General features: G+C 42.4%; 1 protein-coding gene and 1 long non-coding RNA gene across 33 annotated transcripts; one reads left to right on the top strand and one right to left on the bottom strand.

Annotated features, from left to right (window-relative positions):
• Nucleotides 1-117,773: 117,773 nt before the first annotated feature.
• Nucleotides 117,774-277,715, bottom strand: Arpp21 (cAMP regulated phosphoprotein 21). 32 transcript variants are annotated; one of them, XM_060385151.1, is made up of 21 exons: nt 277,387-277,715; nt 233,870-234,046; nt 231,904-232,067; nt 230,951-230,992; nt 230,178-230,267; nt 225,691-225,835; nt 224,243-224,321; nt 223,529-223,588; nt 222,697-222,837; nt 205,552-205,660; nt 203,425-203,526; nt 198,546-198,583; nt 196,775-196,831; nt 192,600-192,829; nt 187,366-187,599; nt 179,253-179,434; nt 178,442-178,546; nt 176,739-176,999; nt 171,924-172,050; nt 121,219-121,367; nt 117,774-120,082 (listed from the first exon to the last, which is right to left on the bottom strand). In XM_060385151.1, the coding sequence occupies exons 3-21, from the start codon at nt 232,027-232,029 to the stop codon at nt 119,825-119,827; spliced, it is 2,535 nt and encodes an 844-aa protein (XP_060241134.1). In that variant the 5' UTR covers nt 232,030-232,067; nt 233,870-234,046; nt 277,387-277,715; the 3' UTR covers nt 117,774-119,824. The 32 variants fall into 32 exon arrangements, with proteins under 32 accessions (XP_060241134.1, XP_021509585.2, XP_021509584.2 ...); XM_021653910.2 differs by having other exon boundaries at nt 196,775-196,834; nt 277,387-277,628; XM_021653909.2 differs by lacking the exon at nt 277,387-277,715 and adding an exon at nt 276,076-276,921 and having other exon boundaries at nt 196,775-196,834.
• On the top strand, nt 171,195-185,006 carry LOC132654646 (uncharacterized). The gene is made up of 3 exons (XR_009592303.1): nt 171,195-171,569; nt 172,208-172,735; nt 180,797-185,006. It is a non-coding gene; the product is annotated as an uncharacterized LOC132654646 (long non-coding RNA).
• Nucleotides 277,716-288,358: the final 10,643 nt, after the last annotated feature.

Below are 288,358 nucleotides of genomic sequence, written 5' to 3'. Positions count from 1 at the left end.
TTCTTTCTCAGCATGTTTGTCTTTTTTATACAGGAGGGCTATTGATTTTTTAGTTAATTTTATATCCAGCCACTTTGCTAAAGATGTTTATTTGCTGTAGGAGTTTGCTGATAGAATTTTTGGGGTCACTCTTGTATACTATCATGTCATCTGTGAATAGTGATACTTTGACTTCTTCCTTTCCAATTTGTATCCCCTTGATCTTCCTTACTTGTCTTATTCTACTAGCTATGACTTCAAGTATTATGTTGAAGAGATACAGAGTGAGTGGACAGCCTTGTCTTGTCCCTGATTTCAGTGGAATTGATTTAAGTTTCTCTCCATTTAGTTTGATGTTGGCTATAGCTTGCTGTATACTGCCTTTACTCTGTTTAGGTATGTGCCTTGTATCCCTGATCTCTCCAAGACATTAAACATGAAAGGATGTTGGATTTTGTCAAATACTTTTTAAGCATCCAAGGAGATGATCATGTGTTTTTTTTTTCAGTTTGTTTATATGGTGGATTACATTGATGGGTTTCTGTAAATTGAACTATCCCTGTGTGCCTGGGATAAAGCCTACTTGGTCATGGTGAATGATATCTTTGATGTGTTCTTGGATTCAGTTTGCAAGTAACAACAGTTACTTGTGTTCTTGGATTCAGTTTGCAAAGAAACAACAAAGAAAGAGAATTTTAGACTAATTTCCCTTATGAACCTTGATGCAAAAATACTCAATATATATTACAGCTTTTCAAAACCTTATACAAACATTTTGAATAGAGTAAAAAATGGGTAAGCATCAAAGACTAGATGATGGCTGTAGAATGGAGGTTGCAACAGTTCATGGGGAGTATCTATTCAGTCAGAACAGAAAATCTAGGAATTCCACTGTAGAAGCCCCTCCGAGTCTCAGGAGTAAAGACAACCAGTATCACTAAAGTTAGACCTGATTCTTGGGCTGAGAACAGAAGCATGAGTGCGTATTTTTGTGTATGGAATGCTTATACCTTCAAGAATTATCTCTGGAAGAACATAGTTCATGGATTTCTACCTTCCCCATCTCTACTGAAAGCTAGAGACTAAGCAGGTTACTGGAGAGAAGCCACTGAGTGGGGAGCAATCGAGACAGCAGTGACTGGAGAAAGACTGGACTAGTAACTGGTGAAATTATGACCCCACCCACCCTCTTTCCAGGTTGTTGGCAGCTGGACATAAGCTCCAGGGAGTGTGTTATAGGATTGTCTTGTTTAGGGTGACCTGTACTAGGTGTAAGACCAACAGATGAGCTGGATCTGAGTTTATCCTTCAAAACTGACCTGTTCTACATCAGTTCTATCAGTAAACACACCCTTTCCTGGTATCAGAGTCTCATCACCATCATTATCATCACTATCATCATCATCATCTCAATATCGTTATCATCACATCATCATCATCTCCATCATTATCATCATCATCATCGGTTTTTCTGAGACAGGATCTTTTTTTTTTTTTTTTTCATATCCACATTGGCTTGAGACTCACTATGATCTTTGTCTTGGCCTCCTGAACACTGGGATTATGAGTGTTACACTGTGCCCAGTTTGGTTTGAAGCATTTAAGTTTCAAAACTAGCTAACAAATATTTTGTGCTTAAAAAAAAAAAGAAAAGAAAAAGAACAATCAAGGGCAACTGCGATTGCATGGTAGGTAAGCATAGATTTTAACGAGGTTTGCAGAACCTCAGCAAATAAACATCCCCCCAAACAAAATTTAAATAATTCAGAGGAAGTAGAGTCCATGAAAAAAAAAAAGCAGAGGATATAGAACAGTTTTTGGCTACATAGACAAAACCTTCCCACTATCCTCAGGATATGAGAGAAGAGTGACTCTCAAACTGCAATTTGATAAGATTTTTAAAAAGCTAATACAATTTAATTTATTCTCTCTGTGTGTATACATGTGTGTATGTAAATGGTGCACACATATGTTTGTGGGTATTCCTGTGATCTTAGAGGGCAGAGGACAACTTGTTGAAGTTAGATCTCTCCTTCCACTGGGTGGGTCCCAGGCATTGGCCTTGAGTTTCTGGGCTTGACAGCAGGTGCTTTCGCTTGCTGAGCCTCTCACTGGCCACACAGTGTGCTTCTCAAGAGAGTGTAGGGAGACTGATGAGCTGCTGGAGTACTGGATTTCGGACATCAAAACTGATGCATGTCACCAACCCTAAATTGAGGCGTTATGAATGATGGAAGCAAAGATGCAAAATAGGAAATAAACTCAATAGTTAGCCACCCCGATCACATCCCATCTTGCCTGACCTCCTCAAGTACATAATGCACAATCATGAGTAATGCTGCAGATCACAAGAGAAAACACCAGGAACTCATAACAGGGCAAGGATGGGGAAATGAGGAATAAAGAAGAACCTCCTCCACACTTGAAAGTGCTTGTTTAAGCACAAAGACCAACAAAAGAACCCTCCCGAGGCCTACTGGTGCAAAGTTTCAGAACATCAGGAATTAGGTGAAAGCTTTAAAGATTTCACAGACAAAAAAAAAAAAAAATCTTTGACAGATTACAAGAGATCAGAAATGAGAATTTTGTGCCTCGTGGCAGTAATGTGGGAAAGCAAAAGAGAAAATATATCCACATTTCTGAAGGAAACTAATTTCCACCCTAGAATTTTACACCCAGTTAAACCACTGTCAAATTTCAGACTCAAGCAAACACAATGTCCGACAGCAAGGTGAAATTTACCATGTGTTTTCCTTCTCAGGGAATATGTTCTGCTAAGATGTAGCAATAAACTAAACAAGAAAACAGGGTTCAGGAAGCAGGCAGTCAATACCAAATCATGTAGAACAATGTGAGAGAGCATGTGCTTCTGCTGCCTACAAAAGGACCAGCGTGGGTCCGAGAGGAAGCCCTGTGAGAGTCCGTGGAAAATTCTCTAGGAAATAAAACAGTAATAACTGTATCTGACATGCTTAGATAAGGGAAGGGTGGAAACATTCTGAAATAATGTGTAATAAAATTATGGTAAGAGAAATTTTTTTCTAATATGTAAAATATAATCTTATTTCACTGGTGGGAATGTAATCGTATTTCACTCTGGTTGCCTGCCCAAGAACAAGACAGTCAATCAATGTTCTAGATGAAGAGCGAAGAGGCCTCACCCGTAGCTGGAGTGATGGCTGACAGTTTTCTTTAAGGGTGTGGCAACAGGTAGGCAGACCATGTGCCATTGGATGGCTCCATGCCAAGGTATATGTTGGCAGCACTATTTGGAGTAAGTGGGTTATAAAGCAATGTCCTCAAGAGGGATATGAAGTTTGGGGGAGGTGGGAAGGTGGGGGATGGATCTGGGAGAAATTAGGAAGAGTGGGGGCTGAATGTGATCAAAATAGATGGTGTATCTGTATCAAGTTTTCAAATGGTTAATAAAAATATTAAATCCAAAAAATACAACATCCCTTCTTGTGTTTTGGGGAGGCTAGACCATCTTTTTCCAGTCACAGCAACTTGAGTGATGAGTTTCAGTTTTGCAACTGTGATTTTGCCAGAAATCTCTGAGCTTTTATAGCCAATGTACTAAAGCTGCCATTTATTATTTAAACCACAGACAATGACCCTAGTTAGAGGATGGATAACTGTATTTCTGGTGAGCTTAAATGAGCTGATAATTCCTACAGGAGCCATGATACCAGCAGGACAGTACGTGCCTGTCAATATTCTGACATGCTACTTGTAATGTCAGTGGTAAGAGATGATGCTGCGAGTGTACCAATGAGAAAACCAGGGCCAGAAGGAGGAAGTGGTTCTTATCACCAAAGTGTCACCATTATCATGGGACATTCCAAACCTGTGTCTCTCCTAAATATAGTGCAGTCTTCTCAGGGAGGCATGCTAAATTCAGAGATGGAACAGGAACTGTTCCCCTCCTTATTCATCTAAGTTTTAAACATAAAGAGCAATCTCTACGTTTTCCCTCCCAAAAGGTCCGTCTCCCTGACATATCCCTCATGTATTCTCTCATCTGCAGGATAACTAGTCCTTGTTCCTCCACTGAGACTGCCTATTTACACAGACAACAATGCCAATATTTAATTAAAGCACAGTGGCTCTCAGGAAGAGAATGGTGCTAGAAACCTACATAACCATCTTTTGTTGGACAAGTCCATCCACAAGACAGTGACCAATTCCTTCCTTCTCCCATAGGCTCTGTTTCTTTAGACATAGCATTTTAGGCAGAAGGAACTCAAATCCATTGCATAACAAGAAGGGAGGCTTTGTAAGCTGTCAGGTTTCCAGGCTTCACAACTCCACCATCAGCAGAGGGTATGTGATTACAGAATGCATCCAGGATGTGGCCTGACTCAAGAACAGAACATGTCCTTGAACTCCTGCTGTGTTTTTAAAACATGGTCATTTGATGGCATTCTGTATACACCGTTAGTGGTGACACTTGTGGTTTGACTCATTCACAGCATTTGCCACGTATACCACTCAATTCTTTTCTTCTTAAGCTTCTCTAGGACTCCTGACAACTCATGACAAGAATCCTTCTGGTCCCATGCCTGTGCCATGCTCATTCCACAGCCCATGCTCTAGGGCTCTTCTGGGTAATTGAACACCAGAGAGAGACAGAACTTAGGAGTAGATAATAATGAATACTCAGGCCCAGACATGGGTCACTCAACTGGGAACATGGCAAGAAACACAAGGTTGCATATAACTGAAAAAATACCGTGTCTTATCTTTTGTCCTTTGAGAAAGTGTTGTTGATTATTAATATTCATTATAGATTTATCTTTTAGTTACTCAGTGGTTATTCCTAAACCAACTGTATACTCAAATCACCACACAGAGACTAGGATTTATTTAATTAACCTAGAGCACAATGTTGGGCAATAGTTACTCCATCCCAAACCTCCAAGCCATCATAGCTTCCTCCCATTCAGATTTCCCACATTATCCTTGCTTTTAATCATATCTTAGGTCTGGTTCATCTCTCCTCATAGTTTCAAGTCCTCTCCTGTCAATCTCTCCTCTCTGACTCCTCCCACTTGCTTCTTTCTCCTCCCCTTCAGACCAGGATGTCCCATCCTAGTCTCTCCATTGCTCAGCATTGGCTGGCTGTTTTATTGACAATACAGAGAACAAATGGTGGCATGTTTACACAAACTTGAGACAGGTGATGCTTAGAATAAACGTCACAATGAAATGTCCAGATTGAAACCAGATAGTGGGGTGGAGAAATCAGTATTTGAATGAACAAGGAAAAATTGTATACATCCATAAGAATGTTATACCAACAAAATAGCTATATTATCTAATCCTCAGCTTCTCTGGGTTACAATATGGGTTTACTTGTGGGACAAGGAAGAAACAGGAGGAGGCATGTGGTGAACATAGTCAGGGGTGGCCAGAGAAAATCTTGTCCATGAGCTGGGCCTGTCCCTATTCCTCCTGGTTCTCTTTTTCTAGGATACCTGTCCTTTGGAGGGTCTTTTGGGTACCCTATTCCAGAGGAGCATCCTATTTTCACAAACATTTGTCTAAAGATTCTGCCCAATATTCCACAGCAGCAGTGAGGAAATAAAAAAAAAAATCCTTAGACATGGAATAACCAAAGTCTTATGTTTCACTTATGGAGAGGTATGGTTTGAAATAAAAACAACAGCAACACAATCCTTTATTGAAATGACAGGCAACATGATCGCCATTTTAGACTGCTTCCAGCATTGTTGTCTACTATGCATTGATATATGAAGATTCCCTAAGACCATGTAGTGTGGATTCCCATCTCTGGCAAGAGAGAGTTGAGCTACATAAAGAAGCCAGAAGAGTCAGTGACTTGACTTGCCATCAGGAAGAAAAACATCCCCAGGTCGAGAAGGCAATATAATAAGATAAAAATTATGATTCTTGCATGCATAATTGACACTGTTTATCAACATTTCCGTCTCTTTAGTAAGTAATTAAAAAGATACATTTTTTTTTCTGCCAGTGAATAGGAGCAGAAAATAGAGCAGGAAAACTTTGAAGGTAGACACGCATTTTAAAAGATGAAAGGGAGATTCAGTCAGGAGGTCCCTCCGTGTGCTCTGGCCCCACACAGTCACAGAAGGAAAAAGTGCTGACAGTGGAGAGATAGGGACCTGTCTCCAAAAACCAGACACTGGGTCATAATGGGTTATGAAATGCAATCCCCAGATCTCAACAGGTGCCCAGACAGCCATCGCAGACCATTTAAACTTCTGTGCTTAGCATAGACACAGACAGTGTGCACCAGGGTGAGCCATTCAGTAATGAGCCCATGGAGATGAAAGGGAAAGACAGGGAAACACAGAGACGAAAAGGCGGTCAGCCGATGCCACTTCCAGGTGTGCTTGCATTCAGCTGGGAAAAAGTCCTGCAAATGGTTGAAAAGAATTTGCAGAGAAAAGTACCCAGTGCTTAGGAGGGCCAGAGACCACCTTCTCAGCTGATTCTTCACAGCTGGTGGTAGCCTTTTCTATCCATAAGGAGCTCATAGGAACAACATGTCTCTCTCTCCCCACTCTCTCTCTGTGCACATGCATGCACACACATGTTCTTGTACATGTTCAGATGCATAAAGGCTTGAGGTAAGCCCGTAGTACCAACCATCAGGTGCTATTTATTTTGATTTTGAGACATGGTCTCTCACTAGGACCTGGAATTCCCCAAATAAGCTCTTCAGGCTTGCCAGTGAGCCTCAGACATTTCCCACCTCGGCCTCCCCAAGGCTGAGAATCAAGCACATGGTACAACACTTGGATTTACGTATGAGTTCTGGGAATAGAACTCAGGTCCTCATGCTTATGAAGCAGGGATTTTATTGGCTAGGTCATCTCTACAGTCTGAACAAAGAAACCGAAGCTTAGGGGTTGGTTCAGCCTCCTGAGGATGCATGCCCTGATGCCAAGTCTAAGCCTTCTTTTTTTGTGGTGAGGTGGGCACAACTGTTTCCATTTTTTCTCTATCCTAGCCCAAGTTCTTGTGAGTGCAATGTAGATATAAAAATGGGGATAAAATCTTTTCCTCACTGTTAGGCTTTTTCTTGACAAAGATATTCTTGGTGTCTGTTTCCTGATGTAGTTGGTATTTTACTGTTTGCATTTTAATTATTATGCAGATCAGATAATATGGAATACTTAAGTAGATAACCCATTGTTTGTTAGTTCTCACCTAAACTTATTTTCCATCTTTATTTTCAATATTTATTTCTATGCATTGTCCATAAATTTATTATTCTATTCTACCTAGTGTTAATGTGAAAAATAATCTACTTAAGCAACTTTTTTTTTTTTTTAAGAAGATGAGCTTCTTAGGGTTGGAGAGATGGTTCAGCAGTTAAGAAAAACTGCTGCTCTTGCAGAGGACCTGGGTTCTGTTCTCAGCACCCACAAGGCAACTCACAACCACCATTAACCCCAGTCCTGTGTTCTGCCTCTGCAGGTACCACGCACATATGCTGTACAGGCATGCGCACACACATAAAACAAAAATAAATACATCTTTAAAAAATAACATAAGATCTTTTTGTGGTTTACACATGAGGCACTCTCCAAGCCTGTGTGAATGGGTTGGTTATCAGCTCCTGGAACAGTTGGGAGGTGATTGGACCACGCAGTACTAAATTCATCGATAGTTTAGTGCACTGATGCACTCATGCTGAATAGGTTGTTAAGAGGTGAGGTCTGCTCAGAGGAAGTGTGTCACTGTGGACATGTCTTGGATGGGAATCTTGGTTACCTCCTGTTGCTATCTCTGCTTCCATCATGAGGTGAGAAGCTTGGTTCCTTCACCGCTCACGCCATGGTGTTCTGCATCATCACACATCTACAGCAACACAGCCAGCCAAATGCACGCAAATCTCTGAAACAGTGAGCTAAAATAAGTGTTCTTTCCTTACATGGTTTTCTCAGGTATTCGTCATAGTAGCGGAAAGCTACAACACATGATCTGAGTCTAAGCCATCATTAACCATTTCATCGACCTGTGATGCAACAGTTTATACACTTTCAGAGGTAATATTGTTTCTGTAATTTATGTTCCTATAAGAGGAGAAAGAAATGCCAATGGTTTTATGGCTATTAGTGCTTATTGCTATTTGCCTTCAAAAATTATGTTAACTTATATTCTGTGGCATTGCTTACTTTTTCACACGCAATGGATCACATGGCTTTTTTTCTTGTTGGCTTCAGAATGTTGGTAGAATTTTGAGTATGATTCCTGGTTTTAAAAAATATACAAAGAAATTCTATTTTATAGGACACTTTCTACTCTAGCCTCATGGGAATTGTCCTTCTTCTAAGAACCAGTTGAATGTTCAGTATACAGTGAGGATGTTAAGACCAGCCTTGCTGCTTCTGAGAACACCTGGTGCCTGAAGAGTTTGAGCCTAGACATCTACAGACTGCCTTCTCCCTCTTTTTCCTTAAGAGCAAGATCAAAGCCGCTTTTATTTCCCAGAGCTTTTAAGGTAACAACCTTATGCACAAAGCAAAGGAATAGTGAATTATTGTTATAAGCTGAAAACTAAACTGACTGAATTTAAGTATAAGCTCCCTTTAACAGAATTTCAGGTCATATAATTCTAATGGATTTGAAAAAAAAAAAGCTTGATAGGTTGTGATTCTCTCTCTGAATACTTCTTGATCCTGGGAGAGTCCATCAGTTTATCCCTAACTTTCTTGGAAAGGTGAATTTGCAACCAGAAAGAATCTGTAGGGACCCCATAGAGCATCCTCTAACTACTTAGGAGGTTGAAGCAAAGGGATTGCAAATTCAAGGCCAGACTGGGCAACTTGGTGAGAACTTGTCCAAAATAAAAAGTGAAAATAGATCTAGAAATATAGTTTGTGACAGAGTACTTGCCTAGCATGCCTGGAAACCTAGGCTCAATCCCTAGACCAGTAAAACAATGTTCAGAAAGAACCCTGCAGCAATACCTGAACACTACCTGAGAGAGGGCTAGGAGAAAGAGACACAGAGAAGGACACCAAATCTAGGCTCTGATCCAGGTGTCAGTTTAATGGACATTAGGTTAACACTTAAGTAGGCAGAAAAGCACAAGCAGTTTCTCATACAGGCAATTTTACATAGCCAAAACATAAGAGGGCTTACTCAAGGTTACACAGAACCTGCTGTCTGGTTACTATGGTTTCATGGAATTTATGGTCTAGTTCTCAGGGCCAGAGCCCTCTTCTGCCAAGGTCAATCTCTTAGCCACCAAGCTTTAGATAGGAACCAGGACCAAGAGGCCGAATTCCCTTGTTGAGATATGCATGCCAATTTGCCAATAACTCCAAAAAGGCTGCCACAATAGATCTAGAGATATAATTCAGTGACAGAGTACTTGCCTAGCATGCCTGGAACCCTAGGTCCAGTTGCTAGACCAGTAAAACAATGCTCAGAAAGCATCTATTGGGATTCTTGCTGTTGGTATAATTCCCAATAGTTTTTCTTAGCCAGCATGTAGAACTTTTATAATGGTGACAGGCTCAAGAATGAAATAACTGCCTTTGAAAAGAATATTAGCTATGATTATTAAGAAAACAAAAGTTGAAATCATGTTAATGTCCGATTATACTGCATGACATTAAGAAGAATTACAGTAATGCTTGTTAAAGTAAGACGTGTTCAGTTAATTCAGAGAAATGGTCTACAGCCAATATTAAGAGAGTGAAACCAAGAGCTTGGCCAACCTTTCCTTCATTAAACTCTGTCCTTATCGAAAGGGTCCCTTGCCATGTCCATCTTTTGTGGAGACAGGTAAGTGGATAGTGAGATGGCCTCTGATGCTTGGCTGAAGTCAGAATAAGTAAAAGTTAAGAAAATATGCATCATATTCTCCCAAGTTGTATGTGAATGGGTAACAGCTCCTTACTTGGGACCACAAAGTAACTGTCTTAGTTAGATTCTATTGCTGTGATAAGATACCATGACCAAGAGCGAGTTGTGGAAGAAAGGTTTTATTTGGCTCACACTTCCTTATCACAGTGTTCATCAATGAAGGAAGTCAGGGCAAGAACTCAAACATGGCAGGAACCTGGAGGCGGGAGCTGACGCAGAGGTCATAGAGGAATACTGCTTACTGGCTTGCTCCTCATGGCTCCCTCAGCCTGCTTTCTGATAGAACCCAGGCAGGACCACCAGCCCAGGGATGGCACCACAAACAATGGGCTATGCTTGCTCCCAACAATCATTAATTAAGAAATGCCTTACAAGCTGGCCTACAACCTGATCATATGAAGGCCTTCCCTTAATCGAGGTTCCCTCCTCTCTGATGGCATTAGCTTGGGTCAAGTTGACATAAAATTATCCAGCAGAGTAACAAACAGGTCCAAGCCTGGCGTCTCTGCCTTCATTATGTGTCTGTCTCCCTTACATTCTCAGCTTCTGGCCTGACTCGGCACAGCCACCTGCATCATTATAGAGTGTCTGTCCACCTAGTCTTGCTCATCCCCCTTCAATGCTGAAGGCATAAAGATATGATTCTAGGAGGAGAAAAGCCTCAACAAGCAGTTAGCCACAGTGGCAGGACTGTACCCTGGATAAAGAAGGAATTTTCTGTTTCTGTCTCTGTCTCTCTCTCTCTCGTCTGTGTGTGTGTGTGTGTGTGTGTGTGTGTGTGTGTGTGTGCAGGTGCCTGTGAAGGTCAGAAGAGGGCATTATTGGCTCTGCTGGAGCTGACATCACCCAGGGTGAGGGTTTAAATCTGAGTCCCCTGCAAGAGCATCACTTGCTTTTAGCCATTGAATCACCTCACCTCTAGCTCTGTTAAATGAAATTGAGTTTGAAGAGGAAGTCTTCAAGAGGGTGTCTCCTAGAATGGGACATTTTGTTTCCAGTACTCGGCTGTTCTCCATATAGGTCGCTTGTCAGAGCTTTATAGCCAGTCTGACTAGAAATTCTCAGCTGACCACAACCATCCAGGTAGCTGTGGGAGCTCTTCTTCCCTGGATGACTCTCCACTTCTTCCTGTGTTTTTCTTTCACAAATGAGTGTTAGTGAGCACCATGGGGATCAGACAGGAAAACACTCTAACATTAGAGTCCTGCAGAGTGGCAGGACATGGAGGGATCACTGTGTGCACAGGTGAGCACGGGTGAGCACGGGTGAGCACACAGGCAGTATGCCGAGCAAAGCCATCAACTCCCCTAGACAGGAACAGAAGTTTCTCCAGTGGCAGGTTCATGAGAGTTTCCCAGGATGAAGCAAGTATGTTTTCCATTGAATCTATGGGCACAGAAAGGATGTATTCTATACAGATCTCAAGCGTTTACCAGCATCATAAAAAAAAAAAAAAGCTTCATCTATATCTGAGGCAGAAGAGTACTTGGCGCCCACCTAGTACCCTTAACTGAAGCACTAGGATGTCATTTCATCTAAGGAGACAATCTCTACCATCCAGGACCTTACCCAGCCAGCCTCCATAAATTCTGCACATGAGGAGCAGGGGGCAGTCTTGTAAACTGCTAATATGAGATGAAAATGATAAACAGTACAGCTTTCCTCAACGCAACTAGAGAGCAAATTGAGTTTAAAGGCTTTAGCTAAGTTCTTGTTGATAACCCCAGCAGAGGACAGAAGAGCAGATAGATGGACAGGGCTTGCTGTTCTGTTTCTAGGACATGCTACGGGGTCCCATGGGGCCCTGTCTTTATTTTAATGAGCATCGTGTTTGTGAGTCAATACGAATAGGCTTGCGTCTCCACCTCGAGCAGGTGGCAGTGCCCTCACTGCTGGGCTGGTGTGCCTGGAATGGAGGCTGGACCATATAGGCTGTTGTCAGGGAAACACAAGATGCTCAGGCTGGACCGCAGTGACAGCAGGGCCCTCCACGGCAGCTTGCTATGCGATCTGTTCAGTGCTTTCTTCATACCTCATGCAACAAGATGCATTTGGCTACAATAACAAGAGGATTCCAGCAGACCACAACACCAGGCACATAGGTAAAAATAACAAGGGCGGTTCTGAGTAGGTTATGACACCAAGCAGAAGTCAAAAGAGAAGCAGGGACCTGTTGCTGACTCTAAGGAGGATGCCTGTCCCAGATTTACAGGCCTTTACCAATAGGGGGCGACAGGCGCCCATGTTGCCTGTAGTCTTCATGATGCTTGCTAAAACTTTCACCATTTTCTGGCTCCCCCAAGGCAGTTCCCCAGTAAAGTATGGATGTGGGCGCTGTTACCTGCATCTTGCATAGCGCTTCAGCGAGTTAAACAGAGACAAGTCTGGCTGATGAGGAGGCAAGAGACTCCATGGAGATGACTGCTCCCGCAATATCCTGAGAGCAATAGCATCCGGCCCTCTCATAGCAGCCGTGGGCAAGGCTGTAACACGAGGTTTCAGTGCCTCTGAGCTCTGAAATATTTCATGACCCTTTTCTTGCTTCCACCTCTCCCCGAAGATGAACTCTTTATTGCACAGTTTGCATTGTGATAGGAAGGACAGAGATTTACCTGGAAGTTGGTGTAACTCACCTTTTTGTTTGTCCACAGGGCTTTCCTGCTCACTTTCCAGGGGATGCAATCAGTGTCTGAAGCCTCAAATGCTCCAGATAACAAAAAAAGATTGTGATCGCTGGATTCAAGTGCACGTGGCACACGGTTACACTCAGTCATTTTGAAGCCTCTCAGCTGGTCCCTGAGTATTGAATTCTGAACATTCTTAGGAAACACAGAGGAAGTCGAAAGAGCCACATGTTGAAGAAAGTTCTATATTTAATGGCTCAGTGGCTATGTTCTTGGGAAAAGACACCACATATGAAGCCTCACAATCCATCCCTTTTCATGCTCTCCCGTGACCCACTAACACTTCAAAGAACAACAAACTCCAACCCTGGCTTCATAAAACGGGTACACCTTGATTTTCTGTGCTCCTGTTTTAAAAATTTAACTAAACTTCTTGTTGAAAAACAGGAATCCCCCAAAGTGGCTTTGTGGGCCAAGGAAAATAAAGAAACATCAGTAAATCTTAAAAGAAAGTTGTTTTTTTTCCTTCTCCATCTCTTTTTTCCGAACGGAACACTACTATTTTTCCTCACTGTGCTAAATACGCTAGTATTCATCTCTGTATCTTTCTCTACCACTACAGGCAGTGTTAGAGGCTGTATTCTGATTAACAGACACCACAAGGGGTATAATTGTTATGAGCCCTACAAATTACATTCTAGGTCCGGAGCAACCAACAACCATTTCCCCTGGAAGAAATGGGAAGTGTGGTCATAACTGATGGGGAAAGGGAGAGTTTCTCAGGCGGGAGACCTTTTCTGAGGAGTCTCTCTAAAAAAGACACAGTAGTAAAGGCCATGCCCAGAGGAGTGTGCGGCATCCTTTTAGATGTCCCATTTGGGTATTTCCTCATGTTGTCTTTTAAGATTAAAAAATAATAAGAATAACAGTCAAAGAAAGCCTTTTCAGAAACTGCCCTTAATTGACACGGCCTCACCTCCCTCCCTGGTTCTGTTAATGAAACCTCTTGCCTTCAGCTTGGAAACAGCCAAGTTTGTGATGATTTGTAGCAGACAAGGTAAATGTCCTCATTCCGTTCTAGCCAGCCTCTTGAGTGGGGCCTTTGAAAAGGCCCCGTCGCTGTTTTCATCATTGGCAGGATTCTCTTTATTGGAAAATAGACAGCTGGGAGAATTTGTGTTGGGGACGATTCTTCTTTCTTGAGAGGATGATAGCATGGCTGAAATTATGGAAGCATAAAAGCTGCAGGTTCTCTATAATGGGCCCTGCTCAGTATTATTAATAACCGCACACAGGCACTTTTATGTTGGCAACTGGCTTCAATCATTTTTATCACGTAATAGCTGCAGAGGTTGAGTGAGCTTCTCAGTCTCTTTGCAAGATTGGGTCCCAGTTACTCATAGTTTTAGAGCTGGAGGAAAATCCCAAGGCCCATCCAGGAAATACTTATGAATTATTAATTCATGGAATAGTTTATGCAGACCTGCACACACGCCGGGGTAGATCAGCAGGAGAAGCCAGTGGGCACGGTGTTGCCTCATTTAATCCACACAAGAGTCCTCTGAGGAAGATGTTGTGGCTAAGGCTAGAGTCCCATCCAGACTGCCGCTCAGGCCACACCCACCAGCAGAAACCTCTGTCTTCTGTAGAAGAAATAGCAGGCCAGCTATCCAGAGCCTGCAAACAGCAGCTAAGGATGAGGATTCTCTGTAGGGCACATGGGAATGCCCAAGAGAGTGAAGTCCCAAGTGAAGATGTATTGTTGACGTGGGCACAGCCGTGGCGAACACCAAGGTTTGAGAGCCATGGGGCACTGGCAAAGCTGACCCCAAATGCGCCAGGCTCCAAATTGTCAAGACGTCTTCCTTGATAATTGATCAGTGTGCACAAAACGTAGCAACCGGGCTTCCTCCTTCCTCAACTGTTTACAGCCTGAGGCTGCTCGCCTACAGAGACCTTCTATCCAGACCAGCCCCTGGCCCCGGCTGTACATAAACACGCTGAAGTTGCAGAGTGTGGCCGGAGTCGGTGCCGTTCCACCCGTGTGCACACCCCACTCAATTTTCCTGTACAAGTGTCCGTGTGCTCTCCCTTCTCTATTCCCTTGCCGCCTCCAGTCAGGGTTTCAGGACCCAGGTCAGCAGACAGGACAGGGTATTTCTTAGGCTCTTCTGCACCCTCCTCACAGCCACCAGGCCCTCCCAACCGGCAGGCATGTATTCCAGAAAGAAACATCAGGTAGAGGGAAGTAAACCAATCAAGATGGAATCAATAAACTAAGAAACCGAAAGGGGAAAAGTGAGAAATGTTTCAGCTTCTTAAGTTTTAGAAATTATGTTTTGAAAAATACTGCTAAACAAAGTCTTGACAATATAGAAAACCTATAGTAGGAGACAGAATGGAGATATAGCCAGCAATTCTGAAACGGTTATGCAGCTAATAATTATTTTTGAAGCTATGCACAGTTCACTAGTATGTTTTAAAACATTTCACTTCAATAGTACCTGCACTGATCACACTGAATACATTTAAAGGATCAAGAGATGTGGGAAGGCTTAGAGGATGGACATACATGGAAGAAGGAAGCCAAAGCTGAGAGGTCAACATGCATTTGAAGATGCACCAATGTCCCATATTTTACTAAGCGTTTAAGGGACAAAAAATTCTTAATTTTTTTTGTCTTATTTTGAGTGTGTGCATATGTATGTGCCTGTGTGTGTGTGTGTGTTCACATGGCTACTGAAGGCTTATTAATCAACACAAACCTTCATATTTACTCAGGACTAGCACATTACATGATACTTGGTGGTCAGAGGATTGCTTGTGGAAATGGGTGCTCTCCTTTTACCAGGAGGGCTTCCGGGACTGAACTCAAACCCTCAGTCTTGGCAGCAAGCTTGTTATTGTGTGATCAATCTCAGTGGCTTGGGACTATCATAGATAATGCATCCTGATAAGGGAGGTAATAGTCTTATCTCTTACAAACGGGGAATGAGGTAAGGTTTATGACCAAGATGACACAGTAATTAGTGTAATTAGATTTCTAACTTCCATCTGACAGATTTAAGAGTATAGATTCTTGATCAATACCTTATGTTGCTTCCAGAAGACAAATTATAGAACTGGGTTTTATAAAGCAATTTATTATAATAAGATAATCTTCTCAATAATTATGTCTGCAGAAAAACTATTTGGACCATTCCCATTATCCAACATTGAAACAAAACTCTTAAATAAAACATTGATAGATCAGTTACAGCAATATAATAGAACACCACAACCATCATGTAGCCCATCATGGTAGAAAAAGCGAGGCTACAGAAGCATAAGGAACCATCCAAAGTCAAGCTGCAGAGAGAACACACGAAGAGGGTCAGACTTTCAAACCTGAAGGCCCACCTTACTTCCTTCACACAGCTCTGTTTCCTAAGTGTTTCACAAACTTTCTAATCAGCACTACCAGCTGGGGACCAAGGTTCAAACCTGTGAACCTTTGGGAGACATATTGCATCATGTCATAACAATCAGATAGTTTATTTATAAAATTTCACTTCTGGATGTTTCACTGAGGGGTTAGCACTCACCCTCCTTTTCTCAGCACTTTGACTAGTTATGAGTCTTTGCAACCACTGAAGCCAATTGCAAAAATATGCTTCCCTAACAAAGCCGTGGAGCAGTCCAGGTCAGTGGGCATAAATACAAGTATTTAGAAGTCAATTTAACAGCACAGTCATTTAGTGAAATAGTAAGAACAGTTTCTACTCTAGGACCCATGGCCTTTCCGGCCACATGCTTTTGACAAGTATTAAGGTGAAATTCTCCATGTGGAAAAGGCCACAAACCTTATCAGAAGTGGTTAGACGCACCACAACAGTGGTGCCACTAATGTGCCAGTGGGTACTTTTTGCCAGGTAAGTTGGTATTATTATGTGCAGGGGCCTTAGAGGGTGGGCCCACTCCATGCATTTGTGGGCAGCAGAGGGGGAGGAGGAGGAAAAAGAAAGAAAAGAAGAAAAAGAAGAAGAGCAGGAGAAGGGGGGAGGAGGAGGAAGACAGGAAGTTACAAATTGTAGATGTGGAAGATGTGAGAGATCTGAACACATTTCATTGTATGCTGTTATGACATTCTAGAATAATTTTTAAAAAGGAAATTAAAAAGTCATGTCTATACCAAATTTTGAAATAGTCCTTACTGAAATTTTTAATTCTCACGTTAAAATGTTGGAAGAGGGGCTGTAAAGATGGCTGAGCCACTGAGCAGAACACATACTGCTCTTGCAGAGGACCTGAGCTCAGCTTTCAGTGTCTGTATGGGTGGGTCCTGTGACTCCAGCTCCAGGGAAGCTGACGCCTCTGGCCTCCAAGGATACCTGCACACATCTGCACACACTTACGCGCACCTACATGCAGAACACATCATTTAAAATACTTATAGAGAAATAGTCAGTTAACGGGCAAGTTCAGTACTTTTTAAAGTGGTTTAGTGAATGCAATAGAGTTTAAAAAAATGTTATTTAGCTATTTGAAGTGGTGGCATAATTTGTCATAATTATTTGGATATTACTCATGAAAATCAAAGGGAATTAAGGCACCAAAGTCTGAAAATTTAAAAAGAAATTCAACAAGTGAGATGTATAGAAAGACCATCCAAAAAACTATATCTGCTGGAGACTATTGCCGAATTTTGATTGAAATGTTTTAATAGTCAGTTTAATAAAATGTCTGAATATTATTTTTGGTTTTACAGACTTTCCATTTGATAGTAAAAATTTTCTTGGCCATTCCTTAAGAAATGTGTGTATGTGTGTGTGTGTGTGTGTGTGTATAATATTCATGCTGGCTAGTTTTTATTGACTTGTCACAAACTAGAGTCACCTAGGAAGAAGGAATCTCAGCTGAAGAACTGACTCCCTTGGATTGGCCTGAGGACGTGTTTGTGAGATGTTTTGTTAATTGACAATTGACGTTTGTGGGCCCAGCCCACTCTTGCAAGTACCACTCTTGGGCAGAGAGTCCTGAGGTGTATAAGAAAGAAAGGCAGCTGAATCAGTCGTAGGAACAAGCCAGTAAGTAGCATTCCCACATGGCCTCTGCTTCAGTTCCTGCCTTGAGTTTTGCCCTTGCCTTCTGTTGAGGACAGACTGAGGTTGGAAAGGGTAAGCCAAACAAACCATTTCTTCCCGATTGTAGAGGACTAGCCTTTGAGCCAAACTGCCACCATCTTCAGGAGCTCTGCTTGCAAAGATAGTTACAGCTGGGTCTGTTGGCTAATAGGAGTGGGTCATAGGACCCTCCACCGAGTATTCAGACATCTACCAACTAGCGGTATGTAATCTGTCCTAAGTGACAGAGCCGGGTGGATTCAAGGAAGGATACAGGTAGGGAAGGACTACGAAGGCCATTCCACCTAGGTGGCTATGGTAGAACCATTCTCTCTGCTGGGTACTGACTTCCCAATGGGTTCTTTTGCTTGGAGGAAGCACCTATGTTAGGAATCCAATAAAATCATTGGTTTCCCAAATAAACTTTGTTGTAATTGTACCTTTCGTTTGTTTTTGGGACCTTAGGAGGGTGATAGATGTTTTTTACATCTCTTGGGAAGGTTTTTTAGCCACACTATTTAAGTTTTTTTTTAAGTGATTATAGCAATATATTGTAACACAGAAAGCAAATTAGGACAACCTTCCCTTTGGCTATCATATATCATTAAATCTTACCATACTTATAAAATAACTTCTCAAGGACCTGTAAATTATAATATTGTCAGAAATAATGACTGTGTGCCCAACTCTCACTTCCTTCTAAATTTTCCTCAATAGAACTGTTGTTAGCTGAATGACACTGGCTTTTGAAATACAAATGGATTTTCCTCCTCAGTCTAGAAATGCCACATCAGTCTATGCAGTGGATTTTCCAGGGCATGTCCAGCATCGTAGAATACCTCTTACTTGCTGCAGACTCAAATTTGTAGAGTATTCTCAGAAAAGTCAAAGGCTGTTTAGTGCAGTCTACTGGAAGGCAAGCCCTTTTGGACACAGGATTAGTAGAGGCTGTGACAAATTGATCCAAAGGGAACACCCAGCTTCACTCCTGGAATACCTTGTAACCTGTAGCCTTGGAGCAATCAGTTTGACATTTTTTTTTTTCATACTTCAACTGTCAAAGCAGTCATCACCCAGGTATCTGCAGTTCATGGATAAAATAGTCTTTTTCAGTTGTCAGCAATAGCAAGAGTTCACCTCAGCCATTTTTGAAGGTCGAGAATCGATCGAAGGCAGTCTAAAAACTATTACCTAAAGATGGAGAAAAAGGAAAGAACTCCAAGTATGCACTGTAGTGAGAGTCACTGCTAATTACACTAGAATTATGATTCAGGGATATTAAGTCACTCTGAGCCCAAAATATAAGCATTAAATAGCTGATATATTCAAACAATTATATTGGGCACCATGATGTGAAAATATATTAAAGATGTTACAGGTAATCATAGATGTGTTAACCCATACTGATGCAGTTTTCATCTTTTATCTTTTCAAAACTGCAATGAGCAGTTACTAGTAGAAATCTTGATAGATAGTTCAGCACCATGGCTCTTGCCTCTTAGCCCATCCAGCACTTAGGGGGCTGAGGCAGGTTCATCAACGGTCACCCTGGCCAAAGAAGGGAGATATCCTACCCCATGCTACCCCCTTCCTGTGAGAGATTACCAGGTATGAAAGGGGGTAGGATCCCATTAACACTCCTCAGGGCTGAAAAATATAATTGACTGTGGTGCTATTTCCCACTTCAGTGGCTCCCTAAATGTAGCACCACATGGCTGTATTTGAACCTGTATGCTCCGTCCACACAGCCACACAGTTCCAAGTGTACCCTTGAGTAACCTTGCTTTGATTTTGAAGAACACAGTCTTTGCCTCAAATCTGTCACTTTATCTCTTCCAGAATAAGAGATTCTGGAAGTTCTTCCTTTTTACTTCCCTGCTTCTCCTGACTGTTTTGTTTTTCATTCTGGTATTTTGGGTGTTAGTAATCCTTCTAAGGCTGCCCAGCTCCCAGCAAGCCAACTCTTTCACCCAACTATGATCTTTGTTTGTATCTTTGTTTGTTTCTTTTGTTTGTTTGTTTGTAGTCTGTCCTTTTGCTTCAGAGCACAAGTTAAAATGCTTAATCGTAAATTTGTTTCGAATTTCTACAAATGGTATTACACTTTTATTTTGAAAGCAAGAAATGTGTTTGTTTCAGTTTCTAGACCAGGTTCTTCTCCATAATATGGTCTCCTAAACAAGGCCAAGTGGCAACACATGCCAACACACATGGGGAAACTTAACAAGGCCCCATCCCCAGAGAAAGAGCTATAGGTTGCTGAGAGTACCCAAATCAGCTTCCTTTAGGCATGAGAACTCCTAGGTTACTCAGTCCCAGGTGAGCAGGCCTAAGCTCCTAAGCACATACACATGTAAGCAACACTACATGGACAAGTAAGGCATAAGTTCAGATGATAAGGAAGTATGTTCAATACTAAGGAAAGAGTCATGAATCTGAGAAGTAGAGAGAGCATAGGAGTAGTTGGGACAGGGGAGAGGAAGGAATGAAATGACTTAAATACAGTTTCATTTATGTAATTACCAAAATGTTTAATAATACTTTCAAAAGTTCTTATAATCTAGTATGTGTAAACTTACTAAAATATTGAATGAGAGATAAGTGAAAACAGATACATCACGTACTTACGTTGAGAAGTAACATCAACAACAGTGTGGCTAAGTTAGCAGAATTTTGGAAGGATTCAGAAGAGTTAAAAAAAAAACTTTCTTCTAATTGAACAGTGGAAAGGTTTCATGGACTTAGCCATTTGGCAACATTTCAGTTCACACCAGAACAATGGAAAAGTGAAACAGGTAGTCCATACATAGTATATGTTAGATAACTGTGGTCATCGGGTAGGTATGATAGGGATATCATCTGACAGACTGAATCAAGGAGTGTGTGAAGAAAGAAAGGGACAGATGCGGAGCCCCAAGTTGGCTGCAATCAGAGTTTTCCCTCAGGGAAGAGGAGAGAGCATGCCTTGATAAATTTCTATCAACTTTTTCTCTTTTCCTTGGTGTTATTGAGGTTCTCATAAAAGACAAGTGAGAGAGGAGATGATCAGAGCCAAGTGTCGGAGGTATGGCTTTGACAGCCCAGTGGGAAAGGGTCAGAGAAGGAAGCCTACTATGAGTTGCTATGGCAATACCAAGGGACACTGTCCACCACTGATACCAATCTGTGAGAGTTTGGAGGACAAATAGCACCTCATGGGTGGGGACACCGGTGAAATTCAATTTAAAGCATGAGTCTTTTAAATTGAAATGTTCCTGAATATTTGAGGTCTGGAAGGCAACCCTGCTTGTCTCTGGATTGATTTGACAAACCCCAAAAGAATATACTAACAACTTAAGAACGGAGTGTGGTGGCTTTATCTCATGAAAGATGTAAAAACGCTATGAATATTGGCCACTGCAGAGATACTCAGATATTTGCATATATTGCCAGTAAATAGAATAGGTACCATGCTGTCTGTGCTAGCTCTCTGCTGGCAACAAACGCATAATATAACAAACTTATAAAGATAAAAGTTCCATTTCAGCTGTCAGCTTTGGAGGCTACATGCCTCCATCACTGTGGACATGTGCTAACACATTTTTTGTTCTCTGATATACAACAGAGGTTTATTTTTTTCTTTTATACAATATATTCTGATTATGGTTTTCCCTCCGCCTACTCTTCTTAGTCCATCTCCACTTCCCCTCTCATTAAGATACAACTTCTTGTTAGAAAACAAACAGGCATATAAGGTGTGTTAGATAGTCTTATGTAAGCTTGACACAAGTTAAAATCATCTGAGAGGAGGGACCCTCAATTGAGGAAATGCCTCCATAAGATCAGGCTACAGGCAAGCCTGCAGGGCATTAGTGATTGATGAGGAAGGGTTCAGCCTATTGGGTGGTGGCATCTTTTGGCTGATGGTCCTGGGTTCTATAACAAAGCAGGTTGAGTAAGCCATGAGTAAGCCAGTGAGCAGCACTCTTCCATGACCTGCAATATCAGCTCCTGCCTCGGGGTACCTCCCTGAATTCCTGTCCTGACTTCCTTCCATGGTGAACAGTGATATGGAAGTGGAAGCCAAATAAACCCTTTCCTCTCTAACATGCTTTTGGTCATGGTGTTTCATCGCAGCAATAGAAATCTTAATTAAGACAAAAGGATAATAGTAAAATAAAATATGTTAAAACAAAACCAAACAAATCGGGAAAGAACAAAACAAACAGAAGGAAGAGAGCCCAGAAAAGGCACAAGAAACAGATATGGATACAGATACTCACTCATCCACACAGTCAAGAATCCATAAAAAACAAAACCGGAAGCCATAATACATATGAAAAGTACCAAAATAAAATAAAATTGAATAAAAAATTTAAAGAATTAACAGAGAGAGAGAGAGAGAGAGAGAGAGAAAGAGAGAGAGAGAGAGAGCTAGGGTTAACGAGAGAGAAACATCCCTGACATGATATCATGAGACAAGGAACCTTCACAGATGCTGCTGAGTTCATTCTGTGTTGGCCAACTACAGCTAGGCAGGTGGTCTACCCTTAAAAGAAGTTTGTTTCCCAACTGAGACAACTTTGAAGGAAAGTACATTTTCGTTTGCAAGTGATTATCAATTGGAGATAGCTTCTGAGTTAGGGATGGGGTGTGTGTCTGTCTAGGCCTCCTCTCAGCTCTAGGACCCCTTTCTGTACAGACCTGTGCTTGCTGCTTCAGTCTCTTCAAGTTCATATGAGCATCAGCCCTGCTGTGTTTAGAAGGCCTTGTTTCCTTGCTGTCCTCCATCCACTCTGGCTCTTCTTCTCTTTCTGTTTCCTTTTCCACAGAGTTCTCTGAGTAATGAGGGGAGGAATTTGATGGTGACATTTCACTTAGCATTGAATATTTCAAGATCTCTTCATATTGTCTGACTGTGAGTCTCTGCATTTGTCCCCATCTGCTGCAGGAGGAAGCTTCTCTAATGATGGCAAAACAAGGCACAGATCTAGGAGTGTAGCAGAATGCCATCAGGAGTCACTTTAGTAGGAGACAAATCTTACGGCAGACATTTTTGGAGCTCAGTTATCATAACTTGTAACAAAAATCAGTAGAGTGCTTCCTAAAAGCTCTTATAAAATCTCTCTGCATCAGATTACTAAAAATTATCCACTATATTCCGAAGAGCGAGGCTATGGTAGACACATACTCAGATTCTACCATAGCAGCACGTCCAGCACAGATATCTTTGAATAACAGTTGAATGAAAAATGAATAGATCTGTAAGTAAAAATTTGATCATCTATTGCAAATCCTAAGAATCTTTTTTTAATTTAATTTTATTTTATTAATTACACTTTGTTCACTTTGCATCCCCCCATAAACCTCTCCTTCCTCCCCTGCCAGTCCCACCCTCCCTCCCCCCTCTTCACGCATGCCCCTCCCCAAGTCCACTGATAAGGACGGTCCTCCTCTCCTTCCTTCTGATCTTAAATCTTTTAAAAATGTTTCAAATAATAAGGTAGATATCTTTATAATTTTAAAGAATTTAAGTTGTTTTTCAATTGTGTGTGTATATATGTGAATCTATGTGGGGTATGTGCCTAAGAGTACAGGTGTACTCAGAGGCCAGAAGAGGGCAATGGATAACCTGAACCTGGACTGCAGGTGGCCGTGAGCCTCCTGACATGGGCGTTGGCTGCAGAGCTCAGGTCCTTAGCAAGAGCAGTAAGTGATCTTAACTGCTGAGCCATCTTCCCAAATGGACATCTTCATAATTTAAAAAAAAATTAAAAAACGTTAATACTAATTTTAAAATCATAACTTCAAAACAACCATAAAAACAGTGTCACAGAGCAATGGCTAGGAAAATCACAGCATCCCAGGGTAACTGGCAGCATCACAGTCATTAATAAATGGTATCTACAAAGATTTTGTAACAGCATGTGTTAAAACATTGATAGAAAAAATAAACTCTATACAAGATTGTATGTGTAAAGCCAGGCACAATGGTGCATACCTTTAATCCCAGCACTCAGGGAGGCAGGGGCACACGGATCTCTGTGAGTATGAGGCCAGCCTGGTCTACAAAACAAGTCAAGGATAGTCAAGGCTACACAGAGTAACCCTGTCTCAGGGGGAAGAAAAGATTGTATGTGTAGAATTAGATAGATTGTTTGTGTCTGGAGGAATTGCTCAGAGGTTAAGAGCACGGTCTGCTCTTCTAGAGGTCCTGAGTTCAATTCCCAGCAACCACAACCATATGGTGGCTCACAACCATCTATACAGGATCTGATGCCCTCTTCTGGCATGCAGGTGTACATACAGATAGAGCACTCATATACATAAGATAAATAAATAAATCCTTTAAAAAGCATAGATTCTATATGTAGAATTAGATAAATTGTATTGTAGAATTAGTTAAGTAAAAGAATATCAGAAGTTATTAGCTATAAAGTAGAAAAAGTGACCTATTTATGTTTACAATAGTTGTCTTGGGGGAAATGAACCTAACTGTAATTTATTGTTACATTAGCTTTCAGTTTTCTACACTTTCAATAATAAACATGATTTTTTTTTAAATAACTTCTTCACAAGCCCAATGTCATTAACAAAGTCAAAAAAATTCTCAACTATAAAGCGCTTCAGTAAAAGAGGGCATTTTTATTTGTTTCAGCTTAGGTGGTATCTTCACGTCCAAGTTTTTGGGGTGCCGTGTTGGAGGAGTGGTTGGCCACAGCCCTGTAAAACGCTTAGCTAAGTAAAGCTCTGGGGAGTAATTTAATGTTAAGACAATTTCATACTAACTTGTTACTTTTCTCTGACAAGAAGCCTTAGGAGAGGAAAGGATTGCTTGGCTCATTCTGCTGGGAAGAGGCAGAAGAGCTGTGTCAGCAGCACTGTGAGTGCTGGTCACACATTCACAGGAAGGAGGCAGAGAAAGGAATGCTGCTGCTGTTCTGGTGGCTTTCTCCGCCCAGGGGCTGTGCTACCTTCACTCAGCGTGAGTCTCCTCTCCTCAGTTAGATCTGCCCTTGGTGATTCAAATACAGTGAATTCCACATGAAGATTAGCTACCACACAGAGAGTTCCGTATTGTGCAAACCTGTATGACTGTGGCCATTCTGGAAAAGACCTCGAGGATCTTCTCACCTGAGAAAACCCTCTGGATTGTGATAATTGTAATACAAGTGAGAGTAACTACCTGTGGAGTTTGTATTAGATTCTACACCAGTGAAGATGCTAATGATTTTTGTGAGAGGCATCACAATATTTAATAATAATTCTGCCAGCTAGGTGCCATTAGCATCCCATTATACAGGGAAGGAAACTGATACTATGAATCTTCCCCAAACTTCCAAACCAAGAAGCAAAGACAGACCTCAGAGGCAGAACCTATGCTTCTGTATAGGCACTGCTTCCAGTGTGACGTGATGATATCGCTGTCGGCGGCGGCGGTTTGAATAAGATTCCTCCATAGTGTTGGGTATTTGCATGCTTGGTTGCCAGCTGGTGGTGCTGTTTAGGGAGGCTTGTGGGTGTGACCCAAGTTGATAAAGTTTCAGGTCAGCCCTCTCTCAAGCAGAAAACAAAAAAGAAGATGCCTCTCAGGGTTGATCTCTGACCTGCACGCATGTATGCACATGAACTCCGACACACATGTTCCCACACACAGGGACATGTACACACACACAAGCTGCTTTATGTAGGCCTGCCTGTCCTGTTGTAAATCATAAACTAACTATATCCGTATGCCTCACTAAGAGTTAAGCCAGGTCATGTCTTTAATCTTCAAAACAAATGTTTAAACTGAAGACTCTGACATTTAATTTATTGTCTGTGTTTGAGGTATAAGATATTTGAATACCTTTGAAGATAATATGATTTGTGTTTCAGATAGGAAGTGCCTTCTCAATCACTTCAACACTTTTCTTTTGCTTCTAGATGCTTACTGCCAGGACAGAATAAATAAATGAAAATATAATCTGACTGTAATGGTTCTCAGACATCACACTGAAAGACACATTAGTACATGGGGAAGGTAAAAAGAGTTATACTCTTCCAGAACAGCTAAGATACAATGTTTAGCTCTGATGATGTCATTACTACAGGGCTCAGAATTTATAACCTGTTTTGATGTCTCATGGTAGCTCGGTCAATGGAAAAATAACTCATCAGTTAAATACATACAGAAGAAAATATGTGTAGAAAGCTTCCCAAGTCATGCCTTGGCATGTCTGAATGGTCTCAGATCCCCCGGCATGAACCAAGTGGTCTCTGGTATTCCATGGTTTCTTCTGGCTACCTGTCTCACAGCTGGGGTCTGCCATCACTCAGACCTGCCAAGACACAGCTTAGGCAGCTTTCTACACATATTTTCTCCATGAAAACTCAACTTGAGATATGCCATCCAATGCAACCAGCTATTGTTAGGAATGGCCATGCACCCAGAAATGAGAAAGGGGTGTGGAAAATATTGCTGCAGAGTGTTGGGGCCAGAAAGGCTTTGGCCATCTCAGCTCTAGCCTCAGTTGGCATTTGAAACCTCTTGTTTCTCTTCAGCCTCATGTGAGGATTATGTAACACAAATCTAACATGTGTCTGAAATGAGTGATATGGTGTTAGGTGCACAGTAAATTCTGAATTGCAATACCTATGCCTGGACACCCCTTAGCTCTAGCCATGGGATGGTGAATTGTGTGGGTAGCTGGAAATATGACAGCTCTGTCAGCACTCCTTCCGATCTGATTAACTCTGATCACTCTCAAGACATTTCCAGACTTACTCAACCTTTCGGAAGACTAAGGTGGAGGGGCAAGAGTAGTCTTAGCAAGCTTACAAGCAAGAGAAAAGTATGAGTGATGGTGCAGGAAATGCTAAAAAGGGACATTAAAAGAAGAGGTAAAAGATAGAGAGAAGACAGGGATGAAACAAGATGCACAGAACCAAAGGAGAATGAGCTAAAACTACAAGAAAAGGGGAAAGTTTCACCAGAAACAGAGACACAATTTCTGTGACAGAGCAGAATGCAGACAGAGATCCATGGCCTCTTCAGCTGCATCTGTCTTCCAACCTGAGCTAGAGTAGTGGACATTGATTAAAGACGTTTCCACTGAAGTGACAAACCACCAAGAAAAACCACCCCAGGAGGGCTCGTGGTATAAAAACTTTCGGTCAAAGGTTGGATGGTGCCATTGCTTTTAGGTCTATGGCAAGACAGAAATATTACAGCAGAAGGTCATTGCAATAGAGAGGAAGTATTTATCTAAGGACAGCCAACGAGGGGAGCAGAGAAAGACTGGGAGTGAGATACATATATTTACCTCATTGTTTTGAAAGAGCCAAGAATCTCTGGCTAGGTAGGTCATTGGCCCTAGGCGAGAATCTAATACTATTATTCTGCTGAATGGAGATAGAATCAAAATGACTCCTAATGACTTATTGTTATACCTTTTTTCATAGAAGCTTCTCCTTGCAGTAGATGAAGATTAACACAGAGACCCCCAATTCGTCAATGTGCAAGAAGTGAAAGACTGTGGAGTACTCATTCCTGAGTAAGATGTACATATCTCATTTTTCCCCATAAAGCTCAGGGATCTCAGACTGTAAGATCCAGAGATGGTAGACAGCAACAGGGAAACAACATTTCCAGATACAACAAGCAGGTGCACACATGAACTCACAGCAATTGTACAACATGCACAGGTCTGTGCAAGCTCTAGTCAGATAAAATCCTAGCACAGAGAAGAAAATACAGGCACAAGTCCCCACCAGGAGCTATTTAGCTATTAGCATTTAATAGTTTCTAGGAGAAGAAGAGTCAGTTTTCTTCAATAATGTGTCCCATGATAGGTTGATTCCACATCAGGGCAGCCTCCTAATGAGACTTTAGGTAGAAAAGAAAAGAAACAAAAGAAGAACAAGTCTCTAAGTGAGATGGGGAGGGGTAGAGTGGTAGAGAGAATGGTTATGGAAGGAGATGAGAAAGGAAGATAAACATGTTCAAAATACATTGCATGAAACTTTCAAAGAATTAATGAAAGTATTGTTTAAAGAAATGTGTTTCCTAGTATTATCAGAAGCTATATCCATAAAGTCTCACTAACGTGACTGCTCAAATGTGAGCTGATCAAGGACAGCACCAACGGACATGCCAATGTGGGTGGAGAAATGCCCTTGAGACCTCAACCCAGCACAAGGGACAACAAGCAGCAGAGGAGAGCTTGGGGGCAAGCTTCTTCCTCAGGGAAGAAGAAACCTGTTGGATGTCTAAAGGATCATCCCTGAAAAAATACACACAATTAGCATTCTATGAATGGAACAGTTTATATTTAGGAATATATGTATAAACATATGCTTCATGAAATAACAGTTAGTGGAAAAAAAAAAGAGCCCATGAACTTGTAGGATAGAAAGGAAGGGTGTATGGGAGGCTTGGAAGGAGGGTAGGGAAGGGAGAATGTTATAATTCTATTAGAATCTCAAAGATAAAAGTTTTTAAATGATCTGTACTTAAAGGCATGCTCCAGTGGCCTCCTTCCTTCAACTAAACCCCACAAATGAACAGGCCACTCAGCTATATGAAGGTACCAGTGGATCAACTCCTTGATGAAGCTAGTTACAGCTTCGTGGCAGCAACTTCTCAAGCCCACCTCCAATCACTGCTGCATGGGGAACAGAGCTCTAACACAGGAGTCTTCAGGGGACGTGGGAATCCCAACCACAGCATCTGAAGTTAGAGTTCCAGGGAGATTTAATTTTCTTCTCTCCAGGGCCCACAGAAGAAGTTGGTTTTCTAAAGCAAAGTATAACAAGCTCTGCAATTCAATGAGTCCAGAAAAGTATTCCCAACCACCTCCTTAGCCTTGTATACTCAGACTAATATTAAATAATTTTCTAGAGTGCTTTCTTTTTTTTTAAATAAGGAAAAATAATAGGTTTTTTAGCTGTTTCTCAGTAAAGTAAACCATCTTTACAGACTGTAGAAGATATAAGCAACGTTTGAGCTTCTATAGTACCTGAGGTGGAAAGGACCTGGGGACAAAGGGTCCATTCAAGTTCAAGCTCTAGCAGCATGACCTTCATGTAGTCATTTTTGCAGTAGTCAGCAAATCTTATTTAGACATAAAAGGGATGAGCAGAGATTGCATCTAAAATACTTTCTTTTTTATTTGGTTCACTGGAAAACGTCTTTGTCAGCAGAAACTGCAAAGCAATAATCACAGCTTCACACCGTATTTTGTTGGACATGAAGATTGGAGGACATGATTCTTTTCTTTCTGGAGATACATGTGTCTCCTGGGCATCGGCCCCACCCTGCCCTCCTGGATCATGCTCTTCATAGGACAACGTGTAACCCATGTTATCTGCTAAAGGAAGCAGTGCAGCAGAGGCCACAGGGCAGCAATGTGCAGCACATGCATATTTTATCTGAACTCGGAATGTAAATAATAAGTGTGATAAACAAGGGACAGTGAGGTAGGCAGTGCGAATTCAGAACAGGGACTGATGCCCACAAGCTGTGTAACCTTAGGTAAGTTACTCACCCTACCTATGCCTCACCTTTCTGGGGTGACATGAAGTAGGGACGTGAGCTTATAGAGATAAAAGAATGATGTAAAGTATTTGGCCATTAAAAGTACTGGTATCTTCTAAAATTAATCTGATTCTCAACAAATTGTGCATTTAGAAAGGATTGAACATATTTTAAAGACCTAAATTCATTTTATTTTTAAATGTCAGTGTTGGGGTCAGGGAGAAGGCTCAGTGACTAAAAGTGACAGCCTGAACCCAATGCCAGGAATCTACATAAAAAGCTAGATGTGGTGGTCCAAATCTGGCTTCTGCGATCTTAGCAGTCCTACTGGGAGATGGAAGGCGGAGACAGAAGAGTTGGCTGGAAACTTCCAGGGACACCTAATCTGAAGGATGTCTGCAGAACAACAGGAACAAGAGAGACCCTGCCTCAAAATAAGGTGTAAGGCAAGAATTGACTTCTAAAAGTTATTCTCTAACCGTATACATTATACATGCACTGTGGCACACAGGCACCTGCACACACACACATACACACACATTCATGCATGCATGCATGCATGCATGCACACATACACACACAGTTAAAAATTAGTATCACTATTACTGAATACTACAAATTGTACCTCTTTTAGCTACTTAGTAAGTCTTAATAAAACATTTTATTAAATATCAACAATAAATAGCCACACAGGAATGGGAAACACGTAGTTTTTCAAAGTTATTTTCAGTGAAAAAAAATCTCCGCAAGCATTGAAGACCACAGTTGCATAATAATCTCAGTTAAGAGCTGAGAGTTCATCTGGTCTTCATCACAGTGCCTCACAGACCATCACAATAGGAGGTTATTCAAGTCATGGTGTCATTTATCTGTAGATGAAGCTACTTGAGAGTCTGGACAGGAGAACTGCCTCTGACCAGGAGTGTAAGCCAGCCTGAGCAACATAATGAGACCCATCTTAAATGAACACAGGGTGGAGAGATGGCTCAGCAGTTAGTAGCAGGCATGGGTGTTCCAGAAGACATAAGTTTAGGTCCCGGCCCCTGTGCCTTGCAGCCCACAGCCACCTGTAAGTAGAGTTCCTAAAGATCCACCCCCTCCTGGCCTCCACAGGTACTCCACTCATGTGCACATCCCTCCCGCCCATACACGTGATTAAAAATAAAATACATCTTCACAAGCAAGCAAACTCTTCTCTTTATTAACAATTCGTATAAATGGCTCTTCGCATTTAGAAATGTAATTTTCCCATGAAGAGCTGATTTCTATGAAATCACAGTGAACTAGCAATGATGTTCAGTTAAGTGCCACCCGTGTTCAAAGGCAATGGCAGAGTTTCACGTTTTAGAACATCCCCCCACAGTTTGAGAGTTCAACAGATTTAAAGGGACCATGTAGCTTCAGATTCTAGAACGAGCAGAGTGAATAGGAGCAGAGAGATCAACACCCAGAGAGGCTGAATCATGAAACCTTTTCATTCTCCCCAGGAATGAGCTGGCACTCTACCTGTCAGTTTCCTTCTCAGAGATGTATATGAATGACTGTCTAAAACAGGATGAATCATGGGTAGTGAAACAACGGTCCTTTCAGTAGAGATACTAAAACCAAGACCGAGACCTGTTTCACACAGCGAGCTTTGTGGGGATGGTGTGATTCATTGACGTCGCTTCCATCAGGCAGATTTTATTTCTTTACAATGACAAGGTGAGCACTTCCCAGGCAGAACAATGGCAGATCTGGGGTCACGGGGAGGGCACAAGTCAGCACTTCCTGGCTCTGCTACCTGTGGAAGAGCAACATTTGCCTTCTCCACTGAAGGGGAAGAAGGGGATGTGCTTACAGCCTTTACTAATGGTCACTTGGGGTGGAGAAAAACTATACAGCCTCACAGATAAGTCCTTCCCACAGATGAGGTCCATATGCTGGCTTCTTGGCCTTTTCAAATAACTCACACACTGGATGAATGAGTAAAAAAGCACCCTTTGCTGAAAATTGTGAGCTGGCTGTCCAACATTTCTTTGTTGTTCTTTTTCTTTTTTATTTACAGTGCACGTCTACGTGTTTGTATGTTATACATACATGTGGGTGCTCATGGAAGGCAGAGGAGGACATTGGATTCCCTGGAACGTGGGTTACAGGGGCCTGTGAGCTGCCTGATGTGGGTGCTGGGAACTGAACTTGGGTCCCAGGCAAGAGCTGCATGTGTTTTTAATGCTGAAGCATCTCTCCAGAACCTCAGTTTTTAACATTTGTTGTTATGTATGTATCTATGTGTTTATGTGTGTGTGTGGAGGGGTGTGTGTGCACACACAGGGTCTCTCACTGAACATAGAGCTGGATGGTAGCCAATAGGCTTCAGCAATCCTCCTGTCTCTGTTCTGGGGCTAGAAGAGAAGCCTACTTGTCACACCTGCTTCTGGATTTCCTTACATGGGTTCTGGGATCTGAATTCTGGTCCTCATGCTTGACCCTACATGCAATGCTATCACTCACTTCAGCATTTGGTGAGTCTTTAGGAAGGTTCTTGTTATTTTCCTATCAGCTCAGTTAAGTGTAACAAGCAGATTTTCAGTAAATTCATTTTTCTGGTGTAATTTTTTTTAAATAGTAATAATACTTAGCTATAGGGACATTTAACTTCATTATTACTTTTAATAAGTTTGCTACTTGAAGCAATCAACTAGTTATTCAGGCTGATGAGGACTGGCCATAATCTCTGATGGATATTTTAAAACATTGACAGGACAGGGAATGCAGCTCAGTTGGTAAAGTGCTTAACCAGTAGGTACGTTTGTAGTACTGGGTTTCTTTCCCAGTACCCACTGAAACTTGGCATAATAATAGTAGATGCCCTGAACTCAGGAGGTGGAGGCAGGGGAATTAGACATTTAAGGTTATTATCTGCTATATATTGTTTTAGCTTGGCCTGGGCTTTGTGGTGGTTTGAATGAGAATGGTCTCCATGGGGTCTCATGTTCCAATGCTTGTTCCCCAGTTAGTGGAACTGTTTGGGAAGGATTAGGAAACGTGGCCTTATTGGAGTAGGTGTGTCAGTGGGGGATGGCTTTGAGGTTCCAAAAGCTCAAACTAGGCCCTGTTTATATCTCTTCCTACTTGAAGATCAGGATGTAAGCTCTCAGCTATTGTTCCAACACCATGCCGGTCTGCTTCCTGTCGTGGACTAATTCTCTAAAATTGTAAGCAAGCCCCGAATGAGTGCTTTCTCTTAGAAAGTTGCCTTGACCATAGTGTCTCTTCACAGCCATAGGGCAGTAATTAAGACAGGCTCCATGATATTCTTTCATAAATAAAATAAAATCATAAAATAAAAAGCAGCAACATATTCTAGAATGCTTAATTGTATGCCTAGGATGAAAAAGAGAGGAAAGCAACATGCTCATTTCCTGGGCTATCTTCTTGCAGTCTCTGGAATGCAAGGATGTCAGTTTCAGGATAAAGTCTCTAACCAAAATGTAAGTGGAAATCGGGAGATGATTGAGTTCGCAGGGCTTAGGCTATGCCATCGTCTCTCTCCCTCCATCCCTCTCTCTCCCTCCCTCCCTCCTTCTCTCTCTTTCTCTCTCTCTCTGTGTGCATGTGTCCTTCATCTCTGATCTAGTTATCTTAAAGCTCCCTGATAATACAGTGTTGAAACTTGAAAGACAGCCATGAATCAGGACCAAAGAAGGCCCTGAGAGTTATATAACCCCATCTTGCTAACCACACCAGCAAGCATCTGCAACTATAACTGAAAAAGAAACCTGAGGTCCCAGCACTGAGGGTCACATTCTGTATAAAGGCAAAAACTCTGCAGTGGGCAGAACTAGTTAGGGCCCTGACAAGGGCAAAGGTGACAAGTCGCAAGAATGAAGACTGAACCAGTCTTTATGTAACTGCACACTGCTTTCACAATCAACAGTTTTAAAAACTATTTTCTAAATCCTGATGGTGCATTAGTCAGAATCCTTTTAGTGGAAAGGAGGAAGCAGAGGAGGAGAAGGAGCAAAGAATACAAGCCTGTCATTATAAAAGGAATCTTCAAAGATCATCAGGATCATCAGAGCTGGCATGCTAAAATTCACATTTCACGTGGACAGTGGCTCATCTCCACCATCAGTGAGTACTGTTACAAGTTAAAAACCCTCCTTAAACATTCAAGGAGATGGATATGATAACTTCTTGATTGGGTTGTTGTTCTTTGGGGCACAGATTATCACTCTGTGCCCCAAGTACCTGTAATTAAACAATAATAAACCCAGAAGGGAAGAGAGGAACAACGGAACAACGACTCCCCTCTATACCTCAGCTATTCTCCTCTCCTGTCTATAATGTGAATACCACAGAGCCGGCAGATTGGTCACCTATCCATGTGCTTGCATCCATGGTTATTCTAAAATGTTTTCTGTACCTGATATTCATACAAGCTAGTGTAGAAATCACCCAATGGTGACTAACTTTTTTTTCCCCTCTATTCCAACAGAAGCCAGCTTCCATGTCTTAAGTCCTGTATCATCCACATCTATTTTATGTTGAAAGTAACGGTAGAGAACAAAAGTCAGCAATCTTCTCATCTCTGTCCTGCAGAAAACGCTTGTCGGACTTCTGAAGGGTGAAGGTCCTCCTCAAGCATTGGAGCTTTGCAAGGGAATGCCCAGCAGCCATGGGATCCAAAGAAAGCAAACAGAATAACAGGTCACAGCCCACCCAACTAAGTTCTAGAAGTTGATTGAGCTACCTGGCTTTCCCTCTCTCTCTTCCTTTCCTTTTCTTTGCTTCTTTTCCCTCTCTCCCTCTCCCCCCCCCTCTCTCTCTCTCTGTGTGTGTGTGTGTGTGTGTGTGTGTGTGTGTGTGTGTGTATGTATGTGTTTGTGGTTTCAGCAGGATGTCCTCCTTTATTGAGCTCCACATTTGTTTTTATTTCTTCATTTTTGAGTTAAGGTCTCTTGTTAAACCTGGAAACAACTTTTTTTCTTTATCTTTCTTTTTTTTTTTTTTTTGGCTGGGAGCAGTGGGCTATGCTTGAGGCAGAGAAAATAAGGACTAGTTTTGTTCAGAATCAGTTTGGTTTGGGTTTTATGCACAACCCCATTCTGATGGGCTTGACCACCTAGTTTCCTCAGCTGCACATATTACGCACACACTCCCCTGTCCAAACAACACACTTCAGGAGCTCAGCGCCACCTTCATCTCCCACCTGCATCTGGTTACACATACACCAATCCCTAGGCTATTAGTGCATTTTTCTCCATCTTTAGTAACAATCAAATTTAGACGACAGCAAATCAAGTTTCCACCTGAATGGGTTCCTAATCACTGTGATATGAAGATTACATATCACTGTAATCTGAACTGGTTTGCCATCCTCTCTGATAATGCAGACTATGTCCTCCAAATCATTCTCTGGGTTAGAGATTCTAGTTACTACCTAATGCCTATGCAAATCATGAAATTATTATGCATATGATTTAAAAATCAGAGGCACCAAAGGAAAGGGCATGCACATTGGAAAAAAATGAATATATGATCTAATCTTTCAATGAAAATAAAGTGCCACCAAAACAACCCACCTTGGTAACTATCCCTTCTTCCTCCAGACTCCATGAAAGGAGGACCCAGGACCCAGGCAAACCTTGCCTTCCACAGGTTGCCTTGTCATGGTTTTTCATCAAAGCAACAGGAAAGGAACTAACGCAGCATTTCAGAACATAGCCACACTGAAAATACTAGATTTCTAATGCTATCACTCACAGGAAGTCTTAGGAAGAGGACAGAAACTAACAAGTTACCTTGAAGTTTATTTACAGAAATACAAAAGGTCACTTCCAGGGAGGTTAATAACTTCCTTCTGGCCCCATTAAGGATATGGTGCCATATCCTTAAGAGAAAATAAAGCATCATTCTTGATTTGAAGACACAGCCCCTTGGAGTTCTTTGCTCCAAGAGATTTACAGTGAGACCCCCCCAAAAAAAAATAAAAAAGGGAAAGCAAGCAGGAAAGTGACATCATTTCACCCATTTTCAAAAAAAGCCTCATGTTGTTCATAGTGAACTTGGCAACACAGATCACCTGATTCCATCTTCACCATGGCATTCTCCTCCCTACTTTCCAGAAAGGATTAAACAACTTGTTTAGGTCACATTCACAATAGATTAAGCCTGGAATTGAAACCCAGACCAGGCTTTCAAATCCATATCGTATTAATAGAGCCCAGTTAGGATCTATATTAAGATAATGTAAGCCTGGAGAGACAGCTTCGTGGGTAAGAACGCTTGCCATGCAAGCAGAGAGATCCAAGTTCAAACCCCCAGGGCCCACATAAAAATCTAGCATGTCTCTGCTTGCCTGTATCCCCAGGCATTAGGGATGAAACAGGAAGATCATTGGGGCTTGCTGGCTACCATCTAATTCCAGGGTAAGTGAGAGACCGTATCTCAGAGGAGTGACACAGAGAATGATAGAGGAGGTCATCCCATCTCCTCTCCTAGCCTACACACACACACGTATTCATGTACACCACACACATGTGCGTGTATACCACACTCACATATACATGCATACTTATTGACAAAAAAATTAAAAATTAAACAATGCTCCCCCCAAAAATCCTATAAATTCCTTGATTGTAAACTTAGGCAGAAATGTAAGAGCATTTTCAGTTAATTAGGGGTGGGGCACTTCTTTCTTCCTCCCTTATGATTACTGTAGGGCTCTGTGTCAATTAGGAACATGGCTTATTAAGACAGATGATTAACCTTTGTGGAGCCTCATTACTATAAGAAGAAGGAAGTATAGATGCAGAAGAATGGAAGATTATCTCAGAATTTTGTATCTTCCGAAGTATTCTTTCCAGTTCTTCAGTTCAAACACTTAACATTTCTTTTAAGGCCTCCTGATTAAGCCTGGCTTGCTTGTTCAGATGTTTGTAACACGAAGATCATCATGTTCTATCAGTCTGTGTCACAAATTGCACAGAATGACTGTTTTATCTGAAGTGAATTACCAAGCAGCTTTTACGGGAATATCACTAATAAACTAAAAGCGCCCTTCACGGCATCAGACGCCCCCACGCCAGACTGCAAATGCAGTCCCACACGCTCCACGCCCACCAGATCCTGCTGCCAGGTTCTAAGCGACATCCTCCTGAACACTGACATCAGGAAGTCCAGGACCAGACATTCACCAAGAGGAGGTGGCCACCAGGTGGAAAGCACACCTGCAGAAAAGTGAGGAGCGGGAGCCTGGACCCTCAGCACACAGCAGAGATGCAATTAGAATGGACTAGCCTGGCTTCTTGATGGGTGGTCTAGACAACTATGTGGGGACATAGTCCCATATGTGGAAATATATATCAATGTCCACATGATAATACATGTATATGAGAATGTACATACATCCATTTGGAACATTTGGTGGATGGCAAAATGTGTTATATATATATGGAATATATGGTATATGTATGTATATATGTGAGATATATATGAAATACATATACATTCATGTATATATGGGAATATACACTATGAGAATATATTGTATATACCTATATACACACACATATATACCATTATATATTCCCATATATGTAAATATATATATACACACATATATATTTTGCCATCCACATTTTGCCATCCACCAAATGTTCCAAATGGATCCACATGTTTAAAAAGAAGATAGTCAGGTAATAGAAGAGCAATGGTTGCTTCTCTTATACAGCAAGAATGAAGTTTTGTATATGGCTCAAACATTCAGAAGCATTAAAAAAAAAACAGCTGTGATTTCAAATCACATTGCATAGCATTTATAGACTGAAAACATTGCCAAAAAATAAAATAGAAGAGATTTGAGAAACTTTTTGTAGAACTACATAAAAGAGAATATTTAAACAATTAAACACTACAGTTAATAACTACTAGGAGAGAAGTAGACAAGACATATGAAAAGTAATTTAAATGATCCTTAAATACATGAAATGATGAGATAAACTTAATTTTGATGCTCATTGCTTATAGAAAGTAGCGAGTAGGGAGGTTTCATTATATATATAAATATATATGTATATTCATTATATATATCCATAAGATATATTTATCCATAGGTTATATATCCATTATATATATATATATCCACTATATATACATACATATATTTCTTTTTCATCCATAAAGAATGGAATTGAGGATATGGATCAGCTGGTAGAATTCTTTTCAGAACATAAGACATTTAAACTCGGGGTTCTAATTTTTTCTGTGTCAGTGATAAGACACTGAGCTCCATCTTGAGCAGGAAGGGTTAATTGTATCTTGCAGATTATGGTCTGTTATTGGGGAAGGCAAGGCAGAAATTTGAGGAAGAAGTCAATCAGGGAACCCAGCTTTCTGGTTTGCTGTGCCACTGTTAGAGTACAGGCCCACCAGCCTACAAATGGTGTCATCCAATTATCCATCACGAGTTGACTCCTTATGAACTGCTTACTGGCTGACTACCCTGGAAGTAACCAGCTATAGAAAGACTAATATCATGGCATTTCTCATTTGTGGATCCTACATTTTATATAACACACACACACACACACACACACACACACACATACACACGAACATAGAAATGACATGTCTGGGGAAGGAAGAGGACTAGCAAAGGAGGAGCAGATTAGACTATAATATAGTATATGCTTCAAGGAAGACATCTGTATGAAACCTGTCACTATGTACAATCAATATATTCATCAAAATTTTGAAAAAATTCACAAATCTCTAGCCAGACTAAGGGCAACTTTGTAGGAAATAAATTCCTAACATAAAGGATAAAAGGAAAAAGATAGCTACTGATTCCAAAGACACTTTGAGATGTACCAAGAAAAGCTGAGAAGCACTCTGTGCTTATGAACACTCAGATCATACATGCCAATTCCTTGAAAAATATAAGTTACAAGGAGTTCCTATTCAAGATGAAAGAAAGCGAGTAGTCCTGTAGCTGTTAAAAATTAAGCTGTGGAAGGTTGCCAAGCCACAAGAACTGCATCCTTAAAGAAAACTCTCTCTCTCTCTCTCTCTCTCTCTCTCTCTCTCCCCCTTTCAGAAGTTATCAACTCCCAATGGTACTTTAGCTAAGATGGGGGGACTTCATTGGCACTTAACCCCTTGGCTCCATGCTGGGATTTTGTCTGGCTTGAGCATACATCCAACCAGAACAAACTGGACTTGTTGATAGAGTTGGGTAGTTTGGAAAGGGGGGTGGATCTGAGAGCAGTTGGGAGAGAGGGTGAATATGATCAGCATGTATTGTAAGAAATGTGCAAAGAATTAATATGAAATGAGAATAAAAAAGTTGTTGGGGCTGGAGAGCTGGCTCAGCAGCTAAGAGAACTAACTGTTCTTATAGACGACCCAGGTTTGGTCCCAGCACTCACACAGGTGGCCTTGCCTCAGCTGAAGAATGAAACCATCTTTTCAGGCACTGGGTCAAAAATGTCCAGAGACTGACTTGGCCATTTACTCATTTACTATGCTCATTTTCTTACACAAATGAGCATAGTAAAACTTTGGGAAGGGGTTTCCACGCTACAGTTATCGCAACAAAGTTTTAGGCATAGCTACATAGAAACCCCCCAGCAAGGGAGCAAAGCACCTGTGACCTTTACACTAAGAATGAGCTCTGCTGGCTGATAGACAGTGCTCAGGGCTAGGCCTAGCAGAAGAATCTGTGATAAGTATAAGGATAGAATCTACTGGTAGAAGATGCAAAGCACATAGAGGCCTCTTTTATAGGGATGAATTCAATTCACAGATAGACAGAACCCAGAATTTGGGCTTAAACAATTCTCAGGATATTGGGGCAGATATTGAGGTATGATGGGGTTCCAGGAGGAGGCTGTATCCTAATACAATATTAAACAATCACCAAGTTGTTTGACCTCACCGCTCCAGCATTCCCGTGATCAGACATTATTCATGTCCTTCCACTGAAGGAAATAGGCCAATGTGATTGATAATCCTGTTTTCTCCAATGTATACTTTGAGCTGGGATTCCTACACTATTTTCAAGGAATTCACATCTTCTTCTGGCCTTCTTGGGCATTGCACACATGTGGTACACATACATAAGCCCAGTCACACACATAACCGTAGAAAGTAATAAATAAATAATCTTTTTACAAAGTTATGTTTAAAATAGGATTTTGAAATGCTAGTAATTGTAAACACATTTAAGAATAAATAATAACATTTCTACAAACATTCTCCCATAAATCAGAAAGGAAACAATAAGCACTCAGCCACTCTGAAGCCACTGCGGTTTAAAGAATATAAGTAAGGACATGATAAGAAAATTACAGTTCAATATCCTTCACAGAGGCATCATGCCAGAAGACTTGAGTTCAGTCCCCAGGGCCTGCATGAGGAAGCAGAGAGTTGGCTCTAAGTTTTCTGTTGGTTGCTGCATGTGTGCTATGGCATGCAGACACCCATATATACCCCCATTCCTCACACATGCATACACACACAAAATAATATTTAAAAAATCAAAGTAATAGAACATATCCTTGTTCTCAACTGTATATCTGTGGGAAGGCATCAGATTCCCTAGACCTGGAGTTATAGACAGTTGTGAGCTTCCATGTGGGTGCTGGGATTTGAACCTGGGTCCTCTGGAAGAGAAGCCAGTGTTCTTAACCACTGGGCTAGCTCTCAAGCCCTCTACTTCTTTCATATTTTAATTATCTTGAAAATACTCCAAAAATACTATTAATGGGGAAAATAAACTCAACCATAAATTCTCCACATTGATAACACTAAACAAACTATTCACCAGATTGTGATGTTCAGAAATAAAACATTAAATTGAAAATGCAAGAAAAATTCTACCAATTGGATATTTATAATCAAAATTATGATAGAATTATCATGTATGGTTTACTTGAAAACGGACGTTTCCAATGCTTACTATAAATAAATAAAAAATGCGCCTGAATCACTATAGAGCATGTTTAGAAGGCTGCCAACAATAGATCAGCCAATTAAATACTAGGTTCAAACAATTTCTTCTGTCCTACAGGTCTTCCATATACCTAAATTTATTTAAACTCTTCTAATCAGAGAGAGAGAGAGAGAAGGTGTGAACATGTATATTACTACATGACATTATTGACAAAAGTAAAAAAAATAGTATGGTCAATTTTAAATATTGAGGAAACCCCACAAGTTATGAGGTAATCCATTATTGCTCTAGTTGTCTATTGCTGTGAAATACATGATTACCAAAAGTAAGCTGGGGAGAAAAGAGTTTACTTCACCTTGCAGGTTGTAGGCTATCATTGAGGGAACTCAGGGCAGGAGCTGGAAGCAGGAGCCTGTGGGGAGGGATGCTGCCTCCTCACTTGATCCCTGCTTCCACTCAGTCAACTTTCCCATAGAAACCAGGACTCCATTCCCAGGACCAGCACCACCCACTGGCCCATGCCCTTCTCGGCCAATTAACCATCAAGAAGTGGTCCCCCTGACACACTCACAGGGCCGTCTGATGGAGGCAGTCCCTCAGCTGAGGTTCCTCTTCCCAGGTGTGTCAGGTTCACAATCAAGTTTACCAATGCCATTATCTATATCAATATATAACAACACACATGTGGCTGCGGCAAGAGGCTCTCCATGTGCATGGATCCTACATACAGTATCTATATAACTGTACCTTACTATACATATATATGTTTATATGTGTGTACATATAAATATATGTTTATGTGTAAATATATACCATTCAGAGGAAAGAAATTTACCACTGATCTTAACACCCTGAGTTCCATCCCTGACCCCCACACAGTAGAAGCAGAGAACTGATTCTGGCAGGTTATCTTTTGAAGTCTGTCTGCAAGCTATACCTCACATGCACACACACGCGCGCTCGCACGCGCGCACACACACACACACACACATAAATAAATAACAAATAAAAGGTGGCATGCCTATAATGTTCAAATGAGAGACCTACCTCCATGCAAAAGGTAGAGGGCAAATAAGGAGAACAGCCAAGGTCAACCCTGCCTTCCTCATACACACGCACTCACACGCATGCACACGTACATATTCAAAGACAACGTTAATAGAAAATAGTTTCTGTCAACCTCTAACACAAATTTCAAGAGAATGTGACGAAAATACCCCATTCCTAAGTGTGCCCATGATACACTACCTCATGAAAAAAAAAAAAAAGGCTCATTGCGTTGAATTCTTTTTAACATATATTCTTTTGTTGTAATAAAATCACAAAATTATCACGCAGATAGACTGGATGCTTTGATAGCTTATTTCTTGCATGGAAATAAATTATAAGCACTGGGTTCAAATTTTTTAGATAGTGAAAATAAAAATATAATTAAATATGACAAGATTGGGGGGAAAATGACCATTTCAGAGTTTGCGAGGCCTCGGGAAGAGTGTGGAAGCAGCCAGAGGTCAGCATGGAGAGATGGCTCACGCCTATAACCCCAGCATGCGGCAGGCTGAGGCGGGACTATGTTTCCAGGCCAACCTGGGCAACCTGACAGTGTGACACTCTAGTCTCCCCGGAACATACAAGGAGCAAATCTATTGTGAAACCATATTGAAGATCATTTTTTTGATTCCCATGAACCCCCTAGGCACATATTCTTTTCACATGGTTAATAGCCTAATTTGAATTTAGACAATTCTTCTTTGTAAATGACAACATTTAAAGAGAACTTTTACTCTGAAATGTCTTTTTTTCTTTTTTTCATTCCATTCACTGAGCCCCACTCACGTGTGACTTGGCCGAGGCTTTTGCAAACCAGAGACCAGCCATGTTGAACTGTCTCCCTGAATTACTGAGTGTGGTAACAGTCACAGCAACCCTGAAAGTTTCCTGTAGGTAATAATTTCCTGAGCAGAGTTAAAAACCGCTTTATAATACTGACTCCCACAAAATCTCAGTCACGAGGGCTTGGTAGCATTTTATTTTAGCACCTGACTGACAGGCGTATTATGCAGCTGTTACTTTTTTTTGTGTGCACAGAACATTCTTGGCATTTCACTTCCCTCATACTTTCTATTACAAAAACAATGAAAAGAGTTCATACAAAAATTTGTCTTTTTGACTGAATGAGAATGGAAAGAAAGCACATTTTTAAAAATGCCTTGTGTACCATTGACCCAGAGCTAAACAACCCAGGGTTCATTCAGATAACATTTCATTCATTTGAGCACTTGCAAGCTTATTCACTTATTATGCTGCCATTTCTCAATTTTTAAAAATAATCACCTTGTGTGGTCTGGTGACAAGCATCAGAGATATGAAAACAAAGGCACTTTGTGGCTGCAAAGGGGACACCTTTGATGTGAAGCCACGATAGAAGCAAAGTGAATTTTGCAAAGCAGATATGAAAGACAGGATTAGGGCCAAGAGCTGAGTGAACCAGGAGAAGCCCATTCTAGGCAGCAGTTTCATCCTTCTCTGGGTCACTGTGGAAAGAAATATTTGAGGTTGAGGAAGTTGCCCGTGGAAAACTGGAAAAGGAAGGAAGAACTTGGGGAGCCTGGGTATAAGGCAACTCACTAGGGCTGAGGAGGCTAAGGGGGTCAAAGATTGCGCATGAATGCTAAGTCATTTTGGGGCCAGCAAAGACTTGACTTTTGTCCAGATCCACAAAGAACCTGATGCCCAAATGAGAATCAAGTCTCTATGCTGGAGAAATAAGTAGAAACCAAGAAAAGTGAATGTAAAGGGGAGCAGGCTGGGAGAGTGGGAATTTAAGGGGCTACTTCCCTGATCCCTCTGGGAGCTGGGGAAGGGTCCCATTTCTGTTTCCTGCTCATCTTCAGAGAAGCTGAGAGGCTCCCTTTCCTCCCCCAAGTCCTTTAGTCCTCTGGTTTATTTTTCTCCCTGTCTTCCATGGCTTGCTTCCTGGCTTTATTTAAATCTCTGCTCCAAGGCACATCCTTGGAGGCTTTTGCTCAGACCATCTTGTGTAAAATATAAGCAGCTATTGCCTGTTTTCCCTAGATGATTCTTTTACATTTCTTCAGCGATGCTCAGCATATACTTCACGTCATACTAGGTAGCTTACATTTTCGTTTCTTTTATTCATTCCTCACTGAAATATAAGCCCTGCCAGGACAGAGACTCTGCGTTTGCATTACCATAGCACCAGGAACTAAGACAGCATCGTCTGCCACAGAGGAAAGCCAATTAATGATTGCTGGAATATGAACTCAACAAAGGGACATCTCTTGCCTGACTGTGAAGACCTACGGGGTTGCCGCAGCCTCTGCTGGAAACACAGCGCCCTGTACAATAGCAAAGTATAGAAAGTTGCTGACTGTGTCCTTGACCTCATCCTCTGTCTCTCTCCACAAGGGCAGAGGTTGGGGAAGGGCCGTTTATCAGCACAAAGCAATCAGGTCAGCAGAAGGGACAGCTGGTGCCCACAGTCCTTCTGTGATGGGGAAGTGGCCTCGCTTCCCCTACCATCTTCCCACGAAGGGTGACGGCTTTAAAATAGGGAAAGCCTTGATAAGCAAGCACTTTGCCAACTAATTTCTTTCCCAAGGGTGTTTAGTTGAATTTGGTCTGAGGCTAACAAAGGAGCCTCTATCACGAAGATCTCGCCCTGGTTATCTTACGGGAGCATGCACAGCCATGACACCATCAATCTTCTCTCTGATGGCCACAGCCACCTCTTCTCCTCCAATAACATGTCAGGCTTACTTCTGAGTGCAGACGGTTCACCTTAATCAAATTGTCCATCGCAGAGGAGGAAATGGCTGCTCGGAGCCCAGGGAAGACACCGCTGGCAACATTTCAGTCAGCTGCTTGCAAATCTGTCACCTTTATTGTAGCCCAGCTTTCCCTGGAACACCTGGACTGAGTGTAGCCACAGTCGAAGGCTACTGACTACCTCCAACAGGTGGCAATAAAGCAGGAAGAGGGGTTGAGATTATATTTGTGTGGTTGCTCACACTCAAACATTGGGTACTTATTTCTAATCATGAAGTCAGGTAAAGCCTGCCTGAGCTTTTGGCTAACTACAGATTTAAGAGTCCAGTGGCGTTGCGGGAGGAGCTGATTGCCCTGGCACTGATTGGACTGGCACTTTCTGTGACTCGGTGTGAGGCAGACTGACTTGCAAAGCTGACTCTGAGCCTTTGGTGCACCCCTCTTCTCATGGTTCACTTTGTCATGGGCTTATGCTCATCTGGTTAAGGTTAGCCTTGGATGTCGTCACGAATATGTTTCTGAAAAGGGCTAATTGCCAGTCTGAGTTTCTTTTTCTCCCTGTGTCTGCCCTTCCGGAGAGGGGACATCAAAGAGTTACTGGGGTTATTCTACCCATTCAAACTTCCTTTCCTCTGCTTCAGTTCTGTTTCCAGCATACACACCAGGCTGCTCACAACTGCCTGCAGCTTCAGCTGCAGGGCATCCGATGCCTTCTGGCCTCTGCAGTACAGAGGTGTCCCTGGTCCCTCTCTATGAGTGGGTTTGCGCTCAGTTCTCTGGGATGGGTTTCCTCTGATCTCCCAGTGATCAGTCCGTCCAACAACCTGTTGCTTCTCTCCAACCTGCTTCTTACTGTGCTGTGTAGGATACGGTTCCCTTTAACAGAGGAACTGGTGAATATGGTGCTGCTGGTGTCCCGAGTTTTGCCGAGGGACCAGACAATTGGACAAGTGTAAAGGGCAAGTATTTAAAGTGGCCCCTTTATTGTTTTGTTGTAGATATACTCTGAAATGATTTGACAATAAGTTAATTAACACCCTGCCTCACCTTGCCTCATCAGGCACTGACCCGTCCTGTCCCACCCCTGTGCATGAGCCTTGAAAACACTAAAGGTATATCATCTCAGCAAATTTCCAGGATACAGCACGTCATTACTAATATTCTTTTTTAACTTCATGTATGTTTGTGTGCGCACATATGAGTGAGTTTATGTGCCACACGTGTGCAGGAGCCTGTGGAGGTCTAAGGAGGGCATTGGAGCCCCATGATCTGGAGTTACAGATGGTGGAGAACCAGTATGTAGGTGCTGGGAACTGAGCCTGGGTCACTGACAGGAGCAGCCCAGAGTCACCTCTCCAGCTTCCCCAGTACAGACAGTATTAAACATGCTGTATAACTGATCCAGTACTTAGGTTGTGACAGATAACTTGAACTTTGACCAAAATTACTTCACTTCTCCCAACACCCAGCCCTTCCTTCTACTATCTGTTTCTATGAGTTAGACTTCTGTTTTTAAGTTGGGCCACTTTAAACCTCCCTGTTAAGCTTGTAGAAAGTTTATTGAGCTCCTTTTCATGTTTTTTATTAGCTGTTGTAGAGTGAAACAATAACAACAACAACAAACACAGCTTCTTGCACCCGAATGCACATAGAAGGGGCTGCCAGACTTTCTACTTGCCTCTGAATCTGAACATTAGTTTGTATATCTTTCCTGATGCAGGAGTTTTAACAGGCAGTGTAGACACAGCTCAGCAGTGAAGAGTCCACACTGTTCTTTCATCCACATCCACATGTTCCCAGCATCCACACGGGGCAGCTCACAGCCTTCTGCAACTCTAGCTCAGGTGATCTGACACGTTTTTGGCCTCTAGAGGCATCTGCGCTCACATGAACACACGCACACACACAATTAAAAATAAAATCAATCATTTTAGAAAAGGATTAACAAAGCTAGTGACAAAAGGTGTCATCACTTCTCTCTGAAGTTTGGATTCCAGGACACTCCATAGTAACAATGATAGAATCCCTGTTACAGTGACTCTGAAGACAAAGGTTGATAGTGAAAATTAATCGTAGCACAATGCAAGTGATACGTGTTGTTTTCTACATCCTTTGGACTTGTTACCATAAAATACTAAGTAAAACTTTCATTAGATGGCTGGCGAGATAGCTGAGACTGTTGCCTGCTGTCTAAAACCAAGACCAGGGTCTGATCACCATCTACTTAACAAGCTGGGCATGGTAGACCACACTTATCATCCTAGTGTTGGGAGACAGGAGATCCCTGAAGCTCCCTGGCCTGCCAACCTAGCCGAGTTGGCAATTCCAGCCCCAACAAGAGACCCTGCCTCAAGAAATAAGGTGAACAGCTCTTGAGGAACAGCTCCTAAAGTTCACTTCTGGCTTATAAATAAACACGCACCGTATCTGCATACATATATGGCCATGCACACACATGGCACACATGAGCACAAAAGTCCCATTAGAAGTGAGATCTAAAGTCTCACTTAGAAAGCAGTACAGAAGGGAAGAGGAAGAAGAGAGTCAGAAGCTTGACATCACGGCTGATGAATGCTCTAGTAGGTCATGTCTGTGGGGTGCAAGGCTCAGGGTCTGCCCACCCCGTCTTCCATCTTCTGTGGTACCCATAGAGAATGACTCACCGATCCCATGGGGAGGTAGTGCCACCCATTCTGTTAATGTAATCAGGAAACGAACGAGTGATGAGTGAGAGGGCGCAGGTGACATCAATGTTTAATGAGCTCTGTCGCCTTGGTTGTGCACCCCCATCTTCCACAGCCTGCTAAAGAAGTCTGCACTCTTCCGTGCAAGATAACTCCCAGAGATGAGCTTTAATAAAGTTAAAAGTGTGTGAAGAAGCTCTACGGGAAACTAATGAAAGCAAAAATGAAAAATAGAAAAATAACAAATGTTTATTAGGTGTCCCTACCAGGGAGCCCCCAAGTGTGAGGATAATTTGCTCTCACTAGGAAGAAACATTACCCAACATCGATGTGTTCTTTTTCCTGAATGTTGGAGATGGGCACTTAAGCCACAGAGCAGTTTAAAGAGTTTCCCAATTATATATTTTCTTTTTACACTTCAGGTGTAGACGTGTCTGTCAAGATCTCCATCTCCTTCCTGCTTTACCCCTCCTCCCTTTCTTCCCTCTTCCTCTTCCTACCCACCCTCCCTCCCCCTGCTCCCTCTAGTGCTTTAGGTATCTGGAATGTTGTAACTTATAAGAAAAGCAGGCCAGTAAAAAGGGAAGCTGATTCAAAGTGACCTTTTGGGTGAGTTTTGTTGTAACCATAGGAAAACATGAAGAGACCCTGAAGAGAGATATCACAGACAGTGTGATGCGTGTCCTAAAGGGGGAGGATATTCAGTTCCCTTTAGTTCTCAGGACATTAGCAGGGTTATAGCATCAGATCACGGACAGGATAATGGGGTCTGGAAAGGAAAAGGACTCTTCAATTCTCAAATACCAGGAGAGCTGTAGTGTTGTGATGTATAGACAATATGATGGGGCCTTAAGGCAGGATGGTCCTCAGCTGCTGTTCAGTTCCCAACAACAAAAGGGGGTTCTTTCTAGTATAGATTTTGTTGTGTGCTAGTGGAGGGGTTCCACACCCAAACTCTATACATCTCACAATTAAAATAGATGGTGAAATTGTAGAGATTAACATTAGAATTTTGGTAATCTTAATACCACTAAATCTAATGTTCAAAATCTCCCAGTCGTTAACCTCTATCTCTAGAGTCAACCTATGTGCCGCAAGTTAAGACAGAGATAGGCATTGGATAAAAGTTATACTTTAAGGTTTTCTTGTATCTGGGCAAAAGGCAGCTGCAAAGGGAGTGAAAAGACTTGCAAGGTCTCAGCACATGCTGGTTATCATTTCCCTGGAGAGAGCTGCAGGACTGATTTCTTGGAGAAAGAGGCAACCGAAAGGTCTGTGATCTAACAGGGAGTGTTTCTCTTCAGCCTTGCAGTTATGCTGCTATGGAGTTGCCTTCAGATTACCTTCCCATTTTCCCATGACTTAGAGGGGCATCTTTGGTTTGATGTGCACAAGCAAGCACTGACTATCCTGGGCCAACCCAGGAAGGATCCCTACAGAGCCAAGCCTTATGCAGGGATGGATTTGTTTCTGGCTGGCAAAAGAGACCTTAGTGTGGTACAGAAGAAAAGCCCACAGAATTGTTATTGTGGGAATATAAATGCATGCAACTTTAGTGTAGCTTTGGAAACTATTGATACACTGATCTCTTGTGGTTGTGACAAGGAAAAAAAGAACAAAGTGACTGAAAAGAATCAAACATCAAAGCAGAACAGATTTTGGGAGGCTGGAGCCAGGTCATTTACCTGTTGTCAGGAGAAATGGAAGGAGGGCCACCATGTAAATGGCAGCCCAGGTTGACTCTAGAGATAAAGACTGGGAGATTTGAACATCACATTATTGGCATTAAGATGACCAAAACTCCACTGTGAATCATCTACAGTTTCACAGTTGCTATTCTAACCATGAGATGTATAAACATTGGTTCTGGTTAATTTCACTGCATGATGCTTTTGATCTTTGTGATCTTTCTAATAAAATAAGTTTAATAAAATGGCACCAGCCAGCAGTGACACCTGAATACCACCTGAGAGAGGGCTGGGAGAGAGAGAGACAGGGCGACACAGAGAAGGTCACCAAGTCTACATGCTGATCCAGGTGTCGATTTAATGGATGTCAGGTTAACACTTAAGTAGGCAAAAAGTACAAGCAGTTTCTCACGTAGGAGCTTTACTTGGTCAAAACATAGGAGAGCTCACTCAAGGTTATACAGAGCCTGCTGTCTGGTTACTATGGTTGCACAGAGTTTCTCAGGGTTAGAGCAGTCTGCTGTAGGATCACCAAGGTCAGTTTATGAGAAACTGGACTTTGGAAAATAGCCAAAACCAAGAGGCTGAATTCCACTGCTCAGATGCCATTAACTCCAAATTTGCCATTAACTCCAAAAAGGCTGCCACAATAAAATAAATAAAATATAACATAAGGAATAACAGGGAAGCCTCTGACTAATTTATGTATATGGCACTGAAGAGAGATAAACTGTAAATAATTATAATTAAATAAACATGTGTAATAGGAAAAGGGAGTGGGTAAATTGGGAGGAGTGTGAAGGAAGGTATGTTCAAGACCGGCTTTTAGGGTAGAAGAAATGATTGCACATTCAGGGGCTAATATGGATAACCCATTTGAAGCAGAAACTGGTCATATCAGACAGGGGAGAAAACTGATGGGAAGCTATCCATGTGGGCTGAAGAAAGGATGGGAGATGGTCTGGGGAGTGTTGTGGACAGACAGTTCCCATGAGCAGAGGCAGTGTGTTCTGTGTAGATGGATGTTAGATGCTGGCAGATATTCAGGCGATTTATAAGAGTCATCAGGTGTCTTTTAATTAGGTAGCAAAATCATGAAGTAAGGATTAAAACAGAATGAGATGTTGGGAGAGGACATTATTACGACCTGGCTCCCTTCTAATGTTATGAGTTAGCCCCACCAGAGAACACACATGAGCACTCTTAAAGCTGAAAATAAAGTTTTTATCTCTGGTTGGCGGCTATATGAGCTTGCCCAAATCATGCATCCCTGATCCTCACAGCTTTTTGTCTTTTGTGCAAAAAGTCCACATCTGTGTTGACACATCCAGTTAGCAAGAACAGTTAGAAAGAAACAAAAGTGCCAAACACTTTTTGCCAAGCTAAAGTGTCAAAAAGCAAGGTTAATACATTTAGGGATTTTATCAGACCTGGAGACTGGACAAGGTCTATTTTTGGTATAATGTTCTTGTGGAATGTATGCAATTTACCCTTGTTCATTCCAAAGCTGATTTCTCTACTTCACTATCTGGTTTCAATCCCTACATTGCATATAAGCATCACCTGTCTCAAGTTTATGTAAACATGCTTCCATTTGTTCTCTGTATCATCAATAAAACAACCAGCCAATGCTGAGCAATAAAGAGAATAGGGTGGGACATCCTGGTGTGGAGGGGAGGAGAAGGAAGTGAGTGGGAGGAGAGTTTTGAGAAGAGAGAGCTGAGAGGAGAGAACCTGGAAACACCAGGAGAGATGAACTGGGCTTAAGATATGATTTAAAAGCAAGTATAATGTGGGAGATCAGAATGGGAGGAAGCTATGTGTGCTCAGAGATTTAGGATGGAGTAATTATTGCCCAGCATTGTGCTCTAGGTTTAATTAAATGAATCCTTATCTCTGTGTGATTTGGGTATACAGGTGGTTTAGGAATAACTGCTGTTTAACTAAAAGATAAATCAATAAAAATACTAATAATCATCAACAATCTATGAATGATTAGGTCTTTGTACCCATTTTGCCAGATGTTGGGGCCTATGTGCTGGGTTTTAAGGTAGCTTCAACATGGTATCAGTTGTGCTAAAGTCTGTGGGCCAGTTACAGACAGTACAACACCAAAAATCTAGAGAAATGGTATGATAGTTCATTCTGATTGTCAAATTAATAGAATCTGAAATCACTTAGGAGGTACACTTCTCAGTAGACCTGTGAGGATGTTTTTCAGAGACGATTCACTGAGAGGGAAGACCTCAGTCAAAGTGGGAGATACCTCTCAATAAGCAGCCCATCAATGGAGGTCCAAGGAAAAGCACATCACCTCACTCCTTTGCTTCCTCCTCAGTGGCTGCATTTGTTGCTGCTGCTGCAGTTCTCCACTGACATTAGACTTCAGCTTTCCAGTGTGGACAGACTCCCAGTGACTCCCCAGGAATCTGCTAGGCTAGATCAGAACTGTCGAGGCATGCAGCCTCATAAACTGAGCAGCTACGGGGCTTTCAAGCTCTCAGTGCGCATTCATCTGTGCTTGGACTAGCCATCCCTATCAGATAAATCTCTTGTTATGATATTTTACATTCTATCACTTCTCTTCCTCTAGAGAATCCTGTCTAATAGGCAGTTTTAATTGCTGTGTGTGATGAGGGCCTACTTCAGACAAATGGTGATTAATGCAAAAGACCAATCCACAGGGAGCACAGAGTGGCACTGGACATGAGTTTCTGTTGAGTTTGGCCTTTTTCAATTATTGCATATTCCATCTTAATTAGTTATATATTGCTATTAGAAACTCAAAAGTACACAAAATGTGTATATTACAATACTTCACTGTCACTCCCTTCTAATCCTATCTACCATGTTCTTCCTCTCAGCTTAGTCTTTAGGCATAAACATTAAGCTGTGTGTGTCAAAGACCCATGATTTTTCTGGCTTGCCCACATCCAACTTCTCCTCCTTATCATCATTTATTATGTGTGTGTGTGTGTGTGTGTGTGTGTGTGTGTGTGCATGCATGCCAGCCTCAAGTGGTAGAACTTTGGGATAGCCAATATGGCTAGACAGGTTGGCCAGCCAGAGGGCTCCAGGGATTATCACTTCCCTAGTTCTGGGATTACAAGCATGAACTATCACGCTGGGCTCTTTATGTGAGTGCAGGGTGGTTCCTCCTTATCCTGAGGAACTCAGGGTGCTTCTGATCTTTGGATTGACATTTCCACAAATCGAAAGTGAGGTCAGTTTAGCCAGGAGCCAAGAAAGGGTGGTGAAATGCCTTCCTGAGAGGTTAGGTGAAGGCCATACCACTATCCTAAATCAAATGTCAGAAAACGCCTTTAGATACGATAGTTGCCAACTAAATGATAGAGGTTTCTTTCATTGCTTTAAATGTACTACATATGGAACGACAGATGTCACTCACCCCGTTAAGTTACTAATAATTCACAGGCATTAACCAAGGTGATTTGTTTTTATATGGATCAAAAAGATAATTTCATCAAGAATACAACAGTAGTCACCCTTCTGCATTTTGAATGTGACATAATCCTGTGGCCTCCCTTGATCTAGGTGAGATGTCCTGTTTCTATTGGGGAAGCTGGGTTACCAAACGCTTTCACGACTTTTCATACCACAAAATACCTATTCTCCTGATAAAATAGGTTATGAGAAACTAGCCAGGTGCCAATCAGTGTGAAATAATTTTAAGGTCTTTGGACTTACTAGACTAGCTGAGAAATTGACTTAATCAGAGACTATATTGTCTGATGTCCATGAACTTCTACTTTACCCAAGACCCAAGGAAGCTTTTGAACCTTTCTCCACTTCAGACCCTGAAGTGCTCCTTCGTATATCTACCTCTGGGCTTCCTACCTAGATTTCTTTTTCAGGTCTTACTGAGGGAAGGTGCAGGCAGCTTGTGACATTCCTGCGGAGGCGTCATCCAAGGGGCGATTCTCCCTTAGCCAGGGGTGTCTGAGTGAACTCAGTCATGTTTGTGAACCCAACAGCAACAGAACTGCATCGGGTTCCTATATGTTGACACTTGACAAGGTTGTACACACCAGGCTAAGGGTTTCATTGTCTGGTTATGTAGACGAAATAATAAATTAAATATTTCACTTCTAGAGAAACAGTAGTAAGTCACTGACGCAGACACACAGGTGAGTCAGAAGACTCAAACTGCTGCTGTGCCACCACGGTTATGTACAGAAGAGGCACAGTTCTGCCTCTTTTTATGTCCTCAGGGTTTCAAACTCAAGTCCGCATGCTTGTTGAGCAAGGACTTCACAGAGTGAGCATTCTCCTCAGGTTCCCACAATCTTTCACACCGTCAAGACGTCCTGAGCAACTCTGCAGTTATATCACATTGTCGCATGAAATCTGTTATACCAGTATCTTTTTTACTAATGTCATAGAATACAACTCTGAATTTCATGTTCCCTTTTCTCTCAGTCCCACAGAAAGAGTCAATGAAGAGATTCTCTAGAATTTTGGTATTTTCCTCCCCAATGCACACCTGAGCACTTTGGATGTCAAATTAACTCCTTATTATTTTACTCCTTATTATGATAATTATTTTACAAGTGAAACATTTTTGTGTTAAACTAATCGTGGTGACCTGGGGTGGTAGATGGGATTAGCACCCAGGCAATCTCCTTTCCAAGACATATCAGAGGGACCATTTCTCCTAGAAATGAAAGGGAAGTGAATCCAAAACTATTTTTTTCTGTGCTTTGAAATAAACTAAGGAGAGAGTATGAACTCTCAAACTATATATAAAGTAAACAGATATGAGACCAAATATAAAGTGGTGTTTAAGGAGCTGAAAGGAGAAGTGAGCAACGCAGCAAAGGGCTGCAAGGAAAGATAAAGCCTTTTCAAAGAAGAAGCACCAATGGCAGAGGGGAAACAGACACTAAAGTGCTAAAAATGTGTGTCCATGGAGAATAAGTCACCTTGCTCTGCAGCGGGCAGATTTGGAGTTAGACAGGTTAAGTGAAGACAAACAGTTGCTTTTAAGACTATTAGGACTGTTGAGAATGGAGTGAGAAGCGAGGTAAGAGCTCATGGGTACAGCATTTGCCCAGCACGTATATGGCTCTGGATTTGATCCCCAGCACTGACAAACTAAGTTAATTAATTAACTAATTAAAAATTGAAATAAAACAATAACACTGAGGAACAGGAAAAAAATAGCTAATGATTATAGAGAATAAAAGAGCATTAGGTGGTCCAGAGGTCTAAGATGCACATTTCAAAAGAAGAAAGAATAAGTAGAGGCAACAACTGAACCTGATCTAGCCAGTCCTTCACTGAAATTTTCCTTTCCAGATGATCTAGGTTGTTATCAAGTTGACATGAAAAATAAGCTTTGCACCTCCCCTGCTCTTCTTCTGAGTGTGTGCCTCTAGTTGTGAAGACTGATTTAGCACATGCAGCCCACCAATTATCCCATCATCTGCCACCTCGTCATATGTTTTACATCACCCCTTTCCTCTCTTCGTAAGCATCCCTAAACTCTGTCTACAGGGAAACAGCCCAAGGTTTGCATTCCCATCCCTATGCTTGGCTTTCTTGTTGGTAAAACTTGCTGTTTGCAAACTTCCTAACTCGGAGACTTGCTACAAAGGACTGGTTCAGCTGTAGGCATTCAATAAGAATTCTTTGAAGTTCCCGAGAGTCATGTTAATAGACAGACGAATGGACAGGTGGGTAGGTGGGGGATGAATGGATGGATAGATGGATGGACAAAAGACAAAGAGAAAGAAGGATAGATAGGTAGATATTGAGATGCAAACATGTAAGGCACTTCTCACTTAGGACTCTCTTATCTCACTTGTTTTGTTTATTTATTTGAGACAGCCTCCTATAACACAATGGAGTTAAACTCCCCTTGCAGATAAAGATGATTCAGAAGTTTTGATTCTGCAACCTCCACCTCCCAAGTTCTAGAGTTATAGGTATGGGGACCACTTCCAGACATTTCAAGCATTTTGCCTTGGAAAAATAGTGTAGATACTTTTTTTTTAATTGATTTCTAAATGGACATTTACAGTTGAGGAATCTGATAGAAATAGGATTGTCTGTTTCTTTTGTAGGTATGTCTCTCTTTTGGTCAGATAAGCTTTTGCATAGGATCACCCTTACAATTCACAGATATTACCCAGTACATCCTGATTTCTGATCAGATTGGCCCATGGGCATGTCTGTGATGGATATTTTTGACTGCCTTTGATGTGAAAAGACCCAGCATTTCAGTGGGAGGCACCATTCCCTGGTTTGGGGGTGAGGCTGTGTGAGAGTAGAAAAAGCTAGCTGATAGCATGTGCACATTCATCCTTCTGTTCTTGACTGTGGATGAGACATGAGCAGCTCTCTCAACTCGTGCTGCCGTGGATTACCCACTGGGAGGGATTGTAACTTGGAAACTCTGAGCAAAAATAAACACTTTCTTCCCTAAGTTGCTAGCAGGCATGATCCAAATGATCTGAGGGCAGTTTTTGATGCAAAGGAATTCATCCAGCAGACACTTGCCTGGGTTCTAAAGAAGAGTCAGTGGTTCCAGCCAGCTTAGCACTGACAAAGGTTGCCTCCAAATCCCTGAAAAGCATCAAAGGCATGGAGGGGTTGCCACCAAGATCCACAAACAAGAGGTCTTATCTATAGCAAAGCTATGGGAGGCTGCAAATACAAGGCTTGCTCCATGACCTCCAAAGTTGGTGCTTTTAGGTCTAAATCCAATGCAATGAATGAGGTCCAGAGGGCTTGTTAATGCTTTCATAACCCTGAGATATCATTCTTCATTTCAGACAACAACAACAAAAAACGGAATATGCTTTTAACCTACAAATATGAGAGAGACCACATGAGGCAGAAAGGATGCCTATGAGAGAGATACATACAGGCAAGGCTGAGCTCTTGTTTGTTCCTGGTTGTGGAGATACTGAACACAGTTACTGCTAGTTTTTCTGACCTATCCTCCAACCTCCCGACCTAGCCACCTGGATCTTTTTCAGATACCCCTGGGATCATCTCCCAGTCCAGCAGCTGCTGATGTAAGGTCACAACCATTTAGTGCCACATCTATAACCTTGCCATAAAGCTGTCCATCTGTCCATCAGATAATTCTCTTGTTTTGTGTATCATTGCACTCTTATTCCATCCCATTTTATCTTCACTGATGCTCGCTCTCTCCTTAGTTAGAATCAATATGGGTTCATTTATTTTTGTAGTGTTTTCTTAAGCAAACAGTGCTTTTTGGAACCAGAATTAGTATGTGCAGTTGCCAACAGAGACTCCTTATTGATATGCCCATAACTCAATTAGCCAGAGCTGGACTCTGCTGTGCCATCCATCTTCCTGCTTCTAGACACAAAGATGGATAAACAGAGACACAGATAGATCAAAATGGAATCACATTGCCACTGTTAGTATTCAGTCTACCTTTTGGTCATACTAATAGTATAGACCATGGCTCAGCAAATACCCACAGATGGTACAATTTTAGCTGTACAACAGTTTCTTCCACTGCCACTCTACTCTCAAGTGCTGGAGTCCCCACCAGTGTTTTGTTATTGCAGACAGAGGTGCAGATGTGTGTTCCTGCATGTAGAGACAGACCACAACTTCTGTCATTCCTCCTCAGGCACCATCCACCTTTTTCTTTTTCTTTTTGTCTCTCTCCACCGGGACATGAGCTCACTGATTAGGTAGGGCTGGCCGGCCCTGCCCCAGGGAACCGGCTCCTCATCTCTATGATTGATTACAGCTCCGGGCCTTTTCATGTGGGTTCTATAGAAGCACTTAAATCATGGTGCTTGTGCAGCAAGCGCTTTAGAGACTCTGCTCAATGTCCCCTTATTTTATAAACCTCGCAGAACAGTCAAGGGTGCTCCATTTCCGCCCTCCTTTACAGAGACATGCTTTCCCTTCCTCTCTCTCCATCCCCTCCTCTTCTGGTTGAAAGCAGTGGCATCGATCTCAGTCATCCCTAGACTTTTGTCCGGAGAGCTAGATCATGGAAGGATCAGGTGACACATACATAGTTTCCCTTTTCCCTCCTTATCAGTAGAAATAAACGCTGTCAGGGATTACTGGAGTGAATTCACAGCAGCAGCTGCCAAGACAGGCAGGGAAGCAAGCGCTGGCTTTATCCAACACCACAAGGGTGAGGAAGGTCACCAGGGGCGCTGTGTCTGTCTGGTCTGTGTAGCTTACTGAATTCATTGCGGCCAGCTTTTCCCTGTGTGTCCACGGAGAAAGTCTGAATGATCCACAAAGCCTTTGTAGATGACACTGTCTTTCTAATTTAGTGTCATGAAAACTAAGCATTTTTTCTATTCTGGCTGCCCAGACTGACCAGGGACACTTGTGCAATTGCTACATTTGGACAGATTTTCAGCATCCTGGACAGAGACCAAGAAAGCCCCCGTGGCTCCCTGTAGAGTCTTACTAAGGAAGTCAATTAGCTAAACAGACAGACAGACAAATACGTAATCTATAACTTACAGTACAAATTACTGATTTAGCCTTTTACAGAGCATAAAAAAAAGAGACAGCCAAAGAGATCCATTTGTGTAAGTCCATGTACTGTGGACAAATTGATGGAATCACGTACTTAGCTCATTAATAAAGCCGATGACCTCTGAAGGGCAAAGACAACATCTGGATGTGCCCAATTAAGCAAGGAGGTGCAGCCATCACCTGCTGGACTGCAGCTGGATCCCAGAGACTTCACTAATTGTATAGAAAAATCTTGCAAAGCTTGGGTCCCCAGCACCAGCATCAGAACAGGAAGCAGAAACTGGGCAGGTAGAGAAGATGGTGGCAGTTCTGAAAATGTCCCTGCTTGAGGTTAGGAGGGGCAGGAGAGAGTCCTGGTCTTGGGCCACTGCCATCCTGTATCCCTGCTTCAAAGATGCAAAGATTTGGTAAAAACTGAGAGGAGGCACCAGGACACCTCATGTTCAGAACTCTTTTGACCAGTTCATTCCCCTCCCCATGTCTCACCCAGTTTCTCTCATCATTCGTTTAAAAGGCCCCCAGACAAACACTGTGATGGTGCCACATTTCTGGGGACTCAGCCCTGCTGCATGGGAATTCTTCCCTGCCCTTTCCATCTCTTCCTTAAGCTCCCACTTGTGAATCCACTACAATGGTTAAAACTCATCCTCCATGGCTCTTGAGTTTCATTCTCTGAATTCCTGATTCAAGGAACCCAGACACCACCGCTGGCTTTAGGAATCTTTTGTGGCCATAGACTTTTCTGGGACTCAGAATCCCAAAGCTAAGCTTGCTAAGGGCAAGAAAGGCTCAGTTTCTTTCAAAGAGTGCTAAATCTTCCCAGATAATCATCATCATCAGCTGCTGCTGCCGTGCCTGTTGAGATGTGGGTCTTGGGACCACAGAAGAATAAGCAGAGTCATACAAAAAGTAATTTTGAAGAAGCCCTGGCTTGAGAGGACCCCAGACTCTCCCAGTGCTCTCAAGTCTCACCACTCAGTCTCAGGAACACAAAAATATGCTGTCTGTTGCTTCAGCTGGGGTCTAAAGTCAGACCAGAAGGGTATAGACCAACCTTGAAGAATAATGTGTCCTTGGATAAATTGTCAATGTCTGTGGCTTCAGCTTCTTTAACTAAAACATTAGGGATCATGATCATCATTATTTTCTTTTGGAGATTGTGAAACATGCCAAACTCATTGCTGCCCACAATGAGCCCTCAATACACTCTCACTGCCCACATCCCAGCAACTTTAAGGTACAGATACTGAAGGAGCTAGTAAGGAAAGCATAGACCTCACTTACCCCTTGAATATAATAACTGGGTCCATTACTGCCTGCTTCCTCCTTGCTCAGCTCTATAAGAATATATGGACTCTGTCCACTTCAATCCTCTTAATGCTTCTGGGAAGTTGGTTCATTTTCCACCAAAATTTTATTTATTTTACTAGGTTTGCTGCTTTAAAAGTAGAGCAAAATGAAAAATGCTCTGCTCTTTATACAAATAATCTGGAGTTCTGCAACAGAAAAATATTCAATTGGACCGTCTCATTTTGGCATCTCAAAGAACCAAATACAGAGTGGAGGAAGCCTTGAAACAAATTTAAAGATATTATTAACATCAAAATCTGGCTAAGTTAAAAGCCTGTGTTTCTAAAGACCATAAAAGAATGAGAGGGAGTCAGAGGAGATGGGGGTGTTTCAGTAGCAATGACTTGACTCAGCTGCAGATAGTAGGGGATGGTGATGGGCCTAAATTCCCTCTCCAAACGGTATTCCTTTCCACCCAAAGATGTTATCTTTGTTTCTCTTCAGTTCCTTGATATATCCTCTTTCCCTTTCAGGGAGTAAACAGATAAATAAAATGCCTAGGAATGTGAGAAGACACTGGGCACAAAAATGAGAATTCCACAGAACTGGGTACACATCAAAGAATACTAGGTAGTTATAAGAACAGCCTTGTCTTTACTCTTTACTTAATGTGTCTCTTCATATCTCCCCACCCTCCTCTGTAAAGCAGATGAAATAACATCTGCTTCCTAGGTCAGAGGTCATGTTTCTATACTCAACACAAGAAGCAATTACAAGAGAGTCTGCTGCATCTAGATGAGAAAGACAGGGAGCTTGTGACATCCCACTGTCTGCCCCTACAGACCTGGGAAGGGATGTAGCAACCTTGAACTATCAGAAGGTGCTGGACTCTGCTGTGGCATGTACACAGACTTCACCCAGGCTGGTGGTGACCTAGTGCATGTCAGATGTTCATTTTACTATTTTTCTCCCTTGACTGAGTCTAGAAGTTCCCAGCCTTTGTGGAGAGATGGCTCAGTAGTTAAGAGCACCGGCTCTTCTTCCAAAGGGTCTGGGTTCAATTCCTAGCACCCACATAGTGGCTCATGACCATCTGAAACTCCAGTTCCAGAGCATCAATCAGATGCTCTCTTCTGGCCTCTGCAGGCACCAGGCACACATGCAGTACACAGACATACATGCAGGGAAAACATCCATACACACAATGTAATGAAGTAAAACAACAGGCAAAGAAACAGCTCAAATGACTGGAAGGCACAGCCAAAACAAATTTGTAAACTACAAACTACAGGAAGAAAAGATAAAATTTAAGGGCAGGGTTGTTATTGCTCGATCAACCATAAAATCTATTAATTTATCAAAATGGTTTTTTAATTTATCTGTGTTCATGTGTGTGCAGGCATGCTGTGTGTGTTAGTGCATATGTCGTGTGCATGTAGTGGTCAGAGGACAACCTTGCTTATTGTGGTGGTTTGAATGAGAATGGCTCCAGTAGGCTTTTGTGTTTGAATGCTTGGCTCTTAGTTGGTAGAACTGTTTGGGAAGGATGGGGGGATGTGTCCTTGTTGGAGAAGGTGTGTCTTGTTCAACTCACCTTCTCATACAACCCAGGATCTCCTGCCCAGGAGTGACACTGCCCACTGTGAAACACACTGTATTTGGCATTAAGGTGTCAAAAGCCCACACCGTTTTTTTCATTTAGCTTTCTCTGTCTTGCTTACGGATTAGGGGGTAAGCCCTTAGCTGTTGCTCCAACATCATGTTTGTTTGCCTGTTGCCATGCTCTTGACATTATGGTCAAGGACACACCCTCTGAAATTATGAGCAATTCTCAATAAGCTCTTTCTTTTATAAATTGCCTTGGCCATGGTGTCCGTACACACAGTTTAAAAAAAAAAGTAACAAAGACAATTGTGTTTCCTCAGATATCAGCTGTTTTTTTTAGGACATGTTCCTTCAATGACCTTGAACTCACCAAACAGGGTATCTCATAGCCCAATCTATTTGAATTTTATGAGTTAATACACAATGGAATTGTTTGCCTATAAGCAGAGAATAGGCAATTCAAAAAGCACACTCCCAAAAGCATATTTTAAAGGGAAAACAATAAAATATCTAGGCATAAGCCTAATAAAAATATTCATTATAACACAACACAGAAACTGTGTCTAGACCAGCCATAGACTCTAGGGAGAACCTACTCCTGTTTTTCTGCTAAATGGACACAGCATTGAATTGACTCAGATGACTTGTTATTGTATCTATAGATCAATGCATCTCTCATCCCTCGTTAGAGAAGAAAGGCCATGGAGAAATGCTGCTTTCTGACCTGTACCCCATGTCTTGTTCAGCTTACCTTCTTATACAACCCAGGATCTCCTGCCCGGTAGTGTCACTGACCACAGTGGCTTGGGCCATCCCTCATCAATCATTAATCAAGAAAATTCCTCCCAGCCTTGCCTACAGGCCAACTTTATCAAGCCAATTCTTCAGCTGAGCTTTCCTCTTTCTCCACGATTCTAGTTTGTGTCATGATAAAAACTCACCTGCACTGTTGGTTAATGCAGAAACTCATGGCTGCTCAAGGTGCTGAGATCGAGTGATTTCTGAGTGCACAACCCTCAGAAAAACCAACCCTCGTACCTCATTTAAGGATTAGCAAACATGATAACAAAGTGGGCAAAAAAAAGTAAGAGCCACAGATAGGGAGGAGGGCTGTGAAACACTCTTCTAGGCCTGACACACCTGCTGCACTCATGACCTCACACAGCTGGAATTACGTGTCCAAGACTGGGTCCATCGACATTCAGTCATCAATGAAGGATGGGATCACAGGTTTCTTAGACTCTGGGGTGAGTCACTGGCAGGTGGTGACTGCCAGATGTCATTGTCTTCAATGCAATAGCCAAAGACTAATTAGCCACAATCTCATCTCGTAGATAGACTCATGCCCATACCCATGTGCACACACCTGGTTAAACTCAGTGGGTCAAAAGATAAAAATGCAACAAAATAAAAGGATATGAAAGTGAGAGGGAAAAACTGATGGGAAGAATGAAGGGCTTGGTGCGTAGGAAGGATGTGAGAAAATGAGTGTTGAGTAGAACCAGAATGTGTTATGTGCAAGTATGAAATTGTCAAAGAATAAATTAATTAAAACAAGTAAAGGAACAAAAAAATTAAATCATTATAAAAATGCCATGCCTGCTGTCCTGTGCTTATAATCCCAGTGCAGGGGTGCCAGAGATGGGAAGATACCTGGGGAATCACTGGTCAGATGTCTAGAATAATCAGTAAGTTTCAAGCCAGGGAAAGTCCTTGTTCTCACAAAATTATGTGGACATTTCCTGAAGAACCACATACAAGATAGACCCCTCTGTCCTCCACAAGCATGTGCACCTATGTGCATGTGTGCCTACATGTATGTGTGCACATATTTGCCTCTGTGATTGCACACACACACACACACCTCCAAAACAAGTGGCAAAGAGCTCCATTCTCCATCTATTTTGTGTGCTTCATGAGTCTGTTTCTTTTTTTTTATTTTAACTCATTCTCATACTGTTTATCTGGAGCCATTGTATTGTTAATAGTGCTCTGACCTTCCCCACTGAAGAGCTATACTCTAGTTACCAACATCCATACATGTCCTCCCCAAGCCACATAAAGATAATAAACGGTCTAGTCTACTGGGGAATTGAGACTATTACTATTGAGTATTTATTGAATAAGGTGTCAAATAGGCCATAAGCCCTAGGGGAGAACTTTCTATTATTTGTTCTGCTAAACTGACATAGTATTAAAAATCAGCTCCTAAAGACTTAATGGCATACCCATAGAGAAGTTTCTTTTAGCAGTAGATGGTGGTTAACATGGAGACCCACACTGGTTAATGAGCAGAATAAGAGACTGCTGAGTGCCAGCCCTCAATGAGACACCCATAAGACCGTCCTTCTTCCCAAGGCTCAGGGATAGTCACAAAAGAAGTGGGCTGAGGGATCATTAGTCAGGAGGATTGCCAAGAGTTTAAGGCCTAGCTGGACTACACAGTGACATTTAGTAGACATGGCTACAAAGTGAAAGTGTGTCAAAATAGAAAAAGAAAAAGGAAAACCGAAACCACCCACCCAACCAACCATACAACAAAGCGACTTGATACGGAAACAAAAACTACACAAGTCATCACAGTTGGGGTAAGTGTCTACTAGGCTTGTGACAGAGGGAGAATGGAGAATGAGGAAACATAGTTGAGGGGGAAAATTTTGCACCAATCTAAAGCCAGCACCCTGATGGTTAAAAGAAAAACAAAAAAACCCCTCTAGTCTATCATCATAAGAGGAGTGCAGGCCCAGCCAGTGGACCAAAGTAATATGGAGCCTTCATGTGCCCCATCACTGTAAGAACAAAACATCTTGATCAGAAATATACATACCCACATCAACATGAATTAGCTTATCCAATATAAAACCTATTGTTTTTCATGAAATAAAGTCTGCCTTGTCATTTCTTCCTTCAAGGGGGCTCTGACAGCCTGATGGGTTCTCATAGACTTAGTATCAAGTAAGGCCACTAAATTAATTGAAAGGGCTGTTTCTGACCACCTGTTTCTCAGCAATCATAGAGGTTCAAGCATGCCTGGTAGTTGGCTGGATTTAATTTGCCTCATTTCTTGACACCAAGACATTAATCACTGATTGGACATGAAGGGGAAATGCAGTATCTAATGAGAAATTGAGTGAAGAGAAAGCTCGAGGATTCCATCATGATTTCTTTTCTCTAGTGCTTACAGTAAGCCACCAACCCATGGGAGACAGAGCCTCCGAGAGACATTTTCCAGTCAAAACTCACCATGAAGGCCCCTGCCTGAGAACAATGAAACACCTTCCTCAGCTTCTGGGGCCAGTGCTTGGAGAGTATTTGAGCGTCTCCCACACATGCATCGGTGGAGGCCACTAGAAAACAAATACAGATGATGGCAGGGAGGCAGTGAAGTGGCAGTTGCTAGGCTCTAAAAGTCAGTTCTGTCACCCAGGCTGGCCTTCTCCTCCCACAGGACATGAGCAGAGCAAGACACACTTGCTTTTCCAAGTGCCAGCAAGTGCTGGGCTCCAGGGAGGGAGAGGGCATGAGTCAATTAGCTAAGCTATAAAAGACAGCGACAGGGAAGGTTGGGTACCTGAGCGGGTGATGTTTGAATGATGTAGGACTGGCACAAGTGATGCATTCCAAGAAAGAAAACGAAGGGCTTGGTTGAGTTCTGTCCTCCCCGTACATCTGAGTTCTGTAGTAGACAAGCTGGCCTTGTTAGAGGAACTGTCAGACAACATCAGTGCTGAAAAGTAAGTACTTGTTATAGGGAGAAAAAGGGAACTTCTCAGGATTTGGGTTGAGGCTCCGGTAGTAGAGTGCTTGCTAAGCATGCAGGAAGCCTTGGGTTCAATCCCCAGCACAAAGCACCACCAAGCCTGTAATCATTCCCAACACCTGGGACGAGAAAGCAGAGAAAGCAATAGAAACTCGGCATGGTCCTCAGCTAAAGGGGAGCGGAAGCCAGCCAAATGAAGCCTTGTCTCAAAAACAAAAACAAAAACAAAAACAAACAAACAAACAAAAACATTCCAGCCATGGATTCAGAAACTCTGCCTCCTTTTTGGTAAAGCACAACCCAAAGGTTTCCTCTGTCCACTGTCTTTTTCATGAATGCCATGTGTATTTACTTAACAATCACTAAAACCTATTTACTTAACAATCACTAAAACCGAAATTTGAAAACAAACATTTTGCAGATAATTCTTTGATAGGCTGAGAATTTAGAGCATGAAGGCTTTGGTACAGGGATGGTCTTTGCTTGTGGTTTCTAGGCACTTCAAATGTAAAATTCTTGAAAGCATTTCATACACATAATGCCATGTCACAGAGCTCAAGGCCATGCTTCATGGAGAGCACCAGCAAGCAGCACTTGGGAAAAAGGCCTTCACATCTCCCTCAGGGCATTGCTACTGAACAGTGGGGAAGGGAGCCCATGGAAATGGTCAGAACAAGAAACTAAGGAGAACCTGGATTTCTTTCTCTTTCCTTTCTTTTTCTTTTTCTTTTTTTTTTTCTTTTTGTAATGGGTTTATTTTATAACATATAACACAAAATTGTTATTTTGGTTATTCAGAAATTTATAATTCAGTGACATTTATTGTATTTGATCTTATCTAAACATTATTGATTCCAATAATTAAAATACAACCTTATTCCTTTGCTTCCATTTTGTCAAGTTGTCAGTAGTTTTGATTTCATTATAGCTCTCTGATACTCATGGGATTTTAATTTTTGACTTTCTAAATTTGTTTTGTTTTCTTACTGAATAAAATATTACTCTACATAATATTTCAGCATTTAGGCATCATACTGCAACAATACAGGCGTAACCAAGGCTTAAAATAGCAATTCTTTGAACAAGAAAAGCTAAGTCCTGAACTACAGAAACACCAAATATCTTCTTCAGTGATGTTGAAGATGTCAATCATTCTATAACCTTAACTACCAATCTAGGCTCTTCAGGATCTGAGAGTCAGTAGGGAGGTTTTTTTAGGAGCCCCAAAATGGTACTAGGTAGAAGAAATGGACATATAATTGGCAAATTGAATTCATACTAAAACAACAGTGTAGACAGACCTTCTGTTTTGTCTAATGTTCTGTCTTTGATGTGTAAAGTGTATATATATGTGTGTGTGTGTGTGTATAACTTTTACTCTCTAAGAGCAGCCTTAAAAATAGGGTGATGATGTAATGATAATGCTGTTTATAGAAATCAGGAAGTACCTAGAATGAAGATATTTTAAGAAAACAAAACAAAACAAAACAAAATGTTCCTTTGACTTACCCAGTGTGAAATATTTGCTAAACGTTTAAGGGATATCAAGAAGGTAATGAATATGTAACTCTAAATATGATATGAGTGAAGGCGACAGTAGTAGAAAATAGCAATTTGGAAGAGGACATCTGCAGATTGATGAGGCATGAATACTAATGGTTCCTATATTAGCATATTAGAACATGTCTGCAGGCTACTAATTCTAGAAGAAAAATGTCATACAGCTACTTTCCTTGGTGATTTTCTCCTAATACAATTGAATTTCTAAGAAATAACTCAAAAGAAAAACCAAACACAGCTCTAATAGATGAGTAGAAAAGCTAGACACGGAGTTCCATGCACATAATTTCAGCACTCTCTGGCAAAGCCAATACAGTTGTTGAGAGTTCAAGGCCAATCTGATCTATGTAGCAAGTTCTAGGCCATCCAGGGTTACAAGGTAAGGATCAGCCAAACACAAGCAAACAACAAAACAAATAAAACAAAATAAATCAGAAATCCCAGGATAAATGATGTGTTCGGCAAATCTGAATTTTTGATTTTTGTTGAATTCTAACATATCTCTTTCATACATCTTAAAACAAAACAACAACAACAATAACAATAAAACCAGGGTTCAAACTCTGGAACTCAGATAAAGGTAAAAGGAGACAACCAAGTCCATGAATTTGATCCCTAAATTTCAAATAAGGTTTGTGGCAAATAAAATAAAATAAAATAAAATATAAAATAAAATAAAATAAGACTGTAAGAGAGGAGAAATTCCAAACTGCACAAATACCAAAGCAAAGTTACAACAAATAACTAGAGAATATGACACATTCAATCACACAAAATAAAGATCCACTCTCTGTCTTTAAACAATTGAAGATCTGGGACTTACATGACAAAGAATTCAAAAGAACTATCTTAAATGTAGATTTATGAAAAGCAGAGCGAGGACAGACCAAAGTCTAGAAAAACAATATATATGACAAAGTGGTAAAATTACAAATATAAAGAAAGTGTTTTTAAAACATCCAAAGATTCTATATGTGAAGAAAAAAAAAATCACTGAAAGTTTTCAGTATGAAACTTAAGAAGAAAAAATTCAGTCGACTTGAGGACAGATTCTTAAACAATCAGATGAACAAAATTTTAAAAAGGTAAAAGAAGTGAGGAGATTGGAAGGAATTTACATGACACATTAAAAGCATCAATATGTGTGTGTTATGGGAGTCTTTAAAGGAAATGATAGAGAGCAACAAAAGCTCATTTTAAAATAATAGTGACTTCAAACATCTAAGTCTGAGTAGAAAATGTACTCCATGCTTCATGACTCCAAAAGCAGTTATCATTAAATTGTCAAATGTCAAAGACAGCAAAGATCAAAAGCAGGCACAGAAAAATAGATTAAACACACACACACACACACACACACACACACACACACACACACACACACTTTCTAAATTCTAGAGGGTCCAGCTAGAACCAGCAGCAGATTTCTCGGAGGTTAAACTGCTGCTGAGGAGAGTCGGACACTATAATAAGTCCTGAAAGAAAAACTAGTTAAAAGCTACCAGAAGACACATAAAGTAGTCATTATATAATGACCAAGTGCCAAGTGACCGCTTTCTCCGTAACAGAGAACAATTGTAAATTTGTATAAACATTACTAACCTAAAGCGAGAGATGATGAGACAGAATGGAAGTATAGCAATTCAGATAGGAGGCATTAATCCTCAGCTCCCAGCAATCACCATAACGCTGAGATCAAAATCAAAATCACTAAGTAGGTAGCAGAATGGCAGCTATAATGAATGAATACTATAGGGAAGAAGCATATGCCTATGTGTATGTGAGTGCATGTACAGGTGTGTGCACATACGTGTACATACTGCATGTGTTTGTGCTTGTGCGTGTGAATGCAGGGATACATACACTCCTTTATAAACATCAGATTGCACATTGTTGCATGGGTATAAAATACTTTCCAGCATGTATGTACTGGCCACAAGGAACCTTTTAGCAAACTTAAGAATGTTAAGATCATACTGTATCTTTATTGAAGAGAAGATTGAGAGTAATTAATTGCAGAAGGAAACCTGTCACCTGTGTGGATATTATACAGTGTACTTTGGACCAGGTATGTCAGAGAAGAAATGAAAACAAAACTAGAAAGTAATTCAAGACAGAGATAGAATCACAACTTATGTGACAACAAAAACAAAGCAATGCTAAAGATGACAAGTTATAGCAATGCATAAAACCAAAACAAACAAACAAACAAAAAACTCAGGTAAACAACTTTTCATCTTAGAGGTCCAGAAAAATAAAAACTCAGTCCACATTTTTACCAAAGGGTAATTGATGAAGATTAAATCAGAATAAAACAAAACAAGGAAAAGAAAATTAAAAATTAGTGAAAACTTCAAACTTTTGGGGGAAGGTTTAAAAAAACAGCAAATCTTTTGCTAGACAGGAAAAGGGAAAATTTTAAGTCAATACAACCAGAATAAAAGGGACATTACAATTGATGTCACACAAATAGAAAGGAACACAAGAAACACATACAAATACACACACATGATAATCTAGATAAGTCAAGAATATATTATCTTCTAGGACTGAATCATGAAACCATAGATTTTCTTTACAGACTAATGATAATGTCATGAATTCTGTATCCAGAAGCTTCCCATCAAAGCAAAGTGCAGGACCAATGGCTTTCTAATTCAAATGCACCCAAATATCTTTCATTATTGCAAAATTCAGTTAGCAATTTTGTTTTCTGAAAGTTGCCATGAGAGTTTAAGCTGCATTTATAAAAAGCAAAAAAGATGGAATGGTTCTAGTTTAAATTTTGGCCAGTCAAGTGCTCTGAATAGGACAGAAAAAAAAGTCTATGTTCTCAACTGAAACTACTGAAATATTTAAATTTTCCAAGTCTCTAAGTAGAAACACCTCCAAATTTATTTCAGGAACCTCATTTCACCCTGAAACCAGAGCCAGACAGAAACAGTACAAGAAAAGTAATATCATAGGGAAAAATATTCCCAATAAACAGAAGTGCAAAATCCTCAATTATATGATATCAACAGTGCATTAAAAAGTTTGGATACTCTGACTAAATTATCTTTTCATGGAATGCAGGGATGGTTCATCATATAAAACAATGCATCAATAGATACAGAATATCATTTCACAAACTTCAACATTTTTTCAACATTAACAAAAACTTTTTTAACAAAGTAGATTTAGAAAGTGGTGGTATCATTATTTCATTTCTTTTCTGTAGTAAATAGGCCCATCAATATTTCTAAGATAACCTTTATAGGGTAATGTGTAACAATCTCAAATTTAGATGACTGAGCAACTAGGATCCTAAAATTCAGGTCAGCATGGCCACACTCCATCAAAACAAAAGAATAGTGTGGGAAGAAATGAGTTCACAATTAAACAGACAGGAGAAACCAGTGAGGATTAAAACCAGCCAACTCAGAAAACAAGCAGTAACTATTCAGCTACAAAAATGTCAGCTGGAGAGCATAAATTGTGTCTGTTTTAAAATAAACTTTTGTAATGTGTTTGACAAGGTAAAGAGAGAAACAAAACTCTTTCACAAGGATTAATATATAATAGATATGACACCTATTTTTGGGGGGGAGTGGAGGACTTCCATAAAGTAAGGCCTGGGAGATAGCTCAGTCAGTAAAGAGCTTTGTCACACAATGGTTAGGACCAGAGTTCAGATCTCCAGCATCTAGGCCAAAAGCTGGGCTTGGAGGCAGTATGTATGTTCCTACATTGCTAGAAGTCGTGAGGGATAGGAAGGTCACCAAAGGTCACTGGCCAGTCATCCTAGTCAACCAGTGATCTCCAAATTCAATGAGAGATGTTGTCTCCAGAGACGAGATGGAGAACAATCGAAGGAAACACCAGACATTGACCTCTGGCCTCTACACTCTTGAGCACAAGTGTACACATGCATGTGCCCACATGCCACACAAACACATAAATATACCACACACACACATACACACACACACACACACATTTTAAAAATAGTATGTTTATAATGTAAAAATATTATCTGTTTAAGTAACTCAGAGAGATGGTTTAAAAATGGTTTGGATTAGCGAACTATCAAAAGTGAGCAGGAAGAAGTTTGTAAGGAAATTATATCAATGGCAGTGGTTAAAATCTGAGGCAGAACACAAAACCCAAACATGCATTTACTCGGGAAGTTGTGGGAACCATATACATATGCAGAACAGGTAAGTCACAGGGATTTAAACAAACAAACAAACAAACAAACAAAAAAACTCACACTAAAAAATTACAGAAACTCCTGACCTTGATAAAGACAAAAAAACCCACATCTAGACATTTGATTTTGGATCCAAATGAGACTGAAAAACAGAGAAGGCTCAGCGGCAGGTGGAAAAAGTACAATTGTCGGAAGGTGGAGGGAGGAAGACAGCTAATTTTTCAATAGCAAAAATAGAAACTCCAAAACTGTCAGGAATGTCACAGAAAGTGTGAAAGAAACCTTAAGTTGTTTAAAGAGCCTAAGATAAAGATGTGTCAGGAAAACAATTTGAGTTTTCTTGGCAGACATCTTCATTAAAAATCCTTTGGTCTGAAAGACTCTTCAAGTGACTCCATGATGTCAAAAGAATAAGGAGCAAAGGGAATTATGGGTAAATGTTAAGAAGTTTTGGCAGTAGAGAGGGATGTTTTTAATGTCTAATTTACAAGGGTATAAAAATATAAAAATATATATTTTAATGTTTAATTCATATATTAGATAAGAATAAAACAACATAAAAGATGGAAGACACTGTGGACTCAGAGTGTCCAGTCTTCTTACATTATTCGAGAAGAGTATTGAATAGTGATTTGACTATTTTTGAAGTTACATGCCTTAGAATTTCAAAAGGGAATGCTGAAGGAATGCACTGGGTATTTAAAGTTTTCAACTCATGAGGAAGGACCATGGCAAGAGAAACTATAAGAAATTGAAGAAGAAATTAAACTAAGAAAAGGCAGGAACTCCCTGCCACAGTAACAACGGCCTGTTAAAAGAGCCCTTTAAGGTGTTGAGATGGTCAGATCACATGAGAACCATTTCTATATGCTGCACAGGGAAGGGCAAGCAAGTTGTAAGACAACAGCCAGAACACTGTGGAGAAATAAAAGGAGATGCCACCTCGAGGTGGTGACTGGTTAAGTGGTCCTGGCCTATGCTCTCAGAGTGATTCAAGAAACTGGGGTGGTGGAAGGCACCACTCCAAAATGCAACAGTAAAGCTCACCCAAAATATTTCTCCTACCTCTGTGAGATCACTTTCCTAGCATCCAGGAACCTAGATTTGGTTACAGGGACCAAGTGTGGCAGAGCATGCCTGTGATCCTAGCACTCAGGAGGTGGACAAAGGAGAAATTCCAACAAAAGTTCAAAGTTATTCTCAGCTACATGGAAAGTTGAAGACAGCGTAGGTTACTTGAGGCTTGTCTTGCCTGAGGGCCAGGTCTGTGGGGGTGGGGGTGGGGAAGCGACTTAGTGTCTACAGTGCTTGCCTAGCAAGCACAGAGTCTCAGGTTCAAACCCTAGCCCTGCCCTAACTCTGCCTGCTGCTGTACACCCGTTAATCCCGGCACTTGCAAGGGAGGGACATGACGATCAGGAGTTCGGGGCTCTCCTTGGCTGTGTAGGAACCCTGAAGCCAGCCTGAGACACCAGAAACCCTGTCTCAAAAAAAATGAACTTCATCATTCTGATAATTAGGAATTCACCAAATTCATTCAGTTTGTGTGCTTGGACCATTAAAACGTAAACACCATTGTCCTTGCCAGGTAGGGGGTGCCCATGTGGGCGGAGAACCATAAAAGCAAGCCAGGCAGGGTGGCACACACCTGTAATCCCATACCTGGGATTTAAAAAGAAAAAAAAATGCACGCCAGAATCCCTGGCACTTGGAATTAGCTTTTTTTCTTCTGAAAAACAGTCCTCTTTGCAAGCTCTATATAGACTTCTTAGGTTGAGCCTGACGATTTCATTTATTGCAGTAAATAAATGGCCATCTTTTCCTCTCGTCTATCTTTTTCACACAGCAGCTGCCAAGACTTTTGCCCTCCCCATCTTCTTTGTCGCAGGGAGACAACAGTGCAGGCTGTGTATTCAGAGCAGTAGAATCAAGCAGCAGAACTGGCCAGGGCAGAGCTGGGTTCTTGCAGGACTAACTGGCCAATCCGATTCCCCCTGAAACCCTGGAGAACATCCAGCTGCAGGCAGCCTTGCAAACCCTGCTTTTCTTCTCTTTCTTTTTTTTTTTTTTTTTAATTTTTTTTTTCTTTCTCAAATATCAACACAATGATCCTGGAAGGATTTTTTTTTTAAATTGAGTTCATTTCCACATTTCCCATTAATAAGACTAAGGCACGACAAAAGAGAAGCCTGGTTCCTGCTAACATATTTATCTATAAAGATACTTAATTCAAATACATCAGTGGGTAAGCCAATAGTTAAGTTAACCCATTTTTAACAGTAACAGGCTATGTGAATTTCCAGACCTTGATCCAGAAATCACACACACATATGTCTATACAGAGGGAACTCCTAATATTACTTACCTAGCAAAAAGCAGTTTAGAGAGATTCTTGACCACTGAATAAGAGTGTATTTTCAGGGCTAGAGAGATGGTTTAGAGCTTAAGGGCACTGCCTGTTCTTCCAGAAGACTTAGGTTCAAATCCCAGCCTCCCACATGGCGGCTCACAACTGTCACTTCAAGATCTGGTATTTTCACATACACATATATACAAAACACCAATAAGATAAAGGTAAATAAGTTTTTTTTTAAGTTCATTTTAAACTTGGAAACATCCTTTCAGTGTAAGATATTAGTTTATCTCTTTTTGGTAAGACTTAGAGAAACAGGCACCTTTATTGCTCACAGAGTGAGCTAACATGGACCCTCTAAGTCACAGGTGTGATCTGAGTGAAAAATGGTCTCCGTAGGGTCAAGTTTTTGAGCATTTGTTTCCCTGTTGGTGGCGCTGTTTGGGGAGGTCATGGGGAGGTGCAGCCTTGCTGGAGGAAGTACATCACTGGGAGCAAGCTCTGAGAATTTAAACTCTCACCCCACTTCCTGTTCCATCTCTGCTTCCGGGTGTGATCTATGAGCTTCTTGCTTCTGCCATGGTTCCCCTCCAAGATGAACTCTTATCACCTTGGAAATGATAAATTCTTTCTTCTATATGTTGTCTTGGTCATGGTGTTTTATCACAGCTTTATTATTATTTAGTTAATAAACAATTAACTAAAGTTTTATTTTAAGAAGAAAATTTAACAAAACACCCTTAACAAGCATATATATATATATATATTCATCATTTTACCTTTCACAGCTTTAATAAAAGTCAATGTACATCATTCTATATAAAGAATGTTTTTGCTACACAAAAACATAGTACATTCAAACAAAACTTTAGTGTATGTTGCTTAGATTTATTTTTATCAATGCAAAGCATTTTGGCTATTAAAATCTTGCCTTAAAATATTAGATAATTTTTTAAATCCTGTAAAAATATTTTTTTTTGCTCTATCTCAGTTTCCAGAATTAGCAGAGAAGGTGTTCTCACAGCAAGGATACTCAGGACTGACGTTTTTATCAGTTAACGTTTATATAGCTCATGACTGGACAAGCTAAAACCCAGCTTCCTTGTCAATCTGTTTCTCCAAACCTTTTGCATTTTACATACATACCTTTATTTTCAAATAAAGGGGAAAATGCAGATGCAAAAGAAATGGTTCTTATATATAGTTTGAAATTCACTCATGCACATTTCAACACACCACATCAATGATCTCAATTTTCAGTGTGCAGTGATAAAAAAGAAAAGAAAGACAGACAGAAAGAAAGAGAAAAGAAAGAAATGCAGAAACAAAGTGGCCAGAGATGTCCTACTCAGTTATCTTCAGGAGCTGCAGGGAAGAGATAGGTCCCCCCCGCTTACTGTTTTAGAAATCATCTTAGGTTTCATAAAAGATTAGTCAGTGACAACTCTCCCTAGAGACACTAGGACAGTCCTTTCTGTGGTCCCATAAAGCACAGCATATATCTCCACAGCTTGGCTTCTGCATCTTGAATAAGTCAACACCTAATGGTTCCATCCAGTCCCAAACTTCCCAGTCCCACAGCAGACAACCCAGTAGTTCCACACAACTAAAAACTGCTTAAAAGACTTCCCAAAGTGACAGTCTGTTCCAGAAGTGATTATCTCTCTCTCTCTCTTCTGAATTTACTTTAATTTTAGTATTTTTTTATCCTTCTCTCATACATTACATTCCAACTGCAGTTAACCCTCCCTCCCCTCCCCCCAGCCCACTTTTCCAGATCCACCTCCATTTAGAAAAGAGCAGGTATCCAAGGGACATCACCAAACACAGCATAACAAGCTACAATAAAGACCAGACACATACCATCACATTAAAGCTGGACAAGGCAACCCAGTAGGAGGAACAGGGTCCTACAAGTAGGAAAAAGAGTCAGGGACAGCCCCCACTGGTCCCCACTGTTAGCAATCCCACAAGAACACCAAGCTACTCAGCCATAACATATATGCAGAGGACCTAGGTCAGGCCTCACCAGGCTCCCTGACTAGCAATGGGGGACAAGGAGCCTGAACCGGCCATCTTCTGTAACGAGGCAAGGCCTCAAGTGGAGGAATCGGGACACAAACCCAGCCACAAAACCTTTGACCTACAGGTTGTCCTGCCTGCAGAGTATTCTGGGACCAGAGCCTAGCAGAATCATCATCAAAGAGACCAGAGAGGCTTCACCCAGCAACTGATCAGGGTAGATGCAGAGTCCCACAGCCAAAGATTAGGCATAGCTTGGGGAATCCTGGGGAGGAAGAGGAGGAAGAGGAAGAGGACAGGAAGGAGGAGTAGAAGGAAGAGCAGAAAGAGGAAGAAGAGAAAGAATAGAAGAAACTATGGGGTTCAGGGACACACCACAACACAGCCCATAGAATCTACTTTTATGCTTTTTAAGACAAAATTTTCCTATGTAGCTCCAGCTGACCTATACAGCCATGACTGGCCTCAAGCTTGCAGCCACTCTGCTGCTTCTGCCTTCCCAGTGCTGGATTTACAGGGTGTGGTAGCATGGCTGGCTTCCTTTTGATTTCTGCACAAGACTCTGAAGGAAAGCCCCGAATAGCAGTGTTTCTTCTCTAGATTTCTGCTTTCCCTAGGTATCCTTTTCTGATGATGCCTTTTAGCATTGGCATCAGCATGGCATCTCAGAGGAAGCTTCATTTCTGGAGACTCTGTTTTCAGAAATAGCATTGGTCTAATTTGCCAGTCTGCCAGCTCCACAGGCAAAGGCCAACAATTCCCAAGCTACATTTCTCTCTTTAATAAACGGTGAAAGTTTATTTGATTTATGGAGCAAGAGCATGACACTGACATTCAGTGAGGGCCTTAACCCTGCATCTTAATTTAACACAGCGCAAGGATGGACAGGTATGTACAGAGAGGAAATGCCCCCTCTAAAATGCACTCTGAAATTTAACTGTAATTATAAGGCTATTAGGAACTGAAACCTTTAAGAGGTGATCAGGCCATGAACCATTTGGTGTTCAGAACACCTCGTTAAAGAAAATCATTTCCTTAAGTCATGTGGGTGGGGCCTTTCAAGATCACAGCATGCAAGGTGTACCTACCAGAAACAGCCTGTCCTGAGCTTCATATGGGCTGGACTTTACCCATCTGGGAGATGAGTTTTTATAGAAACCATGAGATGGACTGGCTGTGTGATTAGCTGTGGAATCATCAAGCTAAAAAAAAAAATCATTATTTGAAGTTCTCTTATCTGCTCGTGCCATGTTGAGTCCACAGAAAGAGCAAGGTCAGGGACCTTCAAGTTTGGAGGCTATTTGAGGGGACAATTAAAAAGATAGTGGAGAAACAGGTTTAACAAGCTTCAAAGAGGCACTTGAAAGAAGCTCATCTAATGGGTGTGTGAGTGGAAGTCTCCTGCTCATGAAGGTCAACAGGATGCTGCGTAGGAATATACAACTTCAGGAGGAGGAGGAGGAGAGCAGCAAAGGTGCCCAGTCAGATGCACATAGTGATGAATCCATATGTACATAGGTATGGTGAGAGTCATTTATTTACTTTTTTGTGCACTGGCCAGTGCCAAACACTGGCACCCTTATCGTGGCAAGGCCAGATGTTAGGCCAGATGTTTTCACTCTTTTGTTGCAGCCTTTCATCTCAGGATATGTTGCCATGGGAACGTGAATTCAGGCAGACTCAGGAGATGAAAGCATTTTTTCCATCCAGGGCATGAGATAAAGCCTTCAGAAGTTCTCCCTCTGTGAAGTTGCAAGCCACAATTCTCTTATAGCCTCAAAATATCACAGGGGCAGACAAAACAGGCGGTTGAGGTTGTCACCATCAGTAATAACCATGGGCTATGTGATGGCACCTATAGGCTTGGGCTTCACTCTGTTGCTAGGCCTGTGTCCCACCCCATCTTGACCCCTTCCCAAAAACCCAAAGGTACATAGTTGAAAAAGCATTCAGAGAATTTCCCTTATGATCTTGATATTGTAAAATTGGAAACATGTTTAATCAATGTTTACCATGTTACCTGAGTAGCATCGGGTAAGCTGTAGAGATTACTCTCCTTCATGTGAGGAAAGGGTCCACAGTGAGGTACCTCCTTAGCCAGGTCTTCTCATTTTCAGCTCCTGAGAACTGAAGTTCCAAGATGAGAAAGACAGACAGAGAGGAAGGAAGAAAAGAAGAAAGGAAAGAAGGAAGAAAGAAAGAAAGAAAGGAAGGGAGGGATGGTGGGAAGGAAGGAAGGAGGAAGGAAGGAAGGAAGGAAGAAAGACAGACAGGCAGGCTGAACCTGTATTAAGGATTCAAATGACTAAATTTAAGATCAGGTTGAATTAAAATATTGCAGAACACAGATAATGTACTACTTTTAGAAGCTTTGAAAGCTATCCATTGCCCATCTCTATATCTGACCTAACCTTCTTGTGACTATTGAAATTTTAAAATGTGTTCCTAGTGGCCGCCAGTTGCTGCCCATACAAAACATCTGGCACCTGTAGCGGTTCCCTCCACCTCACTGTAAGCCGCCTACTTGAGTGGTCTGCACTAACGGGTTCTGTAAACACCTACGCCTACTCCATTCTTTGTTCTATAGCTAAATAAAATCTCATTTAATTACTTTCTCAATGGAATGTGGACCTGGGGAAACCAATGGTGAAATGGTGTTCCTGAGGCATGGTCACTCATGCTGGATTCCAGAACAAACTCTGCTACCCACTTTGATGTGAAAGCAGTGGTTTTATAGTGATATTCGCATACACCTTTTTGAGAATTCAAGGCCCCTCCTTCCTTCCTTTTGGGACATGGTTGCAGCATAGAGTAGTTTTGAGAGAGAAGACGGTGAAGTGGGACAGTAGGAGTTGTGAGAGGTCACCTGCTCCTTACCCTCTCACCCAGATGCCCTTGTGAAATGGACTGCATGAGAAAGACTCTCTTGGATGCAGTCACACATTCATTCTAAGACTGGTGGATCCCCCTGTCTATCATGTGGGCGTCAAAGTGACAATGCCACACTCTGCTCTCCCTTTCTGGACCAGAAGATTATATTTCTATAATTTTCAGTGTAAGTGTGGAATTTTAAGCAACTGTTCACATGCAAGTCTTTGGGTGTCTACTTTGATCACAGTTACTTGTATTATTACCAGCTGAATACCCCTTATCTGAAATATTTGGGGACATAACTGTTCCTGATTTCAGCTTTTTTTGTTTTTTAATTTCGGAAATACCTGTATAGACTTTGATAGCTGAAGATTCCTAATCCTCAAATTCAAAATCTTTAATGGTCTGAAATTTTAGCATAATGTTCATCTTAAATTTTCAGATTAGAGTTGTGCAGCTCGTATGAGAATAGCTAGCATGGATTTGCAATGACCCTCCAGGCCTGCGCGGGAAACACATTAATGAATATACACCTCAGGCAAAATATCACACTGTAGCAGACACCTGATTTTTCTAGCTGGGTGACAGGATGAGTAAAGGGCCTTGCTCATAGGTCATGTGTTCTCAGTAACTATCAGTGAGTGAAGACTGAGCAGATGGATGGGCATCAGTTATAACAAATCAGGCACTGGCCGCATGCTCACCTACATAATTCTTTGGAGTTCTCAGATAAAACTTTGCTACAATCAGCAACTCTGTGTTTAAGCCTCTACTTATAATTTATTAGCTGCAGCTGCGTGACCTCAGGAAAAGTTGACAGGTTCTCCAGTCTTTCATTTCTTTAATTGTAAAACTTAGCTACTATCTATCCCCTTCCAGGTTGTCATGAGGGGTAAAGTAAGCTTGTAAATGACTTACTCCTTGGCTAGCACCCAGTGTTCATTCGATACAGGGTGAGCATGGTGTGAAATGTTCCCCACTGGCTGGGGGTCCGAATGCTTAGCGCTGCTTTGGAACATTGTAGAACCTGTAAGAGATATACCCTCACTGGAGAAAATGAGTCAATGGGGGTGGGGCCTTGAGGCTTTGTATCCGGGACCCACTTCCTGTTTGCTAATTCTGCTTTCCAGCTGCGGACAATATGGCATGCTGCCTCATACTCCTTCCTCCGTGCCTTCCCCGCCATGGTGAATTGTATCCCTGGAAACTGTGGGCCAAAGTAAACCTTCCTCTCATCAGTTGATTACTTGTGGAGTATTTAGTCACAGCAAGAAAATAAAAATGTTAAGTACTACAGTGACTATTAATTTTGAGATACTTATTCATTGATTATGACCCCCTGTCTATTGGTGGTGAACACACAGAGTGGCAGGTCGAAATTTGTAATGAACTTTCACAATACCTTTCTTGTCAGCCTCCCACAGTCAAAGCCCAATCAGCCATGGAAACTGGAGAAGTATTTCTCTTTTTCCATCCCCATTGCCTCTGCCATGGGTCAGACTGTATCTTTTAGCTTGACAATGGCCAGAGACACTCCCAGGATCTGCAACATATGCCCAAACTAACTCCCGAAGAAAATTCTGTCTAAAGAGCATTAGCTGTCTTTATAACTGTCCTAAACTTCGACTTTCTTGCTTGCATCCTTCAAACTGCTCCCTACTAAAACAATCACTGACAGTTAAAACTGGCACTGAAAATGATTTACAGCCTGGTCTTGCATATTCCTTCAGAAAAAGCATCTCCCCTACTCCTGCACAAGCCGTAAGCCTAGAGGATTTTTGTCTGGCTTTAGATTGGTAGACGTCATAATGAAAAGAAATAGAAATGCAGAACGAGCTCTTTCAGGATCATCTCTCTATCATAGTCTGTGACACCCCATCTTGGTTGAGATTCACTTGCAATAAGAAGTGATTTTCCGTATGCTTTGCCCATGTGTGGTATTTAACACGTAGAAGTTCTAGTTCACTCTGTCTTTCCCTAAGTCTTAAACATGTTATCTTTTTTTTAAAGGACTCCTCTTGCCAATGGCATATAGTTATTTTCTGCAACAGTTGTGGTGCTTTGAGTGTGAAGGACGTAGGGTTGCTGTGGCATCTTTTGTTTTCCATCATTGAAACAGCAGAGACTGAAAAGAGATATCTGAGTTAGAACCGCTGTCTCTACTGAGTGCCCTGGAGGCTAGGGAATTAGAACAGCACAGAACTCCCCCATCCTTATCGTAGGGATGCTTAATCTGGAAGCCTTAGGTAGAGTGTTTGTGCTAAGAAACGAGCCATATCAAAAGACACACACCCAGCTTCATCACACTGCTGTGAGGGTCGATGGTTCCCAGCTGAGCCCTTCGAAGTGACACATCTGGTGGCCCTCAGATCCGGTAGGATGGCTCACCAGACTGTATTGGTTACCTGAGATATCACACCACTGTGTTCAGATCCTTCACATGTAGACAGGAACCTTTAGAAAGAGTATCTGCTCCTCAGTTTAGTATGAGGGAAGGTCAGGCAGGGTTAAAGAGCTGTACCCTAGCATGGCTGGTCTGTCTTGGCATCTCAGAGACAAGGTCAGCCTTAAAAAATAGGTCTGGGGTGAGCTGCTGTGCTTCAAGGCAGTGTGTATACACCTAACTGTTCCATCATCATCTTCAGCTTCCCTTGAGTTTGTACTTCTTAGTTTCATAGTGGACTTTGGCCTTCCTTTAGTTGCCTTCCAAAATCCACCTCGTATCACTTCCCTCTACTGATCTCCCTTTGGCTCTTTGGACTAACTTCTGTTTAATGAGTGGTCCAGGAATCCTCTATCATGCTATTGTTTCATCTCCCATCACTCTGCAAACTTCTCAGTAAAAGTATCTAATTCAGTGTGACTCTAATTCAGTGTAAGATTTGCTTAGCTGCAAAATAAATATGGTCACTGCCATACATTTTGTCTCTCAATTCCAGTTACGAAGGACATCACATGCTTTCATCGAATCAAGTCACCTAAGGTAGGTCTGGCGTCCTTTACGGCTCATCTTCTGGAAGAGCTTAGTCTCATTTATACGTTCTGGGTATCCATATTAAAAAACTAAACAGGCACAGTGAGGCATCTATTATCCCACCGTTGGGGAGGTGGAGAGAAGCAGATGCCAGGGGCATGAATGATTCCTGAGCTTGGTCTATGGCCTCCACATGCACAGGAGCTCACATGCATATGAATGGCCTCATACACAGAGAAAGGATACACCAGAAAGGACAAATAAACAGGTGCTTCCATCTTTATTAGGTGCTTGGCAGAATCCCACTGTTAAAAATTTTATACAAGAGAAGAGCTCAGTTCAAGTTGTAACTATGTGAATCTTGACCATGGGGAAATTTGACCCAAAATTCTGAGGCCACAGTCACTACTATTACGTTTCTCTGCATTCTTTGTCTCGACACTGAATAGTTCTCTTGTTGCCTGTAGCAGCTCCTGTGTTTTGAAGGAGCCCTGCGGTGGGGTGGTTGACTCTTTCTTGCTTGTTGAAAAACCTTTGCATTTGTTCCTTTCCCAGTCTTAGTGAATCTTCAAACACATTCCCATCCACAGTCTGGCCTGCTTTGTCCTCTGTAGCCAAGGCACTTCTCATTGCTCTACCCCAAACAGAAGCCGATATGCCCTGCGGCATCTGCAGCCTGTAGGATCTCTGGGTCCTACAGTGTACGTCACCACCTCCTTTTAGTAAGGGACTTTGGACAGATGATTCTTCTGCCTGTTTTCTACCTCACATAATATGAAAGACACAGAAATAACTGCCTCAGCAGGCCATGGTCTGTTTATAAAGTGCAGACTCACTCGGTTTATGATCCAAAGAAAGAATATCGGAATTCATAAAAGATTTAGCCGTGTTGTTCTCTTCATGTCCACATGTTTGCTTGTTTTGAGACACACACACAAAATGCTGCTCATATCTCTTGCTTAAATGTCCTAAGGCTGATTCATAAGAACACAATTTTATGATGTGAAGCATGGTTTAATATTTTATGCCCCTGAACTCCACACACACACACACACACACACACACACACACACACACACAAGGCTAACATTATAGACTGTTTTAATGTTCAGAATTATACCTTCCACTAAGTTCTCTCCCATCCCATCAGATAAATGAATTAAAAAAGGGGGGAATGACAGAAATTTGACTGTCAGGAGAACAAAAGTGGCATTAACTGTATTGCAAAGCTCAGACAGGCACACACTGTGCAGTGTATTCCAGTGAGCCGCCGCCTGATCCTGCCTTCTCTGCCATGCTCACATCTGAACAAAGGAAGAACGTGACGTGGTGGCCTTGGGCTTGTTGTGTTACCCACTGTCCTTGTAAAGATAAATGGAATATTTCTTTTAAGAATTTTTTGTCATATTGATATAATCTTAGTTCATTTTGGTTATATACCATAGTTAAATTATGTGAGTACATGAATACACACACACACACACACATAACACACACTTTCTCACTCATAGATATTCTTCTCAGTTCACTACGGTTTTATTTTTGAGATGGGTCTCACTATATAGCCCTAGCTGTCCTGGGACTTGCTATGTAGACCAGACTGGCCCTAAATTTAGAGGTCTGCCGGCCTCTGCCTCCTGAGTGCTGGGATTAAAGATGTGTGCCAGCACCCCTAGCTACCATTTATATTACTTTGTCTATTTTTCTCTCTACACATAATGATAGATATACATAAATATGTGTGCATGTGTGTATTTGAACATTGTGTGTGTATATACATATGTGTGTATGTGAATGTGTAGATACACATATGTTAAATAAACTGATTAGCCTACGATTGATCCATAATTCTCTGTTTCTCCTGCTTCATTGGATGTATGCTCATGTAGACCATTACATCATCTCCACAAAGAGACCGGTGAGGCTGTGAAGTGGTGCTGAGGGATGGACTGTCGGTGCACTTCCATTATGTGATATGGGAGAAAGAATTAGGAATGCGAGCACCCTTGCCTAGACTCTAGCGCAGAAGCAGTGAAATCAAAGCACGGTGGCTTCTCTATACCAAGAAGATGGTGTGCAACACCATTTGTTTTCTTTACAAACTGTAGTGGAGCTACTCTGTGCCTGTTATTGTTGTTATCTGTTACAAGCTGCCTGTTCTGTAAAGGTGTGAACCTTTAGAAGCAAGACTCTCAACAGAGGCACAATCTGATCCTTCTTGATAAAGACATTTGGGGTTGGTAAGGCAGAGAATAGGAAAGGAGTTGTCTTGCACGTGCGTTTGATTTAGAACACAAGGAACACAATACTGCAACAGTTAAACCATCTTTTTTTTTTTTAAGTTTTAAGTTGACTTCTTTCCATAACCAGTCCTTATTATAATTATGCAAGGTATTGTTAAGAAGGAAAGAGCAAAAAGGAAATGGAGGAAGAGGAGGAATAAGGGGGAGGCGAAAGGAGAATCAAAATAATTAACATTGGGCTAAAGAAACAGCGCGTGCCAAACAAGCGTGATCCCCAGCAGCTGTGGAAAAAAGCCCGGTGCCTGCGCAGAACTGTATTGGTTTAGTAAAGTGGCAGTTGTAGGAATCTCAGTCCTGCAGAAAGCAGGACAGGTGACCAAGGAACACCGACAGCATGAAACACTGTCTTCCTCAGGGAAGAACACAGCTATGGGATATCCAGGGCCAAACGGTCAGCCCTTAAAACACACATATAAGGAAGACTGTACAGACTGAGTGAGTTGTATGTGTATTTAGGGGAAAGTATGTACCAATAGCTGATGAGAAAGAGGCCATGGATTTGAGAGATCAAGGAGAGGAATATATGGGAATGTTTGGAATGGGGAGGAAAGGGAAGGGAGAATAATATTGTTATAATCTCAATAATAAAAGAAATCTTATTTAAAAGCTGGGTCTTTGGAATGTGCCTGCAATCTCAGTGCCAAGGAAGTGGAGGCAGAGAAAACTCTGGGAGACTTTCAGTGAGGCAGTGGATGTAGAAGGCGGGGAGTGGGTGGAAGCTTAAAAAGGGGGGAGGGGATAGGAGAGTAAATTGGAGGTTGGGAGGATAAATAATACAATGAACTCTGGAAGAGACATAGTGAAACCTACTATTTTATAAAGTTTCTTAAAAATACATTTTATTTTGCCTGAAAACGCTACCTAGAGTTCATTTTTAAAGTCATCTAATATTGTTTTATACAAAATCATGGTCGTTCTGTTTGGGAAAGGTTGACTTTAGAAACATTCACCCCAACAAATTTTATCACCTGTCTAGACAGTGGCCCCTAGTCAGTAAGCCATGATTTACAACCTGCAGGATCTTCTGGAGTGGCTACTGAGTATCTCTGCGATGGCTAGCGTCTTTGTGCTGGCATTTGTAGAACTGCCGATACCTTAGGTTTTCAAAGGAGCCCCTGAAATCCCTCACTCCAAATGAAAGGCTGCTGTTCCGGATGAGCACTGCCCAGATTTGAACAGCTTAGTTTAAAACACAAAAGCAGAAGTGGAAGAAAGAAAAAAAATGAGAGCTAAAGGTTAGTGGGTAACATTTTGTTATTGCAAAAGTGGATCCAGTTAGTCGTACATTTCTCAGTGCACTCTCCCTGTCTGCTATGCCTGTTTTGAGGGTTTCGTTAAAACCAAGAGTGACCCCACAATGCGCGAAGTGTGATTTGCTGTACTGATCATGGCAAACTGATTAGTCTTTGCTCTCCAGGGTTTATTGGTGACCTTTCACTGAATACTTGGATTAGGGAGCCAGGCTTGCCCTTTATGCTTTTTATTAAGTAGTAACATGAAAATAAATGGATAAAAATATGGTTAATTGGAGTTACCCATAGGGGGTCAGTGTTTTCCCCCAAAGCCATTGACAGTCAAACAAAAACTCTAATGCAAGGCATGGTGTCCCTCTTCCAGGTTTGTCGGCCTGTGTTATGCCAAAAGATGCCCTCCAAATATTACATACAGGTGACTGTCATTGCTCCTGGTTCCTGTCCAAACCTGATAGAGAGTGGCAATGTAGCTACATTTGGAAGTTGAGCTACAGAGAGCGACAACTGGGTCTGTGTGTCTGATAGAGCTGAAGATATGCATTGAGCGGGCGGGCTTCAAGACACAAGTGCCTCATGACCAACAAGTGATTCTGAGCACTCTGGACCGCCTCAGAAATGGCCCACCACATTCCAGGGTAAATGCCTCACTCAGACACTGCCCAGCTCTGAGTTCCCACAGAGCTATAAAAGGTTCACAACTGTTGTGAATAAAGAAAGCATTGTGGAATGCAGTCTCAGAACCAAATGTGGTATTATGTGTGATTTGGGATGAAACATCTGAACAGGTGCCAATGGGGCTGATTCCACGACCATCAGTCAGCAGGACTCTTAGCTGAGATCTGAAGGTCCTTGACAGACAGAGAGGAGTTTACAGCTGTCAGACAGTCTGGTATTTGAAGCTTCGTGCCATGACTTCTTGCTAATTGGCTCTGAGGGCTCTGAGATGCCTTGAGGGTTTGCTATCAGGTAGCATGCTCACATCTCTTCTGTTGAGTGCTTTATCAAGATGAGCTGACTGATCTTCATGAAGGTGGCCTACAAGATATGGACCAAGTAGCAACCACTTTCTGTCAGCTCAAGAGAAAGCAATACTTAAGCACTGGACAGCATGGTAACTATGATACAACCAAAATGTGACTGATTTTGATAGGGTCATACACATGTTCATCCATGGATTCATATCATTGGGCAAGTTCATATGTTAGGGGCGAACGTAAATTCTGAGCTTGGAGACAAAGCTTGACACCGTGACACTACCACACAATACAGGAAATTTATACACTCAAAAACTGAATAAAAAGAGATATACAAAAGGCACATTAAAACACGTAGGGACTTAAAAGACAGGTTTCAAGTTGTAATCTTTGCCTTCAGTTTTAAGTGGAATTACAAATTTTCTCAGTGGTGGCCATGTGTGTTCCCGTGAGATAGGAAGGTAAGAGGAACCTCAAGAGTCAGGAATGGTTAGAGTCATCATATGAATTTTACTTTTGCTTCACTTATTGTATTGTGCTTATTGAATCTCCTCTTCAGGCATTGTGTTTATTGATTAGAATATGTTGAACCATCTTTGTAAGCCTAGAATGAAGTCAACTTGATTACAATGTGAGCTTTTTGATGTTATGAATTCAAGGGTCTTTTGTACTTATATTCATTATTCAGAGCTTTCTCTCTCTCTCTCTCTTTTAGTTTTTGGTGTCAGAGCAATAATGGCTTTGTAGATGAGCAAGAAAGTATTCTTTCTCTTTGAGAAAGAGATGTTAGTTCTGATGTTAGTTCTTCTATGGTCTGATCTTGGGCCTGTCTTTGTTTTGGTTTGTTTTGGTCTTTATCATGGCTTTAGTCACATCACTCTGCCTTTTGTATAAGCTATTCATTGAACTTTGGAAGGGCACATGTATCAACAAATTCTTCCATTTCCCTCAAATTATTGGAATTTTCAAGATCATCTTTAATAATTTTGTAGATTTTGGTGGTATCTGTTCTTTATGCCTCTCATTTATCTCTAATAATATCTTTTTTTCTTCCTTTTGGTTAGCTAAGATAAGAGGTTTTCTGTCTTGAATATTCTTTAGTTCCCCAAACAGGATTGTTTATCTGGGACAATAGGCCAATAGTAATTTGAATTTCTGAACTGGACAAGAATCTTCATGTGTGTCTGTGTGTCTGTGTGTCCGTCTGTCTGCCTGCCTGTTTCTCTATCTCATTTTTTGAGACAGAGTTTCTCCCCTGACTTGGAACTTGTTGATGCAGACTGTCTGGCTAGTGAGCCCCTGTGCCACTCCCCAGTCCCAGTGTGATTACCAGCACTGGCATTACAAGCCTGTGTTGCTACACCCAGTGTTCTATGTAGCTTTAGATATCTGTACTCAGGGCCACTTGCTTTTATATCAAGCAGTTTAATCACTGAGCTGTCTCCCCATCCTTACACCAGAATCTTATGAAAAAAATGTAGGAACAATTTGACAACTGCCTTTACCACTACTTATTTGGGTGTTAGTACATTATAATCTCACCAGCACATCCCCACATCCACCTCTGTTCCCCAAGAACTGTACATATCATCTCCATCATATATTCAACAATCTCAACCCTGGAATGTAAAAATAGCAACAACAACAAAACCAGTGTATTATTTGCTAACATTCCATGGAACAGTAGTTGGGGCAGAGACAGCAAGGTAGATTTCTTGCCTATAAAGCTGACTGAGTTTAAGGAAGTGTCTACATTTAGCCAAATCTCAGATTGGACCAGAATGTTCCAGATGGACTTGCCACTCAAAGTCTCTGTAAATGTTCTTGTTCTGCCTTTAGCTCACCCTTCCTCAGACAAAGGAACCAATCTCCAAAGAAGAGAGAGCAGAAACTGCTTGAATTCCTAGGGCCTGGATCAGAAGTTCTGGAATGCCACTTTTTTTTTTAATGATCAAAGAAAGACAGGATGCTATAGCCCTTCTATAAAGGGTGGTATTTACATCAGGATCAAAAGGAATTGTCCTAAACTATCTGGGGATTGTCTATTTAAATGCTCACTTTAAAAATATTACTCTCATAAATCACAGTTGGCACATTTCCAAACAAAGCTCAAGTCTCTGTCCTCAGGTGGTGTCCCAAGTTAATCTTTTCATAGTGTACTAATTTTCCAGAGCCTCCATAGCAGCATACTGCAAACTTGGCTGTTTATAATGACATCACTTTATTCTCTAATAATCTGGAGGCAGGAAAATATAGACTCAAGGTCTTGGAAGATTATCTCTAAGGCTCTAAGGGAGAAGATGTTTCATAATTGCCTTAGGGTTTTTCAGCTGACAGACACATCCCTCCAAATTTTTTCTCCATCTTCACAAAGCTACCCCACTCATCTCTGTATCCACATATCCTCCACTGGTTAGAGACAGCAATCTTGTTGGACTGCAATCTAGCCTAAAGGCTCAATCTAGTTTGAGTACATCTACAAAGATGCTATTTACAAGGAAAGCTACAGCTACATTCTTAGGTGCTGGGATTTAGAAAGATTTTTTGTTTTGGAGGAGACCCTAATTCAACCTATTATAAATATGACCAACAAAAGGGGCATTAAGATGTTAGCATCTTCTACAACTGAAAATATTCTCACACATGCACCCACAATGGTCACAATTTTTGGTTGTTGTTGATGATGCTCTTCTTATTCTTCCTCTTCTTCTTTATAAAGTTGCTCTTAGAATTGGGATGGTGGGATCTCATATTTCATAGCATTTAGCTATACCTATATACCATTTAGCTATACAGGTATTTAGAAATACCTAATAAAGGTACTTGGTTCTGATCAAGTGCCTTGTGGGTTCATATGTAACAAGAAGAATGGATCTACCCAACCCCCAATGCAAAGATGCATAAATGAACACATACAAAATTCTGCACAGTTGAAGTTGTGCAGGAAGGCCAATCAAAAGCTTTACATTCAGAGATGCCCCATAGATTATAAATTAAGACTTTCAGCTTTGCTGTCTGACATTATCTTGAAAGTATGTCTTGTTAACACTTTGTGCTGATAATTACCCCAGTTCTATTACACTTGTATGTGCAAACCTTATAAAATGTGATGCTTTGTATCTATATTGTGAAATGATTAACTCAAGTTCATTGATCATCTTTTATATCACTTTGGCATATAGTTACATTCCAAGGGCTATATAAATGCATTCACATTTTAAATATCCCCTTGCCTGCTTTGTTTTGTAGGTGGAATATATTTATTGAAGAAATTCTAAAGGACATGAAAACCTATATGAAAGAGAAAACCAATGCCATGTAATTCAACTCAATTACCTAAATATCACCTGTTTTATTTAACTTTATATTTTTCTCTAGTCTTTGACTGTATACACAGTACTGTGGTTTGAATTTTGTCTCTAAGTAAGGCTAAAATGTATTTTAAGAGGCAATTGGGTCAAAATGGACTAATACATTCAGTGTTTCCATTTTTGTTTTTTATATAGATATAGCAGATTGGCCCAAAAGGCAGCAAACCATAGCCTGCAAGTCAATCAGGTAATTCTGGCCCAGTCTTTGTTTTAATGAGTGAAATTTCACTGGAACACAGATTTTTTTTTTAACGTATCGTATTAGGTTGATTTCTATAAAGCAAGCTCACCTCATACTGTTCACTTTACTACTTGCTTTCCCGGAATTCACAGTGAGCCAATGCTCAAAGGTAGATGGAGTCATCTCCACATGTGCCTCATTCTGCACTAATGCTGAGGTTCCCCCAGAATCAGTCCACTGTGGATTCTGATGTCCACTACCTGGATAGCTAGACCAAAGTATGTTAGGACGAATAGGAGCTGAGTCCAGGCAATTCCTCTTTACCTCAGAATATTGATTCATCAAACATTTGCAGTTATTCTGAGACCTGCAAACACGAAATTGGAGTAGATTGGGTTCCATGGGCTTCAGGGATTTGTCCTACACATCATGCTGAAATAGGCAATCTCAGTAGCAGGGACCAAAGTTGTGTATTTTCAGACCTAAAACTATTTGGTATCTGGCCCACTGTTTTACATGAAAGTTTGTTGACTAATAAATTCAAATGTAAATTCCTTCTGAAAGGAATCCAAGGGGCTGGGAAGGAAGGTTAGTGAGTAAGAATGCTTGTTGTGCAAACATGAGGTGCAGAGTCCAAATCCCCAGCATCCACATAAAAGCCGAGCATGACTGGATGTGTCCACATCATCTGCACTGCAGGTAGACAGAGGTAGGTCCTCTGAGCTCACTTGCCATCCGGCCTAGCTGAACCAACAAGCTTCAAGTACAGTGAGAGACCCTGCCTCAAATAAGAAGGAAGGCCATAGAGGAGGAAATCCTATGCCCTCTTCATTAGTCATGTGCATTACACACACACACACACACACACACACACACAGGAACGCGAGTCTGCTTCATTCATCTGGTTCTAATGATGTAATTGTCTTTGCTGAATGATATCACATATGCTCACTACTCCCATAAATTTTATTATCAGCCTTGTTTTTCACTGAACACATCACAAATATCTGTGAATCTGCTGGATCAATGGTGCATCTTGGTTTATGTCTAGTATTTCAGCATTCATGGGAGAAAAGAAAGTATGCATGCTGCCAGATGAAGTGGTATACACTAGGTATGGAGAAAAGATTGTATTATAATCACAAAGATCTTTCTAATCTCGAATTTACATGTGAGGAAACTGAGTTGCACAGTAACTAAAATTAGTTCCTTGGTTCTCATTCCTTTAGGCCCAGGTCCTTTCTTTCTTCCTTCCCTCCCTTCCTCCCTTCCTTCCTCCTTCCCTCTCTTTACTGAACTCTTTGTCTCCATTTTTTTTCTAGAAGACAGTGGGATATATGACATGAAAACAACATACATGAACCCCTTCTATTCCTGATTTCCTTCACTCCTTTCTTGCTTCCTTCCTTCCTACTTCTTTTCTTTGTATGACACTGGGGATTGAATCGAAGGCTTCTTGCATACTAGGCAAACTCCACCAGTGAGCTGAATGAACTACAACGCCAGTCCACGTGAGTTGTTTACTGTAGGACATCTCTTCAGAAGTGCACTCTGTAACTCAAAATGGTCTCTCACTCACTGGGTAGGACACATCTTGCTAGAACTTGCTGAGATCTTCCTGCTTCTACCTCCCAAGTGCTGAGATTATATGCATGAAACACTAAATTGTTTCAAAAGTGAAATTATGTCACTCAATATCGCCATATTTCTTGCATGTGGATATGCATGTTTATATATGTGGGTGTGCGTGGACATATGTATGTCCAGAGGTCAGAGGATAACCATGGCTGTTGTTCCATAGGTAACTATATATGTCAGTATGTCTTTGCTGGATTTTTTTTTGTCAACTTGGCACAACTTGGGAAGAGGGACTCTTGTTTGAGAAAATGCCTCTATATAGTTTTGAGGAAGTTTCTTGATTGGGGATTAATATGGTTGGGACTCTCTCACTATCATTTGTGCTACCTCTGGGCTGCTGGTCCTGAGTGCTCTAGAAGGCAGAATGAGAAAGCCATGGGGGTGGTGGCCACGTCAATAAGGAGCACTCATCCACAGCCTATGTGTCAGCTGCTGTCTTCAGGATCTCCGGGTTCTGCATGAGTTCCTGCCCTCACTGCTTTCGGTGGTGGACTATAATATGAAGGTGTGAGGGTGATATAAACCCTTTGCTCCCCAAGTGGTTTATGGTCCTTATTTTTATATCACAGCACTAGAAACCTTAACTATGATACTGTCTGATATTAGATCTCTCACTGGCCTCAACTCCCAAGCAAGGCCAAAGGATCCACTTCTTTCTGCCTTTCCATTTCTAGGGTTGCAGGCATATGCCATCATATCTAGCTTTTCGGTGTGGGTTTTGGAGATTGGATCATGTCCCCATGCTTATATGACAAGTACTTTGCAGACTGAGCAGTCTCCCCCTAATGTCATATTTCTTAATTGGTACCATCAGGGCTTTTTCCCAAAAATATAAAATCTACTTATTTTATTACTGATTCAATGCTGATTGGAGAATCACTGTTATATGATTCTGCTAGTTTGAAAATATACAAAGACGAAAGCACAATCCCTGAATTATTCAACAGAATTTCCAGAGAATCAATAATTCAGTATATTTTCCAGTAGGGGGTGGGGTGGCCAAAGGCCATTAGTGCTTGAAAGATCTGAGTTCAGCCACAGCCAATTTGACATTCAAACGGTCTGATATTTAGAAATTCCAGCTGTTAATCTTGACAAGTATGTATGTGAAAACACATGCTTGTTTAAAGTGATATAGCTGCGTCTTGGTCTCTGCAGACCTATTTCCCTGTGCTACAACATATTAAAATGAGCTCAATGACCTTGGAGAAACAACTATTCTCAGAGCAGGCATTTGCACACCAACAAACCTCAATAAAATCAATGATGACCAAGCACTCTTTGATTCCAACGCCATTAGTAAGCTTGTCCTTTTATTTCTGCCTGAACAACAAGACACTATTCTTAATACCGGCTAGTGGTTTTGAATGCAGAATAGGCGGTCGTGTTTGCTAAGAGTGCAGAGATGAAGGTGTCTGGTTCACCATCTCAGGTTTTTAGGTCCAGGCTTACTATAGTTGGGAGAGGTGCACTTGGGCAAATGATGGTCTGAAGAAATAGGGCAGAACAAGGTTGATGGTCTTGGCTCACTTCTGGAGCACCTAAGGTTGATGGCAGTTAACTCAGCAGCACTTCCCTCTCAGTACATGGCACAGGATCACCACAAGGTCTGCCAAGGGGAAGAAAACAAAAAGAATGAGGCTTTTGGTCGGATAGCCTGAGTAATTGGTGCATGACTGATCCTCCTGAGGTAGAGGGTGTGTTGAACTGCTTTGCAAGGCTCCAGTAGCAGGGGAGGCAAGTTGTACTTTGTCAAAAGAGGCCCTTCTCTGAGAAGAAGAGGGATTGGGAAGGAAGAGGGCATGGGGGCACTACTGGGAGGAGAGGAGAGAGGGGCTGACATAAGGCTGTAAAGTGATTAAATAAATAAAAATTTAAAAAGGAGGAGAGATTTCAAATCTGAACCTGATTCTTCTGAACAGCAATGACTATTGGTGGAGAATCTAATCCTTCTCAGGAAACTTCTCATCTCTAGCTTGGGTAGAAACCCTACCTCCAAGGTCCAGAGTACTAGCATACTGTTCCCTGGTTCCCAGAAAACCTTGATATTCTACTTATGCTCCTCATTCTTAGGGCATAGAAAGCCTGTTTTTAAGAGAGTTCTTTTCAAGGCAACATATAGGAAATTATCTGTTACTTCCATCCTGAAAACTTATCCAGGTCTTTGTGTAGCTCTCCCTGCTGACTCTAAACACACTTTATTATCACCGATTAGAATTGCCACCAATCCTTGGGATTTCAAAAGTCACCAAGGAAACCAGGTTTAGTGACCATAATATGTGAGACAGCAGATGTAACCATTGCCTTGACTTTGCAACTTTTTCAGAGTATGCCTCTGTGCCTTGCTGTTCCTAGACCTTCTGAATTCACTTGTTTATCTTTGTTGATTGTTAAGCATCCAAAACTCTTTGTGAGGGCAAGCAGAGCATACACTAATTCCCCAAACACATATAAAATTACCATAGGCAGGAGGAATCTGGGACACTATATTCACTTTCTAAGTTGGTTGCTGTTACTGTGATAAAACACTGACAAAAAAAAAAAGAAAGAAAGAAAGAAAAGAAAAACCACTGGAAAGAAAGGATTTATTTCATATCACAGTTTGCAGCTAATTCATCATTGAGGGAAGTCAGGACGAGAACTGAGACAAAGACTTTAGAGGAACGCTGCTTACTGGCTCCACCATGACTCGATCAGTTTGCTTTCTACTCTAACCAAGGGCCACCTGCCCAGGGGTGCCATCAAACTTGGTGGACTGGGCCCTCCCATGTCAATCATCACTCAAGATGGACCCACATGCCAGTGTGATGGAGACAATGTTCCCTCTTCCCGAGTGACTCTAGTTTGTCTCAAACTGACAAAAACTATCCAGCAACCCACCTTTGTCCGCAGCAGTGATGTTTATTATTACTATTATTTATTGATTTGCTTGCATGGCAGGCAGGATAACTTTCTGGATCTGCTCTCCTCTTTCACCATGTGGGTCCTGAGCATCAAATTCAGATTTGTAGTCTTGGTTGCAAGAACCATTATCATTTTGCTCTGACTGAGGGAGGAGGGAAGAACTGACACCTTACATACCTAAAGATACAAGGCCAGTTCATTCAAGTCCCCAAAGAAACCGTCTTTCCTCTTGATTGGTTCATGAAATGCAACTATCTTGCCAAAGAAGCTTTCATTATCATTGGCCTGGAGTAGGAAAGTGGGGAAGGGGAGAAAAAATGGAGAGGAGAGAGCAAGGAATACACAAAGGCTGCTGAGATTCCAAAGCAGCAAAGACTGCATTGCCACACATCCTGTGATGTAGTAAGAGCTTGGAAGGTGTCTGCCAAACACATTCACTTATAGAGTACATCTTATCTGACACAGAGGAAAAATAATTCTCCAGGACTTTAAATACATGGATGACTTCATTCAAGAACTCAGAGATAAAGTGAAAATTTCAATTTTTTGCGGAATGATTTGTTTGTGGTCTCAAAAAGTCCATTTTCCCCATTGACTGACCCTATTTTCAGATAGAATCATCACACATCCAAGAGCAATTGCCTAAACTGTGAGTCACAGCCATGCTTGTGTAGCAGCTTCTTCTTTCAACTCAGAAACTGAACTAACACCTTTATCGTAATTACAGGGGCTCTGCCTGCTCACCAAACAACCAGAACTCATTTTTCTCATCAAGAAATAAAATGACTGACCACCCATGCCACTGAAGTGAAAGACTAGAAAAAAGGTAGAAAAACTACAGAGTGAGAAAATATAGCTCACAGGAATCCAAAAGTAAAGTTTTCTGAATTTCATCAGCTTGGACTATTTTGTTTTGCCCTCTCATCCTGCATTCATTTTGGATATCTATGTTGGAGCCATGTTTCCAAAGCACAGTTCATATCACATATGGCATAAGTTAGAAGTTGTCTCCCATTTTTGTCCCACTGGGAGTGAATTGCAAAGATAGTGTTTTAATTGGCTTCTAGAAGACTGGTATGATTTCCCTAGAAGTGATGAGGCCATAGCAGTGATAATTCAAGGAAAAGACACAGTGTGAAAGGACAGGACACAAGGAGTTTGAGAAACAGCAAGTAGCTCTTTATTGTTGAGGCACAGGGATTCACCAGCCAAGCTAATGCTATAAAAGAAAAAAGTGAGAGAGAGCCAATATTGATAATGGAGAGACATGATAGGAAAATAGAGATGGTAGATATAGATGAATAAAATGATATGTAGTTGATAAAGGATAGCTGATGGATTGATGATAGATTCATGAGATAGACATAGATGACTTATAGGTAGATGATAGATGAGATAGATATGGGTACTCAATCATAGCAAAAAAGGTGATTGCTAGATTAATAGATACATAGATAGAAACATAGATAGACATACAGACAGTCCAATTTAAAGCAGATGGAAGAAGAGAGAAGGGAAAATGGAGAAGGTAGAAGTAAAGCATACCTGTTACCTTTCTATTTCTGTGATGAAATGCCATGGCCAAAAACAACGTATAGAATAGTTTATTATGGGTTACAATTCTGGAGGGCTATAGCCCAGAGTGGCTGGGAAGATGTGGTATGCCATCAGGAACAGGAAGCTGGATGGTCACATTTTCATCCATATACAAGAAGAAGCAGAGAGTGAACAGAAAGTGGGTCCAGGCTATAAACCCTCAAAAGCCACCCCAATAACATTTCCTCTAACAATGCCATGCCTTCTAAAGGTTTCAAAATCTTTTCAAACCACACTACTGGCTATGTACCAAGTGCTTAAATCCATGAATGGATGTTCATTGCCTTTATTTAACTCTGTCCTCTTTAGGTGACATAGGTAGTCAGATTTATTAGAAACTTTGGATCATGTTGTTGGGGGAAAAAGACATTTAAAAATAACTTTCTAGTCTGCTTTTGTAGTTGTATTTGGAATACAACATCTAATATTATCCAATATACATGAATCTCAACCAAGTATTAGAGTTCTTGTAGAGGGTCCATTAACCAAAAACTCAGGTTCACTCTGACCCCAACATTTTCTGAAGCTCATTCTATCTGAATCAGAGCAAGACATGTCCTTATCCATCTTCATCAACATTCAACTTCACCAACATCTTCTCCTTCCTTGGTTTGACCAACAGCAACCACACTGTTCTTTCCGGGTGTGACAGTTGAAACTGTCAACTTGATAGGAGTTGCCTAGGAGAAGCATATCTGGTCATGTCTTGCAGGAAGTTTCTAGGTTAGGCTGGCCAAAATGAGAAGACTAATGCTGAATGTTGATGCCATCATTATATCAGCTGGAATTCTGAGCTGATTAAAAAAAGATGGGGAGCTGAGCACCAGAATTCATCCTATGCTTCCTGTCTGTGGATACCATGTGACCAGCTGCTTCCTGACTTGGATACCATGTGAACAGTGCTGCCTCATGCTCCTGCTGCTGTGCCTTCCTGACACAATGGACCATATTCTTACACTGTGAGACAAAACAAGCCCTTTCTTATTTTATATGCTTTTGTCAGAATATTTGTCATAACAACCATTATAATAGAATTGGAAAAATTAGGGCACATATGATGTTCCCTAGAGCCCTTCACTCTCTAGTACCTCTCACTGGAGATATTTTTTTCTTGACCTTTTCAGGACTGGCTTTCACCTAATAAAATTCTTCCACAGACACCAAAATGTGAGTAAGGAAATATTCTTATGGCTGTACCATACAGTTTTTAGTACTGTTGCTCTATAGTATGGCTTGAGATCAGAGATGGAGATCCCTCTAGAAGATCTTTTATTGTAAAGGATTGTTTTAGCGACTCTGGATTTCTTGTTATTCCATATGAACTTGAGAATTTTTCTTTCAAGGTCTGCAAAGAATTGTGTTGGTAATTTGACAGAATTGCATTGAACCTGTAGATTGCTTTTGGTAAGATGGCCATTTTTACTATGTTAATCCTGCCAAGCCATGAGCATGGGAGAGCTTTTCATCTTCTTCTAATTCTTTCTTCAGAGAGTTGAAATTTTTTTTTCATACAAGTCTTTGACTTGCTTGGTTAGGGTTACACCAAGGTAATAAAAACTGCATGATACTGGCATAGAAACAGAATGGTGGATCAATAGAATTGAATAGAAGGTCCAGAAATAAACCCACATACTTATGGACACCTGATCTTTGACAAAGATGCCAAAACCATACAATGGAAAAAAGATAGCATATTAAACAAATGGTGCTAGTCTAACTGGATGTCTACACGTAGAAAAATGCAAATAGATCTATATTTATCACCCTGCACAAAACTAAAGTCCAAGTGGATCAAAGACCTCAATATAAAACCAGACACACTAAACTTGTTAGAAGAAAAAGTGGGGAAGAGCCTTGAACTCATTGGCACAGGAGGCAACTTCCTGAATAGAATAGCAACAGCACAGGCTCTAAGAGCAACAATAAACAAATGGGACCTTATGAAACTGAAAAGCTTCTATAAAGCAAAGGACACTGTCATCAAAACAAAACGACTGCCTACAGATTGGGAAAGGATCTTCATCAACCCTACATCTGACAGAGGGCTAATATCCAGTATATATAATGAACTCAAGAAGTTAAACAGCAACAAATCAAGTAAAACAATTAAAAAATGGGGTACAGAGCTAAATAATAGCAAAGGAACACTTAAAGAAATGTTCAGGTCTTTAGTCATCAGGGAAATGCAAATCAAAACAACTCTGAGATTTCACCTTACATCCATTAGAATGGCTAAGATCAAGAACTCAAGTGACAACACATGCTGAAGAGGATGTGGAGAAAGGGGAACCCTCCTCCACTGCTGGTGGGAATGTAAACTTGTACAACTGCTTTGGAAATCAATTTGGTGCTTTCTCAAACAATTAGGAATAGCTCTTCCTCAAGATCCAACTATACCACTCCTAGGCATATATCCAAAAGATGCTCAAGTATACAACAATGACATTTGTTCAACCATGTTTGTAGCAGCTTTATTCATAATAGCCAGAAGCTGGAAACAGCCCAGATGCCCCTCAGTTGAGGAATGGATACAGAAATTGTGGTACATCTACAAAATGGAATATTGCTCAGCAATAAAAAAACAAGGAAATCATGAAATTTGCAGGTAAGTGTTGGGAACTGGAAGAGATCCTGAGTGAGGTAACCCAGAAGCAGAAAGACACACAGGGTATATAATTACTCATAAGTGGATATTAGACATATAGTATAAGATAAACATACTAGAATCTGTACACCTAAGGAAGCTGATCAAGAAGGAGGACTCTGGCTAAGATGTTCAATTCTCATTCAGAAAGGCAAAGAGGATGGACATTGGAGGAGAGAGAAAACAGAGAACAGGACGGGAGCCTACCACAGAGGGCCTCTGAAGGTTCTACCCTGCAGGGTATCGAGGCAGATGCTGAGACTCATGGCCAAACTTTGGGCAGAGTGCAGGGAATCTTATGAAAGAAGTGGGAGATAGTAGGACCTGGAGAGGATGGGAGTTTCACAAGGAGAGCAACAGATCCAAAAAGTCTGGGCACAGGGGTCTTTTCTGAGACTGATATTCCAGCCAAGGACCACTCATGGAGATGGCCTGGAACCTCTGCACAGAGGTAGCCCATGGCAGTTCAGTGTCCAAGTGGGTTCCATAATAATGGGGACAGGGACTGTCTCTGACAGGAACTGATTGGCTTGTTCTTGATCACCTCCCCTTGAGGCAGGAGCAGGCTTTCCAGGCCACAGAGGAAGATAATGCAACCACTCCTGATGAGACCTGATAGACTAGGATCAGAGGGAAGGGGAGGAGGACCTCCCTTATCAGTGGACGGGGGGGTACAGGTGGGTAAGAGGGGGGAAAGGTGGGATTGAGAGGGGAAGAGGGAGGGAGCTACAGGTGGAATCAAAGTGAATAAACTAATTAATTAATTAATTTTAAAAAAGAGATCTATGCCCATATTTATGGTAATTTTGGTGAATGGGAAAATTCCCCCCAAAAGCAATAGGTTACAAAAGTTAGGAACCACAGATAATTTAACAGAACTGTAGTTAGTTCCTGAGGGCTGCCATTTCAAATGACTATAAGCTTAGCAGCCGCAACAATGCTCCTTCTCTCTGTCTGCTAGAACCCTGCGTTAGTTTTTCTTCCATTGCCATGAAGAGGCAACAGAACAGTACTTATGAGAGCCATTCTCAATCAAACTACCACAAACCTGGAAATCTCAAAACAAGGAATGTAGAGGGTGTCCTTCCCTTCAGTTGGTTTCTAAAGGACAGTTCGTCCTGTCTCCTCCAGGGTTTGGTGGCTCATGAAATGGCTTGTCAGAACATCCCCTCACTTGTTCCCTCTGTCCTCACAGTATTATATTGTCAGCATGTATTTGTACGCCCCTTTTCTAATAAGAATGCTTATACTGGATTTAAGGCTCACCATAGAAAAATAACTCCTTGTTATTTACATGAATTAGTTATGCAAAAGCCATGCTTTAAAATAGAGCCATCTCCTAAAGTTCTGTGTAGACATGACTTTTAAAGGCTACTACATATTCACTCCAGGGCTCTGTTTAAAGTGTTGGAACAATTATAGGATATGTTGGTTACACCAAAAAAACAAACAAAACAAAACAAACAAAACAAAACAAAAAAACACCAGACCCAGTGCTTTTAAATATAAATGACACCATATATTTAAGGAAAACAAACATAATGCCAATTCTCTACAGTTCATCCAGAAAATAGGATCAGAGAGAAAATTTCTCAACTTATTCTATGAAGCCAGCCAAACCAGGTAAAAATGTTAAAAGAAATCTAGAGAGAAGTAATCTTCACTGAAATGCATACTCACAGCATAATATTAGCAAATAAAATAAAATAGGGTACACAAAAATTCTATACTCCTCCTAAACAAAATTTATTCCAGGTATGTAATGCTGGTTCAGTATTTGAAATTAATTTATGTAAACATCCCATCATCGGTCTAAAAATCATATGGTCACATTGAGTGACGCGAAAAAAATTTTTTACAAAATCTAATATTAATTAATTTATGAGAATGTCCTAAATTTTAAATTGAAAGTGAAAAATAATACCTACAGCTAATGTCTTATTGGTGGGATGGAAATCCATGTGTTAACTATGCTTAGGAAAAATTCAACAGTAATTTTTCATCATACCAATTCCAGATGTGAACTCTTGCGTAGTCCAATAAAATAAGAAAGAAAACAAAATTAAACTACCAGAAATGAAACACTATAATAATCTTTGCCTGAAACTCCAACAACAACAAATCATGACTGCAACTGATTAGCAAACGTAGAAAGGTCATAGGCTCTAAGGCAAATATACAAGCGTCATTTGCTTCTATAGGCTCTCGTTTTTAAACTCTATTCGACCCTAGTTAGGAGAGAAAGAAGGTTAGAAGGGATAGGGAACATAGACCTCTTTAGATTTAGTTCCTTGGGGCAATTCCAATCTTTATAGTAAGGCTATACAGCAGGCTGGCTAAGCAGCAGTGACAGCAGCAGGAGGAACCAGCAGCAGCCTTCTTCCTTATCTGACCCTCTCCTCGAAGCCTCTCCCAGCAGCCTCTCTTGGCTCAGGTATTTATACCTCTCAGAGTCCTCAGAGTTAAACTATCTCCAGCTGGCAAAGACCACTCCCCTCTCTGAGGCCCAGAAGGTTTTTAAAGAACCCAATCCTTCCACTACGGCTTCTCTACATAATGGTGGCCACAAAAATTTATTTATTTATTTATTTATTTATTTATTTATCTATTTATTTATTTAAATTTTATTTTTTTTCTTATCAGTTACATTTTATTAACTCTGTATCCCAGCCATGTCTCGCTCCCTCATTCCCCCCCAATCCCACCCTCCCTCCCTCATCTCCACCGTGCCCCTTTCCAAGTCCACTGATAGGGGAGACCTCCTCCCCATTCATCCGATCCTGTTTTATCAGGTATCTTCAGGACTGGCTGCAAAACCTTCCTCTGGCCACAGAGATTTAAAATGCACAGTAGGAATGCCAGTTGCAACAGTGTCACAAAATGACATGTTTAAATATCAATCCATCAAAACAGGAGTTACACACATCAATCTGTAAGGCACAGTTAAGAATATTCAAGGAAGGTCTAAAGGAACTGGTAACTATTCTGTTAGGGGTTGGGGAAAATGTTCTCACTTCTAAAGTCTTTCTATAGCTTCAAAAGAATTCCAATTAAAATTCCACAAAACTAGTTTGTATATAATGAAAAGATAATGGTGTTAAATGAAAAAAAAAAAAAGATGTAGACTAGTGCTTCCTGGGCAAAAGTGGGCATGTGGCTCAGTTCAGATCCTGAGCATGCCTGTAAAATCTGGGTGTGGGGGTATATGCCTGTTTCCCTGAAACCTTAGTGTTCAGGAAAGAGACAAAGGAATCCCAGGGGCCCACTGGCCAGGAACCTCAGCTAAATCAGTTAACTCCTGTCTCAAAGACTAAGGTGGAGAATGAGTGAGGAAGACACCTGATGACTACTGGGGTTCACACGGGCCCACACGGGCCCACACTGTGTTTGAGGACATACACAAACTTACATACAAACACATGCACTCATATGCACACCCACACTCACATGCACACACAAGCAAATAAGCTCTCATACACGTATACACACACACACCACATGCACACAGGAGCACACAAACATGCACGTGCATAGGCATTCATGCACAGACACATACACACACACACACACACACACACTCTCTCTCTCTCTCTCTCTCCATACGATATTATTTTTGAGGTCAGCAAAGTGAGTAGGGTTTTCTCAGGCCTCTGTATTATGGTAGTCTACGGTGTTTCCCTCAAAGTTTGCTGAATGTCTCTACTGGTCGTTGTTGTGGTTTCAGTGAGAAATGTCCCCTATAGGTGTGTGTGTTTGAACACTTGCTCCTCCAGTCAGTACTGCTGTTGGGAAGCTCATGGAACCTTTAGTAGATCGACCCTTGCTGCAGGAAGTATGTCACTGGAGGTGAGCTTTGAGACTTGCCCCATTTCCTGTGTGTGGATTGAAAATGTTCAGCCAGCCTCTTTCTCCTTCGGTCAGCTCTCTCTGCCTGTTGCCATGCCTTCACCACCATGCTGGACTCCACCCATTGGAACTGTCAGACTAAACAAACCCTTTTTCCCTAAGTCACTCTATGTCAGGGCACATAATCACAGTAATAGAAAAATAACTAACATAACGTTAAATTTGTGTGTACGTCCCTTTTCTTCTCACAAACTCTCCTATTTATTCCTTATCCCTTCCTTCCTTCCTTCCTTCCTTCCTTCCTTCCTTCCTTCCTTCCTTCCTTCCTTCCTTCTCTTTCTTTCTTTCTTTCTTTCTTTCTTTCTTTCTTCCTTTCTTTCTTTTCAAGACAAAGTTTCTCTGTGTAGCCTTGGCTGTCCTGTAATTCACTCTGTAGACCAGACTGGCTCAAACTTAGAGATCTGCCTGCCTCTGCCTCTGCCTCTGCCTCCCGCGTGCTGGGATTAAAGGTGTGTGCCACCACCACCACCACCAAGCCCCCTTTTCTTTTTAAAGTTCATGGTCTCTTTGCCTTTAATTGCTCTCCTCTTTCTCTCTTTCTTTCTCTCTCTCTCCTCCCCTCCTTCTCTCCCTGTCTCCCTCCCTTTTTTTCCCTCCCTCTCTCCCTCTATATGCATGTGTATTCCTAAGTATATAAATATGATCTGCTTAATCTCTGTAATGTTACTTGTATGTATGTATACGTTTCAGCTTTCACACACACTCACTCTGACCTTACTGCTCACCTACAATAACCTTCCTTGGTAGCAATGAAAGAATCAAATTTTCCTCAATCTCTTAATACCAAATAAGACTTCATTGTCTTCCATCAACTTGTTCATCAATTTTCCATCCAACCTTTCCAAGAGAACACAACATTCCTGGGTTCACAGCAATTGTGAGCATTTCTCTTAGCGTTCATCACACAACACTTGGCTCATTTTTGCCTATGCCTTTTGTACACACAAATCATATACATGTGTGAAACCCAGGCTTCACAATGCTTGGCAAGTGCTCTGCCATTAAGCTACGTCACCATTATTTTTTTTCTAAGTAACTTTTAATCTATTTAATATGTGTATTTGTGGGTATTTGGAGGTGAGAGGACAACCTGGAGGAGGTGTTTTTTCTTTTCTTCTACTGTGCGTGTTCCAGTGATCAAAGTCAGGTAATCAGGCTTGGCAAGGAGCACTGTTAACCTGCGGATCCATTCCACCTCCCTTTTGGTTTTATAAATTTTATTTATTTTTTTTTCAATTTTATGTGTAATGAGTGGTTTGCCTGGATGTATATACTTACACCAGGTATATACCTGGTACCGGTGGAAGTCAGAAGAAAACATCACAGTCCCTGAAACTGTAGTTACAGACAGTTGTGATATACTATTTGGGTGCTGGGAAATGAATCTGGGTCTTCTGCAAGAGCAGCAAATACTATTAACCTTGAGCCATCTCTCCAGCACCATCTCTATCCCCAAGGCTGACTCATCTTTCTCTTTTATAAATCCTGGCAAAAATTCATTGTGCCATTTGCAAGTCCTTAAAAAGAAAAGTCATTTGGTAGAGCCCAGGCTCAATTTATGACGGAAAAGGAAAAAAAAACCCACAGAATTCAATTCTATTAAATTCTACAGACAGTCTCACTTGTGTCTTAATTTCTAAGCACATATGATAGCTAGACCCTGAGAGATTAATTTTACATGAGCAAGGCAATTGATGTCAAAAGAGGAGAAAAAAATTCAACATGGACTTCACTTCCGATTTTGACACATGTATTTTCTTGGGCCTGTGGGCATCAAAGTCTCCCTGGCAAGCTTTGATGCTCCACTTCCTCACTAATGGAGATCTTCAGACTCTGCTTGTTCACACATCCAGTCTCCCTCAAAAGATGTGAACAAATGTCAATTGCTTTCTGTCCCAGTTCGTCAGGCAAGATGTCTGACAGCATACGGTTTTAATGAACGCCACGTGAGCCCCCGGCGCAGGTTCTCTGCTCTCTCCCTTCCTTGGCTCAGGGCCCAAATGAACATTGCCGGTATGGTGTGGATACAACAGAGCCTGTTGAGCAGATGTAATCACAGGCCACCCTCCATTTAGCAGTCAATCAATTTAGCTGACACCAAGTCCTCCAGGCAAGATGTGCACAGAGGTGTGGGCAGTCTTGACTGTCTGTGAAATTCCTTATCATATTGATCTGTTTTCCTAAACACATGCAAGGGGTTATGTTTCTGATTTCACCACATAAATCTTTTGAAAAGTCCCATAAGAAAAATCAAAGTCTGTATCATTCTTAACCTGCATTTTTTTCTGGGTGACAAGAAATACAAACTCATTCCTGATGTGGCTTCCATTTTCTGGGAATATTGTTGAGAGTTATGCACACTGCATGGATTGGTAGCTTGTAAGGATGGGATAGCCACAGTCCACCCCATTTTAGACCACTTGATCCATCTGTCCCTTGGGGGAGCCAGCACCTGGTTGTACAGATCCATGAATGGGCCTGGCTGATAGCAGCTAGAGTATAGCTGCACTCTCCCCAAACAGCTTGTAGTTGTTCCATTTCTATTGCTGTGATAGAATAACCTGACAAATGGCAATGCAGGGGAGAAAGGGTTTATTTTAGCTCACTACTGTAGGTTACTGTCTTTTACCCAGGGAAGTCAAGGTGGGAAGAATTTGAAGCAGCTAGTGGCATTCACAGCCAGGAGCAGCGAGAAAGGAATGCCTTGGTGCTCCCCTGGTGCTCAGCCAGCTTTCTCTATTCCTTGTCAGTTCAGAATCTCAACCCAGGGCATGGTGCTGCCTCCTTCAAGCTGGTCTCCCCATATCAGCAGAGACAACCCTCACAGGCATGCCCACCAGCCACCCTATCTTATCAACCTCCCATTGAGATTCTCTTCTGGGTTGATTCTAGGTCCTGTCCAGTAGACAAAACAGATTAGCACAGAACTCCAGCAATGGTCCACCAGCTTTGAATGATCTTCATTAGGTTTTGATGAGCTTCACAGTGTTGATGATGTCAGATTGTTCAGAAATAACCCTTAGTTATTGACTCTTTACTTTCTCGTACTGCTGGGCTCACATTCAGACTATCTCTGTCTCCTGGTCTGTTCTGCTTTGTCTACCAGCTTGTTGCTGCCCCTTCAATTATCTTATCCCCTTCCTATCTCTGACTTCACCAATCCTGTCCTTTACCAAATATCCCTTTCCACCCAACCACAGCTTTCAAGTGCAGTTATTACATTTCTTTTCCATTCTAGATATCCATTTAATTTTTGAAACAGCATACAGACATCAGGGAATAGTTGTCATCTTTTTAATCCCTTTCAACAGTCTGCATTAGGCCGGTAACTCAGTGATAGAGATCTTGCCTAACTAATCTGAGCCCCTTCAAGGGGTGTGCGGGAGCAGGAGAGGGTGTTGCTCCCTAGGTTGTCTATTATGGCCATCATAAGCCTATCTGCTGATGCCGGTGTGTAAGTTATCTCTGGGTTGACTTTTTGATATAATTTTTTTGCATCTCTTACAATTTTTACATTTGAAGTTGCCATTTTCAATTAAAAGCGTAGAGACTATTAATTTAATTTGCCTTTCTCTCTGAAAGAATGATGGGACAAATTCATTTTGGAATCACTGAATACTAACATAGAGCACAGGACATCAGCGTTCCAGTCTGACTCTCACTAAGAGCCTTCCACACTCGCCTTGACGCCTCTCAGCTAAGATGAGCTGCTCTCCACTATCTTGTAGGGTATGAGAGTTTACAGTTTAATTATTTCTGAGGACTTGGGAAAGTATGAAATGTAGGAAGAAGAGCCCCACTGTGCCCAAGACCGTCTTTCCAAGATAATAAAATCTGAGGTCCAAACTTCTATGAACTTCCTCGGAGTTGTGGAAACAGTGAGAAATGTTCAATTGTTGTCACTAGTGGACACTTGGAGTCAGCAAGGGAAATGATTCAGGCACCAGAGAAGCAGAGATGGAGTGTTTGAAGATATAAGGCAGATTGGCTTTTACATAGTGAGAGGATATGGCTTCCTTCTTCCTTCCTTCCTTCCTTCCTTCCTTCCTTCCTTCCTTCCTTCCTTCCTTCCTCCCTCCCTCCCTCCCTTCCTTTCTTTGCCAAACAAACAAACAAATGCCTCAAGCTTTATATTCATTTTCAAAAATTTCTCCGCATGGTTCATTTGATTTAGGCTTGGCTTTTCCTATGATCTATTTCATCTAGGTCATGAAGCATGTATTGGTAAATATTTTAAATGCTATGTACAACAACAATAAACTAAAGTTGACATGTTCATTGAATTGTATAAAGTTCCAACAGTAAGTACACCAATGAACAGAAGGTTCTGAGAGGTCCAGTTTTCACCTTATCAAAGAAACCAAAACCTAAAGTGATTCATCACAACATACATACATACACACACACAAACACACACACACACTGTAGTCATTCTAAGACACACAGAAACTTTATTCTTTCTTAAATACAACTTTGCCTTAACTTTTTTTTTTGCTAAAACATTCATATACCAAAAGAAGCAACCACTGTCAGAAGTAGCATTTCACCTAAAATAAAATAATATGAAAAATATAAAAAATTAATATGAACTATACTAAGTGTTGGCAGTGCTGATGGGTAAACCATCATATCTCCACACCTTCTTCTTTTTAATTAACTATCCTGTTTACAGGAAAAGGTGGGTCATTTCTCAGGATAGTCTACCAGATTTGGGGAGTGGGGTAGGGGCAAGGAAAACAACCTGTTTGCTATAATCCTGATAAAATACTGCACCTGCAGTTACCAAGAGGAGTTGCCTCCCGCAGAATTCCCTCAGGTCCCAACCAGCAGCTGCCTCTGTTCTCACACTCCAGAAGGAGAAGTCACACAGTTTCCAGTAAATAATCAAGGTTTATTTCTACCAGGCGAGAGGTCAGTTACAGGCGACCCTCTAGAACAGAGAGTGGCTGAAGGTAGGCCACGGAAGCAGAGGGCTGCCCAGAGGGGTCTGGACTCTTCTCCATCTGGTGTTTCTTCTCTCACTGCTCTCCCTGGAGTAATTTGGGGTTGATCTCCTTACTGCAATAGACTGATGCTTTCTCAGAAGCTGTCCGAACTGACAACTGTCAGAATGGCATCCATTAGCTGAAATATGATGGCCAAAGGCGTATCTACCCATGAAGTTGGGAAGTTTTCAGAGAAATACCCCAGAGTTGGGGGTCCATGAGATCAGGAGCAACATGGGCTACAGAGGAAGACCCTGTCTCCAACATAAGAGAAGGAAGAGAGAGGAGAAAGGGAAGAAAGGAGGTAAAAAGAGGAAGGAAGAGAAGGAGGGAAAGAGGGAAGGAGGGAGGGAGAGGGAAGAGGGAGAGAGGGAGAAAGGAAAAACGGAACCATCTAGGTTTGGAAAGAACTTGGTTTAGAAAGAATTCAACCATCTAGATTTTGTGTTCAAAATTACTTTCAAAATTTGTTTAATTCTTCTGTATGTTAAAAGGCTTGCTCCATTCTTTATTCTCATCTCCTCAGGATTAATCACTGGCCTAGTATTCGATACTTATTCTCTTCATGCATATTTTAGTGCATATTTTAAAATATGTGCCATGTTTCCATATTTATGAGCCATTCGTAGAGTTACTCTGAATGTTTTCAAATTTAAACAAGTATCACATTTTAAATATTCATCTTCTAGTTGTGTGTTTCATCACAGACGTAGTTTTTTTTAATAGTTTTCTGCACTATTGCAATAGCAGCTTTTAAAAATCATTATTGTCACATTATATTTCATTGTATGACTATATTAATTTATTCATTTTCCTGCTAGTCGGCATTTGTGTTGGCTTGTTCACCCATTAAGCATTCTTGCAAGCATGGAGATACTCTTTCTCTCTCACACACACAGTTCAATCAAGAAACTTTTCTGTAGGCGGGGTTGGCATGTCCTGGGGAGTGCTCGTTTTGAACTTCATAAGGTATTGCCTTCTTTTCCCAAATGACAGGTCTAATTTATACCCTCCTCCCCCCATCAGTCCTGAACGAGCTTTTGTTACCTCGTGTCCTCATCCAATGCTCGTGCTGCTCAAATTATTTGTGGCAAATAAAAAGATCTGTAATTGAAAATGTGTCCTTCCCCTCAACATTGGCGACACCCATCACCACTGTAGTTTGAGAGCCCTTTACAAGTTATGCTGAAAACTAATCTATGTGACCATGCTGACAGCTGGAAGCCCTCAGAGGTGACAGTACGTGAGGGCACAGCTGTAGGGATTCATGCTCTCACCGCCAGTGGGCTGGTCATCTTAGTAACGGACTTCTAGCAAAGAAGTTAGGTCTCTTTCCTTCTTTCTTGCACAAGCTCAGTGCATGGATAGGGAGCTTGAACAAGGTCATCACAGTACAAAGACCTTCTTTTTGATTTGCCAATGTTCTTTACATATTTTAGTAGATATGCGGATATGAGTTTATATGTGTCTACATGTATACTTACCATATCTCCTAATCAAAATCTTCTCTTTATACCTTGCCTTGGTGATAATTTTATAAAGAAAATTTAAGTTTCATGATGATAAAAATTTATTAACACTCTTGTTTTACTGTTCTCTCATGTATTTTCTAGAAATTTAATATATACTCTGAGGTCATGAGGGCACCGTTTATGGCTCTCCTAACACTTTATGCTTTGGCCTTTTTTCAGTTATGATTTATTTCACCTTAAGGTTATTTCCAGCTGCTATGTGAGATAGAGGTATAATTTTATTTTTCATAGAGAATTTTAATATTGTTTTATTCCTTTTAGGAAATGACTTTTTTTTTTCTACAGTTAGTATGGAAACATTTTTCGTATGTGTCTGCTTCTAGATGCTGTAATTTACTTGTTTGCATATATCTCTTTGTTAATGTGTTTACTGTGAAGCCTCGTGTGTACTTGTGTGTTTCTAAGGCTCAAACCAGGGCTTCACACATGCTAGGCAAATGCCCTGCCAATGAGATGCAACCCATTCCTACCATACAATCCTAGAAAGAGTCTTGTATATTTAATAAAATAATTTTCTTATCCTGTTCCTAAAAATTCCTTTTCTTTCCCAATCAACATTTTTTTTTTTTTTTTTAATGAGCATGGGGATACACTTTTGGAGTTTCTTGGCAATGTGTCTCAAGCTATGGTCTCAGCTCTGGGTAATGGCTCCAGCTGCTGTATTTAAAATGTCAGTATTCTGTGTCTGTAACTATGCTTGAGTTTTCATTTGTTTTCAAGAATATTACTCCCCGCCCCCATCAATTCCATCATAAATAAAACATCTTAGTAATCTTTTCATTCAGTCTCAGCTTATCTTAAGAGATAGAAAAGATCCACTCTCCACTGAAGGCCCAGGTTTCTGTTTACATACTGTAGAGTTATCATGTCCAGGCAGCTCGCTACCCAGGCACATGTCTTCCAGACTCTCCTGCAGTGACGTGTGTTTATGGGACTGGTCCTTGGCAGTAAGAGACAGCCTCAGTTAGAAGGCATAGTGATTGGCATGAGGAAGGAGGGGATTCATTTTATTGTGAGAGAGAGTTAATGGAGGAGGAATCGGGTAAGGGGATGGCGACTTGCCTCTCCAGCATGTGTCATTCCTTAAATTTTGAACCATGCAAGGAGAGGAGAGGATCTAGACCCCCTGCTCAGATGAAACCCATAGGCTGCTCAGTTTCCAAGTGTGTTCCCTAGTAAGGGGAGTAGGGGCTGTCTCTGACATGAACTCAGAGGCTGGCTCTTTGATTATATCTCCCTGGGGGGTGCAGCCTTGACAGGCCACAGAAGAAGATGATGCAGCCAGCTCTGATGAGACCTGATAGGCTGGGGTCAGATGGAACGGGAGGAGGACCTCCCCTATCAGTGGGCTAGAAAAAGGGCACAGGGCGAGGAGAGAGAGGTAGGGTGGGATTAGGAGGAGACAAGAGAAGGGGCTACAGCTGGGATACAAAGTGAATAAATTGTAATAAAAAATAAATAAAAAAGAATAAAGTCAAAAAAGAAAACAATCAAAAGAAAGAAAGAAAGGACACGAGTGGAGCAAAGAAGCTGAAGGCACTCACTACAGCAAAGAGCTAAACACCTGTGCTCAGTTTCCAGACACAAGCCAGTTCTTAGATCCAAAACCCCTGTGTGAACCGACGGATTTGTAAAATTCTAGTACATCTGTGCAGTGCTTATTAAAAACAAACCAACCAAACAGAAACCACTTCACTGACTGGTCACAACACTCCTTCACTGTGCACGTCCACGGATGGGAATGCCAAGTGTTTGTTGCATTTTGACTTGCACATTTTGACCCAGGCCACAGGAGGAAAGAGCCCATTGTCACCCATGCTGCCTGTGGTGAATAGAACCTCCTGCTCAGGTCCTGTATCTCTGCACTGTGCCCATGCAGAGAGAGCTGGCTTCTGTCGCTGAGAGAGTTTTTAACTCCTGTTTATTTCTATGTTTTGTTGTTTGCTAGCTTGAAATGGGGGTGCCTTGAAGCCATTATTAACCATGTTACATTTTCACATCTCACAAATTAATTTTGTCATGGTTTTCAGGGGTGATTTCTTTAATCCAAAATCTGATTTCTGTTCCTGTCAACACGCTGTAAGAGCAGGAAAACCAGCTGTTTTTTAAAATTATTATTAGCTGTAAATATTTTTCTTTTAATTAATTAAGTTACTTTACATCTCAACTGGAACTTATCCTCCCTCTTCTCCTCTAGTCCCTTCCTTTACCCTCTCCTCCAGCTATGGTTTAATGCTTGTCTTCATACTCAGACTCTGAGATAAAATAGCTGCATGATTCCTTCCTTCTTTCTGATGAGTCTTCATAAATAACTACTCTCACAGTAAACTACCAAGAAGATTTCATTTTTCTTCTCTCTCTCTCTCACCATCCTTTTCTCTACTGTATGCAAGATCCATGTGGCTCTTCATTTTTTTCCCTTTTCACTTTGGCAGCTGGGAAGACCGGTATTCGTATTTGCTCTTAGTAACCTGTAGCATTCCTCAACAAGAACATTTTAATTCAGTTTTGTTTTCATTCTAAGATTACTTTTAATGTTTATTTCTTTTAGGGGTTGTTTTTATTATACGTGTATGAAGCAGGAACTGAAAGCAGCAGAGACTGGGAAGGCGTGCTGCTTACTGGCTTGCTCCTTGTGGTTTGCTCGACCTTGCTCTTTTAGGCAACCCAGAATCACTTGCTCAGGGCGACACCACTCAGAGTGAGCTGGACCCTCCCTCATCAATCATTACTCAAGAAGACACCCAAGAGGCTTGCTGACAGACCCATCTGATGGAGGAATTGGCGTCCTCTTCTCCCAAATAGCTATAGAATGTGTCCAATTGCCAAAATAACAAAAATAAAAATAAAAAACAAACAAACAAACCAAAGAACAGAAACGAACCGACATGGTGCATGTGAGGGCCTAGTACCTCTGCTGTCAGGAGAAGGATATGACACAGAGAGATGCAAAGGGCTCGCTCTGATGTACAGCCTCATCCAAGTAACACAGCATGATTGGTAGTGACAAAAGCAAATGCATCCATCACTTACTGTAAGAGCATTTAAATGAGATTGTCCACAGACAGAGTAGCCAACGTTGATATCATATAAGACAGCATGGATGCTCACGCTGCATATTTGTATTCATATGTCTGTAGTCATACCAAAGCATTCTACAATAGCATCTCAACATAGCTTTGTCACAGATGCCATTGCCATGCCCCTGGCCTTTTCCTAGGATCATCTTAGATTTTTAGATTTTGCATCCACAAGAGTGAATCACAGGCGTCTGCGTCTTCCAGAGCCCTTGCCTCCCCCCCCCCATGTGGCCAATCCTGTGATTATTACATCAGGGAAGGAATGATGTTGCCTAACCGAGTCAGGTAAATCTCCAGGGCAGGTGACATCCAGGCCGTTAAGGCAATCAATCATGAAATGATCTTCTGGCGGGCTCAGCTGCCAGGGTTTTCATCTAGCCCCACTTAAACAACTGCTTTAAAAGCATCTCGCTGCGTCTCCCGTAGGAAATTATTTCATTGTATAATTGCCCTTGCTTCGAGTGAAATTTTCTTAATGTCCAATTTGAATGGCCTATTTTTTCAGTCTCAGGCCATTGCTCTCTATTACATTACTATTAAGCACCTTTAGTAATTCCTCTCCCTTTTGGAGAGGGTGAAATTGGCTCCCACATCTCATTTGAAAATGTGGCCTCCTGCTTCTAGATGGAAAAAAAAAGGACACACGTGAGAGTGACAGGGTGTCTGTCGTGCTGCCTGTGAGAAAGGTGGGTGGCTTTCTTGCTTCTGAGCTCTCAGCAGCTTTGGGGAGCAATTTATGGCCGCGTGGCAGGAAACAGAGGGCACGCCACACACATAGCCTTTCTCTGAGCATGCTGAGACAGAAAGGGAAGCACATTCAGTGTCCTCAAGGAGCCCTGAGCCCGCATTAGCTGGCATTCGTGTCCTTCCGTGTGAAGGGAGGACATACATCTCCAGAGTCAGACCTGCCTTCTACTTTGCTTCCCCAAACTGTAGGACTGTAGGAAGACAGGAGCAAAGGACAGCCAAGAAAATGAAGTGTGTGTGTGTGTGTGGCAGGGGAGGGCAGTTCTTTGGCAATCAAAGCTTATGGACTACAACATCTTTACCACAGTAAAATTCTTCTGGAGCACAGAATGAGCTGTGTGTCTTTGTGTTTGCCTTTCACATGTATGGAGACTTGTCATGTCAGGACCTTTTCATGGTGTGTTAGAAGTAAAAACATGATTCTGAACTCAATAGGAAGACGCCTTCTTCATGTATTATTATTTATTATTTTAGTGTGTATATTTGTGTTTAGTATATGCGTAGTGTATGTGTGGGCATGGTGTATGTATGTGTGTGTAGTATGTGTACCTGTGTGTGTGCGTGTAGTGCATGTATAGGTGCATTTGCCTGCGCAGAGCATGTGGACATTAGAGAGTAACACTAGTATTTCCCTCCATTGTTTCTTTGTCTTTCATTTTCAGACAGGGGTTCTCACTGAACCTGCAGCTCACCACTTAGGGCAGACTGGCCTGCCACCAACCCCCAGCACCCTCTTGCCTCTGCCTCGTAGCATGTGGGGTAGAGGCATGCACTTGCCGCCATGCTTTACTTTCATGTAGATGGTGGATGCAAATCATGTCTTCATAGTTCTGCAGGAAACGCCTTCCTCACTGAGCCATCTCCTCAGGCTTTGGCTGCCTGATTCTTAATTTTTAAGACCTTTGTGAATGTGGTCTCATTTCTGCCCTCCCCGTGATCTCCACGTCCTCAGTGCTTAAATGCCTTGCCATCCCTACACACACCCTCAGAAACCGAAAGGATGAGACTTTGATATTAAATTCAGAAATGGCATTCCGTGGTTAGAGGTATAGCTCAGGGGTCCAGAGCTTGCCTATTTTGGGCAAGGCCCTGGGTTTGTTTTGCATAGTATTGTAGATAGATAGATAGATGGATGATAGATAAATAGATAGATCAGTAAATTCATTAAAGCGAACAAAACAAATCAAATAGCAAATGCAAACATCAGGGAATTGGCCATGTAGCCCTTGGTTTACTGATACATTGTCTCAGAGGAGGCCTCACAGAGCCTGGGAGTGTGATGAAGGATTTTCCTTCAAGGAAGAATCTTCCTCTCCACAAGAAGACCATCAGCTTCCCTGCTTCAGTTAAACACTGTGAGAAAGAGCAACAGGGCCCCTGCTCCCAAAGTGAGGACTTTTACCATTGATGACACATAAACAGTGGTAAATTATTTGAGGTTGCAGAACCTTCTGGAAGTAGGGAGAGATTTAAGTTTGAGACAGACATTAATAATGAGAACTACTGGAAAATAATGTCAAATCTCACCTCTAGAAAAACAGCCCTTCCCAGTCGAGAGGGATGGAGGCAAAAAAAAAAAAAAAAAAAAAAAAAAAAAAGTAAAAATATGGAATGAATCAAAGAAGAGCCTTGATCATATGTGCTAGAAGTGGAACTCATAGGATCAAAGAGGCAAAATTCTGAGCCATGATGGATGAGTGTTCCCATCATTTTCCAATATAGAACTATGGGAAGTGACCATCAAATTTCATTGTGTTTCAGTAATGATCAAATTGTACTGGAGGCTCAGCAACCCAGTTCTGGCCAGGGATGTTCCCCTGCTCTAAAAGTAGCTTAAGGCAGATCTGTAGCTGTTTTCTCTGCGTCAGACATGATCTTTTCTTGAGCGAGAATGGTGGAGATGGTGGACACACGACCTTTCAGAAGATCAGTCTTATCAACATTCCCACAGGTTGTGGGGGGTGGACTGTACCTTTCAGCCACCCATGCTCCTGTAAGTCACAGCAATAATCCACTGTGTCATTAAGTTGAACTTGGATGCAGAGCTTTCTTTGGTCTGTCAAAGCTGTGTTCTCCTGGTGAACAGCCATTTCTTTGTGTCTCTCTAGGAAAGAATCAGGCAATAGTAGGACGTTGCCATGTGCTACTGCAGAAAACTCTAAAGTTATGCTGTGTCCACAATAAAACCACTGAGTGTTCCATGCCTGGAGAAGAGATCCATTCTGATAGCTGGACTTGGCTACTTTATTGGTTTTTTTTTTCCCACCTCTCTACACCAGCCCTATCATTTCTAATACCCCAGCACTAGGTAGGAGAGAAAGAAAGTGAGGGGGGAAGGGGCATCAATATTGTTGGACTACTTTCTACTGACTAGGAACATCAAATTCCTTGGATCAAATTTGATCTTCGTTGCCTGAATATCTCAAACCAGCAACCACCAGTCCAGCACCCAGGATCCAGCAACAGGAGCCAAAAGGAGAAGCAGCAAAGGGAGCAGCAGCTGCCACCCCTCTTGGTGCTCTGGCATTTATCTGTCTTCCCAAGAGTCCCCAGAATTCCAAACATAAACTATCCTCAGGTGGCAAAACCATGTCCCTGCTAGAGCACAAGGAAAACCATAGTTTGCTGCTGTGGACAGTCTGAAGCAGCCCCATACCCCATGCTTGGGATTTAAACTTAAATATGCTCACATAACATTTTTATGTTCTTTAAGAAAACGTTAAGTTTCACTATAATTCTGGTTTGTTCCATGATACCAATGGTAGCTGTGACATGATAGGATATCTCACCTGTTTGTGTTTGCCTAAGATGTTCGAACAGTGACCCCTTTCATATATAGCCCACGTTACTTTTGGAGGCATATATTTCTTTTATGAACCATGACTGATATCGTATTAGTTTATGTTGGAAGATTTTCCTAAGCTGCTATTTGGTTGGTTTTCTTTGCCTGTTATTTGGGGTCAGGTCACCCCAAAATAATTGTGAGCTTTCCAGGATGTACTCCTCTGTAGATTTCTCCTCAGTTGCCTCCCATTCCAAACACCCCAAATTATATTCCATGTTTTCTTGTGTTTCTTTGCCCTATAGGAACTACTCTCAGCTGGGGTTAGGACATATTCATGCCCACCTCTGCAAACCTGAATTCCATGTATCCAACATGGGGCAGGACAAAGGCCTCAGAATAACAGATAACTCATTTCCTTCTTCAAACCCTTATTTTTATGTGATGAAGAACATCATCTGAAGAAGATGAGCCCCATGGCTAACGTATTTTTTATTTACTGAAACACTGACAAAATTTATTCTAAAACTTCACAAGCTTCTTAAAGGCAGGGCATTCTTTGAACTCAAGGTCTTGCAAGCACTGAGTAGTATCCTATCAACTTGTAGAAAGAATTCTCGTTCTCTTTTTCTTACTCTTCCACATCACAGTCCATCTCTGAGGGAAGTCAGTGCAAGAATTCCAGCTGGAAGCTGGAGCCAGGACAAAAGCAGAGAGCCTGAGGGAACACTGCTGGTTGGATGGCTCCCATGGCTTGCTTGGCCTGTTTTCTTACATCACCCAAGACCACCTGTGCCGCACTTGCACCAGCCAGAGTGAGCTTGGTCCTCTCACCAATTGCCAATAGAGAATATTCTCCAGGGTCATGCCCACAGGCCAACCTAATAGTCTTATTTCCTCAGTTTAAGTTTTCCCTTTCTAGATAATCCTAGCTTGTTTCCAGTTGACAAAAACTACCCAGGGCAGTAAGAATGCAGTGAGAGCATCATGGATAAATTACATCATAAGTTACTCTCTTTGCATTTGATCACATAGAGGGACGAAGAATCATCAGAAGCAACTACATTCGTGTGCATTTATACCTACATGACTAAGCATCCATAGATATAAATGTATAGATAAGTCCTTCTACATGAAGAGTTCAAAGGTGATAATGCAGAAATATGGCATTACAGCTATTACTTCATCCCATGTCATGGCACAAACGCAGCCAGGCCAAAAGCTGTCAGAAGTGGGGGTGCCGTCTCACATTTAGAGATAGAAAGTTGTTGCTACTAAAATTAAAGCAAGGGATAAATACTTTGTTATTTTAGCATTTTCATATATAATATTTGAATATATGCAAATGGGAGTTATATATGTATATGAAAAGGTCTTCCTATGTAAATCAGGTTGGGCCTGAAGTCAGACATCTCCTTGATTCTGCCTCCTACAGTATGAGCCACCATGCCTGGCTTGTAACACACACTCACACACATACACACCTGTTTAAAAATGTGATTTTTTTTTCTTGCATTAATGTTTGTGTAGCATATGTAGGCTTTGAGTCCAAGGAGGTCAGAAGAGGGCATCAGAAAACCTGGAGTGAGAGTTACAGATGGGTGTAAGCTGCCATGTGGATGCTGGGAATTGACACCAGGTCCTCTGGAAGAGCAGCCAGTGTGCTTAACTGCTGAGCCATCTCTCCAGCTCCCTCTCTCTAGCTCCTTATAACTTTTGTCCTTTGATATAGTCTGTGACTGAAGATGGCTTTTTGGCAAAACTATGAAAATTATGGCAAAACATATGAAAATTATATGAGTTAATATAGTAAAGGTTTCCAGAAACCACATAGGTTTTAACAATATTCACTGACCTTGATCACCCTTTGCCCTCTGTAATGGCCTTAGGTACCACCTACTTCACATAGCAGCCGAATGGAGCATGGAGCAAAAAGTGTTCTGGGCTCAAGGAGATGGCTCAGTGGCTGGCGTGTTTGCTGTACAAGTGTGAGGACCTGATCTTTGATCTGAAATCTCACATAGAGCTGTACGTGGTATCGAGTGTCTGTAACGGCAGCATGTCTGTAGGGAGATGGCAAGGGTGGGGCTCCTTAGGAGGCTCCTCAGGAGCTCTCAGCTTAGCTAGCCTGTCACACTCAGCAAGGAGCTAGAGACCCTTGTATGTACGGCAAGGCCTGACACCTGAGGCTGACCTCTGCTCTTCACACATGTGCCATGGTGTGCACATGCCTGCTTTATTATTTTGGGATTTTCATATATATATATATGTGTGTGTGTGTGTGTGTACATAGACACATATATACATACAGACACACACATATATGGATCTCATATATATATATATATGCGATTAGGTTGGGCTTGAACTCAGGAACCTGCTTGCCTCTGCCTCCTCCAGTGCTAGGTGTGAACCACCAAGCCTAGTTTGTTAAAACAGGAAGCATGTATGCATGCAACCTCCTCGCCACACATATAAACATTACATGTGTGCAGATTTTAAAAAGATAAAAAAAAACTGTTCCAAGGAAAATATTTTAGGAAACAAGAGACTTATTTTTCTATTCATATAAAATGCTGTGTCTACTACAGTTTGAGACTCCCCAAAGATCTATTTCTGCTTTCACTTTGAAGGTGAGGCATTTCCTGTATGAACTCTGGTTTGTAAGTGATCAAGGCACCTGTGGTGTGGGTGCCAGAGAACAGGTGAACAGTGGAGCTATGTGTAGAACAAAGGAAGGAGGAGGATGGAGAACACACGTATCCATCACAATTTGACTGTTGTCAAAAGTGGGATCAGAATCTAAGTATGCCCCCCTGAAAGCTCAAAACTCCATTTCTATTGCTTCCCGCTCACTGTATTCAATTTTTCCAAATCACCCTTGTAAGAATGTGTTTTTCACAAAGGGCTCACATTTCTAATGGTGATTTACAGCTCTATTCCAGTCTTCAAATTATATTCGCAGTTATGTAACCTTACTTCTGTAAAGCTGGTGCACCCTCTCCTGCCCCGCCTCATGCCCGGCAGAGTTATATTAAATAACAACAAGCTGATACGCCAGTCAGAACATTGACTAGCAGGTATCAGAGCACAGCCAAAAGAAAAAACAAATCCACAAGAGTAAGGCAACGTACCTTAGTGTGTTTCTATTCCCGTTTTAAATGGTCCTTAAAAACTACAATAAAGCCAACTGTGTAATCAAAGTTTATGTAAGTCACCAGTGTACCCTTTTGCATTCCCATAGAGGTGTGGGAGGTCATTAGAGCCTTTAGTTACGTGTTTATTTTTCTAAGTATCTGTATAGTAATATCTTTATATAGTAATATCTCCACCTAAGCTTATAAACTGAATAATTCTGCAATTAAAATGTGATGGTGATAAAATTATTAACCAAGATGAAAACCACTTTGAATATTCTCTTGGCAATAAATTAAATTCTGAATAAACCTCACTTACAAAACAGTTGTCCTACCCAGCCAATTTAAATATTCTACTGCAAGAAAATACTAGCTACAAAGCATGGTGGTACAGTGCACTTACTTCCAGCCTGGGAGGCAGAGGAAGAGGCAGGTGGATATCTGTGAGTTGGAGACTAGTTGGTCTACATAGTGAGTTCAAGGATAGCCAAAGCTGTATGATAAGATTTGTCTCAGAAAAGTTAGTTAAGGTAGGAAGGAAGAGGCTTGACATTAAGCAATACTGAAAGAAACAGATACATATAAAGACAGATACATATATATTGCTGTCTTTACCATTAGTATATATAAGACTTAAATTTACAGAGCCTAAGGGGCTCAGCAATTCTAAGGATCATTAAACAAAAGCCAAATTTTCCCAGAGTTCTATGGAAGGACAGTAAGCATTCCAGCTCATATTTGGAGCATCTGCCTTTAGAATCACTGTCAAGGTCTGAAGACCAAATAGGGAATATTTCTTAAAAGTGAATCTGGACTGGTGAGATGTTTCAGAGGGTGGAGGTGCATGCCATCAAGGTGGGAGACCTGAGTTCTGTCCCTGGAACCCCCTCTTCCCAACATGCACTCACACAATCACACAATAAACAGACAAATACATACATACATACATAAACAAAGAATCTGTAATTTAAAAAGTGAATCCATATAGGCCAAGACCCTCCCTCCACTAGGGAAAGATATTAGCTGGAAAAATGTACTGTCTTTCCTCAGTACAGTTGTTGGTTCAATGGTTCAATAAAAAAAAAAGGAATATTCCTTTGTTTATAACACTTTTCATGGTCAGGGATTAGCTTCATGAAAAAAAAAAAAAAAAAACAAGCCTAGATATGGGAAAATGGAGAAGACTGCACACAGAGCGAAGTTAATTAGAATAGCACAAAAGCTCCCTTTGAAAGGAAAAAAGGAAACACTAGACAGAAAGAAATGATAATCTACTAAGTAGGGTTTTTAAGTGCTTAACTCTACCCAGAGCTAAACAACATGAAAATGAAAAATCCAAGGTAGAGAATGTGATCAAATGAAAACCAATGAGAATTTTCCTGATACCATTCCCACAACTCATTTTTAGGCAGGAAATATAAACAACGAAGCAATTATTATGCTGTGGTATTAAGATGAAAGCTACGAGGTTTTATTCCCTCAAATAAACATCATTCTAAGGATCAATTCTCAGAGTCCAGAGTTCAGTTATTAATTTTTAAATGTTGTCCTAACTCAGTTTTAACCACGAGCCCCTTGGGGAATTATACATTGGGGGATTGGAGAATCACACACTTCTTATATTTGCTTTGCAGATGCTCTAGCTTTTGTGATTAAATCATTGCTATATACATCCTTTTTCAGTTGCCACGAAAAATGTCTGTGCCTCTGAGTGTCGGAACCGGCGGTGCTTTGAAGTATACATTTGAGTATAACAGGAGGAATCAGGCTTGGCCTCTTGTATATTACTATAAACAAATTTACCTTTAAGGTACATGGTTGAACTCCAAGAAAGACAGAACAAGGCTAGATGTAGGGTGAGTATTTTTAGTGACAACATTTAGCATTTCCTAGTAGGTACAGTATAGTTATACATATCCAATATTTCTAGAAGTAAAAGCAATGACACGGACATCATCTTACGTTCATGACCTTTATAATAATATCAACCGCAGGGGTTATTAAAAGTGCTTGCCTATAGTATCTCTAAGAAGTCATTCAACTCTAAATGCCCAGAAACAACTTTTCCATGCAGTGTCCATGAGATAACGCCTAGAAAAAACAACAGTGACACCAATAAAACACGAATAAAACTGATATTGAACGTTCGGGCATAAATGAGACTTCTATCTGATTTCTCCCCCAAGGCACAGAAAACATCACAGAAGAAGGGATGGAAAGAATGTAAGAGCTAGAGGAAGAGGTGGATTTTCTTGGAACACTATCTTCTAGGCATAATGCAGTGTGGCACAACTGAGCCCACGATTACCTGCATGAAGGGAGCTTATCAGTGTCCTGCAATGGGAGGAGGAGGTTCATAAGTCCCTGCTCCTCTCTGAGGATTTGTAGAAAGTCAGTGGCTAATGGGGATAGACTTTTCCTCTAAGGAGATAATTGTGCAAGCTTCTGGAAATAATCCCCTGTGCTTCTGTAGGAAGCCCCAATGAAACTCATTGGTTTGGAGCAAGCCAGTGAGCAGCAGCAGTAAGCAGGCCCTCCATGGCCTCTGAGTGAGCTCCTGCCTCCAGGTTCCAGCCCTGTTTGAGTTCCTGTCCTGACTTTCTTTCGTGATGGACAGCAATGTAGAAGTGTAAGCCAAATCAAGCCTCTACCACAAGAGACAGAGAGAGAGAGAAGAGAGAGAGAGAGAGAGAGAGAGAGAGAGAGAGAGAGAGAGACTCATTGATTCATTAAGAATAAACAAATGGAAAGTGCCATGAAAGCAATGGCACTAAGTAAGAAGAGGGAGGGTACCAAGGAGAATTTGAGGAGACACTGAGGTTAAATGTGGTCAAAAGGCACTCTATAAAAGTATGAAAATGTCAGGGTGAAGCTCGTTTTGTGTAATTTAACATCTGCTAATAAAAACATTAACTAAACTAGCAAATAGCATATTGAAAGAGAGACTGAAGCAAACGTGATAAAAACATGACCTTCCTCCATAAGGTCAAATAAGCTTTTATTTTGATTAAACACTACAATACCATATATATCCATTTAAAAAAGAAAACTCTATAGTGTATATAAATTATTCCTTCCATTCCTTAATTCTTCTCTTTTCCATTACAGCTTTGGTACAGTGTGATTTAGTTTATATATTTTTAAATACTTTTAGCATCACAAACTCAACACAAAGTACAAAACTAATTCGAATCAGGGATATTGTAATCTACACAGTGGTATTCAGTGGTAGAAAATCTTACCTTGATGAATTCATGTCACTAGCTAAGCTAGAAAGGCATACCTAGCAGACATGACAGAAATATGCACCATTAACCAGCTAATGAGTGTAATAGTCTTTGATTAGTTTGTACAGAATACCAGCAGCAATCATTTGAGTGTTGAGTGAATACAGAAGTCCTCAGCCAGTTGTCAGTCTCCTTCCTCTTCCTCTGAAGGCCATGAGTTAACGCCCGATGAGGTGGCCTGCAGGCAGCCTGAGCGCTCAGAACTTCACCTGCCAACCAGCGTTGCTCATGCTCGCACAGTTTGTCCTACAGCTAGCAGACATGACAGGAACCGCGCTGGAGGGGCAGTGAGCACTAATCAGCCGTAGGTTGTTCTGAGGGCTTGGCGGTGTGACGTTACAGTACACAGGCATTCCGGTGGCTGGGAGCGACCCTTGGCCTGCCTGGTTGGGCAGCATGATTGGCGATTGGTATGTCTGCTGGGGCACTGCTTGAGAACCTTGGGTCATTGGCACCTGTGCAAGACACAAGCAAAACTGCACGTGAAAAGTCTGCTTTGATGTTTTCGGTGTTGGGCTTAACAGATATCTAGCCCTATCGCTATCATTTATCAGCTATTTCACTTGGAGAAAGTCACTTAACCTGTCTGCCCGTCCAGCCTTTGACACTGTTACGTGTACCATTATCATGGCTTGTGAACATGTCGTGCTGTACTTCCAGGTATCGTAGGACCATAGGTTGCACATACATGGAGACCATCTGGATAAGGACATTTCTGTGGGAGAACCACTGGAAGTATGCCAGGGGCAGATCCTGGGACGCAGCAGATGCTTAGAAGCGTGGATGCTGAGGTCTCCTTCCCTTCTCCCCTTCCTCCCCTCCTCTGCCTTCCTCCTTTACCCTAGGACACCATCTGAATGCCCCTCTAGCTTTCTCTCAGTGTGGAAAACCATAGCCCTTTCTCATTTCATGAGAAGAAGCTTGGAGACTTCCTTAGTGAGGAGGGTGTTCTGTCCAGGTAGAAGGGTTGCATATAGTTTCTTTAAAGCTAGATGTACCCAGTACAGCCAAATGGAATGACCAAGCCATTTCACTCACTGCTCATTTTTTTTTTCCTTCTGGAAGGCTTCAGGTTACAAAGCACAAATTCATATGTAATATGTGCTGAAGTCTCAAGCTGCTCTGGTCTGAGAATGGAATTTTGCCCACGTCAACGTGCTTTAGATGTATGTGAGACTCTGCATATAAATGTGTGAGAACTTCCAACTACGGTAGAAATGAAGTTTGCCTGAGAGAATACAAAAATGGCTGAGAAATTGCCATGTTGGTTTTCTACCAAGTTTCAATAAAGTGCCCTAAAGTCTTCTTGGATAGAACATCAAAGAAATTCCTTCTATGACTAAAAATTTATATGGGAACAAATCCAGCACCGCATTTAAAATCCCAGGTTTTTGTAACAGCAGCATATACCAATTTCTACTTCCATATCTCAGTTCAAAGCTAACTAATGGGTGGACCAGTCAAACATCCATGACCCAACTATCCACACGCACACACATGCACACATGCACACACACACACACCTTCCTCTAGCTTCTACTGTGAAAGGTGTGAATTTGTGACCAGGGCTTTCCCGGCTGCTGGCACTCACCTGATAAGAAGACATGGCTGGGTAGGAGACCACCACCCCCTGCACTGAGGCTCCCTGCTGACTGCTCATCACAGCCTGGCCGTGAGCTGACTGCTGAACTCCCATCAGGCCTTGGAAGCCCTGCTGCCCAGACAAGACTGGCTGGTAACCTGCAAAGGAGAGAAAAACAAAAGATCCCTCTGAGTGGATGGTAAGAGGCTGTCACGGGAAGGAATTGTGACATTGCTTCAGGTGTGAGCGCTTGTTTCGAAGCGAGCCTCAGACAACTCAGTCTCCAAGCTATGAATATGCTGTCCGGGTGTTTGTTTCCTAAGAACACATTTTTTTTTTTTTTTTTCAAAAAGAAATCTCAAAGTGTGGACAATATTATGGCTTCAAAAGGTCCACTGACGTTTCCATTGCTGCATAAAACAGTTCAACAAAAATCTTCTGATATTTCTATTGTTACAAAGAATGGTCCAATGAAAACCCTCTGACATTTCCATTGCTGCATAGAATACTAAAAAATAAAAAATAAAAAACATTGACATTTCTATTGTTATAGAGTGGTCCACTGAAAACCTTCTGGTATTTCTATTATTATACAGACCTGTCCAATGAGCACTTGTGACTATGATTAATTCCTCTTTGCACAGGGGCCCCTCTTGACATCGTAAATTATAGCTTTCATCTTTGGCCTTATTAAGCATGTTTTAGTTTAAATGGCTGCTTCACCTATTTTCCTGCTCTCTTGAACTTGCCTCATGTATGCAGAGACCACCAAACAGCTTATCCATAGTATGGATTCAATTTGGCCAAGTCCTGGTGAACAAAACGACTCCCTATCCTAGGTAATTACACATCCCTTGGTGTGTGGGTGTGTGTGTGTGTGTCGGCCGTGGGGGGGGGGTGTCAGCAAGAGAAAAGCATACTGTGTCTTTAATTATGTCCAACAGTGGTCTCATAACAGAACTTCCAGTAAAACACCCAATAAATAGCCACGAACATGTATCAGATAGCGTAGAACAGATGATTATTTATCTAGTTTTTGCTCAGTTAGATGTGTCAGTCAGTAAGCCCTCTTTTCTTTCCTTTTCTCAAATGAGAGCAGATTTGATTTATTTATTTTTGTCCTCAAAACAAGCAGTTTAAAATGCATCCTAAAAGAAGATTGAGAACTGTTCTTATAGCCATTGACGAAAGCTACAACCTCTATAGGAAGATACAGTAGTAACTGAACTCAACAGCGTCAGCCCCTACTGTATAGTAAGCCGTGTCCAGAGCTTATGTAGCACACTACACTCTGAGAAATCGGGAGTGCTAGAGGAGAATCTTACTTGTGGGCACTGAGTTAAGTTGTACAACCTGATTCTAAAAACGAAACAAGAACACAGAATGTATGTACAATGTTAGCAGATGGTACCCATTGAGTATTTGTGAATGCTGCAGCTTCATAATGAGGAAAAAATAATTATAGCCTGCGCAGAAGAAAGTACTTGGTGGTGTGAACATACATCTTCATTTATATCAGAAATATCATAGAAACATGTTTGCAGAGTCACTGACTTAGAAGATCAGTTCTATTCTCCAAGTTGATTTGAAACAAGCTCTTGGTATGGAAGACAGCAGACAGGCCAAGTTGGAAGGTCTGGCCTATGTCTACAAGTCGGGGGTTGAATCAGTGTTGATTTCTAAAGGCACCTTTTAAACCTTTGTGTGTTGTCTTATTTTTTATTCCCACTGCACACCCTGTTCAGTATGAAAGAGATTTTTAATTTAGTAAGTTATGTTAAATCCTTCTAGGGACACCATATGCACCAAAATAATCATGAGCAATGGCTACCTCTCTGCTCAAGCTTTCCTTTAGTGTGCTCAGAGCTGCAGAGAAGCCTCAGAGCACCATCTCAAAAGGGCTCATGGGGATAGTGTACGTAGCTCAAAGAAAAACCCACCTGACTTGGGTTAACCACCCCCCCCCAGAGGCCAGGCCATTGTCAGCACTGCTTCCCAGAAAGTCAGGGCAGAGCTGCCTGAGAACATTCCCTTTTGCAATGGTTCCCGTTGGTCTTTAGTGTCTGTGCCCTCCATTCTAATTTCTTTATGCAGCTGCCCTGAAAGGCAGAGCATCAGGTCTGGCAGTGGAGGTGGCTAACTTGGTAAAATGCTTGCTTGCAAGCGTGAGGACCTGAGTTTAATCCACAGAACTCTTTTTCAAAAGAAGCAAAAATCTGGATGTGCAGACACATGCTTCTAATCTCAGTGCCAAGGAGGCAGAGATAAGCAGATCCTGCATCTTGCTGCCTATCCGGTCTAGTCTGATAGGTGATTTTAAGGCCAGTGAGAGGCCTTAAATTCAAAGGGAAAGTGGCAACACCTGAAGAATGACAATGACACCCAAGGTTGTTCTTTGTTCTACACATACAGGAGGGGAGTACACACACACACACACACACACACACAAAAGAGACTTATATCCTGAAAGGATAATCTGAGAGAGTTTTACCATTTCCTTATCAAGCTGTTTTGAACTAGGTTGAGTTCTTTGTAGCATACACTGTTGTCCACATGAGAAAATAACTTGATGTGGTTGTGGGAGAGTTACAATCAGTTATGAATTGTAGCCTCTCTTGCCATTTACTCTCGTAACAGAGAGCAGGCAATGTGAACTCCCTGTCAAGGTCATGCCACCGAGAGTATTATAAGAGGCTCATTTCTGGCTGAAAGCTGAGGGTAGTCTTTTAATATTTGGTATCTCAATGGATCTTTTCCTATTCCATGTAGCCACTAGATCAGTGGATGCTCAACCTAATAACAAAAATGAAGAGGAAAGGAGAGAGGAAGATGAGGTGAGAAGAATGAGGGAGAAGGTGGTCTAATGTCTGAAGCTCATTTTCATGTTTGCTGATCAGACACTTCGATCAGACACTTGGATTGTTGTGTTAGACAAGAGAATTTTGTATCAGAACAGTCTCCAAACCAAAACTATAGAGGTGCAAAGATGGAGAGAGAGAGAGACAGAGAGAGAGAGAGAAAGTGAGAGAGAGACAGAGAGAGAAAGACAGACAGAGAGAGAGGAAGAGAGAGAACAAAAATTCCATTAGAGGAAAACGAAGGAAATATTCAAGGGCAGGCAAAGCTTGTGGAGGCTGAGTTGATCCATCTCCGTATAGGGTACAGTTTGCTGCAGAGCTATCCATCCTTCCTGGGAACACAGATGCAGCTACTTGCCGAGTCTCCCTCCCCACGCCTCATCCCGGGATGATTTGTGAGAGTTGGCATTTGGTTATGCATAGCAATATGCTACCAGCTCTACACTGGGGCCCCACAGTAAACACACTTAAGGCAAATAAGGATTTATGTGGGGGAGGCGAATAGTCTTCAATTTCAAGATGAAAACCGAAGTGTAAGGGCGGCTCAATTTATATTCATGAATCCCATTCACTCTCCAGGCAAGAATTTTACATCTGGAATGGTTTAATTGTAGGTACCCATTTCTTTAAATTATGCCAGGGAAGGTGGGCTATAGAGGGTTCCTCAAGACAGGAGGCTGCTTGGAATGTGATCTGAACTCCCGCGAAGATGCAGAGAACTAAAAATAACATAGTGGTGACCCAAGAATGAACCAGCAGCTTCTGCCTGGGACAGGCTTTGTCTGAGGCAGAGATGGCAGAGCCTCTGGCAGCCTGCTTATCTTGCCTGCTCAAATGAAAAACAGGTTCCAGTTTGTCAATTGGTAGCTGTGAAATGATCATTCTTTCATATTTATGGAGGATTAGCCAGCTATAATACATCTCGCAAAATAGAAAAATAAATAAATAAATAAAGCAACACCCTTCTGCCTGATGGGCTTGCTCAGAAAACGATGAAGACATTAGCTGTTTTTATTATTTCATATTCAGCCAAGATTGATTCAATTTTATTCTTCTGAAAGTGAAAAAAGTTAAGGGTATATGGATTCCTCCTGGCCACTAAGAAGCCAACGCTCCTAGAGGAAGACTCTACGGAGTGCAAATGTCTGGCCATGTAAACCTGAGAAGAGGTTGAATGCTATGGGTACTTTGAGGGACTTGGTTAATAGCCAAGCAAAAAAAAAAAAAAAAAAAAAAAAAAAAAAAGAAAAAAAAAGTTTGTCCTGATGCAGAATGTAAAACATCTGACATGATACATTGTGGCAAATGATATTTTTTTAAGTCTTACTTAAAGGCTTTGCTACAGATACACTTTGGAAATGAATGACAGGACCAAATAGGATCTAGCACTTATGGATTTGGGTTACCTCTGCTGCTGTTGGCTGTGGGAATTTAAAATCAGGAGGGTGCACGAGAACGGGCTTCTCAGAAAGTTAGTTCTGACTGTCTTAAGCTCCCCAAGCAGGTGAATTACAGGTTGTGCTATTAGTGAAGCATTCTTAAGGTGGTAGCTGCCCTTTTCTACTATTAGTTATCAGTCTGTGCGATATTAAGATTTTTACTGCTGTCTGTGGTGATGGCTCAGTGGGTAGAATGTTTGCCATTTGAGTGTGAGAGGCAGAGCTCTGCTCCCCAGAACCTACATCTATGTGGGTTAGGCAGTAGTCTGCCTGTAATTCCAGCACATGGAAGGTATCGATACCTAGAGCAAGATGGCTAGTTAGGCCAGCCCGATCATGGAGCTCTGGGTTTAACTGAGAGGCCCTGCCTCAATGAGTAAAGCAGAGATGAACTGAAGAAGACTCCCAATGTCAACCTTAGGCTTCACACGCTTATGTACAAACATGCACCTATACAGACACTGACGCACATTTGCCACACAGTTATCCTAGAGGAACCCGCCCTTCCAAGCAATCATCTCTAGGGAATTGTCTCCTAAGGAATGGCTTGCTTTCCGAATTCAAATGCTGCTCTTTTGTCTGAGGTGTGCAGAAGGATCATGGCGGTTCCTGGTTATGGCAAAGCTGGTTATGAACATGAAAACGAATGGCTTCTCCTGGGCTGGCCCATCCTTTTGCAGGTTTCTATTGTGGGTTGGCTCCGATGGACTCTTCTAAGTCTTCTCCCACTTGGAAATCATCCGTGGGAAGCCAGCCTTACATATTGATCACCCACCCAGTCTCAGGCTGAGAGAAGACTACGTGCTTTTTCACAATGCCGCGGAATCCTAGAAACAGTCACTATCATGAAACACCTTTTATGGAAAATGATGGCTTTAAAAGAGAGAGTAAATCACTGAGGTCTCAAAGCTATTAGGAGAGACAACGAAGATTTATGTGGTGGCTTCTCACCCTGTAGCCCTCCTGCGCTCTCTCTCTCTCTCTCTCTCTCTCTCTCTCTCTCTCTCTCTCCTGAAGCGCTAGTTACAATGCAGGCCTCCCCATCTCTAGTACATCATACAATCTCTCTCTCGTGGTAGGTGTTCAATAACCATTTGGAATGTTAATTGTTTTCTCGATAGTGAACACAATTAGGTGAAGAGGAGGAGAATTATGGCCCACAGTTTCTGAGCAGAATCCTCTTCGTGGGAAAGAAAGAAAATCAAAGCTGAAACACGGTGGCCTTGTGAGAACGACTCCTACCACCCAGTTACTGCCCTACAGGCTGCTTGTGTTGATGGCAGGATAGTGAGCAGCTCCTCTGGGCGTGAACTGAGGTGAGGGGCATTTCAAACCGATTACACTCTGAAAATCTTGAAAGAGCAGATGCGGTGGGGCAAACTTCCATTTTGTTGTGTTGCCCTGACCAAAAGGAGGGGTTTTCTTGTTTGTTTGTTTGTTTTGTTTTGTTTTGTTTTTGTTTATCATCCACTGCTGAAGGGAAACTGAAACAGAAACTCAGCAGCTAGCCCCTCCGTCAAAGCAGAGAGAAGTGAACTTGTGCTGCCTGCTTGCTTGCTGCATAAACTTAACTAGCTTTTGAGTTCTTAGCAGCCCATGAAAGGTCGCTGCCCTGATTTAGGTAGGGTCTCCCTACCTCAATTAACAATCCGGATGATCCCTCACAGACTCCCCCACAGGCCAAACTGATCTAGGCAAATCCTCAACTGTGGTCCTCTTCTCAGGTGATTTTAGCTTGTCTCAAGTGGACAATTAAAATGACCACAGAGAGCTCAATTCTATGTGATAGCAACTCATTCAAAAACCCTCCTGGACCACTGGGTAGCCCTGGGAAGAGCACTTGGCTGTTGGAGATGGAGGCACTGTTTTTATTATTTTGAGGCTACATATGGGTGGGAGAAATACCGGGATCTGCAAAGCAGCCTAGAACATCAGATAAGGGGCTGCAGATAAAAACAAAAACCTGCCTGCCCAAGGCCTCTTCAAGAGAACTGTGCTTTGTAGCATGTGCTAGTGTTCCTTGTTCTCGTTGTGTGGCTACTGCGAGTGTCTTCCTTATTTTTATTTCACCACAAAGGCTACATCTAGGATATGAATCCCTTCCCAGCTGCAGCAACCACAGACTTTGTTGTTTCAGGAGGCTGCGGATGACGAAAACAAGTATGCAGCTTTGTATTGCAGTATCCCCATGGGCTCCTGACGTGGGATACCACCTTTGCCTAAGAGAGCAGCAGCCTTTGGGCACTTCACGGGAGACACATCCACCGGCATCCTGCGTGAGGAGGTCGGCATCCTTGAGGTTCCCCAGACATGTCTGATATCACTCTTTCTGATAAGACTGTCCGGCTCTAACACAAGCTCTAGGTGACCGATCTGCAGTCTAGCAAGCCAGTCCAAGTGAAAAGCAAGGCTTGAGTTTTCCTCAGACACTTTGCTCCATAGACTGCTGGTGTATGTAATTCAAAGCCTATCCCTAGCCTTTAAAACAAGGAAACAGGGTGTAACAGATTGCCTTTTGCTCTTTTGCCATGGAGGTCCGTTAGGAGCTGTTTCTTGTTTGATAGAAACGCTCTCTTTCACCTTATTTATTGGTAGTCTTAGCATCCACCCCTTTCCTTTCCCTTCATATTTATTATTTAGTAACTTTAACTCCTCAAGAAGGGGTTACCTTGACCTGGAGGAGCCTGGGAGGAATGTGAGATGCTCAGAGACCCGCCTATCCTAATGACTTTGAAGGGAGCCATGACAGGTCTAAGTGGAGCCAGACTTCCTGAAAAGGCTCTCCTCTCCTCACTCGCTCCTTTTCCTCATTAGCTTTCATCCTTCACAGTGAGTAATTCTTAAAAGCCTCTTTGCTGTCCCCCGAGAACAACCATGCACAGGCCATTGTCTGATGGTAGCACACATCAGAGGAGCCGTCCTATTACTGCCAGCCTGGGGGTCTCCTCCCCACAATTACACCATCCTGATCCACGTTATCACAAATACAAAGCTGGGCTCCTTTCTCTCCTTTCCTTTCTCTCTTACTTTCTTACTTTTTTTTTTTTCTCTTAAATCAGGGCAAACATGAGAGACGTTGTTAAACGACTGGAGGAATGGATCATGTGCAGAATTTCAATGAGGGCTCTGGGGGAGGCAGAGCTGAATTCCATTTTGAATGGAAGAGGCTGTCATATTATTGAAGTAATTCTCTGAACTTTCCTGGCCCAGAGTGCGATGCTGACAGCCAGAGATTCCTGAACTATCCAGAGGGAGGAAGGCCGCCTGCAAGACTCACCAACCTTTTATTTTCTTAATGAGGGTAGGGGCTTGGAGGACAGTGTGGCATTCTGTACCTCACCGGTCCTTCTTAATTGTCATGCTACAAACTCACCTGGATGGTAGCAGGGCACTGAGCCAGAAGGAAGGAGCTTTTCCCTCAAATAAGCTGGGGGTGTGGGCAGAGTCAGGAGGAAGATGGGGAAGGCTGGATGGAATAACCGGTCCCCTGGTGCCTATTTCCACAGACTTAATACTTTTCACCTGGAGGCCACAAGCCATGAAGTCAGCTTCTCCAACCTTACATGATTACAGGGTGTAAGGGTGTAGCCAACGTCAAGGTAAGAACCAGTCACAGATTCAATGTGTGAATAGCTATGTGACGACAAATGAGAAATGTTGCCCTAAGCCACAGATAATGTCTAAGGAGCCCGTTCTGGGGCCAGAGAGATTACTCAGTGGATAAAGCTCTCTCTGTGCAAATGTGAGTAGCAGAGTTCAGAGTCTCAGAACCCACATACACTCTGGGAGGGCGCGGCAGGCCAACTGCAATCCCAGCACTTAAGATGTGGAAGCAAGATGCTCTAAGCAAGCTGGTTAGCTGAGCTAGCCAAATCAGGAAGCTACAGTCTCTGTGAGAGAGCCCACCTCACCACCTCAGCAAATAAAGAATGATGCTTGATGTCACTCTCTGGTCTCTACATGCACACACACACACACACACACACACACACACACACACATACACACACACACACAGGAGAAAACATGCGTACACACACAGGCATATCATATGTGTGAACACACACATGCCAAGAATACTCTTTGACATGAGGAATCTTTGTATGTTGTTATTTGCAAAAAATCAAACAGTCTTGTTCATTTTCAGAGCAGCAGGGCTTGATCCCAAACACTGAACCGGCGGTACACTTAGCAATAACGTTGGTCTAGTGCTGCTGGGCAGCCCCGGCAATGAGCAAGGGTAAGGACAATTATGCTGAGAGTTAAAGCAGAGATGGCAGTAACGGGGGAGGGGACACAGACACACACTTAGGAAGTGTCACACAGGGAACAGTCATCATGGGATCCATTATTGATGTACGCTTGAGGGACCTGAGAAAGGACTAACTGGCTTTATGATAATTCCGATTACCAGTGGCCTTTAGGAATTTGCCCCTGCCCCGTGTCCACCCTCTCTCTCTTCCATGTGTTGGTGACTGACTGAACACCTGTCCTTGAGTTTGCTAGGCAAGTGCTTTGCCACTGGACTGAATCCACACTCTCAGGAAGCCTGTCTGTCTGAGAAAGGAAAATTACTATGGATAGTCCTTGCTAATTTCTCTGTTGCAAATATTCTCACAGTTTCTGGTTTCAAACTACAAGGGGCTTAAAAACCAGTTGGCATAAGTCCTGATTGTTTTAAAAAAATAGTTATTTCTTGATCCTATCTATATGTGAGTATGCATATGAGAATGTATGCATGAGTGTGTTTGCACCTTATTGGGTGAGCATGCGTGTGGTGGCCAGAGGGCAACCTCGAGACTGCTTCCTCAGAAGCCATCCACCTCGTTTTTGAGATGGAGTCTTTCACTGGCCTGATGCTTCTCAAGAAGGCTACTTTCCTTGGCTACTGAGCCCCAGGGATCCACCCATTGCCGTCTCCCAGGAATGGGATGACGAGCTTATGCTACCATATCTGGCTTTCTTATGTGGGCTCTAGAAGCTTCAACTCTGGTCCTCAAGCTTCTAGAGTGGGCACTTTTCTGGATCATGTGTCTCCTCAGCCTCACTGTTCTGATATTTTAACAGTGGCTCTTTAAGATACCTCTGGCTTACCTCTAACCTAATAATCTGTATCAGGCAACCCCACTTGCCCTTCACTTCAGTTTCTTTTACTTTTATCTCCCTTCTTCAAATTCATTATTTGTTTTTGTTATTTAACATCTAGGGACCACAAGAGCCAGCTGTTTGTGAGAGCTGGAGAAGGCCCCAATCAGACATGGGTGATGAAATGGGAAAGGAAAGAAAAGTGGGAGAACATCTTAGACTCGGGCATTTTTACAGGGGTAGGGATGGAAGGCGGCTAATAGAAAGCTTCCAGGTGGTTCTTTGAGAGGCTTGATATAGGGAGGCTTAAAACTTTTTCCTTGGAAAGCCCTTTCCATCTGCATTTTTTCCCACACTTGACTTGGAACTTACAGATATATAAAGCCAGTACAACAGATTTCTATTGATAATAAACCATAAATATAATCCTTTTAAATTATTTATTATCTAAACAACTTTGCTATTGATTAAAGATGAAGGAGAAATTGTGTACTAATGATATGGAGTGCTTGTTTTTAAAAACAAGTCAAAGATATTCTGATGTGATAACCTATACGGTAAGGAAGGACAACAGGAAAATATTAAACATCTTTGTTTTCCATAATTAAAGCATCAAATTTTATAAGAGCAGAAAATATTGTATATACATTCAAAATGCCACCATTTATAACAGGTCATGGTGGAGACATGAGTGTTTGCGAGCCAAAGGGTTTGAAACAGCATGATTGGTGCTGGATGGGGCAATGGCATTCAGGGTGAAGCATGTCCGTTCTGTTCAGAACCATGTCTACAGTGAAGATGTGTGAGGCATCATGGGTGAGCATGCTTCAAAAACTCTTGGATTCATTCCACAGTTGAATGACTTCCACAATTGGTCCGTGTTCAGAATTTTGTTGCCACCCCGTTTATTCACAACTTATCCCGCAGTCAGTCATGTGACCCCCAACTTAAAGAAGCTCATAAGAGGAAGATGAGTGGATGATGTTGGTGGGGTGGGAGGAGGTAGGAAGAATCAAGATCCAGATATGTGAACCCCAGAGACATGAGAAATAAGCTCAAAGGTGGTTAGACAGAGACAGGTATAGTAGAAGGAGACAGAAGTCCAATCAGGTTCAATTTGTAGGGCCTTATAAACACAGTATTATAAAATGGAAACTTAATGCTTAAAGATCTGATCAGAACAGACTGATCATTTAGGTATCAGTGAAATTGTGAAAAGATGGACAGTTTAAAAAAGATGGGCCTCAATTAATCTAAGAAGCAGAGTTGAAGGTTGTGAGTTTAAGGGAAGCAACAACAACAGCCAGAGAGGAAAAAGGATGATACAGCTGAGCCAGTGTAGTCATGACAGAGATAAGGAACACAATCCGGGGGTACATAGAATATGAGACACCGTAGCCTGTCATCCAGGTACTAGAAGGGACAGTATGGAATGAGCCCCAGTCTTAGGGTACTTAGTGATCAGTGGTCCCAGTTGGAGGCCCTAGACAGACCAATGTACATTAGCTTTCTGTGAACAAATGAGCAAAAGACTCTGAAGCTTAGGCCAGCCATTTGTTTTAAGGTATAGTTTTGGTAGTCATTAGGACATGACTATTCTTGGGGATATTACATTTATGAGTTAAAGCTGCCTGAGATGGTTGTTGAACTGGATCAATCAGTCATGGTAATACTCAAGCATTACACCGTGGAAAGGAAAAATAAATAGAAGTATGAAGAGAGACAGAAAGACTAGAAGAACCAGAAGAGACTGGAATCCAAAAAGTAGAGAGAAGTGTGTGTGAGGAGAGGGAGATAGGAAAATGAAGAGGGCTGCAGGGCTATCATGGAAAAGAAGTGTCAAGCAACTAATAGTGACCTGGGTGGAAACAAAGGCAGCCAAAGACAATGGTTTCCATAAGAAGCGTGGCAGTGAGGCCAAGTACTGGGCAGAGGACCAGACAGACAGCCAGGTGCTCAGGCTCCTTTGGATTTTGATGGTTCATTTTCACTGCTTTTGAAACATGACACAAAACCCACATTTTGGAAAGGGGATTCATGGGAAATGATTGAAAGTCGAGGAGAGAGTAGAATAGACTAGACACTTCTATTGACTCAATGTGACAATATACATTACCACCAAGGGCCATACGCACAGCCATGAAGGTTAGGGGCAGGGGACAAAGAACTTTTGTTTTTCTCTCTGGACAGTCTGAACTCTCAGTCTCATCATGGTACTGTCATGGATCTCATTCAATCCTGCAGTTACCTGTCTTGGGTCTTTCTCCTCTGCCAACTTGGCTAAAGGCACTAGAGAGGACAAAAGTCTTGTGAGAAGCCCGAAACAGTGCGGTCTGATCATTGTGATCGATGATCCTGTATGATAATGAGAAGCCAACAGATAGCACCCAAGACAAGCTCCTGCAAAATATTATGAAAAAGATGCTTTCTGTTTAATTAGGGGGAGATGATTACTATTCTTTGATTCACAGGAAATTGAGATAACTCCCAAATATTCAGCAGAAATAAGCAAGAAAACCCATATTCAGATGAATGGTCCACTCAAAATGATAGGTCCTTTCGACTTACTGTTCATTGTATAGTAGCTGCTGAGTTGACTATGGAAGAAATTGGGAAGATGTCTTCTGTCATGCCACAGACACATGTTCCTTGAATATGTATATACATGTATGTATACATATATGGCAAACGCTACATGCTAACCATAATCTGGTTTCTTCTAATTTTTTTCTCCAGGTTCAGGGATATACTCTCTCTCTATATATATATATACAACATGGGTTCTGGAAGGTTGCAAGCATCTTCTGACTGACCTCTCTCCCCATTCTAAGGCTAAACATTTTTTAAGTTGTCATTACAATTAGAGCTGAGAGCATGACTTCTGGTCCCTTGTGTTTTGCAATTACATCAATATCCCAATAGACAAGACCCCAAATCAAAGCCCCTGGATACCAGATGATGTCATACACTCAAACAATGGTCAAGAGACAATTTCTGTTCACCTGTATAATCCCTTAAGTCAAAACTGTCATTGACAGAACAGCAGTAAGGTAGATCTTTTATCCTGTGTATAAGGAATTGTATTTACAAGTGTCTTTTTTTTGTAAGTCTGGCAATCATCGGAAATCCACAGGCTGGGCCCACGCAGATACAAATTAGTTTGTCTTGAGCTGATGAGACGGCTCAGCGGGTAAATGCATTTGGCAGGCAAGCTTGGTGACCAGAGTTTGGTCCCTGGAGCCCATATTGGAAGGACAGAACCAGCTGATGAAAGCTGCCCTCTGACCTCCGCGCAGGCATCATAGCATGCAGGCCCCAGCACACTCACACCCCTGCAGGCTGTCTCTGCTGCATTCTGAACAGCCTCGATTTTTAATGGCCTGCTCCAGGGTAGGGAGAGAAATGGTTCTGATCAGTTACTTCTTAACTCTTGTTGTCACCGACAGGCATCCGAGGGCAACACCAGCCTTCCATCATGGTTAACAGTGATGCATAAGCTCACAGCTGGAGCTTATCAAGATGGCTGTGAGCTCATTGCCTCAAGTTTTCTTTCCGATGGCAGACTACTTTGCCCACAAGGTACAGTCAGATCTACCTTTTTTTTTTTTTTTTTTTTTTTTTTAATCTACCAATACTTAGGAGAAGAGAGGAGGAAGCATCTGGGTCCAGACTCCTGCTACCTCAGCCTGGGGCAGCAATGCAAACACGGGACCACAGGAGCTGGCTCCTCCCTGATGGGCCATGAGGCCACACCCAAATGTATCCATGTGAGGTTCTGTCCTGAGCCCATCCTCCCCCAGACTTGAGACTGGCTTCTTGATGAAGCAGTACCTTATTTACAGCTCTATCAGGGCTCCCCAGTTGTGCTTCTACCTCTCCTGGACAGATCATTGGTTCCCCTGGGTCAGGAGCCTGCAGGTTGACCTGTCTCTGTAGAACTTCAAATGCCTAATGAAGATCAAACTACAAAGCACTGGCCCTCAGGGATCCTGCATCTCACTTATGTTGCAGCCTGAAGTGCTGTTTTTCACAAGTTGATATTGCTCTTGAGGTCCTAACTTTGAGGGGTGGGAAAGATAGTTCCGTTGGCAAAGTGGTTGCCCTACAAACATCAGGACCTGAGTTCAATGCCTCCAAACTATACTAAAAGTGTTGGGCATGGTGGCCTGCATTTGTTATCCCAATGCTGGGGAGGACTGCTGGGGCTCACTGGCCAGCTAGTTTAAGTAACTATTGAGCTCCATACCAATAAAAGACCCTGCCTTAAAGGAGTTTTATGGTGGTCATGATATCCAAGGTTGTTCTCTGGCCTCTATATACATCTGCACACCTGAACACTAACATGCCTTAAACACACACACACACACACACACACACACACACACACACACACTGAGGTGGAGGAAAGAAGAAAAGAAATCTGATATTGACATTTACTGAACCTTCAATACATGCTTCTGCCTTGAATTCCTTCTAATTATCATTTATTACTTTTCTGGAAAAAAAAACAACAGACCAATAATGGGCTCATACCTTATGCCTAATTTCATCTTGTGTTGAGAAGTTCAACACAGGCTGAAAAACACGGGCCAATGGTCCATTTCAGGCAGTGGGCAACATATTACCTCTCTCTGTGTATTCCCATTTTGCATAGTCTTGAACCACTTTTTCACTCACTTGGAGCCTTCTTCCCAGGCCTATGTTGTCCTTCTTAACAAAGAGCTATATCCTTCTCTCCCTAGATTTTTCTCTTAATGTGCTGGTTTAGTAGTGATTGTCAACTTGACAGAATCCAGACTCACTTGGGAAATGGCCCAGTGGGCATGCCTGTTGGGTCTGAGGAGGGGAAAGCACCTGCTGTGGGAAGCTTCATACCCTGGCTGGGAACTTAGACTCTAAGTATTTTCCACCAGGCAATCTGAGGTGACCACACGGTAGGTGAACAGAAGCCACACTGGACATACTGCAGAGGTAAAATGAAGCATTCTTTCCGTATCTGGGCTGATGCACACTTATGTTGGGCCTTGCCACTCACACTGGCTTACACAGTTTAAGAGGAGGCACAGTCATTATTCTCACTTTACAGGAAATACAAATGATGCAGAAAAGAGCTGAGTAGCATGCCAAGGTCATGAGGAGTTTAGGCCAGAAGAGTTGACATAACAGCCCTATTAACAGCGACTTAGTGAATGACCTCAGGGGTCCTCCCTGGACACTGAAGAAAGTGAGAGCTAGAGGAAGGGACCACCTGCCAGAATAAGCAGCTTCCCAGTGCAAGGATCCCTGCTTCCTTTTATGGTCCTTCTGCTCTTTGATCTCTATCAGGGGGTGCCTTACATTAGCATGAACTTCCTAGGAGCAATGAGGAAAAGTAATCTAGGACAGGCAGTCTATAGGGTTAGGGAGGAATGAGACATTGGCAAATGCAGTAACCATTGCACTCCTTCCCTTCAGAGAACAGAAACATCACCTCGGGGAGTATCTCCCAAGCTACTGGGCCAATATGCACAAAGGAAGGTTTTAAAAGTGAGTTGGGTCACTCTTCTAATAACATACAGTCTTTGCTTCTTTAAAGAAGTTAAAGATTGATTTATATGCATGAATAGTTTGCTTGCATGTCTGTCTGTGTCTCACACGCATGCCCAGTGGCCACAGAGGCCCAAAGTTGGATCCCTGGAACTGGAGTGGAGGTATGGACAGTTTTGAGCCTCCATTTGGGGTGGTGGGAATTGAAACTGAGTTCTCTGCAATTACAAGTGCTCTGGCCCTCTGAGCCACCTTTCCAGCCCCAGTTTCTTGCTTTTAGAGACCTTTTTCTTTCTCAAAAAATGATCATTTTTAAACATCCAATAATATGTCAGACTATGCACTTAGCATGACCACTTCAGCAATTAAATAAATGTTAACTCATTAGGGTAGAATACTTGACTCCTTGCCTGAGTGCTTGCCTCTCCCTTTGCAAATGGCAGCACTGGTAGGGGCCTGATAGTAACATAGGAGCTGCTATTAAGTAATGTCACTGTCTAAATATCCTAGGGGAAAGAGAAAAAAATCATATTATGATTCAACTCCTGCACCTCCTGCTTTGTTAGACTTGACATTTTCTTTCACTCTCTGCAGAAGCAAGCACTTGGCTGAGAGCAAATGTTAACAGTGAGTGAGATGAAGAAAGAGCAGATGACGGTCTCCATTTCTTCCAGCTTCCAACCCATGCCTGTGTTTCTGTAGGTAAATGGCTAAGGAGACGTTCTATAAATTAGCCTTGGGCTTATTATAGTACGTCTAGCCAAAATTTGTTCTGGTTTACTTCTGTGTTGGTTCTGTGGTTGGTTCTAGAATGTAGAGTCATGTACTGAACATTCATTCCATCACCGAATCACACTTGCAGCCCTGATCAAATAGTTAGCACAACCATCGGCATGCCAAGACTGTGTGTGGGAATCCTTGCATAAAGCCTTGACTCTGTGGTCAAAGTTACAGTGTGTTTCTGTTTCCTGATGGAAAAAGTCAGAGGCTCCGTAATTGAAAGCCGCATGCCAGCACCTCTGCCCACTGCTTCTATTTCCCAGACTTTTTTTTTTTTTCTTGCCTATAAACCAGAAGCAAATTATTCCCTACCTCCTGGGGTTCTGGAAAGCTCAGGCAAGATGCAGGGTGAGGTGGCTTCTTCAATAAAAACATTTACTCCACAGTGACTGGCCTTACCATCTCTGTGAGCAGAGGCATTTATGCTCACTCCGTAATTACACTTTTAGCAAAAACCAAACTAGATAGATAAGGTATCCTGTGGGAGGCCTTGTCTCCCCCCAAAAAAACAAACCAACAATCAAAACTCCCGGAAATGCCTCTTTTGGCTCCCAGCATCCAGGTTTCAGCTCACAAAATCTTCACGAGCCACCAAGGAGGAACAGTGCCTACTGAAGGGGCGGTGGACTAGTTCAAGGGATGTGCCATTTTGTGTACAAATTATAAAGGAGTTGCTGATCTCTAGTAGCTGAGGCATCTTGGGGTGCAAGCGCTGGCTGAGCACATAGGCCGGGCGCTGGAGAATAGGAAAGGCTAGCTGGTTGTAGCTGGGGGCAGCCCATAAAGAACATTTGGACAGACTTGGTACATCCCAGGCACCAAGCCCCGGCATGGATCTGATCGCTGGACTGCCGTGTAAAAACAACCAGGCTTCAGGGATCCAAACAGAGTCCAGCCATCAGTATCAGCAAAGACTGGAGACTTCCTACCAGCATAGAGGGGGCCCATCCAGTTCCCTGTTTTTTTGTTTCCTAACCAAAGCTGGCTCATGCTGCAGCTTTGCTTTTCTCTGTTGATGTTTTCTTCCGGAAAAGCTGAACTCACCCTCACTTAAAGCCTTCTTAGGGAGCCTAGACAAATGACTCCCTGGGTAAAAGCCTTGCAGTGGAGACTTCCCCGAAGTTCATGGGTAGCTACTCTGGCATAGTCAGCAGAAAACAAACCAAAAACTAAAGATAGGAACCTCATCTTACATAAGATGGATAGCAAAGATTGACCTCCATACACGCACCACGTAGCACATACATCAATTCACATGCTTGAATATTTTCCTGGTGACTAATTAAATGGAGCCCCTCTCATCACCTGGAACACTGCCACACTCCCAAGGTTTCTCTCAGCTGTGCAGGCTTGGGAGTCATCTAATGCTTTCAGTCAACCAGTGTGCCAGAGAACCCGGTCAAGGTCCAGGCTCCACTTTACAAGTCATTTCCAATCTAGTCCCCTTGTGAAGTTTTGTATTAGATGAACAACGAACCTTTAAAGGAAACAGTATTTTCAGTGACTATGTTCTACAGTCTCTTTTGTTCTGCGGTTCAAATGCAGCCTTAGATAATACGCATCTTATATGAACCAGATTTACTTTTTCACCTCTAACAAATAATCTGTGGTGTCTCAATTTACTTTATATGTATTTTAAATATAATTTGCTTTAGATATATTGTGATGTGTCGGGCTTGGGAACAAATGAATAATAAATGAATAATAAAAGTATAAAATTCTTAATCGGTTTCCTTGAGACATGATTTCATTGTCTCCCTGGCTCCTCTGAAAACTCACTATGTAGTCCAGGCCAGCCTTGGATCCACCCGATCTGTGGGCTTTGGTCTCTTGAGTGCTCAGATAATTTCTGCGAGTGACATCCCTGGCCCCAAACAAGGCACTTAAAAATGCTGTGCTTTGCCCATGTAAAAAAGCCAGCTGGTTGATTTAGATGGATTTTGTGTTTTGTTACTAATTTCTGAGCTGAGACCAAAAGGATTCCTGTGGCTCACTGCAGCCACTTATCCTCCGAAGCCATTATGGTCAGAACAGCCTTTAGTCCTTCTCCACAGAAGCAAAGTTGCTGTGTCACTGTTTTCCTCTCAAAGATTTATTTAATTTTAAGCATTATTCTCTGACTACAGAGCTTGGTTTTGGTGCCTTTTTTTTTTTTTAATAAGAGGTAACATTTTCGATAGTAGGACCTTATGTTCCTGCTAATGAAAATGGTTTAATGTAATTATCAATTACCCCTTGGGGCTGGAAGGATGGCTCAGCAGTTTTGCTGCTTTCACAGAGGACCTAGATTCAGATTCAGTTCCCAGAAACCACATGATGACTCCCAATCACCTAAAACACCAGTTCCAGGGATCCAATGTTCTCTTCTGGCCTCAGTGAGCACCAGTCACTTGTGTGGTGCACACACACACACACACACACACACACACACACACACATATATAACACTCATAAGTATAAAATAAAGAAGTCTTTTAAAAATCCCTCTCAGTGGGATGCAGTGCCACACACCTGTAATCCCAACAGTCAGGGAGGCAGAAGCAGGCAGATCTCTGTGAGTTCCAGGCCAGCCTGATCTGGACAGTCAGTCCAGGACAGCCAGGGCTACACAGAGAAACCCTGTCTCAAAAAAAAAAAATCTCTCAACTGCATATAGTTCGAAGAACGAATTACAAAATTCCTATATGGCATGTAGACACGTCACATACATGACTATAAACACACACATGCAAATGTATTTCCATGTATACATATGTTTGCCTTTATGACTACAATAAAAAATTCGCTTGAAGTGAGTGTGTAAAATATTTTTATTTTGTGATTTCTCATAAATTGTATTAGAGTATTTGCTTCTCTTTATCCTCTTCTTTATTTGAGTTTCTGAGATAAGATCTCATTATACAGCCTAGACCAGTGGTTCTCAATGTGTGGATTGAGACCCTTTCACAGAATATCAGATATTCCCCATACCAGAAATTTTCAATACAATTCATTGTAGTAGCAAAATCACAGTTATGAAGTAGCAACAAAATAATTTTATGGTTGGGGGTCCCCACAACATGAGGAGCTGTATTAAAAGGTTGTGGTGTTAGGAAGGTTGAGAACCTCTCATCTAGACTGATCTCAAACTCATGATCCTCCTGCCTCAGCTTCAATGGTGCCAAGTTTGACTTTAGGTGACACTAGCCTTGCTTTCTTTCTGTCTTGTCTTTGGATTTGCTCTCTCAAACACTACATGACTCACAAAGAGGGCTGGGGGAGGTGGCTCGGCGGCTAAAACGTTTGCTCTGCAAGTGTGAGAGCCTGTGTTTGAATCTCCAAACCTACATAAAAGCCAGCACAACAGCTAGTGCGAGTGATGAATCTCCGAAATCCTGTGAAGAGTTAGGGGCTGGAGGCAGGAGACGCCCCAGCTCACCTGTGCACTTAGCAGAGACACGCCTGCTTCAAATCACATAGAAGATGAGGGCTAATACCACGATTTGTCCTCTGACCACTGCCTGTGTTACCTGGCCAGTGTGAGCACACAGTATGTGCAAACACACATATATGCACTCATACATATATACACGTACACTTACCCACACATATAAATACCTATACATACACATACACTCACCCTCACATATAAATACCTACACACACACACACACACACACATGCGTGTGCGTGCGCGCGCACGGCCTTGCTGGTTGATTGGCTGGCAAACAGTGCCAACGCGGTTACGTGGCTGAGTCAGAGTGCCAGCTCACCTGACTTCCATCTCTGGGCCACTCACTGAAAGCACATCTTCAGAAACGGTGCTCGTGACTGTATAAAGTGCTTATACTAATTTAACGTATTAATCGCCTTTAAATTGGACAGAAATCCCCAGCAACCCTTGAGTATAGGCTTAGTCATCACTGCCTAATTTCCTCACTAATCTCTGTAAGAGAACAGGGTAATTAAACAACAGGTGCCAGTGAGAAGGGGTGGAGCCCTGAGGCTGAATGCTTGGCAAGGCATCCCAGGTGGCGTGGGCTCTGGGACGTGCCGCTTGTCTGTATCAGTAACACTCTGGCTCCCACAAAAGCATCTTGCAAGACATTTCCCTGGCTTTAAGAACTCCACAAATTCATGTGTCAGATTTGGAATTCGAAGTACCTGATCTAGAAGGAAACATGGGCAGTCCACATTTTATGTCTTTCAGTTGTAGCATAATTCTTAAAAAATATTTAGTTTTTGAAGATATTTTAATTTCATATTTAATAGTGTGTATACATGTGTATACACACACACACAGACTGAGACCACCAGGAGGCCACCTGACTTGGGTGCTGGGAATAAAACATAGGTCCTCTGCAAGAACAGTACATGTTCCTAATTACTGAACTATCTTCATGGCTCTTCCTTTCTTCTTTCACAATCTCATATACATGCACATAATGTTCTTCAACCAAAGCCTTTATCCTGTCTTACCATCATCCCTCTCCCACCAAATCCCTTTTGCCCAAGTCCTTCTCCTACTTTCATGTCTAATTATCTTTGTTGTGCCTTTTACAATTAATTAGCATTGCCTGCATTGGCAAAAGTGGTGCCTTTTTATTTAAGGTTATTATTTATACCCTTAAATACATTTATAATAAAGGTTATTGTTTATAACCTTTAGCTGCTCCTTAGGGAGGGGTAGAGACTTATGATTTCCTCTCCCACCCATAATGAATCATTGACATGGTGGGCTCAGCCTTGGGCAGGTCTTATGCAGGGGGTCACTGCTGTGGTGAGTTCATGGCTACAGCCACCATGTCAGGTAAATGAAATGTAACACAATTAGGGACTCCCACATCTAAATACAAGCCCCTCCAAGGTTTATAGTTTTAAAATGGGGGAGAAGGGTCAGCGGGGAGGAAGGGAGGAAAAAGAGGAAGGAAGGGAAGGACCAGAGGAGAGCAGAGTGGGCTCCAGGAGAGAGCAGGGAGTACTTTTATAACCATAAAGAACGACTCATTGTTACCCAAGCAAGTTCAGGCATCAAGACAATAAACAAAGTGGGATCTTTCTCAGAGTCCTCTGTGAATTAAATGTACACAGGAAGTTTCCCTGAGAAGAAAGAATCAAAACATAAAATACATCACTCGATGTTTTTTCAGTCAGTAACATTTTCAGTCTTGCTTTTATTCTTTCTTCTTTTTTTTTGTTTTTTTTTGTTTGTTTGTTTGTTTTTGTTTTCAGAGACATCACTGCTCCTCGCAGTAACTGAATCTGTTATTAAACCAGTAAGCACCTTTTCAGGAATACTTTCTGTCTCACTGTTGCTACATTTACAAAGAATACATAATTGAGCAGTTAGGCTTTTCTACATTGCCATTAATCTGACCTACAGTGGAAACAGGATAGGAAACCTGCCTTATGGCTGCAAGCCTGGCTCTCAGGAGGTGGAGGCTGGAAGAGCCAGATTTCAGGGCCAGTCTCAGTTGTGTGGAGAGTTTGAAACCAGCCCGAGCTACACGTATTTTAATGGGAACATTAAAATCTTGAGAAGGACTTCAGCTTAGGGCACTGGGGAGACAGTTTGGTGGGTAGGGTAGCTTGCTTTGCAAGCCTGAGGATCTGAGTTCAGATCTTCAGCACCCTTTGAGAGCCAGGCATGGCGGCATGTGCCTGCCCTCCTTCCCTCAGCATAGGAGAGTAGAGCTACTGGATCCTGGGGGTTCCTTGGCCAACTAGCCTAGCCCAAAATTTGTACTTCCAGTTCAGTGAAAGGCCCTTTCTCCCAAGAACAACTGGAGAGTGACAGAGAACCTTCTGCATTAGCCTACCAATGTGCACACAAATATTTACATGTGGCCACCACACACACATCTGCCATGTAACACACACCACAGAGCATGCATAGAGACAAGCACACACAGACACACACGAACAAGAACCTCTGCTTCGTGGATCCGGCCTTCGCAATGATATGATGCGAAGCCAGCCATGTCCACATCTAAACAGGCGTAGCCACAGAAACAGCATAATAATTACTTGTGCTATTATCTTACAAAAAAAAAAAAAAAAAAACAAAACACATATAGTGGCTTCTTTTGAGAATCAAATTTTAATTAAGGAAAACTGGTATTTCCGCAGGTGAGGCTCCTTGGAAAGTTCATGAGCTGAAATTTCATCAACAGCAACTCCTCAGCGGCCTGGCATCATTAATAAGATCATGATGAAGGATACAGTAGGGCAGCTTAAAAACAAATGATGACAGCAACAGCTTCTCCTCTACGTGGGAGAGCAGCTAGTTGGTACTTAAGAGCCACCATGGTGCATCTAATGATGTCCTGGTGGATGCACGCTCTCGTCCGCTGGATGAAGCTTGCGGGGAGTGGGGATAAGCAAGCATAATTACTGCCTTTGGTTTGGTTTGTTTGTTTGCCTGTCTTTTGAAGGCGCCAATCGTCCTTATGAGAGATAACAATGTTCAAGACCCAGCCTTCTAGATTGCTTGTAAATCCTGGGGCAATTACTTATCACACCAGGCCAAATGTTCATTCCCGTTACCTACACTTTATACAGTTGATGCCAACAATCAGATAGGGTCTGGTAAGGCCGCTGAGGTGGTGCCATTACCTATGCTGTCCTGTATACAGAAAATGCTTAAGCTGCTTAGACGTTTAATTTTTCTTAATGTGCTTGAGTGTTTGCATGTATGTATGGACACGTCATACATATACTGCTGGCAGAGGCCAAAGCAAGGCATCTGGTAGCCTGGAACTGGAATTACAGACCATTGTAAGAGGTGATTTCAGGGCTGAGAACCAAACCTGGGTCCTCTGCAAAAGTAGCAAGTGCTCTAACCCCAAGCCATCTCTCCGTCCTTGCTGGTTGTGCCCTTGTGCTTTGAAATTCGTAGTTTGCTTTCAGGGAAGACTATGTACCGTGGCTAGCATTTGCTGGCCAGGCTCTACTCCCACTAATGGATCTTATCCTTGAGGAGTTTGCCCCTTAGTCTGGTTTTGTGAGCCAGTGTCTCTCCCTGAAGCCCACACTGCACTCAAACTGGTAATCCTCTGTCTCTGCCTCCAAGATACTGGGACAACAGGGGCATGCCATCACAGCCAGTTGAGGGGACCCATGTTTTGACTGGTTTTCAAGGTAGCATTTCAGTACCCTCCCAGAGCAAACGATGTTATGCTTATGGTGAAGACATGCCAAGAAAGTCAGAGTCTTTCCTCAGCTAGCTTCAGGAAAACATCAGGCATTTATGAGGGACAGAATGCTGTAGGCAAAAGCAATCACAAACTAATTGATACCAGGCTCGGCCACAGCACTCAAGTACTGGAGGGTCAGCTTATCAAGGTCCTGGCATGCGCCCTGCATCCTGAGGCTGTTATTAATTCAGGAGCCCAGGGCAAGCTCAGGCTGCTGTTTCAAGGTACCCAAAAATCTTTAATTAACATGCATGTGAGATGCTTGTGACCACTATGCAGAAGGCTGCCCACAATAAACTGAATAAGAAAAGGGGATTATTCCTCAGAGAGCAGGTACACTGGACAGAATACAGACATGCTGGCTTTGTGTGTGTGTGTGTGTGTATATATATATATATATATATATATATATATATATATATAGAGAGAGAGAGAGAGAGAGAGAGAGAGAGAGAGACCAAGCCTCACATCCTGGCAATCCTCCTGGGTGCTGTGGTTATAGGTTAGGTTTTATAAAAGGCACGGCAGCTGTGAAATGCAGAATCTGAGATTTGAAGTCCAACCAGGAAGGTGATGAATCCTTTATGAATGAAGAAACACACCCCGCTGCTGAAATGGGCATCAACAAGCTGGCCACTCAACGCATAGCTGGCAATCTGAATGCCAGCCTGCAACCCAACTTGGTCCATTTCACCATTGGTGGGATATAAATCTAAGTGTCTGGGCTGTGAATCAGTTTGAGATCACTTACGATTAGAACTTAATAAAGTTCAGACATAATGGCTTTATTGGAACATTTAGGTACTAATAAATTGAAATAAATTTCTTACACTCCAGGAAGTCATTTTCCATGTAAGTATCTTTCATTTGGTCTTGCATCTGAGAATAGCCCATGCTGACATTCCATACTTCAAACTCATCAAAGAGTCCATTTGTGAATGGCAGTAGATAACAGCAGCAGCCAAAATAAGAACTTTAACTTTAAATAACGAAGGCGTTTGTTACTTACAGTGATAATATCAAGCCTGAACAAAAGTTGGTATTAAATCATTTTAAAAGTAATATTTTCTGATATAAACTTGATTTTCTTGGAGTCTATTGAAGTTCATCTATATCAGTATCATTCAGCAGATAAAATAAAATAGTCTGGAGGACATGAAAAATATTTTGCTAGTATTTGGTTATCCAATAATTTTTAGAAGTTACTTTCCCTCTGTTTCTTGACTGCAGTTCCCTGCAGAAGCGGCTTCTTAGTCTTGTTGCCTTTTTGAAATAGAACAACACCTGTATAGAGCAGATGCATGTAAGTATTTTGCCTTGCATAACGACAGCGTTCACAAGTGAAGCAGAGTAACCTCCTGATCTTAGGTAACTTCTTCCTAAAGAGTAAAACCAGGTGGTAGCAAGTAGAAGCAGCAAAAGAGCACCTGCATTGCCTCTGGACCAAGAAAACTGATGTGAAAGGCAGGCTAAGACATGTGCCATCCTCCTGCCTCAGTTAAGGTGAAGTGGAGGTGAGCCACTTGGGGGATGAACAGGGAGGGGAGCTTCAGAGAAGGTGAAAAAGCCTAAAATATCTTAGAAACCAGGGTCCAAGATAAAAAGGCAGAAGAGAAAAAAAAAAAAAGGAAAATTTGTTTCTTTCTTATTAGGACTCAGATCAGAATGAACAGAACCTCATGGCAGCTCTGGAGCAAACTGCACTGAGGGTGGAGATTCAGGGAAGGAGAAGTGTATTATCTCATTAAAGGGATAATTATCACTCCCATGGCTTAATGGGAACCCATTTTCCTGAGAGTTGATCCCTTGATCAGGTGACTGACTAGCCCAGCTGCAGTAGCTCTTAGGAATGTCTGTACCTAGAAGTAGATTCCTGTCCTCACTGTGACATTAAGAGAATGTAAAAGCCTAGTTTGGGTTATGCTAGGAAGCAAAGCATGAAGTAAATTTACCTTGAATCCCAAAGGAAACTAAGTAGTGACTGTTCAGATGAGTGGTTTGTAGCCTACTATTTAATCAAGAGTTCTATTAATTGAAGAAGCATGGAACTTTGAGGAGTGAGTCTCCAAGACTTAGACTGTAAAATCTCTTTTCCTGGAGGTGGAAGGGTCACATTTTCCAGCATTCTCAAAAGACCTCTATGCTTTTTACCTTTGTTGTTAGGAGCCAACGTTTAACATTTATGAGTCAAACTACACATACTTTTTTTATGCAATTATTCAACTCTTAGGTTGTGAGTCTATATCAAACTGCCTTTCTGCTTCTTAACAAGGCTTTAGCTACAGGAGCGTGTTCTTCTCCTTGCTGGTAGCAAAGAGAGTTGACCCGAAAATTTCAACCAGGAACCTGCAAATATACATGTAGATAGTCTCAGCCCATGACTAACTACCAAGAACAGAACTGTAGTCTGACAGCTGTCACTCATGTTAATGAGTGAGGGCATGAGGCCAGCCACAGAGAATCTCACCAACCAAAGACTGTACAAAATTGGGAATGCATATGAGTTGGCTCTTGGATGGGTTTGAATACAAAGCAATATTGTGCCAAGAATTCACTATTTCATCTTGGCTATGAAAAACACTTGGGGCCTCTTTCTTTTGGAACTTCAAGGTCAAGAGAGATGTGGAATAGATGCTGTGATAGGAGAAGGACACTGAGGTGTGTCACCACCAAGATTATAGATATAAGGCAGCTACTGCATCACAGTATTCCAGGTTTCTAAGCAGGAGTGGAATATTGTATTCCATTTAAAAATTTCACACCTATATATTTATTTATTTACTTACTTACTTATTTATTTGTTTGTTTGTTTACTTATTTGTCTATGTAGCTTATTTATTCACTTATTTGTTCATTCATTCATTCATTCATTTGTGTGTGTGTGTGTGTGTGTGTGTGTGTGTACGTGCACACGCATGAGTATGCACACCTGTGTGAAAAACATACCTGTGGAGGTCAAAGGACAGCTTTGGAGAGCTAATTCTCTACTTTTACCATGGAGGTTTTCCAGGGATCAAACTCAGGTCATCAGGCTTAGGTCAGGCATTTTGTATGCCAAACCAATTTACTGTCCCCCAGGGTCCTATCCTTAGTGGATGCAAGCCCACAAGGACCACTTTGATTTTCTGTGAGCAGGATCTCTTAGTGAATGGATGGGTGGGACTGTCATCACTTCCTCAGAATCCTAGAGCTGACCTGTTCTCATAAGAATGGTTATTTCAAATTCATTGTGCTCCAGGCATTATCTTTGTTGGTCATTCCTACTTGAAGAACAGCTATGCAGGCTTTTTATTCCTCAAGATTTAGCTATATAATCTCTGTCTTATACACACACACACACACGAATGTATGATAAATATTTGAGAAAATAAGATAAAAGGGGGAGAAGGAGTACTTGTGTCAGGGAAGATTATTCTTCAAGATTCCTTATCATTGTGAAGAAAAGGCTATGGTTTAAACATCAGAAAGGGAACAGGTCCCCAGTAAAAGCCTGCTCAATGTGTCACCTACAAAATGAAAAACCTTAGTTCACTCTACCTAAAAGAGCAAAACAGCAGATGGCAAGGCCAAGTAGACAAGCTGCAATATGACAGGCCAGAGCTACTTTCATTTGCATGCCAGGAAATACAGAATGAGAAATTACATATATCTGTAGCTCACTCTAGTCACCTCAAATAGAGATTCAAGTAGCTCATTTTTTTTTTATGCTGTAGGTGGTTCTGCTGTTCATAGTATATCTGTTGGTCGGTGAAGTATACTATGTAGTATATTTGCATTCTCCTTTGGTCTAAAAGGTGAATTCTTTCATTAACCACTCAGCTTTCTTCTGGCCCCAGGGACCATCTCCTTTGTCTTCCATTTTGGCTTAAAAGAGTATGGCATGCCAGAGACAAACCTTTCATCCTAGCCCTTTGGAATTCACTTATAATATGTGACATTACTAACTCTTTAATACACTTTTCCCAATAGATTTAGGATTGGAGAATGCCATGCCCACCATTAAAGAACATGCTGACAATTTGACAATAAATCCTGTTTAATGATAAAAGCTTTGTTGTAATAATACTACATATATGGTCATCACTTAGAAGCACGGCAGCTGGCTTTTTTTGTGAAAAGACAAATTAGAGTAAGTCACGGTCAATTAAACACTTACAAAATGTAGAACTCGGCATGCCAAAATAAAATTATCAGTTAAAAAAAAAAGACATATCTGGAAGCATCAGGGATTCAGAGCGCACACTCTACCATTAATCTGCACCTTCAACCCCTGAAGCAAATTTTTGGATGGGCTTTCTAATTGAAGCCAGCCACCCGCTAGGAAGTAACCTCATGAGTTTCAGTAAACGGTTGTCTCACTTTGTCCACAGGCTCCCTTTTAGTGGTTTTCATTGTTTCTGTCACCCATAGGTCAAGTGGAGAAATCCCAGAAATACCTAATTCGTACATTTAAAATTGTCTCCTGTTCTGAGTAGAGAAACAGAGAAGCACACGTTCAGGCACCCAGCATGTCTGTCAGTCCCGTAGCTGAGTTTCCGCTAACAGATCTAGCTCTGTGGGGGCTTCATGATCTGTGATCAGGTGCTCTAGTTTGCTTTCTGTCGCTGTGACAGAACACTGACCAAAATCAACACGGAGTGAGGCGGGGCAAAGAGCTCACAGGTCACAGGTCACACACAATCCATCATCTAGGAAGATAGGTCAGGCACTCAAGCAGGAGCTTGAAGCAGAAACCCTGGAGGAATGCGGCTTACAGGCTTGCTTCAAGACTCACTTTCACCTCCCCTTCTATACAGCTCAGGACTCCCTGCTTAGGGATGGCACCACCTGCTGTGGGCTTAGCCTTCCAAAATGAGCCTAGCGATCCAGATCCATAGGCTAATCTGATGGAGAGAATGCCTCAATCGGCATCCCCTCTCCTCAGTATGTCAAGCTGACAAGCAAGATTACCCAGGATAGCCAGCGACCTGCATTTGACTAAGACATGTCCCAAAGTGCAAGGGCAGTGAGCCCTGAGATTTCGAAGCGCCAAATGAAAGCCATGAAGTCTTTCTTCCAAATGAGATAAGCAAAGATACAGACTATAGACGTAGTAAGGAAAGAAAAACACACGTGGTGCTGATGTTGCCAAGACACACAGTACAAGGGCCTCCTCTATTTATGCTACCCTTAGGAAGGGAAGGGGAACCTTTGATGGGTATTCTGCACAACCTGCAGAGGGTCCCCCCTGGGGGGTGCATAGAGAGAAAGGAGAAAAACAGCATCTTATCTGAGGGTGGGAGACCTGGTCCTTGTGACCAGCACACAGGTGAGAAAGCATTCAGCCTACAGAAGAGGCCAGCCAGAGATCCCGGAAATGAGTGACAGCAATTTCTTCAGTGCAGAAGAGCCATGGCGCACTCTGTGGAAAGAGGTTTTAAACTACTCGCACTATAAGAACGACAGCAGGGGCTTAGACTGCTGAGGAAGTGGATGCTAAGTTTCTGGCTGAGGTGATGCGTGTTGGCTGATTTGCACATTAGGCTCTATTGTGGGTATGAGGGCTCTATTGTCCCTCAGGGTAGGGACACTGATTCTATGGGGTGTAGACTACCTAGGGTCCTAGCCATGTACTAGGCATCTTAGAATTAGATCCTTCAAAGGGGGGGGATTCCTCTTCTCTTTCTTGCAAAGATAAATTTCTATTAAAATTAATGAATTATTATAAACCAAGCATCAGTCTGCTCTTCTCCTGCCTCCAGTAGAGATGGAATAGTAATAATCCGATAATTGGTGTTTAGAAAGTGGCGTGGACTAACTGTATCTTAGTATCTTAGCATCAGGCAATGCCATGTCATCTTGTTATTTGTAAAATAAATAATTTTGAAAACAGTAATACTTTCGCTTACTGTTTGAGGTAGATTTTGTATATTGACTGACTTCTAGGAAGGAGGAAGTCAACCCTCCTACCCATGGACATGAATAGAGAGACAGGTAAGGTGAGGGCTTGGGGAGAAGAGGAGATGCAACAGAGAAAGGCAGTTCTGCACGTTCAGAGCCTGAAGACTCTATGAGTGCACCTCCACTGCCATGTCTCTGCTCCATTCTTCTAAAGGATGCATGTGCACGCATACACGCACAGACGTGAAGAATGCATGGGGCACCCTGAAGTCTTCAGCAGCATGAGCTGTTTGAAGCAGGCCTCTGAGATAGGAGGAAGCTGAGAGAGCCAGAGACTGTCCAAGGAAGCAGAAAAAATGTCAAGACAGAAGTCACAGGACGAGCTTGATTATCCAGTGAGCTGTGGATAAACAGTCCACCTGTTAAGGGGGTGAAGGCAGCACCCTCTCTGACTCTAGGAAACGGCTTGGGAGGACCTGAGATGAGGCCTGGGAAGGCTTGTGGGTTACTGAAGTTCTTCACAATAGTCACTGTTTCGATGTAAAAACAAAACAAAACAAAACAAAAAAACAGCTCAAATTAAGATGTGCCAAAACCTGAAATTCTATGTCAGGCCACATAAGTCCATATTGTTGATGAATGTAAAAAAGATTTCAGACTAATTCAAAAATAAAATGGCTGGAAATACTCTTTCATTTCTTCATCTCTGTTTCTGCCTCCCTATCTCTATCTCTCTGTGTCTTTGTCTCTGCCTCTTTGTCTCTCTTTGTCTCTGCTTCTGTCTTTCTGTCACTCTGTCTCTTTCTGTCTCTCATCTCTTTCTGTCTTTCTCTGTCTCTGTCTCTTTATGTCTTTCTGTCTCCCCCTTTATTCTGTCTCCGTGTCTCTCTTTGTATCTCTCTGTGTCCCTGCCTCTTTGTCTCTGCCTCTGTCTGCTTCTCTGTTTCTTCATTTTTTTCTGTGTGTGTCTTTCTCTTTGTCTGTTTCTGACTCTATCTCTCCCTCTGAAGTATTAGAGGTTGAACTCAGGAGCTAATGGGTGCTCAAGTCTCTTAACACTGAGTTGCACCTTCAGTGGTAGAGAATAAACAGTAACAAAACAATAACAAAACCCAAAACAGCCAAGCAAAAACTGTTTTAGAACAGATACGTCAGTTGTTCATTCTAAAAGCTGGCTTGTTTGTCGGCATCGTTTTCTCAGATTGAGCTATTGGTGCAATTACAGGCAAAAGTACTTTCTTACCACGTATAAAGTGATGGTAGATTAGGTTATAGATATCAAGCAGCTTTTCAGTCAATCCAATAAAAAGAACAGACTTTATTGTCCATCATTCTGAACAGAGTCCCCAAACAATATCAAAAGTAGAGTGCATTTTTCTTGTTGGGAACCTCAGACACTGTGCTATTATGTAATACATTTATCTTCCCAATCAGGTACCGTGAAGATTCAAATCAGGCGTTCTCTGAATCTCAGCTTGGTGGGTAGGAAAGGAGCTGAGAAAGTCCAAGATGGTCCCAGAGAATACTGTGGGAAATCATTTGATTCTGTAACTTGTTTGATTGAAGGAGCTGTCTGACAACTGGCAAGGGGTAAAATTATGTCAAGCCACAAGTTTTTCAATCTCTCCACATGGCATATCTAAGTGAAATGTGTTTCTGTGTGTGAGTGCGTTTGTATTTGTGTGTGAGAGAGTTTGTGTTTGTGTGTATGTGTGTGTGTTTGAGAGAGTGTGTTTTTTGTATGTGTTTATATGTGTGTTTGTGTATTTTTGTGAGAGAAAGGGTATGTGTTTGTTTATATGTGTGCTTGTGTGTGTGTGTTTGTGTATATGTGAGAGAGGGTGTGTGTTTGTGTATGTATGTGTGTGTGTGTGTGTGTAATAGAGAGGGTGTGTAGTGTTTGTATATGTGTGTGCATGTGTGTATGTGTTTGGGTATGTGATTGTGTGTGTGTTCTCACTTAAGCACATGCATGTGGCCACCAGAAATTAATGATGGGGCTTCCTTGATCACTTTCTATCACTCTCCACTTTGATTTTTGAGACAGGGTCTCTCACTGCATCCAGAGCTCAGCAACTCAGCTAGGCCAGTGAGCACGTGGGTGTGCTTGGCTCCACCTCCCAGTGCAGGGTTGCAGGTGTGCTCTGCCACACCTAGCTCCTTGTGCTGGCCTGGGGCTTGATCTTGGATCCTCACAGGGGAGCTTTATTGTCAACATCCTCATTTTATAAGGAGAATGCTTGGTCCTCCTTCGCTGAGAGCAGTCTTCACAGAAACACTGGGGTGATAAAAAGCCAGACAAAATTTAACCCCAGCTACAAGCATTTAATGTTCACATCACCATGGTAATAATAAAGGAATAAAATACCGCTATAAACCAGGCAGGATAAAGTGTCCCCTTCCCTCATTGGCTCACATGCTATCTTTGGCGTATGTCCTTGTATCTTAAAAACACACACATTGTGAGCTTCTTAATTTCATTTTAGGAAATGGGTTATGATGCATTATAATTTACACAAATGAAAGTCTGGGAGAGCCTGTTTCTCCAAAGCATGAAGATAACTTATTGTCCTGCCAAATGATGAAGCTGCTTACCCTGGCAGCCGTGATTTATTGAAGCAATTCAAACACGCTTGGAAAGTATATTAGCTCTGCCTCTGCCCGCAAAGGGCGCATTTGAGCAGGGTGGGAAGCTCCGATGATGAATTACAGAGTAGAACCCCAAGTGAAAGCAATTGGCACACAGGTGGCCTGGAGGCTCCAAACTCCAGCAGGAATATATGTTCTGTGGCGATCCGGCACAGGCAGTGACATGTAGGGCAGGCCAGGAAACAAATTAGTGCCTAATTGTTTGATTTCACGATAGTGGTGCTTCCTCTGCAATGGCAAAACCGCTCTTCTCTCTGTCCATAAAGAGTCTGTAACCTCTGAGAGCTTTCACCTGCTGGCTAATACAGCCCCAGCTAGTGGAGACACACAGTCAGTGCCAGGCTGGAACAAGGCAGAGGTGTCCCTGTATTCTGTCAAGTGGATACAATCCAAAATGCCCTTCAAAAATATAAAGTTATAATTCTAGCTGTATGACTAAGCATTTGAATGGCAGCAAGCTAAATTCCTATTATCTTTGCATGTATGTATATCCATGTGCATGTCCATTTGGGAACACACATACATCCAGATACATGTGTGTGAGGGTATGTGTGCATGCAAGCATGCATGAGTGTGGAGGGCAGAAGTTAATTCACCTGTTGTTTCTATGGCACTGCCCACTTTACTTTTTTTTTTTATTTTTAAATGTGGGCCTGAAACCAGCCAAGTAAGCTAGGAATCTTGCACAAGAACTCTGTTACCCAAGTGTTGGGGTTATAAATGTGTGCTAACATGCCTGGCCTTTTTTTAAATGTGGGTTCTTAGGATAGAACTCAAGACTTTGTGCTTTCTTGTTACTGGATATTTGTTCTCATAAGTGGGAGAGGAGGGCCTTGGAGTGGGAAGTCTTCAGAATCCTCTCTTCAACAGAGCCACAGGGGCATTTGAGGCTTCATTATTCTCTAGGCATTGCTCTCTATGTCAAACACTGTGTGCCAACGACTGAACAAAACAATTCCCCCGCATTATTTCATCTAAGCCCTGAGGAGACAGTCTTAGGATCATCACCGTTCTGTGTGAGAACACTGAGGCACAGAAGAATTAATCTGTTCAAGGTCACTCGGCTGTACAAGGCAGAGTTTGATCTCAGGTAATCTAATGCCTTAGCTTAACTACTCCATTACACGGGGTAAATAATTTATATGTAGTAATTATCGAGGCCAACCTATCTAAAAGGGCATATTTTTGTCTTTCTTATCTTTTACCCCAGTAGGAGGGAACTACTTACTTGCAATTTAATTTAATAAGCATTGAAAGCACTTTGCTGAATTTGTACATTTCCATGTCACCTCTCTGTTTCTTGGAATGGTTGAATTTTGTTCCTTGGCAAGAAAGCATGTGTGAAATTACATCCCAGCTATACTCAACCAACAAGGCTCCCCCACTGACTTCAGTACACTGATGCCTGCCTTTTGAGATAAACTGAAAGACCCAGGGCACAAAAGAGGATCCAGTTAACTGCATGTTATAATGTTACATACTTCTGTGCCTTCTGCTAGTAGCTAAGCTTCCTATCACTCAGAACCCATCTCAGACACATTTCTAACCAGCTTTGCCATGGCTCTCTCAACCTAAATCACGATAGAAGAAAAGAGACAGAAGGAAGATGATCCTGTTTTAGCGTTTGACATCTTGACAGATGTAAAAGGAATATAGCATCAGGAAGAACTAAAAACTGACTTCTGAGAAAAGAACAGGCAAAGTGGCAGAAAAATGACAGAGAGTCTGTGAGGGTGCACACGTGAGCATGTATGTGTGCCCATGTGCAAGCACACGTGCATATAGACAGCTATTGCAAGTTTCAACTGCTCAGCATTTGGAAGAAGCTGTTCATTCTTTGAACACTGATGGAATCATAGTCCATCAGAAAGGATTCTTGGAAGAGTGGTGGAAATGGCTTCACTGTGAAATGACTCTCAGGGCTCTCTCTGCAACTATAATTGGATTTCTGCCTGGCACTGTTGGGGCTCAGCAAACACTCGGTACAAAGTTGGTGTTAGGTTTTCATTTAGAAACTACACCCTCAGCAACAGGAGCCTGATAAGAACTCGTTAGGTGTTGGGTGAGCATCTTCAGGGTTCAGTCACGGTAGCACCAATCGTTCTTGACTCTGAGCCCTAGAAATCCATTTTCACCCAGGTTTCCTTTTCTACCATCTGAGAATAAAGAACTTTGTTGGTTCTTAAGTCTATTCAGATTAGTTTCCACTTGGAGTTATAAAAGTATGCCTCTTAAAGCTTGGATAAGGAAAAAGGCAACTGAGTGAAACCTAGCTTTGCTGCCAGCCTTCTTGAACTGCTATCACAAGTTCTCAGTGGTCCTGTTGTGGTAGAAGTTACAGGAAGTTCTCTGACTTCCTGTTGTGGTAGAAATTACAGGAAGTTCTCTGACTTCCTGTTGTGGTGATGCTGTATAAGGAAGCATCCATGAATGGCTTATGAGTGGCTTTGCATCTTAAGTACCCAAACCTGCTACCAGATCTCACTTTTTACGTATGTTCTCCTACATCTGATTTCCCATCTTCCTACCCAGAAACTTCTCTGAAGACACACCAAAAGACCAAGAAGGCAAGTATACATTTGCTGTATCAGATGATGTTCCTGGAAACTTAGAGATAAAAGCAGTGATGAAAATCTATGCTCAGTTCTATTCCCATGGCATTCCTACCAATGGGGGTTCCCTTTGAACATGGGAAAGAAAACAAAAATCAGAAGACTTTTCAAAGTTGATTTGCTTCAGGCCAGTGGTTCTGAAATATTAATGCCATATTAATTGCTGAAGAATGCATTTTAGAGAAACTGACCTACGTGAGTTTTAGAATCCATTACATTTAAAGAGAAAGAAAGCTTTTAAAAGGAGTGAAGGAATACATCTTCTTCACCCGAACTGAATCGTCTTTGGTTAGATGTTGGCAATCGGTGGAATTCAGGACTTGTTTTTCTTCACCTGCCCACGCACCGGTCTAAAGACAGGTACAATATGTTTTGAGACACAGTAATTTAGGGCTCATGTAAGAATATTTTTCTCATAAGTAGTTTATTATTATTCTTTAATCTTTGGTAGGGAATAAAGGCATGGGGTGGGAGATCAGGGCTGTGAGTGTAAGCCAGCAGCAGGCTCATGATCATCTTAATGTGAAGGTCAGAGGTCAGCTTCTGGGGTTAGTCCCTCCTTACTTTGAGACAGAGCTCTTATTTGCTGCTATGTAAACCAGACTGCCTGACCCTTGAGGAAAACTGGGATTGCAGGTGTAACTCCATCATGGTTGGTTTTTTTTTTTTTTTTAATTGTGGCTCCCTGGGATCTGAACTCAGGTCCTCATAGTTGGATGGCATGCCCTTTACCCACAGAGCTATCTCCCCAGCCCTCTAACCTATTTGTTTGTTGGCACAGAGCATTGCACATACTAGTTAAGCATCATGCCCAGCTATGCCTTGGCTAACTGGTATTACATTAACCGGCTGCCAGAGGATGAGTCTTCCTCCACAGGCCAGGGACAGGCTCTTTCATTTTAAAGTCTTCACAGTTTTAATTTGATTTCACAACGTCTCCAAATTCTTCCACGTACATAATATAGTTCAGTCAATCATGACGTTCATATCAGGCTCCTTTAGGACTAGCAGACACACAACTCCCAGCTGGTGTGCCTTTCTACATCCTGCTTCTACTCCCACGCCTGTTAGCTCCTCAATAAAGCCATCTGTTGTGATTCCTCGGAGGCTCAGGCCCCCCAAAGGCTCCCAAATCCAACCCAGGCTTCTGCTACAAGTAGAACAGAAACAGCCACATGACAGACAGCTGTCCCTTTTCGAATGATGCCTGTCAGCAAGAAGCAAATGGGAAGAATTCAAGTCGACAGTCTTTAGAACAATGCCACAAACCCTACGGACTGGAAGTTGAGGCAGGAGGATAGCTCTAGTTGATGCTGGAATCTGGAATTCCTGAACTACATAATTTATAGCCAGTTACTGTCACACAAGCCAATAATAATAAGCAAATGGAGGGGGTTTGGACTCTTGTTATCCTGATTCTCACAGTCTCCTTAACAAACCCTGGCTTAGTATCTTTGCATAGGCTTCTGAAATCTGCAAGTATATACAAATATGAAAAGGATTTCGTGGTAGATTCCATCTAATCACTGAGGTGGAAGGTAATTCTTACAGCAGTGTTACAGAACAGGAGGGAACACAGGCTCACTCTTCCTACTTGGTTAATTTAAATTATTGACATTTTAATCCAGAGCACAGGTGTTTGTTGACTACAGTGGAAGGACACTTGACCAAAAACATTGATTTTATGCACCAATTATCTCTCTTCAGTTTACAAAGAATGGGCCAACATCAGCAAGTCAAGATGCTTTGGAAGATAACAAATCTGACAGTGCCTTAGTTGTGGACTCTGAGACCCAGAGGCTTAAAAAATGAATCTCAGTAGTTTAATACACATGAAAAGAAAGGTGGGTATGGGGAGAGAAGGAAATATAGGAAAATAAATGACAGTAACTAATTCTTTTCTCATCTCTATTTGTACTGGGGAATTCATCCTGCAAAAGAGGCAATTGGTGTCAGAAATCTTGGATTCCTATGGTGGCAAGCTGAACAGGTGGCAATTCCACAGCAGGGAGGAGAAGGAGTGGGCTTACAACCCTTCCTTCTGTGACTGACAGGCCCAGCAGTGGGGAACCAGAGAAGCCAACCCCTGGGTGTGCACTGTATGTGCATATTTGCCATCATTGCTCTGAGGAAGAGCAGTCCGAGCCAGAAGGATTAATATGCTGGAAAGAAGTTGAACTTCGGATCTTGAGGGATGTGGGTTTATTGATTTCCTGGTGCTCCCAGGAAGCTGAGCACTCCAGATTGATCGAGTGGTCTACAAACTTGCTGTGTAATATTTCCAAAGTTAGAACTCAGTAGGCTCCCCTACTTTATCTTCCTAGTCTTGCTTATTTTTAAGACCAGCTCTCCTGTATCTCAGCTGACCTCAGATTCTCTACCTAGCCAAGGATGACCTCACACTTCTGGTTGCCCTGCCTCTACCTCTTGAATGTGATGATAATTGTTGTGTATCCACCATGCCTGGTTCATATAGTAATGGGTCTGGACTTAGGACCTCATGCATTCAAGGCAAACATTCTTCCAACTAAGCTACGTTCCTTGAGTCTTATCTTCTCATTGTTAATAGAGGGAGGAAAACATGTAGAGCTCATGCAGAAGTATGCTTAATAAGTATGTTGTGAGTGTTGGCAAATTAACACATCATTTTCATAGCCATCATCAAGCATGCCACTGTGTCCTGTCAGTCAAAAACATCTTTTATACAATTTCAGGGGCTGAAAGTAAATGCAAAAACAAATTTTACCCACCATTTAAAAGCAGTTCATCTAGGTCATAGCATTTGGACTTACACACACACACACACACACACACACACACACACACACAGACAAACTTCACTTAGCCCAGTTTTCTATTTCTTTACAATGAATGATATGTAGAAGAGTCTTTCAGTAGTGACTAAACCAAGTACCATGCAACTGGCCTCAAGGGGAACCTTGAGCCAGGTGAACAGCAGGGCATTATGAGGAGGTTGGCACACAAATTGTGTGTGTGTGTGTGTGTGTGTGTGTGTGTACATTTCTGTGGCCAGGAAAATCACCTTCCTGTAGTACATGCACAGAGGCACTTGAGATGGTGTGAGCACCTCAAATTGTACCAACCTAACAATGAGAAATTTTAACATTCAATAGCTTTTGACAGAGGTATAAAATCACCCTGAAATTTCCGTGGAGCCCTCCATGTCAGAGGGAAGACTGTTGAGCCAGTAACAGCAGCTTCTGACAACGTGCTAAGAAACATTTGCCCAAACTGGAAGCTGAAGAATCATTGTGAACAAAAAGATCTGTGAGCTCAAGTGTTTCGACAGTGTTACACAGTGGCACGGGAAACCAAAGGCCACCTCGAGTACCAACTCACAGCACGATCGCTTTCACATCTCAAGACGCTGCTGTGTGGGAGCTCTCTTGAGTGGCCCTCATCCCACCCAGGCCTTCCTGAATCCCAGGTTCGGAAGAACGATCACTACCACTGTTGATAAAAGCATGCCGCTATGATAAGTGGAATTTGAATCCTGTTTGTCAGTAGCATAGACCAGAACTGCTGGCATTCACTTGTCATCCTTATGCTCTGCAACACTGTAAACTTATTCTACTAGTTCTAGAAGTTTATTTGTGGCTCGCTTTGATTTATTTACTTATTTATTTATTTTGCACAAGCCTTGGTAGAATCACCAAATGCAGTTTTATTTACAGTTGAGTTAGAAATGTCGGAAGATTAGTGTACATAGGGTGCGAAATATTGAGTGAAGAAATGCTGTATCATAAGAACTGGCATAACTAGTAAGTGGTACAACGTCTTACTGAAAACAGGTTGGTGCTATCGAATGCATGCACATAGATCAAAGGCAGGAAAAGAAGAGACAACAACAAAAACCCACTGCTGTGTTAAAGTGGCGCTTCCGGTCTTTCATCTAACACTCTTTTTGCCCTCGCAATTTATAAAATCGCTCTGTCGGTCAACCAAAACACTACAGACAGTACCACCTGGGCTATTAATTCTCTCCCCCAATTTTTACACAGTTATAAGGGGGAGGGGTGCTTACTATTTGCTTTTTGTGTATGCATTGCTTTTCTTGAATCATCCCCACACACCCAGGTTGAGAATAGCCAGGGCTGAGCCTTTTCTAGCAGGAAGAACTAGCTGGTCTCAGGTAGGGTCTCCATCTCACTTCACTGGAGAAGACTCAAACCCCCTGACCTCCGAGTCACGCTCACGCATGCTGCTGCACAGGGGTATGAAGATGACTTTAATGGCATTCCTTCAGAACCTGATTTCCTTAGGTAGGAAAAAGGAATGCAAAATGACATGGCATAGGTCAACCTACCATGGGCATTCTTACCCTGCTTCAAAACATGGGCTTCTCTGGAGTAGTGGGCATTCTGCGGGGTGTCTAGGGCTCTATTCTGACTCCTTTCTGGTGCTATTGCTTATAACTCACACTTTTTATGAGCTTTGGATTATTCTCCTTGACTCATCATATCCTTAGTTCAGGACAGCAAAGCTGAGGTTTTCCTAATGGGTAGAAACCAATGGCTCAGAAAAATGTACCATGGTGCTAGAACAAAGAACTTAAAAATGTAAAAGTAAAGAGGTAGGAATATTTCTGAAGAACTTAAAAAATCCACTTTTAACAGATCTCTAGGAAAATATTTCAAGAGTCAAGGACAATGAATGTGTCATCAGGACATCACTGACTGGTGGGAGTCTTTGGCCATCTAACTCATCCCTGTGGCCCCTGGATAAAGCCATGGAGGGAGTCTGCTGAGGCTTCAAGTATCTATCAAATAGAAGTCCAGGTGTGGAGGCTGTACAGGTCACCAACATCACCCAGTGAGCCGGCAGGAAAGAGTCTTGAATGGATCCAATTAGGATTCTTTCCTGGTAGCTGTGTGGCCTGGGGCTCAGCAGCTAAAGAGGGTGTGTGAGGCAAGATGTTCCCCTCAGAATGGCCACAGCTCAGTGACAGACATGCATGTTGTAGTCTCCTTGGGTGGCAGTGATGGATACCTGCTCGGTTGGTATGGAGAGAACGGCTGTGCTGCTTCAGGGCTGGAAGGGCTGGTTAATACTCGGATACCATTCTGATGGCGGAGAAGGGACAGGCTATGATGTGATGAATGAAGTGGGTCTTCTCATCGGTTTTGCTGAAATGACATCTGTGTCCCTGAAGTGTGCACTAACCTGCCACAGCTGAAGACAGTGGCCATGAAAAAGGATTTCAAGGAAATGCATCCTTCAGAATGACTTAATTCTAAGGGACAGTCCTTTGCATTTAATGATTTGCATGCTACTTGATATTCAGAGTGGGAAGACCACCAATATTTCTAAGCAAAAGTGAATTCCGTGGAAATGACAAACATAACCTCGCCCCCCTCCCCAATCTAACAATTTTTTCACGAGTGCCATGGCATCTCTGAAGGTAGGAAGAAAGATAAAACTGGCTTCTCATATTTCATCTCTGTGGAGCTCTAAGTGAAGTCACAAGCACAAGGGCCACCTTTCAGGCTGGCTCTAAGGATGACCAGGGACTCGGCACTGGTATGACAGAATAGAACTATCAAAGTGATTCATAACATGTGAGTCTAAATGTACATGTCAATCAATTGAGAGAGGAGGGGGGGAGAGAGAGAGAGAGAGAGAAGGAGAGGAGAAAAAGAGAGGGAGGGAAGGAGAGAGAGGGATAGGGAGGAGATAATCAAAACATAATACAGAACATCTAAAGTTTCCAATGAAAATCTTGTTTAATATGAAAAAGAGAAGGTGAGCTGCTGCAGTCTTAAAACTGGAGATGGGAACTCAGGGACCAGATTTAGGTGTGAGGAGAAAGTGATGGCTATGAGGAATTTTTAAAAGGTGTTTCAAAAGACTCCTGGGACTGGAAGTTCATAAATGCGGGTAATAACTGAGCCAAAGACTTCACAAGGTAATTATCAGAAAAGCAATAGATGAAGAAAAAGTAGCAGTCAGGACTTCACACATCCCAGAATAGCTTATTGTCTCTTAAATCATTTCATTAAAATAGTTGATAAACCAAATAGATATTTCTAAAGCCTTCAAAACTCACTCACAAAAGTACATTTGTTTTCCTTGCTGCTTTTCCTTTCTTTCGGCCTTAGCCCAGCTCTCCTCCCTTTGTTTCAAGAAGCTGCTGCTTTCCATTTCCTATTGTGTAATTAGAAAGCAGAAATGGTGTGGTTTGCTGTCCTGTGTGCAGGTGCACACACACACACACACACACACACATCAGGAAAAACATCACCACACCTATGTCCTAACAAAAGGGAAAAAAAAGCAACTGAAAGTTAACACAAAGGCAGAGGTCTAAGACCACTTCCACTTATACCCCCAACAAAGTCCTTTCATTATAAAGTCCTGTGGGGTCCAGGGAACCTAGACATTTACATGTGGAAACATGTCGGGTTTTTTTCATGCCTAAAACTAGCAGTTTCTGTCACCAGTTCTGAGACCTGTTAACCTTCCTTCTAATCCCAATGTGATACTTCTAAACCCCATTCCTTCCAATGTAATAATTAGGGCAATTAATGGAAGAAACACGGGGACATTTCCATAGAAACCTTTAGCAAACGATTATTTTTCGAACAGTGTGTTCCACAAGGACTTATCCGTGTGACTCCCACGGATGTTGACAGAAATCCGACGGACCATTAAACCCTCACGTTGCTCTCTCTGTCATTTATCTCTCTGCTTCTGAGAGAATGAGGCGGGGAGGAAAATTGCACAGCATCTCCCCAGGACTGTCAGGTGTGAGGTCCTTCCTATTGCTTCTCTGAGTGATTCTGAACCTACCATCTTCTCAAACTAAATATGTAAGACACGCATAAAAATTGAGGAGTTCTGAAAAGTTAACAATGTGGAAATTACAGGTAAAATAATTAAGTAAATCCTTTTTGGGAATCATCAAATCTCAGGGAAGGAAATCAAAATAGGAAAACAAAATCCCAATGGCTGTAAATCAATGTATCGTTTTCCTTGTCTTTGTGCCTGTGTGTGTGTGTGCCTGTGTGTGTGTGTGTGTGTGTGTGTGTGTATGGAGGCCAAAGATTGACGTAGGATATCTTTTTCAATTGTTCTCCACCTTATCATTTGAGGTGAGGTTTCTCACTGAGAGGGACCTCACCGCTTGCTTTGTCTAGACTGGCTGAGCAGTGAGTCCCAGAGACTCTCCTGTATGAGGTTTCTTATTCAGGTTCTCAGGGTCCAACCCAGGTCATCATGCTTGCATGATAAGCATCTTACAACTGAGCCACCTCCCCAACTCCATGAGCAACTATGTATTTACTTATCACACCAAATCCCACCCCCTTCTGCCCCTCTGCCACTGCCTCTCCTCTCCCTCCTTTTTCATCCAACTCCAAGAGAGGAAAGCTGGGCAGTGAAATACTGAAAATAAACCAAGTGAGGAAAGAGACTTATTCAAAGTTGAAACCTTTTCCAAATGACATTGCCACCAACTGCTAGATTAGTTAGACTGAAAATGTAAGATTTGCTGTCAGCCCTGGTTAAAGGATCGTATGGATTCTATAAAGGTGTCGCAAATGGGCTTCAGAACACTGGGGAGGTAGTGACATTCTCACTCAGGGCTGTTCATACTAACAGTGTTACAGCAGAACACCTGAAGGCGGAGACCAAGAAAACTAAGCATAGCCTTGTTTCTTAAGCTTGCACACAGGCCAGCAGGAAGGGAACTGTGATGTTGGTCTCCTGTCAAACATGCATGGACAACAGATAATTGGATGTTTTTGCCAGAAGTGCCGCCAAGACTGTCCCATCTTTCTCTCTTCCACAGAACATGTAGTGAGTGCAGGAGCAATGAGGGGTTGTAGCAGTGACAGGGTGGGTCACGTCCTGTCTTCTCAACACTTAACATCTCACTCGGAGCTGTCCATACTAACAGCTTCAGATTTCACAGTTTTCCAAGTCACCAGGCACACCTGGCTCCAGACACACTGCACCCTGGAAAAGGTCAGGACTTTTACACTGTGTGTGTTTGCTGGCTGAAGCGAACTGATTTGTTCAGCTGCCATTCTGTTCCGTTCAACAACATTTAATTACAGCTGAGATCTTGTTTATATTTGAATTGAATGGCTGACAGGTTTCCATTTAGCTTTTAAATGCTCACAATGAGACACCAAGAAGGAAAGTTAAAGAGAACACACTTTCTCCCTCCAAATCCCTCCAATCAATCAATAAATCCTGGCTCTTTTTTTCTTCTCTCCCCAGCTTCTGTGTTGTCACATATACACTCTCTGTATACACCAAAATGCATGCACAAATACACACGAGTGCTGCTGATGCTTAATCTAATGGTTTTCCCCCAACAGGCTGACTCCCTCCTACTCTACAGCCCTTCCCTGAAGAAATCTGTGCACACCAGTGGCTCATCAGAAGAGGGATGGAAGCATGATTTTTGTTCTGAGAGCCAACTTCAGATTTCTGTGCTATTCTGTTATTGTATTATTAGCAAAATAAGAGGAATGTACACTCCCTGGCCCAGTTCTCCCTTCCCTCAAATTTCCTTGTTTGTCCATTATTGACCTAAGCCTGACATTCGGATGTGGACATATCTCTAAAGCAGTGGGGATTTCACTCGCACTCTCATTTGTTTGTTCCTCTTGTAACTTGTCTGCATTTGGTGACCTTTGGGTTCACATATTCAGGGTCTTTGTCAGACCCAGTTTGCAAGCTGCCTTTGTAACTCAGTCTGAATGCATAGCAATCAGGAGCTTCTCACCATCTGATAAGAGAGACTGCACCGGGCAGAAGGCAGACCTAGGCTCAGTTACATCACTGAGCATCATCAAACGTTCATGCTCTGCTTCTTTGCATACTAGTGTTGTGTCCGGATAGTTGTTAGGGCAACATGGATGAGAAAGTCCAAGGGAGATTTATCTCAAATTCAAGGGGGCTGATGAAGAAGGATTGAGAGTTTGAGGCCAGGCTGGGCTATAGAGTAAGACTCAGCCTTGGGGCGGGGGGTAGGGGGGATTGAAAATAAAAGGCCTTCACCACTGTCTTTGAAAGGAATGCCAACCTGAATATTTCAAGGCCATTGGAACATATTGATTCAACACCAAGACTTAGAACAGAGTGGAAATGCATTCAGTAAACAGAAGGGATATCTGCTTGGGCTTTGCAGTCCCACACAGTTCCCCTTTCCTGTTAAATTATTTGACAGTTTTATATCTTTTCTGAGCTTCTAACCTCCTGTTCACTTCACCCATTCCCCCCCAAAAAAAACTTCCCTTCTCAATAAGGCCCCTCCTATGTTTATATCCTTAAAAATGTATTTATTTTTAGTTTGTGTGTATGGATGCTTGCTTGCATATAACACACACACACACACACACACACACACACACACACACACCATATTCAAGTAGTTCCCACCAAGGCTAGGAGGTCCCCTGGTACTGGAATTGCCAAAGGCTATACGGCCCCATATGGGTACTGGGAATGGGACCTAGGTCATCTCCAGGAGCACTGAGTGTTCTTTACCTCTGAGCCATTTCTCTAGCCAATCTTTTTTTTTTTTTTTATCAACCTGTGGTTGTTTATATGAGAGTGAGCCTGAGTGGGGAGGTATTTGCTAGATTCATTTTCATATTTTCCATCTGAACTATAATTTGAAATGTGAAGCATTTCCATAGACAAATCTCTGTCTGCAGTATAGTTTTTGCCCCAAATAAGTCACACAGCAGATGTTTGGCTATAAGGAAGTTGTGCAAGGCAAATGGTTTTATAAAACAGAGGTGAGAGCATGTGTGATGACTCTCACCTATAATTACAGCATTTGGGAGATGGGGACAAGAAGATCAGAAATGCATATCATTGTTGGCTATAGAGTGAGTTTGAGATCAGCCTCGACTACAAACAATGCCTATCAATGGTTCCCGTCCAAGGCTCAGGGAACAGCATGGAAGGTGGGGTGTGAAGAGATATAAAGGGTAATGGGTGAGGTGGAGATCCATGAAACCCTATATAAAGTCAAAACAAAAAGCAGACAAGAAGTATCTCCCAGGAGGGGAAGCTCAAGGGTTAAAGTCACATACCGCTTTTATAGCTGACACAGGTCTATTCCCCAGCACTCACATCAGGCAACACCCTCTCAGGCTTCCGCAGACAGCTGCTCTCAATGCAACATACTCTCACACAGGCTAACTAAAGATGATAAATCTAAGCCTGAAAAAAAAATCATTTCCATAGCTGTCAAAATCCAAGAGAAATCATCTGCCTCTGTTACAATATAATCCAGGAGTCTCTCAGAGGGTTCTCTCTTTCTGCTCCGCAGCCCAGCCACCTCATTCTTCAGACTTCATGACGTGCAAAAACACAGTCTTCCCTGGTGTACCAGGTGCCCAGAACTGTGGACTGTCTGTTGTTGTCATCTTTATTATTTTATCTAATCCTGAAGCATATTAATGCTGTTAACCAACAGAGTGTAAAAGCCTATGAGAGACACGAGACTTGTTTTGCTGAATGTTAGTGACTGTCTTCTAAATATTTGTGCCCATGAGTTGTGTACCTCTCAACTTCTGTTGGGGAGGATTCTTCTCCCAGTGGACAGTGGTTGCTGTAGCAACTTGTAGCGGTTCAAAGTACTGAGACTAGGTCTCTGTGAGTGCTCAGCTACAGACAAACCATGTCAATCAATACTTTCCATCCAAGGCCCAGGGAACACTATGGGACAAGGGAGTGGAACGATGTGAGAGCTAATGATTGAGGAGGAGAGCTGTGAAATTCGGATCTCTGGATATGACATGGCTGATGAGCAGGTCATCAGCGCCCAGCAGCAGTGGCTGTCTGCATGCTGCATGCGACCTGCACGTAGCAGCATGGATGAGCCCCACACATAGTGAAGGAGCTACTGGCTCTTGGCAGCTGATGGAGGCAGTGTCTCTCTCCTTGAGGAATGTGGGTAGGTTGTTCCCCTTCCCATCTAGGATGGAGCCTTACCTATTAGTATATGGGCAGTGTTAATTGGCCTCAAAGCTTCATTAATAGCAACAGCAGCAAAGACATGAGCTTGGGAAGAACACGGGTGTGAAGGAGGAAGGTAGTGTGGATAGATATGATAAAAATATATTGTATAAATTTGTGAAACTTTCAAAGAATAAATAAAAATTATTTTTAAAATGTCTGACACAACTACACAGAGAGAGACACACACACAGAGATGGAGAGAAAGAAGAAAGAGAGGGGGAGAGACGGAGAAAGGGGTTTAAAATAAGTGCTCTCCTAACCCCCAGAGGTTCTAAGGTTCTTTTTAAGGGGATTGAAACATATGTCACTTGCTTGGAAAAGAAGCCAACTGGCAGTGAGCTCTGTGTACCTGGAAGGCCTCTCCCCTGTGCTTAGATGCCAGGGATACGAGGTAGCCCTTACCTGGAGGTTTACATTAGATCTTTAGGAAGTTTTATGACTGATAGGAAATTTCACCTTTCAAGAACCATCAGAACTAGCAAATAAAATGCCAGGCAAGATGTGGGAGATCCCAGCAACAAAAGAAACCCAAAGGATCTAGACTATCCAGTTTCCCTAAAACTTCACTGAACATTCATGAAGTTAGGGCATTGTTGGCCATGTCAAACCCTCTCCAAAACTTTTAGCAGAACCAGAACCACACAAAACCTTTATCAAACTATATTGGAATCAACCTACAAACAATCACTGGAAGACAAGAGGGAACCCTGCAAGCCTTTGTGCATCAAACAACATGAAACTAAATAGTGCATGGGTCAAAGAGGCAATCCAAAGAAGCCTGGGAAATACATAGTAGGCCAGAGTATAGCTTGCTGGTAGAGAAGCATTCACAAAGTCCTAGGTTTGATTCCAACAACATGCACAAAGACAAACCTGTGAAAATGAAAATACAACATATGAAAATAACAGCTCAGAAGAAGCAAGCACTTCACTGAGAGGGGACAAAATACTTCATGTTTACAATAAAAAGGATGAAACACAATCAATTGACACTCCTATCTCAAGAAAACAGAAAACATCAGAACAAACCGAATATGAGCAGGACAAAGAAACAGGAAGAGCAGAAACTGAAATGGCAAAATAATTGACAAGCATCAATGAAATGATGACAAGTTGGGTAAATTTGGTAAATATAGAAAGGCTGTCCAAAAATAAAGAGAGGAGTTAGGAACAAGCAATGTCAGGAATGAAGCCATGAGAAAGGTAAGGAAGGGAGAGAGGATACAGTGGCAGAGAGATTGCTCAGCATGCTCAAGGACCTGGATTCAATCCCTGCTGCTGCAAACTATGATAATAATAATTATTATTATAAAGGCATCCAAATAGCAATGTCAGTTTTATGTTTGTAAATTTCACAGCTTTCAAGAAATGGACTGATTCCTTGAGAACCATAAGCTTCCCAAGCTCAAGATCAAGTGTGTAGAAGAGTGTCTGAGCAGTCCCCTAGCCAGAGAGCTGCAGAGGTGGCCCAGTGGTTAAGAGCACTTGCTGATCTTGCAGAGGACCTGCCTGGGGTCAGTTTGCAGCACCCACAGCGGGAGGCTTGCAACCGCTCCAGCCTCTGGGGATCCAGCATCCTAGTCCGGCCTCTGCGTGTACACACAGTGCACCTGCATGCACTCAGGCATACACACGTGCTCATACAATTATGAAAAGAAATGCAACTCATCATTTAAATGCTCTGGAAATTCTCATAAAAATTTCAGGAAAAGCTAAAGAAATGAATTTTGAATCTGTAGGCTGAGCTGACTTCACAGCAGAATTCTATCAACATTTGAATGAAATATAATACCAAACTCACACAATCCCTCAAAAGAAATAAGCAAACAAACACACAAAAAACCTAAGCAAACAAATAAACAACAACAACAAAAACAGAAGGGGAGGGTTCACTTCTCAATTTCTTTCAGAAGCTCCGTGATGCTCAAATGCCCATTTACAAACACAGACCACATGATATTCCCATAGGAAACATTTTCTATTAAAGGTTTATAATTTCCAAGATAAATAGCTGTGAGATCCAAATATCATTTTGCAAATATCCCCTTTGGCTTCTCCAAAACCTCTTACTATTTCTGGTCTTCATTTGTCATTATTGCCAGCCTGGGATTTTTAATTTTAGTAGTGCCCATCAACCAGGCAAAGAGAAGGAAGTCACCCAGAGGCAGAATCTTGTCCCTGGTGTGACTAATATCTGGGCACTCAGTGCCTCATTCATCCATCTGTAAGGACTCCAGTTCTCATCATCAAAATCCACTCGCTGTGTGGGGAAGGTGACTCAGTCGACAAAACACCTGCTGGGAAAGCATTGGGACCAGAGTTCGAATCTCCAGCAGCCTGGAGCTGAGCAAGATGGCCTGCCTGCAATTCCAGCATTGGAAAGGTGGGAACCAGGGCGTGCTGGCTAGGGAGACTAGCCGTGTCTGTGAACACAGTGGAAGAGTGAAGAAGGACTTCTAACATTAGCCCTGAGTCACCTGCCCCTGCATACTCGTTTGCCCAAACACGTGCATATGTGAACACATAAACACATGCACACGTGGAAATGGGAAAAGAAATAATAAAATAAACCAATCCACGGAGTCTTAAGTCTAGGAAACGCATTGTAACTGCCAAGAAGGTAGAAGGAAGAGACAGGGGTTTTTGTTTGTTTGTTTGTTTGTTTTTACAATTAAATACAAGTGGCAGGGAGTTTCCAGAAGCAGAATGGAGATAAATCTCACTAAATTGGACTAATATGCTCCAATATAGCCCCCCCAAAAAAAACAGCAGGAAGACTGAGGCAGAGTATGTCTGCAGTGTCGCACTGGGTCAGAGCCAGAGTTTGCCCTTAAAGATAATGGCATGGCGGTTGGGTAGGGGGCAAGGGTGGTGGTGGGCGTGGGGGTAGCATTGCACAACTCCTTCAGAAAATATAGGTCACGACCATCTAAACAGACTAAGTCCAAATGACAGAATTTTCCCCATTAATCACCCAGCTGTGACGTGTTCAAACTCCATTGGCTTCACTAGGCTCAGCAAGGGCCTTTCTACCTATATTCTGTAGGACATATATGCTTTGTCACAGTTGGAGTTTATCAGCACAGATTCTCTGTAGGTTTGAGATTTCATCCGCCTCCACCAACCCACAGTAAACCCATCCCCACAGGAAAGCTCTGCTGGGATTGTAGGCCAAGTGTCCGCGCAATCACCAAACCCTAGGAGAGCAAAGGTCTCAGTCTGCCTCTGTGTGCTGTTGGTGGCACACCATTCTTAAATCATTTCCCTTTTCTTGCCTCTTACCCTCATACCACAATTACTGTCACCCGTGTCCTGGACCCCTGGGACCTGCCCTTATCTCTACTCTGAATATGAGCCTTCTACAGGTTTTACACTTTATAAAGTAAAGGTCACAGGGTCACCATCTCTCCTTGGGGATGGCATATCCATGTGCTATGTGAACTCTGGGCCAAGTCAAAAACACTAGGTTACCAAATTGCATGGTTGAGACTGTCTACAAGTATTTTCCAGGGATGAGGAGGGAATTTCTGTGTTTCTCAATAGTCCCACTATGCCTTATAACAGAATGAAAGTGTTAGAGCTACTTTTGCATAGCGCCAGTCAGGGAAGACAGTGAGGAGAAGGCAAAGCCAATGTGTTGCCGGCGATGGCTAGAAGCCTAATTCTAGGTCCTGGGACCTGGACACAGACTCAAATGCTCTGCCTTCAGCAGGGTCCAACACTGTTGTTGCCACACCCCATGGAACCACGGCGTCCTATCACGGGACTAACATATCTCCTTAGAATTCTGAAAGTCACACCCAAACACCCTGTTAGATAAAAGTGAGATCAGTGGAATTAATGACCTGCATTGTGTTTCTTCCTAATGCGTTGCTGACGCGAAGGCACCCTTCTTTGTGGTACCATCTGAACTAAGGTCTGGGAGATTAAATGATAATTTTGTGTGTGAATGTGTGTTTTTACATGAGTGCATGGGTAGGTATCCATGCGTGTGTGAAGCTAGAGGACAATTTTTCCATTTCTCTCGGGCCTTGGCTTTTGAAACAGGCTCTCTCACGGTCATGGTGTTTGTTGAGTTGGCTAAGCTGGCTGGCCAGGGAGCCCAGGAATCAACCTGTCTACTTCTCCGGGACTGAGATTACAAACTCAAGTCACCACAGAGATTTTTTTTTCTCTTTTCCCTTCCTTCCTTCCTTCCTTCCTTCCTTCCTTCCTTCCTTCCTTCCTTCCTTCCTTCCTTCCTTCCTTCCTTCCTCTCTCTGTGTCTCTCTTTTTTCACCTGGGTTCTATAGATAAAATTCAATCCTTATTCTCATGATCACATGACAACTGACCTTTCTCATAGTCCTAAAACATAATCTTTAAACAAACATTAGCAGATGAAGATGGGAGAGTTCAGCATGCAAATGAATTATCCTGCAGGACTGAGCAGGAGAAACTTCGCAGTCCCTAGCAACATGCTGGCGATTTCCTGGCAATCACAGAATGCACCATCCAAGGCTTTCCTTTAAAAACAACTCCAAACCCTTTTGTTCTTACTTCTATGAAAATACAAAGGCTACTCAGAGGTCCTGAAGAAATACACCATTTAAACAAGATTAAAAACTGACTGTTGCCGGCTCCTCTAATCTCTCTCAAACGTCTTTAAACGGGTCATAACACGAATTTATAAACACATAGTCATCCAAGGTGCAGAAGAAGCAAATTCTGTCTCCAGTCTGGCTCTAGCAAAGCTCTAGCATGGTCAAGCCTGGAGTTCTTGGGGTGTTTGTGCCTGTAGCTGATCCTTGGCATGGAATGTGAGGGGTTTTTCTCCTCTAGCTTATAAAAACAACATGTATTTTATTCATGCCACCCACATGTATCTGTACATATCACATAGTTGTGTTTCCACGTATCCAGCGCAGGCATCAGTCTCCGCGAGCAGGCGTTCACAGAAAGCCACAGCAGGAGCCCCGCTCTTTAGCGTGACCTACTTACAGAGGCAGTCTCCCGGGCATCAGCGGCGGCATGACAATTAGCAGCTTCCCCCTGCAGTTTGGTCAGCAGGAATGACACAGAATTTTGCCTAGTGGCGCTTCTCTCAGCCCTGCGGGGCGCCCGCTGCTCTCTGGATTCTACGGCATTCCTTAGGCGGTGTGACACAGTAGGGAAAGAGACCGGTTCACTGTGAGACCTGCTACTCACTCTCTTACAGTGCATCGGCCCCCCTTCCCACTGCACAGCGGCTGCCGCCTGGGCCCTGCGTGGCAGGCCTGTGGCTATCGGGACAGTGAGCCACGGAGTCAGACTTCCATCAGTGCGCGCCGTATAGTCGGGAGCCTTCTTCTAAGGACAGCGCTGGATTTTAGGGTAGGGTCAAAACAACCTAATTTGGCTCCTTGAGAACTAGGGGAGATACTCTCCTTAAACTGAAAAGGAAACAAAAACGCATGGGCTGGGAAGATAGGGACGCTCCTGTCTCTCCACTTTAAAATAAACTCGGAGGATGTAAAAATAGCTCGCACAGGCGGGTTTGTGCTTCGTCTTCTCGTACCTGTTAGTTTCCCACACAGGGAATAAAATCCTTTGTTCCCTTCCCCGGGTAGGGAAAGCATATGACTTAAATCGTCTCTTTGGGGTATCCATCCAATGAGCACATTTATGAAATTCACCATCAAAAAAATAACCAAGCCGGAGGGCAGAAAGGAAACAGATCTCTCGTACCTGCTTGCTGTGCGGCCTGGGGTATTTGCTGACCCCGCTGAGCACTGTACTGGACGGAGGCCAGGGGTCGGTACTGCTGTGCGGTTGAGGTAGGGTATTGACCAGATGGGTAGTAATATACGGGCATCTGTGGGACATGAGGAGAGAGAAGCAGACATGAGAGCCGTGCACAAGAAACGTATTTTTCACGTAAAACCCACAGTTCCGATACAGTGTCATTTAACTGTGGCAGATGTTAAAGGGGGGCCTCAAGCACCTTCTCTCACACCTGTTTCAACGTGCAGGCTCTTTCTCCCATGGTGGGAGATATCTCCTGTCCACACTCTGGAAGCTGAGGACCCTCCATGACCTGCTTTGATCAACGTAGAGAGGCAGAAGTGATTGATGGCTGGCATTCCCAAACCAGGACTGTAAGGGCACATGCAGTCCTGATGCTGGAACTTAGTCTCCAGGGAAACACCTGATCTATCCTGCTGGGTCAGGAAGCCAGACGCTCCTCCTCCTTGAGTGGCAACCCTCCATCTTCAGATGCTGGAGGGGTAGCCTGGTCAGGTCAGGTACACCAGCCAGTGCCATATGGAAGAAAAATGAACTTCCTGGGAGAAGTCTTGGCCACTGGATTACTGTGTCATGAGCAGCGAAAGAACACTTGATGCCCAGCTGAGGCTTCAGAGAGTGATTTACACCAAGCCCGTGTCAAAGCATGCAGCACATGCAATACAAATGGGTCCTGTATCAAGATATTGCTAATGTATATTCTGCAAACTTACTTTTGGTAGTGGGGATTGAACTTAGTCCTTCATGCATGCTGGGTAAGTACCTTATCAATCACCTAGCTATATCTCCAGGCATCTTGTGTGTGTGTGTGTGTGTGTGTGTGTGTATACATGTTCATGTGTGTGTGAACATTGGTGTGGAGGCAAGAGGTCAACCTACGGTGTCATTCCTTGGGTGTTACTGATTGATCTATCTCCCCATCCATCCTCTGGGATCCTTTCACTTTTACTTAATGGCCCAGCCTTGGACTCATTCTGTAGCCCAGGAAGGCCTTGGATTCACAGTTTTCCTGCCTCGTTTCATCAGATGCTGGGATTATAGGTCTGTAACCCTAGGCCAGCCAACCTTCTGTGTACCATTTAATGACTGACAGTCAGTGAAAACATCCTAAATCTTCCCATTGAGGTCAAATGCCCCCCTTTTAATGCTATGCAATGCTATTTTCTTACTGATTTCAGCTAATTCCTTCTCTCTTTGGGCCTCTAGCTTTTCTCTTATCATCCTGAAAGGGAAAACGGTGATACTCCTCAGTTTACACATAGTGTATGTAGAATAAGATTATGAACCAATCGTTTTATAGCTCTAATATTTATAGTTACTTTTATTTTCTGATTTGCTTATGTCAAGAAGATATCAGTTTTCCATCTTGTCACTAGAGTGCGTCATGGTTCCCTTCCCTCAGAATTAAGGTTGAAGCAAGAAAAACACTGTATCGACGTGGTTCTGCAATGTCATGGGATCAATGTGAACTTTTTTCTCCCTTTCTGGTACTGTCGATGACCAAGAGGAGGTATCGAAGAGCCTAGAACTATTCTGTCTCATTTATCAGCAATCAGCAATTTACTAATTACATGCCTTGTTCATGGATTTGCTTTCTCTTTCTCCCTCGTGTGTGTGTGTGTGTGCGCACGCGTGTGCACATGTGTGCACAAGGGAATGGAAGTGCACGTGTGTGTGGAGAGAAGAGTGTGATGATGGGCGCCTTCTTGAGCAGCTCCTCCTTGCTTTGTTAGAATTGTTTTATTCTTTGTGTGTGATCGTCTTGCCTACATGTGTGCATGCACACGTTGATCATGTCTGGTATCTCTGGAGGTCAGAAGATGTCCCGTCTCCTGGAACTGGAATTATGAGTAGCTGGGGACCACCATGTAGGGGCTGGTGACTAAACTCTGGGTCCTCTGCAAGAACAACGGGTGCTCTCAGGTGGTGAGTCGTTTCTCTAGTCCCTTCACCTTACTTTTGAAGTATGGTCTCTCACTGAACCCGGAGGTCAACACCTTGCTTACACAAGTTGGCCGAGAAAGTGTAGGGACCCAGTTGATTCCGTCCTGGACCTTCCCTAGTTCTGGTGTGGGGGATGCCCACAGCCATGTCCAGCTTTTATAGGCGCTGGCAGTCCTGACCCAGATCTTCATGCTGTCACTGCAAGCATACTGTGAGCTAAGGCCTCTCCCCAGCCTGTCCTCTCTTTCTTATTAGGTAATCCAAATCAGTAAAACATAAGCAGTTCTTGAGTAAGTTGGTTGGTTCTGTTCCGGAAAATTGTGATACTATTATAAGTCATTATATATTACATATTACATAGCTGCCCCATAATATCAAGAGCAAGGGCAGCTAATATCTGACTTATCCATCAGCGTCCTATGTACACATCTGTTATTCCATTTTTGTTTCTGTAAAAGAAAGATTATGTGTTCTTTTGATAAAAAGCCTATGAATCCAAAATCCATTCTTTTAAAATAGTTATTATTACTATGTGTACATAAGCATGTTTGTTTTTGTGGGAATGTGGAGACAGATATGGGCATCCGCATGGGTGTGGAGGGGAGAAGACAACTGTGAGAGTCAGTTATTTTCTTCTAGCGTGTGGGTCTAAAAAGATCAAGCTGTGGTTTTCTGATGTATTTACCACTGAGCTATCTCCTTGGCCCATGATATTGATTCTGTAGTTTTTTAGCATTCAATATGAAACAAAAACCTCCGAAGATAAAGGATGAAGGTCAAACCCTTTTCAAATGGCATTCATAATTTTAAAAACTGTCAAACCTCACACATGTAAATTTTAGAAGCTACTCATTTTTGTTTGCTTGTTCTTATTCTTCTTTTTAATTTTCTTTCTTTCTGTACCTAGCAAAATTTTGGACAACTTTAAAGTAGCACTTTTCCATGGTGGGTCATTATTTAGTTCTTAGGAATGGTGACATCAAACATTCAAAAGCTAATGGACAGTTGGCCCATCCTGGTCCTCCAATCCTCTATCCTAGGGAAAGGAGAGTGAGCTGAGCCCACAGATGTGTTTTGAAAGACCAGTATGAAAGCTTTGAAGGAAGAAAAGAAAAGTGAGAAAGAAATAGTGACGGCCTACAGGGGTGTAAATTTTGAACAACCATGTTAAGATGCAGAGACTCCAAAAGTGGTTGGATTAAGACAGGAAAGAAATAAATTCCAGGAAGTGATGAGAAGGTAAGAAATTCTTCTTCATGTCCTATCCCCGGCTGCTCTAGTCTCACTCATGTGAGTGGTGGATTCCTTCCCGTGGCATTAAGAGAGCACCCAGCACAGGAGCCAGAGGCAGTGAATATGCAAAGGCAGGTGCTCTGCATACTGACTTGGTTGAGCTCTTCCCAACTTTGCATGGTTGGCTAACTAGACTATAACCTGTTCATTACACCAGAAGTCACTCTGAGGTGTGACCTGCACCTCTATCTAAGGGTCTGTTTGTTCCCAATAATTAAGCTTGAAATGCTTAATTTATTGGTAAAATAATTAACATAGAAATGGGACCGTTTCTCCTATTACTTAAAATTGCTTTAAACATCGCTTTAAATCCCACTAGGGAAGAAATATTACTGAGATGGTGCCTGGAGGTGCTGCGTTAATTAATCACTCAAAATGAACAACTGAGGAAAAATCATTTCCTGGTGGAGGGTTTTGTGTGGCTTGAAGAGAAAATAATTTATTCGAGATGTGAAGGCAGAGGAACAAACGGTACCGCGGTGACATGCACTTTAAGCAGTACCTCCCGGGCTATACTTCATAATTAGGGTGGAAGCTGTTTGGGATGTGTATGCCTTGAAAATGGACCAGAAAATGCTGGTGCGCATTTTCCATCTTGACAGTAATCACTTCCAATATTCTGCAAGGGATACCCGGGAGAGCTCCAGAGACGTTTGGCGCTGAACAGGAACACGCAATCAGTCTTCGAGAAGACAGTAAAAATCAGTGATCTGTGGTGTCTTACATGCTCCAGTCAATTAAATATGATTAATGGCTACCTGTGAGATCGCAGTGGGCTCTAGCCCTCCTGGGGAAGAGGTGAGGACAGTGGATATTGGCTTTCCTCTGTCCTTTGTATTCATAGAGACATGCCTGCCTGGAGATTAGCTCTAGAAGGTGGCTGTGAATTGATGAGAAGGAAAAACAAATTTCTTGAGCAGCAGGGGAGAGAGTTTAAAGTTTCCTGGTTCAGGGCATTCCCTGCCTGGCTCCCCTGTTGTGAAGAGAGCACCATACAGAACCCAATAATGCTGTGTGTGTGTGTGTGTGTGTGTGTGTGTGTGTGTGTGTAAGTGTGTGTATGTGTATACATGTCTACATGTACACAGACAGAGGTCAACTTCAAGTGTCATTTCTCAGGAGCCATCCAGCTGTTTTTTTGTTTTGTTTTGTTTTGTTTTGTTTTGTTTTGTTTTGAGGCGGGGTCTCTAACTGGTAGAACTTGCTGATTTGGCTAGAGCCACTTGCCAGTAGGGCCCCCGGGATCCACCTGTCTCTGCCTATTAGGTGTTGGGATTACAAGTGTGTATCATCTCCCTAACCCTGCGTCAGTCCTTTCCATGGCCTTACGCCACCTGCAAGAAAGATGGGTCCTCTGTGAGGTTCATCTGCTTTACCTTCCAGGTCCCAGTCCTGCCTGTCAGGTGAAGGGGGCAAAGCATACTAGTGATGGAGACTATGACTGTGAGCAAGAGGGGAGGGCAGAAGTCAAAGGGCCACATGCCATCTGTGGTGAAGAAGGGAAGGGAAGCCCACACTTACCTGTGCAGGTGGGGGCTGCTGTACAAATCCCTGGGGAGAAGGCGGGGCCTGCAGGACTGGCTGGGAGATGAGAGGGCCAGAGTCTGAGAATCCCCCTGTGGACAGCTGCTGGCCCGCAGAAGTGATGACATAGCTCTGTGGCTGAGCTGGCTGTGGCATGAGGGAGGCTGGGTAGACGGTACCGGAGGGGGGCTCAGGCGTGTCTCCAGAGGACTGGCGGCTCATGCTCAGCTGGCTGAACTGTGCAGCCACCTCTTCTCTCTGTGAGCCAAGCAAAGACATCAAGAGCCTGTAAGGGGGGCTTGCTCAGGAGTAAGGTGAACTGAGGCAGACACACATTCATGCTCGAAAGGAGGGGGAGAAGGAGGAAGCACACACTGAAAAGAACGGAAGAATTCCTCAGCCAGACATAACAGGAAGAAAAAAAAATCACACAAGAAACGAAGCTTTGTTCAGAGGAAGAGCCCAGAAGTGGGAAGCAATTTGGCCGAAATCTTTCAATGGAAGGAAAATGCTCTCTTAATCACTGAGGGGTCAGGCTCTAGGAGTCACTGCAGTGAGGGAAGGCGTTGCTGCTGGCCATCTGGAAGCAGCAGGCCTGGGTCTGCCTGCCCCAGAGAGGATGAACCTCCTTCTGGGATGGGAGCCACACACCCATCTTACAGCATTGGTTCACTGGCCTAGCCTGATACTGATATTTCCACAAGGCCTCACTGTGGTCAGGGAATGTGTAAAGGAACTGGGTTGGGGGGGCTGGATTCTTACAACATCCCTGCATCAGAAGCTGAGGGTAGTGGTGGTTTGCACTCTGACTTGGAGTTTTACTAATCCTGACAACTTTACAGCAAGATCTTCTAACCTGTTTGCTCATGACATCAAACTCCAAGGATAATGGGCTATGCTTACCTAGTAAATTTTGTATATGTGTGTGTGTATGTGTGTGTATCCATGTTCATGTAACATGTATGTGTGCATGGGTGTAAATATACATGAGAAATCAGAGGCCAATATTGGGTGTCTTTCTCCGACATTGCTCCGCTTTAGTGTTTGAGATAGGGTCTCTCTCAGAGCCTGGAGCTCCCCTGGCTAGACTGGCTGGTTAGGAAGCCCAAATGGTCCCCCCATTTCTCTCTCCATAGGACTGAGACTACAGCTGTGCACCCTGTGCCCAGCCGAGAACCTGAACTCAGTTCCTCACACTTAGCAAACAGTTTACTGCCTGAGTCATCTCCCCAGCTGTTTAGCTCGCAGAAGCATTGAACTTAGCCAAAACAGGCGAAAGAAAGCGAGCTGCTTGGAGGCATGGAGTGAATCAGTCAGGCACGAGACATTTACGCGTATACAAGGACCTCACAGTCAGCCCAGGCCATGCATCCAGCATCATCTATAGCTGAACAGGAAGACTGCAGAACCTGTGAGACTTGTCTGTGTGCATGTGTGTGTGCCTGTGTGTGTGCGTCTGTGTGTCAAGTGTGCTTGTGTGAGTATGTGTGTTCATGTGTGCTTGTGTGAGTGTGTAGGTGCATGTACATGTGTGTACATGTGAAAGCTCCTGTACGTGTGAGCACATGTGCCTGTGTGTATGTGGGTACACAAGTGTGAGTGTATGTGTGTAAGCACAAGCGAATGTGTGTGCGTTCGTGCACACGCCCGTGTGTGTGTGTGTGTGTGTGTGTGTGTGTGTTATGCATATGATACAGTACCAGGGGGAAGTGCTGCGTTGGCGACACAGGCAGGAGATGCTGGGGAGGAAAAGAGACCGCTGGATATTGCACAGACTGGGAAGACGGCTGCAGGCCCTGGACAGACTGGAGGGAAGAAAACAGCAATCAGGTAACAAGAGAGCAGGAGGGGTGAGACTCCATCCAGGGGCCGCACATTGCTGTCCTTAAAGGCCCCCTAAGGTCACTCGGTGCAGAGAGGAAAGCCTAAGGCTGAGTGGGTCAGAGCCAGGCAGCCTTGGTCATGAGGAGGCTCGGGAAAGCGTGCCTGGGCACCGGAGTTGGTTGGATGCTCTGGGCTTACACATGATGCTCAAGAACTGAGAGTCAGAAACCCACGGACAGCAGCTCATCATGGAGCCCGTTTAGAACACACCGGGTTTCCTCCTGCCTCCCTAGGGAAGGAGGGTATCTCTGCACCTTTCACAGGAGCCCAGTGATGAGCATCCAGGTCATTTGGGACTTGGCTGATTTCTGTTCTTCCTACCGACGAAGAGCTCAGCACTGACTGTACAAACATGAGCGTCTCATGTGTGGTGGGTGAATTAACTCAGCATCTGGGAAAGGATTACAAGTTGCATCCCCTGCTTTCACAAGGAGCGTTTAGGCCTACGACACTGTGCATCCATTTTCCCTAGCACCTTCTCTCACCCTGTAGACACCTGTGTCGGGTATGAGCCGATAACATCCCCTGAACCCGTGATTACACTCTGGAAGGTTTTGCTGATGCTACATAGGACACCCTTTCTCTTAGCTGGCTTCTTCAGCTGCCCCCTTCCAATCAGCTCCTCACCTGAGTGACCAGCGGCCCTGCCATCTGGGGCTGCGATGGTGGCACCTGCTGCTGAGGCTGAGGTGACGGCTGTTGCTGGGGGGGTTGCTGCGGCTGCCCCCCAACAGTGCCACGCAGTGCCTGCTGGCTGCCAGGGGGGTTGTAGATGGCAGGGGTCCCATCCGGATTCACAAAGGGCTGACCTGAAAAGAAGCCACACGAAGAAGCCTGACTCAGCTGAGTGTCTCAGTGTTTATTTTCCTGCAGAAATAAAGGGCATTCTCACACACACACACACACACACACACACACACACACACACACACACACACAAAACCCTTAAAGGGAAAGTACACTCAATAGGAACGCAAGATGTGGACCCTGCTCCAAGGGCAATGGGCTGCTGCTTGTGACCCACGGGAACTTGAGCTGGATGACGGCGTGTGAGCATGCCATCATTTAAGAGGCAGCAAATAAATCCTCCTCCTTCAGGGTGATCTGGCACTGGAAGAGAAACTGGGACACCTGTGGGTAGTGGAACCCAGTAGAGAGGACGGCGGAGAGGCAATCCTGGGTTCTCTCCCTTCCATCGTCATCAGTGAGATAAGGTACACTGAGCGACAGTTACTTTCCATTTACACAAGTCTGACTACCTCCACTCACAAGTTACCTGCCAGAGCACTGATTTCGCCTCTGGCCACCAAACAAGAATTATTACAGGTGCCCAAATGCATGCACAAAACAAGAGGTTTGCAATGAATCCACTGCTCACTGCACTGAGCACACACAGCCAGGGACGCCTGCGGTGCTTTATTCTTTATTCGTTTGCTTAACTGGTATACAAAGTAAAGGTTTTCCTCATAGCGTTTTCTTCCTTGCTTACCTTTGACGGGTTCCCCATCTCTCTCATCCTCATCCCCACTGCACCCTCCTGTTCCCTTTACTCCCCCTTCTAGTTACAAACCACAAACCACGTGTATTCTATTACCCACATAGCCCCTGCCTTAAAATCTTCTTCCCTGCATCTCTTGGGCCCCTTTCTGTTGCCAGACTTCTTCCCATAGTTACTCTCATGTAGATACGTACACATAACAGGAGGACTGTAGGCCCACATATGACAGAGAATGGGCGGTATTTATCTTTTCAAGCCGGGCTGCCTTACTTAATATAAATTTCTCCTGTTCTTTCCATTTCCCTCAGACTTTGTAATTTTGCCCTTCTTTTTAAGGCTTTGTATTTTTAAGGAGGTGTGGACCCTGCTGGAAGGACCCTGCTTATGCTGGATGCAAACGTACCATAGGGCCTTCTTCCTATAGACCAAATACACAGCTTCACCTTTTGAGATAACGGCATGTTCACTGTGATGCCGTTGGCTGCTTAGTGACTGTGTGGCTTTTCAGTTTAGGAAAAGAGGAAGTGGAGGCTCATGGGAAGGACATGGAAATGAGAGTCATGTGCTGAATGAAAGAGGGGAGATGAGCGAACAGAAGATGAGGGGCAAAAAAGAGCATATTTCCCCTGCGAGAGGCATGGGCCTTGACCGTAGTTCTCTGCTTTTTCAACAGCCCTGAGAATGTGCCTTCTCGTTTTCACCTCAGCAGAAATAAAGTCAGGCCCAGAGAGACCAGGCAACGTACTCAGCAAAATAAACAACGACAGCAGCACCGACAAACAAAAACAACAAGGAAGCGAACCAGGAGAGGCCACTGCACAGTGACTCTCCAAAGCCGGCTCACTCCCCGATGCCGCCAGCATAACTGATTCGGCAAAGGACAGGCAAGGAGCACACAGTACAACCCAGAACCACCACAGTGACAGTGACAACTGGAAGGCAACGGCCAGTGCGTGAGGATCCAGACAGGGAAAAGGGAAGCGGCGGAAGCTGTGGTCCTTTCTAGGAAGAGTCACAGAAGTATTGGCAAGAGAGGAGGAAGAAGAAACAGCACAGGAGGGAACTGATCCATGCACCAGCCAACTGCTTTCTTCACTTTCCCGTAACCCAGCAGTCCTATAGGGTATAGAGAACTGAGGGTGTTTCTCTACAAGATGAACTCAGAAGTGTGCTGCAGGAACTTGAGAAAAATGCCTAGCAGGAGGACTCCCTGGACCAGTGTGGTGCTCCAGGGAGAAAGCCTTCTTTCTTTCTTTCTTTCTTTCTTTCTTTCTTTCTTTCTTTCTTTCTTTCTTTCTTTCTTTCTCTCTCTCTCTCTCTCTCTCTCTCTCTCTCTCTCTCTCTCTCTCTCTCTCTCTCCTTCCTTCCTTCCTTCCTTCCTTCCTTCCTTGCTTGGTGTTAGGTACCCGTAGCAAAGTAAGCTCTCCTGCAGCCCCATATGGCAAGGCTCTGAGCCTGTGCATCGTGCCAAGTGAGACACAGGACTTTCAGGAGCATGCCTTATTGAGAGACAGAAAACCGCCTCTACATTCTTGCTCCTCTATAGGCAGAACAAGCTAGGATTGGCAGTCTCGTCAGAGAAGTTAGCAAGAAGTGAGCAGGAGGGTGAGGTTGGTTGGGGTAAATCTAAAAGCTGACTCGAGGGAGCAGAATATTCTGGGCAGGGAGCACATGGAAGACTCATAAAACAAAAGACCGACATGAAATAGAAGTAAACAAATTAACTCAGAAACTTTATTCACTGCATATTAACGAATACACCTCCCAGAACTAAGGAGGTTGTGCTGCTACAGGAAATGATTCAGAAATACAGTCACAGAAAACACGCCAATGAAGTGGAGTGATTTCTACTTAGGCTACACCCAGCCAGGCCTGAAACACTGGGGCTCAGGATCTCCCCAAAGTCCTGAATGCTAGGATCATAAGCATGGCCACCACACCTAGGCAACATTTTTTTTTTTTTTGGAAGTTCTTAATGTCCCAGGTACCTGCTTTCTTACTGTTACCATTTAATTTTAGCTACATCTTATTGTATGAATTTTTTTTCCTTGAAAACCAAGTTACTTCTAGATTCAAAACTTGTACTCTATTGTTCTCCAAAACCAACAACTTGGAAAAAGCTAAAAAATTGCTTCAGTGTAAAACCATTTCTATCATCCTTCTGAGTGTTCTGATGCTCAGTTTTCTTTTCACCCCAGTAGTGTGGAGGTGGAGACAGGGTCATCCCTGGGGCTGCCTGGACAGTGAGTCCAGACCAATCAGGTGAGCCCCTGGGGTTAATAAAAGACCTCGATTCAGAAGCAAGGTGGATGACCACTGCTGTTGACCTGTGTCCTCATCAGACACACACAGACACACAGACACACACACACACACTCACCTTCACAAACACGGGCCCCTTCATGAACAATGAAAAACACCAACACACAAGGACACATACGTGTACATACACTAACTCTCTCACACACATGAAGGAATCCTTTTTATTATGACCTTGGTTTTAGCCACTACCTCCGAGACATTTAAAACTCTACCTCTAACTCTGCTTAGACTACAACCCCAAAAGCTCAGGTGTCCTTTGTGATAAACTCTACAATCTCAGCTTGAAATGTGATTAGCACCCTGGTTCAAAGCAAGAGATGGCCCCAAATAATTGCCTGCAAGAGTTCTAATGATTCCTAAGACAGAGGTGGCTGGGCCTGGAAAGAGCAGGAAGAGTAAGTTGCCGGCTTGGCTTGATGCTCACCCAGGGAAGGTGGCAGAACTGAGGGAAAGCCACGTGGCTGCCAGAGAAGAGAACAAAAGGAACTTGCTAGGACACCCGGACCAGGTGGCTGTAGGCTTTCAAGTCAAGCCACAGAAAGCTCCTCTATGTCCGACGAATCCCACCAATCCAGAAAAAATTCCACTGAATACCAGCAATTAGTCTGAGTGACAGCTGCAGCAGAATGCAAGGGAAAGAACAGCCTGGCTGGGCCTGAGCTTACTCAGTCTGCTGGAAGTGACTGTGGCAGAAGTGGGGTGTGTGTGGGGAGGGTAGGCTTCGTGGGACACAGCATGCACAGTGAGCACAGGGGGGAAATGCTTGATGTCAGAAATAAGCGAAGGTGCCCTTGGTTCAAAGCAGGGGCAGAGAAAGAGACTGCATGTAAAACACACATTCCTTTAAAACACGATAGCTGAGAAGGTTTTCTGCTGTCTACATCAACATATCTGCCATTATTTCAATAATAGGTAATTATTAAATAATTGCACAAGGTGGGACATTTTATTGTTATTGCAGGTAAGAAAAAAAAAAAACAGTTTAAATAACTGACTACAAGTTGGGCGTGGTAACGCACGCCTGTGATGCTAGCACTGAAGGAGGTGGATTTCTGTGAGTTTGAGACCATCCTGACCTACAAAGCAAGTCCAGGGCAGCCAAGGCCACACAGAGAAACCCTGTCTCAAAGACAAAACAACCACAAAGACTGACTATGGCAGTGAGATAGTGCAGCAGGTAAAGCTCTTGCCGCCAAGGCTGATGAGCTGAGTTCACCCTCAGGGATCCCCACAGAAGAAAGACGGAACGGACTCCCACAGGTTGTCCGTCCTCCCACCTCCATAGGCACAGTGTGGTATGTTTGTGTCCCTAAGTGTGATAAAATAAAACATAGCTGAACATGTCCCCTCCCCACCAGGAGTTCACAAATGCCTTGGTGACAAGGTGACAAGGCAAGACACCTAAGAAATAAAATAGCCATAAGCTCCTGACACACAGCATGTCTGCCTCCTGTGTGATAGCGTGGACAGGGGGTGGGGAGAGAAATGGAGGTTGGAGAGGGGAGGGCTTTTCTTTTCCTACTGTGTGCAGATGTCGACAAAGCTTGTGGCTTGTGATAGGCGAGGATTAGCTCAGCCCTTGAAGGAGGTCTTGACAGACAGTGCGGCAATATTTCAGGGTATATTTGAGGACGACGTAGAGGCACTTTGGATAAACAGGAGCTGGAAATTCTGATAAAAATTCTAGGATTGTTGAAGCCCAGGAAGAGCAGATGAAAGAGACAGTACTGAGACGTTCTTGAGAGGGAGGTCCCCCACAATTGCTGTGCCCATAGCAGTCACAGATTTGCACAAGATGAAGAGAAGGTAGTATGACAACAAGGCATTCAGGGGCATCAACTAGATTGAGGGGCCTGCCTGTTGGCATTTCTAAATTGCAGTGAAACTTCTGATAAAACTACCCCAAAGGGGAAAGAGGTTTGGGTCCAGGACAGCTGAAGGAAGATCATGATGAAGAGTATGGACTTGCTAGGCAGGCAAGACAGTGCTGGGAAAGAAAAATGCTTTGTGACGACTCACTCATGCAGGTACCATCCTGTATGCACATTGTACCTAGCACTCGTTCTAGGGAAGACAAATGTAATAAATTAATATATAAAGTAATTAATTGTAAAGTTTTTTTTTTCTCACAATGTGATTTAAAATGAGTGAGCAAGAGAACTTGCCAAGGGCACAGGAAACAAGATGCTTAAGTCTCAAACGCAGAACAAACAGCTAACTGCAGTGGCTGTTTAACACATCAAAACAGACCTACTGCCATGTTCTCCCAGCATCCCTCAGTCACTAGCTGTTACCATGCTCCCTACCCTAAACTTCCTAAATTTTTGAATATCTAGCCTTTTCATCTACTCTTTACTCTGTTTGCTCTCCTCTGTTAGTTTTCAATGCGTGTGTGTGTGTGTGTGTGTACTTACGTGTGGGCCCACAGAAGTCAGAGATGTGAGATCTCATGAAGGTGGATTTACGGTGTCTGTGAACAACCTGACCTGAGCACTGGGCACCAAACTTGGATGCTCTTCGAGAGCAGTATGTGTTCTGAACCACTGAGCCGTCTCTCCCTCCCAGCGTGTATATATATTTTTAACCAATGAAACTAAAGGCACTCTAGAAAGAACTATAATTTCTTTTATTTGTGTGTATGTGGATGGTATATATGTGTATGTATGTTTGCATGTATGTTGCACAGTTGCGTTTGGGAGTGTGGGGGGTGTGTGGGTGCGTGCACACATAAGTACAAGTTCATGACTGCAAATGTGCTTGTGTATGATTGTGACTGCGCATGAGGCCCCATGTTGATGTCAAGAGGTCCCCACTCCTGTCTTTGGGTTTGCACACCTAGTGCTTTAACCACTGAGCCAACCACCTGGCCAGGAACTGTAACTTCTCACCTCCCATCACTCAGCTATATTATCAAATACAGTCAATAACTGTGGTCATTTGTGAGGGAGAGTTCAATGCCTAGCATCTGTCAGAGCAGACTCATGCCTGTGGAGGAGCCATTCAGCAGCGCCTTCCCTCTAGCTGAGAACCTTTCTGAAAAGAGATGTTTTGATAACAGCCCCAAGTGACTCCATCTAATGAATGAGAATCAGGACTTGGCAGCAGCTGAAATCTCTTTCTTTGCTAAGTGAGATTACATATGATAATATATACACACATATGCAAAGCCGTGCCACCATTACTAATAATACTCTACAAACCACACCGCTGTGCCTTTTTAAAAAGCACTCTGGTATTCTGCTTAAACCGAATCACACAAACAAATGAGAATGACTGCTCCTTTCTGAAAGCCCTCTAGCCAATCAACAGCAAAAGCTTTTAAGCCACTCATCAGATCACCCTTCAGTCTGTGCCCGGAATAGCAGATATGATACTGGTCTCTTTTAATATCCTTTATGAAGCTTACAATAAACCCCAATGAAACCAGAGCCTTTCAAAAAAAAAAAAAAGGCTCCCCAGAATTACACAGTCTGAGGCTTTCAAGTGGTTTTCGATAAAATGATTATGGTTTCTGTTCTCTCAAACTTATGGTACTTTTCAGAACATCTCCATCAAATCCTGGGCTCTGCGAATGGGCCATATGCTTTATGAGAACACGCAGTTACTCCAGGATCTACTTTACCAGAGTTCCTGTGTTGCCTCAAGGACCCTAATTGCCAGTAGCACTGTCCATGTGAGCAGATGCAGCCAGATCACTCCTGCGGGATGTTCATTTGCTGTTGTAGTTTTAAGCTTAGATAATTGCAGTAATACTCTACACACCAAAGCTAAACTTCAGATTCCTTTCCAGAGAATCTCACTCTTTCCAGTCACCAATAGAATGCTCTGACTATAGCTATGTGTCAGCACAGCTGTAATAGCATCTGGACTCCCCGCTCTCTGTGGTGGGGGCTTTGGTCTGTTTCTTAGGGAGGTTGCTACACTTCAGCCAGCAGTCTCCTCCTCTTGAGATCCTAGAGAATGTTGAAAAAGAGGCCGCCTAGGAGGGGGACAAGGCAGACTTCCTTAGCAATTCTCTTCAGTTGTCTACTGAGGCTCAATACCCTAGGTTCTTTGTTGTTAAAATGGGAGTTATCTGATCCCCTAGGGAAATTGGCTGTTCATCATGGAATAAGCCATAATTATGGAAAGGACAGTTTTCCCAGCCCTACTATAAGCAGGCTGGGTCTATTATCCCATGCGGGGCTATTTAATTCCTTGTATTATTCTCTTTACTCATGTGGATTCTTCTTACTCTGCAGGAGCTGGGTGAAGTCCTGTAATCTTTAGTAATCATGGACCTGGGGTCCAGGAATCCCAGACATGCTTTGCATTCCTGAAATGCCTTTGAGTGAAAAATACAACAGGCTTAATGCAAGCTCACTGAGAATTAAGTGTATGTAACACCAAGCTTTGATTGGTATATCCCAGCTCAGGATACTGCTGACTCTGATCTTTGATCCTCAGAAGAGTGTAACACTCTCCATGGCCAAGGAGAGGACCAAGAGAAGGAGATGCTGCCTCAGCTGCTGTCCCCTGTGGTCCTCCTCCTCCTCCTCTTGCTCTTCTTCATCCTCCTTTTGCTCCTCCTCTTCCTCCTCTTTTTGCTCTGCCTCCTCCCTTTCCTTTTCTTTCTCTTCATTCTTGAGGTTGAGAATTTAACCCAAGGCATTAATCATGCCAGGCAAGTGATCTACCATGGCACTCAACCCTTACTCTTGAGAAGGGGTCACTCCCGGGAAGTCTCCAATCTATATGAATGCTAATGCATTTACATACATAGCTATAAATCTAGAGTTCCCCAAGGTCACCATCAAGTAGTCCTCACACTCTGCCTCCTACTCAAGTACTTCTCAGACAACTTGATAGCAAACTTCGGCTATCAACCAGAAGAACGAACCTTTAACAATTGTGTCCAGGGGAAAGCAGGGGAGGACTGACCTGTGTGTGGATTAAGAAGGATGCTTCCAGGAGGGATACCAGTTGCAGCTTCAAGTGGTAGGAGGATGTAGCTGGTGCTGCTGGGAGGGACCTGGCCCCCCATTCCATTCTCTGAATAGGCCAGGCAGCCAGGAGAACCAGCTGCCACACTAGAAGTCAGGGCCGCACCCTGCAGAGGAGGGTGGGTGCGGGACAGCGATCCTGAGGAGCCTGTGCTGCTGGAAGACTCAGAACCTGGCAGAAAGATAAGAAGCAACAGAGCATTTGATACCCAGAGAAGTAGAGAGATAATAGCTAGACATCAAAAAGGTTGATTCTTTTACAAAAGAACACTGGGGACTTTGAAGTGTGTGCTGAAGGACAAGATTCCCCAGTGCCCATTCCATACTTTGAGCTTGTATGTATGGAAATCTTTGCTTCCTGTTTCTAAGGAAGGGAGTTTTAAAAACAAGCCTTCCTTCAGCTTTTGCATTCACACTCTAAGAGTTAAACTGGTAAATGGGATTTCTGAGCTATGAACTTAATGCCTGCAAATTCTGTTCTCTTGAGTAATTAATGCTGCCGCTCACAGGCCCCATCTCTCCAGGAAGAATCTGTGCTTCACCTTCACAGCTCTTTTCTGTAAATCCACCAGACTGACTAGAAGCAAGAGGAGGAAGACAGCTCAGTTTTCCATACTTAACCAAGTTATGGACATATTTCTTTTTACCTTCATGTTTTCAGTGTTTCTGTGCCTTGAAGAGGTAAGTCCCAATTTCTTCCTACTTAACAACCTACAGTGCCATTCTTAGACTTGGCAGCCATTTTCACAAGATGATCATTACAAGAGCTAAGTTAGGGCTAGGTAGGCAGGAACTGATGGTTGGAAATTTATTCTACACAAAACAGGAAACATTTGGATGTTTTGAAATATTAGACTGACCTGAAGCTAATGTCTTTGTAAACCCAAAGAAGTAGAAAAAGAAGATGAGGGAAAAAAAAAAAAAGAAAAATCATGGAGAGAAGGAAGACAACAACTGAGACGAAGAAAGAAGAGGAGATAGGAGGAGGAGGAGAGATAAGAGGAGACTAGGGAATAAAGTATTCCAGCTGCTCAAAAGAGACAGACAGACAGACAGACAGACAGACAGACACACACACACACACACACACACACACACTTCTATTTTTTCCCAGGTCCAGCTGGTAGGAGAGGAGCACTACACTATAAACTTTAAAACTTTTTAGTCCAATCAGATCATTTCGTTCACTGCAGTAGCTTTATTTGACATATATTTTATGTACTACAAAACTCATCTTTACTGTTAGTGTTGTGGAATCTAACAGCTTTTAGGATATTGCTGAGGTAGAGCAAACACCCCCGCTATCCTGTCTTAGAACATTCTCATTACCCCAAAGGGCGTCCATAGCTTTTGGGAGCTACTCCATCCCAAATCTTTATCCTAACTCTACACCATGCCAATCTATAAAGACTACCTTTCAGGATTGTCTGTTTGAAATGCTTTTTATAAAGCTGTAAAATGTGTGAGACAGCTTCCTCGATGTAATGAGAATTCCATTCAAGGCTTGTACACACTGTATTGTGCATCAAACCTTCATCCCTCTTTTCTGGGAAGTCAGAACTCTCAGCATCTGTGGTACCTTGGTCAGACTCACATGCCTAGATCCTTCAACATTCTATCACGAGTGGAGGAGGGGCTCATGAGGCCCTCCCCATCCCTGATGACCTGTAGGTGCTTAATGGCTATATTGTGGAGGAGGGTCATATTCCTTGGTGGTATAATCACTGATAAGTTGCCTATATTTCAGTGAATAACCCCTTCTCCTGCTCACATAAGTCACCGTAATTAAATGCAGTAGGGTGCGAAAGGAAAACGATGACATGAAATTCAGAGAGGCACTTACTGGAAAGAATGAAGGGGTTCGCCAGGGAAAGGTGTAGCAACAGAGGATAATGGTACAATCAAACTACACTATATATATGCGTGTTTGCATGTGTGAAAATAAGCAATGTTGTTTGGTCTAATAGTATCCGTACCCAAACCTTCAAATCCAGGGGTCAGTGATGGTATCCCAGTCCAGAACCTCAGTTAGCACAAATTGGTAATCACAGTACCCAAGGGATACGACGTAATACCCTGTATGTCTACTGAGCATTTTCTTCTACTCATTCCGAGCTACAAAATCTTGTTTTTCAGTTAATAACTCTAGAAGATATTTCTTGATTCAGAAGATCAGAGTTCAGAGGAGTAATTTAAAACTTCCAAAATCTTTAGAAGAAAGGTAAAAAATCCAGGCTGTTATTTGGAGTAACCAAAATGAGGGAGAGGAGGTCTTGGAAAGATGAAGTCTCCTGCATTCAAGTTAGAAAATTAAAAAGAAGGCAATGAAGTTACTATTAGAACGTCTAAAAACAATTCTCAGAGGTTGGCATGAGGTCAGACAGCCTGGAAATGGATTACATCTAGAAAATAAAAGGATGTAACCACTCTTAAATTATGAGAACGAAAGGGGGTGTCTCATGCCTATGGAGGGGTCATTTCACAGTATAGACAGATGCATCAACTGTTACCTGGCAACGTGCCGGAAGGCAAATTGCCAGCCCCCACTTGACACCTCCTGACTCCAAAGCCTTGGAGGAGGCACGCTGTGATGTATTGAATCTTTCTGTCTCTTAGGATGCTGAAGTTGGGAATATTGCTCTGGAGCTCAACAGTGCAGGAGAATGACCAAGCAGGGTAAGTCTGAGGCAGAGCCAGGAGGAAGTGTGTGCTTATTTTTCATGCTACGTTGCCAGTCCCGAGAGGACAGCAAGGCTGCAGTGTAAGGGCCATCGCAAGAATGCTCCTGAGGTCAGCATGACAGCGTCCTCAACTTTATAGACATGCGCTGGGCTTCCGGCAAATAGCCCCCTGGGCTTCCGGCAAATAGCCCCCTGGGCTTCCGGCAAACAGCCCCCCGCCTCCCCAAGGGACCACAAACATGCACTCAGTAGTGTGCTTTAGGCTAACGTAGGAGAACTCTCCAACACGGAAAGTCTCACTATTAGCTAATTAGAGCCAGAACCTACGAAAGCAGAAGAGGACCTAGAATGCCCTATTTCAGAAAACACATCTGGCTTCTGAAAGACTTCAGGAGTTTTCAACTCTGCCATACCAATTAGAAAATAAATCGGAAACTTGTTCTGAAGCTCAAGACAGCAAATACTGGCAGTTTTACTTCATAAAACCATCTTGCAGGGGTTTAAGATTGTTTTGACATCCTCTCTTGATCTTAAAAAAAATTCTTTTCTCCATTCCATGTCTGCACCTTGACAAGCTTTTGAAGGCAGATACTTAAGCTAAGAGAAAAGAAAGAAAGAAAAAAAGTCTAAAGCGCTTATAATATCTAATGGTTCTCCAAAGAGTGTGGTGTTTTAGCATTGTTGAAGTGTTTTAAATGTTTCCGAGGAGCTGTGCTTTAGAAGTGACAGGGGTTTGGTGCGTGGAAAATGGTGATTAATTTTAAAATGGTAAGAGCTCTTTTGGGGGGCTGGAATTTTTGAGTGCACCGTTTAAGGCACTTGGTGCGTGCATCTTAAGAACTAAAACTGTTTAACCTTTCTTAGTTTACAAGAGTTCAAGAGCATTGCGGCAGCTTGTGTGAATTTCAGATGCTGTGATAGTGGGATAGGAGAGCAATTAATTAGAGTCGGAATCAAGAGCTTAGCAGCTAGTGAGCAGAGCTCTCAGGAAGAGGGCACCTACCCACCTGGGCTCTCCAAGGAGCTCCACGATCCCTATATAGTGAAGTCTCTGAATAAATGTTATTAATTTTCCTTCTATGTAGGAAAACATGAGATAATTTCTTAGGAGGAATTTGTCAACAACGTAATTATGCTAAACTATCAGCATAATGGACCCGGATTTTGTGCAAACTCTTTCTCTCCTGCTTTAGCACAAGTCTGGAAGGCAGTCAGTGCAGGGCAATGCTGTCTAGGCTTCAGCTGGCGTTCTCCAGCCTCGGCCTACATCCTCCACTCCTGCACCGCACTCCTGACACCCAGGGCCTGTCAGAATTACAGTTTGAGTCCCAGTGACAGTTCAAGTGACAGTGTTGTCCCCCACCTCCTTTTTATCCTCAGGGCAAGGGTCAGAAGTCCTATTGGGTATCATTCCTCAGGCATTATCCTCTTGTCTCTTGACCCGTGGTATCTCAGCACCCCCGAGCTCACTAGTCGACTAGGCTGGCTGGCCACAGAGCCCAGGGATCCACTTGTTTCTTCCTCCAAACTGTTGAGACTACCAGCACATGCCACCAGCCCCTCTTTTGACTGGGCCTGAGGATGGAACTCCAGCTCTTACATTTGTAAAGCAAGCAGTTCACAGGTGGAGCCATCTTCCCAGCTGAGAGTGACTGTAGTCATTCTAAAGCTGTGGCTCTCGTCACCACGTCCTAAGCACCTTACACCTTCCTTTAGTTGTCTCTCTTAACATATCACTATTTCCCCAGGGGAGGAAGAAAACAGAAGTCATAAAGAAACAAAAGAGTTATCTTCACTTCTTAGTGAGGTTTGGAAACACAAGAAGGTTCCAGAGATTGGCCTTCCTGATCTGCAAGTTATAGATACAGACATCCCATGGCGGTAATAAACATAAGTGAGAGGTGATCGGACACTTGCAAACTGCCTTGCATATATTGAAGGTTTTTGTCTTCCTAATAGCCATTAGATGTAGGGATATTACTGTTTACATACGTCAGAGGAGGAAATAGGTACATGCATTATAAAAAAAACAACAGATCCAGGATCAGAGGAACAGTGTGCTGCTTCTACTACTATACTAGAGGAACGGAATCTATTACTATTATAATGACTTTACAAGGCAGATGCAAGAAGTATGCCATAGCAGTACATTTAAGAGCAGTAGATAATGATTTTTTTAAAACTAATTGTCATCTGTATTTACCAAGGTAATCATCTTAATTTAAAAAAAAATGATGTTATTTAAGCTTTAAATAAACTGGGTTCAAATAATATCCAATAACTTACATTTCACCAGTAAGGAAACTGAGCTTCAAGCCTGTGACTAGCTAGAAAGACGCAATAATCCACTTAAATAATACCTCCTGATTCCTTAAATGGAATGGAATTAATATTCCTGCCATTAGTTAATTCAAAGTCAAGAGAGAGAGAGCATATGGCCTGGAGAGAGTCCAGGAAGCACCAGGGCAGGGGCCCATTCAGTAATACCTACCTGTTTTGGACAGTTTCCCAGCACTCCTGGTACTGGATGTGCTGTCGCCCCTGGTCAGCACCGTGATGCCCCCAAAACTTGCGGTCTTGGTCATGGTGGGCTTTAGGTTGCGGTTGGAGCTGTCCGAATCTGTGCTGCTCCAGGCCCGCTGGTGGTCGGACCACCTGAGCTCAGTCTCCGAGCTGCTCTGCCGGCTCCCAGAAGTTCTTCCTGAGCTGTCTCGGTTACCTCTGCAGAGCCATCAGAAAGATTCGAGGGGACAGAGTTATGCATCATGACAGACAGGTGGGTGGGTTGGCCATTAGTAGAATCTATACTCTCCTCACTGCCCTTCAAAACCCCTCACACAACACTGTTACAAGATGACATAAAGACACATAACATATGACACGTGGCACACATTATACATGGAATATCCAAACCTAGAGACACCATGATTCCCCTGCCAGTGAAGGAAACAGAGACAAGTGCTATAAAACATAATTGTTAACTTCTCTCTCTGAGAGAAAAGTGGGTACAGTCTCCTGACTCAAATCAATAATGAATTCATGTTCAGAAGTAATTATCATCTTACATAAGTCTAAAAATAATTCCCAGGAAAGAAGTTATTTTTTCTTCTTTAGCATTAAATAATTGGCCTTGAAGAAAATCTATTTATTAACTCATTTTCCAACTTTATGTTCTCTATGATATCTTTGTTCAGCAAGATTTTAACAAAAGAGTGATCACAGAATTACTGTAGGAACTCATGATGACAATTTTTGCCCTGTGACTTTAATTTTAGTAGTCTAAGGAAAGAGCTTGTTAGTCTTCTCAGGAAGAGAATTTTCTGAAAACATCAGGACTGACACTATACTTTGGCATGAGATATTCTAAGGTCATCAGTGGAAATTTCAAAAGCCTCTTGAAGTGAAAGAACATACTCATTCAAAATGCATCTAATACAATGGAAGTTACCGAAGAGCTAAAGCTGAAATTTGAGAACCCCAGAGTTTCCTCAAGGAGCAACCAAATTTGATTGAGTTTCGTGAGGGAAATTGTAGTTTCATTGGTTTCCAATCTCCTTAAGGAATACCTTTACAAAGGTTTTTTGTTGTTGTTGTTTTCTGCTGTAATAATGTGTCATTAAAGTAGAATTTCCCTGGGGTGTAAGTGAGTCAAAAGGGCATTACTCACAGGCAATATGCCTAACTTGTAGCTTCACATCAGTATGTGATGTTATGTAACAATGCCTGAATCAAATCTCAATTCCTGATCAAAGCTTTATTTAAAGCCAATCCTTTTAAGTCAATGATGTCCTGTGGAGGAGCTCAGAGTGTGCTTGGAGATCTGATAGAAATACCCCAGAAAACCTGAGTAGAAGGAGAGCTGCAGCTTTTAGCCCCTGTTTCAACTTCTGAAACTTGTGTTTGTGTCTGGGAAGATTAAGAAGGGAAATGGATTTGAGAACTAGTAAAGGCCAATGGGAGCTTTGAGAAGCAAGAGATGGGGGTGAAATAGAGAAATCAGAGAATACAAAGCATTTTCATGAGGCACTGTGGATTAAAATACCCCCTCATCAAAGTTTTCTTATAATGCCAAAGGTCAGAACCTTGGGGATAGATGGTTTCCGAAGTGGAGGGCACCTCAGGGGAGATCTGATGCTCACCAATGACCAGGTGCTTTGAATTCACACACTTATAGAAGATAAGAAAGCTATAGGGGCTGTTGTAGAAGAATGGCCTTCCCAAGGATTTGGGTCTCCAGTACAGTTTATTCTTCCAACATCCAAGTTCAACTTCATTCCTTTCTTGTATAATTCTGATTATACTGACCCATTTTTGGCAAAGTACCGCTAAATCATCCCTTGGTGACCAGGAATGAACCAGGAATGGGACAATAATCTGGTCTATAGATGATCTGGAATATTCATTATAGAAATAGATTGGTTTGAAGATCCTGGGTGGGGAGGTGATAGTCTTGATAGGCATGTTGACTATAACAGGAAACCCTCCAGATGAGGACAATCCTTTCTTCCATCATCAATTTTGATTCATTTAGCCCTTCTACCCTGACTTCTCCAATTCCATGACAGCATTACAGGCTTCTAAAAGCGCCAGTGTGGCTGAGACTGTCATTGCAAAGGAGGTGACTTCCATTTCTCCAGGGTATAGTTGATACCCTTTAGCATAGTAGCACTCTTTCCAACAATTCTACAAGTTCTTAAACGACCTCTTTGCATCTATAAACTGACCTATGATATCCTTCCCTGATGGAGGCTCAAATCATCATTCTAAGCCAGAATCTATGCATTTCTTTTTAAAGGAGAAAATTTAAGTTGCTGCTTTTAGGAGATACCATAAATAGAATTCAAATTAAAATATACAATTATTTATTGTTTCTAGATGTGCACAAATTGAAATGTGACTCTTATTTCTCTATCTACTGGCTATTTATCCCAATAATAGCAGGCTGGAATTCTAAATAAATGCCATGTCCATTTTGTAAGGAATTATAAACATTACAGAAAACCACATACTCAAATTCCTTCCCACTCTTTAAAGTTCAGTGTGGTCCTTTCCAACCTGCATCCAGGAGAATAGTGGTTACTGGCGAATTTTGTAGATAACTAGTTTTCCATTACATGACAATCATGAAGCAAACATACATTTTGTTCTGTTTCTCTGTTTATTGATAACTAATTACATTTTCCTTTATTTCTGAATATTGTGTTTTATTTTCCCCAAGTTAGAAGTAATATGTACTCAGCACCACTTGTGCAGTGACCAGTGTGTCCTGAGAACCTGAGCTCAGTGACTGGGCTAAGTGATGGGTTCCATATTGGAACTGCTTCCCTGGTCATGCTGTAGTTCTGCTGCAAGGTGACTTGGGATTGTTCTAAAGGAAGTGGCTTTTTAAAAGCTTGGATCTATCACAGACTGTTCAGGGTCTGGGCTTCTAAAGAATTTCAAGGTCATCACTTAAATATTCCAAAGCGAAAGGGGAATGTCTAATGATGCACAAGGAACTTGGCGAAGCAGTGTTCAGCCTAGGAAAGTCAGAAACAGGAAAACAAGATCCAGTTTTCCTTTTCAACTAACGCCTAAGGGAGCAGGAGACCTCCGTTAATGATGGAGATCTCCGTTCAAATTGCTTCCAACAGGCTTTCTACAAGCATGCAGTTGTCTGCTTTTCTCCTTCTTTGAAATTAGTACGAGTATGTTTGGTGCTTTATCTTTCCTCTAACAGAGATGAACCCTATCCATACATACACAATAGATATTGACTATTTTAAATGTTATATTAAATGTGTGTTTGTGTGCATGTACCAAGTCCTGTGTGTGTGGGTGTGAAGATAACAAACAGGAGTTGGTTCTCTGTTTCTATCCTGTGGGTCCTGGGGATTAACTCTGCTGAAAAGGCATGGTGACAAGTACCTTTCTGCCCTGAACCATCTCGCAGGATCCGATACTGAGGGTTTTTAATAATACTGTTTACTACCAGCTGTATAAAGCGTGTCAGGCAGGCATTAAAGAGAGTGATGAAAAATGGGTATGGCCTCTCTGCTCTCATAGAGCTGTTAGCCTAACACAGGGCTCAAAAATAACTAATTCCTTCCCCTCCCTCCACAGATCTTGGTGTCAATAGTCAACAACAACAACAACAATAATAATAATAATAAACTTCTTAATTTCCTCTTAGACATTAAACAAGTACTTAAAATCATGTTTGAGGTCCTATGATGGACAATAGTGATTTAAAAAACATCCTAATAGAATTATCATTGATTTAGTTTTCAGTATTGGGGAATAATTACAATTATTTAATTATAGGTTTTAATAATAAATATTATTAGCCATTTTCCATGCACTACGACAATGAACTTATAATTGCAGCCTTCCAGGGAAATCGTAGCTGCTTAATTTGTCGAAGTGGGTTTGAGAGTGTTCAGCCAGCGCACACGGTGACTCCTCTACAGGATGACACTTCCTGGGAGGAACCCGGAAGAAAAATACACAAAGTCCTGTCTTCCCGTCGCTACTTCTCACCCTGTCCAGTGGCATAACGAACGCTACGAGGAGAAAACTGAACAAATTTTATTCCATGAACAGAAAAACTGCATACTAACACTTATATTCACACGGATTCTGCCACACCATCCGAAAACACAGTGTATGAAATCAAACCATACCAACCGAAAGAGCTGTCTTTTCTTATAGGTCTCATTGCATATGTGAATGTCTTCCTGGAGCCTACTGGGAATGAAAAACATGATGTTTACGACATTAAACCTAAGGGTAATGCAATGCCCTATGTGGAACGGATGTGCACTCCACCACAGCATGCCTTGCTTGTAAATCAGTCCCGCACACTAGAATTTACCTGTGTTGGGATCTAAATTTGTATGAATAAATTCATGGGAGCAAGTAAGTATTGTAGCCCTTTATCCTATGCTACCTAGAGGGGTAAAGGGAGGGAGGTCAAAGTGGAAAAGGGGGAGACAAGAGGCTAGTAGACACAGGGTAGAAATCTAATGAAACATATTTGTCAAGATGTTCCCTAAAATAACTGTAAAAATTACTTATTAATCCTTTGGATTCACTGGAATTATCAGTATTCCAGAAGTAAGTGTTCAATATACAATTTAATTTTTATGAAGGGACCGTCAATTTGATGTCTCCTTCTTAAACTATCAGGACATATTTACATAGGCCATGGACATATATGACCAATTATGATAACATTGAATATGATCCAACTTGAATATTTAGGGCATTTAAGAGTCAATGAATAGAACTAGGAAATATGATAGAGAAACGATTGTTTAGAGGACTTAGAAGTATGTTTCCATGGAAGTGAACTGGCAATAGTCAATGTCCCTGGTATGGGTTTAAAAGTTTGAAATGCTTTAGGTCATCACCAAGACTCAGTCCATAATCAATTATGGACTTTCAGTATGAGTTTGGAATTAACATATTTTGTCTTTCTTTCACTTAAAGGGGTGTTTCTCTCAAGATTTTCAACTGCTAACACAGCAACATTTTATCTCTTAGATTAGTTATCTTTGATGTCTAGTTTATATTACTGAGCACTAGCATTTAATCAGCTTCCAGTTTAATCAGACTTAGAGGGACAACCATTACACTGACATCTGAAATCAAATTAACTGCCACTTTATTTACAAATTCTGCATTTCTAAATCAAGTGGCAGATTTTGATTAATCCTGAATGTGGTTAGTACAGTTCATGTCACCTCCTTCATTTGTCTGGAATCCACATAATTGGATCACAGGAGCATTTTAGTACCTGTGACAGTTTTAAACTGTTTAAAAGGGTAAGTGTTAAGTTTGAAAGGTTTGCTCTTAAACCCCGACACGTTCTATAAACCCCATGAACAGCGCTTCTTAAGCACTTCCCTGGCTTATGCCTAAGCTAGCTCAACTGATAACCACAAAGCATTTTAGAGAAAGTTTTCTCATCCGCCCTTTCAGGAAGATGGGGAGAGTTTTACAGTTTGAAATCTCAAGTCATAGAAATCTGATTTTTTTTTTTTTGGCATAGCTAATTAAAGTGAGGAGACACAAGAAATGGCAGATGGTGCTCAATATACTTTCAGCAACCTTGCCAGTAAGCCAGAGAAACTGGATGCCCATCAGCCTCTAATCCCATGTCAAGGCTGCAAGGATTACATCTTTGGGAGGGCCAGAAACAGAGACTTTGAGCAAAAATGCTTAGGCCTCTGTCTGAAAGTAACCCAGAGAACTTCTTCCTCAGGTCAAATGCTTTTAAACATATCAAGTAACATATATATGTGAATATACATGTTCGTATACATAGGTATATGCATGAGAGCATGCATATATCCAAGTACATACTTCTTTATGGGATACGTATGAACATGAGAATGTATAGGACACACAACAAACCGTTCCTCTAAAGACACAAGAAACATAAATTTCATTTTACCTGTTGTCCAAAAATAGACTTTCCTGGGAGCAAACTGACTGAAAAATAAAAATGAAAAAGGCACCATGTCAGATGTGCTGGATTGGAGGAACACTCTCACATCCTTGCCTGACTTTAAAACTACTTTCCCTTCCTAGGGGAAAAAGATTAAGAAAATTATGTACAAGAGATGAGATTTAAAAGGGAGAAAAACAGGTTAGCATCTTCAGCAGATTAACCAGTTCTCAGTTGCAAAGGCCATTTTCCCCTCAGGAAGTCTCCAAGGATGAACAGACTAAATTCCAGGTCAGGATCAAGGTCAAAAGAGAAATGTAAGTGAAACAGCTGGAGAGACGGGAGAGAGTTCTGAGCGACAATGGGCATTATACACCAGCCAAGGGCACAGGTCCAAATCATGACAGGATAAGCACCTTTGACGCAATCAACCTAGGGATGGCAGAACTGTAAAGCCTATTCTTGAAATCCCGCCTTAGTGAGATACGCCCTCACGGAAGAGAGAAACTAATGCAAGTCTCTCAAAACTTATGAAATGACATCAGTCATTAATCTGAATTAAGGTTAGGGCCAGGACAGAAGACAAGTACTGTTAAATCTAATTAGAAATTGCTATCAAGAGTCTTTTGTCTGTTTTTTTTTTTTTTTTTCTTAGTTTTCCACAGAGAAAGCCAATAGCTTTCTCATTTTACTTCTGTTACTAACTCAACTCTAGGGAAGATAAAAGACTACCATCTTTACCCATTGAGAAAATGTGCATCAGGTTAAACCTAAAGAAAAAGAGAAGCCTATGTAAAGCACGGCCGTGCTTAGGTAACAGTACAATGCGTTTGGAAAATAATGTAGAAATAAATTCAGTGTTAGTTGTTTGTTTGTCTTTCTGCTTGCCTGCCTGCCTGTCAACGTAGCTTCATCTGTGTATAGATTTAAATATGAATAAGTGACCTAGAAGAGGCATAAGTAGGAACCTAACAGGTCCATGGTGCTACAGAGATAATAAGGACTCTTTGGCGATTCTTTATGCATGTGTGCACATGTTCATATATGTCTGTGCACACTAGTATGTCTATGTGTAGAAAGGAGAGGGCAAGTTCAGGTGCTGTCTATGTTTTATTCACTTGCCTGGTGGTGTAAAAGCTATTTTACATAGTGTGTGTGTGTGTGTGTGTGTGTGTGTGTGTGTGTGTGTGTGTTTGTGAGTGTGTTGTGTGTATGCAAAGGTACATATGTGAAGGTCTGAAGATAACTTGCAGGAGTAAATTCTTTCCTTTTGGGTGTTTGAGCCTTGAACGCGGGTTGTCAGGCTTGGTGACAAGTGTCTTTACCTGACAAGCCACCTCACAGACCTCTACCTTGCTATTTTGAAACTAGGGTCTCTCACTGACTTAGAACTCATCAAGAAGTGTAGGCAGGTTGGTCAGAGCTGCCAGGACCTGCCTCCCCAGTGGAATTACAAGCATGTGACATCATGCCCCTCAATTTCTTGGCTAGAATTTGGGGAACAAACTCATGTCCTGTGCTTTACTTTGCCAGTTGACCCGTGTTCCCAGACCCTGTAAGCAATTCTTTAAACCTGCAGTTCATGAAGCCAGCACTCAGAGAGGCAAGCCAGATAGCTGTCCACTATCCTCTGACAGTGGAATCACTTCTTTCCACTAAGCCAAAGGCTGTTTAGACACAGAGCCCCTTCAATGTTCGGGAGAAGTCAGTGGGCTTTATGAAGTTGCTACCAGGCACTGAAACTGGAGTATCAGCCTATGTGAGGAGATTGATCTTCGGACTTTCAAACTACAAACTGTCTTGTGGGAAGAGAGATTAAACAACTTCAATTTTTTTTGAAAGAAAAAACGAGACACCAACAAATCAAAGATACTTGTCACCAAAAACATCCTTCAAGAGTATGCCTCTGAGTGTTTAGAAAGATCCTCAAATGCTGTCTCCCCAGGGGCCCTTCCCTACACTCCCATAAGTGAGACATCTACTGGCTGTGATTCAGTAGCTGGTGGAAACAAACTTTAGAAAAGGGAGTATTAATAACTTGCACGTTTAATGGCAGAGAGAGAAAAAAGCGTCACAGTAATTAAGTACAACATTTAAAGCTGTCATTTATATGCGTACCCAGATATAAAAGGCTTCTTCCCCCCCAGAGGAGAAAATGATTTTGCTTAATGGATTAGAGTTCTCCCCCACATCCCACCCCCACTGTGCTCACAGCCTGTGCCCTCTCAGAAGCTCTCAGAGGGCAGACCCCACACATGCTGGAGGGGCGAGCGGAGCCCTGGCAACACACAGATGTCTTCAGCAAAATTCCTCCCAGGCAAGACAGGCTTTTCCCAAAATTTCTGCTTTATTAACCAGTCTTCCCAAGGTTAGTGATATCAGGTGGAAAGGACCAGGAAAAGGAGATCAAATTCGCACCAAAGAAATGACTTTTTTTTTTCCAAATGTTACTGACAGTAGAGCCATGCTGTTTTATTATTTAAGAGCCGAATTACAACCATCAGGCTGTCAGATAACAGTCTTATCTCAAGACACCAAACTTTGGAAGCCATGTTTGAACTTGTTTCTAGAATATCACCAAGGCAACATGCCTATTTTGTTCACGTGCTTGCCTATATAAAAAGACACACAGGCTCACACACGCACTGTTTCTCTAACACCCACACACATCCAAGGGGCCAAGATGACTCCTCAAATCACTCAAGAACTTTACTGATTTTAAAAATAAACTTGCGTTTTGCTACTGTACGTAATGTCTCAACTCTCTATTGTTGGTTAGGGAAGAGAAACACACTGACTCCATCTTTGAACAGTCACTATTTAAATCACAATTGGTGAGCAAAATTGGTTTTTTTTTGGTCTGTTTGTTTCTTTGAATCATGAGAAGACAAAATCAAAGAATACTTAGAATAAAGATGAGGCTCCCTAAACACAGGTTCATGCTGGATCCTTTGCATTGGTTAAATAGTTGACTTAATGCAAAGTAACTCATTTAATGAAAAATGATTTTGTATCTCATCAGTTTGAGTAGTGATGATAATCAGTCAGCTAGGGAACTGCAGGTACAGAGATGAAAGTCCTGTGAAGCACCCTGTCAATGAGAGGTGAGGAAGGTTCAAGAAAGTTCGTATGGCCATGTCATATGCTTAAATTTTTGAGGCGATAGATGTTGTGGTAACATCTTGTTAGCACAGTCATCTCCAGCATCAACATTCACAAGCTTCCCACATTGTTGGCCTGTGTGTCCATCAGTGTGCAGTGGGAAGGGAGATGGTCATCTCCAAGCTGAAATCCTAGCAGACAGTGTTAAGAAGAGCTCAGGACCAGTGTATTCGATGATTTCATTTCTATTTCAGTGTTCTCAAGGGGAGGGAGATAAGGGGGATGGAAGGGTGATACCAACATGGCAGATGCTGCCTCTTGAAGCTGCCCCTCAGCTTCAAGCTAGAGAATTAGCATGAGTGCGGGGAGCTGACATGTGCCCTGGCTTGAAGCAGCATCCCCAAAACTGAGGAACAGAGACCAAGTGTCTGTGGGGCTTGGTGCGTCTCAGAACAACAAGCCATGGCAACAGAGATTAGGCCTGACGGTGGATGTGTTGAACACAGAGGATAACACTGAAGCCTTCTCCACCCATGCAGGGACTGGGTTCCCCAGCACCTGAGGAAACTCCCAAGGTCTTCATAGAATAGTCATCTATGGCAATTGCTTGGTGGGTGTTGTAACTTACTTGAATTAAAATCCAGCTTTTAATTTTTACATTTTAATTTTTATCTAATGTAATTGCATTTGGTTTTGAGAGTAATGGGTAATTTTTTAAAATCCCACCCACATTTTCTTTGTTTGGTTTTGAACAACAACAACAAAATAAGTTGTTTAGTGATTCCCTTGATTTGATCTAAAATAAGGGGGGGGGGGATATTACCATGTAGGTTTTGCATCATGAAGTGCTCATATTAATTTAAAATTCAGAAGACACTCCGTGTATATATGTGAATGTGTGTGTGTGTGAGAGAGAGAGAAAGGGAGAGAGAGGGAGAGAGAGAGAGAGAGAGAGAGAGAGAGAACAAACACATACTGCTTTAAAATTCTTCTGGGTTCTGTTGATTTTTACAGAAAAATTCCTTTTGTTTGCATGTGTGTGCATGTATATGTGTGTGCATCTGTAGAAATGTGTATGTGTGTGTGTGTGTGTGTGTGTGTGCGCACCCGTGCGTGGGTGCATGTGTGGAGACCAGAGGCCCACACAGAATACCTTCTTCTATTGCCCTCCACCTTGTTGTTTGTTGTCAGTCCGTCAACGAACCAGGAGCATGCACGTTTACCAGACTGTTTGCCCACCAAGCTCCCAGGATCTGCCTGCTTCTACCTCGATAGTTCTTGCAGTAAGAAAGCCTGGCCATGCCTGTCTTAAACAAAGGCCTGGAGATCTAAACTAAGGGCCTTGCATTTGCCCAGTAAGCACTTCACGCACTAAGCCATCTTCCTGGCTCCTAATGTCAATATATATATATATATATATATATATATATATATATAAAATGTCAATATATATCACTAGTAGGTTATCTGCTATCTAGTATGGATGTAAATGAGTTTCCAAAACTGGCAACCCTTTCTGCATTGACTGTCTTCCTCTTCTACTGATCCCAACCACAACTCTCTGCTTTTGGAGGTCATGCCCTGGGGGGCACACACCGGCCCTTGGCCTGTCCCCCACATCCCTGAACCAGGTTCTCTCCTAGAAACACTTGTGTTTTCTGCTTTGTGACTCTCTCCTCGGTCCCAGCCTCTGTACTCCCTGCCAGCTCTCTGTCCGAGAAACCAGGAACCTTTCTGCTGATGGAAGGACCATACTCAAGAGGCAATTAAAACAACTACTCACATCATGTGCAAATATTCTCTCCCTCACTCTCTGATACTCCTCTTCTCTCTCTTCAATTGATTTACTTCGTCTGTCATCTCTAAATGGATGCATTCTGTTTTGCTGAACAGAGAAAAGAAATCAGGAGGGTTATCCATGTTGAGCTATTAAGCAACTGTCAGCTGAGAACAATAAATGCTCATTTAGATAACTGGAGCCTGACCAGCCCCACCCCTCTGCTCCCTGAGGAGGCTAAGCTGGGGGATATGAACTTTTGTTTATCTGTATGTGTGTGCTAGTGTATGTGTGTATCTCTGTGTGTGTGTACGTGCGCATGTCTGTGTAACTCTCTGTGTGTATCTGTGTGTATACATATGTGTGTGCATTTGTGTGTATCTGTATGTGTATCTGTGTGTATGTGTGTGTACATATGTGTGTGCATTTGTTTGTATCTCTGTGTGTGTGTGTATCTGTGTGTCATGCTGACATATGAAGGATGTGCTCTTCCTGGTTTCATCTTCTGTGGAGGAAAGTAGAATGACTAGTTCAAAAATGAGCAGATTTCCATATGCCTCAGGAATTGGTCCAGAGCTGAGATGGCCAGAAATATCCCTTTTCACCTTTGCTGAGTGTGTCTGACTACAACAGGAGACAAACTCTTGACGGAACAAGGGGAAAGAGTGAGTTCATGGGTCCTGAGGGACGGAGTGGCTGTGAATATTTGGGATCTCAAGAAAGAACCAGAAAGTAGAGAAAGCAGAAATCTGAAAGAAGCCTGAGGATGGTTTCTGGTTCCTAATCATCTGTGTTGGCTCAGCCCCTGTGAATTGCATGGGGACTAGAAACTCATCCTGGACGACCTGTTGTTGGGAGTGGTCAGTGCGGAGAAAGCTAAGACCACAATCCAAAGAAGCCAGCATGAGAACTGCGAGTCTGCGCCCTCCCATACCTCTCCTCGCTTCCCAGCTTCCTCACTCCTCTCCTTTGCCTTTCTGGACAATTCACTGTCTGCTCTAAGGGCACTCATCCAGACGTTCACCAGACACCCATGGAGAACACGACACAGGCATGTTTTGGAGTCACCAAGAGCCCCGGTGCAGCTCGGGGCTGCTGGCAGCAGTGGTGGGAGACAAGGCGGCACAAATGGAGAACAGGCTCTTTAAAAATAACAATTTCGCATACGCAGATGCACGCGCTGGCTCAGGGTGACTCACTCTGAGATTAACACGAGGCCTTGAGGGGGATGCGTATTGTCTTACCTTTGTGAATTCTAAAGCAAAGACATGTTTCAAAAATATCTACTTTGATTGTCAGACACCAGGTACAATTGCCACAGCGTTCTCCTGGCTTTCTGATGCTCTTATTGTTAAATGGAGTTGTTTTTTGGGGGGGGTCTTTTATTTCGTTTTCTTGCTGGTACTCTCCCTCCCTCCTACCCACTCAGAGAAGATTTAATGAGGTCTTTTTACCTTTGGTCAAGGACCATGATTACGGGTGTTCTAGAATAACAGTGTTTTGTTGCAGGCAAAATACACAGGGTTCAGTTTCTGCTACACTTCATGCAAACAAGCAAACACATTACATAGACCACAGAACACGGCAAGAAGGCTGGGCGACTAGAACATAAGCCCGATGCTTTTTTCTGTGAAGGCTTATTTTTAGGGTAGTTGCAAAATCCTCCTGTCCTCACCATAACAAGGCTCTTTACGGCTACACCGGTGGCTCATCGGTCCTCATTGATAATCCAGCTCAAATGTGCACAACGGAAGGAAGGACAGAGCTGTAGGGAGTGGAGTGACTGGCAGAGTTACACAGACATCCGGAAACGCGGCTGACGAGTCACCCCCACAGCTCGGAGCTTGCGGCACCCCGACCCCCACCACAACATGCAGCGAAGACTGCGCCAAGCACCACCCATGCAGCCCAACACAGAGCCACTGCTAAGCAAAACTGGAGCAACATCACGTGGCTACCCGCTGAATGCCGGGAGGGGAGGCAATGGAGGCCAGGGGGTTGGAGAGAGGGCAGCGGTGTTAGAGGTAGGGGGGCAGGGCAGGGAGGCAGGAGGGGACAACAGAGGGACAACAAGAACATCAGTCAGCCCACCTTCAAAAACAACGTCAGCCACTCTCAAACTTGAGAACCAACCTGATTGTCTTCTTTATCAACACTAGAGTTATCTCGCTTCAAGATAAACCGCTTCTGGGATTCTTCACTTTTTTCATCTTTTAAATGTTCACAAAACCTTTGCTCTGGTCTGCCAGCAAAGTAAAACATATCAATAAAAAAGTATTTCTTCCCATCTGAATAAACTTATTTCGTAGTGTGTTAGCCCTCCCCACACTCAGTGGCATTTAACGTAAAAGAGAGGAGAGAGAGAGGGAAAGGTTTACACATGGTTGTGAAATTAGAATTTCTGGCACTGTGTAGATAGATCATAACATGTCACTTTACATGTGGTCACGATACCTTTTGTTATTTCCAACTCAGAGTCTTGCTTGCCACATACTGATCACCTGGGAATGAACTTGTAGAGGCATTTAAAGTCCCCAACACGTGCAGTGCTGTGATGTTTTTCTTAGTCGTTCTGACCTTTGACGGCTCCCGAACACATAATTTCCCCATTCACCTCCTCAAGCAAATATGGAGTTATTGTTAATGTTTGTATTTTTAGGTACTGGAGACCTTGAACCTATGGTCCCAGGCCTGCTGGCAAGGGCTATAATTTGAAGCTGCATCTCCAGCCCCCTTTCTCCTCTTAATTTGCAGGCCTCACTGAGTGGCAGACTGGACCTGAACTCCCTTTGTAGCTCAAGCTGGCCTTGAGTCAATGGCATCCTGCCTCAGTCTCCCGAGTGGATGAAATTATGGGTATGAACCACCAGGCTCAGCTAAAATAGACATACCTAAAACACAGAATCCATCCCCTCGCACAGGCCTGGTGACCACCTCTTAGCACACCCTGGCTTTCTAAGTCCACCGTGAGCATTATATTTAAAGGTATTTCTGCTTCTCCCCAATGCCACATGCTCTGGAATTTGGCTCCTTTGGCCTCTGGAACTTCTCTTTCTAATCAGCTCAGTAATTAAGAAAGCTGAACATACTTAGTTTAAATGCTTATCAGCTGGTTGTTGTGAAGGGAAGCCTCTAAGGAGTTGACTACTACATACTGATCAATTGATTTTGCCAAATCTCTCAGTCACCATGGGTTAGATTTTCATGATTGGCACCGCACATCTTCTAACGAGTTGTGGCTTGGGTTCTCTACCAAGGACATGCTGAAGGGTTTGTCTCTGGGTTAGGAAGAATGTCTCGGGACTTCTAGAGTTCCCACTCCCCCCTGCTGGATTCCTGATCTCACAGGCAGTGGAAGCGGCTTTAGAGAGCCTGTGTTCTAAAATTCGGGGCCAGCAATTAAGAAAATGCTCTCTCACAAACAGCGCTTCGGGGGCAAAGGAATAGCTTAGGTGTCCAGTTCAAGTCCTCTCTCCTCAACACATGTCCATAAATTAGGGCAGTGGTAATGAGCAGACAGGAGCAGAAACTCTTGGATGGCGCCAACAGCCACACTGTGCACACATTTTATAGAATGATCCTCTTGCCCCATCCTGTTGGTAAAAGTAGATGTCAAAAGGGCTTTCTTTTCCTTTTCTTTCTTTTCCTTTTCCTTTCTTTTAGATGAGGAAAGCAGCCCTCAGTGATTCTTTTGACTCCGTGACTGTGGATTTGCGCAGGAAATCACAGTCATCACACAGCCTGGTTACACCTGCCACAGACACGGTGCTGCAGGCCTGGTTACACAGTGTACAGTGGGATGGAGATGGGCTGGGGGGCTCAACCCTAAACTTTAAGAGCCAAGAAGCCTCGCCACATCAAGTTAGTGAGCAATGAGAACATTTTCCACCAAATTTAAAACATAATGAAATACAGCAGACGATCAGGAAGTGGAAAGAGTCCATTAGGAACGAACAAGTTTGATGCAGGTGAGTCCCCGGACCCTTGGGTTCCTAACTGAGCAGTGATGTTTTACATAGTAACATGTTCAGTCACAGTTTGGGGTAAATGACAAGGCCCCCAAGTGATCAAGTGTCCTGACATTTCCAACCAATACTTCTTTGGTTGTTATACCTATTTTTTTTTTTTTTTATTTTCCTTTCCATAGACTGAAATGAGGATGTCAGCTTAAATAAAGATGTTGATTACATCAGTGTTAATTACATCATATCAGTGGTAATTAGTCTCTTCTGATGTCCTCAGGCACTAGTCTGTTAAGCCCTAATACATGAAATAATGTGCCTAAATTTACAGATATCCTTTTTGTGTTTGTTTTTAACGGTCTGCAAATATTCACACACAAATGAGAGGACTAGAGGACATGGACCTTTTGAGGCACAAGCCCAAGGTGAATTTGTTTAGTCTAATTTCTTCTTTTAAGATAAAATGTACTTGAGTGACAATTTAGAATGCTAGCTGGTAGGTATGTTCATGTGGGTTGGGCACATTTCATTATAGGCCTTAGACCTTAGCGCCCATATCCAAACCTGGCACCAGCAAACCACTCAGCTGAATGAATGAATCAATCAACGTATAGATGAGTGACAATTTAGCCTAGCTGTGTACAAGCCATTATAGCTCAAGGACTGATCAAGTGTTGCTTAGTCAGATATGAGGTCACAATCTCTGTAATTATAAAACAGGATATCAGAGAGTTTGGTTTGTTGGAGCATAAACTCAAATTGGAGACAGAATGTTCGTTAAACATTGAAATAATGTTTATTAATCATTATAATCTTTTACATAAGTCTGAGAATTCCTTGGGTAGGGGAGAAATCTCAGTTCTCTTCACTCTTGGCTTTGGAAGATCTTACGGTAAAGTGTGATAAATTTCTATTTCAATGTTCCTTCTGAAGTCCCATTTCTTTATAGTCTTGTTTTTTATAGTAACTATACCATATGTATATGGATATGTACATGTATGCATGTGTGAAAAATACTTTGATAACATGACAAAACATAATCAGGCTGGGTGCATGCCTTTAATCCCAGCAGTTGGGGAGGCAGAAGCAGGCAGAGCTCTGTGAGTTTGAGGCCAGCCTGGTCTACAGAATGATTGCAGGACAGCCAGGGAAAAACACAGGGAAACCCTGTCTCAGAAGACCAAAACAACAAACAAACAAACAAACAAAAATCCAAGTCTTAAACAGAAGGTGTATTTCACATTCAGCTATAAATCATATGAAGTACATTCTCAGTGACTGATTTTCAAGTATCTTCTTTAATTATATTTTTAAAAATTAGAAAAAATATTAGTTTCTTTAGGTTTCTTGAAAAATATTTTCAGTGCTCATAAAGTTACTTTGAGATTTGTTTAAAATTAATTAGGTGAATTTAAGAAGAATTTTTCCCAGGTTGGCTCTATTCATGACTTTAGAGCTAACCAAAGCATAAATTGAAATACTGCGGTAATTGAATTAAGAACTGCTGACAATGGGCCATTGTATCACAGCTATTAAAAATCACTCTTACAACTAACTGAACAGCATACTAGCATTATTTCGGAGCCATAAGATGAATGGCACTAAGATAATTCATTTAAGAATGGTATTTCAAATGGTAATGAATTACTTTTAATCTACGAATACGGGGATGCAATTCAAGAACAATTTCCAAGGTTACAGAAAGCCAGCTACTTATTAAATGATGATACTTGGACCTTGCTCTGTACCTCATGGGAAGGTACCATTTCATCCTAATTTGTCTCTTTATTTTTCAGATTTTGCTTCATCAGGTATCATGTCTATCTTCCCAGGTATCATTACCAAAACATGTAGGAAATAAAATTAATGCTTATTTTAGATAAATAATAGCTTTTTCATCTCAAGGCAAACCTGTATTTTCCTACAATCTATAGTACATATAGCAGACCCGTTTCTCCCAGTCTGTGGCACATACTGTTCCTGTGTCATGAGTATGTTTGCATCACCAGCCAGCATCTTAGCCTCTTTGGAAAAAAAAAAAAGAATATTTAAGTTGATTCCACATTGCTCCTCCAATAGATGGAACTCACAGAAAAGCTGGTGGCTGGTCAAGATAATCAAATCTCTCTTCTACTCAATCAATTCTAATCTTAGTTTAAAAAAAAATCCCTAGAAGCTTAAAATAAATGAGCATTCACTATTACTACTGTTTTGAACCTTTAACTTATCTTTGAGGATTTTGAACAGGTTAGCCTCACTGTTCGGTTCTTAAGACTTGTTATTCATCTTCCAAATAGTTCAGCTGAGTCTCTTCCTCCCTTCCCACACAGAGAAGAATAATTGAACTCTCTCGAATGGTAGGGGTGGAAGTGGGGGTGATAGCTGGTAGTGGGGGTGGGGTAGCAGAGAGGCTCTGGCATGTCACCTAGACTAAAGGAAAGGTGGTGCTGATGTTTTTGTGAGATATCACCTCAGCACAATAAATCCTTCTGGGAAACAGCTAGATGGTGAAGCAAACAGCAAAGGATTTTAATTGTCAAGTGTGCTTGATAAACCTAAGAATACTGTGGACATTTCAATTAAAATGTTCACAGCAATGGATCATTGATTGAAAAATTAAAAAAAAAAGCCCTTTATCCTTTTTTAATACATGTGTTTCACCATTCATCAGTCTATCATTTTATTTTCTTTTAAATGATATTATACGTTTATACTCTAAAATTGGAAGTGGAAGTATTATTAGTTAGCTCTTGTTATTTACTTTACTATTTACTTTGTGTAAACACATGGATTCCACAGTGACAATGTGGAGGCCAGAGGTCAGAGGGTCAGAGGACAACTTGTAGGAGTCATTTCTCTTCTTTCATTATGTGAATCTGGGCATCAGATTTAGGTCTCTTACAGATTGAATCACTTTGCCAGCTTTTTATACCCTGATTATTAGAGTCCTTCAAATTTATGCTTAGAATTTTGTGGAGTTTTGCAAAATCATTTTCTTTCTTTTGTATGTATGGATAGGTATATACCTGTCCATGTGAACACATGTTTGGGAATTTATGCCTGCACCTGTGTACAAGTTTTTGGAGTCCAGTATATACTGGGTGTCTTGCTCAGTAGCTCTCCTCCTTACACTTTAAGACACCATCTCTCTGCACTTGGAGCCCCTGATTTGGCTTAACAGCCATCAAACTCCAGGAGTCCTCCTGTCTCCTGCTCCCTAACGCTGAGACTATAGGTTTCTGGCACTTAACTCGTCTTTTTATTTGGCTTCTGGAAGTGCAAAGTCAGTTTTTCATCCTTGTGTAAGGAGTGTTTTATAGATCAAACCATCTTGCTAGCCACTTTCTTCTGAGTTCCTTTGGTGTGATTAAGTGTTAGCGGAGACAAGCAAGCTAACACAGTACCTCGGTTCTTCCTTACTGTGGACTATCACAAACGACACTTAGCGGAATGCTCAGATACACCCTGGGTCGGTAAGACCCCTTTAAATTGGTGATTTTGCTTTGGCAAAAACAAAACAAAAAACAATACAAGACAAAAAACCGAAACAAACTTAAGAAAAAAACTGGGATAAATGGATGAAGAAGTGTAAACATGGCGATTTGCCTTGATAGTGTGATTCTATTGCTAAGAGTGACTCCAAAGGAAATGGCCATAAATGGACACCGAATTCTCTTTCATAACAATGGAAGCATGAAGTTCTCCCCTGTACTGCATAAGGAATTTGAGGCTTGTTATAGTGACATGAAGTTCTCTAAAACTGTATCTAATAACATTGACCAGCAAGTAAACTAACATGAATACAACCTGACTATGTTTATGTTCAAAGTAAAGCACATGGCAGCATGAATAATATTAGCAGAAATCGTATCTGCAGAGGGTGAGCTGACAGGCAGCTTTACTTCTAACCTTCTACAGATTTGTGGTTATAATAATCATGTATTGTTTCATAGCAACAAAATAATGAAAGTTATTATCTCAGAGAGATAGCAAAACAGTTTAGCAACTTACTAATGACTCCTACCAAATCACTGGGTTATAGACAATTATTCTTATATTTTGAATATTTACAATATACTCTTTCATTGGATGTATTATTTAATGATCTGCTAAATTGGGGATTTAAATGTTTTTTTTATCAAATTATTTCTTAATCTTTCTATTATACTACAAGGATTTAGAAATGCTAAGATTAAAGTTTGCTCTTTGTCTAAGTAATATTTTTTACACTAGAACCTTGTAGTACATGAAAATTCATCTGACCCTGCAAATTCCCATGTTTATTGCTATGTTATTTTTTAAAATGTATGAGTGTACATTTTACCAATGACAACATAATGACCAAATGATAACAGTCACCAAGAAGATGTGTGTGTGTGTGTGTGTGTGTGTGCACGCATACTATAAAGAAGAGAAAACAAGGATAACAGAGAAAAATATTTAAGAGGCTAAAAAGGACACAGTGAAAAAATTAAAAGGAGAAATAAATCACATACAGCTAAGCTCAATATGGTATTGTTAGTTTGTGTGGCTATTTATTCATGAACTGTATTGAGTGTGGAGTTTCAACACTGCCAAATAGGGGAAACAATCAGATCAGTGAGCTTCAGGACAGTGATATCACTCTCCAGGTTTATCTGTGAATCAAAGGTTTGTAAAAATAAAAAATAACATCCATAATCCAGAAAGAAAAAGTCCTTCAGAAATGGCCAATAGATGATTTTTCCATGCAGTGTGTATGAGAGGTTGTGTAGTCATATTTTCAGACGTCATGTGGAATGCGTGCCTAGGTTTTTGAAGCTGTACAGGCATGCCTACACTTGCGTCCCCTCAGTGCCAATGAATTTGCAAAGATGACTCCTATTTGGAATCATTCGTAATATTTGGATTAGAATGCTGGTTCACACATTTAGAATTATCTGGAGATAACTTCAGGTTCTTTATATTTCAAACCCCTCACTGGTGTTTTTAAGTAAACCTATGAAACAATCATGTAGTTTCCACATACATGATACATGCTTCAATCTTTCCTCCCTATCAGCTTGTACCCCAACAGAAGACACATTCCTCTGCATGTGGCTTTTACATAGTTTTTTTTTTCCTTCCAACACTTTATTAATGAGACAATTTTGTGTTTCCTTCCATCATATTAATTTATTGATAATTTTTTTCTAATTCTAAGCTTCTTCTCGATGATAATAAATTTACAAGCTGCCTAGATCTCAGATGTACCTTGCCCAGCTACTTCTGTCTTACATAGAGAATCTGGGAGGAGCAAAGGGGAGAAATGTGGGGGGAATTGGATCAAATTACATTGTATGAAATTAGGGTTTCTGTTGCTTTGATGAAACATTATGACGAAAAGCAATTTTGGGAGAAAAGGGTTTGTTTGGCTTGCACTTCCTTACCCAGGAACCTGCAGGCACAGGCTGATGCAGAGGCCTTGGAGGAGTGCTCCATACTTGTTTGCTCATGTTGATTTCTTAGTGAACTCAGGACAACCACACAGGACTGACCCCATCAGCAGTGGGGTGGGCCTTTTCCCATCAATCCCTAATGAAGAAAATTCCCTACAAGTTGGCTCTGCAGGCTGATTTTACGGAGGCATTTTTCTCAGTTGAAGGTCCCTGTCTTAGATGACCTTAGCTTGTGTCAAGTTGACATAAAACTAACCAGCACAAAATTCTAAAAGTATTAATAAATATCGTTGTATTAATATATCAATGACTCTAAATTCCATTCCCAATGACTCTAATATATTCCTGAGCGTATTACAAAATATGCATAAATGACTGCGAAGAACTACATTTACTGTAGACTAGCATTAATATTAAAATGCTTTTAACATACAAACAACAACTGAGCAACAAACTTAACACATACTGTGTCTTTTCAGCCCTGCACCTTATTTACTGTGTACAGTCTTTATGGAGAGGAGTCCTGCTCATTTGCTTTGTTGTATAAACTGAAAAAATATAATATGAACGTCAACATGCATAGGAGGATTGAATAGATGTAAGCAATCTAGCAGTTCTGAAGTGCTCTGCCCAGTAATAGTGTAGCCTACAATAACAAAATCTTTTACACTGTTTATATTTTCTGAACAGGCAAAGTTAGCAGGCAGTCCAATAAATTATACTGTAAATCTTACTATATTTTTCTTATCGTGTGTGTGTGTATGTTTGTGTGTGTGTGTGTGTGTGTGTGTGTGTGTGTGTGTAGGTGATAGGGTAACCTATAGGTTACAGGTTGCAGGAGTTGGTGAGTTGTCAGGCCTGGTAGCAGGTGACGTCACCCACTGAGCCATCCACTCAGCCCAGGGCACGCCAATAAATATTTAACCAACATTCTCATCAGGGTTAGGGATAATCTTAATTATGATATATCCAATTTGTGTCATAACATTTAAATAATTTTTGATTCATGAGTGTCCAAATGGTGCCAGTCGGGTGTTCATGAAAATATTTCTGCCTTTGAAACTGGGAAAAATAATTGGTGTTTCTTGGACTTGGACTTTTTCTTTATAAGTTATGATGTTTGTGTGAGGTAACCCATCTTTAAAAATTATAGGTAATTTACGCTAATGAAGAACTACTATTGTGATTCAGTCGACAAAGAACTGCCATTTTTGTTTGCTTGCTCTTCGCACATGTGAGGAAATGCTATGCTTTCCTTTCTCCTGGTTTGAAGGAGAAGGCAAGGAATTAAAGGGGCGGTTGGGAAGTTAGAGGCTCTGTGAGTTCTGGAGGGGGCTGAGGTGGGAAGAAGTCAGGTTGTGGAGTTAAACGTGTTTTGTATGGGCTCGTTTCTCTCGGTAGACTCCAGTTTATCTGAAGAGTACGGAGCTTGACGGCATACTGTAACCACCACATCCACCGACACTCTTATCTTCAAGTGTTCCCTAAAGTCACCCAAAACATAACTGTCACTGCTGTAGGTAAATCTAGAACCAGTGGGGGGGGTGCTGCGGGAGGGGCTCAGTATTGAGCCTATTCCTTTTGTCAACATCTCTGCACTTTAAGATTCATGCCAGAGCAATCTTGCTCTCTCAAAGAGCTATTATACACTTGGGTCAATATTATATGTAGTGTACATTGTGTGATAGCCTTTCTATGACTGTCCTGAGCATATAATGTGCTTTATGCATTAAATGGCACCCACATATAGCCTTGGATTTACACCTCATGGATGCACTTGCACACTTACACACTCAATCTTAATGAAGCTGATTTCCCACCTAGTGAACAGAAAATGACTAAGACCTTTCATTTTTTTAAAGCATGGGATCCACAGTACTGAATATTTGAGAAGTATTACTTTAAGGAACTGGAGTCGGGTTTTAACTCATTAAGTGTGCTAAGACAATTCATAGCTTTATCATCGACTTTTGTGTCAGCATTCTTTATTTTGCTCTTTGAACACTTCCGTGTGTGTGCTCAAGTGTGGTGTGGATGTGTGGTACATATGTGGGTACATGTGTGTATGAAGATCAGAGGTCAACCTCAGGTACCGTTCCTCTGAGCATGAACCACCTTATCTTTTTTGTTTTTGTTTCTGTTTTATTCTATTTAATACAGAGTTTTTTCACAGGCCTGAAATGTTCCAGTTTGGACAGGCTGAGTGCCCGTCTCTGTCTCCCCTGTGCTGGGATTACAAGCATGCATCGCCAAACCTGGCCTTTTATGTGCATCCTAGGAATCAAGACTGAGCCATCTCCAAATCCCTCCTTACAGTTTGAAAAGTAATCCAATGCAAATTGGGATTTTGCAAGTGAAGCAATGCATAGCTGTGAAATACTGCTTAATTACTCTCTTGTTTTTCCTCATAATTTAACATTATTGATTCTATGGATGGTAATTCTTCTTCCCATAACCTTTGAAAGGTCAAGAGCTGAGAGGGAGGAGCTCCTGGCCTTTGGCTTTGATCTTCTGTGAACTGAGCAGGTTAAGACAGACTCAGTGTTTTGTTCTCTCTCCTACAAGAAGGACTGGCTTGATTGACATCCTACAATGCTGAGAGCTAAGTGAGCATAAATAAAAGTCTCAGATACATCCTTGTGTCATAGAAAAGCTCCTTAAAATAATAATGCAGATTCTACCTGTATACAAAGTCTATGCTTGCTTTGTTTCCAAAATTAAATAGCGATGCCATACCATTGGAAAAAAGGAACACAATAAACTTATTGGTTTTCTCCTTGCTCTTTGTTTTTGAGATCCCCTCTATCATGTATAAAGTCTTATATTCTCAACAGGAAAAGCAAGACAATACTGAGGAGACAATATAATAGTTGAGGGAAAATGGCATAGAGTTTGTTCAAGGTCAACAAATAGCTCTAAGTTTAAGCTTAAGAGATGGTTAGGGACCTAGGTTTCTTCCCGAGGAATGTTTAGAGAGATGAATATGGTAATGATTCTGACTTTGTCATTAAACAATATGTATAAGTATCCAAACTGTCCAGTATGTTTGCCAATCAGATAAGAAAAGGAAGTACAGAATGTTCCTTCTACAAACCTCATGGTCATACTGGGAGCAATTCTTAGGCCTCTGATCTCTGGGTTCTAGCTGGATGATTGGCAACACTGATGCTATAAAAAGCTAACAGCAGATTCATCATGTTTAGAAATGACAGGGTGCCAGCCAAGCACTCCTAGATACACTTAGATGGATGCTTGCTCTTCCGCAGAGGCCCTACGTAAGCATGGCTCAGTGTGCTGCTAGTGTGCTGCAGAGCCTCTTCAAGCTCTAAGCCAAGGACAAGATCTCTATGAACACAAGAGGAAGCGTGTGTCTATTCTTTGAGTTGTTTTGCTCCATTGAAAACACAGTCCACTGTAGGGTATGAAACTCCCCATTGTGGACACCCAAGAAGCCCCAAGTTAAGCCTCAGTGCTTCAGGGTACTCAAGAGAGTATGTGGCCCTTCACCTATGCCCACCTCTTTGTAGTGGGTCTGTGCCCTGAGAGAGTGGTCAGGGGTTCTTAGCAAAGGCCCTTCAAGCTCATGTGTGGCAGTTTCTAGAGAGGCTTTCTCTAGTTAGAAGAGGCTTCATTGTTCTTGATCTACTGACAGACATCTGAGTTAACTGTGTTCTCTGGAATAGTCACTCCACACCCTACACCCCTCCAGGCTAGTGTGCCAAAGAGCACCAGACTCAAGAATCATGGAGTTGAATCCTATAGGGCTTAACTCTGTTTTCGTTTGCATTGCTTTGTTTTACTTCTGAGGGGCTCAGTCTGTAGCCCAGGATAGCTTCAAACATATCATACCCAGGCTGGTCTGAAACTCACTATTTAGCCCAGAGTGGCCTCAAGCTCATGGAAAGCCTCCCAACCATTAAGAGTAGCCTTTGGACCACTTGCCTTGTCCCACAGTTTGTAGAGAGAGAAAGTGCTGTCCTCCAATGCATTTGCTATTGCCATGCTCCACTCTGCACTTTAATGAAGGGTAGGGAATGTGAGGCAAGGAGAGTGGGTGGATGTGAAATATGAAATAGAAATTGTTGAAGAGATGACAAGCTTTTAACGTGAAATTATCTGAGGCAAGTTAAAAGTTGATGTGCCATATGCAAAGATCTCCAGGTATCCATGTGCAGTAATCACGGAGTTTGTGGGAAATGCTAGAATAAGTAGATTATTTCAAGTCTCCAAATGGCAAACTCCAAAGCTACATCCTCTCTCTGGGATGAAAAAAGTGGGGAGGGGAGAAGAGGAGATGAAAACATATATTTAAAAAAAAACACTCCACAAAATGAACAATGTACATCATTGTGCTACATGTAGAAAAACAATTGAAAGAGAGAAAAATGGAGAACAGGGAGAAAAAGAAAAGCACAAAGCTTCTACTATAACAGGCACACACTTGTAACATAGACAAAATTAATATTTTTTTCTATGAAACTATGAAACTAAAACTTGCATAGTTTTAGGTTTCTGTCTAAAGGTCCAAAGGCAACATTCATCTAAGGTGGAGTCTTGTGTTTATGACCCCAGCTACATGGACAGCTGAGGCAGGAGTTACCCATACAAGCCCAGCTTTTTTGTCTAAAGACAAAATTAATGACAAAGAAAGAAATTGCAAAGAAAGAAAGAGACTGGAGGAGGGGCTCTCACCCAGCAAACATGAGAGTCTGGCTTCCATCTCAAATATCACAGAATAAAAGAGTCATTGTGGAGAATAAACACATTAGAAACATCTTTTGTGGTAGACAAGTAATAGAGACCCTGGTAGCTGCACTGTAGATTATCAGTGGGTGACTCTACCAAAACTGACAGTCAACTAGAAGTCCAATAGTGAGAAATACAAAGTGCTTGAGGATAAACCTTGTTGCTGTCAAAATTCAGAGAGACAACATAACAAATTGAATGTGAAAACAAAAATCAACAATAACAACAACTACAAAAACATAGGGATTCATCTCAGGTGTCATCTCAAGTGTCATCTCTGACACTTCTATTTTAATTCAAATGGTGGGTTTAATCAACCATTTAGAGCCAGTTGATGAACCAAAGGGTGTGCCTGGAGGCAATTGGATGTGTACTCTCACCTGTTCTTTCTTGGCTAATTCTGAGGTCTAGAAAACCTGCAACACCACAGGCCAAGATAATTTTATTAATTCTCTAGTGTACATAGGCTTAGCCAGACAGCAGCGCCATCTTGGATTGTCTCCCTCAAGAAATGGAGACTCTCTCTCCCTCTCTCATCAGGGAGGATGATCACTCATCACTGCCTTTCTCCTCCAGGCCAGGCAGTGGTGTGACTTTTGTTAGATGGCTCTCAGAATTAGACACCAGCATCTCTACAGAAAGCTTAGCATTGGCATAAGTTTTAGATGCAATAGATTAATTCTCTCTTCCCTGGATATATTTGAGTGCTCACTCTGCTCAGTTTTGTCCACAGCTACAGGGCATCAAGAACATACTACAAAGTCAAAGTCACACGTTCTCTGGGAATCCGTAGCATATTAAGAGTAATACTACAAAACTTCTAGTAATTTGACTCTGACTTCCACCATTTTGTTTTGCTCTTTCCCATGGAGCTGAGACTCCTGTGAATGTGGTGGAAATCTAAGGCTACTCAGGGAAAAAATGAATAGACTCATCTTACAAGCTAACATTATTGATACATACAACTCAAGTTCTTCTTCAACAAGCCACACATGTTAGTAGTGATGAACCAGAAAAAAAAATAGCAGGGATTATTAAATTATAGAAAGACTCTTGTGTTTGCTTATATGAGTCAGTAAAATTTCAAAACATCTTTAAAATAACAGCTCCTTAATCCCTATTTCTTACCAGAAAACAAAGGCATTAAACAGTTGGAATCCCCATCCAATCCAGCCACACCTCTTAAGGGCTTGGTTCATTAGCTGAGATGGTTTGACTTAAATAACCAACACATTACACATGCTGGTTTAGAACCGAGTCCCGCTAATTATTTCTTCTTTATAGAGAAGGCTCCAAACTGAAATTCTCTCTGTAGGATTAGATAATATACTTAAACCAAAAATAAAAGCATGAGGTACAGTGAGCACATAGCAAGTGCCGTGAGTCTCAGTGAGAGATGCCTTTACTCAGGAGTACGTCCTGGAGACCAATGCTGTCCATCATGGGAGAGATAATGGATGATAACTGAGGATGTGATAGAGAAGAGCAGACAAAGGCCAGTCATACTTGCACATAGGATTGTCCCTCTTGACCCAAACCGTCTGAATTTCATATAAAACTACTTTCTCCCTGTGAAAAACATAACAAGTCACTGTGTGAAATGCCTCAAAACACCCCTCATCCAGAAAAAAAAAATGGCAGAAAGAAGAGAATGATAGTCGATTGTAGCTGGTACGTGATGATTACTCATGCATCTACTTTACAGGACCACTTTACGGAACCATGAGAACTCGCTGAAGACAAACAAGCAGCAAACCAATATAAACATGTACCTCTCTCTCTAAACCTTTTCGCTCATTTCCACACTCCATCCAAAGAGCTTTTATTCTGGATCTGTTCTACTAAGGCACAGTGACATTTTAAATGAATGTTTTTCAAGGATATGCATGGGAGCTGCAGAAGCCTGAACACACTGGAAAGGTGCTTTTTGAATACACCACTTAGGAGGACCCTGGGAGGAACTTTCATCCCAGCTCTCACCCTTTTACGAGTCAAAATATATTTCAATCCAACAATATACCAAAATTAGCCTGGTTCTGATTGACTCGCAATTGCTGTGGCTAGGCATCTCTTCACATTTGCAGAGAATTCAAATTTCCCCCAAATAGATGGTAATTGAAATCTTCAAGGCACCCAGATTTTCAGCATGGTGCTCTGAAGAGAATGGTCTATTTCCCCTCAAATCCAAAGGCCCTGGCAGTACTGTAACATCCATACATTCCCACGAAACAATAGTCTTTCCTTCACTGCTAACATGATCCACATCTCGAACACTGGCACTATGCTACTACTTGAAAAAGCCTTTATTTCACCCCCTTTCCTTATGCTTCCTTTCCCAAAGAGGTATCAGTTTACCCTCAAATTCTACCATCGGAGCTCTTGCCCCCTAAATGCCTCTTAAATGACAGACCCGAGCAATATGGTGGTTGGAATGGAGAAAGGGGGTTTCACACTCCAGCTAATGCTTAGAGAGTCCACAGCTTAGGGTGTGTTTAGGCATGACTTGACTGGTGGAAGAATGAGAGAGAGTGCTATGGGAGATGGGGTGATCAGATTGGATTTGGTGCTGGCACCAAAGTCGTCACTGCCTTCAAGAGGTGCTGTCTGCCCTCTGCTCCCTGGCACTCTCCTGAAGGTGTGAACCTGTGCAGACTGTTTAACAATGCTCAGGAAAAACAGAAATCTGGGAGCTGAAGAGGTGGCTTAGGGGTGAACAGTACTTGCTACTTTGATTGTACCCCTAGCTTTAGCAATCAGCACCTGTGCTGGACAGCTCACAACCGCCTCTAACTCTAGATCTAGGGACACCGGATGCCCCTTCTGGTTGCTCTCAGCAACTGCATTCATGAGGCTCACATGGTCAGACACACCACTCACTTCATGCGTGCACTAAAACTTTCTGAAAAGGACCAAAGCTTGTACTTCCCTGGAAGGCAAGAGGTTTAGTGACAGGACTTCTGTCAGTCAAATAACGAAAACCTAAAGACCGGTCACATTCTACCATGACGTTGGAGAGCTGAAAGGAAACACGGGGAACTATGGGAGAATTCAAAAAGTTTCCAGAGTCATAGACATGTTCTGCGTGCACTCTGACTCTGTAAGCCGCTGAAATGTTTAGCCTGATGAAACCGAGTTTTAAAATTCAAATTGTATGTAAACTTAGCTAAGTTTAAATTTCCTTTAAATGGAACTACCAGAGTGTAAAAATCAGCTTCACAGGCGAGGCTAAGCATCTATCAAGAGTATTCACAGAGGCATAATATCCCCATTAACTAGTGTATAAACATGGACTGATATTCATGACTGTGAGACTGTAAAACCATTGTAACTATTAGCAAATCCACTATCTGCAAGTTGTAAATCTATCAGGCTTAATCTACTCCATCTATGCACAGACCCACATTTCCCATGACCTTGACGTGAAATACATGGAGCCAATTAAAAGAGGAAGTCAATTCCTCCTCTGCTTTGTTCTCAGTGTGTCTGTCCCTGTATGGCACCTGTGAACCACAAGAAAACTAGAATGGAGAGTAAAAGACATAAACAATAATACACCCAAACCAGCTGGGCGTATCTGATGGAGAACAAAAATGTGGCAGATTAAAGAAGAGCGCCCTTTAATTTCCAACACAGTCAAAACAAGAGGCAGCAGAGTCAACAATCAGATAAAGTGGAAAGCTGCTAAATTTTGAGATGTATTTTGCCAGCTCAGTAGAATGCAACTACAGGACCCAATAATTCTGAAGCTTCAAGAGCCCTTAAACATTATCCACTTCAAACTGTTTTACGGATATATAAAGCAATTTGAAACTCAGGGGGAAAAAAAGGGAAGCACTCAATGTCCCCGAGATAATAGCCACTCTTGGTGTAGGCTCCTTACCCTGGGCTCCTCCCCCTAACTGTCTCTGCTGAGCTCAGGCTGATCTCTGAGGAGATAAGGAGGCTCAGGCTACTCCACTTGCCCTAACCTGCAGTGAGCAGGAAACCAAGCACGTTTTAACCATGAGAGCTCCGTTCGACGGGAAAGAGCCAGCATCAACAGTCAGACACAAAGACCACGTGATTCACAGCTCACCCAACTCCTCAAAAAAGGAAAGCTAATTTTTTTAAATGATGATTTATAGTTTTGGAGGGTGTCACACCTTTTGTTAAAGAAGGGTTGGGCTTGTGCTCTCTTTGAAAGCTACACAAGTTCGAAGCAGACAATGGCATGTGTCAAGGCAGATGAAGTCTCCTATTACTATGCTCTTGATGACTCAATGGGACAGGAAAGAGATTTGAAGATGAATGGCAGTGATTATCTTGAGAAAAACCAAGTATTGTCTTCTTAGGGCTAAAACTTAGATATCTGACAAGTTCAAGCCTCTGTCTCCCAGGTGAAGGAAGAGACAGCAAGCAGCAAATGCAGCAGGCTGGGCCGCCCAGTCACTACCACAGGATTTAGAAATAAGTTTTCTGTATCCTGTTCTGAGCTTTCCACAAAGGTATGCCTCCACATCAGAAAAAGGGGAAAAAAAAGGACAAATGCCTCTGTGAGCCACAGCTTTACAAATCCTAGCCTTCACCCTCCACCCTACTGCGGTCCACTCCCCACTTCTCCCTGCCTCTTCTTTTTGACAGAATCATACCAGGGCTACCCTTAAAATTCACAATCCTCCTGCCTCAGTCTCCAGGGTACTGGGATCAAAGGTATATGCCACCATGCCTGGCTTTGCAGAAAGGGTTTCCATACTTACTTCGGCTTTATCCATTTGCAGTACCGGGAATCTAACAAACCTTGTGTGTGCAATCCAAGCCTTCCACTGAGCTACACTCCCAGCCCAATGACTGCTGTTTTTATCTGCGTGCTATTTTGAAATGCAGTTCCCTACCATTTTCTGTGTGAATTCATATGGAATTCTAATAGAAAGTAGGCAATCATGAGTTTTATTTTAAAAAAAATCAGAAAACAAGTTCATTTTATTGCCTGAAGCGTACAAACTTCCCTGTTGTAATGCAGGCTCCTACAGATGTGTGCTACCCCATGGCTGCTAGGACAGAGAGATCAACAGTGTTGCATATATGAAACCTCACATACTTCGCAATGTATACTCTTGCAAACCAATCCCCAACAAAGAAAGAAAACGCCAAAGAAACACCAAGATGTGACTTACATTCTGGTGCTGTTTGTTTTATTGATGATGACAGACTTTCCAGTTTGATCCACGTTGTGGTCCAATCCGAAGTAGGCTGCCACCCGATGGACCAGCATCCTCTGATATGATGACATCTGGGGGAACTTTTTATAGTGGTTACTGGAACAGAATTACAGGAGAAGTGAGATCAGCATCAACATCTTCATTTTACGTCTGTGGTACACTCTGCAGGGATTTACACATCCCTGTCTCTCCTTTTATCCAGAAATGCTTGGCGCCTTTCATTGGAGTATCAGCTGATGTCCTCACCCCCAGACAAATTTCTGCTATCATAGATTTATTGATCAAGCGGTAGGCATCACCGTTTCACAGCCTCACATTCATCTTGTCTGTTGCAAAGTGTTCTGGCTTAGTTCATGATACCTTATCAACAGAGGCAGGCAGAGGACAGGCTCCATGACATAAGAGAGATTGCAGATGTCTATCTGGACATGTGTCATTACCCAGTTTACACCAAACGCAGCACAAATTATTTCCAGGCATAACTGACTGCAGCCAGCTGGAGCCCATTAAAAAACTATAATAAAAATGAAAAGGGTGGCTTCTTGTTATGTCTCCTCCATGCTAATCAGCCCCACCTGTTTATGGCCATTTTGTCAGGAATTTAACAGGCAGGAACATACTTGACCCAAGCAATGACCACTCCAAAATCCAGTGACTTCTCCACTAAAAATACCAAGAGCGGCATGGATATCTGTATCTACCTACAGCTCTCTCTGGAATGAACCGTTAACTCAGACACCGAACTAAGACATGTCATCAAATTAGCTAGCATTGCCATTGAACATACTTGCTGTCACCAATGAAATCAATCATTTCCTGCTCCATTTTCAAGAGAATCATCCTGTCCCTGCAAAATAAATGTTCAAAGGAAAGGTTTCACATACTGTCAGTTTCCAAAGAGCAAATACAGTTTATCAAGTTCAAAGGAGAAAAGAGCAGACCTATGTCTAATTCATCATTGGGTGATGTTGACTCCTTGGTTTGCACACCACAGTGCGAATTCAGGGTTTTCGCTTTAATCTAATCTCACTTGGTAAATATTTGGTGGGGCTAAGTGTCATCATTTTAATGCTAACTATGACATGTAAATTTTTGAATGCTAAAAATATAGCCAATAAAGACTTCAAGTCAAAAGAAACCGGAAGGAAGCAAAGCTGGAGTCCTAAGTTTAGGTGGATATGTATCTACATGGAGGCATGATTGACTGATGTAATGCTGAGGATTTTCACTCCTTTTTTCTTTAATGTTTCTTTTGGGTTAGGAAAGGAGAGTTGATACACTCTAACTTACACAGTAGGCATCTATGTAACTATTAGGGAGTTCCACAGGGAGATACATGTTATCAACAGAGTAGAGAAAGTTTAGGAGAGACATCAGGGAGGGCATCTTTGTTTTATACTTGATTTTTTAGAAGTATTTTGATTAACCACTTTGTAATATTCTATCTGTCCCCTTCCCCATGCGCCAACCCCACCGCTGCCAAAAGGTTTACACAATTTACCTGGAATTGTTCTTCAGAGTGTTAATCAGAAACTCATGTAAGTCTATGCCTGTGGAATCCGTGTATTCTTGGCTGCAATCTGAAACAAACAGGATGGGAAGTTGAGTAGCCAGGATAGATGATGGGAATACAGGGTGGGAAAGGGTTTGCCCGGATGGAAGGAAGGTGGGAACACAGGGTGGGAAAGGGTTTGTACACTTTCTGGTTTCCCTCCTACTCAGGTAAAATTTGAAGGAAGCTACAGGTATGAAAACACTTGCAGCCCAGCAGGATAGCATCAGAATGAAAACGAGACTCAAGGGTTGAGATGATCTTGACTGGGAGAAGAGTCTCATGTCAGAGGAGAGAAAATGTGCTCACTGGTGGCGATGGGGGATGTCATGTGCTCTCCCCATGCTGAAAGCCAGTGGGGTGCTGCCTCCACATGACAGGTAAACCCAACCCACAGAGACCTCAAGGGCTTGTGATCCCATGACAACTTGTTCTATTAAAGCAGAACAGTTAAAAAAAAAACCTGCAGGCTCTATTATAAAACTATCTAAATATTAATCAGAATAAAACATGGTAGGGAACAAATATTCTCACATCATTCTGGTCTCTTGGTGCTGGATAAATTTGGGTCCACACAGCCATTTTAAAAGTGTTAAGCTTCTTCCTCTTACACACCTTAAGATCAAGGTTCCCATCCCCACAGAAGCTAACGGGTCTAAGCAGAAATACATTTGCAGAGCAGAGCATGAAGAGGAGCTGCCATTCCCCAGCTGGGCGGATTCTCAGTGCTGTTTCAGCACGACTCTCTTCTCTTCAGCTTGACTTATTTCTACTTTGTGCAATTAGAGGTATGGCAGCAGTCTGAAAGTTCCAGACTGTTGGTTGGCGGCTCTAGGAGGAATGGCTCTTTTCCCAAGAAAAATATGATTTTTTTGTTTCCAAATGAAACAACATGCAATAGTGACCTAACGCAGAGACCAAAGTCCTCTGGGCCGGGGATTCCACTGAGCCAGACACCCACGTGTGGCTCCCTGTGAGGAGGTGCTAAGGCCCTTGCTGTCTGCCTTTTAAGATAAGGGTGAGGGTGAAAATACAAAGCTGTGTGTCACCATTGTTCACCGATCCGAGTCAGTTGTCAGTGAACCTGAATGCAAGAACAGATTTGAATCCCCTCTTTCACCTCAGCATGTCACTGAGAACAGGAGATTCAAACATGAATTCAAAGAAATGGATGATTCTAAAAATAACCTCTGTGGTTGTACAAATAAGGGGAAGGAACAAAAAGAAAGTCAAGGTCACTGTTTTTTCTTTTCTTTTTTTTTTTCAACATATGTGACTACTTAGAAAATTAGGTGCAGAGTGCTCCTGGACCTATCAACACGTGTTCAGTTTCTAATGTATTCTGGCTTTGCAAGTGCCCAAATTAAGAAAGGTAAGGAAATGTTTGTGAAATTCACCTTTTGATAACATTCTGATCTTGGGTTTCTCAGAGGGTTTATCTCTGTTTTTATCCTTTTCTTTTTCTCTCTCAGTATCATCCTTCCTAGATTTATCCCCCTCTTGCAGGCTGGGGAAACTGGAAAGCTGTAAATGAATTGATTCCTGTTGGGGAAAAAAATATAATAATTTAGGGCCAGATGTAATCACCTCTGCCTGGCTTCCATTTTGCACAGAGGCTACTAGACACTGAGAAATGAGAGCCTGTTCTTAAGTGGTTAAAAAAATAAAAAAATAAAAAAGCTGTAAAAAAAAAAAATAGCATACTTGCCCTTTAAGGTGAACTGAAATCCAGAAGTCAGTGGGAGGTCAGAAGATACATCTACTGTTAAACTTTGCCTCATGAATATTAACCTTAACCAAGCTAAACTCCTGTAGATCACAACTCTTATTTTCTCTACAGGTTTATTTTTAAATGTGTAAGGGGAAAAAAAATCCTTTATCTACTCACAATAGAGTCACTGTCATGTCTAAAAAAAGGCTTCTCCGATTCCCTTCTAGAGTTCCTTATAAGGAGAAATGTGCACCCAGACAGACAGGCTCCAGGAGCCAGAACTACAGTTAGAACCCAGAGAAAGAAAGCACCCAATAGCCACTTTATAGTCGACATTCTCCTATGGAGCCAGGTCAAGAAGGATACCCGAACTACAGAAAGCCCAACCCTGCAGCTGGGGGAGCCCTAATAAGCAGGAGCCATCCTGCTTACTCACAAATGTCCTTAGAGTCACAGAAAACATTGCCTTTTAGAAAATGCGGTGAGCTGTGCTGTTATCTATGTATCTACATTTGGGTAAATCTATTTGTGGTTAATTCTTCCCCAAACAGATTCTCTTGAGCTGCTGCTTGGTACAGATTGCAGTATTGAACCGGGTCTACTTTTGCGGTCATTCGTTTTATTTTTCCTGGAAACTGATCGGCTTGTATTGCTTGACAGACAGTAGCCATTACTTTGATTGCACATTTGCTTCTCTGAAGCAGAATGCACCAAACAATGTCTTGTTTGGATTTTTACTTTCTCCAAAGCATATGCTGATTGGAGTTAGGGTGAATCAGGGAAGATGCTTGTGCGTATTTGAGAGATCACTCATCGACACTGCTTCATGGTATTGGGCAGGGGCCAGGTAATTTTTCCGAGGAGGAGTGGCGTTTCTCGCAGAAAATGTCCTACAAGCTCACCTGACCTGTGACCTGTGACACTGGCCTTTAACTGTGCAGGGGCTGGGATTCATAATGGACTCTGAGCAAATCTGGCTACTCGTATAAGTGAGCACAGCTCAAAGCAAGCTAAATGCTTTGGGACGGACCTCCATTAGAAATGATGGCTGGAGGGAAGTTGCCATGGTGGTGGTGGGGAAACAAAAGCAACCGCTCTCCAACCCCTTCAATGCAGAGGATGAGGTAGACCATGCTGCCACCATAGATGTTTAACTAAGCTGGGTCTTCTGACTCCAGGAGATTATTCTGGGGTCCGAAGGTGGTGGTGGGGGAGGTCATATACAAAATATATAAATCAGAGTGAATTTCTACAGTAGCCATTCTTTCCAGGATTAGGAACAGAGCTGTCACAATCAGTGAAGGTTCACGTAGGAGCTAAGGTTCTGATTTTTTACTTTTACTTTCTCAGGGAATCCCTGGATCATTTGCCACTGAGAAGATATGTTTCAGGATGAGGAAGAGCCGTCAGAAGACTCAGAGAGAGGTTGTGGGCAAGCGGGTCATGGGAGAATGGTCCAGTTCCTTCTTCAGAACTGTAACAACCACTCAGCCATCACTAGGTTGGAATCTAAAAATCATCACGTTGGCTATAAATTGGATACAGAAAAGCAAAAGCCAAAGGCATCCACTGTAGAAAAAAAAATGTACAAATTGCTGCCATGTGTTGACCAATGCTACACTCAGGTTTAAAAAAATGTATTTTCTACACATAAATATACAATATGGTGTAGAAAGAATACACAAAAAAGTGCTGTAGAGTTGGTAAAAAAACAATTTGTTATTTTTTAATATTTTTATTGATACGCTCAATATTAAAATACAAGTGTTAATAAATACATTGGTACAGGATAAGTTTATACCCAACAACAGTAAAAGAATGATTCAAGTTGCAGTAACACACTGGTCAGCAAATAATATAACACAAGAAAAGCACGCTTTCTTGAACTCAATGACAGACTGAACCGTCAGATGTGGGTCTGAGATCAAGTAATACAGGGAACGAGAGTTTTTCCCATACAAGAAAATGAAGGCAGTTTTCCAAATACTGGGAATATACAAACATGGGGGAAGCAATACATTCCATGTGCTGTATACTTCTCTGGGAGCCAGCCCTCACATTTTCTCAGTGTTCGGTGTTATCTAGTGAAGGCATTGCATATAAATTCTGAGATAGGCAACTTCCTTATATATGTGTCTGTTGGCCTTCTACCAACCCCCTACTCCCACCATTCCCTGGTTAGCCAAGAGAAAGCTTAAGAGGCCTAATTCTCTCCTCCAAGACTACTCCTATTTTCTGGGTTCAGAACCAGCAGGAACAAAGCACCTTTTGCACCCACTGTGTGGAGGTACCCCTAGACCTGCCTCTGAAATGGGTGCTATGATACTGATGACCCTTACCAAAACTCCTGTGCCTTGTCAAAAGAGACAAAGAGTAGATGAAGTCTGCAGAGGCTGGCCTCCTCTGTCTGGCGTTAGGAGTGAGGGACAATTGGGCCATTTCTCCTCCCAGAGTCAGTCATTCAACAGGGTTTCACACAGATCATATGCCGTACATTGCAAGCCATCAGTCCACATTGATAGTACAAGGTGTGATATTCACATCTTTCCACCTTTTCCATCTCCATTAAAAATAGAAGCACACATAAAATGCTGAAGGAAAGCCACACATTTCTCAGAGCCCGAGTTTAAAAAAAAAAAAGAGGCTGTATATGAAACACAGTAATGGCTACTGAATGATAGCTTGCCTGTGCCTCTCCACAAGAGTGGCATGTTAAGAAAATGAGACTAAAAAAGAAAACACTCTTAGGACAAAAATCTATAAGGAATTTAGTTTTTGGTTCTTTTACAGAAAGTGCTCTCCATATTCTTTGTGTCAATAAAGAGAATTTAGAGGATTTCAATTAAAGTGAAAAGGGGAGGGAGGGATGGAGGAGAAGCAAAACAAAAATTAATGATTTCGTAATCAATTTTCCTCCCCTTGGGCCCAGGCAGGTCATTTGATTTTTGTGTTGACTGCCTTTGACCATTGACAAAATAAGCAAAATTTCAGCATCAAGACTATGTTTTCCAGAAGCAAATATAATAGTTAAAAAGGAAAACAACAGAGGATGTGGAAGGCTTCATTTGGTCACAGAAAGGTTTTCCTGGAATTTTAAGTTTTGGGGAGTCTACCCATCTTGCTGTAATGGGCAAAGATAAGGATGGAGATGTGCAGCAGCTGATTAGTATCAAATTCACCACCAGTTCAGATGCATTTCTGGACCATTTCCGCAGCAGTCACCAAAAGAGAAAAAAGAAAAGAAAAAGAAAAAAGAAAAGAAAAGGAAGAAAAGAAAAACTCTCCCCGAAGGCCATAAGGGCATTTCTCCACAGTTCAGAGCGTCTTAGACACTTCTTAAATCTCATAGGAGCTGACAGTGGTGTTTGTTTATAGGCAGGTGCATTTGGGGAGCTGAGAGGTAAGTGTCTTCAGAAAGACAGGGTGCTTGGGGTGTATTTGGTTCAGCCTTATCAAGAGAGAGCCTTGGTGGACACCCAGCACTGTCGTGCTTACTGATTTTTTTTAAATTAAGTTTTAATCTAAATTCTTTTGAGTTCCTTTCCATTTGCAGAGAGTTTTCAGAGAGTCTGGAAAAAAAAAACAAATGTAATAGCCTGTGATACACATTTAAACTAGTTGTGTGTATAGGAGGGGCTGTGGGGGTGTATGCTTGTGGGGTGTATTTGCACATTTGTGGGCGGTATGTCGGTGGTATGAGTGCATGTGCTTCTGAAGTCAGAGGTCAGTCTCAGGTGTTTCTCCTCCGTTGGCATCTGCCATTTTTATTTTACTTTTTTGAGACAGTCTCTCACTGGGACCTGGGGCTCATTGATTAGGGCTTAGACTGGCTGGCCCTTGAATCCCAGGAATATAGATATTTGCCTGTCTCTCTTTTCCCCCAGTCTGAGGTTACAAGTATATGCCACCATACTCAGCTTCTTGAGTGGGTTCTGGGGGTTGAACATAGGCTCAAATGCTTGTGTGGCAAGCACTTTATTTGCTAAGTGATGTCCCCAGCCCCAAACTTGTAAACTGCAGAATATCTCATAAATAGGGTTACAGCAAGAAAATGCTGTATTTCTTCAATTTCTGTTTTCTCCCCCCACCAAAACATATTTTAATGTCAACTTAGTGATTGGCCTTGCACACAGAGATCTAGTCATGCAATTGCTCTAATACCAGGGTTTATACCTGATCCTGATGACTTTCGCCTCCAGGTCTAGCTGAAGATTCTTCACAGACAGCAAGACTCCTGGTCAGCTTCCCTTTGCCTGCTCCTGACTGGGGACGGAGGAGGGCAAGTCAAAGAACAGAAAATATTCTCAGACTGTGAAAGCATGGCCACCACATTTGCACCCAAGTAAGATTTCTCAGTCCAGGATCAAAAATGCTGTGTGATTCTGGGTGCAAAGGGCAAAGAAAGTAACAGGGAGCCCATGCCAAATATGAAAATACCAACTTATGCAATAGTTCTTAACTACGTTGACGCATGAACATGAAGGGTGAATGGATGCCATTTCTTGAAAATATCACACGTAACACTTGACAGAACAAATCTCCATCAAAACTAAATTAGGAGAAGATTGGATTAAGGAGGTGGTCCAAGCACTGAGTGACACTGCCTATTTATTTCCAGGCGGACATCACTTGAAAGATTGAAATGTCTGCTCTAGATTTTATCCCAAACCAACAACAAAAGCCAAAACCTCTGGTGGATGCAGACAGGGTAAAACACCACTGTGCCGACAGCTGTAAAAACAGAGCAAATCGAAACACTTATGGGTGTTCAGACTCTGAGCAAGGAGCATCCCTATGGTAATACAAGGCTGAGGATCACAACCAGGTTGCAATGGGACAGTCAGGACGCAGCCTCTGAGCTGTGGGCACATCTTCAGCTCTGATGGGACATATGTAATTTATTGTAATTGTGGCATTGACTCCCCTGGGCCCCTGAAGATCCCTACCTTGGATTTTCTTCTTTCTTGGTTCTGAGCCGCCAGTCGCCGCTGAGTGGCAGAAACAGAAAACAAAACAAAAGAAAAGCCAGTAAACCAGAAGGAGACAGACAGACAGAAGAGTGGGGAGAGGAGAGTGGAGGAGAGGAAAGGAAAGGGGAAGGCGTCATTATCATTGACTGTGGCGATATCCTCACTGGGAGCAAAGCTATTCTGAACACTAAGAAGGTACCTTGGTGGCCTAAGTCCCAAACGTTTGACATTGTCAGTTCCTCAGAGCAAACACAGGCAAGAAGAAATGACAGCCTGGCAGGGTTCTGATCACTATGTGGCTACTGGCTTTTGATAAGGTTGGCTCATGGAACATACTAACAAATTTGTAAATTAGTTCAATGAAAACCTATAGCTTTTACAAGCTCAGTTTGCCTTCCCTGGACTAACAATTTTTTTTCCTTGTAAATCATTGTGTATTTAATCCTGTCTCTCCTGCTTCCCTCAGCTGCTTCCAGTCCCACCCCTCCCTTCACTCCTTTTTCTGTTCTGATTCTTCATCTGTGGACTCTTGAGCTTCGATTTGTCTGATAATAAGACTTGAGCTTTAACTTGTCTAGGAAGAACAGAATACATGGTTTTGACATTTCTCAGCTGTGAGCTGTGTCTCCATCTTTCCAGGCAATAGGGAATCTATGCCAAGACACAAAGAGCCTAAAGCTGCATCTCCAAGGCCTTACATGCCCAGCTTGAAGTGGTCTAGCAAGGGGCACCCGGCTCCTGTAAGCAAATTTGGTAATTAAATATGCTCTTTCGATGATTTTAGTTTTTCATTTCTAAAGGCACTTTATGGCATCATTTTAAAAAAGTGGAGGAGGATTCCTCTTTGACTTCCTAATCCCTCAACTACCAAATTCCTCAGGCAATCTCAGATACATCCTAGAGGTGGAGGGCAGGTCCCCGGAGCTCACCTGCAGTTCCAGCTTCTCCTCCTCATCCAGGCTTTCCGACTTGAGGATGCCATTTTCTGGGGCGGACTCCGTCTCAGTCCGTCCTTCCTCCACTATGGTCGGGTTCAGTTCTCCTTGCTCAGACATTCTCCCAGATGCAAATTAAAACAATGAGTTTTTAGACCCTGAAAGGTTACAGTATCAGAAAACGGTATCAGTGTAGGGAAGTGTTTCCAGTCATTCTTGAGATCTCTCAAAGTAAATTCGCATCCCCTGTAAATTCACATCCCGAGGTGTGGTCTAGCATCCCTACTGACAAAGCTATGCACCCGGAGGACAGAGCAAGACAACATTAAGCAGTAACTGCACACACAGGAGGCAGGTTCATCACCTCAGCCTCAGCCCATCCACACACAGAGCAGCACACACGGATACACCTTCTGTCAAAAATGAGTCAACTAACCGTAGCCGAGACACAATGCCCCCACCCAGCTGTTAGTCCCCACACTGCACTGCAGAGGCAGGGAAGAAAATGGGGATAGTTCCCCAGTGCTTCAACAGGTGACCCTCAACTTCTGAGTCAGGAGGCCCTACTGATAAGAGGCAGAACTTCAGCCATGATTCAGAAAATTATTTCTCAGTTTCAGCCATGGAAACACCTCCCTAGCAACAAGGAATAGAGTGCACTGTATCCAGGAACAATACGGAGGCAAAACTCAGATGGAAAGGTTATGATTTGGTATAAGCGTGAGATCTACTTTTGGTCATGAACCTTCCAGGGTCAGGGCATTCAGGCTTCAACCTGACAGCTAACTAAAGCAGCAGCAGCAGCTCCTACCCCTGATGTCTCTGCCAGCTACCTGTACTGGTAGCTCCAGAGGGAGGAGCAGCTGCGGGGACTGAGTCTGCTGCCCGGTGAGACTCCACACTCAAAGCACACTGCTCCCACACACAAGGAGGCAGCTTCAAAAACTTCAATTCCATCATTGTTCACCTCCCTGCCTCCCTCCCTTTTTAACCTCACTAAAAATCTCTGGCACTTCCTACCCTCTGACATACTCACAAATCATTTCTCATTTATTTACTTCCTGCTTGTTTCTGTATGTATGAGAAAATGAAGGGAGGGAAGGGAAGAAGTATGGAGGAAAGAAAGGAAAAAAGTTAGAGAAGGAAAGGGAGGATGTGAGGGGTGGGCTCAGAGCAGCTGCCGCTTAGAAAGTCCTTTCTTTCTCCAAAGTTCCCTGCCATTCACTGTCCCATCCTGGTCACCACAGTGACTGCCCCTGGACAGAGCCACGTTCCGATGTCTCTCTAGTGTGGCTGCATTACCATTCACTAATTTAGTAACTTCATTTTCGGCTGGAAATAGGAAGCACGAGACAAATCGACACCATGGCAAATTCGATTGCTGATTTGTTAAAACCCACCATGACAGAACAGATGGCCTGTAACAAAATCTTACAAGCACACGGATCTATTTGGCAGAGGACTGTGGGATTGTAGAAGGAAAAGTTTCCCTAAAGGAGGCAGAGGTTTGAGCGGGTTGATTTGCTGCTTTTAAGTCTGGGGAGGTTTTAGGATCTTCTGCCTGTGGGCAATTATTTTATTTTATGTTATTTTTAAGTCTCAGAGTCACCCAGCATGTGTGGTTAACAAAATAAAAGTCTCATCTTCCCATTGGTGAACAGTTTGCTTTCTCTGAGAAATGGGTAGGGGGGAAAGACAAAAACCTTCAGTTGCCCTAAGCCAAGTTTCAGACTGCTTCAGTTAAAACAAAAATACAGAACGAACAAATAAACAAAAAGAGTTGAGCAGAGTGAGGAAACGGAGCTATAATTTTCAAAACTACAAGTCTAATGACCTCCTCGACAGACAGGTCCTGACCCTGAGGGTGGGATGTGGTGAATGGGTCTATGTGGACAGGCATGGTAACGAAGGAAGAATAACAGGAAACTACAGATGAGATGCCGCCCCACAAATGCTTTACCTTTCGCACAGAGTTCCAGCTGTAGATCTGGAAGAGTGGCTGGCAGCTTCTGTGGTTCCACACTGGGAGAATCCACACAAGTGATCAGAGGTAATTGCCATCCCATGTCCCCATTAGCAGTTCAGGATGTCCATCTCGAGTCAGCTTCCTTACACAGCGTGATACATGGCCGACAACCTGAAAAAAGAGGGACAGTAAATCATCATGGTAACGCTCGTGGCTGTCGGGAGAAGCACACAGTAAGTAAGACTGGGTTTCTAACACTAATGACCAGCTTCCAGCAAATCCCGCTCCCAGATTGCTCCAGCTCCACCTGTCCCAAGCTGCCGGCTTCTTCTCCAATGAAGGCTACAGCCGGCTGTTCAAGTCAGCGCGGCGCCCACGCAAGGAGCTAAAATTAACAACTGAATTATGCACCGAAGATTACTCACTTCAGTTTTAACCTTTTTTAGTGAAATCTCGCACTTTGTATTAAAAGAAAAAAAAAAAAAACAAGTTTGTGTGTTTGCCTCAATGAGAATCAAAGTCACCTCCCTGCCAAAGGTTTGTCTCTTTTATTTCTAAATTGAAGTCTTTGTCTAAACTATAGGTGGATGCGATAGGCCTTAATTCTATGTCTATGAGTCTTTTGTGTGAGGTACCTTTGTGTGGTATCTTCACAGACTTTGATCTAATGAGGCCTTGTCTATAAAGTTCAAAAGAGAGAAGAAGGCAGAGAACTTCCGCATTGGCACAGCCGAGAGAGCACTTTTCACTCCACTGACAGTTTGCAAAGCATCCCTAATATCGGTGCTCCGTGACGAACAGTCTCTCCACATCCCTCCCTCCCTCCACCAGGACAACTCTGCCAGCTGAGCATTCCCCGTGACAGCAAAGAATCGCTGCCGCAGCAAGCAACAGATTGGCACACTCCAAGCCCCTTGCAAACAATCCACGCTCTAATGTACGCTTTCTTTTCTCGCGACGCCTGCAGGAGCAGCCGCACAGACAGCTTGAATGCAAACAGAGTCGGGCTCCTGATAGCATTTGCCAAAAGCAAACCCAAACTCTCAGCCTCCTGGGGGTGGGGGAGCACAACGCTGACTCCAGCAGTAGACACACCTCTTGGGCCCTATTGCCTCTGAAGACACTAGCTGAGTCCAACTACTGCTCCAAAGGCTCAAAACCCTTTCTCCTTGCCATGTCCTCCCCACTAGCTTAGACAGCATGACTGGCTCCTCTCTTTTGGCAGTGGCCCTGTTAATAGCATATTGGGTTACAAAGCCAGTGGGAAACAACTGTTGAAAACACAACCGTGAATACCATCAATAATTTCTGATTTATTCATCTTTGATGCTGGTGGATAACTTCCTTTTAAAATACAATTTTCGTTACAAGCCATATAGCTGATAGGCAAGCACACATCTCAGACAAAACGGACCACTAATTGACAGTAGTTTTCATTTTTCTATTCTGGCCCCTGTGCCGTGGCTAGGACAGATGACCAATTTTAAATCAATCAATAAATAAACTAAAAAAGAGTCAATGTAGTTTGCAAGCCATTTATCTAGAATAAACTCTGCTGTTAGATAAAGTTGCCAAGTGCTTTCTGTGCCGTTTTCCTTTCGCCAAGGTGAATGATGTTATTGTGAGTTAAAACACACCTTTGCCTGGCTTTCTTGCCCTCACAGCTTCACAAGGGCATTTAATCCGGCAGGCAAATGACAGCAGGGTTTCAAATCTAAGCCTCAGATACCTAGCCTGGCTTCAGTAGGAGGATGTAAAATATAATTTTTTTTCTCCAGGAGTCAGAAAAAAATAAACTCATATTCACGTAACTACCCAAGTGTTAACAGCCTGGATCTGTGTGTGTGCGTAATTGCCAGGACATGTTTTGAAATAGAACCGATCTCTAAAGTCAGCACGGCATTATTCTAACCCAGCTGAATCATGAAGTCATCATCCCTCCCGAGATAAAAGAGAATCTGGGCATATGGGAGTGAGCAGAGAGGAGCATATGGATCGCAAATATTTTTGTAACTGATTAAAATTGTTCTCTTTGCTGAGGAAGCAATGCCAGGAATCCAGCCCTACTCCAGCTTTCTGCTCGCCAAGCCAACCCCACTCATGCATTGCCATTCCACGTGGATCGGGTCCAAGTCCTCTCATTTTTATCAAAAAACCACAATTATATCTAACAAATATATTTTTCTTGGCAATCTTTTCGTTAATAAATTTGGTTATTAAATTTTAATTTATATAACAAAGGACAGAAAGGGAAGGAACTTTTCTTATATAATACATGTGGTATACATAACACACTCATTACTGGAGTTCCTTTGTGGCCATTATTATTATTTTACATTTAATAATTTTCATGTGAATGTGTGTACATGACATGGCACCTGAGTGGCAGTCAGAGGGCAATGTGTTGGCATCGATTCTTTCCTGCTACCGTGTGTGACCTGTGACTGAACTCAGGTCGTCAGGATTGCCACAGGCACCTTTATCTACTGAGCCATCTCAGAGCCCCAGAAATATTACAATAATCATGAGTTTGGAAGGATTTCTTAGCAGAACCCATCAGGGTATATGAATCTACAGAGAACTGACACAAAGCTCTCAGCTATTTTATGGAGAAAACATAAAGTGATGACCATCTCACATTATCTTAATGCTCTTTTCTGATGTCTTAAGCTTGCCTTAGGATAAAAACCATGATAACAATTGATATTGCAAGGGGAAGAAAAAGGGGTGAGAAAATAATACAGTTCAAGGCATATGTGTATTCTGTCTTTCGTTCCCACCAAGAAATCTCACGTGTCCTGTTTTATGTATCTCTGTGTTACCTATACTAATCACTGCAAAGCTATGTAGAATTTCATTCACATTCCAGTAGGACCTTCCTTCTCAGGGTTGGTCTAACTGGGAAATTCTGTCTGCAGGTTGGGCTGCTCACTTCATTAGTCATTCCTTCACAATATGTGAAAAATTAACACGGAGATGACTAACCCGATGCTCAATTTGTGTGTTTTGTGACAAGACAACACAGTCAGGAGACACTCATCAGGACAGATGAATGGTTTCTCCCATCGGCTCTTTTTCAGTAGGTCCCAGATCTGCAAATGAAAATTACTTGCATTTTGAAGTGACAGTAATTATTTGTTAGTTTCCTATGAAAGGTAGAAACCCATGCAAGTTAACATATACTGTCACCAAACATTTTTAAAAGATTGTTAGCATCCCAGATTAAGTTTAAAGAAAGCTAAATTTTAAAATGAAAGCCCTTCAAAAATGAGGGTAATGATGGCATAAGCTGTGCATACATTAGTATCTTCAGTAAGTCTGGAATTTTCTCAAGGTTGAAAAAAAAAAGCATGAAACTGTCCCATAAACTTTCCAAAGAAAGACTTAAGTTTTAATATATGTGTAGGAGGCACCAGACCAGCAACTTGACCTTTGAGTTGAGCATGTTTTTGTTTGTTTTCTTTTCTTCTTTTCTTTTTATTGGTGAGCCAAAACATACAAATATTTAAAGATGATTAGCCTTGTGTGCAAATGAGAAAACTGACAATAAAACATTTGGAAAGTAAACTTAGAATTGTCCCTCTACATTTAAGAAATTAAATGCTCACACTACACTCAACTCTAAGAAATTGAATGTTCTTCAGCTGTTCTTTTTGCAAGATTTTATTTTGTTGTTTACATGAACCTATTTTTTTAATTATCTTTTTCAAACAACGTCACATGTATAGGTCTATGTCTATGTCTATGTGTGGGTATGTGCACCTAAAGAAGTGGATGCCAAAGCTTCGGGGACTAACATGTAGTCCCATGGGCAAATGAATGTTTAAAAACAAGGGGGATCTGTTGTCAATAAATACATTTAGAGGAGAAATGCCAACTGTGCGAGTTCACTTTTCACATAAAACAATCTTTTCCCAAGCTTCCACTATGTACAGATATATTCTATGTGACGTGATATTTGGGTCAAATAGTGCAACTTCTCTTGGAGATTTTATTTTGTTCTTTTCTGAATATGATATGTATAAGCAGTGAACAAATTGCTATACATCCTAAAAGATCAAAGGCAGGATGTGCAAGCACCAGAGGGAAAGCTGGCACCCTCCCTGTGAAAGTTTCCTCAGGCATCTTGGTAACAAACGTGTACAAAACAGTTCTGGGATGCAACCTGCTCGGACTAGAACTTGACGTGTTAAGTGTTAATATATCATCATTAGTACTTTAGCCATCCTGTCCTTGGTAAGGCCTTGCTACCTATCCATACAAGGAGGATACTGATGATAAAGACATTAGTTAGGGGTATATGAGAGCCACAGAATATGGCAGCATCACTATGGGGTTGGGGGTGGGGCTTGTTTGCTATGTTAGTTTTTTGTCAAGCTGACACAAGCTAGAATCAATTGTGCTCTTGCCAGATGGTCCTCTAGGTAAGTCTGTGGGGGCATTTTCTTGACGAATGATTGACCCAGCCCACTGTAGGCAGTGCCATCCCAGGCAGGTCATTGTGAATTGCGTAAGTGAACTGAGAAAGCCAATTTTACACCCAGAAAAGCCTCTAAGCAGTGCTGCTCCATGGCTTGCTTCAGTTCTTGCCTCCAGGTTCCTGCCTTGAGCATCCACCCTGACTTCCCTTGGGGATGGACTCTGTACTGTCTGGCTTTAGGGCACCTTGACACAAGCTAGAGTCATTAAAGAGGAAGGAGAATCAGTTGAGAAAATGGCTCCAAGAGATCCCGCTGTAAGACATTTTCTCAACTGGTGACCAGTGAGGAAAAATCCCGACCATGGTGAGTGCGATCCCTGGGCTGGTGGTCCTGGGTTCCATAAGGAAGCAGGCTGAGCAAGCCATGAGTAGCAAGCCAGAAAGCAGCACCCCTCTGCCTCAGCTCTTGCCTCCAGGTTCCTGCCCTGGTAAGTTCTTGTCCTGGTTTCCTTTATTGATGAACAGCAATATGGAAGTGTAAGCTGAATAAACCCTTTCCCCCCTTTGGTCATGGTGTTTTGTTGCACAGATAGTTACCCTAAGTAACACATACTCCAACCTGAAAGCTGGAATAAACTCTTTCTTCCTCAGATTGTTTTGTTTGGGGGGGGGCTAGTGTTTTATCACAGCAATAGAAAGCAAATTAGAGTGTGTGCTTTCTTACCCATCACAGGGGACAGAACTACTTCAGAAAAAAAAAAAAAAAGTGCAGCTCTGCAATTCCTTGCTTCCCCAAACAGTGCAATTTGACTGTCAGGAATGGCAGATAGAGCTGGGTGGGTGGGGCAAAACAAGTGATTGGCAGCTTTGTTACATCTGTGACCCAGTTTTTCATATTTCTGTTCTAATTGTAGTTAAAGAGGAGGAGGGTGCTTATCTGATCCAACTTATTAAACCCAAATGAAATCAACGGTCCTGCTACCAAGACTCTGATAGCATTGAAGCTGAGTTCAGTTTGACTTGACAGGCCGTTTTCTAGTCCAAAGGTTTTTCAAATAGCCTCGGCTTCCATACTAGCTACAACAATTTTTTGTGTATCCATTTGTTTGTTTATGTGTATGCGTTAAAGCACATGCCATGGTGGTGTCTGTGATGAAGTCAGAGGACAATCTTAGGAAGTCAGCACTCCCTTTCTGTCATGTCAGTTCTGGGAATCACACTGAGGTCATCTGGCTTGGCAGCAGGCACTCCTAAGAGATGAGCCATCTCACTGACCCCATCACCCTGTTTTTCTAACATCCTTCTATGAATAGTGTTAGCACGGTGTATTCATAGATGCATTTGGTCCATCGACTTCCGAGCAGGTGTAAGCTTTAATTTGAAAGATTACATAATACAGAGAGTAACAGAGCCACTGGCGTCTACATCAAATCCAGAGGCCTAGACAGGACCCGCCACCACATGGTAGCAGAACTGAGCTAACAGCCGTCATTCTGCCAGGGGTGTCAGCGATCTTTTCAATCACTCCTGCTCCTGTACTGCTGGCTGCCATGATGATGTAAGCCATATTTAACCAATCAAAACAATTCACTCACAGGACGTGACAGTCAGATAAGTTTTCACTGGGGCGCTCTGTTCTACCTCATCAGCGAGCTACCTAAACAGCACATGGACACTGCACCTCAGCTCTTGATAATATCAGTCTCTGCCATAATTTTGTTCCCAAGTTTACAAACATGGTTGGGCCAAACTTCCTGCTCTGTCTCTCTTTCTCTCTCTGATAGTCCTGGAAGACACATGTCCCAGGCATGAAAGTGCCCTAATGCCTGTATGTTTGTTTGTGAACTATTTGCCTACTACCCCTCTTCCATGTTTAGAGCTCACAGTAATTTCCTTCCTTTCTTGCTTGCCCTTTCTTTTCTCTTTCTTTCTTTCTTTCTTTCTTTCTTTCTTTCTTTCTTTCTTTCTTTCTTTCTTTCTTTCTCATTTCCTTCTTTCCTTGCTTCCTTTTTTTCCTTCCTTTCTCTGTGTATATAGAAATGTATACAGGCATTATATGTATGCACTGTATGTGAGCAGAGGCACACATGTATGTGTAGAAGTCAGAGTAGAATGTCCGGCGCCCCACTCTGTCACTCTCTGAGACACTCTTTTGATACAGGGTCTTTTACTAAATTTGGAGCTAGGCTAGCAGCTAGCAAGCCCCACCAGCAATATTCCTTTCTCTGCCACAAACATGATCGAGATTACAGGGATAAACCTGCACCACACACAGCTTCTTAAGTAGCGAGCTCGGTCATCATGTTTGCATTACAAACACTCTTACACACTAAGCCATCTCTTGAGTACTACCATATTTTTTTAAATATCTAAAGGCCGCTAGGAAATCATGTGTCTACCTTGAAATCCAGATATCCAGAAGAAAGTTGACCTAGGATTTTCAGGAAGACACAGTCACTTTTTAAAAGTAAACACGATCAGAACCTCTATTGGCAGGCCGTAGAAATCACCTAGAAATGAGTGTCAGCCTAATATCAAAGCAACATACCAGGACCTAAGGCTTCCACGCTACCCTATTCTTCTCTAAATATAAAACAAATTTCCTTTAAAAATGTCTAAAGTGACCGTAAAACCTCGCTGAAACGTATTTTTTAAAAGTTATGTCTTCAGGGAGGATCTTACATATATCCTCAGTTTTCTGCCACAGGGTGACACTGGGCTGTGATCCTCCAAACCAGTGGTTTTCAGCCTTCCAAATGCTGTGACCCTCTCATGCAGCTCCTCATGCTGTGCTGACCCCAGCCATAAGATGATTTTTATTTTTACTTCATAACTATAATTTTGCTACTGTAATTAATCATCGTGTGAATATTTTTGGAGGTAGAGAATTGCCAGCACAGGTCCTTAGGGACACGAAGAAGTGATGGTGACTAGAAAGGGCAGTCCTGCTTAGTTTGTACATGTAAGTTCAGATCCAGGTAGCATTTAAAAATAATCCCCTTTATAGAGGGGCTAGGTCAAGACCAAATTTCCCTTCCTTAAGTTGGAGATATTTTGTCTTGGAGCAAAGACTTATTACAAGATCTATGTCTTTCAACTTGGCTTAAACGGTTCCAAATATGAAATTCATCATCACAAAGAGGAAAGGCGTTTTTAAACGGAGAAGAAATATTAATTTTAACCATCATCAGCATATTTGACATTCCTACAAGCAGTACTGAAGGCACCTATCATTTCACAACAATGAAGTCTGGTCCATGTGACGAGGCTTCAGGTGCCAGAGTGGGAGCTTAGCATTTGCAGCATTAAAAAGAAGAGAGAAAGAGCAGCTTCTCCAGCGTGAGCACAGGGCACTGTTATTTGCTGGAGTTTTGAAATGACCGTAGTCCTGGATAGACGAGCCAGAGCTCCATTCGCACGAAGTCTTGTTTTGGCTACGGCAATACTTACCTTTGGGTCTCACCAATGAGTAATCCCGGCCTCAACATCTAATTTTCAGAATTAGTATCAGCACAGGCACCTTAGCTGCATATCATAGATCCCAGCCCCTCAGCCAAGGTAATGAAGTTTCCCTAGAAGCTAGGCAATGGAAGTGCATCTCTGAGGGGAGCAGAAGCAGCGTGGTTCTAAAGCAGCAGTTCTCAAATCTCCTAGTGCTGCGGCCCTTTAATATAGTTCCTCACGTCCTGGCGACCCCAGACCATAGGACTATTGCGCTGTTACTTCATCACGGTAGTTTTGCTACTGTTACGAATTGTAATGTAAATATATGATACACAGGATCTCAAGGGGTCACGACCCTATGCTGAGAACAGCTTGTCTACAGGGTCTCTCTTTCCCCCTCTCTCCCTCTCCCTTTTCCTTTGTCTCTCTCCTCCCCCCCCCTCCTTCTCTCTCTCTCATCTCTCTGATTGCAGAAGCTCTCCCTGTGGAGACGGGTTTCATTCTCAGAGGAAGGAAGGGAAAGAGCAGAGAGTGAGAACGCTGGTTATGACAGAGATGCCATCCCACAAGGGACATCTGGAACTTCTGGACACACAAAGGGGCTTTGCAGTCACACAGTGCGCTCTGGACTAAGTTGTGTGTTAGCATCTTGAAAGCCACTCTAAAAGACTTTATTTCTGATGTGCATGCGGGATGTATGCAAGCGTGTACGCATGTATGTGTGTGGTCCAGTGTGCGAGCCCAGAAATACACGCATGTGCGTATGTGTGCTTGGAGGACCCATGCAGACATCTTTGAGTGCTCTCCACCTTATTCCTTCAGGCAGGGTCTCTCATCCGAAGTGAGAGCTCACCCGTGTGGCTGGTCATGCTAGCTAGGTTAGGTGGTTTGAAAGGACCAGGGTGTCCATCTAGTACCAACATGGGTTCGCCATTCTCATGCTTGCGTGGCAAACACTTTAACCACAGAACAATCTCCCGGGACAGATACAAAATTGGTATGGATAAAAAAAAAAAAAAAAAAAAATCACTATCTATACCAACAGAACAACTACCTTCAACTCAGTGTTTATAGCACGATCAGCTTAAACTGAGTTTCACGGTTGCACAACTTATCCTTGTGTCAACTATTTCTATTTTTGTCAGCCACCATGCAGAAATGCCCTTCGTGCTTGCCTTATCTCCTTGGTGTTAATTCAGGTGACATGATGACCCCTGACCCCCTTGGGGCCCCAAATAATCACCCTGTAGCAAATTTCAGCGTGTGAACCGAGGCATCACATCGCTCTCTTCCCACTGTCTTGTAAGGTGATAGTCATGGAAATTTGTACCTGTCTAGTCGTCCTCTACAGTAACCCCAAGCCCGGGGACAGTGCCCGCCTCACATTAGCGTTCGATCACTTAGTAGATGAGCGAGGCTCCAGGCTTTCTGGCGGTGTGGCCAGTGGTGGACCGGCAGCCTGGACCGTGTTTGTGAGCCCTGCAGCTTTAAGGGAGACCTCTGGTCACTCTCAGAAACCAGAGAAGAGACTCGACAAGTTTAACCAATGGTCACTAGAAGGTGCTGAGGGGAAAGCCGCGGCATGCCTCCAGTTACGGGAATGCAGGCCCTGGCAAACTCCGCAGTGGTGGACACTGCCCTGAAGAGAGTTGAAGCACATTTCATCAGAATCTGTCGTGCGGAACATTTTATGGCCCTGGAAGAGGATACCAGGGAAAGGAAGAGGTGGTGTCACTTAAATAAGAAAGCAATCCGGAGGACTGAGCCAAAAAAATAAGAGCTTGAGGACAATAAATCCCCCTCTCTGTGTAATTTTTCCTTTTTCTCTACACCACACAACACAATATTGACTAAAATTCCACATTGATGGCACTATATACATGGTCATTAAAATGTATAAGCCACTGAACTTGTATCAACACATTTTCTAGAAATAACTTACATATTTATAAATCACAGTAAAATATATTCAATAATGATTATTTCTGTCAGATGTCCTATAAGAAGGTGCAACTTGAAATTCAAGATACATGGGTGCTCTTGGCATCGACAGAGGTTTTTTTGTTTGTTTGTTTGTTTATTTAACCTTGTTCTAATGGGCAGCAGCATTGTGTTGGAAATTTTCTCCCATCATAGCTAAAGTGCTAAAAATCTACAAAGATGTTAGCTGCAAGAGGGTCATAATGGAGCTAGCTCAGATTGGCCATGTATACACTAAAGAAAAAGGTTTAGTTCAATACCTTGAGTTCTGGGAAAGAAGGTGATGGAATGCTATGTATGACAATCCTGCCTACCCTGGACCAAGCTGGGCAGGAGAGTCCTGGGTCTTCGGATGGATCTTGTCTTGTCGACATTCTGGTGGGACCCAGGCACATTCTGTGAAAGCCAATGTGCAGAATATCTCTAAGTCCTTATTTCTATGTCTTTGGGGTTTTTACTTGTGTTTGTCTTGTATTCTAAATAAATATGTTCTAATAAACTGTTCCAATGGTGAATGTGGACACTGGATCCTAAGCTCCCTGGACAGGCGGTGCCTCTGGCCAGTGTATCCTCCAACTGTTGCCTCACACTGAACAGGACCACAACTGACACGGTTAGCTGAGAAGATAGATACAGCCTTGTGGAGAAGATATTTTAAGACATCTGCATGTGCCCAAAGTATAATTACCTTTTCTGACCAAAAAGTAATTTTCTTTTCCCGGTGCTGCACTGTATGCATTTATTTGCATTAGTACTTGGGGCCTGCGGCCATCCCTGGAGATGATGACAGGCCTCTAGATACCCTGTTTAGAGAGTCACACAAGGGGACTATTTGGTTTGTCATTTTTAAAGTAAAAGTTAGTTTGGTCCCTATCGCTCAGTGCCAGAACTGAAACCACATGGTCCAAGGCTGGGTGTGATGCCATCACTCCCTCCCATCTCCAAGAATTACCTTATGTAATTCTCTTTAAGCAAATGTTCTTGCCTGAAGAATTGTTGTCATTCAAACCTGAACTATTTGCATGAGAAAATATGTGCCCCGGTTCCTACCAGCCCTCTACCCTGACATGATGCAGTCTGGGCAGAATGGAAGTTTGCTCTTTGCTATTCTCCACGTCTTAAACTAAATAATGTGTGTTAACGACCTTAGTAAAGGACAGCCCGTACCAGCTCTGAAAGCTCTTCAGACCTGCCAGCATTGCCTGTTACTCAGGACACAGGGAAAGCTGGCTCCTTTCCGTTCTGGATGAAGGAACTGGCGAAGGTCCACACAATGCCAAGAGGCACAAGGTCAGCCTGGCCTTGGTGGATGAAAGGTGGTGTGTGACTCTGTAGTGTATGTAGCGTGAAATTAAAACTTCAAAGTCACTTTCAGTTCCTAGAAGAAATTTCCCTCTAAGAGTAAAAACTGCTCCCCCAAATCTCTGATCCTTGCATCCACATGCTGTAGGCTTCTTCAGAAATCACAAAACCAAGAATGGAAAGACAAGGCTCTCAGTTCAAATCCTTGGCACCACATACAATCCAGGCATGGCAGAACATATTTATAAGTCCCAGCACTGGGTCAGGAGCACGGAGCATAGACACGCAGACCCTGGGGGCTTGCCGGCCAGCCAACCCTGCCAAATCCATTAGTTCCAGTTCTAGTAAGAGGCAGAAAAGTGATTGAGGAAGATAGCCAATGTCAGCCTTTGGCCTCTGCACACGCCTGCACTGATAGCATCCAATAGCATGTATAACAAGAAACATCAGTTAATTAAGTTCATGAAACCACAAAACTAGAATTTCAATGTATCCTTTCCCTCAGCTCCTTCCACAGCCTAGCTGAACTGACCTCTATGGATATTTTGGGGGAGGGGTTGCTCCATATGAATGAACTTGTTGTAAGTGTCTCTGATTTGGGGGAGAACAGGTTAGCTGCTCTCCAAGTTTAATCACATTGTGAATAAATTCATTTTTTTTTCGTTTATCAGATTTATTTTTATTCCTGTTGGGATGGATGATAGCAACCAGTTTCAACAGAACCAAATCAGGGACCTCAAGTTCAGGCCTTTTATCAGAGATCTTGGTGTCAAGGTTAAGGATAAATGGGTCCAGGACTGTTGTTAGAAGTGTTCAGATGTGCTCAAGGATTCTGGGAGTTTTCCTGATGGTGCGGCTGAATATTTGAGGGTATGTAATCACAGAGTTTTACAATGCCCAAGCTAAAGGCTTGGAAGGGACTATCACCCTTGCACAGATGTGGCATAAATGGATTAGTCATGGTATGTGTGTGTGTGTGTGTGTGTGTGTGTGTGTGTGTGTTTCAATGGAAGTAAACTGTTGATCAGCCTTGTGAAAACCAACATTTCAGGAAGAAACATGTACCTGCCTCATTCTCTCATTGTATAAAAATCATTGCACTAAGGCCTGGCCTCCCCAGTAGGAGCTGAGCACCTGACACTCTACCACAAAGCAGAACACAGGACAGCGTAGTTTTTAAAGTTTGAAAGTCCTCGTATCCAGGATACAGCAATGGAAAGTTCCAGGGCTGTGTTACTCAGATAGGCACATCACAGAAATGAGTTATCTGCCAATCTTGAAGGATACACATGGCTCAGTTTTTGAACTATGGTCTTATTTGTAAAACCTTTGAGATTTTAGGCATAGACAAAAAAGGAGAAGTCAGTATAATCCATGGTTTTCCAAGTTGGAGCATTTTTTTTTGGGTGCCTTACTGTATCCTGACTGTAAAGGGCAAAGCCTAAACACAGGAAAACTTACGTGATGTGGGAGAAAAACAATAAGAGAATGAAGAAGGCAAAGGATCCAAGGGAGGAAGACAGAAGGGGAGCAGAAAGGATAACTGGCAGACCTCCCTCGTGGCATTAACTCAGAGAGGGAGAAGAAAGCATACATAGAGAGTGAATCTGTGATGAACCTGTTAGAAGATTCCTTTGAAGTTAATTAAGCCAGGCACCGCTTTAATGCCAACATCTGGGAGGCAGAGGCCAATAGATCTCTGTGCATTCCAGACCCCTGCGGGCTACTTAGTGAAGCCTCGTCTTAAAAAGTTTTATTTTGTTTTATTATTCTGTTAATTTTTTTTTAGTTTTTATTCTTAGTAGTGTGTATGTGTATTTATATGTGTTTGTGTAAAGTGTTGGTATGCATATGAGCCAGAGATGAATACTGAGTGTCTTCCTCCGTAGCTGCATACATTGCTTTTTAAGAGCAGCTCTCCCATTGAACCAGAAGCTCACCAATCGGGCTGACTGTCTAGCCGGGGAGCCCGAGGGATCTGCCTGTCCCCACTTGCCAGCAGAGAGGTCACAGGTCAGCACTGCCACACGTGGCCTTTCACACAAATCCCGGGGCCTGAAGTTAGGTACTCCGGCTATACAGCAAGTCCTGGATGTAATTTTTATATAGATTTAAAAGGATGACACTGAAGAAAGCTATTGGGCCTTATCACTACCACCTAGCAGAAAGGACACTGTTCATAATTATAGATAAGAAGCGAGGTGGGAATGCCAATTCCATAGCACTGTTAAAATACAGCGTCTAGGAGCATGTGTCCAGCATTTTAGATAACTCACTTATTACTAATGAAGAGCTCGACACGGGAAAGAAACAAAGAACATAATAGGATTCTCCATGACGACAAGGGAAGCAATTTGCCTCTAAAAGCACTGAAGAATTTTAAGCTTCTTTACATAGATGACTGCATTTTGCCTCATAAGCCATTATTGGAATCCTAATTTAAAATATTTGGATCCGCATAAAATTGGTGAGAAGTCTGAATCCTGGCTATCTGTACACATACCCGTGCCAGACCCCAGGCTTTTGAAGTCCTATGCAGTCTAAAACTGTCTTCAGAGCAGCGTATGTGCTGGCTTCTCTTGTGCAGGTGGGAGCTGGCACGGGTCGCTGAGGCCCAGCTCTCCTCCCTGTGGCGCTTGAGCATGTCTGCTGATGTGAGGGCCAGCTCACACCAAGATTCCTGTAAACATCAGAGCCTCAGCTGGACAGGAGGATTGAGGACACACCTGTTAAGGTGCCATTGGGGGACCACCGAGTCCCTAAGGCACCAAGCTCAAGATGACCTTGCAGGACACATGGCACCCACATGAGTGTACTGTACTGTGCCTGCTGTAACCCCCATCCATGAATCCATTAATGATGTGTTTACAAGAGAATTAAAAAAAAAATACCCTCATTGAAGCAAAACTCCCTGTATGACCCTATTTTCTCTTCAAGAGAAAATGAACAGAGGTGTTTTGTTTCTGAACGTGTGTCCTGATGGCATGATGGAAAACTAGCTATTATGCTGCACCATTTTCATGTGTGTGCGCACGTGTGTGTGTGTGTGTGTGTGTGTGCATGCGCGTGCGCGCCCACGCTACTGAAGAGTGCACACTCTTGTGCATACGCATTCAAAGATGCTGGAGAACAGTGTGTGAGGCTCTGGTGTGGCCCGGTGTGAGCAGGCCACACTGATCTTCCTGTCTCTGCTCCTCGCAATAGCTCTGGAGACTCGGGCACCCCCGCAGCCATGCTGGGGTTGCTTGCCCAGTAACTGCCAGCGGTCCCAACTCCAACCCTCCTTTGTGCTGCCACTGCTCTCACCCCCTGAGCCATCTCCCAAGCCCCTCAGACATTTTTTAAAAAATAAATATATAGAAATCAGGAGTAACTTTATCCTGTTGGTTGTTCTCACCCTCACTTTAAAACAACTGATTTTTTTTTCTTCTTCTTTTTCTGGTAGATTTTGAAAGGTAATTGCAAGGCTGATCTTGTCTTGAAATAACAGAGCAGAACTTAAGTTAGCTGTTGAAACCATGGTCATCACGCTCAGCTGTGTAGCCTTTGGACAGTTTAATACAGCACTTTGTTCAGATATACATCCACACACCCTAGCCGCTGGGATATAAATAAAGGATGTGGCAAATGCAACATTTATAAGCAAGGGACACATTCAGTCTTCCATGAACACAGATTTTTAGACTTATGATTTCTTTTTCATTCCTAAGGATATGCATCTCCACATTTAAAATGTTCTGTTCTGTCACTCAACAAGGATGGAAACAGACTGTTTACAACCAAGAAAGGTAATGGCATTGTAGACCACAGCTTCATTTTGGGAGAGGACTTTCTAGTTTCCTTTGCTTGGCTTCAGGCTTCTTTTAAAAAAGGAGTTTTTTTAAACAGGTGATATTCAACTTGCCAGAGCTGGTCCAGGTCTAGGTACCAGAACATCAAAGCCTGAAACCCATATTATGCAGGCAGGCCTGCTTGGTATGACTTTGCTTGCTTTTAAGTCACGGTATATACGAGGCCACGAGGTATGTGCCACAGTAAACTCTCAAAGTGCGTCGTTTGGGAGTTACATGTTAATGCTGTTCTGAAATGTCATTAGAAATTACATTGTCAGGTAACATAAGCACATTTCAGGGAGACTACACTTCTCTTTATTTGCCCACAAGGCATTTCACCTGCTCTTTTCTCTCTTTCCCATACGATGCCCTCCACAGGGCACTGAAAGCAGCAGACAGCCACAGATGGAGTCCAGATTCCAACAGTCATTGCAGACCTGCTTGCTGCTCGTTCAGGAGGACTTTGAAAGTGTCTTATTCTATTCTCAGGTGAGCAGCCCACACTGATTGACTACATGGTCACTGGGCTGACATTTGAGACTCACTGTAGCTCAGCCTAATCTGGAGCTCACTATGTAGCCAAGATGGTCTCAAACTCATGGCTATGCTGAAATTTCAGAATAAGCCACCACAACCAACTAGCAGTCATTTTTAAAGTGAAGACTACCCTTAATTTTGTTGTCCTGAGACACGTAATAGACTGACATTAATGACCTTCAGTAATGTCTTGATAAAGTTAATAAATGATTTAGAAATTAAATTTATCTATAAGATTATGAATTTTAACCATAGACTGAAGCCACTGCCAACTTATTTCCAAGCCAACAGTTACCCATTCTCATTATCACTACAAAACCCACATTGGTTAAAAGAGCTTGCTCTCTTTTGTGCAATTTGATATTTTATATAGGAATAAAGTGAAAAACTAATGAAAGCAGGACTGGGCTGAGGGGGTGGTTCATTTAGTGAGGTGCTTGGCTTGCAGGGGTAAATAGTCCGGGTGTGATGGTGCACAATTGTAATCCCTGTATCTGTGCTCACACACACTAATGTGCACATAGACACACACAGCCCACAGAACAGAGAAAAGAAATCTGTCACAATGCAAAAGATTGTTAATAAAGCTGAAAGTTAAATGTGAGTGTGCGCAATCAAATGTGCAAGAAAAAAATAATAGAACACGTTTTTTAAATAATTGTTAAAGAAAAAACTGAAGAAAAGCGCCTCATCTACAAACTAAGTTATTTAATGAAATGCCAAAAGAATATGCTTACTAAATAATCATTTAGATTAACAGAAAATATGTTTTGTGCTTGGAATAAATATCAGAACCACCAGAACAACACAAGTACACTGAAGACAAAGCCAAGAATAGCTGCATATGTGACCTGGCTAGGCCAATGACTTGTTTTACTTTTAAGGTTACTTTCTTTTGTAAGACACGGATGAGAGCATTTCAGAGAAAACCTTGTTTCTAGGAAAGCCCTTAGCGGCCTACTTAGGAGAAAGACCCATGAGACACCGGTAACCACTTGTTGCTAAGGGCTTGGCAGGAGCAGATATCACAGACAGGACTAGAATAGAGCCACCAGAGCTCTCTTCAAGATGTATTAATTCTACAAAGATGGGTTGGGCTGATTAAACACCTCTTCTTTGACAGCGGCCTTCAGCCTGGGGGATGGGCCTGTGGACTTGTGGATAGTCACTCAGAAGAGGTATCTCTTGTTTCTCCAACAAGAGACAGATGGGAGTCTCAAATGCTTAATGTAATCTTTTCTCCCCAAATGAGGTGGATATCACATAAATCAGCTTTATGGCAGACGGTCAAACGATGTATTAACTGTTGCTGAGTGGAAGCAGCATGTGGACATGGGCGTGTGTCTAAGTCTGCATTTTGAGTCCACAGAGGGTTATTGACATCTATGAACATAGTTTCTGCCTAGAGCTTTGCTTACATCAATTTTAAAAGAAAGGGTTATGGAGACAGTGAGGAGGCTCAGTGGGTGAAGGGGTTTGTAGCTAAGGCTGAAAATCTGAAAGAAGAGGACGAAGGTCTGCAAGTCCTCTGAGCACCATATGCATCGTGACACACAGTGTGAGTGCATACATGCACACAAATAAGCATGTGTGTGTGTCTATATCTATAAGTATGTATATAACATATATGTAGTGAAGTCGTCATGATTTGGCCTAGAAGGGTTACTATCTTTTTACTGAAGTGGACAAGGACCGTAACAGAGACAAAGGACAAAATATGTTCTCCAGTCCTTCATTCATAGTTTCTCACTACAGCAAAGACCTCCCTCGTTAGCCATGTGTGGAATGCACCCATCAGAATGCTGACATGCCGGTCTGGGTCTCTGTCCCTATCACAAAGATGAACACCACCAGGTGCAGGGCAGAGGCATGACTTCTCTAAGGATAAACTCGCCTACTAGTCTATTTCTTACAACAGGAAAATGCCAGCCTCATGACTTATGGGAAAACCCCAGACCCAGAACCACCCCAGCAACCTGATGAAACCAACACAGAAGGCTTATCTGTGCATATGCAGTCTGAAGAGCGTGGGGCCGTCTGTGATCACTGAAACTAAGACTTTAAAAAGAAAAGGTGTTGAGGACATGCGGAGGGTTGGCCAATGGAACAAGTGATGTAAAGTAGAAAGGAGACTAGGGAGGCATCCAAAGGAGGGGGAGTCTGGCAGAGAAGGTAAGGATGAGAATTAATAAACACACATACACACATTTGAAAATGCATAATGAGACTGGACTCTGTGTGTGGCAAATAAATGATGTAAAGCACTAACTATATAAAATGGCTGGTTTCCTCCTCTGACATGGGCGGGTCAGCCTCTCTCTGCCAGTGTTTGCCCAAGGGCCTCTCCCCTTTCCCATCACCTTCTCCCATCACTCTTCTCCTATAGCAGTGTTTCTCAGTGTGTGGATTGTAACCCCTTTGGGGACCCGGGGGCCCTTTCACAGATATAGCCTATGACCATCATAAAACACAGATACTTGCTCTGATTCCTAAGTAGCAAAATTAGGTATGATATAGCAATGAAAATAATAATAATAACCGGAGGGCACCACAACATGAAGAACTATACTGACGGGTCACAGTATTAGGAAGGCTGAGAACCACTGCTCTGGAGAAAACGCTCCCATTTAAGCATTTGCCTGAGAATTTCTTCTCTATCAGATTTTTTTTTCCCTATTATTACCGGGATAGAAGTTCCTTTGAGTTCTATATCAATGACTACCTCAAAAGCAAAACAACTACAGCAAAAGCCAAAACAGGCTTGGAGGTACATAATCTGGGCAGCAGAATCTGGGAGATCATGGTGCATTTTACCCTGAAATACCTGGTAAGTTTCATCATCAACCAATGCACAGAGGGAACTCTGTCTCAAAAACCAATGGTGTCAGCCATTGAAATGAATCAGCTGCTAAAGGTGCTTGTCAGACAAGCCTGGCAACAGGTACTGGATTCCCAGAACTCACCTAAACATGGAAGGAAACAGCTGTCTCCAAAAAGTTCTGCTCCGACCTCTACACACCTGCCTTGGCGTGGCCAGTGGCCGCAACAAAGGCACACCATGCAGAGGTGATGCGAGAATTCCTTTGTGTATCCACAGACAGGCGCACAGAAGCTAAGCAAGTGTGCTAAACTCATGCATTGTGTCAGGATGGAAGGCTCAGCCTTCTCTCTTGCAAAGCATCCCTTTAAGATGTGCAGACTCATTGGCCTCCGCCAGCATGCACGCCCTTTCTGCTTCTCACTGTCTGTCATAAACTTCTCAAGTAATTTGTGTTACTTAAGTTAGGCTACGAGAGAGAGAGAGAGAAAGAGAGAGAGAGAGAGAGAGAGAGCAGCTGAGTTAAGTCACTTAAGTCAGACTATTCAAGTGACATTCCTCTGCTGTCCCTCCCCAAATGCCAGATCAGGCCACATAAAGGGTGGGAGCTGCTTCTGCTCAAAAAAAAAAAAAAAACAAAAAAAAGAGCAGCAGCTGCTGGGATTTGGCTGCTGTCTCCATGTACTCCTGGCCTCCTGCCTCCTCCAGGCACTCACTGGGGCACATGACCAAGTAGGCAGCTGAGCTCCCACCTTAAAGAGGAAATGCTATAGCCTTGTCCCCCACCCCGTGCCACCTGCTCCAGAGCCACCCAACCAGCAGCACCAGCCCTCTCCCTTTTCATGGCACAACAGCTGCTGATTCACTCGGAGGCATGCCCAGGCCCTTCACAGTGAGGACAGAGCTGGGCATGAGAGGTCATCTTCAGCACTTTGGCCAAACATCTGTGGATCCCAGTTGTGGGGGATCAGAACTGCGTGTTCAAGTGGTAGGGCTCGTGTCAGATGCCAGACACTGCGTTTAATATTCCCTGTGGATTTTTCCACAACACCCGCCCTTTTTCATTTAGATTTTATGCTGGGATGAAAATCTGCCAGAAACGTAGGGGTCTGTTCAAGTAACTTTTAGGTTCATTGATTTCCAGAAGAAGGCCCCTGTACTAGGCAGCATAATCTTTCTCTGTCTTTCTCTGTCTCTCTCTCTCTCTGTCTCTCTCTCTCTCTCTCTCTCTCTCTCTCTCACACACACACACACACACAACCCCCCCAAGGGGATTGGGGAAATAGCTCAGTTGGTAAAATGCTTGCTTTGTAATGGTGGGGACTTAAATTCACCCCTAGCAGCAAACTGAAAAGGTAGGCATTGTAATACATGGGTGTAATCCCACTGTTGGGCAGGTAATGGTGTGCTGATGCCTTGTGCTCATAGGCCAGTCAGTCTAGCCTAGACAGTGAGTTCTCAGTTAGTTAGAAACATTATTTAACAAAACAAAAAAAGGCCGGGTGTGGTAGCACAGGCCTTTAATCCCAGCACTCAGGGAGGCAGAGGGAGGAAGATCTCTGTGAGATGGAGGCCAGCCTGGTCTACAAAGTGGGTACAGGACAGCCAAGGCTACACAGAGAAACCCTGTCTTGAAAAACCAAAACCAACCTAACAAACAAAATCTAAAAAAGGCTGACATGACAGTGTCCTAGGAAGGACACCCAAGGTTGTCTCTGACTTTCCCTCACACACCACATATGTGTGCGTATGCTATTGCATGCACAGTCAAGAACACATACAGACGAAATGAAACACACACTTCGGATAGTCTGTGCCTTCACATAGCCTCGGACTCAGAGCATGCCATCTGGAGTGCCACACGACACTGGGGCAGGCAGCCTCAACTGTCAGAGTCAGATGCAGTTCCCAGGGCTTCTGTAGACTCTGAACCTTGAAAACAGAAGTGGGTAGCTTGCCCTGCCCAGGGGCTATGCAGTGGATTTCCCAGTTCTCGGAACTACAGCTCCAATGCCTTCACTGTTACTCAGGTCAGTACGAAGATACTCCTGATTTCAGACACCGGCAATCCTCTTCCTGCTCTGAGGCTGCACCCTCCCTTCGGGTCATTTGCTCTGCAACACCAGTGGCTGTGTTTGGTGCTGTTATAGGCATGTCTAGAATCGAGAAAGGCAAAATACCGATACTCTGGTGTGCATACAGAAGCTCAGAACGAGTGATCCTGCTCTGTCCATGTGTTGGACTCACTATGCTCAGACGCAGGCCAGGTGGGAGGCTCTGATCTGGAGGAGAGTGAGGCTGCCCAGGAGGAGCATGAGAGGCCTGCAGACTTCCCATACACAGGTGCTCTGGAAACCTGCTGGCCTCAGTCAAGGCTTTTCTCCCTGCTAATGGCGTAAGGACAGACCTGGTATTGGTCTTTATCTTTAGATAGACACAAATCTCCCTTCTAGGACAAGTTCTCTTAGATTTGTGACCTTGTGTGTGTGTGTGTGTGTGTGTGTGTGTAAGAGGGAGAAAAAAATCTATCAGTGTGAATGTGGGTGTATAATTGTAACGTGCATGTGTGCATGTATGTGGAGTTCAGAGGTCATCCTTGAGTTTCATTGTTCAGGTGCCATTAACTTTGTTTTTTGAGGCAGGGTCTCTAATTGGCTGGAGCTTGCCAGTCAGGCTGAGCTGGCTGGCCAGTGAATCCCAGCATTCTGTCCGTTTCCACCTGCCCAGTGCTGGGATTCCAGTTGTACACTGCCATGCCTCCATCTTGGTCCTGGGGGATGAAGATCCAGTGTCCAGCCTCGGGACTGCCTAGCAGATACTATCCCAAACCACCTGCAGAACCCTGACTGTGTCCCTTGAAAGATCCTCTCAAATGCTGCCAGCTCACCTCAAGCCACCTTTTCCTTTGTTGTCAGCTTGATGGGTACAGAATCAATCACTTAGGATGCAGAGCTCTGAGGGTGTCTGTGAGGGCATTTCCAGAAAGGCTTCGCTAAGTGGGGAAGACCCACCCTGAATGTCAGTGGTTCTATCCCATGGGCTGGAGCCTTGCCCTGAATGAAAGGCAGGAAATGATGCTGATCACACCTTTCCTTTCTCTCTGACTCCTCACTGTGGATGCAGTGATGTCAGCTGCCTCCTGCTCCGGCCACCATGCCTTCCCTGCCAGGATGGACTAAATCCTCAAGCACTGAACCAAACTGAATTCTTCCATCCTTTCTTTGCTTTTGTCAGCTATTTTGTCATAGCAGTGAGAAAAAAACAACCAATTCATTAGGGACTACCAAAGAATGAGAATCCACAGTCCAGAGGCCATTTGGGCTCCACCTCATCCCTTGGGCCCGGAAGAGGCCATTTTCTTCATATTAACTCTCGACAGCCTACCCTGTGGCTCTTTCCAGCTTGTTTGTCTCCAGAGCTGCATTAGTAACTAACTACACACCGAACTCAATCTCAGAAACTTCTCCACCGACCCTGCCTATGGTCACTCAGCACAGCCTTCCAAACACTGCAGTGATTATAAGACCCAGGAGTTGTACAATATCTGTAAGGGACCGAAAGGAGCACCAGATGCCCCTGCTCGCCTGTCATAACTTCTGGTTGTTGGTTCTCACGTCACCACGTATTCAATTCTAAACAAACTAACAAGCAAACACATAAAAAACATGGTTTCCTCCAAAGGTGTGAATGCTTATCTACACTTGCAAAGTTATTAAGTTGTTTTTGTTTTTGTTTTTGTTTTGTTTTCACCTTAACATTCGAAGAGTATTTAATTTACTAACCAAAACTTTAAATCTCACTTTGGACGTTTCAAAAATTACATCTACAATTAATATTCTGTATAATATACAACAGATACACAGTCAGTCCATGCATATATATATATATATATATATATATACAAAATACTTACACATATAAAATAGAAATGAATCTTAAAAAAAAGAAAACTGCAATCAGCTTAAATAAATACACAACTTTGCTAAGTATTTTGTTCTTCAATAAGTATTGTAGAAAACAACTTGAAATAAATCCTTTTCATATAGTTCCTAACATTCAAGGAAAACAGACTAACCCATGATTCAAATAGAAAGAAAGAAAGAAAGAAAGAAAGAAAGAAAGAAAGAAAGAAAGAAAGAAAGAAAGAAAGAAAACAAAAGACAGACAGACAAGACAGAATCCCTCTTACATCCAATAACAGGAGTAGCATCTTTCCTCAGGAGTAATTCTCTCTTGGAATTTCACTAGGAATTAGAATCCGAGAGTGCAGTGACTTGTTCTCACACACTGAAGAGTCAGTCAAAGCCACCCTTCTGCCTCCCACACCAGGGTCAAAGCTTGCATTCCTGCCCTAGCCTGTTCTTTAGAGATAGTGTGGCCATTCTCTAGTGAGAGCACAGGCTACATCCAATATCTGACATGACTTAAAAGAGAAAAAGGTCAAAGCTGGGGTGAAAATTTAGGGCCTGAAGGAGAAAAGCAGTCAGAGCTCAGGCTACTGGCTTTTAGAGAGACTACGCCAGCAGCAAGGTGAAGCCAAGAGCAGGAGGTCCTCTGGTGACCTGCCACCTGTGACAGATGTCACCAGGCTAATTTTTCAGAGGTGTAAATCTACTAGCCTCCTGTGTCCCCTGGAGAAAAGGAGACCCACCATTTCAGTCAGAATGTTTCACAGAAGCTTTGTCCATCAGAAGCGATACCTAGTGGTCTCCTCTGAAAAACGTCTTTGAGAAGTCTGCGTTTATGGAAGAAGATCAAGGAGCATGAAGCCAAGAAGGCCTGTCCCGGCAGGAACTCTGTTCTGTCCCTGGCAACGGCTCTCACGCATCCCTGTGCCAGCAGATGGAGCAATGCACACCTGTCACAAAGTAATCTTGTTTTATTACGAGACCTTACGTGAGTGCGTCTCTACATATACAGGCGTCCTTGTGTTGTGCTCCCCACCCCCACCCAAGGGTGTCCTGATGAGCTGCCCCTGAGGGTCACAGGGCCTGGGGGAAAGCACTGAGCTTCTGTGTCAGGCAGAATTGTATCCCATTCACCTTCAGCCTCCTGTTTCCCCCTTCAATGAACCTGTGCCCACAGAATGACTCAGGAGACACCTCTCTGACAAGCCCCTGGCTGCTCCTGGCTTCACGCTAATGTTCCCACCGGGCTACACATCTCCACTTCACCTCAGGGACAGGGTCCCTGTGCCAGGATGGTCATAGGCTTGCTTTCTTACCTCTGGGTGCCAAGCACCTAGAAGAGAACCTGGACAGTAACGGGGAATTAATGTTTCTAACAGTTTACATATTGGCTATTTGTATTTAAACATTTGCTATCATATCCTGACATGGATTTTAAAGAGAAGCTAATCCGAGCTTACGTGCTGCGACAGGAGAACAGAACAGGAAATATCTGTCAGGTATGTGTGGACCAAGCCACACAAGAAATCCTTTACTGGCACAAGTGGACATCAGGCAGCTACTGGCTCATAACTCAAGTTTCCTCCAAAGAAATTATAAGTTTCATCAAGAAATACTAATTATGCCTAGGCATGATTCTTGTCTTCAAAGAAATTTTATGCACTCATGAGAAAATTGTCAGTTTTCACCATCAGGCTGCAGGAGAGTTCTGTTCTGCAAACTCTGAGAGAGAAGAGGGGCCATGAGTGACCATCTGTGGGTGGGTCACTGGGTTTCACTTAGGGTGACTTATTAAAAAGTCATGAAGACTGGCCATTGCCTAATTTGTTTTTTCACTTACCTCTCTCTTTTCTTTCTTTCTCACTGAGGTTGAGGTTGACCTTGAATTTCTGATCCCCCTACGTCTACCTCCTAAGTCCTGGGATTGCCGTGTCCTGTTTTCAGGCTGCTGGGGCTAGAACCCAGGGCTCCCTTCATGCTCCCTCCCAACTGAGCCACATCCCGCTGGACAGCTTTAATAAAATAGATAGAAATCGCAGGTGTGGATAGAGCGTGTCTGACTGCAGAATGAGAGCTAAGAGTATGTTATATGCGCTAAGGCTTGACACATAGTTTTGTTTCACATGTGTGCAAGAGTGTGGTGTGTGTGTGTGTGTATTCCAAATGAAATAAGACATTTCATATAAAGATGTGCCAAGAAAGGGTTTCTGCTATAGATCTCAGCATGTTTCCCTTTCTGTTTGAGATGGAGGAGGAATGATGGAAGAAATATACGCACATTGTGTGTTGATTTCCAGAGTCATCAAGAGAAAATGCAAGTTATGCTGGGGTTCCCGCCGTGAAATCCAAACACTATTGTGAGATTCAAAGGCCTTATCATTAAAATATGAGGATTGATGCCGATGATAAAGACAGAGCATCTTAGTTAAAACAAACAGATGATTATCTTGGACAGCATCGTAAACAAGACCCTAATTCACGAAGCTGCTAATTGCTCTCCCCAGCTGCAGAAGATTGGCTGGGTATCTCTCAGCACGTACACTGGGACCACATTTGCAGAGTCCTGAAAATCAGCACAGAACACATCAGCCACGCAACTAGAGCCAATGCCACAGATTGGTTCAAAAATGACCTTGTCTTAGAGGCAGCTACTTAAAAGACGTCCTGCTTCATAGCTGGATGTGCCAGCTCTGTGGAAGTCCTGGGATTAAGCTCACTGGACTCACTGATGTGCTCTAAGGAAAAGAAACTTGGGTCCATTTTTTTCTACACTAGAGAAAATGATGCAGTATATTTATGACAAATTGACCCACAAAGCTGGTGTTTAGATAGTGCTAGTCACAACCCCCATCGCTGTTCACATTTGATTCACTTTCAACACAGGAGCATTTACACTTCCCTTAAAGATAAGAGCTCTTGTGGCTTCATTTATATTTCATGTGCCAAGTGCCCAAATAGTTGTTTTATATATTAATGTTTTGGTTCATGGTACAACTTATTTATACATACTAAAGAATGGAAAAAGAGGAAGAAAAAAGAAAGTAAAAATAAGAACAGAAAAGAGGGTTGTGCAGATGACTCTTGAGTAAAGGCACATGCTGCCTGATGACCTGAGTTCTATCCTGAGGTCCCACCTGGGCGAAGGACAGAACTGACTCCTGAAAATCGTCCTTTGATCTAAACATGTATGTCATGGCATGCATAAGCTATGCCGCACACAAATCAATGAATTGGTTAATGAATAAGTAAATGTAATTTAAGACAAAGAAAGGAATGATTGAATGTAATTTAAGACAAGATAGGGGTGGGAAGAAAAGAAATATGTAGAGAGGGAAGGAAGGAGGAAGAGGAAAGGAGGGAGAAGTGGGAGAGGGAGTTGAGGAAAAGACAGTGGCAGGGAAGGGAGAGAAATGGAAGGGATCGTCGAGATGTAAAAGGATGTGTCCTTGCCCAAGGTCAAACAAAACTGAAATCATCCATCCAGGTCTGGAAACCCATGCTCTGCCCATTGCTCCTCACTGCATCATCCCATGAATACACCTGGGTTTTGTTTACTCAGAATGAATGCCATGGCCATGCAGAGAGCCGTTGTTACTTCCTGCAGAAAGATACCAAGCCACATCACAATGCAGCCCGCCACATCAGCCGGTGCCGTTTCCACAACCCACAGCTAGAAACATGCAATTGCTTTTCGCTCATGAAGCCCTTACCCGGAAACACACACCTGTCTTCCCTGTAGCTGAGCTAACAGGTAAGAAGTCCTTCTGTCCAACATACCTGTCACTACCACGTGCATGTACCAAACCCAAAATGCAACTGTGTTTAGCGCAGGGTTTTCTAAGGTTCGTGGTGTCTTACCTTGACCGCCAAGCTTGGAGGTTTCTTTGGAGAGTAATACCCTAACGGGGAGCTGAGCTCACTCCATAGCCGTCCCTGAGGACTGAGTTTACTGAGATGACTCTGACAGGCTTGTGTGGGAGCCTCACTGGAGTAGAAGACAAACAGCTGGTTCTCTCTGATCCGAAAGAAGTTTCTGACTCTAACATCTGGATAGAGGCCTCACATCATACCAGCTGCTCTACCATCCATGTCAGAGCAAGAGAGGAGCAGGGCCTTCTTGTCCTGTGCCTTCAGGTCCTGCCTGATTACTGGGTGTGAAGTGGGAGAAGCAGGCTCAGCAGGTCAGCAGCTGGTCAATCGCCCAGCCTCCTCTAGGACACACTCTTTACTCTGTCATGGAGCATCTGCTGTGGCTGGCAGAGAGTACCATGCTGGTCGTACAATAAGAGCATCCCCAGGCATCCACCAGTGAGCTGCCCACCCCTTCCCCCAGACCGTGTTAACAGGTGTTTCCTTCTGTCACAGCTGTAGCTGTGGCCATATCGGTGGGTACACAGGCAGACCCACTTTGCCCAACAGCTTCCTGGGTGACGGGTTCAAATGAGAACATCTGAAAACTCTTCCCCAGCGCCTCCACAAGATCAGAATTGGACAAGGGCTTACAGGTGCCGTCAGAGCTCATAGGCTGCGTGTGAACTGGAAGGGAGTATTAACAAGGCTTGCGTCATAGAAGAGAAATGCAGAGAAAAGAAAAACCTCAACCAGAGAAAAGGTGTTGTGTTTCAGTCTTAAATCTCACCCAGGAGTGGAAGTCCAACTCCACCTCTGACCCAGCAGGTACCCTGTGTGCCTCAGTTTCCTCATCTGAAAATAGGAACCATGAGTCCCCATTACACTGGCTTAGGGCTCTACATGTCTTAGCCGCTTCCTGTTTTTCACAGGGAGAAAAATGGACGCATCCATTCAGCAGTTGTGTGTCCACCTTATGTAATTCCAGCTTTGGTTAAAATGGACGTGGAAGCCATCAGGAGGCTCTGACCTTCCAGGCATTTCTGAGGCCCCAGTGGCTTCAAATACTGTAGTTATTTTGGAAGGGCACTGGCTTCCTTTGGAAGGTGTCTTAAATGCCACTTGGGGTTGCAGGAATGAGCTACCAGGCCAGGCTAGAAGCTGGGCTGTTTCTGAGATATTTTTACATTATTCCTTTAATTCTTCAGCCTGTGAAATTATGGACTTCCATTAAGTATTCAAACTGCATTCTATGAAGGAAGTCTAGGCTTTAAATAATGTATTCTCAGCCTGTGATTCTTGGACCAGTAACACTGGCATCATTTGGGATCTCGTTAGAAATTCGGATCTGAGTTCCACCCATCCTACTGAGATAAGACGCTCTCTATTTTAAAAATCCCTTCATGTTTGCTGATACCTGTGCAGGTCTGAGAGCAACTGCTGCAGGCAAGAACTCTCCTGGGTGTGGCAGATCAAAGTGCTACAACCTGAGGTATCCCCTGGAAATGACGTAAGGGAGCATATGTGGTTCCATTGCACTAGGACTCACTTACGGAATATGACCCCTAGGTCACCATGAGCATAAAAGACAGACAGGAAATAGTGTTCATGTTGGTCCCTGGAATGGAGATATAATATAAAAAATCACATGTATATATATTCATAAGCTGCTAGTTGAAACTCCTTTCCTTCTATGTGTTTTTACACTTTACTAGGGATAAGCCTTTGGAACCAGAAGCACAGGCAAATTCTCTCCCCTCTGTCATTTTCCGTAACCTTATTCTACATGGGACATTATCATTCAGTAGTTGTAGAATAAGTGAATGCATAAGGAACAGAAACTCAGAGAGCCTGGTCCAACTCTACCCCAGACTCTGTAATAGCAGAGACCAATACGTTCATAGTATAACAAGGCCCCAGATGTATACAAGCACATAAGTAAATTCTACTTATTAGTTTATATGTGATGTATAGTGATGTATATATTTACAGAGTGTGTTTATATCAACATAGAAATATGTGGGTTTTTTTTTATTAGTTTAGGTATATTTGTTGTCTTTCTTTTCTCTATTCAAAAAGAGTTTCTTTATTCTAAAATTAAACTGACCTCCTGGTGCTGGTGTTGAGTTGTTGCTTTTGTGAGTAGTGTCAGCGAATGCCGACGACGAAGCAGACAAATGCAACATGTTGTCTGTGTGTCTTCTAAACTAAATTGGGAAAAAATAAACATATTTACCCTTAATGAATATTTCTACAGTTTTGTGTTTCTTCAGTTTATCTAAGTGGAAAAAAATAAGTAAGATTATTTGAGTTGTTCCTTTGCTTCAGGTCATGAAATAAGATTTAACATCTCATTAGCAGCACATTAAGCACTGTCTCTGAATTTCCCTGTTAGAATATTTTAATAAAGCCTACTGCCTTTTACAAATCCTTGATACCTACTGCACTTGACTTTTACTTTAGGGGCATGCTGCACCTTCTGTTAGCCTCACCACTTCCTTTGCCTGAGAAGCTGACTTCTGGGGGTTGAAGGGGAGAGAGAAAAACACCAGGTTGACCCTGAACACCTGCAGAGTAACTGCCACCCTGTGCCAAACACCGGCAGAGAGCTGATACCCCGGCCAAACACATGCGTCCCAGGTGCTGGGGGGGGGGGGGCGTTGGTAGAAAACACACCAAGGACCAACAGTATCTGACAGGGGACAACACTGGCTAATTCTCCATTAAGCATTCTTAGAGGATAATGCTGAGAGAAGGTGGTGATCTCAAATGGTGGTAATTTCTTACTATCAATAAAACACGTCCACATTGGGTTCAAAATAAGTTCCTGTACTAGTTAATAATAGTCCCGAAAGCAGGTCAGAGATGAACAGTCCAGTATATTTCTCCAGCTGGAGGGAGGGATTGCTCAGAATGCACATATGAAGACTCAGGCAATGTACCTTCACTGTAAAAAAAATCAAAACAAACGAACAAAAAAACAAACAAAAAAACCCTGCTACCTCATAGCACAGCTTCTTCAATATCTTAAGGCTGAAAACCCTTTAGAGAAAAAAATTGAGAAGGTCGTTTTTAAATTTTACTCATTACTCAATACACATCTACAAAATAGTTTCGTTTCAATATTTGCCATATAGCAGTCTCTAACTAAAACGTTATAGTGCTTAAAATAACAAATTGGCATCACATCACTCTCTGAATTCTCACATCTTTCGGTTTTTTTTTTTTTTTTTTCCTTCTCTTTTGTGTGATGCCTGGAGTTGAATCAAAAGTGGCCTTGAACATGCTCGGCAAGTAGAGCTACACATGAGCCTGTCTTCACAGTCAGCCCCTGTGTAGACAGAGAGGGGCAGCTCGTGTTTCTATTATGTGGGGAGTATTTATATGCAAGACTCATTAAGAAAACCCCAAGCTCCTCCTGGCCAACTTGGGCAGGTGAGAAAGAGGAGGAGCCGAGACTCAAATCCACATCTGGTAGAGTACCTGTCTAGGACCTCAGGAGAAGCCATGTCAGAAGGACAGGTGAAACGGGGCCAAAGGCACAGGACACATGCCCACTATTACCAGGCAAAGGTCACCTATTTGTACTTGTTTCCTTTGCCTTCTTTCTCCACCAGAATTCCATTACATAACCTTCTTTGACTCTGGGATTTTCAACCTCTCATTTCTAGACTATACCACTTAAGTGTTTGTGGGGTTTTAAAAATAACAATTACATGATACAGTATAGTTCCTATCACAATGAAAGATCATTGAAGGAATAAAAAGTGATTTTTGTCTTATTTCTCTAGAAGAAAAGATGTCACATTGTAGATTCTAGCCTTGTGTGATGGTTACCAGAAGGTAGGGCAGCTTGGACATCACACACAGGCATGCACACGCACAAGCACACACACACACACACAGTTGAGTCTTCAGCACAAAACAACAGAGGTAATTATTTATGCAAGTGATGACTGTATAAAGAGATCTGATCACAAATGCAAATTTAGAATCAATTAAAAAGAAAAAAAAACAGAATTTTACTTCTCTTCGTCCATGAGGCCTTAGCAAGCAATGTGAATAGCCTACAGAGGTTTTGGTTCTCTACATTGGCTAGATTTTTTTTTTCTCGAGGAACAAAGTAATCCAGAGCATAGAAGGCAAGCCATTCATTCCCAGGGAACAGAACAAATGCTGCTAATGAGCTAGTCAATACAGAAGGAAGTGTGATTGCCACTACAGACGACCACAGGTAGCTTCCCTAACCAGTTCAGAAAAAAAAAAAGAAATACCACATTCTTCTTTTTCTTTTTTCTTTTTTGTCTTTCTCAGTATTCTTCCATCAAGTTCACGGGCTTTCTGTTAATTCCACATTCTAGGTGTACAAGGTAAAATACACAGAGTAAAATACATCATCAGACACAGGTCTGCATGTTGGGGTTCGTCTCTCCAAACTGCACACACCCCTAGCATACAAAGCAAACCAGCTGATACTTGCTTAGGTCCAGAGATCTAATCAATCAACAATGAAACAAGCAATATGTTCATCATCTTAAAATATCAGAACGTCTATCTTCACAGTGAGGTTAACACAGTGAGGTCATGTTTTTTTGTGATTTTAGGAAAATATAAATTACTTTAGAGAGCCATTGTCTGGCTAAATCCAAAGGATGAATCTGATTTTACAAAAGGCATGTGCTGGATAGATTCGTGTTTTCTCTGCCATGGCTCGAGTCACAAATCTACAGACTGTGTTTTATTTGAGATAATTTCCGGTTCTTAGATAGTAATCCAAATTGCTCCTGGAGGGTATGAGAACTGAACTCAGTATTATCACAAGGTGAGTCTGGGAGGGAGCCTAGTTATCTTCCTTTGAAAATTAGCAAAAAGACATGGTCTCACCCCCGATGAGTCAGGCAACAAAGGGCTGTGTGGAATTCTGAATCACCCTTACCCAGATCTCTCTTTTGGGGCATCTCAGCTGAGCTGGCCTTAAAAAGGGTAAGCCATGCTATCTGCCTTAGGGGTGTCTACTAGAAAGATGACTTAGACTTTAGGTGGCCACATGACGGAGTCCTGTGCCCCAAACATGTGCAGTGTGGCTGTGCTAGAAATGGATTCCAGCTAGGCATTATTAAAGCACCCAGGCAAAGCGTGAAAATATGGGAACAAATTAAAGTTAAACCCATCACTGGGGTGAACACTTTGTATTTCATTCTCACAGCAATCCTACTTCAGAAACCAAGTAGCCAGTACAGAATACTTAAGAAATGAACTTGGACTTGACAGAGTTGGATCTGAGCCCAGTTCTTGGGACCTCAACCTCCTATGTCTTTGCTGACTAATCTTGATAAAAGCACTGTCTAAACTATTGCTCCTATTTCACAGTCCCGTGCTTGCTCTCAAGCCTAAAGGGAAAAGCTATAATAAAAATTCATGAACAACACAATATAAAAACAGACCAACCGTTATCACAACAAGAGGCATCATTGAATCACAAAAATTATAAATTAAAAGAGATCTTAGAAAACATGGATTGCTTTATAGGTACCCCTAAAATATTTCCCCCTTCAGTGTAATATTGTGGGATAAGGTCCTTGGACATGAACCAAGTTGGGGCAAAGAATCCAGATTCCTCTCTACTAAAAACATCCTGAGACTCACATTGCCATGCCTTGTTTCAGTCACCACACTTAATTTATCCTATGATCCTCACACATCAATGAAGCATCACCTTAAAGTCCTAGCCTTTTGCTTGGATATTTCGTTTGGATGTTTTCTATCAATGGAAAGAACAGCATTTAAATAAAGAAAAGAAGGGGTTCAGGAGTAGCTGGGCAAATGGGTCAGCCCCTGGCAAAGCACTTGCTGCATAAGAATGAGAACCTTTGTGAGATGAGGTGAGGAAGATAGGAGGCCCTCAGATGCCAGTAAAAAGCTGGGTGTTGTGGCCCGTACCTGTAACCCCATTGCTGCTTACACAGACTGGTAGGTCCCAGTCACTGGCTGGCCAGCCAATCTAGTTGAATCCAAAAGCTTCAGGCTCAGTGTGAGAGAGGAGAGAAAGACCCTGTCTCAAAACATAAGACATCCCAATGTCAGTCTCTGCTCCACTATGTACCAGCATATACATGTGCTCACACACATGCACACAAACACACAAGGAGGAACGAAGGGACGTTGAAGATACATATAGTACAAAATACAGTGCAGTTACCTGATGCAGCTGCTGTAGCCACAGGTTAGACCCTGCTCTAGGAATGAAGTCTTCCCTACAAAACTGAATCTAATCCCACTTCCTTTTAACCAGACAGCAAGCTGTTATTTCTTTATTTTATTTACGTATTATTGATGCATTTATTTATTTATTTTTGGTTTTTTTGAGACAGGGTCTCTCTGTGTAGCTTTGGCTGTTCTGGACTCGCTTTGTAGGCCAGGCTGGCCTTGAGCTTACAGAAACCTGCCTGCCCCTGCCTCCCCTCGTGCTAGGATCACAGGTGTGTGCCACAGTGTCCAGTTGAAGATGTTATTTATTGAGAACAGTTGGACAATTTTTTAGGGATCCATTTTTTTAGTCTCTCTTTAGAAAACCTACAGTTTAATTTTGTATAGTCACATATATGTTTTACTACATATAATCAATTATTTGTAAATATGAGATCATTTATATCTATAATCAATGTATCTATGTAATTATGTAACCAACTACCTATCATGTGTCTGTCTATCTGTCATCTGTTTATTTATCTATCACCCTTACAGCCAAAAGTAAGACCACTCTAACAGCCAGGCGTAAACCAGTCATCAGTGGCCTGGGGAGCATTTCATCCCTTGGCATTTAACCCACATTAACTCTATTGACTTCCCAAGAGACAGGAGGATACCAACTTTCCCGTAGGTGAGGAAAAGCGGTCTTGCCTGAGGAAGGCCTGGAGAGCTAAAACTCTTTGCCCTCTCCCTCTGAGCCTGACTTCTGCTACTTGGCTGCCCACTCGCCCAGTCCTTGGGGCTGACCTTTCCTTCACAAGGCAGACCTAATCCCTTCATAAGTGCTAAGTGCTCACATCCCGGAAAGACATCCCAAATGTCTCCAGCACCGCGAGCCCAGAATTCAGAACTTCCTTCGTGATTGCTTTCGCCTCACCATCTCCCAACACTTTGCTGACTGAGTATAAACTGTAATTCCTCCCATGCAGGTACTCATTGGGTTTACGCAGGCTGACAATGGAGGGGCCTGGTGATGGCCACGGAATTCCTACTTGCTTCCTGAAATGGGAAAAGAAACTTGTTTGAAAAGCTGCAAACAATAATAACAAAGGTCAAATTTTGATTCAGTAAACTTTGATTAAATAACTACCATACATAATCTGAAATTGCTGAAGACTATAAAAATAGGTGAGGAAGTTAGCCTTTTGGGGCAGGTGTGTTTCCTTGATTTGAGTACTCTCTCTGAATTTGTATGCATCTATGTGCTCATGTAATTCTTTCATTTGTTTCCCAGAAAATGTTGTAATAGGAAAAGTTTGTAAGCATACCCTCAGGCTTTTGAGAATTTTCATTGGATAACTGATGGTGTTATCTCCTCAGAGAAAATGTGAGATATTCAAATCGCAATAGAAAATACAATGCAATTATCGGAGGCAGCTACCGCACTGGGCAGCCCACTCTCCTCTATACTGAGTGCTGCTTGCGGTTCCCTGTTTCCTGGCAGGGGAAGTAAGTGGGGCCCCCATCATGGCAGCGGTGTCCTTCCTCCTCTCGCCGTATTCGCAGGCACAGTGCTGACTCACTGAACAAAATTATCCGCAGACTCTTTGGGATCAGAGGCCAGCTCAGCTGCTCTGTCCAAACAGTGTGGGAGACAGGAAGCTGGAGTCTGGGAGAAAGACAGGAGCTGCTCAGAAATCCCTAAACTCTACTCTCTTTGTCCTAGGTTAGAGAATTTTTTTTTTTAAATCTCCTATACCACCTGAACTCTGTTGACTAGCTCCTCCTACTTAAGGTTGACTGAAAAGTTATTCCTTAATGGAGCCATTCCAATCATCACCTGTTCAAAGATTTGAAAATTGGGCTGTCCATTTTAAATGTTCAAAATTACATAACTAAAATGCCTTGAACAAATAATAGGTTTGAGAAACTCTTAGGCAGACACCCCTTTCCTTAAGGAGCTGATAGAAGATGGGACCTTATAAAATTCTGTGCCCTTTCCACAAGATTTATTCACAACCTAGGCCTTTGGTACATCATAGACAGAAAATATTAAGCTGCTCATTAATTTTAAGCACCAAAATTGGTATTCATGTTTAGCAGCTGGGCATAGTGGCGTGTTTACAATTTCAGCATCAGGAGGTCATGAGGATCATGAATTTTGGGATAGCTTGTGACACATACCAAGACCCTGTCTGAAAAACCAAAGGTGTGAAAGAAAGAAAGAGAAGAAATTGTATTCATTATTAACGGAAAGGTACTGAACCCCAACTTTCTTTTAAAAATGAATCTCTGCCTAGCGCTTCTGTGTTAAAGGATAGATATTTCTAATAAACAAACAAATAAGTAATTTGTGGCAATGCTACTTCACTGTAGCGGATTACAGGCCTCAGCAGGGATTTTTAACCCTGGGAGGTGAGTCTCGTTCCTCGTACTAAATGGGCGTCGGAAGGAGTAAGTATTTAGTGGAACTGCTAGTCATAGAACTAGCAGATTGCTAAGACTAGAGTGTTGTGGGTAAGTTGGGGTCCTACAGTTAGTTACTTACTCTGGGGGAGAAGTTAGACATCTAGACCAAATGCCAATTTAGGTTATCAGCTGCATTTCTGGGGGTCAGAAGGTAGAAGACCTGGGATTTGGAATTGAGGAAGGCTGGCTTCCTCTCACTGAGCTTTTGACTGTAATGCAAATTCTGTTCACAGAATCTGAGAGGCCATAGACACTTCCTGGGAAGGACACTGCTTCATCTCACCAGGCTGTTCCTTGCTTTTGTCACAGGAGGGCCCAGCTTATCTGTGCACGCATAGTCTCCACCGGGTCTAGCCTTAGTTTCAATCACAAGCTCCGCGTGAGTCTAAATATTTTTGCTTCTACCTTCCTGCATCACATTTAACCACACAGATGTAAAAACCATTTGTAGAAAGATAACTATATGAATGCCCTAGAAGACGCATAATTTTTTAGAAATGTTTAAGTTCATTTTTCAATGTGTTATTTATGTGTGCTCCCTCGCCACCATGTGTGAGCGGCCTCCAGAAGCTAACTTGCAGGAGTCAGTTCTCTCCTTCCAAGCGTGGGTCCCAGGGATTGAACTGGGGCAGTCAGTCTTGGAGGCAGAGACCTTCACAGGCTCACATCACTGAGCCCAAGATTTTTGTGACATGTGAACGGGCACACCATGTCTCGTCTCCGACCTCCCGATGCGGAAAAGAATTCCTAAACAGAAGTTATTTATAGTACTAGGAGAAAGCGACAATTGTGAGACTGAACATGGGATGTTCTGGGGCAAGCAGGACTCTGCAGAATGCTCCTGCAGCTCGAGCAGCAAAGAATTACTGGACGTTTCCAGATCAACCCTAACGAGTACGTGAAAACCTCGGGACTGAAAAGGATTTCAGTCTTTACAGAAGAGATGTGTTAAGAGCAAAATTAAAGAGGCCTGGGAATGAATGAGAGAAAACAAAGCAAAACAACAACAACAAAAATAACCACTCCCCCCCCCAAAAAAAAAAAACAAACATTAGATCAACTCTTTGCTGTTTTAGCTCAGCCATCCCTAACCCCCTGCTGCAGGATTCTAACAATTCATTATGAAGAATGCAATATCATTTTTGTCTTTGTACCATATTGGCTTCAGGAGTCATGATCTGATAATAAAGTATATAGACTCATTTTGTAATAAACAAACAAACAAATAAATAAAAGTATGCTGTTTCCAGCAACAAAATTGCCTGCCTAGCACTCTTTTAACCGTTTGTTTCAGAGAAGCAGTCCTTAGCTAACGTACGTGCTGCAGAGATTAATTCTGCTGCGTATGTGGATCAGATTGTTTTCTTTTCAGCTGATGATGTCATTAGGCCATCACAGCAGCACCGGAATTCCCACCCAAGTCACACACAGCGGCAAACAAAACACGAGCTGAAAACATCATTCGATGTGCTTTCCTGCAAATAAGTGCTAGAATGTACTGTGAGAATTTTGTCTGTGCTTTTAGAAACATGAAAAATCATTGGACTGATTTTAATTTTCTCATTGAGCTTATTATAGGCAAATAAAAAAAATTAAAAAATTAAGATTAACCTGTCTGAGTGCCAATGAGTTAACCTGTCCCTCCTTTAACTTCAGTGGTCCATATCTAGATTTTTCTAAATCTGTAATGTTAAGCAAATCTTCTGACTGCTACTTGAAAGGCTGAGTGTGCGGATGGCCTCTGAGCCACCTAATGTACTTGTGAAAACAGAATTTATTTAAACTGGGAGAAAGAAAACCTTTTAGAAATTGATATTCCACATTGTATTTAAAATTTTTTTGAATATTTCATCTCATGCATGTTGATTCTATTTACGTAATGTTAAATGACTGTTGGATTTATTTGGTTTGTGTTTCTGAGCATTTGCCTGTATGTCTGCATGTGCACCACATGTTTCTGTGGATGGTTGCGAGCCACCGTGTGGTTACTGGGACCAGATCTAGGATCCTTTGCAAGAACAGCAAGTGCTCTTCACCACTGAGCCATCTCTCTAGCCTCTCCCTTCTGCTGATTCTTAACGCCTTCTAAATCAAAATGCCAGAATGAGTGAGCTTATTTTCCTCTTCATTGGAAGGCTGTACTTCAGAATGTTTTGAAGTGAGGGCTGTTGTCTAGGCAATATGAAGGGACTCTCCTAAGTGTCAGGAGGCCACCTTCCCGGCTGGTTATTATTTCCGCATCTATTTTCTGTATTTAGTGTACAATAAACAAGCAACCAGTGACCTGGAAATAAAAGAATGCAGATTATTAAGAACTCCAGCATTAAAATGGATGACAGGGGCAATGAGCAAATCAGTCTAGACTCCTTTAGATAGATGAGCTTTGTGAACTGGTCTCTAGGAAGCAGCTATAAAGAGGTGATTTGATATTTCCATAGGTTATGTATTTCTCCCTCACAGCACAGCCCACGGTATTTCAAGTACACCTCTATAAAATTTGCCAAAATATTTGAAATTTTAAAATGATGTCATTGTTTTTCTTAAAACTCTTCACTCCTTTCTTTAAAGTAGAACTAAAATTTGCATGGTTTTACCTTTAAATGAATGTCACCTAAGGAGTTATTGGCTTTAACATCGGCACAAGTGTAATAACTTCAATATCATCCTCAGTTATTTTTAATTTCAGAACTGCATGCATCATCTTGAAGTCGTATGAAAAACTGAGAATGTGCTAGAAGGTTTGCTTATAAAAGAGACAATTTATGTCTCACATAACCTGGAAAAAAGCTAATGATTATCTGTCATTAAGTAAAAGGAGTAATAGTGATATTTTTAAATGTGTGGATAGGAATTTATGACTGGGGAGAAATTATGAATTTATGCCTTGAATGAAACACTTGTAGATTAACTGATCAGCATTTCAGTAAGTTGCAATGGCCATTTGATTCTCATTTTGATTATACAGAGCACAACCACTTTGAAAGTTTGTCGCATTGTCATATGCATCAAGTTTTTGGTTATAAATGCTGCCAGGAGAGATTTTCATATGGAAAATACAGAGATGGAATTTGAAGTATCAATCTATTGTGACCACAGGCACTGGTTATTATTCTCCCCACCTGGCAGTACTGGGATCTATCCTGGCAGCTAGGAAGAAGGGGGGGCACGGAGGAGAAGCTTAGCATGGCGCTAAGGACTTAGTCTGAATGCAGTAAGCCAATACCATGTAGTTAAGTCGACACCTATGGTTTCCATTAACTCTTCAATTGTAATTATTTCAGTTCAGTTTTTTTGCCTTGCTTCCAGACTTATTATTATTTTTTTTCAGTCACACAGATATGTCTCAGCAATGACATACTGCAGATGCTAAGAAGGTGTTTGATGTACTAAGAAAACATCTCCAGACGGAAGAGTATTGGGAGACCGTAGCATAACAGTCTTGTCCACATGAAAAGCTGTTGCATGAGCTTGATACTTAAGGAATTTATTCTTTATCAAGTTCAGTAAGTGAATGGTGATTTATCTCACATTGCGGTTCATACTGGATCTTCATGGACAGGAGCTGTCTGTGATGTAAATATAAATAATTAAGACTTCAATATCTATGGCCAACAATAGTCCAATGTGATCTAAATTAATCTACGACCGGACCGAGAACTGAAAAAGAATCAATATTTTAAAACTTACCATAAAAATATCTTAAAAAAAACTTAGAAGCAAAAATACAAATAAGTTCAGTCACACATAGCATTGTGTGTGTTGCCTCTCTCTATTTTTGCATTCCACAATGCTTTAGCATATACCTATAATACTGTTTAAAATGTTTTTCATGTTTAATGTGATATGTTGGAGTGCAGTACAAAAACGTAAAAACCATAGAAACATGGATTAAGCGTTTCTTAAAATACAAAGGTTATCTTAAGGGAAGAAGTGGATGTTTTACAAATACAACATCACTGACTTAAGGTATGCTGAACACATCCTGGCTGACCCAACGCATTGCCGTGGAAGCCAGGTCCTGTAATCAGAAGAGCTACAAGCTTCCTAAATGCACAATCCAATTCAAATGATACCGGTACTTACCCCCGAAGCAATGGCTTTCTGTATCAACAACACTTTTAGGTGCCCCATTCTTGCCTAATCTTGTCACAGACCAGATTCAAATAAAACTGATTGATGAACAAATAGTTAAATTTGTACAGTCCAGCCCAGTGGACTTTAAACCGTCTCCTCATCCTAAAAGAATTATCCATCTTATCCATGCCCCGCTGTTGGCTACTCTGTGTCTTCAGAAGCTGACTCATTCCAAGCTCTGCTCATGTAGCTTATCATTATCTTGTCCAAAGACAAAACTGCACTTTGAATTCAGATGTGAATGCCCTCGGACATGAAAAGCTCAAGAAAGGCACCAGTACTGTGGTGCAAAAGGCAGAGCCATGAGTGAAGTAGTAACAGCCAGCGTGGGTGGTTTCCCCTCTAGAAATACCATGTTGGAAGTCAAATGAACAAAAACAAACAAAATCCAGCAGTATCTCCATGCAAAGTCCTGTTCTTAGTGGTTTGTCTTATTTTAAACTTGGTCACATCCACATTGACTTCTTAAGTTCCGTTGGTACAAAATGGTATGACTTAGCTCCCCATTCCAGATAAACTGCTCACATTATTATGTTTAATAATTCTGAAACTACTTAAGTGTTTTGTCTAATGAGTTTCATTTTGTGGAAAAAAAAAAGAGTGGCCTGATGATTGCATGCTGTTAAGATGAAAATGAGCCAGATATCTTTCTTATTAAACATTCCCACTTTGTACCTTAAGATGGGTGTTCTGTGGAGGTGCCAGCAATGCAGACAGATGGCTCTTGTATCTTACATGCTATTTTGAGAAGATATTTTGCCCCTGAGGATGACATTCTTAAGGTGAGCAACGCTACCTCTGAGACATTTTAAAATATGCAGTCTTTGGAAAGATAAATGTTGGGTGTTTACCTGAAAGTTAAGAAAGAAAACAACCCAAACATTCTATTGAGTCCATCCAAAGCTCCCTGCATCCCTTAGTTGTCTCATTCTGAAGCAAAGTTTCAGGTTCATGATAGAAAAAAAAATCAAACAATCCCCATGACAAAAATTCACTTTACCACCACATATGAAAATAACAGTAGTTTTTTGAATATCAGAACGTTTCATAAGGTCTCACCCATCTGCCACAGCAGAACAATGATTCAGGAATTTGAAATTACGTCTGCATTCATTACCCAACATTCTCACAGCTTATATTAAAAATAGTAGACACACAGGAAGTCTCCAGTTAGCATCTCCTTCAAGTTTTAAGGAACTCAAATTACTGAGTCTTCTTTCTAAGAACCAATGAAGATGTTGAAGATGTTGGTTACCTAACCAACTCTTCAGAGAGCATTCTCTCGCCCAAACCCATTGATTCCCACTGATGAGATATAAGGCTCTGATTCAGAGGACCACCTCCACATCCTGCTTTACCTTTCCACTCCCCTCTGCTCTGCAGTCTGCACAAGCTCATTGGCCTCTGTCTTTTTATCATGCTTCTTCCATTGCAGAGTGAGGTGCTCACTCCTTCACTGAACAGCATGCAAAACCAGACTGCAACCAAATCCCCAGTGCTGCATGTTCTCACAGGGTGATTGCTCCAGTTCTCAAGGTAACCACACTCTACTGGGATCTGTGACAAGCAGTCACTGGGAGATTGGCAATTTGAAAATTTAATCACACACACACACACACACACACACACACACACACACTTACTTGCCTGAGTCTGAACTGAATCAGCAGCAGGAAAAAGAAATCACTACGTAGTGATATTAAGTCACCGAGAAACCTAAAGGTGTTCCTCAGAGCTGTGTAAGTTTCTGTAAATAAGCCTCACTTAAGTACTGTTAAATAAGCATTCTCTGAGAGGACTAGTTACTGTATCATTCCGATGACATAAATCATACCCAGAGAGGAAAACTTAAGACATGTATAGCATGATGGTCTGAGGCAATACCTTTAAAATTGGAACCAAATCATGACTGCACAGACAAGCACAGACCCCAAGAGATGATCTTTCCCCAATCTTTTGTAATGAAAACAAAGTGCATCCGTCTCCTTAAAAAGGCACCTACATTTATTCTCTAGAAATATAAAAATAGCCTGTCAGTCAAAGCGATTAAAAAAAGCAAAAGAAGATGAGGACAAAGGAAATTGAGAATCAAGTGCAAGCCGATACATACCTTTAAGAGCTACAAAACCCCGAAGACAGGGTCCCGCACAGACAGCCCCACGTTAAGGTCACTCTGCCGTTTGAAGGAAGCACAACCAGACTCTGTGCCTTCCAAATGACTGTCTTTTGTGAAAATGACATTAGCTAAAATGCTATTCAGACATCCAAGCCCTATGGCAATATAATACCGAAGAAGACAGGAGAGGGTCTGCTTATGCTGAAGTGTGTATGAAAGGCTTTCTGACTTCTACAGAATTAAAAAAAGAATGAACGCCTTCCTTCCACGTCTACTTGGCTGCTTACTTAAAGCAGTAAGGGCAGATTTGATCTCCAGGGCAGATCAAATGAGGAAGGGGTGGGCACACTTTAGATTAATTCTGCATCGGGGCAAATTTTTGAGAAAACATACAGATTCATTTCAATTTTAGAGACTGTCGTTCTTGCTTGCAGAAGCTGCGTACCTTGAGAAATCAGACAGTAAAATAATTTCCGCCATCTGTAACACATTCTTAGGGAGATCATTTCTAGGAGCCTTGCCTTGTGCTTCCCATCACAACACCCCTGTAACTTTTCTCTTTGTTTCTCCTTTTGAACTCACACCCTAGTCTTATTCTGCAACATATCCGTGACATAAATACCAAGCCATATAATTTCTCCTCCCAATAAACTTTTTAAAACACTTGCCTGAATCAAATCCAATCCTACTACCACATTCATCACTGAGATATCGAACCTTAAATCAGAGGCTGCCATGAAAATCACTTCAAGATTTTAAAAATAAAACAGAAAGTATTGTTATTCCCCCTCCCCCTTCCAACCTCTTGGGACCCAGGACCTCTGTGGTGATAGACGAAAGTGACAACTTTCCATTTTCTCTACAGTCTTTTTCAACTTAATTAAGAGAATTGCCAAACTTGGCACCACAAACCCCACAGAAAATTACTGGGAACTTCTGTTGCAGAAAAAGCAAAGCCCCTTTCAATTCCATCCCCAAATTTAAAATTCTGCCTGATTTGGGGAAAAGTCCACCCATGCCTTCGGCGGGAGAGACATAGAGACATAGACACAAGATAAACAACACAGAGGCGGCAAACAGGTCAAAGGGAAAGCACAGAGAGATGGTAGGAAGAAAAGGGGAGGGGGCGGCAAAAGCAGAAACCCCAGCAGCGAGACACAAAAGGCTTGCGATGTTCACGTCGGAAGACTTGGCTCTTTACCTGAAGGAAAGGTGGAGTTACCCAGCGTCCTGGTGCCTTTGACTGACTGGATTTCGTTTGGGGCTTTTGTGAAAATTTGTTTCTCAGTGAATGCTTTGGTAGGGTCAGTTTGGTTTGTGGCTTGCCTTTGTTGTTTGGCCGGTTTATTTAACTGCTAGCGAAAGGAGCACTCGGCTTGGAGGCAGGGGTCCTGGCGCTGCCCAGCAGTGGCGCTGCTGGTGCGGACTGCCCGGCTGTGGCTGTCGGACTGTCGCCTCTCTGGACGCTTGGAGGTCTTCGCTGCTGGAGAGCCTGTAAGCCACCGCAGGCTGCTGAGCTCCTTGTGTCTGTTTGCCTGTCTGTCAGTCTGTCTGTCTGTCTGCTCCAGGAAAGTGTGTGTGTGTGTGTGTGTGTGCGCTCGCGCGTGCGTGCGTGTGTGTGTTTGTGTGTGTGTGTGTGTTCCCAGCTTTGCTCCGCTCCTCTCTCGGGAGTAGCGACCAGCTCTGCTCTGTCTGCCCCTCCGCGTCCTGCGGTCCCACCAGCACTGCGGGGACCAGGTTTCTTGCTGTACTCGGATCCCGCAGCTTCTCTGCTACTTTGCGCTCCGCTCCGGCCACTTCCCCGGGTCGGGTGGGAGGAGGTGACTGCAGGGAGCTAGCGAATGTGCGGGGCTGGCTGTCCCTGTCCCTCCCTCTCTCACTGAGTTCTCTCTCTCTCTCTCTCTCTCTCTCTCTCTCTCTCTCTCTCTCTCTCTCTCTCTCTCTCTCCTCTCCTCTCCTCTCTTCTCCTCTCTCTCTCCACCTCTCTACCTCGCCCGCTGGAGCTCTCCCGGGCTGAGTGAAAGCGTCCACCTGCCGGTCACTCTCGCAGTCCCACGGGAGTCAGCAGCCTTGATGAGCCCCCCCGCCCGCCCCCCAGCCATGCCCTCCCACGCAGCTGGCGCGGCTTCCAGGCGTCGCCCAGCTCCTCCCCGCCAGCCAAGGACTTGTCCGGTTGGGCACCGAAAGCACTGCACATGGCCCCTCCATGGCTCCAGCCCTAGACCCGTGTTCCCGACCCCTCCGAGAAGGGGAGGTGGCTCTGCGGGGACGCCTAGCGATGCCTGGCCGCTCTGCCACCACGCGAAAGCCGAGGTCTGAGCGCAGCCGGCTCCGGGCGCTGCCATCCCCACTGCTCTTGCCACCCCTGGGCTGGAGACAAAGCGCGTGAGCCACGCGCGCGGCAGCGCGAGCATCATTAATCAGAGAGGAAACTGGCGCGCTGCCCCGGCCCCGCCACTCTGTCTCTCCCTCCCAGCCATCAGGCGCGCCCTGGCGCCCAGCCCTTGCCTACCTCGCTGGGGTACCACCTCCAGTCCTGAGGGATGCTTGGCCGGAGCTTCCAGTGCTCCTGTGCCCTGCTCACTCTCCCGGGCCAAGTGCAGAGAACAGCCCAGGGCGGCAACACCTCACCCCACCCACGAAATGATTCTCAGCCTTGAGCTCTCAAATGCTCGGGCTCTGGAGCTGAGAGTGACTTCAAGTCCAGCTGCTCAGCCAGGCTGGTCCTCTGGATGCAAGACCGCCCAGATCACTGCTGCCCGCCTGCTGGGCGCTGGTGCGCTGACTGAGAGAAACCTAGCAGAGCCCAGAGGGGTAGGGCTGGAGCGGGGAGCAGAGTTGACACCTGAAGAAATAAAAGCGCTGATTTACCCATTTGTTTTGGAGACACGTACTATTTTTATTATCTGCAATTCATTTATTTTTCATTGTCTAAGGGCACACTACCAAAAGGAGGAAAAAGTACAGTGAAGAGAGTGAATAAATTTCTAGAATTCCACCCATCCCTGAGCGACTATGCATCCTACTTTCCAGACAGTATAGGTCACCAGCCAAGTTAGCCCATTCTGGCTTCCTACCCCCAGCTGAGAGCAAGGCATTTGATTCCGGGCTCTTTGGCTGGTCTGTTATTAATGGGCAGCGGAATTATAGTTGTGCACTTCTGTGTGGAATTGCCAAAGCTCATTTTGACAATATCCAACACCCAGGCTTCTGAAATGCAGACAGTGAGTTAACGGTGGCTCTGCTGCAATACGCAATACATTGAAAAAAAAAATTAACCCTTACCGGTAGTGATTAGCAACCCCAGCAACAGACAGCAAATATATAACCATCACAAACTGTGCCACGGAAATCTCTTCACTTTTTTTACTTCTATTTAATGACACCCACCTTTAACGGTAGACTTTAAAAAACAGCACACACACACACACACAAATAACACAGGTTTTTAAGACTCATGGTTTCTGTGGTATTCTAGAAGTCTGATTTGCACAGAGCTGTATGGTCATAATCCCAGGTACACCAGGTATATAGATTATAAACACACGCACAGGCACACACACACACTTCAGGATAGAAGGTCACACACACTTCAGAATAGAAGGTCACACACACACACACACGCACACACACACATTGTAGAATAGAAAGTCAGGCTTCTCCTTGATGAACAGATAGTTATTCTCTAGCTGCTAGATCCCCCATCCCCCATCCCCCAAGTTTCCACTTCTGCTGGCAGGGAGAATCCACAGCATAAACTTTCAGGCAAAAGGATCCTTTCACGACTGTCACTTTGGGTGGTAGCTGCATCTTTCCTACTCATGCAGCTCAAAATATATTGCTAAGTGTTTTCCAGCCATTTGGAATGTAACAGAAAAACAATTAAAATGTTTCTAATCACATTCCAGTTCTTCAAATTAAATGGCATCCTAAGAACAAAACACTAAGCTTCTTCTTGGGCAATTGTATTAAGTCCTATAAGTTTTCAGTCGGTATCTCTTCTAGACAAAAACACTCCCTCCCCCGCCCCCCAATGTACAAAGATACGCCCCACTCCCATCCCCACATAGACATAGAATCCAATTCTGTAAACCAGAGTGGGAATTACTGGCTTTGAAAAGGGGAGAGGAAATTCAGTGAGAATTGTTACAACAAATAAACAAACAAAAAACAAAACAGCAACAACCAAAACAGAACAAAACAAAACAAAACAAAACAAAACCACCTCTAACCTCTAACACTTATACTGACAAAGTTTCTAAATCTTAACAATATATGCACAAACTGGGTGATGAGAGTTAGTGTAATGAATGTTAGTGTAATGGACTTCTGTTTGTGTTTTTTGTTTTTCAGACATGGGTTTCTCTGTGTAACCATGGCTGTCCTGGACTCACTTCATAGACCAGGCTGGTCTCAAATTCACAGAGATCTGCCTGCTTCTGCCTTCCTGAGTGCTGAGATTACAGGCTTGCACGACCATGTCCAGTCCTTGTGGACCTTTAAGCTCTGTATGGAAATAAGAAGCACACTTGGAATTAAGACATTATCTGGATTTCATTTTCTATCTCTCCTAATATTTTGCCAACACATCAGTGGCCTGAGAGGGCTCAAGTTTATTTGAGGCCATGTTGCTAGTCGGTATTCAACTATCCAATTTAAAAACTTTGTGTCCCGGTGTGGGACTGGACTATCCTCTTGGGGCTATGAGGCAGGTAGTGAGCAATGTTATTATTATAGGCGTTCAGCAAGTGTGCACATTTCCTTAAATGATCTGAAGTGGTTCCTAACAGTTAAGCTCTTGGCCTGACACCTTAACAGATCTTGAGTTCTCTAAAACAATATTTCCTGTTTTGGACCACTGGGTCAGAAGGTCACAGTGGCAGTGATTGCCTCTCTTTAAGGGTGACATGGAAGGGTGAGGGAGCAGGAGGTGCTGTTACTCCTGGTCTAAGGGCCCCTGAGTGTTTGCTGGCATTGTGTTTGAAAGGAGGGAGCATGCCTGTAACCAGGTAACCCCAGCCTAGGGAGTTGAGCTCACCTACACACTGGCAAATAGAGAGACTGTTGACAAGCTCCTTTAAACACGTATTCCCGGAAGACGCTAAATTAGTGCCCTTTAATGAAGCTCTCAAATTGGATTTTCAAAATAAGTCGAATTGCTAGAATAACCCGGCTACCTTTATGAGCACCTTTTCAGCTGAAGCGAGAAGTAGGATTTCCGTGCTGTTGAACTGGCAACGTTTCTCAACAATTAGGCTGTGAGGATCTCCACTTAAGGGCTGACACCCCCTCTCCCATAAAGGCCCACATACTCCCTGGAGAGATTTCTCATCAGCCCTATATCCAGCAACACTGGCTAGGGTCTATTAAATATCAGTCTTAGGTGTGGGTTTCAAGCTTCAGAAATACACAGGAGGAGGTGAGGAAGCAAGAAAGGCAAGGAGAAAGATGCGGCTGGGTGAGGGTGAGAATATGGCAAGAGTAACATTTCAACCAGAGAAGCCGAGAGCCCCACTCTTATTTTGTACTAAGCCAAAATAACTCCAAAACACACTGCAGAACATCAACAAAGAATGTTACATCATGTATGCATCTGAGCGTGAAGAAATGTCACGATCAAAAACAAAGAGGACTTGGGAGACTGGAAACCAAATGTTCCGATGGCACAGATCCCTTGGTGCCAACTCCATCTCCTCTGCAGCAGGCTGCGTGTGATGTAAGGAAATTACCCCTGTGATCAGGCGGACCACAGATGACCCCTGGCCTGCACTGTCGCCAAAGCAGCTCAAGACTTTTCTTAAAAATAAATGTGTTTGGGGCTTTCCTGGATCCTCCTCTGCATCAGAGGCGGAGCTATGGAGAGGCACAGGAGGAATCCGCTCAAGGGAGGCTTTGGAACACCTGTCACAGAAATCTCTGAGCAACAATGGACCAGGAAGGCTGCTGAATAAGTTGCATGTTTCTTTTCAGCATCCCTTGGCCAGATACACTGACACCGGAAGCTCGCTGGCTTCCTTTCTTCCTTCTTTCCTTTCTTTCTTTCTTTTTTTTTTCCATGCTGAAGAGTAAAGCACGGTGTTTGCTCATCTGCACCCTGAGAGGCTCCAGGCTCTTATGGGGTTCTTTCAGGGGCTGGAGAGGAGGCCAGAAGACCCTCTCTGCTGAGAAGTGGTGGGATGCCCTTACCATCTACTATTCTAGGACCACTTCTGCTAGACATACAGCCACCCCAAGGAACCCACTAAAGGCATTACTGCATTCTATTTTGCTTGTGTGTGGGGGGGTATGAAGGTATATGAATTTTCACATGTGTATGGGCAAGCATGTATCTGCAATTCACATGCATGTGTGTATACACAGGTAGGGAGGCCAGAGAATGATATTGGTAGCTTCCTCCATCTGTCTTGTTTCTACTTTTATTTATTAAAAGTGGGGTCTCTTGCTGGAACCAGAGCTTGCCTACATGGCTACACTAACTGGCCAGCTGGCACAGGGCACATGGGCCTCCAAGCTTGTCAGGCTTTCCACTGGGTTCTGGGGATCTGAACTCTGATCTTCAAGACTGCACAGCAAGAGCTTTCATCCACTGAGCCATTTCCCCAAAAGTGTTATTGATTTAAAACAATACAAAAGAAAACCTGCTTAGCCTAAAAATGTAAACAGAGAAGAAACAGAAGCATTAAGAGAACAAGTGAGAAAAGAGAGATCAATATTGCACCCAGGAAGCCCCAGGAAGGACAAAGAACAGAACCTAACCTGTGGTAAGCCAGGTCTGTGACCCGTCTCTTTCATAGTTTTCTTGAGGTCACAGATCACCAGGTGGACCTTGGTTCCTTCCTCACTCAGAGGCAGACGAGTGTCACTAAGTTATTTAAGACTGAGTATCATATATTTGGCTTCTTGACCAGGAAAAGGCTATTAATTAGGTGTTAGAATAAAATAGTTTCATTCAACCCATGTCTAATGTGATGCAGGACTTCAGACTTTGAAAACTATCGGACATATGCCTAGCAGTGATATAGCTGGATCTTGAGGTAGCACTATTCCTAATTTTCTGAGAAAGCACCGGACTGGTTTCCAAAGTGGTTCTACAAGTTTACATTCCCAACAACATGGAGAAGGGTTTCCCCTTCTCCACATCCTCTCCAGCATGCACCGTTCCTTGAGTTTTTGATCTTAGCCATTCTGATGGGTGTGAGGTGAATGAACTCTCAGGATCATTTTGATTTGCATTTCACCCATGACTAAGGATGTTGAGCATTTCTTTAAGTGTTTTTCTGCCATTTGATATTCCTCTGTAGAGAATTCTCTGTTTAGCTCTGTACCCCATTTTTTAATCGAATTACTTGGTTTGTTGGTGTTAAATCTCTTCAGTTCTTTATATATTCCGGATATTAGCCCTCTGTCACATGTAGGGTTGGTGAAGATCCTTTCCCAGTCTTTAGGCTCTCCTTTTGTTTTGAGGACAGTGTCCTTTGCTTTACAGAAGCTTTTCAGTTTAATGAGGTCCCATTTATTGATTGTTGATCTTAGAGCCTGTGCTGTTCATGTTCTGTTCAGGAAGTTGTTCCTAGTGCCAATGAGGTCAGGGCTCTTCCCCACTTTTTCTTCTAACAGATTTAGTGTGTCTGGATTTATGTTGAGGTAATTGATCTACTTGGACTTTAACTTTGTGCAGGGTGATAAGTATGGATCTATTTGCATTTTTCTAAAAGATGCCTCACCATTCAATAATGTCATTTGTTTAGCCATGTTTGTAGCAGCTTTATTCGTAATGGCCAGAATCTGGAAACAACCCAGATGTCCCTCAACCAAGGAATGGATACAGAAATTATGGAACATTTACACAATGGAATACTACCCAACAATTAAAAGCAAGGAAATAATGACATTTGTAGGTAAATGGTGGGAACTAGACAAGATCATCCTGAGTGAGGTAACTCAGAAGCAGAAAGACACATATGATATATACCTACTTGTAAGTGGATATTAGCCAGAGAATATAGGATAAACATATTAAAAGCTATACTCCTAAAGAAACTAAAAAATGAGTAGAACCCCAGGGAAGATGCTTAATCCTCATTCAGAAGGACAAACAGGATAGACATCAGAAGTAGGACAAGACAAGGAACAGGATAGGAGCCTTCCACAGAGGACCTCTGAAAGACTCTACCCACCTGGGTATCAAAGAAGATACTGAAACTCATAGCCAGACTTTGGCCAGAGTGCTGGAAACCTTATGGAAGAAGAGGGAAATATAAAGACCTGGAGGTGTCACAAACCCCACAAGGAGAACAACAGAGACAAAATATCTGCCCCCACAGGGGCCTGCAGGGAGGAATATTCCAACCAAGGACCATGTATGGAGAGGACCTAGACCCCGTTTTCAAAGGAAGCCCATTGGCTTCTCAGGTTCCAAGCGGGTTCCCTAGTAGAGGGTACAGGGACCCACACTCTGATGTGAACTCAGTGGCTGACTCTTTGATCACCTCTCCCAGGGTGCTGCAGTCTTGTCAGGTCACAGAAGAAGCTGATGCAGCCAGCCTTGATGAAACCTGATAAGCCAGGGTCAGATAGAAAGGGAGGAGGTCCTTTCCCATCAGGGTTCTAGAGGAGGGGCTTAGGGAGAAAAGAGGGAGGGGGATGCAGCGGGGATACAAAGTGAATAAATGTAGTAAATAAATATATAAATAAAATTAAAAAAAGAAAAATAAAAAAAAATTAAAAACTACTCTCCAAACCTGAGAGTGAGATGTGTCTGTGTGTGTGTGTGTGTGTGTGTGTTTGTGCGCTACAAGCTTGCACACTGTCATGTGTGTGTGTCTGTCTGACACTTGATACTTCAAAAAAAGATACTTAGACCTTACTGAAAAGATAACTGTTGTCTCATATCCAACATCTCCAGAAAAATACTGCAGAGAGTCCTCTGCATAAATGTACAGTTTGTTCTGTAAAGCCACTCTTCAAAGAACATTTTTTTCTATCTTTTCAAAATAAAATTTACATTTATGCAATGTATAGAGGCATTTGGAAAAAAAAAGAAGAGGATATCAAAAATCAAAGGGAAGAGTATAAAAAATTTCCCAGAATACAACCACCCAAGCTGCCATGGCTTTTTTTGCTTAGCCAATCTCTATGCATATGCATTGGTAAATCCATGGATCTGTTTTGCATAATGGATTATAGAATACATGTTATTTTACAATCCACTCCTCTGTTCTCTGCTCTCCTTGCTATTTTAGGATGAATCATTAGAGTTCTTTCCATGGCTTTGACTATATTAATATGTTAATGACAACATAGTAGTTCATTAAATTCTTGAATATCCTATGCTATGAGTAAAAGAATACGTGAGCTCCAACTTGAGAGATTTTCCTTTTAAAGCAAATAAAATCCTCTCTTTCCCCCCACACCCCCCCCAAGGACTATTGTAGACCAGGCTCACCTTAAACTCATGATGCAGCTGGGAATGGGCCTGGACAGATCCTCTTGCTTCCAGATCCCATGTGCTTGGACTATAGATTTACACCAGCATGCCCAGTGCTGCTGACTGGACCCAGGGCATATTCCGTCCTAGGCAAGAACTCCACCAGTGGAGCTGCATCACCAGCCCCATGGAAAATCTTAAATCTTGAACTCTTCATCTAAAAAAGAAAAGTATCTACATTTTATGTTAGATACACTCTTAGATTAAAGTTATCATTATACTAGTTTCTGAATATCATTTGCTTTATTATTAATAGTTATTATAGAGTGGTTGATTGTTCTTTTGCTGTTGGTCTTGATTATACAGAATTAAATGAAAGCATACTACAAAAATATTTTCTGAACAAAAGGGATTTTTTAAAATATATTTTTGTTAACTGGTGTGTGTGTGTGTGTGTGTGTGTGTGTGTGTGTGTGTATAAGGGAACAATATGTGAGAGTCAGTTTCCTTCTTCCACCATGTGGGGCCTTGGAATTGACTGCAGGTCCTCAAGCTTGGCAGTAAACACCAGTGAGCCATCTCACTGGCCCAAAGAGTTGTAAACTAAGATACAATCATTTTTATGTAGGAAACAAAATAAATTTTCTGAGTTTGCTAATGGTCATTTTACTTCTCTTTGGTGAACACTTTTGAATCAAATCAAATACTATCTAACCAAGAAGTTAGGATTTGGTGGAATGCCCTCTTTTTTTCCCAGGAACAAAGCAGATCCCTAGGAACCACTCAACGGTGTCTAAAGTTATCATCCTTCTTCCCTTATGACTGTAGCCACACAGACAAAAGCCCTGATTTGATTTATGCTGTGGGGATTCCTCAGCTCTTAGAAATACACTAGAAAAAAGGAAGGCTCTGTGTGAGAGGGCAGCGGTCCAGGCAACAGTCAGCACTTGTCTTCTCTCTGCTTCATGAACTTGTAACCCAGACTCACCCAGCTCTCCTGTCCTCCTTTCCTGCATGCATTTATCCCACAACCCCCCAGCTTTCTTGCAGTCTAATGTGGTCAGGACAAATGGACCAGTCAAATACCATAGGAATGGTTTGTGTCACATTTTGGCAAATGACACTTCTCTGTGGTTTTCTAGGTTCTTCTTTATCCTCCATAGTGATACAGGTGGTTGGACACATGGAGAATCTAGGCACTGGATCATGAGATCTCTATGAGCTTGTTGAGTCTCTGAGGGTCTGTAAGGAACCAGCTTTGACAACAACCCAATCAGACATGTAAGTTAAGCCCGAACGAATATTGGGCTTTAAGCCGTTGAGACCTGATCCTTGTTACAAAATACATCTTGATTGCCATGATTTATAAACTACTGATCCCACAACACGAGGCAGGCATTGCAGTAAACAGAGCTAGGCTTAGGCTTTCCAAGGCCAGGATATGGCTACAGAATCTGTCACCAAATTGACATAAGACCCAAACCACTCATTTTTCTCTGTGACCCTCCATCGTCTCTACCTTTTATCGTTACTTTTTCTTTTTGTATTTCTAAGATGCAGAAAGAAGAAAAAAAAACTGTTTTCATGCTGCTCTATTGACACTTTATAGTACAGTCAGGCTTGGTACCCATCCAGAAAGAACTCATCCTGAGTGTGTGTTAACATTACCTCAGCAATTTAATCACACCGTTCTTGTCTTTGTTTGAATTCTAGAACTAGCCTCGAAATCTTCATAAAATATCTTAAAGGTATTTACATTGGAATTGAGTTGAAGGCCAAGAGTGACTGCAGAGAGCTGGCTGCATTTGGGATTGTCTTTCTAAATGTAAAATCTGAATTAACTCCTCTGTTTTCCATGTATCATGATGGTTTTCAGTGTCCCCCACCACATATCCCTAGATTTAATCATTCCTATATTTAATAGTTTAATACCTGACTTATTTTTACTAATATTATCAAAAATTTTTTATAGTATTTCTCCAAAATAGCTCAGGTATTAAGTAAAACAATATTTACTATTTCATTAACCCCTACAGTTTTTATTTTTCATTTGAACATTTTAGGGGTTGCTCAGTTTATTATTGTGGCCTCTTACGGAGTAAACTTAGCTCATTAACTTTGAATGTTTTTCCCTGTTAGATACACTTAAGACTATAGCCTAGATTCACATTAACATGCATTTGCTGCAAACCAAAGTTGTCATTTTGTTCTACACCATAATTTGCATTATAAATCATTTTCATCCCATGACAATTTAGAAAATATTTTTACCATTTACATTTAACTTACAATGACCTTGTTTTTAAAGGTTGTCTCACCCTTTATTACAGACTTAATTTTGCATTATCTCAGTCAATGATTTCCATGAGTTAAGCTACCCTCTAGCCTCTGCAATGCAATTTCTTTTAATAGTCAATGTGTTTTGGACACAACGTATGTCCCTTAGTACAGAGCTATGTGTAAACCCGTTAGTTCACCTACGTGACAATAAACCATTTGCAATAATTTAAAGGAACCTCTGATGTCCCGTCCCATCACTACTGAGTATTGTTCTCCCTGTCACTGAGTGAATGATTCTCACAAGTTCTATTATTCCTAAAAAGCTTGCAATCTTTCCCTTAAAATATTGTGGCTTTTAGTTTCTTTCATTATGAATAAGTTTTATAAGACAAGATGTTAAATTATGTGTTTTTCTGCTAAAATTTTTATGATTGTTAGCTATGCATTTTATCATCTTTATTTTTTAGTTTATTTTGTCTGTCGTTAATGTAGATGGGAGAGTTTTCTTTTGACCTGCATGTGTTGACAAAAACAACATTCATTTCATGTCTTCTGTACTGTTCCAAGTGTATACTCTGTATTGTGGTCATGTTTCATTTAAAGGCAGACAACTGTTGGTCTTTAAGAACTACAACCTGGGATTAATTTGATAGATCTGTCTTCATTTATTCTACTGGGCATGTCATATACTCTGTTACTTTCAAAGTGAAAATCTCTTCCTGATTTAGTTCTGAGAAATTTCCCCTTGACTATTGCTTCTTCATTTTCTTTCCTGAGGCTTATATTAGATATAAACTCTAGGCTCTCACTGCTCAAAATTGTCTCGTTTTCCTGTATGTGCTTCTTTACGGCTGTCTCCTGTCTTACTTTGATATTTTTCTTTTAGTTTTCAACATATGACCTTAACCATCTATCATTTTTACTATAATTTTATTTGTACACATTTTAGAAGTTCCACTTTAGAATGTCTCTTTTGTTCATTTTCCAACGTTCTAGTCCATGTTCCTCAGTTAGAATGGTCTATTATTGCCCTTCAGAGGACCAACTAAAACATCTCATCTGCCAACTTCCCATCTTTCATTGTCTTTCATGTAAATAAAATGTAAATCAAATAAAGTGAATCACCTTCATCTTGAAAATCTGAGTTTAGAGGTTGGAGAGATAGCTCAGCAGTTAGGAACACTTGCCTTTTCAGAGGGCTCGACTTTGGTTGCCATTCCAGATCAGTCAGCTCACAACCATCCATCACGTCAGCTCAAGGAGATGCAACACCTCTGGCCTCTGTACATATGCACTCATGCCCACAAATCCACATGCAAACACACAGACCTGCACACAGTCCAAAATAATAATAATAAAAAAGCTTTAAAGGAATCTGTCCTTGACAGATTTTGAAAAATAATTTAAGGAATCAGTTTCATTTCAATATTTTCATGCATTTCTGTTTTCTAGTTATTTGCAAACTAAGTTCTTACCTTTATGCATCTCAGAATTACTGGTCTTCACTTTCATGTTTATTTTCTTAGAATATGGCAGCTGTTTTTTTTTTCTTACAAACAACAAACCACGCTGCCCCTCTGCACACTTTTGAGTATCCATCTCTCCTTATATTGTCTGCCTTAGTTGCTTTTGCACTGGTATGACAAAACTTCCCAATAAATGCAACTGACTTCATTTTTGGCTGAGTTTACTTTGGCTTGAAATTCCAGAGGAATCTGGTCCATTATTGTAAGGAAAACACGGCCTCGAGTAGAAAAAGCATGGAGGCAGGATCAGG

The sequence above is a fragment of the Meriones unguiculatus genome, chromosome 6, assembly GCF_030254825.1.
Source record: "Meriones unguiculatus strain TT.TT164.6M chromosome 6, Bangor_MerUng_6.1, whole genome shotgun sequence".
NCBI lineage: Eukaryota > Metazoa > Chordata > Mammalia > Rodentia > Muridae > Meriones > Meriones unguiculatus.
The sequence above is the reverse complement of the archived record's forward strand: the minus strand, read 5'-3'. Positions and strand labels throughout refer to the sequence as shown.

Bases quoted from the DNA above. Each gene is read 5' to 3' on its own strand.
- Arpp21 (XM_021653910.2), bottom strand. From the start codon at position 232,029: ATGTCTGAGCAAGGAGAACTGAACCCGACCATAGTGGAGGAAGGACGG. The intron at 225,836-230,177 runs GTATAAACCCTG...TTTCCCCAACAG, and splicing joins GCGAAAGTCATCAGGATCAG to GAATCAATTCATTTACAGCT. The intron at 187,600-192,599 runs GTAGGTATTACT...TCTTTCTGCCAG, and splicing joins TGGGAAACTGTCCAAAACAG to GTTCTGAGTCTTCCAGCAGC.